A 288,358-nucleotide genomic window follows, 5' to 3' on the forward strand; every position below is an offset into this window, starting at 1 on the left:
ACATACAAATAAATAACTGGCAAAGATTTAACTAAAAAAGAGTTGTATGCAAAATGGATTCAAAGCTAATAACAAGTATGAGATTTATGTAATTGCTAGTTGATCTAAAGTATCAAAATCGTTGTAAGAAAAATGAGGAATGACATCTTTGAAGAGTAGAATTACTTTCCAATTGATAACTTTATAGAATTAGAGAACGATCTAAAAAGAGGCTACCTAACAATATCCAGAATTAGATACTTAAATGGGTTTTTTATCTTTCTTTGCCTGGATGACCAATTTCGGCATAAAGTGCTAGCCTGATAAACGCTAAGTACAATAATTTTGAAAAGTGAAGGTAACAAGTTTTAGAAAACCCGGTACATTACTTTAGAAAGTCAGATACTGTTTACGTTAACATGGTTTACAAGGATAGTTAATTTGAAAACAAAAGAAATCTTGATGGTAACTTTAAGATAAATTGAAGGTAAATTGAAAATAACTTTAGAATAACTTACATAATTTTGTAGTAAAATCTTAATTAGTTGAAATTAAATCCAGAGAAAATGTAACGGTACCTGAATCATTAGAGAAGTTAACAGGTGATAAAAGATCTTCGTCAAGTTGGACACAAATCCGTTTGCAAAATGTTCGCAGTAAGTTTAAAATGTCAAAGCATAAATTACTTTTAAAATAGTATGGCTACTGAGAGCAAGGAGTTATCCAGGCATGAATAACTTCCTGTTAAAATCGTCTGCAACATTTATTTCTTGATGGCAGAAGTAGCTGGTGCTATAGGAGTATGCTTTATAAACTTAAAATAAACACCATTGAAAGGATTATTGATGGATACAAACATTTTATCCTTCAGAGAGTCAAATAAAATACATCCATTTCAAAAAATGCTCTAGCATTACTGAATTGAATGTTTTAAAATTAAAATTACATTAATCAATGGCAATGCGAAATGAACAACATAATTAGCAGCAATTTCCTTACAGCATTAAACTCAACTATTATAGTAAGATAAAATATGCTTTTGAAGACATTTTAACTTTAAAATAGATTATTCAACTGATATAGTATGGAAAAATATTAAAATTATTCGTTCCAATTTCTTTGAGTCAGCTAACGATTGAATGTCTAATAGCTAAAGGGATAATATAAAAAATGAATGTTAAATAAGTAAATAAATAAAATTACATAATGATCATTTATCTTATGTTAGTCTGATGAAAAGTATTGAAATTAAGAATGATTTAGTTTAAAAAATATAACAGTACATAAATCTTGAAATGTGCATAAAAACGTCAAGGAAACAATTACTTCTAATGGTGATAGTGAAGAAAACAAATGCTGAATGCCAGAAGCATAACTCTACAATGCTTCGAATCCAAACGATTCTTTCACTGTAGAAATACCTAGGCAACTAGACCTATTGATTTCGCATCAACTTCCTAATGCAGATAAAATACGAATAAATCTTTATTGCATTTGTATTAGGAGATAGTGTTTATATTGCCTTTACATTTCTTTAGAACCGAACGAAGTATAAACAAATTTAACTAAATAGACATAATAACAACTTATGGGCACTATATAACTTCCCATAAGCACAAAAACATCACGGGAACAAAGTAGACATAATGATAACTTATGGTCATTATATAACGTGCCATAAGCACAAAAAACCCATCACGGGAACAACGTAGACATAATGATAACTTATGGACAATTTATAACTTCCCATAAGCCAAAAAATAAAAAACATCACGGGAACAAAGTAGACATAATGACAACTTATGGTCACTATATAACGTCCCATAAGCACAAATAAAAACCATCACGGGAACATAACAAAGTAGACATAATGATAACTTATGGACACTGTATAACTTCCCATAAGCACAAAAACATCACGGGAACAAAGTAGACATAATGATAACTTATGGACAATTTATAACTTCCCATAAGCCAAAAAAAAAAAAAACATCACGGGAACAAAGTAGACATAATGACAGCTTATGGTCATTATATAACGTCCCATAAGCACAAAAAACCATCACGGGAACAAAGTAGACATAATGACAGCTTATGGTCATTATATAACGTCCCATAAGCACCAAAAAAAAAAACGGGGCCCCGAGTGGCCGAGTGGTCTAAAGCGCTCTCCGTTACGGATCACTGCCATCTCACCTCTGTCTGCGTGGGTTCGAGTCTCGGATTCGGCTAATGTGGGTATGTGAGAAAGCTTGCCAGTAGCTTCTCGTGGGTCGGCGGTTCTTTCCGGGATTTTCCCGGGTTCTTCCTCCACCATTAATACTGGCCGCCGTGTATAGCCTATCGCGTGCTGAAAATGGCGTTAAACCCTACAACAACAACAACCAAAAAAAGAAACATCACGGGAACAACGTAGACATAATGACAACTTATGGACACTATATAACCTAACATAAGCACACAAAAAAATCACCGGATGTTAAGCATTTTATTTCAACGCTTCAGTTTGTTAAATACACCCCAAGAATGTATAAATGTTGAATTGTACGAGTTGTAATCCTAAGGTTAGGATCAATTAGACTTTTATGGTTCGATGTAAAGATTAAAGGAGATACAGTTAATTCATTGTTAACAATCTTGAAGAATGGTGATTTAGAATATCACATTTTCTTACTGAGTGATATTTTTACACTTAATGATTACATCAGTATACGGTTGCCATGGTCTTTGAGAGCAAATAAATAGAGCACTTTATAAGGACCTTAACACTGAGGGAGTTAAGATGAGGATCAGTTAATGTACGAAATACTGATGAACAAGCCTTTCAGTTGATTGCGTTCTCGAAGATATTCAGAATAATCTACCAGGTCATGGTCCGATGTTTCCTTATGTATGTTCTTCCTCGTGATGTGAAATTTCTCTTTACGCTGGGAAAAAAAATCACATTGAAAATGTTAGAAAATTCAAACCACGATTATGACTTGAATAATATTTGCCTCCAGTACGAAACGTTTACTTCTGATATATTGGCTAATTATGTAATCGATAAGTTTAAAAATTTAAATTCTTAGCTATTAAGTAACCGATATATACAGAAATATAATTTCTTACTAATATGATGATAATTATAATAAGAATTATTGAGAATACTGCTAATACAACATTAACAAATGCAATAATCGATTCACAATGAATGAATCTAAAAGGTATTTTGATATTGTATAAAGAAGATAGAGAATAATCATGTAACCTATTTCAATCCAGAAATAGAAATTACACTGTATACTGTAAACGAATTGTCAAAAATGTTTAAGCTCAATCATTAATTAATAAAGCACAGTAAATTGTATGTATTGGAAACAAAAAGACAGCCATATTAGTAATAATAGTGTAAACAATTGTATATACTTCTTACCATTTTTACGGTTGTGTTTAATAAACCCACATGATAGTACTGTAATAAATTAGGAGTCTCGCGCATTTGGTTATAGTGCCCCGTTTTAAGAAATTCATAGATTTTTGTGAATACTTGTCTGAATATTGGAATTCGGAGCAATGGAAATATTCCTTAGCCCGAAATGATTAACCAATTACTAGGAACAAACGTCACGGAGTGAAGTGTTAGTGAGTTTACGGGGTACCATGGCTTACTAGTAGTGAATTCCGGTCAAAACCGAATGAGTGTCCCTGTCGTACCATAGTCCCTATAAAATCTAGTGGTATTCATTGGTGGTATGACTGCAGTGGCAGTATTTGCGGCTGGAAACCGATAAATTACACAAAGGAATAAATAAGAAGGCACTCGGCAGATACCGTTTATGTCGCCATGGTGGTAAATGTGATGCAGTTGTACTGGCGAAATATGCATGGAAACCATGGATTGACTGGCCTAAGGTGGCGTAATTAAAATAGTTCCCTGTGTTAAGGGATAATTGTATAGATTCTACATTGTGTACTGCTGGCGGTACGGAAACCTAACGAAGAGAAACCATGCATATGTGCTGTTGATATATATTTGGCAGGTTGTGAGATCTGTGGTCTTGCATTGATTAAAGTAAAAAATTATGTATAGAATAGACACGTCGGGTTTTCTAATTTACGACCGATTAAAATTTGCATGTTCATAATAAGCAATGCTAGCGAAATCACAGTCCAGTTCTTACTGCTACTAAATGTGTCTAAACAAACCCGTCACATTTTATGATTTTATGCGGTGCTACAAATTACTGAAAGGCATGGTTTCCACACATAATATAAAAGCATAATATAAAAACTGTTTCGAATTTATTGTAATTATCTGTGAAGTGGCAAATTTCTGGTGATCTAACAAGAATACATTAGTTGAGACCAGAGAACAATTAATTAGATTTATGGAGACAAGCGCGTATCATATCGCCATACTACCGTGTACGGTAATGTCCTTTAGAGGGAGAATTTTGTTCCTAATTAAGCATTTGTTTATACAGCGGCCAGGCGGACTATTAGGGACAAAGAAAACTTCATTTTTCATGGTAAAGCTGTCACAATTGAGAGAACGCAGAAACTCTGTTACTCAAACTACCAGGTCAAGCTGACCCTGACTTTGGCGCCTCTGGAAAAAGGCGGCAGAGATATTTGATTCTGATTGGTTACGTTGAATAAGGGGAGTTTCCCACACAAAATTTTCTAGCTTTTAAAATTGTCACATCGGAAATTCTAATCAGTCTCAGCTTTTCTACGTGAGAAACCTGAGTAGGCTCCGGGCATTTGCAAGAAATTCTCGTAAAAAAATGAATTGTTGTCCAAAGGGGACTATTGTCGAAAGGAACCGACGAAATAATTTGCCGATTAGAGGGAGGAACGTTGAAAGCAAAGGTAGTGTGACAATTCCATGTAATTTATTGATGCCATATATAATGCTTTGCTGAAGTTATTTACTTGTAGTTGCATTAATCTTTTTTCTACATTCGTTTAATAATTTGCTTTATGAAGTATAACTGTTGAGTTTATGCATAGGAAGTCGTACATTAATCTTCTTTAGATAAGTTTGACGATTTGCTTGAATTTGTCGTCTTGTTTACATAAGAATTATGTTCCAAGAATTTAATACATTACATTAGTTAATTTGATTACGAGAATCCGTGTGAATTCGCCGAATTTAGAAGATTTCACGTATGATTAAGAATAAGTGTGTATTCACTGAAATGATCTAGTAATTGATTGATGTGATGTATCCTATTTATTCGCTGTGTAAATTGAGGTTGGCTCAGAACCCCAGGCCTCGCGTATGTGTTAATGTGTAAGGCAAGGCGTAACGAATTAGCCATTTGACTAACTAGGGTCATTATAGGACATGTGGAGTCGATTGATAGCCTTAGCATCTGTTTAGCCCTGATAGTAAAATCTGATAACGAGGGAGAATAATGAAGAATTAACTGTTTCATAAATAACGGGAAATTTAGGTTGTCTCTATTTATATTTATTTAAATGGGGGAAAATAGCTCCTGAGACGTATAATCCTGTGACGCAATCCTGCGACGTATTAATTTCTGAAACGTATTCTGAGAGTATCCTGAGACGGATGGTGAAAAGTATCACCCTTAGATCCAAGGGTCTGAACAGCTACAGTGGAAACAGAACAGACTGGGGACGAGCAGGTTATGAAATCGTACAAGACGTTGACTTCGATTGTTCACTCGATCCTATGATGAACTAAATCTATCAGTAAACAGATCGGCTATTTTATTTAAATCTATTCGCGTTTTCTTTGTATTTCGGTTAAAGTTAAATTTCTAAAAGCAGAGTATATTCCTGATGTAATGAATTTTTAGTGTTTTTATGTAATTGATTAAATTGTTTGTTTACATGTACGGGGGCTCGTGTTGGTTTGTTCTATATACCTGCTCAGATCTCTATCTATTTCACCTATAAGTTTCACCACTTATATTTATATTTACTCGAACCGGGCAATAACATCGAGGGCGGTCAACCCCTAGATAACGAAAACCAAAACTTTGGCGGAACACCCACCAGGGACAATTCCCAACCCGCCCCCATTACATTATCCATTTCCACATTCATGTACAAAAAAGCTCACAACAGAAAATGGCTTTTTAGAGAAATAGGTTATTTTGTAATAGATGGTCATAAATTCATAGATGTCTATTATTCCTTATTAGCGAACATCAAGACGATAATTGCTTCTAATCAACTGATTCAAGCAGTGGTAGGCATAATGAAATATCTTTGTGAGCAGTAGTTTAAAATTCTACTGAAGTCATAAATGATCTCAGTGAACATATTATATATAGAACAGTCTTTTATTTAAATGGTAAAAAGTCTGAGGAATTTATTTTAATGAAAACGATTTATTTATTAATAGTTATTATAAATGAAATAGTTGAAAGATTATGTGAAAACAAAATAAAAAGCTTTAAATGCGGTTGACCATCCGTTTTCATCACAAGGTTGAAGTGGCTAGACTCCCAAAAGAATAGTCCTAGGGTGAAGTATTCAGGCCGTCATCTAAATATGTTTAAATCAATTGATGTACAACAACCTTATTGATGTAATTGTATTGATCTCATGGCCATTTATAGTTTGATTAAATAATTTTTGTACAAATAATGAGATTTCTTAACACACTTGCCTATTCTCATTTCTACTGGCTTAGTTCTAAAAGCACATAGATTACTTCTTAGGCAACACAATTCTGAATTAGTCAGCCATGAAAATCTTCTTTAAACAATCCATCAACTTTTTTTATCAGCTTATGGTACTCCATAAATATTAACTATATATTTTGTTTAATATCACCTCAAGCGTTATCCAATTAAGCACATGTACTCAGAGAACCTACATTGGTCATTCATTAAGTTATTTTGTCATCATAATATTTCTTGAGCTTTTTGTAGCAAATGTGATACATTAGTAACTTACTTCTAGTGGAGCGCCGAATGGGTTAGTGGTCTGAAGCACTCACCTTCTATCGATCACAGCCATATAAACTCCGTTCATGTGGGGTCGAGTCTCGGACTCGGCCTATGCTGGTATGTGAGAAAACTTGCCATTAGCTTCCCGTGGGTCGGTGGTTCCTCTACCAATTACACTGGCCGCAACGTATAGCCTATCATGTGCTGACCAAATGGCGTTCAACCAACAATAACAACAATTTATTTCTTGCATTTTAAAGCCACCATAAATAGGTTGACTAATTTATTTTCTTGTTCTTTAAACTAATACCATATCTTTATGAATTATTGCTCATATTCCAAATGAAATATTCCTCTAAAGTTTAAAATATTTCTTTTTTTACATGAGTTCTCTTTCTCTTAAACAAAATAAATCAGCTTAAATGTAATGCGGCTGGAGTATCGATATGATCACAAAGTTGCAGTGGCTAGACTCCCAAAATAATAGCCAAACGGGAAAGACAGCATTACTTATATAAAAAAAATAATTAAAAATTCGTTTTCAAAGCCATTGTTTGACCTTTGTCTCAAAGATGCCATAATTTCAATGTGTAATTGTAGCGACAGTTCTTCTTAGAATATAATTGCTCTGTAAATCTTGTTTATCATTATTCCCGACTGTATAAATAACTTCACGTCGCGATACTGAATACCATATTTTTCTTTGCTTTTTGAGCATATACAGTTTTTGGTTTGCAATGAAGATAGGTCATCCACTGTGGGAATGAGCTGGGGTGGTGGTGTCTGGTACCAAATAGTCGTGGAAACATATTGATACCTCTAAAGTTACTTCTTGAATACTGTCAAAGGAATTATTATCATTTAAAAGTATTTTTTCTCGAATACTTTTAATTGTTCCTTGTTGAACATTTAAAGTTTTTAATGGCATTGTGTAATGCATGGTCCCAGTATGCAAATTGTTGGCCATAAAAATTTACCTTGATGTATTATATATCTTCATTATGTTACTCTTGATTTCCTTTGGCATAAGAAGTGAATTGGGACACCCTAGCCTCATGTTAAATAGAGTATATCCAGTCTAGTCCCTATAAAACTCCCTTTGTCCCAATCAAATTCATTTCACCTACATACCTACCTAGAGTAGCGCGTATTCAGGCAAGACACTTGCAACACTTTTTCCATTTTTTTTTTAATTTGTAATTTTAGCGTTACTTTTAGTCACATCCATTTTGGCATTCGAACTGTGTATAGTCTTTGATATTGTAATTTTAATTCTGAATTTTAAAACAATTAGCGCTTCTTGCAAAACCGTTTCTGACTTTTAGATATGTGTTAATCTGATTCGCATGCCATCTTGATAAATCCTTTATTCCACAAAAAAATATAATAAACGGAACCACTATCATATTTGTCATTGTTATTGCAAATCGGACTATAAATTCTGCATGTCTGTCTCTTATTCTGACGAACATTGTATTTTTGTTTTCTGGTTGACTGATATATTAAATTCATTTTCAAAGCATTTCTGTCGGACATTTATGAAACCAATGTTTGTCAAAGGTATATTTTTGAAGTGTGTCTGGATGATCCCTAAATAAATTTAAAATAAATTATATTTCGCACAAAGGACATAATTTTACCACTATTTTTCACATTAAGACAGGCTTTTTTGTTTATGTATCAAATCTGATAAATCTATATATAACTTTCATGCTATTGGTCTAAATTCATCAACGTGTAAATCAAAGATGATATCTTTTTAAAAAAAACAGTGAGTCACTGGTAGATTTCTTGAGAAAAGCCTTGTTTAGTTCCATTCATATTTTTCTCTCTTTAGTTGAAAAAGCAAATAAATGGAGTCTGAAATTTCATATTTTCCACTTTTGTCATTTTTATATAAGGAAATATTGTACTATTTATAAAACATTACATTATTTCATATCAAATGTGTTTGATAGTGATTTGTCGCTAATTTCATCAATAAAACTAAAGCGATATTTACTTTCCTCTTCTTAAATTTTGAATACACTCACAGGTAAGTTTATTTGGTTGTATTCTCTGCTTTTCTTTGTTTTTTTCCTCATTAATTATACCAGGAATAACTCATTATATTTTCTCAGTCTAAACGTGATTGATACGTGCCATTCAACTTTTCATTTCATCATATCTTAAGCACATATAAATGTGTTCATTTTAATTAATGCAATTTACATACATATAACTACTACAATATTCTGAGTGCTATAAAATATATTATACTTGGAAGGGACCATAAGTTAGGAATTAATCTCATTACCACTACTTTCACGAATGTTTCACTGAGGAAACATTTATCAAAATTTCAATGAAAAGTTTTTTTTTTCTTCAATTATACATTAGTGTGAAATTTAGATTTTTATGAAAATAATTAGCATATAGTATTATATCCTTTCCTCGTGCACCTGTAATTTTTATTTGGTTGAAATTTCATATTTTCATATCTTCTCGAGTAGAATATCATTGAGATTTAATTATATTTGCACAGTTTTATAATGAATGTAGGAAGTATTTCGACGTTTCATTCTTTTCATTTTACCAGCATTTATTTTTTTACCAAAACTATTTTTGTTCGCCTTTTAGAATTTTCTCAACCTTGAAGATTTTATCATTTTACATCTCGTAGAGATCATTCATCCTTGCAATCTAATTAAAATCAGATCTCCACTGTCCTACGTGTAGATCTGGCTACGACCGCTTAAGGGTCATGTTCTGGTGACCTTTGACTTAATCAATGGAAATACAGCTTTCAAAAATCTGAAAGTGAATCAGATCGGTACACATTCATGCTCTTCGTCCACAATGCTCTGTCTCCAAACTCGAAGATATTAGACGTCATCTGATTGGTTGATAAAATTAGCGATTGTGGTAATAACATAGGCTACCAGAACATGACCCCTAAGCGGTCACTGTCAGATCTTCATGTATTACAGCGGAGATCTGATTTTAATCAGATTGTTCATCCTTGTCAATTCATCCTTCAATATTCTCTCCCTTGAAGTCTTCCAATTTGTTTACTACAAGGTGTCCTAAAAATATTTTGGATTAAAAAAATCTCTTCGGTAAAATTAGGAACATAACCTTTCACCAAAAAAAACATGTTGTGAGATTCTGACTTTCTCTAAAAGTTTTTTGTTTGTTCGCTTCGTGTGTTGTAAGATAGTAGAATACATTTGATCCATGCAGCTTAAATCATCGAGGTGACAATTGAACTGTGGTTGAAATCTGTACGAATGAAACATACACAGTCAGCCAGATTGGCGCTGCGAATGTATTGTCTTGTGTGAGACATGCATAAAGAGCGCTGTGAATGTGTTGTCTTGTGTGAGACATGCATAAAGAGCGCTGTGAATGTGTTGTCTTGTGAGACATGCATAAAAAGCGATGTGAAGGTGTTGTCTTGTATAAAGTACATCCAATGATAACTTCGTGACATACTAGTAAACACACAAAAAATGTCTGCAAGGGTCACCATATTACGAATGAAGCATACCCAGTCAGCCAGACTGGCGCTGCGAAGGTGTTGTCTTGTGTGAGACATGCATAAAGAGCGCTGTGAAGGTGTTGTCTTGTGTGAAACATGCATAAAGAGCGCTGTGAAGATCTTGTCTTGTGTGAGACATGCATAAAGAGCGCTGTGAAGGTGTTGTCTTGTGTGAGACATGCATAAAGAGCGCTGTGAAGGTGTTGTCTTGTGTGAGACATGCATAAAGAGCGCTGTGAAGGTGTTGTCTTGTGTGAGACATACATAAAGAGCGATGTGAAATTACCAACGAAACTAACTCTTAAGTAAGAGCAAACTGCATCCACAGAGGAGAGACAATGGGCGTTTGGGTGAACATTCGTAGTTAATTATATTTTCAATAAAATTTAGGGACCTGACTATTTATTTCTATATTTTTGTTTTGTTTTCCTCTACAATAATTGACAGTATCTGAGTCGCATTTTTCTCATGAACAAATTTGACGAAAGTGAGCAAGATTTCTCTCATAACAAGATTTGATGAAGAAAAATATGTAATGGAGGGTGGTCTAACATTTTGAAAACTGGTTTAAAGTGGGTGAAATAAATGGATAAAAAGCAAACATATTGATGAAAAGTAATTGTGAAGTATAATTTTAAGGTTTTTATATAACAGAAACATAAAACACAATTACTAGCATTTCTGAAGAAAAGAGATCCAAATAATTAATCAGATGAGCTGGAACTCTCAGGTGTCATACTACTTCTGTTATCTACACATTCTTCATTGGGAATGTCAACATTGCAGCTTCTAATTGTGTTACTGATCAAATTCCTTACAGCTTCCATCACCACAATGTCTCCAAGATATAAGTCACCTGAGACAACCAATAGCTGTGTACACTCAGAACCTTACTTTACCCAGATGAATTGCTTGAGACACCACTGGACTTTCGTACCAACAGCATACACTGCATTTTGTACAATGATGACTGTGGAGGAGGTTATTATTTGTGGGGATGAATTTCACACCAGACCAAGGCAGTGACGTGGGACACTTCTACCCTTTAAACTCGGGACTACTGCGTGTGGAAATTCAATTTCCTCAACCACTCTTTCAACGCAGTGAACGTAACATTGTCGGTAATATCAAAGAACCGTTGAAATAAACTGTCTCAGAGAAGCGATCAATATCCATCAGAAGGACTTACATGACATAGACACAGACGATAAAAAAGGACACCAGCAGCCACAGTCACCTTACGATTTCTCACTCTCCCCTGTGTCTTTGTAAACCTTGCCACCACGTATTTTAAACACGAAAAAAAAGCATCAAGGATATACAAATACACAAAATGTAGTCATTTCATTCATCAACTTATAATTTCCAACTTGATTGTCGCCAGGGGCCCTTACTATTGTGAACTTATTCGCGTTTCGAACTAAACGGAAGCTCCCAATGTAAAAAAGCAGACTGATCGCTGTCCTCTTCTGGCTTCTAGAACAGGTCATTTCAGTAAAAACTGTGTTGTCTGCGTCCAATATTTGCAATGTCTAGTTTAATATTTCTAAAACAAATTGAACAAATAAATAGGAGGAACTTTTGTACATACATGTTCAAAGAGACGTAACTCCAAAATTTACGAAATTATTGAGATTATCAACGACGGTGAACTACATTACATATGTTGCTTGGAAACATAAACCAGCTGATGCAAATATAGCAGCATTATTACAAACAAAACTGTATAATTCGAATCGCCAACAAGTTGAGGGTGTTTGGGTCCCTTGGCGACAATCAGGTTATAAATTACATATTGAATGAAATTAAGGTCTGTGCATTTTTTTATATCCACGATGCCATCTATTTATGAATTGTCTTTTAACAAAATATTGTTCTAATTTTAATTCCATTTTAAAAATTATATATGTGCCAGCTTTTGTCGAACTAGTCATCGATAATTCCTATATCTGTATAAAGTGATAGTGAAGTCTTTCCTTAAAGGTTTTATCTAGTCAGGATTTACTGAGAATATTTCCATTAACTCAAATAAGTTGAAACCAGGTTTCCCATAAAATGTTCCGAACGCTCTCAAGCCATTTACATATTAACTGACCGTTATTATAATCCAGCAATAGCCTCAGACACATGATAATGACAGCTGCATTTGTTTACCATCAGTTAGATTTACCGGATAGCCATTCATTCTCCTTGTTTTGTAAAGGTAGAGTGGTTCAATCTTTTTCTCTCTCTCAATTTTTTCCCCATATTTTAGAAAATAACATGGTTATGTAATAATTGAACTGAGAGTCAGCAGGCAAATTAAGATTCAGCATTCTTTTGTTAAGAAGGTGCATACCTTTCCTGACTTAACAAATTGGATTTTTAATCCCCATTACGTATCTACCATTCTTCGTTAGGATCAGCCCAACATAATTATAATTTCTGACAATTTCGAATTCAGAATCTGCTAATTTGAACCTCACATTGTATCTAAACTTCTAACTAGTTACTGATTACAATGAAAGTATGTGACTCCAGCAGAGATGGTACGATATAGACCGCACGATTTAAATAACCGTGTAGAATTTCACCATAATAAGTAAGTGGCATTGCAGCTAATGATTTTGGTGTCGATTAGACCTACCAGAAATACTTTTTCAAAACTTTGCCCCGTCCCGACATTGTCTAAACATTTGATTAGTACACAATACAAACATTTGAACAGCATGAAATAATTGAATAGTGCACCGTGCGCACAAATAATTAACTCGTCATACATGGCTGAATGTAGAAAACAACGTCAATTCAAACTCAGTCAGTCAACGCTTTGCTATGGTCCTACATCAGTGCCGGATTAAACCCTGTGGAGGCCCTTAGGCAGTCGAAATCTTGAGGCTCCTTCGCTTTTTATCTCCTAATACGTTTTATCAATATTATTTTGATCCGTTGTCGCGGGGCCCCTAAAAGGTGTGGGGCCGATGCCTACTCTGCCTATTTGGTAATCCGGCACTGTCCTACATTCTCAAATAGCTGCACAAGATTATACTTCAAAGTAATTGTCATGACTGTTTGACATTCATCGTTCCACTATAAAAGAAGAAAGAAGAATGAACCAGGAGTGTCTACAAAAATAAACAACAGCGATTAAAATAGCAGGGGTATTTTTAGCAGCAAAACTGCGGTGAATAATGCCATTAATTTCAGTAGTGACTACAACAACAGCCAACAGAGCAACAAGAATACCCCCGGATCCCAACGGTTGAGGATTTGGAGAATTAGGCTAGTCAGTCTCGCTTTAGCCTCTTCCTGTATATGGGTCATTAGTCGTCCTAACCGATTGGGAAGAAAGAGGCGAGTTGCTTGTGGAACCCGGCCTTAGAGTTGCCAAGTCTAAAGAACACGAGGTCATTAAAAAGCAGCCCTTCTAGGAAAGGACAACATTCTTTGATTGCCAACTTCTTTGTATTTTTTTTCTTTCTGTATGTTTGTATGTTTGAAAAAAGGTATGCGTACAAAAAGAAAGAAAATATAGAGGATATCCGAGCCACTTTTGGTATATGTCATGGTATGTTGGATAGTGTATGGTCTTGAATTATATTGAACCTTAAAGTTGATTGCATTGAGCATTAAAACTTTATCATATTTAAGCCAGAAAAGTCTTTGTGAAGGGTCCTTCGACCTTTCTTCTTTTCTCCTCCATGTCAGTGTTAAAATTTGAAAGGTTAGCATTTATGACCCAGTGAGATTTGACCAGGTCATTGCAACCCTATCCTGAGAAAGTAAACATTTCAGCTACCAGCCATAACCGCTTGATAGGAACCCATGTCAAATTATCATTTTCAAAGGGAAATTGATATGCATCGTAAGCTGTCTAAGATCATCTGACGAAAGAAATGATTTTCTTGGGACAAATTTAGGAACCGCTGCTTACGACTGAGAAGAGTAAATTAAGGCGTACACTTTAGAAGTATAATGTGAATTTAAAGCGACAACCTTGGTCGAAATTATTTAGTCTTAAATATCCTGAGAGAGGAGAAGTCTGACGCCGGGGAAGCCTAAAAAGAATAGTGCTTTCCTCGTTAAACAAGAAAAGGGGACCAATGGCTGTCTTCTTTGCAGGTTTTAGTGCTAGGACGCACAATTGCTGACAGAGACCAGCATTAAGGTACGCAGTTTTATTTTTTCACGCTAATCTTCTATTTTGATTGCTTGTTTTGTGCAATGTGTTTGATATGACTAGGATCCATATTATGTATCGTGTATTCAATTTAATGGATATCTGTTGATGCTAGAGTTGTTAAGCAATTTATCTCTTTAATTTTACAGTTACTACTTCATTGATAGAATTGACGATTGCATGCTATCCAAGTTTTCATATGTGTAGGATTTCATAGGGTTGTATGAAATAATTTTCTTGGTCTGTTATGTCGATATTGATTATCGTGAGTTACAATAATCGCATATTTATATCTGCTTTTGTAACGTTTAAATAATCTTGTAAGTTAGGGATTGCTGTGAGCAAGAATTTTGGGAATTATATGCAATAGTAATCGAGCACGTGGTAGCGTAGATAAAGAGATACGGAAACGTTAGATAAACCGCTAATATGTTAATTATAGCCAGTCGCTGTCAAACGAAGGTGATGTTCTATCGAATTAGTTCAGAATGTATGCAGTGTAGATAGCTATTATGCTTCTGAGTAACATCAGTGAGGGAATTTTATGTACGTGTAGAAAGTGGTACATACAGAGATTGAGGGGTAATTTGGTCCTTTAAGGAACAGCATTCTGAGAATAGACGGGACAGTCCGAAGACGGAAGTCCGAAAAAAGTGACGAGTTCGGAATAAAGGACTAGTAAGTCCAGAAAGGGATGAAGCGTAGAGAATAAGAAGGCTCGAGGAAACAGGAAGACGTTGATACACGGTCAAGGGATGAAGGTGATGCAATCAGTCGTGGACATTGTGCTTTTTTCATCACTCGTTATTATGATGAAATAAATACAAATTAGACGCTGCTATTAAATTGTGTTGCCATGACTTAGATTGAATTGGAGTTGCTGCTATTAATTGTTATTGATTAAATTTTGTTATTTTTTTTTGTCTAAGGGGGCTCGTATTGCATTATTTATTCCCAATAGCCTTGCTCAGTGCTCTTTTGAAATTCTATCTTTCCACTCCCACAGGGTTATAATATCGAGGGAGGTCATCCTGTAGATAACGCTAGCCAAATCCAAATTACAACCCCTCTTACAAAGAGGGCGACGTTATAGATAGTACTTCTAACTATATGAGTAAATAGTTGCGTTGATGACATCAAATACTTTATTTCGTCAGCTTTCTTTACAATGATAGGTGTTGGTTTGTAATTATGTTTTAAGGACCATTACACAAACCCCATTTTCCTTATCCGCATGTTGCTATGTGGGGGTGTTTGGCTATAGAACGTGTGTTGGTCAATAACAACATGTATTTGTCATCATAACTCTACCCCATAAATTACAACACCTATATACATATATTCGTGTGTGTGTGTGAATGGTGAGTACTGGTTAGTGATGGTGTGTGTTGGCAGCAAGACTGTGTTAGTAACCATTACCTCTTCCCTACCTTTCTTCATTCTTTTGATTGTATTTATGGATGTGTGCTATGTTCCATTCCTATTGACTCTATACTAGCCCCATGTTCAATTCCAACTAAGCCCATAGTGTCATCGTAATGTTAAAACTTGCATAAATAATATGCAGACCCTATGTTTAATTCACACAAGGCTCAAAATGACATCCTAATGTTATATATTTCATAGGAACCAAAGTGATATCCTAATGTTATATATTCCATAAGGACCAAAATGACATCCTAATGTTATATGTTCCATAAGGCCCAAAGTGACATCCTAATGTTATATATTCCATAAGGACCAAAGTGACATCCTCATGTTATATATTCCATAAGGCCCAAAGTGACATCCTAATGTTATATATTCCATAAGGATCAAAGTGATATCCTAATGTTATATATTCCATAAGGCCCAAAATGACATCCTAATGTTATATGTTCCATAAGGCCCAAAGTGACATCCTAATGTTATATATTCCATAAGGATCAAAGTGATATCCTAATGTTATATATTCCATAAGGCCCAAAATGACATCCTAATGTTATATATTCCATAAGGACCAAAATTACATCCTAATGTTATATATTCCATAAGGCCCAAAGTGATATCCTAATGTTATATATTCCATAAGGCCCAAAATGACATCCTAATGTTATATATTCCATAAGGCCCAAAGTGACATCCTAATGTTATATATTCCATAAGGCCCAAAGTGACATCCTAATGTTATATATTCCATAGGGACCAAAGTGACATCCTCATGTTATATATTCCATAAGGACCAAAGTGACATCCTAATGTTATATATTCCATAAGGCCCAAAATGACATCCTAATGTTATATATTCCATAAGGCCCAAAGTGACATCCTAATGTTATATATTCCATAAGGCTCAAAGTGATATCCTAATGTTATATATTCCATAAGGCCCAAAATGACACCCTAATGTTATATATTCCATAAGGCCCAAAATGGCATCCTAATGTTATATATTCCATAAGGCCCAAAATGACATCCTAATGTTATATATTCCATAAGGCCCAAAATGACATCCTAATGTTATATATTCCATAAGGACCATAGTGATATCCTAATGTTATATATTCCATAAGGCCCAAAATGACATCCTAATGTTATATATTCCATAAGGCCCAAAATGACATCCTAATGTTATATATTTCATAGTGACCAAAGTGACATCCTAATGTTATATATTCCACACGGTCCAAAGTGGCATCCTAATGTTATATATTCTATAGGGCCTAATGTGACATCCTCATGTTTCCATACGGTCCAAAATGATGTCCTAATATTATATATTCCATAGGGCTCAAAGTGACATTCTAATGTTATATATTCCACAAGGTCCAATGTGACATCCTAATATTATATATTCCACAGGGCCAAAGTGAAATCCTAATGTTATATACTGCGTAGGGCCCAAAGTGACACCCTAATGTTATATATTTCATAGATTTCATAGGGCCCAAAGTGACATCCTAATGTAATTCCATAGGGCCCATATGATATTGAGTGTTAAAGTTACATACTACGGGCCATAAAAAGAAACTATTTGTTCATACGATAACAACATTAAGGCAAAATAACTCATTCAATCCCATTTAACATGTGGAAATTTGTTTCTTTGGAATATGGTTTGACATGGCACCAGTTAATGGTGTTGAAAAGATCATAGTAAGTGAACCATACGAATTTTGACAGTTATCTCCGTTGAAAGGTTCCCACCTCCTTCATAACCATACGGTAAATCCAGTGGGAACGACTAATTGTTGTCAACAGCAAATTTCGATCATTAAACAAAGTGCCACCAGGGTCTTTACAAATTTCAACAGAAAACGAAGAAACAGTTTCACCCACCCACCCCCTTCCTCCCACACCCTGTATTGGTTAATATATGATGTGATGTTGCGGTCACATAATTTCAAAAAGACTGATAACTGTTATATAATGTCGTATGGGACATCCGGGTGATGATAGATATGTTCATTTTGATAAATAAATGTGCTCGAGCAGTTCAAGAAAAGTCGTGATCAGTAAATAAGTTACAGTCAAATACGAAATTCAAACATGTACAAATAAGAACCAAAACCCAAGGGAAAAAAAAAAACAACAGCCAAAGATGTTTCTTTAAAGTTGTGCGTCAAAAAAATGTTATCACGCTAAAGAAATTAATCATAAAATGTGCGTCAGACAACTGAATTTGCTGCGGTGCCTCTACTCTACTATTGCTGCTAATATAACTACTACTACTGCTACTGTTCTAATTCAACCATTACTACAACTACTACTGTTGTTGTGTATATGCATCTTTTTCGCGTAAATCAAATACCAACCAGTTTCACGCAATTGATTTTAATATTTTCCAAAATGACAAGAGTTGTACTACTTTACAATACCAAGTTCCGCAGATCGTAGAACACATTTGAATAGAATATCAGATTAAGAATGACGCGTGGCCACCGCACGACGATCGCGTGTCATATATTAACCCTGCGGACACCGCAACCACCCCACACAACGACTGTGTTCTAGTGTATTGCATACCTAACACGGCACAACAATTCTAAACTGCCTCTTAACACAATAAGGCGATAAATGCGATCCTGTAGCATGTTGAAGTATTTTCGTGGTGATCAATTCCAGCCTGTACGAGAACAATCAATTGTTAACATATGTACGCGAGGTCTTACCATTGCGCTCGTAATTCAAGAACACTTTGATAATTTTTCCAAGCCCCCTGATAAATGGGCTGATTGTTTAACTTTATGTCTTCTCCAACATTTGTAGCGGCGCACGCGATTGATTCCAAGAAGGTTTAATTTGTAATTTCTTTGCGGGACATGCGCAAAACAATACCGATCTCCTACCGCTGGACAGCATATAATTTTCCACACTTTCGACGATGTAAAAAAAAATAAGCGATGTACACTTTCTCTCATGGATTAAACTTTGTCAAGTCCTGCATCCGCAGAAAACGTTCTTGAGCAAAACAGGAAAATGTATGTAATATCTTTTATGATACAACCTCTTACGTTTTCTTACTTGAAGCATGCAGGACAGCGATTACCCAATGGCAATGCCACGACCCCCTGCCACGGGCCCAAAATGCTTCATGTTTAGGACGGAGCAAAATATATGTTCTTTTTTCAATGGGAAAGACTATGTTCTCTTCACATGCCTGGATTTTTCTGCTTTTTGTTCACCGTTGTCTAAGTTATGGTTTCTTTGAATTTCAACTGCTTGAAATGGAAAACGCAAGGGCTGAGGTATCAAATGGTGGTTGCTGCGGCGACACGCGACGGGAACGTGCTGGGGGCACGTGCCGAAATGAATGCGCCACCTATTTCAAAGTGTGCCTCAAAGAATACCAAGCACAGGTGACAGCAGACGGACCGTGTTCATTCGGAAATATTACCACAATTGTTCTGGGAGGAAATACGTTTAATTTTACATCTGAAATAAACAAATCCATGATCTTATTCCCTTTCACATTTTCCTGGACGGTAAGTTGTTTATTATTATTATTATCATTATTATTATTATTATTATTTGTGGCGGTACTGGTACTATTTGTTTTTTATTAAAACGTTGCCATAACTTCTTAAGATTAACTTTACAAGTTTTAATGCATAATATTTTCCTGCATATTGCATCATAACAAATGCTTCATGAATAAAATTTATCTACCCATGTTGAAGCTTTCCGGTAATGACATGGCGGCATTCAGCCTCAGGCATACCTTACTACATGTATAGTAAAGTTGGATCCGGAACACTTACAGCTCAAATAAATAGATAATATAATACTGAAGGAGCCTAGTGGCGTGGGAAAATCCTCCCTGGAGTCAATTCTGTACCTTCATAAATCAACAAAGCAGTACACCGTTCTGCACTTACACGGTATATATATATATATATATATATATATATATATATATATATATATATATATATATATATATTCTCATGCACGTATGTGCATGCATTAAAGAAATACTGAGCATTTTTTAACCAAGCAGTGCCGACACTTTACCGATTTTGCAAATTTCATTAAATTTGGCAAATCTCGCAACCAGACAGAGCTTCATTAAAAGATTGGTAAGTAAGACCAAAACTATATTTTCATAAAATCTTCTAAATACTAAACATATGGTCTTTTTTCATATTGTCTAAATTGGAAAATACGATAAGAATATTGGTTTTATTCCTTGGTTTTAAACAGGCTACTTGTAAATGCGTTATAAAACTTAAAACTCTAGTATAGATTTTGACTTTAATAAAAGTCTATATACGCTATTAGGTTATGCAGGCACCCGTATATTAGGATGTTATATTTAAGTAAGGTCCGTATCGCTTTCATTCAAACCGAATATTTCATTCATGTTTATTCTAGCAATTTCAAGCGGAACTTCCTATAAAAAGACAATACCAGTGGCTAAGCAACCTACACAACTGCGGAAAAGTGGAGGGGGTATCATCAACCAACATTTTTTTCTATTGAGAGTAAACCCCATAATTAAGTTTTGCGGATGGGGTGGGGTCAAAATTTATTGTTACGCCACTGAACAATACATTCATTTTAAATGAGACATTGGGTGTTGTCACAGTTGACTTTGTAATCACAGAAAAAGAGAGAGAGAGAGAGAGAGATGTTAATAATTTGATAACACGTACATATTCTAGTTAAGACTTTTTGTTTTGGTCATTGTTTCGGCCAGAACTCATACTATTGCCCAACTTGATAAGCAGCCGTGGACAGAAGAGTCAAGTTATTGTCTAATTTGACAGGCAACCTTGACTTAAAGACTCATGCTTTTGATTATCTTCATGGGTAACGGTGGTCTAAAGGCTCGTGCTTGTTGACTATTTGACAGGCAACGGTAGCCTAAAGACTAGTACGTTCCTACCGTTTTGAATAGCGGCAGTAGCCTAAAGACACATACAACCGTAGCATAAAGACACATACTTTTTGACCATTTGACAAGCAACCGTAGTCTAATGCTCAAACTATGTGACTATTCTGTTGCCTACAGACTTGTACTTTTTGACTGTTTTGACAGGTAATCGTAACCTAAAGGCTGACACATTTTGACTGTTGTGAACAGCAACCGTAGCCTAAAGACTAGCATGTCTTAACTGTTATGAACAGCAACCTTAGCCTAAAGATTCATACTTACTGACTGTTTTGACTGACAACCTTAGTCTAAAGATTCATACTTACTGACTGTTTTGAATGGCAACCGTGGTTTACAGAGCCATAGCACACAAAATATGCGTCAACTCAACGAGTCTCGACTTCATCATGCACTAAATTACGCTCGCCATCCTGAAGTTATGTGCTGAATTGCTAATGAACAAGCCCTTTTTATCTTTGTATGATATACATTATGTATGTGAGCTGAAATTGTCAAATTTTAATTATTATTATTATTATTTTTTAAAGTGCCTTTGTTTTGCCAGTTCCTGTGCTTTGTCCCGATATGCCAGTTTCGATAGAGTTCAGATTTGCCTGATATTGCAATACTGGCTTAGTAGAGTTTCTTCATAATTTTCAACCTTATTTTAAATGGTTTCTGCATCGGTTTAGAATTATACAGATAGGCTCATATAAAAATCCAGGGCCGAAAAGAAAAGGGGGGGGGGCAACCGGTGACATATTCCTGGGGCCCGGGCCCGTAATGTGTCCCGATATAATTCCCCACACTTAATTTTGATGAGAGTATTGCATTTTGAGTAGTGTTAGTTTTATCGTATTTAAACCATGTATTTATTAATTTTCAGAAAAGAGAGCTTACATGTTATCTCTGTATGAAAAAATAAAGTGTCTACCCCCTCCCCATTAGCTTCAACTTGGTCTTCTTTTGCACTGATTGAATCATTGGTTCTCAGTTCAAGTGTAAACCGAAATTTGTATGACAGTATTAACGTAATCTTTCTGCAGTAGATCTATGTTACTGCGTCTCATATGCCATGGATTCACCAACAGAAATTATGTCTAAACTTAAATTAAAGTTGAGAATCATGTGATCTAATCGGCTGAAATTTTAGCCTAACTTAATGAAATAACTTAAACATGCACTTAATTTAATAAATATATTGGTCTTTTATGTGCATGAACGTCAGCACTTGTTGTAAAATCTAAATTTAATTTTGTGTAAAGGGATAACCCGACCAAATAAGCACGTCTTATTCCAAAGACAAGAGTTAAATTAAGCATGATTATAATAAATCATGCGGCACTAATCTACAATCCGATACACGATTCCGTCGCAGCTTCAGCAACTGTGCAAACAATTCTGTGCTCCGTCTTCATCCCGGATATGCGCTCATTAGTAGCGCTGATTCCTTTTGATGCGATTACAGGTGATCATTAATAAGTTTATCATGTAAAAATTGATTACTGCCTGCCTGTTCCCGGGAATGGGACATTTGCGTGCCGACCAAGTGTTAAACTTCAATCAATAACCGGTCAAAAGTGGTGAATTATTTAAATATTCATTGTCTCGGATCAATCTTTTTAAGACGATTAAACCTTCAGCTCACAGGGGGACTTCTAGTCGTATTGCTGTCGTTTGCCCATCCGATTGGTTGAGAGAGAAAAACTTTGTTCTTGCAGAACAAAGAAACACTCGGTACTGTAAAGAACTGGCGCGAATGTAAATACAAATAAAGATTTCCGTTCTACTCTATTAACAGTTCCCGGCGGTACTTTATTTACAGTCATTATTGCAAACGTGTACGAAGCTTTAAATTGCGTGCTGTTCAAGTTTTATGTACTAGCCGGTATTGTACATTGTGTCACATTCGTGTCTTACTCCAATGTCTTATTTTCAGTCTTATTCCACATCAGGATATTTCAGAAATATTTTGTATTGGATATATGCTGTAATTGTTCAATAAAGGATTCGGTAAGATACTGAGTAATAAATAACTAAAATTGTATTAGAGCTAGTGTGATCAAGTGTTTGTGTCCAATGTATACATTCAACCCGCTTAAGTTACGTGCGATGCACTCCGCGTACCTTGTGTTATGTAGGCTGAGGTCTCAAAAAAAAAAAAAAAAAAAGGCAGAAAGATTTATACTCCTGAATGATTGAACGTATGATATCGGATTCGCTTTGTGTCCTACTACATAACTACGAGTGCCTCTCTTATACATTTGTTTGCCGGTTTCAAACTGTACCTGAATACTATATATTTATTCAGGATAAGGCAAAGTCTTTACAAGCACTAAACCTATGCTTTGCATCATGTCCAGTTCCTGGAGACATACAAAACTTGAGAAGAGATTTGCGAGTAATGATGTGCGTTGCAATCTTATCGCCTAAATACGAAAAAAAAAGTGAATTTCAGATGTTTAATTTATAGATAATTTGCCACTTCCTCGTACGTGACAAATAACTCCTCTATTGAGGCTCAGTTTTATCTTTGATAAATTATACATATTCACTGTTCATGTTCACCAAAACCATCTTCATGTCCACCAAAACCATCTTGGAAATATAGCATGACCTTTGGCTAAAGCTACCTTGGTCAAGAGAGAGATGGAATGTAAATGTAACAGTCGTCCGAATGTAAGGTTAAAGCATTGTAATAAGCAGCTGACAACATAAGTTCTCAAATAAAGGGTAACTTGAAGTTTTGCCTTGGTTTTCGTCCAAACTTTCATTCACATTATTTCTTATAACTTGCTTTATCATTGAAGTCGCATCTGGGACAGCTAATGGATAAATCAGCGACAACGAACGATGTGTGAAATTCATTTCTATATCAGACCTAGTACTGATATTAGCAGCCCTAATTCGTGTACGGGGTACAAAACTAGTCTGTACGTATCAATGGAGCAGCTAGGTATAAGTTATTTTTGTATTGTCAGTAGAACTGAAAATGTTGCATGCATATACGGAAAGAAATTTAATAATCCTCTTTCTCAGTTGCTAAATTTCATTAGAGAAATATGTGTATTATAGCATTTACCTTCTTCATCCGATATTTTCTTTCACATCGTCCGCCATATATTAGTTCATCTAACAACTACTTCTGGTTTCAGTCTCGTGTTTACGTGTACTATATAAGGACATTGCATCCCTATTTGTAAACATAAAGAGATCGTAGTAAATATGATATGCATTGAATAATATTCAAATATGGTATAGCAAGCCTTATTTGGAAAACGAATTACCGCGATAATCTCGTGTTTTCTGTCATGGCGGACAAAGTATGGTTTGGGTAATCATACCGATATAATTTACCTTATGTAGGTTTAATAACTTTATCATCAGGGACGTCATGGGGGGGGGCAGGTTGCATTCCCCCCCTCCCCAATTTGCATGTGCTGTAAAATTTAAAATTGCTGTTGCCTATATAGGAAAATTAACAAGCCCGTCAAGTTTTGTCACGCCCCAATCAAGTTTTGCCCCCCCCCCCGAAAAAAGTTGAAATGACATCCCCGTTTATCATTAGCCAAACTCCTTGAGAAACATAACTCTACTTAGGTAGTAGACTTTAACTCCAGTCATCTTTTTGTTTTTGACAATAGTTTTATTAATTCCATTGCTAGATATAGGATCACCGCTCCGGTGGCCTAGTGGTTAGAGCGTCCGCATCGGATGCGGGGGATCGTGGGTTCGATCCCTGGCCGAGTCAAACCAAAAAATTACAAAAATGGTACTAACAGCTGCCTGCTTGGCACTCACCATTAAGAAGTTAGTGTTAGGACTGGTCGGCCTGGTGTCAGGAAAATGTGACTGGGTGGGACATCATGCTACATGTCTGCGGCATGATGCCCAGTGCTAGACATCACAATAAACTGTCACACTGTATACATCGTAGCGATATGACTGAAAAAAATCTAAACACACACACACACACACAGATATATATATATATATATATATATATATATATATATATATATATATATATATATATATATATATATATATATAGGATCACTTCAAAGTTTCGATCAAGTCGACATTTTTGGCCCGTAGCTACATCAGACCTTGATCAGCTCTCATCAGGAGCCAGATGGAAACTTCTCAATGCAATGAGAATGCATTCAACATGTCAGATCTTGAAGGCATGTGACCTCCCCAGCTGCATGATGATGGAGAGAACAGGCAACTTAACTGCACCTGAATCCACAGTTTTGGTAATTCCTTTGTTTTTGTCTGAAGTATGCATATTTGCACAGTTGTCGCATTCTTGGACGAAAATATAATAATAGAAAACATTACTTTTGTCCGTCATATTACTGCATATGATTCATGGAAACAAAGAAGAGATAAAATAACTTGAACCGTTAATTAGTTACGCACAATCTTCTGCGGTATTCGGCTTCTGTAACAAGCTACACAGTGGATAATATTATCTTGCTGGTTATAAGTAGTGGAGGTATTTTCCCACGGCGGTCTATTTTTAGTGACTACGCATATAGAACCAACAGCACCCCATGGTTGTATGCCCAGCACCATATTCAGTTTAACATGCTAGTAAAATGATGAAATACAGTGCTCTGAATTCGACCGCAAAGCCCTAATAATATGATTACTCTGTATCTGGGAACTCCAGTGTTATACCAGTGTAAATTATGCCACATTTTGACTGGTATTCCAAATGGACACAATTAAACAGAATTAAGGAACCGCATGGCTGATGCTCCAGTTTATTGTTAGTTTTTGGAGGAAAAAGGGGAAAAATTCGCGGCAAGATTGGGACTCGATTCCGGGACCGCCCTAATTCTACACGGGCTACCTCTTAAACTATTTGAGCCATTGCACCCGGGCCTTTCGTGGATATATGAAATAGCATTCATTTAAGGTAGCAGTTTGGCATCTTTTGAAGGGTTAAGGCAAGTCTTTGTGACCTTGACGTGTAAACGATTCTCGAATTCGAAACGAGATTTGGGACCGACTATTTTATTTTCGGGGTGCGGTTGCTGGGATACTTTGAAAAAATAAATTTTCGCGATTTTTAATAGTTTGAGAAATATACTTTTGCTCTGATTTAGAGCACGAAACAAATAAAGAACCCCCAAAATCTCATTGAAACAAACAACCTGTTATATCAATTAAATTAATTAAATGTAATCCATTATCTTGAGGTAAAAGAAAAAATATTGCTCAAAAGACAATTACAGCCTCCCACCCCACCCGATGATTAAATAGTCAGTCCTTTACGCAAACTCGAGCAGCAGGGGGGGCGAATCGGACATTTTGTCCAATCGTTATTTTGCTTAATTATTACTTTCTGCAACTCAACGATCTAGTGTCGTCAGCGCCTGGTAAAAAAAAAAACGACGTCGTCGTTGGGGGATCGTCCAAACGTCATTTGGTTTAATTAACACCTTCTGCGCGTCGATCCCCAGCGTCGTCAGCGTCCGGTAAGCACATCGACGACCGCGTCGATGTCATCGCCCCCCCTGCTGCTATGATCTTACAAACAGAGTGATCACTAACTCCTCCTCTTGCAGATCAATTAGGTTATTTGACTGATCGGTAAGTCTGAAATTAATTCTCGTTAAAAACCGATCATGGCATCGCATATAGACCGGATTAATCGGACTCTCAATGATCAAAAATCCCGGAGGGGCTGTTGGTGAAAACGAATAAAGGATATACCCCTGTTGAGCTTGATTTGATTGCTTGGTATCCACCTGATAACTCCCTTCGATAACATCACACACTAGATTGATCGCTATCACTGATGCGATATTTACGTTGTATGGAGCAATATGCCTACCACCATCTCCGTTATCGTGTCTGAGGATAGTTGATGGGGGGGTGTCCGCGGGTGGATTCTCAGGCCATCCTAGTATGGTTCTTCTTGAACTGTTATAAATATCAACCATATACCCCGGTGTGCTTATTTCAATCGTCGACGATAACGTCGGTTCATGAACCGTAATAGCGATTTTTGATTCCTTTCCTGTGATCGATTTTATCCTGCGTTGAAATTCTTTATTGATTTGCTCTATTTGGTATGACCCAGTTGGTATTGTAACCTCCTCCCAGTCTGGGGTCCCATCGGGTTTATTTTTCCGTGCAAAAACCAGCGAGTTATTAGGTTGTTGTCCGTTAAATGCGTCCGCTCGAATATTAGGCCAACTGTGATATACTCGCAATTTTGCCAGCGCTATTTCCTTTACTGGAACCGGTGATGGGAAGTTCACACTGAATTCGGGTTTCGTTGATGTTATCGATATCATACTTGTTTGTACCGGAGTGGTGTTCTCCGCGATCCGCTGAAGTAATTGAGACCCTTCGGGGTTCAGCGACATTATTATTATTCGTTGTTTTTAGTGTCTAATTTTAACAACCAGGTGGTTTCGGCTTCCAGTTGAAAATCCTCGATTTTTGACATCGCGGAGCTATATAACTGGACCATCGTGGAGAATTCAACATCGGATACGAACAAATTATCAATCGATAACGAGATCAACCCGGATAATTTCGAGTATGCGTCGGATACTATTTGATGTTTTACTGTATACTCGTTGAGTTTTTTCTGAAAACACGATGATATCTTCCTAGTGATTGCGTTGGCAACTCCAGCAACTGTTGTCATTGCGGAGACAGCGATTGGAACAGCGATCGGGGTTATCGTGGTCACCGTGGATAAAATAACACCGGCGCCAGCTACTATACCCGACACCGAGTACACGACCGCGTCGATGGCGGTTATTTTACGACGGTATTTTTTTATTTTTACACGGTATTGTTCGGAAAGCGTTTTCAAGTTCGCGGAAAATTCTTTTGCGGTATCGAATCGATATTGATGTGACGTCGGTGATACCTCTGATTCAACTTCCTTGGTGGTCATTTTTATTTTAAAAGAGCTAGTGTTTTTAATTACTTAGATTCGCTGCAAATTCCACATACCATGTAATGTTTGCCCGGGCTAGATTTCTATCAACGGCATAAATTGTAAACTGTTCAGTTGCGTTCTTGTCTATAATTGTTGATATTGTATTGTTAAACCCGGATGAACTCGACGATAATATATTAAACTGCATCATTGAAACCAGTGTCAATCGATAAATGCCCTTAACAGTTGCGGTGATATTTACTGTATTCTGTGTAGGAGTCCAATCGAATGATCCATGCCGAATTGTGTATACTGTGTTGATGATGTTCTCATGAGGGATTTTTATTTTTTCGAATTGCTCTGCTACTCTCGGTAGTCCGTCTTTAATCGCTTCAACATCAGTTTTAATCGTTCCTATTTCCTGTATATGCGTGTCCACATCTTTTTTGTTCGCTGCAACATTAGTTTTGATTGTTTCTATTTCCCGTGTATTCTCGGTTATACTTTTTTTGTTCGCTGCAACATCAAGTTTGATTGTTTCTATTTCATATGTATGCACGTCTATGCCTTTTTTGTTCGCTGCAACATCAGTTTTAATTAATCCTATTCCCCGCCAATATGCGTCTACATTTTTTTTGTTCGCTTCAATATCAGTTTTGATTGTTCCTATTTCCTGTGTATGCGTGTCCATATTATTTATGATCGTTGTAACATCAGTTTTGATTGTTTCTATTTTCCGTCCATGCGAGTCTACATTATTTATGATCGTTGCAACATTAGCGCCGATTATTTCTATTTCCCGTTCATGCGCGTCTACACTCCTTTTGTTCGTTGCAACATTAGCGCCGATTATTTCTATTTCCCGTTCATGCGCGTCTACACTCCTTTTGTTCGTTGCAACATCAGTTTTGATTGTTTCTATTTCCTGTCCATACGCAGTGATATCATTTATAGTTATTGTGATTTCATCCGGTTTGGCATTTTTTTTACCAAGGAATTTATCAAAGTTGTCATCGATCCTGTTAACATTTTTTCGTAACGAGGTAAATTGGCCCGACAGCGTCGTAAACTCCAAAATAGTATTTTTTATTGTTGCAAGATTCGGTTCGGTTACCGTCGGGGTTCCAAAAAAACTAGCGGTAGTGAGTTGTATATCGGTGACAGATTTTTTCACCTCGGTGGCAGATTTTTTCACATGCGCGTCAAGTTCGATCACGGATTCATTCAACCTTATAGTACCGTCTCGGATTAATTCTATTATTCTCTCTATCTCCACTATATGTTTACCTGGTCTGAGTCGTCCGTCGCTGGTATACAGCGCGATAGCGTTCTCGGCGGCATCACGCTGTCGTATTAAAACGTCATTCAGTGACACATTACCGGATTTCAATTTACCCTGGCGGTCTTGAAATACAACTATTTCGCCCGGGTCAACACTTGTTAGATTCAACATATCAGCGATTTCATCCTCAATTAGTTTTTTTATGTCGGCGGCGGCCGTTTCCGTGGATTCTTTCAGCGCCGAAACCGGTCGTCCCCAAATATCAATCATTATTATCTAATGTAATTGTCTCTAAATTTCCCACTAGTGTATTCGTTTACAACCACATGAGGTGGTTTTCGCGATGATGAAATCGCCGCGAGTACGTTCAATACTTCACGGCCACATATCGGTGGGTCACTTAACTGCTGTGTTGGCAGCGTGGAATAAAAAACCCGGGCTGAACACGCCCGGGCTGAACACGCCCGGGCTGAACACGTCCGGATATACCGCATAAACTCTTTTGGCGGGGCTAACCCGTATGAATCAAAATAGACGATCGCGCGCGGATCAATCGCGTACGCAACCCAATGAGTTCCCGCTCCGGCGGACCCATCGAGGTTAATTATGCCTGTTTCAGTATTCCTTGGGGCCGCCGGTAATTGATCCCTCATAAAAACACCTCTGAAGTTTTTTATCGCTAACGCGTTTGCGGCGTCTATTAAATCAAAATTAGACATGGGAGTCATTGACTCAGGAGTCATTGACTCCTGCGTTAATAAACGGTTCCCGGTAGTCTTAGACCCTTTCCCGAGTACCATGAATACGGGGTTCCCGGTAGTCTTAGACCCTTTCCGGCCACGGGTCGTTTTTTTTTGTAGCCTTTCCCGGTTGCCTTCTTCAATGCCATCCCCGCCGCGGTACCAACGGCTCCTAACGCCGCCGCCTTAGCCACTGCTGGTGCGGCCGCGGCAATCAATGCCGGAATCGCAGCTAACAGCGGAAATATCCCACCGGTCTTTTCCATGTTTTTAATTGCTGCGGCTGAAAAATCTATTTGAACACCCTTTTTATTCTTCATCGCATCATTGAAATGTTTTATTTGACGCGCCGTCAACGATATCTTATGATTACCACCTGCCATCTGTGACGGCTTCAGCGTTATTGTGGTTCCGCATTGTTTAGCCGACTTTGATCGTAATTTCTTGACTTGACCATCAGTTAACTCTACACTGACTACACTATACGACATTTTATTGTAAACGCGTTTGTGCTTTCAATTACATGTTTTCCACTGGTGCATCAATGATTCTCATTCGTCCACCAACACCTTCTAGCAGCATTGATTTATCGCTGAGAATGACAGCAACCGCTCTATAATTAACACCACCCGGGGCTATACGAGCTCGGAAGTGTATATCAACGACGGATTGTCTCGTTAAATCAAGATGTTCCAGCGAAAAATAATAAATCGGATACAGGTTTTTAAAATCAAGTTGTGATATTTGCAAACCAGTGTCGACGTTTTGATCACGACCCATATACGACAGCAATCGATGGTACACACGTGCGATATGGTTGTCGCCGTAATTAAGCTGTATATCCTCGGATGGTTCCTGTTGTCCGTTTATTCTCAGCGAAACATCCCTGACTCCTAATTGATCAAATATCATATGGCTGCGTTCTTGACTGCCCAATCGTTCCCTATTCTGCAGCGCTATGAATATATGACGCGGGGCTGAAACACCCTGTTTTGACGCCAAGTGCCATGTAAACGTATCGGCGACGTTATCCTCTTTAGCATCAGTTGTTACCGCTAGCCAACTCAACAGCGATTTCCCTCCCTGTTCCATAAATGCTAACAATCGTGCTTCCGTGGTAACTGATGGAGTCAGCACCGGCATCCACAATGCCATTTTAGTTAAAATGACTTTACCGGCAGCGACGCCAGCAGCATGCCATATTGCATTGTTATCATCGCCCCTTCGCGTCAGCGCGATTGTATGCTTAGCCCCATAGACAACTTTTCTGACATTTCTGCAGAATCCAAATATGTGATGGAGTGGAATCGCGCATGAAAACTGTCGGCGTGGTCCTTGCAACATTCCTACTCGTGCTGCGAATCCTAGATTGTAATTATCGTTAAGACTTTTTATAATATTGAAATTAGCGCCTGGTCTTGCTCTGCGGTCTGGATTGGCTGCTTCAGCCTGTGGGTCAACTGCGGTATCTCTTTCCGCCAGCACGTTAACGTACTGAAGATGGTCAGCGTTATTGGTGGTGTCCTTCGAAAACATCATAGATGGGCCCGCCGATCTTGTATAATCATCCGAGTATCTCGCCAACCCAATTATCGTTGTTGCAACATCAACCTCGCGTTCTATTGATTCAATTTCTCGCCCGTCAATAAGATATCTGGCGCTCTCAAATAACGCCATGATACCGTTGTTGACGAAGCCAACTCGAACACGATGGTCATCTGCGTATGGTGCATTATCGGCGGCATTTGTCACGAGTTCTCCCTCGATTTCGATAAACGCTTCACACGGCAAAAAATATTTACTGGTATCTTGGACTTGAAGTTCAATTCGCGATCGTAGGTCGGGTTGCGCTGCATAATAAGAATAAAATTGATAATCACGGACAGAATCATCCCTGCGCACTGGGGCGTCCATATCAAACGCGGGATCAGCGGTTCGCGCAAACATTCTATTATTTATCATGTTGATGTTTTCAATTGCGATTTTTTCGTCGTAAATTCTTTGAATTTAAACCACTCCCCGCTATCGCGTTCATGAGCGCGTTGGTTGCCGCATCGGCGGATGGCTCAGCCATTGATGGCTTCGTCGCCAACGACTGAGTCGTCGCCAACGACTCTAGTTTTTCTTCCACGGCGTTATTTATTACTTTACTGACATTTGCAGGCATCACTGTCGTTGATGGCATTACCGGTGGTTTCTGTTTTTTTCTCCTGGATTTCACCAACGACATTAGTTTGTCCCGCGCGGCTGAAAGCGCCTTTCCGGCAACATCTCCAATAGCACTAATACCCTTATCACGAATAACATCAATAGCCTTCATTCCTAATTGTTTGGCTAACGGCGCTACTTTTGGAGCCATTCTTGTAAATAACCCCGCAATGGTGCTACCGAGACCATCTCCATAGTACGCGCGGTAAACAGGCAATCGCGAGTTTACCACGTAGACGAGTACTGGTTTATCATGGTTGTAGTGTATGATCATCCTTATTAAAACACCAGTTTTCCAATTAATCATCCACGAGCTCGTCTATGAGCGTTCGATATGCATTAATGTCCATAATACCGCCTGTAAATAACCGCTTGCAAATATCAGCGGCCTCATTGATTATTTCCGTAGAGTTATTTCCGGCTCGTTTTCCTCCAATTAGTACCTCTAGCCGTGATATATCACTGAGAACACTACCAGGACAGGTAACGCCGTAGGATTCTTTACCAACAGAGTATCCTTTTCCTTTTTTTGGTGTTATACTCTTAACTTCCTTGTGGAATTCATCGTAATCGGGATCACCACGATGTGGTAATGCTTCTTTATGTTTACTCGCTAAATACACCATTCTTGTCCAATCCTTTAACGACTTTATATTTTTCTCGTAACCGCTATTGATATGCTTCTTATCTCGTATGCTCTTAGCAAAATTGTTGGCAGCAAAATTAATTAATTCTTCCCTGTTGCTGAAGCCTCTAATTTCATCTATTGTGCTCTTCTTGAGTACAATACGGGGTATATTCCCCTCTTTTTCTTCCGGTATTTCTTCTTCTGGTGTTTCTTCGGGTATTTCTTCTTCTGGTTCTCTTGCGGTGGCGCCTAGTTCTTCTTCATCGGCCATTGTAACATAAGGTTCTTGTGGTTCGGTTATAGCGAGTGGTGGTGGCCTCCGTGTTGTAGCAGCCGCTATTTTTGCAGGAAGTGTTTCTAAAGACCTTTTTGTTTGTTCGGTTTGAGTTGCTATCTTTTCAAGCGCACCAAGAACGGGTACAGTTGCCGCCGTAACATCTTTGGTCGCTTTAGTTACCGGGGCAAAGAGTTGTTCGCTTCCAACAGTAAAATCGGTTTGTAGTTGCTGCCGCGTTTGAAGTTGTTCTCGGACCCTGTCTCGTAACGGTATAAACTTTTTAAGCGCTGCTAGCCGCTCTCTGGCTAGCCGAGTAGTAAGTGATTCGCCTACCATTATTGCAATTGCGAAGCAATTTCTAATTTCTCGCCGGAGTTTTCGTCTATAATCCTTCTAATGTTTTTGATCTTACTAGAAATCTCCCGGCGTCGTTCATAAACACGTCCAAGTTTTTTTCGTATTATTTCAACGGCAGTGAATAGTCCAATGAATGCATTTGCGTCATTGTGGTACAGGTTCTCATTAATCGTATGTTGTAATCGTTTTATAAAAAAATACTCGCGGGCCAGGGTAAAACGCCCCCGTTTCGACTGTTCGTTAATAATCTCATAATCGGATAATATTTTTTCACTGTCGAGACCATCAGATAATTCAATTCCTTGATTTTTTAATTTTGAAATCTCGGCTAATATATTATTGATGTCTTCGATATTCATTATTCTTATAAAACATCTTGTTTTTAAATAAAAAGAAAAATGAAACCCCGTGTATCAATTCCGAAGGTGTTTAATAATTCGTTAGACGTGACCTCGTCAGCGCCATAGGCGCCGGTGACTTCGTCACGGTGACCTTGTCACTCGCTGATTTCTGTTATATATGAAAATCGAATTCTATGCCCGGTCTTTTTTGAGATCGCTGAATTCTGTATTCCTTCTGCAACAAATCGTATTGAGGCGATATAAATGTCAAAATATTTTCCTGCCTCATTCATCGACTGAAATATTTTTTCCTCGTGAGTTGTTGTATCAAATGACTTTACGGGTTTTGCTTTCTTTGGGTATTTACCGGTTTGGCCTTTTTTGGTATTCTGACTTTGCGAGATAGCTTGCAAGTTTGTAAGAGAATTATCAGTCTTATTATTATTAATATGATCAATCACAAGCCCATTTTCGATTAATCCGTTGAATGCTTCAAATACAATCCTGTGAACATAATACTTCTTTTTTCCGGCACCAAACATCAAATACCCCTGATTACTTACGGTACCAACCGGCTTCTTCAGTCTACGATTTCTAACAATGCCGTCGCGAGATGCCTCGTAATTGACGACCAGGGGATGCGGCTGAAATTCTTGGTCCATTTGTATAATAATACTACTTGTCTAATTTATTATTTGGTTTAATTATGAATCTTTCAACGTAGTCTTGGGGGGTTTTAATGACGAAATCGGCGGTGGGGTCAATGACGGCGTTTTTAATTCGCTTGTCATAATAGCGTTTTAGTTCCCTGTATCGCTTTCCGCCACAATTAATACACAACTGCGATTTTCCTCTTACACCGACGTGACAAACCAAGCACGGGAGGGGGCCAAGAGAACCATTACGAACGCTTTGTAAATGATACCCGCAGAATTCACCTCTACATGATTTATTGCACGGGGTTGTCGACCCAATCATCAACCATTTGCAGTGATTCATTATACTATATTCTTTCATTTAAATACTTGTTTTAATTATATGGATGAGTTTGAGAGATTAGCAGTAATTAAGCCCTGGAAAAATATTAAGTTCAATCTCGATAGAGTCCTCAAGGACACACCAAAAGCGTTAATAAACGATAAAACCCTGTTGAATAAAATACGCGATTGTATCAATGAATTCAAACGTGATGGTGCATCTCATAGTTGGTCAACATTTCGAATTGATGGTGTTGTTGATGCTACCATGAACGACAACCGCGCAGCAATGATAATATCACAACTTGACAGTAAAAGGTATTTCTTCAGAGTAAAATTCATTGTCCGGGTGGAATCAGGCGATTGGATCATACGTGATAAATTTGAACCAGTTCTCAGCGACAAGAAAACAGTCATTGTCAGCCGCGACTCCAAGCCGGGGTTGTTAACCGGAATTGACAGACCATACTATGAACGAGCGTATCCTGAAACAGCAGTTGTTTATGGAATATACCCGTTAAATAAGAAACCTGATATCGGAAAACTGAAACCGATGAAACAGTCAACGGGGATAAATTGTGTAGCAGAACGAATAATAGAGCATTTTACAAATGCATGTCGAGGAAACAAATTGACTGATTTACGACGTAGCAAAATCAACCAGTGGGAACTAACCGTAAAAGAGCGTGGAGCAACCATCAGCGACATAGCGAGATTAGAAACGTCGTTGAGATTTCCAATAACCGTTACAACGATAACCGGTGAAGTATTATACGAATCGAAGTATAAATCGAAGGGAGCCCCAATCAAAATTATTGATCATAACGAACACGCATGGACGCCCGCGATCACAATATTTCCACGGGATAGAACAGTAAAGTATATACCCGAAGAATTCCTGGGAGAACAATTCTCCAAGGACGGTTTTCTCGCGGAGAGGAAACTATTTGATGCTATTGCTTGCTTGTGTAAAAATGACCCTGTATCAGTGTGGTTACTTCGCAGCGCTGAAAACGATGCGGATACCTTTGATCAGTTTGTAAGACCAAACGGTGAATTATATCGCACTGAAGCGTTTCACAACAGGATGAAACAAACCGCCATGGAATTTGAGGAGCATGATGAACAACTGCTAACAAATTGTTTTACGATTCCATCGGTTGTAGCTCATGTTGCAGCAAGGAAAAATGCGTGGAGACCAACGCGCAAGGAATTTCTGCCGGATGTACAATCCAGTTGTTTGGAATACTATCACGGTGGACTATGGAACACTGAATACAACCGCGACGCTATGATTTCCGTTGATATGGTTGCCTGTTATCCAGCGAGTTTTCTCGGGTATGGATCCGCCGCTAAGTACTTTAGACGATTTGGACACCCCAGACATGAAATGACTCGTGTTGCTATTAATGGACCACTGCCTGATTTTGATTTAACCGGATTCGCTCGCATAGTGTCATTTGAATTCGCGGCAGGACTCCATCGCTGTTGTTATATTTGGATCGGTAGACACATGGCTGAAAAGAAGTGGCTGCCAATAGCGCTGCTACGGTATATGATTGATTGTAAAATGCTAATTTCGTTGATTGTCAGTGACGCGATTATATCATACCGGGCGCAGACTGAAGTCTGGTTACCAGAACCGGAGCGTCTAGATAGCATAATTGACGAATCCAGAAAACACATCGATGCCGACGAGGAATATATCATCGAATGGTCCAGGAGGATATTCAACCAACGAAACCGCGAGGCAAAAGATCTCGGTAGAAGAATAATTGGTAAGTTCACACAAGGTGGAAAAAACCACGACTACAAACGATATTGCTCACGGCTGATTATAGATGACGCAGAATATGATTTCGTAATCAAGGACGCAGTGGCCAAAAATAGATACGTGAACTGCAAAACAGCTTTCTTGTCCAATGGAACAAGGTTGGGTACAGTTGTTACCTACAGCGATGGAGACAGCCCGGCATACCCGCATTTGAGGGCGTCTATGCTGGGTTATGCCGCTATTAATTTATTCTCGATGATAAATAGATTTCCTGACACCGCGGTTAGAGTAGCCGTTGATTCATTTTATATAGACGTAGCGTATAAGGGAAACTTAGCCGAGTTTACTAGTCCGGACGAGAGTTGGGGTACATGGAGAATTAAAAATGAAATACGACGCGATTATTCCCCGTCAGCAGATGTCACCGTTGAAAATAATTACTTACGCGGTGATAAATTGTCAGAATGGTCTAATGCACCATCGTGTTCTGATCCAATTTGTAGACACAAGACGGTTTATTTAAGCGGCTGTGGCGGGTCAGGAAAGACGACTCGGGCAATTGAATTATTTCGAACGCGGGCAAGTATAATCGTGCTTACACCGACCCATAGACTAGCGCGAGAGATAAAACAACGAAATGTTGACGCCGTTACTTATCACAGCTTTTTTCGATACAGCGGCGGTGAGTGGACTCCTGATCGAATGGGTGAAAAATTTATTCCCGACATTATCATCTGGGATGAGATATGTACTGTTTCGTTAGATACTTTACAAATGTTTCTTGAGTGGTTGCTGCGCGCGAATACAGCGGTAATCATGTGTGGGGACCATGGCCAACCACCACCATTTGTCGGCGAGGTTCCACATGATTGGTTAAAGGGTTTTGTTGACTATTATGAAGAAACCGATACTGATTACCGAGCACTTGATGAACAACTGCGCGAGGTTAAAAAATTAATCAGATTACAGCCGGATAGAGTTCAATGTGAAATAATCCGCGAGGTGATTCCGGAAACGCTGTTAAATGAATTCTGGGAAACATGGAGACCAAACGATTTGATTGTAGCGAGTAGAAAGATAGTCAGAGACACACTTCAGCGGAAGTTGTTTGCGTTGCATAAGGAAAAGTTTCCAACGCGTCCAGTGCCGTTATGTTATAGACCCGCGGACACACGGCGGCAGAACATTGAAGTTGAAATTCCAGGCCGGACAGAAAAACAAATTCTCGTGCTGAATGATATCGTGCTCGTTGATATCAGCGTCGTCGAGGACGCGCTACGTGCTGATAAATCCCCGTGGACGCTAGGATACGCAACAACAATACATTCCTCGCAGGGACTAACCATCACGGACACAATTGTTTGGATAGTTGATAATCGCATCGAATGGTCGAATCTAGTCTATCTTGCAGTGTCCAGAGTACGAAGGATAAATCAGCTTCGAAGAATTGTTATTGACGGAGCCGGTGACGAAGCCAGTGACGGAGTCATCGATGCAAGCGTCATTGATAGAAAACTCTCGGGTTACCGCCAACAGGATAAAAAAAAACAGCGGCGTTTTGATATTGATGCCGAATTAATAATCTCGCTACGACAACAACAGAATAATCACTGCGCGAGTTGCAATTGTATAATGAGTTGGCGTTATTCGGATAAAGACACTCGCCAATTTACCGTGGATAGGATCGATAACAGTCTCGGTCATGTCAAAAACAATGTGAGGTTGACCTGTCTTGAGTGCAATAGACGCAACGGCGCTAGTTAAGACCACGTGGGGGTAATTGAGTATCGTTAGGTATCACTTGTAGTTGCTCGCGTGTAAATCCGCGCTGAGGAGCAGTTGAATCCAGCCTATAGATCGGTGGTCTACCAGTTGATCGTGTTATCGTTGATATGTTATGTGTGGTAACACTCCAAATAGGATCAGTAGCTCTTTTTTTACCGCCTTCAAGCTCTCCTGGTTCATATAGATATCTAACAGTGACATCGCCAAGAATCGGCTTGGAAACGCTATTTATTTTTGATTTTCCGGGTATATACTCGTATTTAATCGCGTCGCTGGGCTTCATGTTGATTGCTCGGGTAATCTCGTTATTTAACGCTGCAATTACACCTGGCAACCTTTTAACCCATTCACGAGATCGTTTTTCTTGGATGAATTCCTTCGCGTATTGATATCCAAATAACCGTTCAGCGAGAGTCCGATTGAATCGTTCAACAATTGCCTGATCACGATGTAGCGCAGTATGACCTCGTCGTATCGCGACGCTATGATGTTTCAGCGTTGATAAAACAGCACCGCGAAATTCACTACCGGGATCAACTTGTAATAGATTTGGCCAGCGCAGAGGGCCTCTTCGATAAATTCTTTCAAACGCAGCGGCTACTTCAGTTGCTGACTTTGTTTTTAACGGCTCCGCTTGTTTGTATCGACTCGCAACATCAACTACGGTTAGCGCGTATTTGTAACCGTTGTCATGCGGCAGAAATAGTATATCAGCCTGATGAACTTCATTAGGCACGCCGACATCAAAGCGAGAGAAGTTGATTTGTTTAGGCGGTGGTAGATAGATTTGCCATATAGCCTGTTTGGATAACCAATTAGCCGCAGTGGTCTTTGTTACCTTTGCAGCGCTTGCAAGCTTACCAATTGCGGCCTTCCCCTTCCAGTATCCTCTCGGAGAATAATAGATGGATTCCATGTTGTTATTATAAACGCTATCGTTTTCAATTACCAGCGCCAGAAGCTCCGCTTCCAATCATTAATTTACCTTTCATAGCCGATTTTACCAACCATGAGGCCAATTTTTCTTTGACGGATTTATCAGGAATAGCATTTAGCGCGTGAATTAATTTTACATCCGCGATATGACGCTGTTGCAGATCGCTACTTTTGTAAGCAACATCATGAGCATGACACGCCTTATCGATAGCGTTTATTGGATACTCACCGGGTTTGGGCTGATTTTGATCATCGAGTCTAATATCTAATCGTGTTCCGGGGCCACAGTAGTTATATCCTGGGAGGTGTTTTTCTCCTGGATACTTTGCCCACGGGGTTCCGGGGAGTTTTGCCAATTTGGCTGCAATATCACCTCCTCGCTTTTTTTTAAAACATCCCCGGGTTTAATAGAAATAAATCTAAATTTCTTTGTACCGCATTGTGCACACTTACCAGTAAGGGCCGATCTGTTATTTCTTGTTGTAGCGGTTGTCATATCATTTGTGCCAGTACGTACTCTACACTTCACACAATATAGATCCATAATTTATGTATAGAGATATGAATATAATTGATTTTTCGGCGACTAAAACAAGAGAACCAGTTAAGCATGTTGCAGCGTTACCAAACTCGATCCGGATGATTATCATCGGACCATCTGGATCCGGCAAGACGCAATTGTTACTCAATTTAATAATGAGATGGATGAAGTGGGATAAGTTGTATTTGGTTGCTCCTAGCGTAGATGATCAACGATGCTACGAGGTGTTGAAAGATTTCAACGAGAATGCATCAGCGATCGCTAAAAAAAATGTTATTGAGTTTATTACAGATATCAATGATGCACCAGGTATTGATGATATTGATGGCGACGTTAACAATCTAGTCGTGTACGATGATGTTATGTTAGACAATCAAAAAAACCCAGCTAGGATATTTTCCAGAGGCAGGCATAAAAACACTGACGTGATATATGTCACTCAACGGTATACTCAGATTCCAAAAGTAATCAGAGATAACTGTAATATTCTTGCTGTATTCAACGGCGTTGATACACACACGCTACGAAATATTTGGCAGACATGGTGCGGCGGTGACATGGACTTCAATGTTTTTCGAAACTTTTTTAGTCATGCTCAGTCGACCCCACATGGATTCGTAACGATAAATTTACATGATCCTCGGACACGATATCGTATCGGACTTGACCAAATATTCGGTTAGTTGTAAATAATTTTCATTGTAAATAACCACTTAGCAGCAGGGGGGGGGGGGCGATGACATCGACGCGGTCGTCGATGTGCTTACCGGACGCTGACGACGCTGGGGATCGGCGCGCAGAAGGTGTTAATTAAACCAAATGACGATTGGACGATCCCCCAACGACGACGTCGTTTTTTTTTTACCAGGCGCTGACGACACTAGATCGTTGAGTTGCAGAAAGTAATAATTAAGCAAAATAACGATTGGACAAAATGTCCGATTCGCCCCCCTGCTGCTACTCGAGATAGCAGCTTGGAAGATAGGCTTCAAACGCATAACCTCTGTAACTTACTTAATCGAGTTGTCCATTAAACGCAATGAAGCTTTCCACTTTCTAAAATCGAAACTCACACGTCACGTAATCGAACTTCCAGCCGGGACAACAAGGTTATACCTTTGAAAACATTTCGCTTTTTCGAAGTTTTATTTGAAGCCCGAATACGGATCTTAAGAGAAATAATCTGAAAAGTTGTTTGAATCACATGACCACGTATCTGCAGAAAGCAGATTGGAAAGCTTATTTTAATCACAAAATCGCGCATTTGAGACTTTAGGTCGCGAACATAAAGGTTAGAAAAGAGCAAATCGCTCTTTACATTCGCGACCAGGAAAAAATTATATGTAAAAAAAGAAGTTTCTCTGGTTCGCTCATTCTAGATAGCGTATTCAAGGTTCGAAAAGGCGTATTTATGTTCTATCGAATACGTGATCATGTGATTCAAACGACGTGTAATCGAGCATCGATTTCGTACTTTCGAGATTCGATTACGTACATGGAAACTTCGAGAAGGGCGAAATGTTTTGATTTTATAGCACTGTTGGCTTTACAAGTAGTTGGATTACATGAAATGGAAATTTCTATTTCGCGTAATAGAACACTCGATTGCGTGTAATGGTGAGCTAGATTTTGCGCATTAGAGAGATCAGTTGAAAAATATCTCCTGCCCGGCTCTCTCGTAACAAAGCCTCGGAGCTGTCATTGCCCCCATGCTTACCATACACATATGTGAATGAGAGACAGAGCGACTGCTCATTCCAGGCTACAGAACGCGAAATATGTTCATGTTATGCTTTGCCAAGTAGTTAAAATGGAGGTCTCGATTACGCGCAATGGAGCAATGTAGTAGAGAGCTCGATAACACTAATTACGGAGAGAAGTCAATTTAAAAGTATCATGTGAGTATTTCTCTTTAGGTCAATGGAAAAAAGCCTCTAGACTCAGCAACGTTTGTTATGTTATGGCCCCGATAAAATGCCAAAGACATTACTAAAAGTTGCCAGGCTGTAAACGAATAAATTTACCGTAATAAGGAGGGGGAGGGGTTGAGGCTTACCGCGGGATGGGTGGGGGTATGATATATAATATCCCTCATTCACAGCGTTGTACTTCTTACAATGAATTGTTGGTCATGATAGTACCTCATAAGTTATTTCTGTCTAAGGAACCGAGCATTTAATTGGGGGTGTGGTGGTGCGTGTGGACAACTATAGAGCACCGCGTACCGAAATATGACAAAATCAGGCTCATCAATTACTGGAAGATTATACAAACGCACAGGTTCCGGTACTTTGTATTTAGTGTACATCTTGTAGCCATTTGAATTGTTGCTATACACTATTGTCTCAGGCAGCAGGCCACCTTTGGACGACATGTTTTCGCCCAAAATACCAACACACCAATACAATCTCCCATACATTTTTTTTATGTGTGTATTCGAAATTGCCTAAACAACTAGAGCTAATCTCAGAACTGCAAACATCGCACGTCACAAACGGCATGTTAGGCCATTTTTTTCCATTCTGCTAAGACGTAGCGCGTGTTCTCAGACCGATGACCATTTCACGGAAACAATAGCAACGTCCTCTGCTATTTCTGCGGGACACAAATAATGCCTTTGATGTATGTCGGCGCTGAATTTTATAGAATTCTAGAACATTTTTTTGGCCATAGATTTCACTGCAAGAAATAAAACTACAATCTTCTGGAAATCTTTGGGATATTACCTTGGTTGGATTAATTAGAAGACTGACTGGGAGGTTAAGAATGAGATAATACAGATGGTTCATATGATTGACCTTGAAGTTGCGAAAGTAGCGAGGAATGTTTTCCACTTTAGCGCAAAAATATCTAAAAGAAAAGAGAAAGAGAACGCTTACTGTTCTCCTGAAGTCATAATATATATCCCTGACATCAGAGAATGCTTACTGTTCCCCTGAAATCGTCATTTATATCCATGACCTCAGAGAACGCCTACTGTTCCCCTGAACATTCAATGTTCCCCTGAAGTCATCATCTATCTTCCTGGCCGCCTGTCGGTCTGAGCTTGGAGAATGTTACCTATTTTTTTTTATATCAGCCTACATGAATTGCTTACACGGCTCTGGCAAACGGAGAGAGAGAGAGAGAGAGAGAGAGAGAGAGAGATCAGTGTATCAATTTCGGGGAAAATAAAGTTTCTAGAAAAATGCGTCAAACTAAAATGGTAGGGACAGGTATACTTATTACAATTCATTTCTTTATTCATATACAAAGGAGCATTTTACAGGGATAACAAGAATGTCAACATAATGCAGTATCTGCTAAAATAAAGAGAAACAAAGTATCCGTTGTTTACTAGCACGTTCGGGGGAAAAAATCAGCAGATATACTTTTCTCGAGGCACCCACCCACACATACAAAAATAGCGACGCGACTTCCACAATTTATTCAAATAAACCGAAGGCATATGCGACAGTTTCATTTCTTAGTTTTAAAGTGCCAATAATTTCCTTATTAATATTTAAATGAGAAATTAATTGATTATTAGAGTTTAAGAGTGCCTTGAGCGAGACAGAATAAATTATCAAGAAAATGAATGGAGTGAATTGCATATTAGGACGCCTTAGACTGGTATCACAGACCTTTCAGATGAAAAACGGTCTGGATAATGATATTCTAAAATCATTGACATCGTCGTCATAAGTTTGCATTTGATTTTGAAGACAGAGTAATAATTTCTTATAGCTGGATTCAATGGATTTATTAAACAAGTTTAGAGTTAACAGATAAAATTTAACGCCAGTTGACATCTCGAAGTGATTCTGTCTGACTCTCAAATCAATTAACATACATTCAATAATGATTTACACATGTGGTGACCAGCTGTTTTGGTGCTCAAACAATTTGCAGGATAGGTCAACCTCGTCAGTACAGCTGCTGTGGTCTCTCTTGGTGCATACATGTTCCGTCATCCTCGTCAGTACAACTGCTCTGGTTTCTCTTGGTGCATATATGTTCCTTGACCACAAGACCCAATTGAATTACGAGCCTGGAAAAATATTTAACCTCTTTGATTACATTATAGTATTCACTATGGTGTCGAGTTGGTATTTAACTAGATGTGTCCTGCAAGGGGGTATTCAGCCTGAGCACAGCCCATAATCATTCTGTTACTTTGTAGGCTCAAACTCAACTAGTCAAGATGTCAGTAAAATCCTGTATCGTTTATATTTCTATATCAAGTTTAGTATTGTAAGAAAATGGCCAGGAATCGAATTATTTCCAATATTAATTCATTTGAGTTGGGTGGGTATTTATCGTTATCTCTGCGTTATCCATGTATACAATTCTGACAGAATATAATAAAAGAAACCAAACAGAAAAGAATAAAAACACATATGCAACACAAACATTGTTGTTATGTAAATTTAATTTTTATTGTCTGTTTTTTTTTTCTTTCTCTCTTCCCTCAATGATTATATGCTATGTATAATTGTATTTTGGACTTAACCTTGTCCAAAAATCAAGTTCATGTTGTACATGACCAATAACGTTTTATTTTTTTGGTAAACAAATAATACATAGTTGATATTTCCCCAGAGTGTGGGTTAAATATTAGAATCATTATCAATAGAGGTAATCATATTTATTTGGGTCCAGGACATTGGTATTCCCCATGTAATAACCTGTTCCACATGATGTTTACCACATTCTTTATTATAATTTTAGTAACAGATTGTATCTGTTAACAAGTTATAATTTTCTAAGAATGAACATTGGACCTATATCCTGGCTCTTCTTTTGTGTCTTAGGTGTTTTTATATATTCTTGTTTGCTTGAAAAATTAATCATTCTTTCCTTAGTATCTTGTAGCAGAACCAATCTTGTTGCCTTCATTATTTCATTTGGGTGAAATTATTTTTTCAGATTATTTATTAACTGGAAATACAATGCGCTCTTCAATAATATTCTTGGGCAGAAACGTTAACTTGGAATTATAGTTAAGTTAAACAAGGACATCTTGGATTATATTTTAGTATTAACTGGCAGACTTGTCACGTCTCCACGCCACAGGCCACTAAAATCACATCAACACATTCAGCGTTGGGTCTTATTTCGAACAATACTGAAATTTAATTAGGACGTTATTCATTAGGACTGGTAGTAAAACTTTTTGGATTATTTGACACTTAATTTGCAATACTGCAAGGTATTTTTAATTTTTTTTTAATGCTGTATTCCAGGAAAATAAATTATTTACTGAATTTGACAAAACATTTTGGTTTTCGCTCTTTTCTAAGATTCAGTTTAAGACCACAGAGTTGTAATATGTAATAATAATTTCCACAAATACAATATCCAAAGAAATTTCAGCCACAATACATGAAAGTAACATAGAGGTTATGCCAATAATCTATCCATTGTGCATGTTGCAAATGCAAACAAACTTACCTTACACCTGTCACTCTCTCAGAATTTCATATCTGTACAGTGGCCCCACTCTCTAAACAGAAATTATCGGTTTTGAAAAAGACAGTAACTTATAACTTATTAAGTCATAGTTATATTATAGATGAAAACTTACTCCGGAACATATCATTACAAACAAAAACTCCCCAGCACGATATGCTACGCTTTATATCATAGGTGAATACAAGTAAGTGATCAAGAATTACATACGTCATCATAATATTCATTTTTGGGGGAGGGGTGGCCGTTACGTCGAAGATCTTTGTTTTAATCCGTTTGGCTTCTAATATGATATTTTATTTTGAATGTTCATCAGCACACACAGGCACATGAATGACGTGTAATCTTAGTCACACGCTTATCTTTTTAATTGGCGTCTTTATCCTCATCGAATCTGACTCTCAATTCAGTGTAAATACGGCAGTAACACATTTTGGTCAATGATTTAGAATACCATAAAGAAAATACGGTATCCCTGGCATTCTAGCTCCTCCCCGTCAATGCTCGGTACGCTGATCATACCGAATAGATTGTTACAGCACGGGTGGCGTGCCGAAGTATGGAAATCTGACCTGTATCAATATTGCGCGTTGGTTAGCGAGAGTGTGCGTCTTCTACAGGTTCGTTCAAGTAACGACCCGCCAAAATTTTCTATCCGGCCCACCCACCTTGCATATCTTGTGCCGATCGGTAGTGAAAACCGTAGGACAAGTTTATAAACGGCTCCGTGAGTGAGAAAAAATGAAATGTGGCCGCTCACGCGAAAAGGATGGACACCCCTGGTTAAACAGTTTTCATATCAAACTGTGAACACGTAAGCGCTCGATTATGACTTTGGCATTCCCAAGCAAGAAAATATTTCCGAAGTGAGGGGAGAGGTGTTCTTGTATGCGTACTCCTACAATAATGTTAACCCACTACTGGAAATTCTTGACATATTGGCAGTAAATTTATTTAAACTGCATCATCTGAGTGATTTTGGAAAACGGTTAGTTTAAGGTAATATAATGAGACAACATGACAGGGTGGTCGGTAAGAATCCGCAATAATTAAAGTAACCAAATTAATGGCAGCGCTATCAAATAATAATAATAATAATAATAATAATAATGATCTTTTTTAAAAAAATAATCATGAGCAAGCACCGCACAAATTTCAGGTTTTAAATATCGACTCCGTTATAAGTTACGCAACATTTTTTTTCTCACGAGTAGTAAATATGAAATTGTCTGTATAACTATTTTTATTTTTAAAAATTCAATTAGCGCTAACGTTTTATAATATAATAATTTTGGAGTTTCAGACCATAAATCTATTTTATAATCACCCAAAAAACAAACGCCTTTTTTGCAGAAGCAACAGAAAGATATTAGATTACTCTGTAATATGTGCAATAATTGGAATGCACTCTGCATCCAGCGTTATCTTTCCACTCCGGTGCACGGATTACCTGTAATTACCTCTCTGTAATTAATCACCTGGCCTAGTGTGCAACTCACCTGCCGCTATCGCGTACTCTCAGCTACCACATCGATTCTATCGGAATTTAGGAGCTTCTTAATATTAATTCAAAATGTAAGAATATTTGTTGGGAGATAAAAGGGGATTTCGGATTTAAGTAACTTGATGACGAGAAGCATCCTGTTTCCTACTGAGTATGCTCATTTGAATATGATGTTGTTATACTGAATAAGTGAGACTGAATGCAAATACATACCTCTAAAGGTAAACAATTAACTTTATCTCAAAGATACCAGTCCAAGCAAGCGTGTGATCATTTTCTTGAAATCATTTTTGTCACATTTTGTACATAATCTATATATATATATATATATTATTTCGTTAGATTATTACGTCCTAAAGAAGATGGATTGTTTGCTGCTTTTGGGGGTTGGGAGCATTGTAACTATTTAAATTCACACTATGAGCATAGTATGACCTCATCAAGCCGGCACCAAGAGCACGTTACACAAGTTTTCATAACTCGTATTTGGCACCAATGTAAAATAAACACAGTTTACAAAATGTTGACACCGTGCCATTGCAAAAGCTTGCATGTATTTTAGCAGTCTGTGTTTTCAGAAACGAAAAATTTATCACATTAAAAAAATAACTTAAGGTAAGTGTTAATGGTAATATATTCCTTATTTTCGTCAGAAGCAGGGTTTGGTTACGGACGCAACACGAAAGAGCAGAGGATGTAACCCTTTGATCAGGTTGTTGCTTCTCTTTCATGTCGAATTATCGAGAATTTGATGCCGAAAATTAAAACGAAGAAACGCGAAAAATATCGATCGTAGACCTCTGCGTTGTGTGTAATAGGGAAATAGACCAAGTAATTAGAACGGATATTGGTCAAATTAATTCCCATCACTCAAGTATGATGTTCCAAATTTAGCCACAGCAATAGCCTTCGTTTAGTTTCACTTGAGTATTGAAGGGTTTTGATGTGAACAAAATTTGACGAGACTGGTATCTTTGTCTGATTTATGACAAGACGAAGTTCTATGTATTAAAAAGTTGAAAAATCTCTCTTGTGTATTTGCTATTCTAGAGGATTTATCTGTTCTGAGGACATGCATGTTTTTGTCTTTTGAAGAAAAGAGGCAAATAAAATTTGTATCTTACCTGGCAGACACTGTTTTCTAGAGCTTAAACGAATATCAAAGGTTCCCTTTATAATCTTTGCTGACTGTATCGGGATTATTCGTGAATTTTAATAAAGCTATCAAATTCATCCTCTTTTCTTTGTCTATTTTAGTATTTATTGATACTTCAATATCCCCACCCGCATCAGCCGAAACACTGAATTGAGTCGCTACATCAAATTAAATGTCATTTTACGGGTCATGATTACATTTTTTCATGACTCAGATTTGTATTGTCCCTATTTATCTTCAAACACAGTATGATCATACAAGTTCCTTTAGCGTTAAAGACGAACTCTAGGTAAAGAACGTAAAAAAATTCCTATGGTGGAGAGAGAAATTCCAAGAACTCCTTGGGAGGGGTAGGTGGAAGGGAGTTCTTTTATCTAAAGCTAATTTTTCTTTTGCCAATTATAGGTCAAGGTTAAAAAATGTTTTTCCACTTATCAGAGCAAGAATATTTGATCTATTTTGGAGTCGAGTTTTGGTATTTTTTTATTTTAATTTTTTTATGTTTAAAGTTCCAGTCACATTACTACCTCCCTCCCCGAATATTAAATGGTCTAGTTCTAAAGAAGGCTAGGAACTAGAATCTGTTTAATTACATGCGGGATCTACCTCACCCGTTTATTTCAGAGAAGTGATTTATTCCCAAATATTTATATGGTAAGTGATTTGTTCACACTCAATATTCCATGGATATGTTGTCATTTAATCATTGCAGGTATCTTGAATTTGTCATATAGGCCGCACATGTCCAACGGAACTAATTTTTGACTGGCTATCAAATGCCTAACTTGGAATGTCTGTTAAGCCATAACAACTCCGCTTCAAGCCTGAAAAATAATTGCTTTAACTGAAACCCATACACTCATTGTGTGCAGTGGCCATGGTATTTCTAAAAACAGTATAATGTGATCTCTACAAGGCTCAGGTACCAAGGAACTAGTTCTTGCCTCATCCAATTTTGGGAGCAGTCCTTTCGGTTTCATAGTTAAAAAGAAATTACCAATAAACAGTTCAGTCATTTTTAAAATGGCATTGGAAAGAACTGCAAACATTCAAAATGGTATATGACGGAAAAATAGAAATAATCCCTGCACAAATCCAAAATTACATAGGAAAGATAAAAGGAAATAATCCTTGCACAATTTCAAAGCAGTACTGATAACTTATTTATGGCCTTGTATTAATGCATAACGGAGAGAGAGAGAGAGAGAGAGAGAGAGTGTCTTTATTGTAACAAGAAAACTACTCGACCCTTGCAGATTATATGGTTTGTTTTAAATTCATGTCAACTGCCACGTACATTAATTTACGGGAGGTGGGGGAGACTAGTTTTTCTTCCCAGCCGAGATTTTTTGTTTCTGATATATATTTCTTTCTAAGATTTGCTTACGGACCTTGCTGAGTGCCTACTTGCTGTATAAAAGCATGCATGCATGCATCCATCAATGCATACATGCATACATGCATACATACATACATACATACATACATACATACATACATACTGTTATGTATATCTAATATTGTGTGTGTAACGTTTGTCCGTGATTATAAATTTGAGGCAGGACACTGGTTTTTCCCTTGGAAATTCAAACGTCAACCTGATTTTTGTCAGCTTGTTTTCTAAAATGTAAGTAAATATATACGACCTTGTTTACGAACTTGATGGAAATTTCCTTTATAAATGACCCAAGTCCATGGTATTTAGTTGTGTCATAAATCAGTTGACAGTCGGTATAATGAACAATTATTCATTCCTATTTTAATATCAGTCTGTGTGGAATAACGTTTAGTTGTGTTCAGATATAGTTTGGGATTAATTATTTAGTGAAATAATTAATTGGAATTACAAGATGCTCATTGACATTTTGGAAGAAAACACTATTTTGTGATTATTGTGAATTCATTGAAAGATAGTCTAGATTATATCATTGTGATACATCAAGCTTAATGTTATATCAGTTCAAGACTATTGGTACATCAGCATATTCAAGACCTGGATTTCATTCGGAACTCTATACTTTTGGAATTATGATATAATTGTTTTTAGGATTATTTGGGATTTAATTCATAGTACCGTTAGTTCCTCGTAAATTTTAATTTTATAACTTGGGAAATTAAATTATTTGTTGAATTTTACTAAACTTGTTGGTTTTGCTTTATCTGTTACTTACCGTAGTTTAATGCAATAGAGTCGTAACAATACATACATACATACATACATACATACATGCATGCATGCATACATACATACATACAAACATACATACATACATACATACTCTTGGGATAGGTTGTTGTTGTAGGGTTTAACGCCATTTTTCAGCACACGACAGGCTATACATGGCGGCCAGTATTAATGGTGGAAGAAGAACCCGGGAAAACCACGGAAAGAACCACCGACCCTCGAGAAGCTACTGGCAAGCTTTCTCACATACCCACATTGGCCGAATCCGAGACTCGAACCTACGCAGACAGAGGTGAGATGGCAGTGATCCGTAACGGAGAGCGCTTTAGACCACTCGGCCACTCGGGGCCCCTCTTGGGATAGGAACTCAAGTCCAGCTGCCTCGGCATTATATAGCCAATATAACGTCACTAGTAATTAGAGAACGCTGCCGTATATTCCAAATAAAAATTGGAACAAATGTATGGGTTGATCTTCTTTCAGTTCTTGAGATATGAATGTAACAGTGTTATCCGTATTTGCGAATAAGAGTCTAATATTTGGATATTTATAAGAGCTAAAAAGAAACACGGGAAAAAAAGGCGTGAAAAGGGACCTTGAAATCAATATTGTCAATAAGAATTATATGTGAAAAGATACATTCCCATTCCACAACAATTTCCATTTACTGTTATTTACGAACCTGAATCGTGTTACAAGAACGTACAACAATAGTTACCGACTGCTTCAGGCGCAAAATAATTATTATAATTACCCTTATCTTTTAACAGATAAGGTCGATGAAAGTTGTAACATGCAAAACTGTATAATAGAAAAAAAGGTTATTATATGTGTCCTATACTTTTCGCTCTGATTATTTGGTTCCTGGCGTTAACTTGCATGATAGTATGTGCCCTGTACTTAGGGAGCTTACGTTGTAGTGATTTAACAACTCCTGGAAGCGAGTTACCGCACCTGATTCATCGATAGTCCTTAGAATGACGAATGAAAGACTTTACTCTAGCGAGGAATAGAGATGTAGTGGGCACAATTTTTGCGCAGCAATTCTTCAACAACTTTAATTTATAGGTATATGAGGTACATTTTGTGAAAACTGTACTAAATATTCCCATGTTAAGGCGAACCCTAGTCCCATTGCTAGTGACCAATCCGGAAGCTTTCACCTGCCTACTTTATTTTTTAAAAAATCATCAAGGATTTACAGAATGTTCAAAATGTGCTCATTTCATTTATTGATTTTTAATATTTAGCTCTATTGCCATCAAGCGGTCTCTAACATTGTCACCTTCTTCGCGTTTCAGCCTAACGGAACTTCTACACCAACACGACATTAATATTTGCCTGGGCGAGTCTGTGTTTTTCAAACAACAGGCGTGATTAGTTCATTGTGTTTCGTAAGCTCTTGATAACGTTGAGATATAAGGGCATATTTTATCCCCTTTATAAATTTTAAGAGTAAATATTGGAAACAGACATTACAATCACTGGGTACAGACGACACAATGTTTACATTCTGTGTGTGAAGACACTGAATCCAAACATTCACGGAAAAATGGACTCTTCCAACAACCGGAAAATGACAATGAGTTGGCAGTCTCATCATTTACATTGAAAATTTCCGTTTGGTATGAAACTCGAAGACGACGACACTGTTAGGTAACGCTCGTTGACAAGTGAATTATAAATTATAAATCAATGAATGAAATGACTAGGTTTAGTGAATTTGTTATATGACTGATGCATTTTCTTTTTATAATGGCGAGGGGGTTGAGAAGCTGTCAGTTTGGGAGGTTTACAAGCTGTTCGTGTGTTGTGGGGCTGGGAGGTTTACCAGCTGTTAGTGTGTGGTGGGGCTGGGGGATAGGTAGAAACTATGTACATGTATGATGATTCTACTGGGAGAGCAGTCAAGTTTGTTGCCATCGAATAAAACTCTCCCGTCTCTATAAAATTGGAGCTAATAGAATATTTCACACATTAGTGTAGTAGTAGTAGCTGCTGTTAGTGTTGTTGTTGTTGAGCATATAATAGAAGTTCTGTCTGTGTAAATTTAGTATGGTTCATATTTCAATTTGCAATTCGCAACCGGGCAACATCACGGTAATATTTGTTTATGATCTTTGTCAAACTGAGATCCCATTGGCTTTGAAAAAATATTACGCGATGATGACGACCACAGTGCATGATGCCGATGCTGCTGACAACGACATTGATGGTGACGATGACGATAACTATGACGCTGACGATGATGAGTACACCTGTGTCAATGACGACGACGATGAATTCACTACATCATTATATGATGAAGACGGTGACAAAGACGATTATGAGTCATTACCATGAAGAAGGTTGTTATACCAGGAATAAGATAACCCGGTAACATGATTCACTAATGCAGCTAGCGAGCGAGAATGATAGAGTTATTCCTTGTGTGTTAATCTCCCTCATTAATCATTAAGCATTTATACAGATATCTGCTAATTGTTTCCAATAATTCTCTTCTCTCGACGACGAAGATTTCTCTTATCTTTTCGACCAAGTAGAGCTGTAAAGCTTTTTTTGTGATTTATTTCCCAATAACTTTATCAGGATTTTCCAGGTGTTGATGTCTCAGGCGAACCAATCCAAGGACTGGAATAGACCTGATGATTGCAAACCTTAACAATGAACTAACTGGCGCATATACATATAAATACTCTGTCTCTGTCTCTCTCTCTGTCTCTCTCTCTCACACACACACACACACACACACACACACACTGTTATATTTGCATTAATTGTTTAAACAATGAGGATCATGATAAAAACTTGACATTGGCGATGCCTATCCTAATCTGGAGACTTTAATACCCATTGTAATTTTTGTCTATAAACAAGAAAGTGTCTTTACATTATTATATTTTGAGAAAACATAGATTTTTCCTAATATACGTTATAATTGATTTTTGCAAGTTTTGCAAAAATAAGTATGCAATACAACTGACTCGAAGAAGAAAGTGAAAATTACCTAGCTGGGATTTTCTGCTCAATGATTATGATGGCAGTAGAAGACACACACACATACACACACTCTTCTAGATCACGCCGAGTTGTCACCATTAGAAAATCCGGCTCATTACGAGACGCCAAGCGTCGAGTTTTGATTCGGATTTTTCATACTGACATCGAGATACGATCTAGCAATATAGCATTACTGTGACTGCGGTATTTTTGTCACATACCTGTCCATTGTGAGATAATTATAGTATTTATAATTTCACATACATTATGCGGTAAACTCACCAAGATCACATTCGGAAATGGCGTACTGTACAGTCGAACCCATTTACGGAAATTCATCATTGGAACGCAATCGACATTAGGATACAGTGGTAATAATATATATGTACTGGCACAGTTAGTTTGACACAAGAACTATATTTCCAAAGAGCATTATTGTATAAATGAAAAATAACAGGTTTTGCTTCTGAGTATCCTGACTCTAGATAGTATGGCTGTAAAGTACTCGCAGCTTAAAAGCAGTCGATGATCTAGTACTCTCGGCTTATGAATTTGCTATTGTGAGGGGTCGGGCGTGGGGTTGCGGTGGGGATGGGGGGAATAGTGTGAAATGCGTTGTACAGTATTACTGTTATACCTATTCGCTAAACCATTCCCACTACATCTACTGTCAGTACAATATGAAGAAAAAACAAAACAAAATAAAAAAACACAAGGAAACAATCGTCTTCGTATAAATCCGAAATATTTGGGACTTAGGGGCCGACCATTTAATTTGTATGTGTGTATGTGGGAGGGGCTGGAGGAATCCTATCGGTTTTTTAAATGTCTAGCTCTTAAATAGGTTGAACAAATAACCTGGCTCTGAATTATATCAAAAATACCTGTCCTATCTATTGCAGACATTATTTTGATGTCAAAGAAAAGCAAACATCAAGGCTTAAAAGAAAATCTCATCCCTCCCCCGATTTTTGTTATTTTCAATTTGAGCGCTACTGGTCAATAATTAGAAAATTTAATGTGATAACGTGTTGTCAGTTGCCCGTGATGTCCGTCCGTCCGTTAGCAAACGTTTGTTATCCTTACTATTCCTAAGCAGTTTCGAGCGTTCCTATGAAACTATACACACATTCATCTCGTGGTCTAGCTGGTCGTAAAGAAAATTGTATGGCCACAGCGGCCATGTTGACAGTCTTGTTATCCTACTCCTTCTAAATTGGTTGTCAAATGAAAATGGCGCTTTTACTATGATGGTTTATGTGTACTAAATGAAGTTGGTACCGATCTGATTATTTCAATATGTCCGCTATTGCAGCCATTTTGAAAACATTGTTAACGCTACTCCTTCCTAACTTGAAGTCGTATAGACATAGGGGTTTCGCCGGAAGATTTCTTATTGGGGCTGGTTGGTCTGTATGAAAATGGTGCCGAGCTGGTATCCGATATGGTCCATAGTGACCATTATAATATACCGCTTGGGTGGCCTAGTGGTTAGAGCATCCGCCTCAGATGCGGGATATCGTGGGTTCGATCCCCGGCCGAGTTATACCAAAAAATTACAAAAATGGTACTGACAGCTGCATCGCTTGGTGTTCAGCATTAAGAGGTTAGTGTTAGGACTGGTCGGCCTGGTGTCAGAATAATGTGACTGGGTGGGACATGCTACATGTCTGCGGAGTGATGCCCCAATGTTAAACATCACTATCAAACTGTCATACTGTAGACATCGTAGCGATATGACTGAAACATTGTTAAAGACACGTTAAAAATCCAAATCACACAGACACAAACACATAGTGGCCATTATGACAGTCTCATTATCGCTACTATCCCATGACGGAAGGTTATCTCGACAAAGGGTTTTTAACCCAAAGATTTCTTATGATGACTAGTTTGTTCTAAGGGGGTGCTCACCAGTTAGTATGTACATTTGAGAGAGTGACATATGTAAGGTGAAGTTGTTTGCATTTAAAACATGCACAGTGGAGAGAATGTTGACATACCTCTATGCTGCTTTGATGTAATGTGGCTGACATTTCTTTGGATATTGTACTTTTGGAAATTGTAAATGATCCAAGCACACTGCAAACTAAAATGACTGCTCCCTTGTGCTCCAAAAATCAGCCTCAATTTGTCTAAAGTACACTATCCTTAGCAGCTATTAAAATACGGGAAATTAATTTTGCCTGACTAGACAATACCAGCTTCTGAAAGTGCAATGAATGAATTACCGAATATATAAAATGTAAAAATGTTATCAGCTCTTTTTTAACAATTTACTTCTGAAGCTCAGGAAGTGAAAATGACCAAGTGGAGCTAGCACTTTTTTGAGAGGTGCACATTTGGAGTAAGGCCAAACTGTATACTATATAACCCTTATTACACCATTCAGCCATACACCAAAACAAAGGGAATTAAAGATTCTTAGAGCAACACCTAAGATATACAAGGTCTTTTTTAAAAAAAGGCCAGTTTAACCAGTGAGGAAACCCGGGGAAATTCTTTTTCTTTAAAATTATAACCTATGCAAGATACAAAACTGCACAGCGCCAACTAAATGAAAATGGTGGCCATCTGACATCCAATATGGCCACCATGGCAGTCAGCTTGTGAAGCTTGTTTTCTCTATTCCTCCAAAAATTGTACCAATATTAACATAGGGGTTTCACTCAATAATTCTTAAGATATTTAACTGGTTCGAAATGAAAATAGTGCATATTCTATATCAAATATAATTGCCATCACGGCCATCTTGAAAATCTTTTTATCGCTACTCCTCCAGAATGGGTGGCCATATTGGTATGGGGTTTTCATCAAATGTTTTCTAATGATGTAACGTTTGTCCTAACAAAATTGGTGCCGATCTTGCATCGATATGGCAGCTACAGAGCCTAATTTTAGAAGCTTGTTATCACTGCATAATGCGAGTGCCTTGAAGACTCATCAAAGACATAGTCTTATCTTGAATTATTGGAAATCCTTTCGAACAGTAGTACGTGAATCCCACCTAGGGATTTTCGTTCTAAAATGTATTTAACTGACACTTAGACTAATGTGGCGATATCGGCACAATACGCATTGATTTGTATAGGTTAAAATAACATCATTTATTATATATACACAGATTGTACGTCGAATAAATACATTTCTAAAAAAAATCAATGTGGTTTCTTTTTAGAGATCTTACACCCTTATACTGGAAGCATGGGACAAGAGGAAAGGTGTTGGTAAGCTTATTTGTTTGATCTTAATTCCACAAGGAAAATGGATAATGCCAAAATAAGCGAGAGCAGCTGATTGACTAATTGTTACGTCATGCTTATGCTAACTAACTACCCACTACACTGTATAAGTTTTTCAAATGCGTTTTCATAGCATCTTGAAAGGTAATATACTGCTGTGCATGGAATCTCTCTTAGAATTTTTGTTTTGTCTGGAGGGGGGGGGGGGAGGTTGAAAATTAATTCTCATGTTTCTGTTTTACGTAAAACAGTTATTCGTTTATTCCCAATTGTTTGACTGGTTGTAAAAATGTATGCATATTTGCTATGATGCAAAGTAGAGATCGAGATCTTTCTTCTAATTCATTTGATTAGAGGTCATTATTCTTTTTCAGTTATCATCTTTGTTCCGATTTTAGTAGTCATAACAAGTTCGGTTGATGAAAATTTGCAAATCTGTATTCATGTAATCACGCGACTTTCTTTCCAGAAGGCATGAAGCTGGATGCATGTATTTCATCGAATGTCGTAATATATCCTTTGCTCCCTTTCGATGGCTTATAATTAAACGAGCTTGTCCTTTAATGTTGCATTGAACTCTATCCCCGATATAAATTTCTAACTAAACCAACGAAAATAGAGAACGAACCACATTTTCCATCATGAAAGACATAAGAAAGACAAAACAAATCAAAAAAGGAATTGTAATACTCGTTTGATCAGCCATCTCCTGGAATTATTGTCGCGGATGGATAATATGGGTTGAATCTCAGCCAGACGTAAACCCATTTGCATTTCGAATTTTAAAATTGAACTTGGTAAATAGTTCCAATGTCTTCTGACATTGATAGTAGTAGAATGGGTCATCCTTGGGTCCAACGGAATTAACATTATGCAGTAGGTTACTTTGGGGGCCAGTTTGGGGTCAAACGAGAATTTAACATTATGCCTCCAGTTTGAAAAATGTGTATGCGTGTATATATGATTAGACGGAAAGTGTAATGTGAAATAGTGATCTACTATGCAACACTTAGTGTTCTACTGTGCAAAAAGTAGACATCTACTATCCAATACCCCGCACTATACTGTCAAAATGCCGTGCAAAGTGACCAATACATATATGTGTGTACGTATATAGACACAAATCTACTATCATTCCACGACAAAGCAATAGGTAGTAGTACTGATATACACTATTATCATCACATAAAATTAATTTTAAGTTTTAGCTAATTGTAAACAGATTTCCACGAGCATACAGACATAAAACACATATCGTGGCAATGAGTAGTATATCTCTTTTCGAAAAAGATTTATTTTCAGTCGCCACTCTCTATAGACACTGCTGAAACTCATGAGTTGGGCTTCACATTTAGCACAATATTGTTTCCATTTCCACTCGATGCATGTGTTTTTGTGGCAACAATTACAATTATGCTCATTGGCGTCCTTCTTCCAACCCTCCTTCATCGACTTTCTTGTTGATACTTCACCTCCACTTCCCTCAACCTTTCCGGTACCTTCATCCAGTTCTGAATGAGGCTTTTAGAATTTTTCTCCCGCTTCTGGTGTTCCCTTTCTCTTTTCTCTTCCGCATATGCTGCCTTGATCACCACGACCTTATCATCTATCACATTTCGTTTGAGGGACTTGGCTGTTTTTAATGAGGTCATCTCCCTCTTCAGGTGATGCTTTATTTGGTAAATCTGTAATTCTTTTACCTGGTCCAGCAGCTGTTTCAATCTGTAAAAGAGTGACACAGCAGTGCTCGGGTTACCTACTTTGCAGTGTTGACTAGCCATTTCCCTCGTTGTCGAGTCGACGATGAATGGCAAGATTGATTTTACTTGGATTTAGCCATTCGGCCATGTACGACCAGTTAACATATGCACCGCGTACTACTTATTTACTCTTCGACGCTTTCGTGTATGCAAAAGCATGATTCTTAATTTACATGCCAGGAAACAGAAAAGGAGAAGTCTGGCCGGAGTCCTGGAGCGACAGCGCTGAAACGACATAGATGTACTATAGACCAAATTCTGCCCAGTTATCTAATTTGGGCTGTTCCTACAACTTGTAATTAAGATCGTGGTAACCAGTTGTTTTTCCTACGTCATGCTGTTTTTAGAATTCAGTGTACATATTGTACATAAATAATTCCGCAATGTCAATGAAACAATACCAGGTCTGTTTAACATATTATTTGGTGTGGTCTTAGTTCGGGAGGATTCGAGTAACCTTGGGCTAATGGATCATAATTGTGTATTAAACAAGTTCTTATCGAAATTGGTTTTCAAAACCCTAAGGCATTTGAGGCAATTCTTTTTGTAGTGCTTAAAAGTGATGGAGTATAAGCTAGGTGTAATGGGAGCAGCTACGGCCTAAGGCGTTTGGGCGGCTAAAACTTGCTCCTGATTCGCCCTTTGGATCTCTCTACAGTTGCGAGGTATGCCACTGCTAAATTATTCATTGGAAGCCAAACTATGATAGTCTATGACGACATCCTCCATGCTTCTCTCAGCTCGTTTAGGATCAGCGTCGCTAGGGGAATTGAGCACCTACCGTATTTCTCTCCATGGGCTATGATGTTTCCCGTTGACTTCTGGTAGTTGGATCTTGTGAGTCTGTCAAGTCTTCACTCTACCTTATGGTTTTAGAGGCTGCCAAGATGGTTCGGAAGTCTTCTATTTGACGTCTTGTTGTTCCCGGATCACACTCAGTCCCATTTTGACTGTTTGAACTTGCAGATATTTCGCCACTAGTTGCTTCGGTGTCGACCGTGGCAACTGCCTATGTGTAGTTTTCTTTGTCGCCGCTGCTCTTGTCTCTATTTTTATTGTCGGCGTTCTTTGAGTTTTTCTCACCAACTGTGGTGCTGCTGCTGAACGTGGTGGGTGCTGTTTTTTCTTTTGTTCTCTAGGATTCTTCTTCTTCTCCACCTCCTCTGTTTCCTTTTCTGTTTGTTCGTCTACAACCTCCTTCTCATTTGCTGTTGAGAAGATTCACTAGCAGTGATGCAGTGTCTGGATCGATGGCAGTATCTGGTTCCCGTTCATCAGTTTGAGTCTCCTGATTCATGATAGTTGTCCTCCGCTGTAATATGTTGGTATGGGTGTGGGAAATCCTAGACAGATTTCCGAGTTGGTAGCTGTTTGTAGGTCTCGGTCTATGGGCTGAATCGGCTAGGAGGGTCGAAAATGGTTGTTAGGTTGCAAACATGCTTCCTTTCTCCTCTTCGCCCGTAGGCTCTTTTTTTTGCGACCTTACCACCACTCACTTCTTATTTCTTTTCTCGGCATCATCTTCAATCCTAGTGTCCCATACCAGTAGTAAATTTATTCGATTTCCACCTGTCCTTCGACTCCAGCTTGTAGCCAGAGTCATCCCTAGGGCCTTGAGTGCTCTTGGCGCAGTCATTGGAACTACATCATATGTTAGTATTCCAATGGGTACCGTGCTTTCTTTAGCTGTACCAATCTCCATTGATGGTGTGTAATTCTTGATGGATTCACCGTAACCAAAGGTCCCCATTCCACAGTTCCTGGTTGCTGACTTTCTTTAATTAGAGTGTCATTCACCCAATGGGCATGTGCGACCAGTTTTTTGTCACAATCGGTAAGAGAATTAATTGATCGTGAGGGAAGTAAAGAGAACCTTATCCCTCACGCATTTATCACACAGAGTGTGCTTCTTAAATATGTTAAATATGGCACAGTTATCCAAGTGGGAGTTCTCTACTACCAATAATGGGTAAACCATCCGTACAATTAGGTCAATCAATTAAAGTCGAGACATTTAATTACTAATGTATCCAAGTTGGAATTTTGAGTACAAAGTGTACATCCGTCTCCAAAATTTAACCCGATCTTCTGAGTCTAAGTAACTCATAATATTTTACTATCACACAATATATAAAATATAAGGGTATAAGGAATTTTTACTGCGCTATATCAAATTAATAGAGGTTTATCAAAAGGGTTTTCAATATCCAAAATAAAACCCAACACATTCAGGCAAACTTAATGTGAATTGTCTTCTTGCTGACCGAGTTAACTAACAACAGATCTTCGGACGTTCGATATACTTCCGTCGGCGGCACAAATATTCATCTCAGTAGTAACTGGTTTTCCTTTGTTTCTTCGGCGTCTACCTCTTCTTTAAGAATGGCTGCTCCCATCCAACTTCTGGAGTCCCTTGCTACTCTTTGTTTCCAGCTACTTAACAGGCTAATTAAGTATCGACTGATCTCATTCCACAGTTTCTGGTTGCTGCCTCCCTCATTCCAAAGTGGCTTGCCTACCCATTCCAGTCTGGCGGAGTTCCTCGTTGAAAAATCTTCACTGTTGTAATTCACCTGCTGATTTTTCCTTGCTTCGTACGATGGCATGTACCTCTCGTCTTTGTTTCAATTAATTAGTTAGTCAGCTTTTTGCAGGCATGCTTCCATGTATTGTAGCCATGCTCCTTTTCTTCTCTTAGTCACTGACCACACGTGGCATGAATTAATCGAATCAAATGAATTAATCGAATAAATGAATCAAGGAAAGACTTAATTCTTTGGATTGACATCGTTTGCGCACATTGGGACATGTACGAAGATTTAATTCTCAGAGTACAATATTTAGTTAGGTCGTGGAGCATTAGAAACCCCAGTCTACCTGTTAGTAGACTGAATGAGTAGGACTCGAAACCAATACAAAATCATTGCAACTCTGTATCTAGATTACAATATAATACGTCCGGTATGATTGGATACCATACTTATGACACCACCCCGGTTCCTTCCGCACACGTTCATCAGGCACCTGATTACTAGACGAGTGGGAATCGGTCTACACACTCGTCTTTGCATCTCCGAGCTAAGGGACTCGGCAGATAAATCGAAACGTCGACCGGAACGTTGAAACGCCAAGACATACAAACGTCAAATTATTCCCAGTAACTATATCGGGCTATTCCCTATTTCCAATTCTGTGTAAGCCACATTCTTAGTTAGAATCACACTCGTTTTGGGGTAAATATTTTCCTGCATAAAATTTAGAATTTAGTGTGGTAACCGTGTGTGATGGTGGTGTTGAAGGGAGATTCCCTCAAGGGGATAGTAATGATTCCATTAGATACTGGTCGGCAACCAATTACTACACTCACAATGATTTTATGTGCCATAAATACGACTCTAAGCTCACGTTAGTCCTCATGTCCGCTGAAGTAAATCATGTGTCCTTCATCCATTGATCTCTCTCCGAAATTCATCCAGCGCGTATCGCACACTCCAAGGATGTGCCATTGGTATCTTCCCATCGCATGGGTTAGCTCCTGCAATTTCCCTGCTGATGATGTTATCTCTTGCCCTTACTTTGATGGCAGTTGCACCAGTAGCATACGTATCACCACCGTCCTGGTGTTCAGCGGATGGCGAGATCATTGGTTACCCTGTAAGCGACCGATCCGGTATAAGAACTATCTGTTATCATTTGTTAATCTCTGGTGTATCATTGGCAGTTGCACCCTGGTAGAGCCCATCCCTCTACAGTGTGTATACAACAGCCAATATCCATATTACCGTATGGATCGCCTTGGTGTCAAATATGTGGCCGTTAATTTCATCTTGGATCACCTCCGCACTGGCCGTTGACTTCAACTTGGAAGACTTCCGCCCTGTTATGTCATGTTACTACCACCCTATTCCACCATAAATAGGAAAATTCGTGGAGACGGTAGTGTCTTCAATCTGCCCTTGCAAGTTTTATCTTGCATACTACCTGGCCAGTCCAAGCAAAGTCCAAATGCTAAGAGTCAAGCGAGGTACTCTTGGTGCCATTTTGTATTCTTATGGTGGCTCGGTCAGGATTCCAACCGGGGACCTCCTGCATACGAAGCCGACGCTCTAACCAGTATACATGTAATACTGAACCGGACTAATGTTTTATTGTAATCTAATACTTCGGTAAGGAAGCAAATACACACAATATTGTCCACACAGAGTGGAATCTGATCCTTGTGATCTCACATTATTGAAACAAGCGAATACAACAGTGCTGGTAATATGCTGTTTCAGAGGAGTAATCCATAAGAAACAAAATGTTCTACACTGTGGTCGTTGGGAGAGTGAACGGCTATCCAATGGCTTCCTGGGCGACGACTGTCCTCTGTGTTGTTGATATAGACTTTAACGTCTTTGGGTTTTTGAAGAGGAAGTTCGTCCAATTGACTGCATACAAACAGTCAAAAGGTAATGAAGTTTATTTTTTTCACAGGTAATGGCCACTCACGGGTTTACACTTGACTGTTCTCTAGAAAATATGTCAAGCAAGTCGGTGGACATGAAGTTTCCGTACTCTGTTGCAAAAGAGCTTCTATATATAACGTTTCTAGAGAGGTCATTGGAGATAAGGAATGGTAACTCAAGTTTTTATAACACTTTTTTCAAAAGCTGTCTTCTAAGATGACTGTCTATGTGTTTTCCTGATGCTCTTTCAACATTTCTTCTGGATCCATCTTCAAACATTTGTCGTAGTTTTGCTGATAAGGATTATCGATTTGACATCCATACCGATGTTGTATGGCGGGTGCCAAGAAGCGAGCAAAACGGTAGATTAAATGTTGTTTTTGCTCTGGTCATCGTAACATCATACCTACATTTATTTGGTTCACTTGTGGTCTTTGACTGTTAATGTTTTGTTTTGGATAGAAACCATTCTCTTTGCCACTCTCCATATTATTGAGGCATCAGGATGTGCTCTTAGTTTCTTTTCTGCACGTCAGGAGGTTTTCAATGATTAGTGCTAGTGACCATGCTGATAGTTTGTTATTCAATTACAAATCTACTTCGCTGAACAACGAATACGTGAAATTTATTGACGGGATCTACTCTAACATCGGCATCTGGATTTCTGTTGTCCATTTTATTAACTTTGACATTCAGAAACAAGTAACTGTTATTCAGATTGATGTAATTGTGAATTTGTAATTTTATTTCAAATTTGATAGCACCAAAATCGACACGGGATGAAAGACCGAGATTCTTGCATCATGATTATTGTTGTTGGCATGGCAACCGATCGAATTCTGACTTGGAACAATTGCAAGAATCTCGGAGCATTGTTTGTTTTTAAAGTTATGAATGTAAAACATCAAATTCCCTGCTGCTGTTCTACTTTTCTTATTCTTTTCCTGAACATATCTTTTGAGGTCTGAATGGTTTTGGACGTCTCTTTCTGCCTTCTGCGATGAATGTGTTTTGACCCTCGATGATATTTAGGACGAATGATTTAAAAAGAAGCTACTTCACAGTGAACATTGTGATCTAACCATATAACCCGAGGTGATTTGGCCACGAAACAAAATACTGTATTGTTTTGAAACATATCCATAAAGATATCACTGGGTAATGTTAAATAAAATTGGTTATACATAGTTCGATGGTTCTTGTCTCATATTGTCTCATAGTCACTATGGAAATTTATGAAGCTCCGGTCCGTTTTGAAAATTCGGCAGTGTCACAGAAAATAGTCGAAACATCGATTGCACGACGCTAAATGAGAAACCGCTGGTAAAACCCGCTTTCCATTGATGATCGACGCCTGCTACTTTCGTTTGTCTTCTGTAATCTGTTCCTCGAATAGGTTTATGTAACGTTTAACCATTGTCTTACATCTTGCAAACATAAAATTGTCACTACGATGGCACGGGCTAAACACATTTTATTTTGGACGTTGCTAATCTGGATAATACTTGTTTTGGTACTGAGAGGTTGATTCACCAATGGCACTTTGCATCGTCCGCTAACCCTTGTCATGAAGAGTGGTTTTTCCATCGATCATGTCAAACTCTTCATTGGATTGTTCGATGTGTTGAATTTTGTTCAAGATTTTGGAAAAGGTTAGTTCTGGCGATCTGCTAAACGCGATCCACACATGAGACTTCAAGCTGTCATTAGTGATGGATAGTCTCAGCCTCAATCTTGTGCTTGGCATTGTCGTTGCAAGTTCCCAAACATTGACTCATACGGATCTACAATGAAGAAAGTTGGTTTTTCTGCAGTAACTTGAGACTCACTCTTTGAGTAGATCAAATGTGACGGTAATCTTAACGAACTACCTAACTACTTTCTTCGTGGATCTGGACTCTTGGTCTTATAGATGGTATTAGTTCAGGATCATTGATGCTTACTTCAAAGTCGTCTGGGTGAACTTATGCTAATAGTTTTAGATCACGTGAGGCGACATCTAAAGTATTCCATCGCCTCTTAGCTTCTTCTGGTTTCTCCTTAGAAAGGTTTGATATTTTCAATTTTAGTCCAAATTTGCATTGACAAGGCTACATATTCTCTCACTGTATGTAGACGCTGTCTCACCCTGAAAGAATGCGTTCATTCACGTTCAGTCTGTGACGATGGAAGAGTCGCAACAGGCCACACTTCTCGTCAGAAATTCAGAAGCGGAAGAACAAAACAAAAACCCATGCCAGTAAAACATATTAAAATGACAGCAGTTAAAAAGTAAACTTTTGTGAGATGATATGTGATATGATTCAAAATTTCATTATGATTTTTTTAAGAAACACAATATACATACACATATTTAAAAATATGTTTTAAGATATAGCAAAAACGTAAATCCGTCATTTTGTATTTTGTTGTTGTATGCATTAATAGAATCCTTCATATGTATTAGAGTAGGATATGAAAATTCCAAACAAAAGTTAAACCGTTGTTTCAGACACGAATGACGTATTTGTGCATTATGCTTACAGTAGCTAAAGATGTTGGTTGTGTAGTTCAGTCGGTCAGTATCTGGAATTAAAGACAAGCGTTCTGATCGAACGATATACAATACGCCCTGACTGAATTAAAATAACTGCGTTTTGGTTAATGGAACTTACTATTACGATTCCATCAGGTCCTAAAGAGATGCATTGACCTAATATGTCAGCCGTTGTCAAGACAACCCCCAAAAATTTAGGTAAAGCTGGAGCGATCATCTTTTCCAGAATGTTGTTTAATCCAGACTTCGTCGTATATGTAAAGGCATTGTGGGACATTACAAGAGTCAACAACAGAGCTATTTTGAAGAGACGAATCTATGTGGAAAAGCAAGGATGCCTGAAGCCTGTTTTAGTATATGGACCAGAGTAAGAAAATTGCAAAGAAAAACTGTGAAGCGGTGACACCTGTAGTAACCCTTTTTGGTTTATTCACCTCAGTTGCCTTTTCAGGGCCAGTCGATGTCTTCGAAAAGAGAGATTCTACTTAACATCGTTGTCACTATATGTCCTTTATTTCTATACGTTTGTTTACGTCTATGTCAATATCTAACTAACTAAACCTTTGACCACTTTCTGCGTGATAGTATTTCATATATAAACACTACTACCCTTTGCTTTGACGTGGTGTGATAGTATGTGTGTGTATGTAAACATAAGCATCTAATTATTAGTCATTATACATGGCATGTTGATAGTATTGTGCAGGGTAATGGGCAGTTGATCAATAAGCGTTGAATAATAGCTTATTATTTCACTTCACATTTTTCTCTAACCCTATGTGCACCCATGTACAGATTTTCAAAAATGGTGGCGTAATGTTAAATTCATGTTTTACCACCATACCGGCCCCTAATGTAAACCTACGAGTGGCTCATGTTACTACTAAAGAGCCATCGAGAGAATATATGATTGTAACTAGAATGATGTTTATTTCTTTCAAAATAACAAGTTCAGGTACTCACTTTCAGATGACGAGTTAATTGAACATTCCGCTCACTCCGGAATTATCTTGCCAGGCTGCGCGTGGCACACGTTGACGCATAACGGCGCCGTCGCTAGCATGAGCTATCGGATCCGCCTGCAGTGTGACGCACACTACTACGACACGACGTGTTCCAAGTTCTGCCGTCCGCGGAACGACATGTTTGGACATCATAGCTGTAACGACAATGGGGACAAGGTGTGTCTAGAAGGATGGATGGGGACTGATTGCAAAACAGGTAGGGATTTGTCGATTTTGTGAATAACCCATCTTACCCACCGTCGCACCCGAAAAGGACTAGACATTTTGACCCAACCTTGATCTTGTGCAAATGACAGAATTATATGTCTTGTTATTTTACCTCAAAATTTGCCTTTCCTGCCAGAAATTGTGTCATCCTACAACAGAGGTCCTTGACAACTTTTTTTCTTATCAAAGATAAGCAACATTTTGGAAAATCTTTACTTACTGTTGGCCTCGCTAACAAAGAAATTGTGTTTATGAGAAGACTATCACGTTCTAGTTATTTCCAGTTGTGGCATTTGCCTTTTGTGGAGAATCTTGTAGGTTGATATCTCGTTTTAGACGCCTATCGTAATACCGTGGGGTATTTTTTTTAGCACAAAAGCAAAAAAAAAAAAAAAAAAAAAAAAACAGCGTTTATATCACTGTACATTTATGCTGCATAGAACTGCAAGGATTGAAAAATGTTCTTAGAGCAATTGGTTTGCATCACTTCTGTCGTCTGGAGACTAATGACCAACAAAAATCAACCCAATTCCACCCTCAACAGCGTACATGTATAGGAACTTAAATTGGTAGGACGTTGGAGTATTAGAATGGAATTTCTTCAAAGACTTCACCGAGCAAACCAGCTTTTCTCAGCTAAAATATTTACTGGAAGCCTGCATATTGATTGGAAAGATAGATTAGTTTTTATAGGACAATTTTATTTTGAGCACTTTTCATCAGTATAATATAAAGCTTGAGATGAGAATACTACATGTATACGTATTATTTATTCGGTAATAAGTACCTTTGGCATCTGATATTTAAAAAGATTGTTTTATATTACATCAATCAGAGATCTTTACATGTAAACACCGGTGTTCTAATTATTTTCAAAGTCCTCACCTCAACCCTATGCAGCTGAAGCTCTAAAGATCGGTTTTTATTGTAGCTATCTGTAAGACGGGCTGCCACGCAATCCATGGTTCGTGCACTCAACCGGGGGAATGCAGGTAACAAACAACGTCTCTCAACGATCTCACCTTTCATTTAAATACCTTTATTTATTTATTATTTATTTTATTTATTTATTTAGGTACTCTCTGATCTTCCTAACCATTATATTCTTTATCAAGTTGTCACATGCCTCCTACGGTATTTTTTTAATACCGGAGAAAGATGGACAATTAAAATTTAAATATCTTCGAGCCCCAAGTCAGCAATGCCAATGGTATAAGTATATAAATAACTCAAGGTGGAAAGTATTACAATTTAATAAAATAAAACAACTGACTTCAATAATTCCTGTGACAATTTCTCAAATTCAGCTCTTTCAAACTATTACAGTCGATGACCTATTACACTTTGCCAAATTTCATCACATAAATTTGACGGTTTTAAGAGAGAGACAGACAGAGAGAGAGAGAGAGAGAGAGAGAGAGAGAGTCATACAGAGACACAGAGAGAGAGAGAGAGAGAGTCATACAGAGAGAGAGAGAGAGAGAGTGCATTTCCCTTCCGATGCTTGACCAGTTACTCATCTGTCACTCCTCTTGTCGTATCCAGTACCCCTGCTCATGTGCTCTCCTGGCACTTTTGGTGCTCACAATCACGTGCACCTTCCGGCACTACACATCAATCTCTGACGTCACTATGGCGTCTTCCTCGCGTTCTTTGCATCTATTCCCAGGTTCCCGCTTTTTTCGCGTCAAGCCTCCACTTCCACCCGGAAAACTTCCTGTAGAGTCTTGAATTAGAATGGACGTATAGTCTGGTCTCCCTACTCTACTCTAAAGAAAATACGCCACTCTCTCACAGACCATTCATCAAAATGATGGCAAATACATTTACTGGTCAACTCACGCACTCACATCTAAGCATTCCATACACGCTTTCTTCTAAAATAATTGTGCTACAATAGTATTATTAACGAGTTCAAATAGCTGCATACACATCCCTTATTGTTAACTCCTAAATTAATCACCATCAGTAGCAATCATATGCATTTTCCACCCTACGAGCTATAAAAGACACATACAAAATATATAAAAAAAATATATACGTATGCATAAGTCCAACAATGACTATATGCTCATATACTGATAAGCAAGTACAGTTATAACACAAATCTCTATAAATTCAGTTATATATTACGATGCAACATAATAGTAAATGACACAGTACACTTAGATTTCAGTTCAACAATCAACTATACGTAACAATGTATCAATCTTACAAATTCCTATTTATGAAAGTAGTGCGAATATTCGGACGAATACATTTTACCTCAAGAAGCTTTCGTTCGCAGATCCCAACCTCGATTTCCACGAGAATTTCTTCTCCCCTTTTTCAAGTGGCAAGTTTTCCACTAGGAGTACAATCTAAACTTTCTTTGATCCTCCCTTGGTTGTATTCACTCATGTAATAATTTTAAAATGAATTTAGTCCGAAAATAACGAATTGCTTTCGTAGAATATCCGCCCTAAATTTGAATGTCTTAGTTTTGATTGGACACGGTCTGGTCTCTCTGAAACTGCTTAAATCTAGCACTTGCTGGTCACTGTGTTTCGCATTTCCCCCCAGTCTTTCATGTCAGTAGAGAGGCACAGACGATTTGCAACAAACATCCTGGCTATGTACACTAGCTCTTTGACTACGGTTTAACAAAGAGACTCGACGAATTAACTATTGAAGATACATGTATACATGGAGGCATCGAAATATTTTCCCACAATTTACACACGTACTCGTGTCGTATTTTTTCATTTATATAATTTGTACCCGAAACCAGCACATAAAGGTGAATTGTAAATAGTAAATGTGAGAATGATGTGAGAAGTCTGCACACAAAAAAATTTCAGACGTGAATTTATGCCAGTGATAGAAGGTGTGTAATATTAGTACAATCGTGCTACCGATACTATATTCTAATATAGTTTTGTTATGATAATAACAAAAGAAGCATGTTTTATAAGAAACAATCCAAATATCGCTAGCTTAAATCCACAATTGGTATCAAAATAAGTAATACGTAAACAGATCTGGTGACTATATTGTCTAGAAAATATGTTTGAACAGACAGTCTAAACGATGCAGATCCACTGGAACATTTTTGACCTCGGTCCATGTTGACAATTACTCGTATCAAAGGTTAGTGTAGTCAGTCCATATGGCCGTTGTTTTACACGACATTACACATCCGGGCACCGCTCACGAGTACATAATACTTGGCGGTTCGTGTGGAAAATGAAGTAAGTCCAGCGTTATCATATTTCAAAGTTTGTCAAACAAATGTTTGCCATTACAAAATAAAGAAATAAAAATCACAAACTCGGTATGTTTTGCTGATGTCAAAGTAAAACGCTAAATAAAGCGTAAATATGAGACGATGATAGTGTATTTCGCTAACATATACAACTATGATGGAATTCGTAATGTTTGCTGCCATTTGTTTGTCTGATAATACTCGTTTCATGATGTCGTTACCTATTAAGCGTTAACCTTTTGAGAGTGTGATGCAGGCCTTCATACCAGTACACGAATAAATGAATATTTCATAGTGTATCATTTACTATTTTGCAAGGACATTTCTTTATTTTAGTCAGTGTATTATTTAACAATAAATATAATTCTGGTTTTATATTTCTTTGTGAAGATTATTTTAATCTATTCCGACTGTTAAAATATACATTAGGCAAATTTTATTCAGAATTTTCTTGCATTTATATAAAAAAAACCATTATCTCACTGTAACTATTTTACCGACTATGAACAATAGAAAACAATTAACTTCAGCCCCCCACCCCACCCCCACCCACCACACACGCACACATACATACTGTTATAGATACCAGTCTTGATTGTAACTCCTAGTACATGATTTTATCTAAGTTTTGTAATTTATATTTTATTTTATTGTAATTGCACAGATGAATTATCTTTGTTAGATTTTGCCTACGTGACTAGGGTCTGTTTCAGGTATATTAAGAACGTAAAACTCTATAGGATCTATATATAACTAGATGCTTGCGTATGTGTTGACAGTTACTAATAATAATGCCCTAAATAATAAGGCCTAATAACGACTTTGGGATAATTAATTTCTCATTGGCTGATGTGGTTTGGACGCTTCTTGAAGAATTCAGTAACTTCCCATTGATTGGCCTAGGCCACATGAATGGGCAATTTCGATTCAAAATGAGTAGTAAGATATGTCACTTGAGGTTTGTTGTGAAATATAATAATGATAATAATAATAATAATAAAGAGGACTTTTTTGTATAGCGCCTAATCTTTAGAAGCTCTAAGCGCTTTACAGCATTAGACAACACCTATAACATAAAAAACATATAATGATACGATTACAAAAAACAAACACCATGAAATTAGAAAACATAAAAACATGCTGAAAATATTTAAGGTAGGAAACATTATTAGGTCTTTAAGTTTGTTCTTGCAGTCGAAATAGATGAGTTTTAAGAGCACTCTTGAATGGGATCTCTGTGTCTTTGTGTTTAAGTCCAGTTGGCAATTCGTTCCAGGTTAAGGATGATCCGAGCAGATATGTTTTGAACTTTTTGAAGTTTCTGGAGTATATATTGAGATGAACCAGACATAACTGAGTTACAGTAGTCCAGTCTTGAAAGTACTAATGAACACACAATTGTTTTAGTGGCATCAACTGAAAGATATTTGTGAATGGAGTTGATGCATCTCAGCTCAAGATATGCAGCCTTGCATATGTTCATGACATGTTGGTGCAATGTGAGAGTATGGTCTTGAGTAACACCTAGGTTTCGTACTGACTGTGTGAATTTAATGTTGGTGTTGCTGATATTTATTGTTTGAGGTAAAGGATGTGACTAAGAAAGTCTCTGTGTTGTGATCAGAATGCCTTCAGTTTTATCATCATTCATCTGCAGCTTGTTACATGTCATCCATGATTTCACATCAGAAATGCACCTCTCTACACCTTGGATGGTAGCATCAGCTTCAGTTGGATGGCTAGATTTGTATAAGTGAATGTCGTCAGCGTACAACTGGTGAGACACAGGATGATGATCTAAGACACTTGAGAGCGGCTGGGTGCATGGAATGAAGAGAACAGGCCCAAAAACAGACCCCTGGGGAACACTACAACATAGATCAACTGGGCTGGAGTGTGTTCCATTTGCGGACACACTTTATGTCCTGCTGACCAAGTAGGACTTGAACCACAGTAAGGCTATATCATGTATGCCAAATACATGCTGGAGACGGTGAAGTAATATATCATGGTCTATTGTGTCAAATGCTGCAGACAAATCAAGGAGGGTGAGGACTGTAATCTTTCCGCTATCCAAAGCAGACTGAATGTCATTAACTACTTGTAGAAGAGTAGTTTCAGTACTGTGGCAAGGGCGATATGCAGATTGTACATTGCTAAAAAGACTGTTTAAATTCAGATGAGATACATGCTGGGATAGAACAACTTTTTCTAAGATTTTAGATCTGAATGCGAGATTAGAAACTGGGTTCTTTAAATCGTTATGGTCGAGTGTTGGTTTCTTGAGCAGAGGGTTTACAATGGCAGATTAAAAAAATGATGGGAATTCACCGGATGAGAGAGGGGTATTAATAACATCTGGTAGTGAGGGCAATACTGGATCTAAGCACTCAAGCAGCAGTGATGTTGGAATTGGATCAAGTTTACATGACTTTGGTGCACACTTCGTCACGAGTGTACGTACTAAATCCAAAGAGACAGGTTCAAATGCTGCTAATGGTTGCCGCTGAAATTCTGTATCCTAACTGTATGGTAACGACGAGTCAATTGAAATTGTGGTGTCAAGCTTATGTCTAATGGTTGTACTTTGTCACGGAAGAAATTCGCAAACATGTCCGGAAGGTCGACTGGAAAGAAGGTAGTTGGAAGTGGTGTACATTTGTTCCTTGACATTACTTGTTAGCTGTTTGCAGCTGAAACTTTACATGATCTTAGTACTGTAGTGGGCTGATTTCGCTGCATGGACTATGTCTGTGAAGTTCTTCTTAGCGGCTTCATAAATTTGCTTATGAACAGTGAGTCTGGTGGAAAGCCAAAGCCTCTCAGCTTTACGGCGGTCTCTTTTAGCAGTGCGAAGTTGGTCCCTAACACTGCTATACCATGGAGAACACTTTTGAATTGATACTCTGGGCTTGGTGGCTAGGGCTTGTTTGTCGAGCAATGAACGCAGGCAGTTATCGAGTTGTTCTGCTGTAGGAGGTAAGCAACTTGTTAGGTTTGTTTGGATGTCATGTAATAGTTTGGTTCTATTTATCATACGGAGGTTTCTCTTAGTAGCAAATAAAGGTGGAGGGTTAGGGACTAATACGTTAAGATGGCATACAATGCAGAGGTGATCTGATGCAAATTAGTGGGATACCAAGGAGGACCGTAGAATATTATCATCAGGTCTATGAAGAATCCAGTCAAAAATGTGACCATGTTTATGGGTGGGTTGGTTAACTGACTGTTTGAGGTTGAAAACATTAATGGAATCTGGGAGTTTTTATGTGTTTGGGTTTTCGGGACAGTCTAAGTGAAAGATAAAATCTTAAAGAATAATCAGGTTGCCACCTATCGAATTTCCATATTCCAGGAGATTTGGAAACTGCTCCAAAAAGAGAGATTCAGTCAGCTTTTTTTTTTCTACTAGGAGGAGGGCGGTATAGGCAGAAAGTATGGACTAACCTTTATTCCAGTGTGAGTGTGGTTTGGACTAGTTCAAACGATGTGTGGTAGAAATTGAAAGTTGTGTTGTGGTTAAGACGTTTGATCATGGAGTTCTTTGAGATTACCGCAATTCCACCTCCGCGAGAGTGGCGGCGGAATGACTTGATGGAGTAACCGGTGGGTGTTAAATCAGCGCACTTGGGCTCATCGCCTGATGCTTTTAGCCATGTTTCTGTCAGAAAACAGACGTCGATATTCTGATTGTTGATAAAATTAACTATTTCTGTGCGCTTTTCCGGTAGTCCTACTGATTGGGCGTTGAATAATGCAATGCGAAGAGGTGTCTCTTGGATAGTTGACTCAAAGGTTGACGATTTAATAGGGATTTGAACTAGGTTGTCTAAATTAACGGCCGAAATTGTAAATTGTTTTGCCGGAAAGGGCATAAGGGAGATAACTGGAATTCTTCTTCCTGTTCTACGACGGCCAGCTTTGAAACAAGGTTTCTTTTCTCGCTTCTGTTTACATTTAAGTAATGATGAATGTAGTCCCAATTCGTTTAGTCTTAAACACAATGTAGTGTGGAGTGCCAATGAATTATCATTTAAAGCAATTAATGAGGGTCCATCATAGCATAAACGGTTTGACTCTCGAGTAGCACGTGATGGTGGTTTGTTCAACAAAGGACGTTGTAGCAGTGGAGAATTACAGCTGAGAAAAAGTCTAATTGTTCTCGTTTCCAAAGCAAGGAGATGAAGAAACACATACGAACTGAACAGCCAATGCATGATGAACACAATAACGTAGACGAAGACAGACAACAAGCACATATATCATGAAATACGGCTCAAAAACGGAACAGCTGCTTCAAGCCGGTTGAGCGATAGTGGCCATCTTGTTTTATATCAAAGTCGTAATAGAAGGTGTGTATAAGGAGAGAACTTAGCAATCAGATTCATTCCTATTTAGGAGACATGCTGATTTCTTGTGTTACTGTTTAAAGTCTGCAGAAGTGTTTTATGTTATACTTAAATATTATTTGAGATGAAAAAATGTTTGGATCGTTCAGTGGAAAAAGAAATCGCTCATTATTTGGACTATACTATTATTCTAGAACTATTGAGAATTATTCAAAGGAGCTCTAGACAACGCAATCTTAACAATGTCACGATTCTTAACGGACTAGTACATTTCCGGTCTTGAAATTTATACGGAACTTTCGGTCTTTAGGGCTTTTATAGAACTTTGTCAGGATTATTTTGGATTCACTTCCTCTCATATTTTTCATTTATAACTTTGATAATTAAATTATTTGTTAAGTTTTACAAAACTTTGTTAGCTTTGCTCTTTCTTTTAGTTTGTGACCATACATAGAGTCGTAACAATACATACATACATACATACATACATACATACATACATACATACATGCACACACGTACAAAGATACATACATATATACATACATACATGCATGCACGCGCACACACACACATACATACATACATACATACACTCACATATATACACCCACATACATACATCCATTCATACGTACATACATACATGCACACACTTACATACATACATGCATGCATGCATACATACATACGTACATACATACATATACATACATACATACATAGATACATACATACATACATACATACACATAAAATCTCGCAGCCATTTCATGGAGTTTTCATTTGCTTAGTGACAATCTAAAAGGTAATGAAACGCCGTAAAACTATTTCTTACCTCTCTTTTAACATATTCAGGGTATTAAATGCTAACAGCAAAAACTATTACATGGAGTCATTCTGACCATTTTACGCTTCTTGTAATTAAACGTGCCTTGATCCAAGGAAATGCTACTAAGTTCTGTTCAAGATTTCTATATGCTAGTAGTAAATTGTTTAAAAGGAAAATCTTTGAAACGTCGTCTTTTACTTTATGTAATGAATCAGACTCCCCCATATTTAGTTTTTGGGTGTCCGTTCATGAAAACATTACCGATAAATTGTATATCAGTTCCTAGAGATAAGTGTCATACTGAGTTAGATTTAACAAAACGTACCATATTATTTGGAATGAAAAATTCACCAAATTTGAGATCATTGAAGCGTGCTTTTTATAATAAAATTAATCAAATGTTGAGATTTTGAAATGCCATACTATATTTTTTCTCTCAATAATTTCGTTTGTAAAACCCAACCCCTGATTTTAAAAACGAAAAGCATCAAAAGTGAGTCATTGTATTCATTGATTTATAATTTCTAACCTGATTGTCGCCAAGGGTACCTAGCACTATGAGGCGCCGTAGGGGACAAAAGCTGGTCCAATCAGAAGGTTGCCATTGAAATTTTAATGTCATATGTCCAGATTTACAAGTTGACGTGTTGCATCAAAGATTCTTATCCTTAAAGTTCTATTTTCATGGTCGAGATTTTAGATTGCATCTGTTGAATTAAACAGTAGTGGTTGAAAGTTATATTTTCTATGTCAAGGTTTTAGATTGTGTCGTTTGAATTACACGGCGGTGGTTAAAATTTTAATGTCATACGTTAAGAATTCCTAATTCACGTATTGATTCGAAGAGTTTATGTTCAACGTTCCATTTGATATGTTGAGTATTTAGATTTCATCTGTTGAATTTACACAGCGCTGTTTGAAAATTGTATGTCCATTGTCGAGTTTTTTTTATTGTATCTACTGAAATACACGGTGGTTGTTGAAATTTTAATGTCATGTGTCTCGAGTTTCAAGTTAACATGTCGAATCAAATTGATTGTGCTGAAAGTTCCATTTCGTATGTTGAGTTTTGAGATTGTATCTGTTGAATTACGCAGCAGTGATTGGACATTTTATTGTGCTTGTCAAAATGGTTATTTTTATATGTTGAAATGATATGTTAGTGTTAAAAGTAACATAACACAATGTCCACTTTAACAATTCAAAATAATATAGAGTATTAAGATACATCATTCGTGTATTCAGTTATGAGGCTCTATTACATTTCATGCATTTACAGTTTGAAAGTTGCCATTCACAGGTCGAGTATTACTATGAATTTCTTCGCTAGATTTCGCTCTCGTGAACGGGTCGCGTTATTTTTAAACAAGAAGGTTGCTTCTCGTTGCTGTGAAATTCAACAGATGAAATCAAAGTGCTCGCCATATGAAATGGAACTTTCATCACAAACAGTTAGGAATTCTCGACATATGATATTGAAATTTGAACCACCGCTGTGTAATTCAAAATATGCATTGTAAAACGTCGAAATAGGAAATATAACTTTAAACTACCACTGTATAATTCAACATATAAAATCTTATTAATCTCAATCTAAACAATGGAACTTTAAGGACATGCAGTTTGATCCCACGCGTGATATTGGATTTCTCGACATACGACATCGAAATTTCAATTGCAACGTTCTCATTAGACCAGCTTTTGTCCGTACGGCGCCTCATACTAGTACTGTCAGCTAATTGAGCGTTGCAACGCAAACGGAAGCTCCAGACCGATGTAAAAAAGCAGACAGAATGCTTGCTGTCCATTTCTGGTTTTTAGAACAGTCTGTATCAGTAAAAACTGCGTCCCGTATTTGCAATGTCTAGTTATAATATTTATAAAACAAATTGAACAAAGAAATAGGAGGAACTCATGTATACATGTGTTCAAAGATATGTAACGCCAAAATGTATGCAATTACCGAGATTATCGAAGACGGTGAACTTGTACATCACATATGTTGCTTAAGACATAGACTGGCCCAAGCAAATATGACAAACCAAGTTGCTAAAGAAACTCCAGTTTGATTCGAAACGCTTACAAGTGAACGGTGTTTGGGACCCCCAGACAACATCGGGTTAGAACTTATAAATCAGTCAACGAAATTGTTATGTATTTTGCATTTGTATATACTTGATGCTTTCTATTTTTAAAATCGGTAGGGGTGGGGTACAAACAAACGGGATTGTGTGATAATTCTATAGTGGATAGTATTTTAAGTTTACCATGATGAAAGAGCAATGCACTGTCAGTCATCTTTCAATTCTGAGATATTTTCCAATTCGTTTAAAGACATTTATTTGTCTATATACTTTTGGACAATTATTGGCATAAAATTCAAAGGCTTCACAGGAGTTTAACCAAAAGTTGACAAGAGATATTGTTCTCGTTGTTAAAGAAAGCCCCAAGATAACATTTAGTTTTATTACTAAATGCAGTGGCTTGGAACTTATCAAGGTTTACTTAATTAAATTGTCTGAAACACAGCTATTGTCTGCCCCTAGTCCATTATAAATCGTGTCCTACCACCGGTTTTCAAAAGTATTTTCCTGGCACAGTTACAAATATAAATCCATTTATATATATATATATATATATATATATATATATATATATATATATATATATATATATATATATATATATATATATATATATATATATATATATATTCAACCATCATTATTGTTGAATGTGTGACATATACTTTACAAAAGAAATGATATAGTTCGCATTCTACTTACATTAAATTTTATGGTACCGATAATTTTTTCACTGTAGGTTAATTCAATTTATTTCAGTGTTTCTGATTATAGCGGTTGGTATCTTGCATGTTGTATAAAGATAAATGTACCGACTTCTGTTTTCACCTGTGAGAGCATCCACGTCACATCTGGGAACGTTGCGATGTATAATCTAATTATAACGAAGTCACTTTCACATTCAAGATTTCAAAATATTGAAGTCGTGGTACGCATAAACTGTGTTGTTATTTGCATATGTATACGGATAAAAGTAATCTATGAAGAAGATGATGTCGTTAATAAAAATATTAAAATGTATGGGTCCAGGGCAAGCCAAAAGTTGTTTTTATTTTGGTGCTCTAGGCGAACTATGGCTTAGGCGCCACTCCCACCCCCACCCCGTAAAAAGGTAGCTCCGTCTAATTTGGCGCCCTAATCGACCGCCTGGTTCGGCTGTATGGTCGGGTTGGCCCTGAATGGGTCAAATAAGTGACACCTAAGGTGCCCCCATATAGCATATAGCTATTAAAGGTATCATCCAAAGGGAGGAAAATCCATCCAAAGGGAGGTAACCCCATCCAAAATCGCGTGTAAGCAACACAAGCCAATATTTAGGGCAACAAAATGATCCAAGCATATATGCCACACAGGAAACACGCTCAGCCTGCATTATATTAAGATTGTAGAAGTAACTTGCTTACTTGTGTCTACATATGGAGCATTTACAAAGTAAGTTCTTAGACCAGGTCTTTACGAGGGATTTGAAATTGCTTATATTCTGAGGGAGTTCGTAGATTATTGGAGAGAGAATTCCTTAGTTTTCCTGCTGCATATATAAGAGACTGTAGCCCATATCTCGATGTTCTTCCTTTTTTGATCTCCACAGTGTTTACATACCTAAAAGAGTAAGAAGATCCATTAAAGTATGTCGAATAGTTCTTGGCGAAAATTTGAAATACTTCAGGTGTCGTGGTGTTTATCCTTGGATGTGAAGAGTTAAAACATTTGCCAAATCCAAGAGATCAGAATATGGTTTCTTCAGATCATTAAAGATAAATTTTAGATCTCTCTCCTGGAGTTTTGAAAGTTTGTTCATATTAGCGAGACTGCGGAAATGCCAGGTTAGATGACAGTACTTGAAGTTGCATTGGTTAAGAGTGGTACACAGACAGTATTCCTTCAGTGGTACGATATTTTCACATTTGTTTGAGCACATATAATTATTTGCTTGCTTTCAAAAATCAGTGATTGGCTGATTTATGTTTAGCTTAAAGTCCAAAAATGGCTCCGATTAGCTTTACCAAGTCTTCACAAGATATATGAGCCTTGCTGAAACATAAAGGTTCAAGTTATTCGTTGGTTCTTCTTTCCAGGTGTAATATTTTGGACTTTACACGGTTTGCTTTCATTTCATTGTTGATAAGTCACTGAATCAATGTAATGCACTCCGTTTCCAAAGTAGATTCCATAATATTGAAGTCGTGGTGAGCATAGGCAAGTGCGTTGTTATCTGCATATTTGTATAGATCAGAATTGTTTATGAAATAAGATGTCATCAATATAGATATTATAAAGAATGGGTCCAATAATTGATCCATAAGTTACCCTTTTACAGATATTTGTCCGTGAACTAGTTACATTTATGAGACGCAATCTGCCACAAAGTTTACTGTCGAAAATGGAAGTTCGAACGCTGCCAGATTCTGGAGGAGCTTGTTGGTTAAACAGCCAAATGCTTTTGATAAAATAGATTCGGCATATTTGTTGTTGTCTAGGGCTGAGCGAAAGTCTACTTAGTCAAAGTGTTCTAGTCTAACAGACTCGGCGGTTTAGACGATACTTCGTTTTGCTAGAAATACAACTAATGCGTGTGTAAATTCTACTATTCCTTTTTCATTGATTCAGAAGCAATTGTTCAACATTAACAGCTATCTCACGCAGAATCAAACGCATACCAGATGTCATCCTTTTCCACCTTACCACTGAAATTCTGTAAAGACAAAACCAAAAACTTTCTACTGGCTCATCTTAATATAAATAACATTCGTTATAAATTTGGTGAAAATTCTTGATCAATAAAATGGTACATTTATTGGTGCTAATTGAAACGAAGATTGATTCATCATTAGCCGATGCCCAATGTACTGCTTCGACTCCGGGCCACCGTTATGTTCCACAAAGACCGTACCGGACAGGGTGGTCATGTCCTTATTTTCATTCGTTCAGACATTTGATCCAAAAGAAGGAACTCGAACCGGAGCATACTGAATATATATGAACAGAAATAACCATCCAGATACATAAATGGCGGTTAGCTAGCGGTTTAAAAATCTAGACATGCTAGAAAACTAAGCTTACTATGGACTGAAATTACTTTGTTAATTAAAATTACTATATTTTATGATAATTTTATTCTGTTAAGGAGACCTACAATTTGACCTTTTAAACCAAAATAAATGTCGGTCCGTCATCGAGAATTTAGATATGCTAAACATGATTGAGAAAATGCCTGGACCAGTCTGTTTGAAAACTGAGGACAAAACCCTCACGCACAGATGTTATCCTTGCAAACAAGAAGTAGCACCTATATAAATCTGGCAAGGTTGACACTGGTATTAGAGTACCAACGGCACGGTCTTTCAGGAATACACGCTCTAATGTCAGAGGTAATCTGAAATTTCATATGCTGCCTGTTTCTGGAGAAGACGTTTGCGGGGTAAACAGTCGCTTACTTTGGATAAATCCATCCAAACATCTGTTGCGTACTTTTGTGTTTTTTTCCTTTTGCGTCTAGGGCTTAGCGCAATTCTTCAGGTCGTCAAAATATCGTAGTTTAACCGCTGAAACTCTTTTGAAAGCAGAAAGGCAAAGATGCAAACTATTTTTAGAGTAATTGAGCAATGTGGTTACAGATATCTCGTTGAACGAGTTTTTTTTAAAAATTATATTGTTGTAAAAACACTAACTGTTTTGTTCATCAATTGTCTCGCTTTTATTGTATATTGGGATATCGTTGAGTTACTTGAGTCTGGTTTGGGAAAATGTTCTGATTAAGGCTATAGTTATCAGTTTGGTTATGTGACCAGTCAGTGATCGACTTTCATATTTCATGATTTACGTAAACTGAGATCAATTCCGATTACCTTTAACTATTATTAGTGTTTTGCATGGATTTCTCTGTAAAGTCTTTAGTTGCATGTAAAAAAAATTATTTTATGGCCTGTATTCTTCTGCATTCATCGTCGGGTAGATAGTTATTTCCAGTATCTTTTGGAACATTCATGAATAAATCATTGAAGATCTCTGGTGCATGGGCCTGATCGGAATAATTTGATAATTTTGTTTTGGAAAATTATGTGATAAAACACCTTTATTTGCTTGGAAGTGTCTAATGCATGGCCAAAAATCGTTGCTTTTCCGTTTGTGCAGCTTTAGAAAAGTCGACTTTTATGGCTTCACTTCTAACTTTGTCACAAAATTTCTTTCTATTTTGTAATTGTTTCAAGTTTTGTTTTTTCTAGATCTCCAGTGTTTATGCAATAGTTGAGATTTTTGCGTAAAACCTTTCTAATCTTGCCATCGCTTACTCTCATTATTTTATGTTTATTTTTCATTATCAATATTTCTCAGTTTGAGTCCTATTTGCATTCCATATGTTTTGTACTGGGACTCTATATTTATCCTTTTTCCTTTATTTGTTTGTTTGCTTTTCATGCAAGCTAAACAAAGGCAATATTTGCACATGATTGAAATTAATTGCTTTGTTCACACTGTGTTAGCAAAACTACCCATAATCTGTCAGCTTCATTAATGGCCCGTTGTATTAATGTTCAGTCATAACAATGTCTTATTGAGATACTGTACCCGTGGTCAGTGCCCGTATGTGCACCATGACGTCATCGCCATATTTTCTTATAACGGCCTTGGGAAGTTTTGTGTTCAGGGTGTAACTAATATTCGTATCTGAGGCCGAGCAATACGTAACATGTGTGGAACGGTGCGTGTAACAATAACCCAGTCTATCACTCTCTGGACCATGGAACTGTTGACAGACAGTTAGCTGTTTTATATCATGTCTAATGTCCAATCGATGGACTTAAAAAAATAACATTAATCGATGCTACCTGTAATACAGATTCCTGATAAGGAAGGTTATCCCAGATAATATTTTCATAAATATTCTTTCTTCATTAAGGATTGATTTATGGAGTCATTTGATGAAGGTAAATAAACGATCAGCTCTAGATTTGTTATAAAATAAGATGAAAATATCATACGATGCCACCATATCACCATTTATGCGTGTACATTCATGATGCAAATGAGATTATATCCTCAGGTTTAACACGCGTTTTGAGAAAGTAGTTCCTGACTATAGGTTTTTATATTTTGTCGAGCTCCCATATTGGGCAGCATGAATCACTTGCGAAGGAAAATATTTTTGACTTCAGCCAATACTATGTACCTGCATCATATGCTATAGTTCTTGAAGACCGTCTTGCATGCTATGGTTTCTCAAAACCTCAGTGATGTTTTTTGAAGGTATTCAAAGTATCCCAAGATTAAGAAGATTATACAATGTTTAAGAGTCACTAGTAACAAACACTTTTAGTTCTAGATCGAGCCCAAAGTCCACACTGAAAATCGCTCGTGTCAATTTGTGTTGACTTAAGATGGCATTTTCCCACACATGACTTCATCCTCAGAGTATGAAGAGAGTTAAATGATGAACAATTGTGATACTAACCTGGACCCTACCGGTTTATCAAATATCTGGTCAGTAGAGGAATGGGCTTCACAATTTCATATGCTGCTTTATGTATAAGGGTTTATGGTGTAACATAACGACGTGAAATGTTTAAAACTAGTGATCATAAATACAAAAAAGTTTTATCATGTGTGTGTGTGTTTGTGTGTGTGTGTGTGTGTGTGTGTGTGTGTGATTTGGATTTTGAACGTAGCTTTAAAAGAAAATTAAGTCATATCGCTGCGATGTCTGTAGTGTGTTAGTTTGTAGTGATGTCTAGCACTGGGGCATAATGCTGTAGGCATGTAGTATCATGTCCAACCCAAGCACGTTATCCTGACACCATGCTGACCAGTCCTAGCACTAACTAATGCTGAGCGCCTAGCGAGGCAGCTGTTAGTACCATTTTCATAAGTCTTTGCTTGGACTCGGCTGGGGTTCGAATCCGCGACCTCCCGCATCAGAGGCGTACGCTCTAATCACTTAAGCCAACGGATTGGTGCCCTTTATGATGTATGAAAAACACCATATGTCTGTGATTACACCTAAATTTGTCATTGCATGATTTCGCCTTTCATTGACAAAACACGTTGATTTTATTTAGATGAAACTATGTTAACGGCATTAAAATATCTCTCATGTGTATTGATATATACCTAGAATGTGATCTTGTTTTGCGAAAAGAAAAACCAATCGAACAAAAAAATAAAAAGTAAAAAACACTAAAAACACTTTTTAAAAATCCTTTATCATCCAGTCTGGCGTTGTGAGAAATGTGTCGGTTAGTCAGACTCATTTACACGTCTAATGACTGATAATTCAGATCCCAAAGACATCGAATCGCAAAGACTCGTAGATCCTTATACGACCAAATACAAGATATATCATGCATTTAAGTCTGCATTTGAGACCACAACATGACTAGAAAGTTCATTTTTGTTAATTTTTTCGGCGGTTTGTGTGTGTGTGTGTGTGTGTGTGTGTGTGTGTGTGTCTGTCTGTTGGCGAGACATATATTAAGATATTTTTATGACAAGACGGATAACACGGTATTTCTAAGAACTTAAGGTTTATGTTCAGACACATTATTTCTAAGAAATTAAAGCCTATGTTCGATTCTAGTTAAGTATTTTGACAATGATGATACATGTGTCCCTCTCACCGAATGTCAGAACATATTTACCGTTCTGTATCTTTTCCAGCCTCTTTTTTTTAACTTCCATCATAACCGTGCTTTCTTAATATGCAATGCCTGGAGTTTACTTAATTATGCTGTATGTGTCAACGGCTGATTGATATGTAGTAATTCAAACTTCACTGTATATCATGTACACAGTGATCTTCCCTGACTCTGTCTGAATGCGAATCCAGTCTCATTTCTTATTCTTTTAAAGGAACGTCTAAATATAATGTTCCTTTACTTGATATCAGAATCCAAAGGCTTTGACAAATATAACTTTTTACTGCGTATAGATTCAGTGACACACAATATGGAGACAGCTGAGCCGAATCCGTGTTTACATAAGTATAGATAGAATATAAATATTTAGGTTCTTGGCATTTACAATGTGATAAGCATCAATTTTTCTCTTGCCAAGCAAAGAAAAAAAACCAAAAGAACAGCAGTAATAAATTCTGTCAGGAGAAGACCCCCATTCATTAAGTATAGAACGTTTCCGTGTTTATATTATTTTCCAGCTGTGCCTTCGGCTGGCAGGGTCCGCTATGTGACCAATGTATCCTCTACCCCGGATGTAAGCACGGTTCCTGTCACAACACACCCTGGCAGTGTAATTGCGATGTCAACTGGGGCGGAATACTGTGCGACAAAGGTAGTGTATCTAAGCTGTCAGTTGGGGCGGAATAAAGTGTGATAAAGGTAATGTATTTGGGGCGGAATAAAGTGTGATAAAGATAATGTATTTGGGGCGGAATAAAGTGTGATAAAGATAATGTATTGGGGCGGAATAAAGTGTGATAAAGATAATGTATTTGGGGCGGAATAAAGTGTGATAAAGATAATGTATTTGGGGCGGAATAAAGTGTGATAAAGATAATGTATTTGGGGCGGAATAAAGTGTGATAAAGATAATGTATTTGGGGCAGAATAAAGTGTGATAAAGATAATGTATTTGGGGCGGAATAAAGTGTGATAAAGATAATGTATTGGGGCGGAATAAAGTGTGATAAAGATAATGTATTAGGGCGGAATAAAGTGTGATAAAGATAATGTATTGGGGCGGAATAAAGTGTGATAAAGATAATGCATTTGGGGCAGAATAAAGTGTGATAAAGATAATGTATTGGGGCGGAATAAAGTGTGATAAAGATGATGTATTTGGGGCGGAATAAAGTGTGATGAAGATCATGTATCTGTTTTACTCCTCCTTATCCCATTTACCACATCGAAAGGAACAAAGTCATGAAAGTTAGTATTTCCTTTTTTCAAGGGATATGAATAATCCTTGATCAGACACTTTAACATGAAGAAAATTACACTACTTTTTCAAACATTGAAAACTCAATCAAAATAAATTTAGTATTTGGGGTTGAATTACGCATGAAGCAAAATATGTTTTCCATATATCGAATATAAGTTTCCAGACGAATATTTAAGAAATTTTAATACAAGTATTTTAGTACGTAAGAATTTGTAATTCAACATTGTTCCATCTAATACATCCACCAACTTTTCTGGGTTCCAAACATAAATAAAATAGTCTTTAGGTCTTTTAAAGACAGACATATAAACATTTTCTTGTATTTTATTTTCCAAGTTGAGATCATTGTACCAAAACTTTTAACCATTCATGTGTGTAAAACATATAAGAAAGACTAAAAATAACATAACCAAAACTGAGTGCATACACGTAGAAACGTTCTGACACAAGTCATAAATAACTGAACTTTTTTCAAAGATTTGTTTGCTTCACCGCAATGTAACTCATCTAAATAGATGTAATTACGAAAGAAATGGGCAATGAAACTTATTTGAGAAAGCATAATGTGGTCTTTACAAACATAAACGTTCTGTGGCAACGAAACAAGTAAGACACTGTGCATATTAAACATGCCGAGTTAAAAAAAAATTGTCAGCCCAACAATCGACTTACACACTACACAAGCAAAGGCGAGAACGATTCCCATTTTGGGGGATCTATGGTACTCATGGTATATGATCAAGGGCAAGCAGATCTAGTTGATATGCAAAAACTCCTACCAAGATAGATGATACGGATAGTATAAAGATGATACAGCATTGAAATTACAATGTTTTCAATTAATGGATCTCTTTCGAAGGTTGTTCGGCTTTAGAGAGCCAGAAGATATTAGAGGCGGCGAAAAGTTAGACATTGATCGCTTCATACCGTGTGCATTCTTTGATTTTTTCCGACCCTAAAAAGTAAAGGACAAAACCTGAAATATGTGAAGGTAATCGAACACGGAACTATGAATGTCAAGACTCCTTCTGAGTAAGAAATCAGAGAAAATGATAAGAAATTTTAAGATTTCAAAGCTGTTAATTTCATTATAACCGAGTTTTATAGTCAGTTTTTCATAATCACGATCTTTTGGCGTTCCAAAAAGATGTCTTGCAGATTTAGCAAAGCAGTAAACTGATGTGTAGGCGCAATCCCACTTAAATCAACTGATGTAAGTGATTCAAATGCATCCACTGCAAAACAGTTGAAGTACGTTTATTAGACTGAATAATTAAAACGGAAGTACCGATCCAGGACAGTAGGGACGTATTTGTGAAATTCTTCATTTATTCAACCCCATCTGCTTCCACTACCTTTTACGGGTCGTCAAACGAGCACTTAAAGCTTACATATTTATTATTCCTGGCTTTAAATGATGTAACTCAAGTAAAATACCGAATACCATTATATATCATATCATTTTGCTCGAGTTCTGTTTGCAAAGAATCTAGATTGTCAACTTGTTGACGTGTTTTCACCACAGCTGTTACAACTATAATGTAGATAAAACTTATGTTATTTTTTGTTGATCTAGAAGACAAAAATAATTCATGTGTTCTCTTTACTACTATGTCTTTCACGTTACCAAACCCTTTCTCAGTTAATATCTTAACAGTTATCTCCTTTCAAATTCCATTTGCTATGGTAATTTCAACTCTGGTTGGTGCTCATCAAAAGTGTAATATTCTGCTAATCCTATGAATCCATGATTTATTTTCCAATTCTTGTCCAGATTAAAATGTTAGAATGACCATTGGACGATTTCTAAATGGATGAAAACCTTAACGATGTTGATACATTTGCTTCTCAAATTGTTACAGATGAATCTTTACGGTAAGATATAGACAATAGTTCAATATAAAAAATGCTATTAAAAATTAGAGAGTTTAACGGGGGAAAAAACGTGTAAATTTTTTTTTATTGCTCAGGCTATATGACATTTTTTCACCTTGAAAATGACGAGTTTATTAATCTGTATGCTAGTAGTGTATATAAAACTAATGGAGAAATGTACATTTGGTCGAAAAATGGAGCTAAAGAAAATATCATAATGATAAGAGAATACAAAGGAAGCTATCTCTAAAATGGAAAGCACATTAACAAAGTATTATATTATACTGTATTGTATTGTATTGTATTGTATTGTATTGTAATGTAATGTATTTGTCATGTTAGAAACTTGAGTAAGCACTATAGATTTCACACAAGATATAGTACTTGGATATGTTTTGTTATCCCTCCTTTTCTTAGTCCTATGCTATCTTGTAGAAAGAAAGGTATGACCAGCCTATTCATTGGTGTGGTTTTGTTTTGAGAGCTTCGCTGTTCATGACTGTATCGTGTCCATTTTCCACTATTCCACGATTTGTCGTTTTCATCTCTTTCCTGTCACTCTCATCGTCGTATAATATTCTTTGACTATTAATAAGTGTTAAACTCTTCCATTTTAAGTATCCCCAATCATGATGTCGTGAAATGTCAAAATTGTTTCAAATTTTGTTAAACTGTTTAAGGTTTATTAGTAATTAGTATTTGTGTTAAATGATTTATCATCTCTTTGAAGTATGGAATATTCAGATAGTTCTATCATTTAAAAGTAAATGTGAAATATATAAAATTATTTTGGATATGCTTGAATCAGATAGGTACGAATAACTTATACCACACCTACATGTCCCATATCATGCAGCTAACTAAGTTGACTCTGCTAAAAGGACATAGTACACCGAGTACTGTACCTCTTTAGTGAATCACAACTGTTCATTTGAAGAATATAGTCTTTGAATGTATCTAATGTGTATAATTTATATTGCATGTTTCTGAGTAGGATTATAATGCAAACGTACACATCGGCATTAAACTGTGCTATAGAACAGGGATAACGGCTAGTATTTGATAATTGCTAGAATCTAGTATGCTTTTAAATAAATTACTTTTTTTCAGGATACTGTCTAGATACTTGTCTGTACCTCAGTATATAGAGAGGCATGAGACACAAAGGTCTCCGAGAAGTATTATTTATCATCTGACAAATCATATGTAGCCATCATGATTTATGTATAGTGTTGCCCTTTCATTACACATATCGATTTTTCATTATTAGAATATCAAAGGATTAAATTAATAAATTTTCATCTACCTCGGTAATTTAAATTGACGTTGTTCCTTCTCGTAGGTCCTCCAAGTCGTTTAGAAACACACACTTCTCATTTTAAGAAATTTGATCTTTTCTGTATTATCCAGTCAATTTGTTCTCCTCATGATTCAGTTTGACGTAATACGTATGAACTTTGCTTTTATGATTCACTAAGAAAGAACTAGTTTTACATGCTTAGTACACTTTCATTCGAAAGTATCATTATCATCTTCAATTACTCTCTCAGTGTAATAGTAATCTAAACTGTAGCATTTGCCGTTCTCATACTGTATTCACGTTTTTTTCTTCTTCTTCATAGCTCTGATATTTTTATCCTTTTTGACCTCTTTTCTCCATATCTTTGTCTATCAGTTGTTCGCAGCTATCTCATGTCAGTCAAGACATTTATTATCCGCACTATATTTTCTAATAGTTCCGATCGTACAGATAGTGCAATACCGTTAGCATAGTAACAGGTACACCAGTTTAGAAAAATGGCAGTATCGCTAACTACACAATTAATATAGCTAAATTTTATAAATCAGTAGTACAGATTGGTAAATTTGTATTCCTGCTTTATTGACTAAATGTGTCTCTGATCTCATCTGGGCTGATTACTGTGCGACAAAGGTAATGTACCTGTGATCTCAACTTGGCGGAATACTATGCTACAAATGTAGTATAACTGATCTTATTTGGGAGGAATGCTGTGACAAAGTAATTATCTCAGTTTTGAATGTCTTTGAAAGTGATATCATTTATTCTGTGATACAGTGTGTGGTGTAACTGGTGTCATTAAAAATCAGTAGCACCATTACTGGGTGATATTCAAACGTTCTGTAGAATATGACAACGATCCCTAATCAAACACACAATGATCATATGGAACGACGAATCATTCAGGAGCGATATTACACAATATTTTTTTATTTCAGACTACATAGTCCATTCATCTAAATTAAAATATAAATATAAAGTAAAAACATTGTAAACATAAAAGATAATTTATATCTTATGTACAAGTATACAGACACATCTACGACAATGGACTGTGCCCTGAATTGTTAAGAATGAAATTAAGTAAGGCATTTAAAGAGTACTTTGTTCTATCAACTTGGCGAATTTCGCTTACCGTGATCTCAAGAAGGCTTTTTTTTTTAAAAAACAAACCAAACCCCACAACAACAAAAATACAACCAAATAAAAAAAAATGGAATTATATAGAACCCTGTCGAATAACTCCATGTTAAAATATACATTTGATAGAAGGACTTATTTTGTAGTAAGTTTCTCACAGGAGAATTTTTTGTATAATATTACAAGAATTTAGACAGCTGTTTGGGATGCATCCAGAATCAGTATACAAGCATTGGTATATCTAGTATTACAAGTTACTTTGTTTTGGACCTGTCGAAACAGTCTTGTGATAGTAATATAGGAAACCCAACAAACAGCCCCTTTGGCAAAATATCTTACAGCAAGCTGAGCCTAACAAAACCAAAGCATTATTTGTGCGTCTCAATGCACACTAATGGCCCAATAGCAAATAGTCGTGTGGTGGTTCTTGTGTTAGTAACACAATCTTGTGGAAGTAAATGAGGCTTGGTCCAACTGTCTGAAACATCGCTGAACATAATTTGACCAACTTTGACAGAAAGTACTCTGACATGAAGGACTTTTAGTATTATACAAACTATGTCGATGTACCATAAGTTAACTTTGGATGAAGATATGGAATAGATAAGCATCGGAATAATTGCTTCATATGCAATCAACAACATTTGAAAAAATGTCTACAGATAGCTATCTATAAACTGACCCATGTTTCAGGCCCAATATATTTTCTTTTCAATAAATATTCTCATCACAAAACAATGTACATGTATATGTAAGATGTAAAGATATCTGCCATTTTCTCAGTAGATATATCGAAATATTTCAGGTGTGAAGTGGAAACGATGTATTTTACACACAAAAAAACGTGGATTTTCTTTCAATTCGATATTTTTTAAGTGTATGTGCGTGTGTGTGTGTGCGTCTGTGTATGTGTTTGTGAGAGAGAGAGTGAGAGATCTGGATTTTAACGTAGTTCTAAACAATTTTGAGTCATATCACTACAATGTCTGCAGTGTGGCAGTTTATGGTGATGTCTAGCACTGGGACATCATGCCGCAGACTTGTAACACGATGTCCCATATATTTTAGGGCAAAAGCCTTCGATTTGCATTGGTTTTCTCAATTTTGCACCCATGCAGTTAACAAATGCATATACATCGATAAAAGTTCCTAAATTTTCAAATAAGTTTTGTTGTTCTTGTTGCTGCTGTAGGGTTTAACGCCATTTTTCAGCACACGATAGGCTATACATGGCGGCCAGTGTTAATGGTGGAGGAAGAACCCGGGAAAACCCCGGAAAGAACCACCGACCCACGAGAAGCTACTGGCAAGCTTTCTCACTTACCCACATTGGCCGAATCTGAGACTCGAACCCACGCAGACAGAGGTGAATGGCAGTGATCCGTAACGGAGAGCGCCTTAGACCACTCGGCCACTTGGGGCCCCAAATCAGTTTTGAAAATCGACGTTTAAAAATTTAGTTTGTACATATGATGATTCATATTGTATATTTTGTCCAAATAATGACTATTCGTACGAAATCACATTTCATGCGCCGATTGATACTGTTGGGGTGTGGTAACTAGAGCATAACATAGCCGTTGCATCTGACAGACTTCAGAGTGTAGCATCTTTAAACAAAATATTTTAATGATTGTGAGATGTAATGATTTTCTTTCTTCATTTCTCTTATTTCTACACTTAAACGTAAATTGTGTGTATCCTCGGCAAGCTTGCAGTCTAGATAAATAGTAGACGATGCGTCCAATTTCAATTATCACTTAATTCCCGTTTGATATCAACACTAATGAACGACTGATTTATTCATCGTTCTCAAACACGATTGTGATGCGAGTTAAAAGCGCTATTTAAAAAACATATGTTGCTAAACTGCAATATATCTGCCTTAATGTGTGCTATTTAGACACGTATTTCCATATTAAGGCCAATATATTTCTTCTTCTTCTTCTTCTACTCTCTCTCTCTCTCTCTCTCTGAATGAACAGATCTTTGACATTGCAAGACTGCAGACCATGTAGTATACATTTGTGAAAATAGTAAGGAGGCACCATCAACAGATGTCTATGGACGAACTACAAACATCAGAAACACTGCTTCAAAGGATGAGCTCTTTTAGAAAAAAAGAAATAGTAATTCACATGAATTCTTTTACGTGAACTATTGCTATATGATATTCTGTGTTATTCTTACTGCATCCTATGCCTTTTACACTCTGCAAGCCACAGACACATTTTTAGGAAAAACACATGGATAAACCTAGTAATAAAATGTTTAAGGAGCCATTTTAATTCTCAACACACTGATAATCATGTTTGAAAATGATGGAGAAATCAGGCATCGAGGAATATTGATTGCAAACCAAAATTAGGTGACAATTAAGGTTTGAATGCAGAAACAAACAAAATAAAGAACCATACTCCATAAAGGTAAAGGCACAGCGTTACGCTCTGAACTCGTTGGCTGTGACCGCTCTGTATTGTGGTAATGAAAATAAAAATCGGCTTTGTAATCGGTTTTAAAAGAGGATGCACGCATTTTTATTTCATTGGATATAAGGAATTATTTTATTCGTGAAGTGGAAACGCTTTTTTAATTCTTTGTTTATTATTATTTTATCTATTTTTTGTAATTTTTATTCATTGCAGTAAATTATATAGATTATAATTAATTAAATTTGCCTCCTTGACAGGGTCTATTAAGAACGTAAAATTACATAGGATATATAAATATATGTTTGACAAATATTAATAATAATCTTAATAATACGGTTTAATGACGAATCTGAGTTAATTTCTCATTTGATGATGGGGTTATGGTCGGTTCTTGAAGAATTCAGTAGCTTCCCATCGGTTGGAATGATCACATGAATAGGCAAGTTCGAGATAAATTGAGTAGTAAGATCCGTCACGTGGGGTATGTTGTGAAATATAGTCCTGGGATAATAAAAAACCAAATGCCGAAAATTCTGTGCAACTAGTTTAGCATCTAATTTATGATTCTTCAGCACGAAATGTTTTGAAAGAAACGGATGACGTCTTTTATTTTAAAATAACAATTACGTCATTACGTAACGTAATAAATGATATGCATCGTCATAACAATTATATATATATATATATATATATATATATATATATATATATATATATATATATATATATATATATATGACAGGATCTAAAAGATACACGAGTCCCTAATGAAACATGAATCAGTAAAATATGTTACTTATTTTAGTGAAATATAGTCGTGATAAAAGTTAGAATATAAGAATTAAAAAAAGAGCAATTAGATTGATTCCTGTTTTGGAGCCATCCTCATTTCTTGTTTTCCTTTTGTAAGTGTGCAAACGGCGCTTTATGTTGTACTTAAAAATATTAGTTGAGAGGAAAAAACATTGTTTGGGGCTGTTCAGAGGAAGTAGAAAATACTCGTTATTTGAACTGTAATGTTATTCTTGAACTATTGTGAATTATTCAAAGAAGTTCTGGACGACGACATTTTGATAATGTCACGATTCTTGTAGGACCAGTAAGTTTCCGGTTTTGAAATTTATACAGAACTGTTCATTAATTTGATCTTTAATAGAATTTTATCAGGATTATTTTGGATTCAATTCATAATCCTGTAAGTTTTCCTCTCAAATTTTCATTTATATCTTTGATAATTAAATTAAGTTTTACAAAATCTTATTGGTTTTGCTTCGTTCTGTTACTTACTTTGTGACCAAACAGTCATATGTACAGTAAACATTAACTGTTGGTCAGCACAGTACTGGTTATTTGGCAGCGCCAACGGAAAGTTCAGTTATACAGTTGTAAAGATAAAGAATTGCAAAAGGTGTTTTGATGTTGAGTTTAAAAAGTCATGTATGGAAATGGATCAAACATTTCTTCTTTTTCACGCAGATCTGAACTATTGTCGTCATGAGCCGTGCCAAAATGGTGGTTTGTGTCGAAACAAAGCACCAGACAAGTATGAATGCATCTGTACAAAAGGTTTCTCTGGCATAAACTGCGAAATATGTAAGTATTGAGCGTATTATACCACTATATTGTGTCCCCCCCCCCCCCCGTTTCATGCGTATATTCAGATGTGCACGATCATTAATACAGTGGCACATTGTTATGCAAAACAAGTCTAAACAATTAACTAAATATTTATTTTCATTAAATGTTTTGCTGTGATATAGCCAGTAGATTAACACATGCGATCTTGAATAGTCATACTATACTGCTATATGCCATGTGCGTGACAGACGAAGCGCTTATTTTCATTTTGGAAAACAACAACAATCCAAATATGAAAACTTTTGGGTCCCAAACACAAAATATAAATTCTAAGTTTTATCTTACTCCTTGGCAGCTTCTTTTAAAGAACATAATAAATTTATTTGCTTTACCTGTAATATTATAGGTATATTTATCCTGTTTGAATTCCACAAATACCTGGATTTCACACAACTGTACTGCTTGGAAGTCGCTTTGTTTCTAACAATGAGAGTTATTAATTTCTGGGTGATTCATGAAGTTGTTAGCGACGATATGTTCAGACGTTTGCATGTAGTACATGTAAGGTATGTAGGTCTGTAATTTCTAGTCACAGCGACGATATGTTCAGACGTTTGCATGTAGTACATGCAAAGGATGTAGGTCTGAAATTTCTAGTCATAGCGATGATATGTTCAGACATTTGCATGTAGTGCAAGTAAGGGATGTAGGTCTGTAATCTCATGTCATAGCGATATGTTCAGACGTTTGCATGTAGTGCAAGTAAGGGATGTAAGTCTGTAATCTCTAGTCATAGCGATAATATGTTCAGACGTTTGCATGTAGTGAAGGGATGTAGGTCTGTAATCTCTAGTCATAGCGATATGTTCAGACGTTTGCATGTAGCACAAGTAAGGGGCGTATGTCTGTAATTTCTAGTCATAGCGATGATATGTTCAGACGTTTGCATGTAGTACATGTAAGGGATGTAGGTCTGTAATCTCTAGTCATAGCGATTTGTTCAGACATTTGCATGTAGTGCAAGTAAGGGATGTAGGTCTGTAATTTCTAGTCATAGCGATGATATGTTCAGACATTTGCATGTAGTGCATGTAAGGGATGTAGGTCTCTAGTCTCTAGTAATAGCGATATGTTCAGACGTTTGCATGTAGCGCATGTAAGGTATGTAGGTCTGTAATTTCTAGTCATAGCGATGATATGTTCAGACATTTGCATGTAGTACATGTAAGGGATGTAGGTCTGTACTTTCTAGTCATAGCGATGATATGTTCAGACATTTGCATGTAGTGTATGTAAGGTATATATGTCTGTAATTTCTAGTCATAGCGATGATATGTTCAGACATTTGCATGTAGTACATGTAAGGGATGTAGGTCTGTAATTTCTAGTCATAGCGATATGTTCAGACATTTGCATGTAGTACATGTAAGGGATGTAGGTCTCTAGTCTCTAGTAATAGCGATATGTTCAGACGTTTGCATGTAGTGCATGTAAGTGATGTAGGTCTGTACTTTCTAGTCATAGCGATGATATGTTCAGACATTTGCATGTAGTACATGTAAGGGATGTAGGTCTGTACTTTCTAGTCATAGCGATGATATGTTCAGACATTTGCATGTAGTGTATGTAAGGTATATAGGTCTGTAATTTCTAGTCATAGCAATGATATGTTCAGACATTTGCATGTAGTACATGTAAGGGATGTAGGTCTGTAATTTCTAGTCATAGCGATATGTTCAGACATTTGCATGTAGTACATGTAAGGGATGTAGGTCTGTACTTTCTAGTCATAGCGATAATATGTTTAGACATTTGCATGTAGTACATGTAAGGTATGTAGGTCTGTACTTTCTAGTCATAGCGATGATATGTTCAGACGTTTGCATGTAGTACATGTAAGGTATATAGGTCTGTAATTTCTAGTCATAGCGATGATATGTTCAGACATTTGCATGTAGTGTATGTAAGGGATGTAGGCCTGTAATTTCTAGTCATAGCGATGATATGTTCAGACATTTGCATGTAGTACATGTAAGGGATGTAGGTCTGTACTTTCTAGTCATAGCGATGATATGTTCAGACATTTGCATGTAGTACAAGTAAGGGATGTAGGTCTGTAATTTCTAGTCATAGCGATGATATGTTCAGACATTTGCATGTAGTACATGTAAGGGATGTAGGTCTGTAATTTCTAGTCATAGCGATGATATGTTCAGACATTTGCATGTAGTACAAGTAAGGTATATAGGTCTGTAATTTCTAGTCATAGCGATGATATGTTCAGACGTTTGCTTGTAGTGCATGTAAGGTATATAGGTTTGTAATTTCTAGTCATAGCGATGATATGTTCAGACGTTTGCATGTAGTACATGTAAGGGATGTAGGTCTGTACTTTCTAGTCATAGCGATGATATGTTCAGACGTTTGCATGTAGTACATGTAAGGGATGTAGGTCTGTACTTTCTAGTCATAGCGATGATATGTTCAGACATTTGCATGTAGTACATGTAAGGGATGTAGGTCTGTACTTTCTAGTCATAGCGATGATATGTTTAGACGTTTGCATGTAGTACATGTAAGGGATGTAGGTCTGTACTTTCTAGTCATAGCGATGATATGTTCAGACATTTGCATGTAGTACAAGTAAGGTATATAGGTCTGTAATTTCTAGTCATAGCGATGATATGTTCAGACGTTTGCTTGTAGTGCATGTAAGGTATATAGGTCTGTAATTTCTAGTCATAGCGATGATATGTTCAGACGTTTGCATGTAGTACATGTAAGGGATGTAGGTCTGTACTTTCTAGTCATAGCGATGATATGTTCAGACATTTGCATGTAGTACATGTAAGGGATGTAGGTCTGTAATTTCTAGTCATAGCGATGATATGTTCAGACGTTTGCTTGTAGTGCATGTAAAGTATATAGGTCTGTAATTTCTAGTCATAGCGATGATATGTTCAGACGTTTGCATGTAGTACATGTAAGGGATGTAGGTCTGTACTTTCTAGTCATAGCGATGATATGTTCAGACATTTGCATGTAGTGCAAGTAAGGGATGTAGGTCTGTAATTTCTAGTCATAGCGATGATATGTTCAGACATTTGCATGTAGTACATGTAAGGGATGTAGGTCTCTAGTCTCTAGTAATAGCGATATGTTCAGACGTTTGCATGTAGCGCATGTAAGGTATGTAGGTCTGTAATTTCTAGTCATAGCGATGATATGTTCAGACATTTGCATGTAGTACATGTAAGGGATGTAGGTCTCTAGTCTCTAGTAATAGCGATATGTTCAGACGTTTGCATGTAGTGCATGTAAGTGATGTAGGTCTGTACTTTCTAGTCATAGCGATGATATGTTCAGACATTTGCATGTAGTACATGTAAGGGATGTAGGTCTGTACTTTCTAGTCATAGCGATGATATGTTCAGACATTTGCATGTAGTGTATGTAAGGTATATAGGTCTGTAATTTCTAGTCATAGCGATGATATGTTCAGACATTTGCATGTAGTACATGTAAGGGATGTAGGTCTGTAATTTCTAGTCATAGCGATATGTTCAGACATTTGCATGTAGTACATGTAAGGGATGTAGGTCTGTACTTTCTAGTCATAGCGATGATATGTTTAGACATTTGCATGTAGTACATGTAAGGTATGTAGGTCTGTACTTTCTAGTCATAGCGATGATATGTTCAGACGTTTGCATGTAGTACATGTAAGGTATATAGGTCTGTAATTTCTAGTCATAGCGATGATATGTTCAGACATTTGCATGTAGTGTATGTAAGGGATGTAGGCCTGTAATTTCTAGTCATAGCGATGATATGTTCAGACATTTGCATGTAGTACATGTAAAGGATGTAGGTCTGTACTTTCTAGTCATAGCGATGATATGTTCAGACATTTGCATGTAGTACAAGTAAGGGATGTAGGTCTGTAATTTCTAGTCATAGCGATGATATGTTCAGACATTTGCTTGTAGTGCATGTAAGGTATATAGGCCTGTAATTTCTAGTCATAGCGATGATATGTTCAGACGTTTGCTTGTAGTGCATGTAAGGTATATAGGTCTGTAATTTCTAGTCATAGCGATGATATGTTCAGACGTTTGCATGTAGTACATGTAAGGGATGTAGGTCTGTACTTTCTAGTCATAGCGATGATATGTTCAGACATTTGCATGTAGTACATGTAAGGGATGTAGGTCTCTAGTCTCTAGTAATAGCGATATGTTCAGACATTTGCATGTAGTGTATGTAAGGTATGTAGGTCTGTAATTTCCAGGGTCATAGTTTTCGCTTTTCTTGAATACGTGAATTACAGTGGTATATTTCCAGTCTTTCCTTACCAATATTCTATGTTCATTGAAATATGTTTATAAAAATGGGGCTGGTATGCTTTTACACTCCTTTAGTACTCCACCATGTATTTGATCAGGTCTCATAACCTTGTGTGGATTTTAGAAGTTTTGTTTACATCATATTGGCTTACTTTTTCATGAAGTATGAGAAAATGAGGGCTTGGTCACTTGTCAGTAAAAAGTTTTTTGAAGCTTACTTTCTGGTCAATAATAGGTTTCAAAGTTTGGTTCTTTGTCGGTAATAGGGTTTCAAGCTTGGTCCCTTATCAGTAATAGGTATTGAAGCTTGGTTCCATTAACAGGTTTTGAAGTTTGGTCCCTTGCCAGGAATATGTTTTGAAGTTGTTCCCTGGTCAGTTACAAAGGTTCTGAAGTTTGGTCACATGTCAGTAATACGTTTTTGAAGACTGGGCCCTTGTCAGTAATAGGTTTTGAAAAATGGGCCCTTGTCAGTAATAGGTTTTGAAGCTTGGTCCCTTGTCAGTAATAGGTTTTGAAGTTTGGTCACTTGTTAATAATAGGTTTTGAAGTTTGGTCCCATGTCAGTAATAGGTTTTGAAGACTGGGCCCTTGTCAGTAATAGGTTTTGAAGTCTGGTCCCATGTCAGTAATAGGTTTTGAAGACTGGACCCTTGTCAGTAATAGGCTTTGAAGGTTTTATGGGTGAATACTTCTTGCAATTGTAACGTTTTCCTTTGGATCAGATATCATATATTTCATTTATTATTAAAAAGGGATGCCACTGTTTTCTGATCTCAGATTCTTCAGATTTGATACACGAAGAGAGTTATTTTGAATTACTTCTAGAGAGTGGACAGACAGGTTCATTCAATTGTAGTTTAAAATGGATCTTTCCAAATATTATTTCACTCGAGATCTATATTTGGTATAAATACACGATGCTATATATCTTGAATTAATGTATTTGTTTTTGATCTCTGTATTTTCGTCTTTTTAGGTCTAAATAAGATAAGATAAGAAGATAAGAATTCTTTATTTCAGACTACAAAGTCCATTGCTCTAAAATAAAATATAGATATAAATTAAAACATTGTAAACATAAAAGAACATATATATCATACCTACAAGTATACAGAAACTGGAGTTGTTCCTGTAGATTATTAGTGGGTTCTCTCCAATAAATTAGTAACTGTTTCCCTGTTGGTAGATGTGCATTCAGATCAGTGTTAAATGTTTGTTTTAACCTCTTTTGTTAGCCCACATCCCTTGCTCTTCCAACCCCTGCCACAACTCGGGAACCTGCCTGGATATCCACAACAGTTTTATGTGTAATTGTGCAGCAGGTTGGTCTGGAAACACCTGTCAAATGGGTGAGCACTTTTCGTAATGTTTTCATAATGAAACCAATAGGCTTTTTAATTAATATGTCATGGTGTGGCAATCCCTAAGATTTTTAGTGTTGAATTTTTTTTTTTAAAATTACTTGTTTGTAGCTATACGTTTCGAGTGGTTCAGCACGCTTACATTGTCATGCTGATATCCACGGCTTTTCCATGTCACCTAGGTCAGAGTTTGAAAGAGTTTGCTCTTCAAAGAGGTTAATAAAGATTGTAAAGTAATTGTCGGGGGCCCTTATTGTAGGGAGATGACAAATCAGGTAAAGAAACATATCAAGGCATATATTGTTTGATGAAGAACATTTCAAGGAGAATGCTTAATTGTACTGAAGAGATCGGTAATAATCTGTGAGAACTGCATATCCGTCTTTTTGTTTTAGACATCAATGAGTGTGTGTCTGAGCCTTGTCTACATGGTGGCACATGTGTGGACCGAGTAAATGGGTACCAGTGTCTATGTCCCACTGGGCGACAGGGCACACATTGCCAGCTAGACTCAGATGAGTGTGCCGGGCAACCATGCATGAATGCCGTCACATGTCAGGACCTTCTTGGCGACTACCACTGTGAATGTCAGGCGGGATGGACAGGAAAAAACTGTGATACAAGTAAGTCCATAGGAAAGGAGAGATATTTATATTATATCGGCGACTCGAACAAATGGTGTTTCAGAAAGAGAGAGAACAACATAGAAAAAAAATAACAGAAAGAAATCGGAACCTGGGACGATGTATAGAGTAGTAATAATGCGGTGTAATTTATAAAGGTCAGTGAGGATTGTTTCCTTCAGTTGGGAGAGGATATAAATGGTATTTTATAGTCTCTCTGGCTGAATTTTATGTCTTCAAAAATGTAAGCAGCAATTTTGATAATAGGTTGACTTTAAGATTACCTTTATTTTAAGCAAGAATCAAAGCCATCCTTGATTTTTTTTTAAAGCCAATATATCTTTATATGTTGTATACCGTTGAAATGTATTTTCTCTCCATTTAATAATCTTTTAATGGTGTCTTAGCATCTGGAGATTAATTTTTTCCTATATAGCACAAATGAGCATGAATAAAATGATGCATCCTTTTATAGCTTTTTCTGTCACTGTTTATTGGTAAATGTTTCAGCTTTCAAATATCATTGGTTATTTTAACATAAAAAAGGCCAGTTTATTCCATTCATTTTGTTTGCAAGAACCTTCTTATGCCAAAGGATGCTTTGTTGGATCACCTATCTTTGGAAAATGCATGTTATGTCTCGCTAAAACTCCAACACTGCAATAATGGAAACTATGCTTTGACTTGTCGTTTTGCAATTTATGAGTGAAATAAGCATATGTAATGGCAGTTGAAGAATGAATAACCTCAATTAGATGTTAATGTGAAAACACTTTGCAAAATAGACATGTGAATGATTTTTGGTTCAAATTGTATGCCTAAAAAGCCATCATTTTACAGGTGATTAACCTTCTGGTGAAGAATATGAGCTACCAAATTGTCACATGTGAAACTTAACATGACCTCGTTTGGCATTTAAACCTGCGTACTGTTTTTGCACTGGCAGATTAAAGGCAAAATTTTAAAAAGTGATTGAAATGTACGTCTTGGTTCTTCATCTCTGTGCCATGGTGCTAGCCTTTGTGACTATGTGTGTCAATACTAGCCATACATAGTTCTGAGTAGGCACAAACTGCAACTCATCCAATAACCTCAATGGCTCTTTTGTGATGGGACCAAAAGGAGTGAACTGAAAGGATAAATGATAATCTGCAATACATTCAATAACCTCCAATAGCTCATTTGTGATGGGACAGAAAGGAGTGAAAAAAGGCAAAACGATGATCTGAGTGTGGGTATTGAATCTTAATGTGTTGAAGAATAAAAGGTGACGATGTTCCTTGTATTGATGATTTTTGTACACAACTTAAGACAGTTTTTGTAAGCACAGGCAGGGAGTTGGATTTAGGCATAAGCTAAACCAGCTATAGATTAGGACATCACAGTCTGACAAGGCCTCTCAAAATTTCAGATTTTTTTTTTTACAACCTGTTAATACTTACCAAAAAGGGCCTCTACAGCTTCCCATAGCTTAGCACTTCACCATGTCTAAATCTGGCCCTGACTGCAGGTGATATACTCTGACACTTATGAAAGTATTGAAAATAATCTGTTGATACCAATAATGTTTGCTCACAAATTTGTTGTATTTACACATTTTCAACATTATTTGTGAACTTACAGTTTAACATAAGGAAACACTTCATTTTCCAAAAATGAGGTGTTTATATCTGGTTTAAAGATTTTAGTTTGTTTTATAAAATAAAGCGTTATTACATTAAGGGACTAAGTTGGCAATGTCTCGGCAACATAGTTTTGTCTGTTAGTAATGAATCAGTCGCACACTTTGTTGATAATCATCTAAAACTGCAATATTTAGATTTAGTCCATGATTCACCTGTCAAAATCTTCATTGATATTATAAGTCCTTTACAGATATCAATGACTGTACAGACCAGTGTCAAAACAGTGGAGTATGCATGGTAAGCCATGATTTTTACATTGATTCACATTCATGTCATCCCTATCTTGCAAATTAATAAAATTAGTCATATGTGATCACACTTTAAAGGAAAGAATGTTCCTTGAATATGTTTTTTAGATAATTATATAAGATTTATAAATATTCTTTCTTTTGAAAATAAATTGTAGATTCTGATTAACGTCAATCTGGTCTTCATCCATGAGTGAGATAATTTACCACATTAACATCTTCATCCAATGAGATAATTTACCACATTAACATCTTCATCCAGTGAGATAATTTACCACATTAACATCTTCATCCAGTGAGATAATTTACCACATTAACATCTTCATCCAGTGAGATAATTTACCACATTAACATCTTCATCCACTGAAATAATTTACCACATTAACATCTTCATCCAATGAGATAATTTACCACATTAACATCTTCATCCAATGAGACAATTTACCACATTAACAACTTCTTCCCATTAGATAATTTACCACATTAACATCTTCATCCAATGAGATAATTTACCACATTAACATCTTCATCCAATGAGATAATTTACCACATTAACATCTTCATCCAGTGAGATAATTTACCACATTAACATCTTCATCCACTGAAGTAATTTACCACATTAACATCTTCATCCAGTGAGATAATTTACCACATTAACATCTTCATCCAATGAGATAATTTACCACATTAACAACTTCTTCCCATGAGATAATTTACCACATTAACATCTTCATCCAATGAGATAATTTACCACATTGACATCTTCATCCAATGAGACAATTTACCACATTAACAACTTCTTCCCATGAGATAATTTACCACATTAACATCTTCATCCAATGAGATAATTTACCACATTAACATCTTCATCCAATGAGATAATTTACCACATTAACATCTTCATCCAGTGAGATAACTGATGTTGCTGTAGATAATGATATTACTGATGAAATGACCTGACATTAAATTGTAAATTTTCAATTGTCCACAGTAAGTCAGTGAGTTCTTTTGCACACATGCCATATTCACATATTAACCTCTACATTGATCATTACCAAAGAAAAATAAATGGATTGTTTTATTGACTCAGATGTAAATTAGTGCTACAAGAAGTAAATATCACCACAGTTTTAAATGATGTCTTATTTCTTCTATTTACAGGACTTAATAAGTGATTACCGGTGTATATGCGCACCCGGGTACACTGGACGGGACTGCCAGACTCAGGTGGATGAGTGTGCCAGCAACCCGTGCCAGAATGGGGGAATCTGTATAGACCTGATTCCAGGGTACTCTTGTCAATGTCCAGATGGATTAACAGGACAAAACTGTCAGGTGCTGACTCAGTGTCATTAGGTCTGAATGTTCATCTCTGTCAGTCTGTGGATCTGTCTTTTGCTTTCATGTGTGGTAGCTGTCAGAAGGACTTAATCTGGATCCTGTACCTAGACAGTCTGGTCAGTGTCCCACCTAATGCACTGGCCATAAGGTCAGGTTCTTACTGTATGTCTCTAATTCTGGCAGTCTTCGACATGTCAGAAATGATGAGAGTGTTTGGACCATTTCGAGAAGTATTCCCGTTAGTGTCCTGAATTAATAACAGGCCACAATTGTCGAACACTATTTCCACTGTCATATCCATCTCTGTGTACACTGTATGTGATGGGTCTATGTCATAAAAAATGAGATCTGGTTTAGAAATATTCATGACAGTAATATTAGAGGTTACAATTCAGGTACTACCTCACATATGTTTTTGTATCAGTCTGTATTTATGCTAGAGGACCATGTCCAAAAATGAGTGTGGATTTTATATTGGGATACTCATGCTAGTGTCCAGACAGCTGCCAGGCAATGACTCATGTGTTTTCCTGCTTTTATGTCTTCCTGTTGATCTTTCTGTTCATGGGTTCTTTAATAATTTATCTCTGTGTTTTGCATATCTGTCTGTTAATAGAGGACAGTGGTAAAGAATGGATGAGTCTGTGCAGATCATCTCTCCATCTTCAAATGAATTTGCAGGCAGTGGCTATGAAGTAATAACTTACTGTCTGTGTGTATGCATGTTTGTCATTATTATTATTATTATTATTATTACTATCTTTAAAATGCAAGATACATGTAAATTTTGTATACCTGTTTAAAAGATTTGGGACCATACACTTTAATCCACAACTTGAAGCACCTGTCAGCCTATTTTGAAATATGAATGACAGTTGGAGAAAATTCTACTTTATTCATCCTTGATTCAAGTTATTTCTAATATTGCCTCTTCCCCACTTGAATCCCCATTCTCCCTTTTCTAAACTCCATTTATAGTGTAAGATCTCTGTCATTGACTGGTCATCTTTTGGAAATCAATTTGTCACCTTTTGAAAAAACTAACTTCAGAATTAATGAATCATTCTTTAGATCTCAAGCTAAAAATATCCAGGTTTCCACATTTGATCACATGTGAGAAATTCCTTGTATGTAAAGTTGATTGTAACAGGGGTTTTTTTGTCCAAATTTTTTTGTGTATTATTAAAGGCCAGGGAAGATCTTTGCAAATGATAAAGTTTCGAGGTTGAAGTTATTTAGTTATTGGCAAACATGTGTTTAAAATATGTCACAGTTTATCTAGGTTTTCTTATTATTTTAAAATCAAAGCCATATATGCTTCTTTATGCATCATTGACTACAACTGTAGAAAACAAATAAATTCAAAACGAGGATCTCACTCTTTTAAACATAAAATTCATAATTCATAATAATTCATAATTCATAATAAAATGAATGATCAAGTAAAAGTTAAGCTCCAAAGTTGTTGTTGTTGTTGTTGTTGTTGTGGGGTTTAATGCCATTTTTCAGCACATGATAGGTTATACATGGCAGCCATTATTAATGGTGGAGGAAGAACCCAGGAAAACCCTGTAAAGAACCACCAACCCACGAGAAGCTACTGGCAAGCTTTCTCACATACCTACATTGGCTGAATCCGAGACTCGAACTGGAAGCTCCAAAGTAAAATGCAGTGATCACAGAAACAAATTTTTTTATTTTTTTCAAGATTATAGAAGAAAACTTGCTACTAAAATGAAATGAAACAAAATTGCAGACTGTTGGAAAATATATGTAGGCACCTAGCCCAGTGTAAGTTACATTAGGCACCTAGCCCAGTGTAAATTACATTAGGCACCTAGCCCAGTGTAAGTTACATTAGGCACCTAGCCCTGTCTAAATTACATTAGGCACCTAGCCCAGTCAAAATTACATATAAAAAATGTGATAGACTAGGCACTACTCATACAAGTTATGTAGATATACATTGTTTTGTTGGTGTTTGAACATATCTCAGTGCTGTCCATATTTCTACTTTACAGATTGACACAGACCTGTGTACTCCCAACCCCTGTCAACACAGAGCCAGGTGTTTCATTATGGAGGGTGACTACTTCTGCCTTTGTCCCCCTGGGTATGACAGCAAAGACTGCAGCCAGCCTAAAGTCATTGCAGTACAAGGTAGTTAACACCTATGGTGTCCTTCTCATTCAATTGAAAACAAAAGATGTGTATTATATATGTTCCACTAAAATATCAGTTATGACCCTATGATAGCAATTCAGATAAAGAACATTATGTGATGATAAGTATGTTTTACTTAGTTATCAAGCATGCCTTCTAAACACACACTGAAATAATAATAATTTATGATACAGTACCTGATGCTTTTTCTTTTCTGTTAATCTTGACCCAGAAGAATTATGTGGATGTCTGGGTGGAAGAAGGAGAATAATCAGTGTTGATCCAATACAATAATTTCAGTCAAATGTGTTAGAGTAGATGAAGATACCATTAGTGGTCATAATGAATTATGATAAACTTACTATTCACAACCACATCTACTGTTGATCTAACAGAGGACCTATTAATATAATTCTTTTCTTGTTCTAGAGATTGACAGTTGCATCATATCCATTCCAACTAACAATTCTGGCGGCGTGCAGCTGGTATCATCTGGTATCTGTGGGCAGCATGGTCTCTGCATCAGTCAGCCAGGCGGGAACTATGTCTGCTCCTGCAACATGGGCTACAAGGGAGACTACTGTCATGAGAGTAAGACAAAAAACTGAAATATGACAGATGTGAAAATATTTTGGTAGTGAGGTTATTTGTGTGTGGTGTTCAACCTGATGGACAGGAATTACATGTATCAGTATGTCGGGTGGGAATTATTTCTTGTCTTTCGATATAAACTCAAATCGACATCCATACTAAGAAATTATATGTTTTTAGTACAATGAATTGATCATACTTTCAGTTATTTTGTTTTTTTGTACATGGTAATTTTGGTAGAGATGCTTTTGCTATGTTGTCAGTTTTCATTTCGAAATTTATAGGCTAAATTAGAAATGTTGGTTTAGCTTTAAAAAGTGAGAAACTTCTTCCTTGTATACAATATTATATATTATTTCCAGATGTGAATGATTGTCGGAGCAATCCCTGCCAGAATTCTGGGACATGTGTAGACCTAATCAATTCGTACCAATGTATCTGCAGCCAGGGGTGGGAAGGGACGCTGTGCAATATCAGTGAGTATAAACTCTAGTCATGGTTGGCAAGGGGTGCTATCATAAAGCACCTGTTCAATTCATACTGGTTTATTTGTCACCAGGATTAGGAGGGGGACAAACATTTTGCAATTATAGTTTAGAATTTCCTGATTAACTTGTACTGATGTATATACAGTCCCAGGGTGGGAGGTGTGCTGCATCATATCACTGAGTATCATTTATCAGCTTGTACCTGTGTATCATCTTTCAGAGTTGGAATGTAGTGCTGTGCTATATCAAAAAATATCATCTGATTTAGTTTGGGTAGGAGGGGCCACTATGTTATATCAGTGAGTATCTCATACAAGTGTATCAGTTTTGTTACAGAATTTTATTTTTATTAACATATTAAGTACATCCACAAATGTTTTCATGTACTCACTTAATATTTTCTCTTTAATACAATAGTAAAACATATATTTTCCATCACACAAAACCTTCTCTTGTTTTTGGTATTCTCAAATAAAATTCTTATCATCTATTGAGTTATAATCACATTTGGGGCTTCCATATTGATAAAAACAACACAAAATCGTTTTATAAATTAATTATTCATAGATGACTCTTTGTTGACGTTAAAGTCCTGCTTTAAAACTATTATTTTCAGATAAGAATGACTGTGAGCCAAACCCATGTCGCAACTGGGGCCGTTGTATTGACCTTGTGGCAGGGTTCATGTGCCAATGTGCTGATGGTTGGAAGGGGAAGACATGCACACTCAGTAAGGAATTAATACATTGCATTTCCTTTTGTTAACACAACCTCTCATAAAGAACTTCATTGCTTTGATGTTTTTGGAGGAATTTTATTACACCAAAAGACTGATGTGTTGATTAATGCAAAAACAGCAATTACTGTTTCTACATATTGTGGAACTTCTTTGTTCCCAAATAATGCAAGAATGTCATGGGTTTTTCCACTTGTGTTTAATACATTCAACCTTTTTACATGTACTATACAGATAAATGTATCAGGGCAAAAACCAGTTGTTGTAGTTCTTGTTCTTCCTGTTCCCATTCCATAAGCTCAGTTGACCTTTGTAAAAGTAAGCTGAAAATACATTTGTGTCACACCACCTTCAAATGTTTATGCTGCAGACAAGCCATTTGCAGATTTCTTTTTATCTGCTACCACTGCTTTCTATGCACAGCTTTTACATAAAATGAACCAGTTTAAAGTAAAATCGGTGCCTGTGACTGTCAGCCTCTTTCAGCTCATGTCACCTCTCATGGTGTAAAATCTAACTCCTTCTTAGGAACCAGCCAATCTTCTGGTGAATTTCAAGCATGCCACTGTTCTGATCCTCAAGCAGCTTTTCCCTAATACATGTGTGTAAGGATCGACCATAAATATGAGAAAGAAATTTACAGAAGAAAATAGAAACAACCTATCTCTCTAACAAACTTATCATGTTAAAATAGAAATATTGAAAATTTTGTTAAATTTTGAAATACAACAATCTTAAATTTGTTTTTTAAAGTGAATACTTATTAACTGACAAATGCTGCTGCTCTCTCTGTGTCTCCCTCTCTCTCTCTCTCCTTCTCTCCTTCTCTCCATTTAGTTCATCTAGGCTGCTCCTTAGTGTGTCTCTCAACTGCTGAAGATTGTGTCTGATTTCTGGATAAGCTTGTTTCTTCCTCCATCCTTTTTCAGTTGTTTCACTTCCTGTGAGATATCCTCCATATATTTATATTTCTTCTTACTTTACTGTGCAATGATATTCCAACATGCCCTGTTCCAATAAGCCAGAGTCTGGAAGTCTCAGTAGTATTGTATAGATGGCATTTATTTTTTTCCTGGACATTCCTGTAAGCCAGCTGCAGTTACTTTACAGTTTGAATCATTTCATATTCAGGACAGAATCAGCATGATTCACAGTCAATTTGTAATTCTAAACAATGAGGTCTTTGTGTGAATTTCTTGTTAAGAATTTATTCCTTATATTTTGATCAACTAAGGAAAAAGCACATATGGCTTAGTTAGAGATACATGTTTGAACCATTGTTATTTATTTTCCAGTTAACTTATTTTGGCAATATAATCTATGTACATTTTGTACTATTTTTAGGGGAAAGTCAGTGTGACCCATTTACATGTGCACATGGAGGTATATGCATTGATCTGGGTGAGACTTTCACGTGTCATTGTCCAATCAACAGGAGTGGAATCACCTGTCAAATTCGTAAGTAAAAAAATGTTACAGTAATGTCTCCCTCCAACAGTACAATTGCTTTTTCATCTAAGTAATGAAATTAAAAAAGGCCTGTTATTCTTGTCTAATCAAGACACCAATTTCATGCCATTTCAGTTATGTGGGTAATATTTTTGACTTTAGTAAAAAGTGATATTAGAGTGATACTAAATCAAGAAAACATATTTGGTTCCAAACTGGACACAACACAGTTCAGTCCATGTCAGTGGTTGTATTGTTTCATAATAAATTACTAATTGCCTTTATAGCATTGACCAATTCACTAAGAAAAACCTGTGGGGTGCAATGGTTTGTGTGCTTAAAGAACTTTTTTGAAATAAAACTGGCCCAATTCCTTAAGGAAAACCTGTGGGGTACAATGGTTTGTGTGCTTAAAGAACTGTTTTGAATTAAAACATGTAATTGTTAAAATTCCTTGCTGCACACCAATGACTGACTTTTGTTCTCTGCAGCATTAGTAAAGGCATGTGACTCCAACCCCTGTCAGAATAATGGTACCTGTGTCAACAGTGGAGACAGTTTTACCTGCCTGTGTAAGGAGGCCTTTGAAGGACAGCTTTGTCAGCACAATATTAATGATTGCAATCCTTTTCCATGGTAAGAGGAGATTAATATTAAGATTAGGACAACATATCATAAAACCAGTATTTTTCATTTACTTTTCAAGTTAACAATAAAAATTATTTAACACAGAAATTAAGTCATAAAGCAATGTGAATCCAAATACATTTGAGAGGAATGAGAGGTTATTCATATTTTATATATCCATGCTTAGAAAAGGAACTAATATATTGCCAAAATATGTTTGGAATTTGGTCCATTCTTGTATATTGTTGGAGGTGAATAAAGTTTTACAGATTTGTATTACTGAGACAAGGGAATCCAAGAAGAATTTAAGTTTATTGTGTATTGAGGTCATTCATTACTGAGTATTGAGGTATTCATTACTGTGTATTGAGGTCATTCATTACTGAGTATTGATGTTATTCATTACTTAGTATTGATGTATTCATTACTGTGTATTGAAGTATTCATTACTGAGTATTGAGGTTATTCATTACTGAGTATTGATGTATTCATTACTGTGTATTGAGGTCCTTCATTACTGAGTATTGAGGTTATTCATTACTGTGTAATGAGGTCATTCATTACTGAGTATTGAGGTTATTCATTACTGTGTAATGAGGTCATTCATTACTGAGTATTGAGGTATTCATTACTGTGTATTGAGGTCATTCATTACTGAGTATTGATGTTATTCATTACTGAGTATTGATGTATTCATTACTGTGTATTGAGGTCCTTCATTACTGAGTATTGAGGTATTCATTACTGTGTATTGAGGTCCTTCATTACTGAGTATTGATGTTATTCATTACTGAGTATTGATGTATTCATTACTGTGTATTGAAGTATTCATTACTGAGTATTGAGGTTATTCATTACTGAGTATTGATGTATTCATTACTGTGTATTGAGGTCCTTCATTACTGAGTATTGAGGTTATTCATTACTGTGTATTGAGGTATTCATTACTGTGTCATTCATTACTGAGTAGACTGTAGTATGGACCACTTATGGAGTGTATTCTTGAATCAATACAAAATATCAGGAGAGATTAATAACAAGAAAGGGTAAGATTAATTTGCCGGATGTTTTTCTTTTATAGCTTCAATGGTGGTACATGTATAGATGGGGTAAATTGGTACAAGTGCCAATGTGCTAAGGGTTTCACGGGTCTGGACTGTCGTGTCAGTAAGTAGAAATGAATGGTATTGCTATTTATAGTATCGGAGTCATAATGTTATGATAAATCATAGTCAGAGACAAGTTGTCAATTAAATGTTTGAGACAATATCTCCTTCAAATTGAAGTGCCCCACTGTATAAAATTATTTTCTGCTTTCAAAGATTTCTGAAATCATGTGTGCTGCAATGTATTCCTTCAAATGCTTGTCTTTCGTTACTTGATACAGTTAAGTATGATCAAAACATGTTAAAGAATAGCAAAACTTATGACAGATTTTGTTTATGTGTGCCTACCCATGTCTTAGAGATAATACATTAACTTAATGTGTGACAGATTTTGTTTATGACTGGACCTTTCCATGTCTTAGAGATAATACATTAACTTATGATAGATTTTGTTTATGTGGACCTTTTTATGTCTTAAAGATAACACATTAACTTATGACATATTGTGTTTATGTGGCCCTTTCCATGACTAAAAGATTAACCAAATTTGAGAGATTTTGTTTCTATGAACTCGATCATGTCTGAGAGATAATACAATAACCAAACTAGTGACAGGTTATTTGTATGAACTGTAGCATGTCTAAGGGATAATATAATAACTAAATGTTTGATAGAATGTGTTCATATGAACTTTATTATGTATAAGAAGTAATAAAATAACTGAACTTGTGATACATTGCATTTCAGTGAACCATACCATGTCGATGAGATGACAATAATCAAATTATTTTGTATGTGAAACTTAATATCGAACAGATAATCCAATAAATGAACTTGTGACAGATTCTGTTCCCATGAACCTTACCAAGTCTGTGATACGCTGGTAATGCAGTAACTGAACCTGTGGTAGAGTACTGTTTTGTTAAGCTTGCCTTGTCTAGTAAATAAAATATAATAACTGAACATGACAGATTGTTGTTCTGTTAACTTCATCATGTCTAGGATAAAAATACAATAACTGAACTTGCCACAGATTGTGTTTCTTTCAACCTAAACATGTCTAGTAATGCAGTAACTGCAGTGTTGTTTTGATAAACCTTCCATGTTTAGGAGATAATTCAGTAATAGGATTTGTGACAGACTGAGTTTCTTTGAACCTTACCATGTCCAGGAGATAGCACAATAACCTAACTTGTGACAGATTGAGCTTCTATGAACCTTACCATGTCTATGATATAATACAATAACTGCACATGTAACATATTGTCTTTTAACCTTACAATGTCTCAGATAGAATACACCTTGATAACTCGTGCCCTGATAACGTGCGAACCCACTGATAACACGGGGTCAGGCGTGGATCCCATTTTTTAAAACCAGAAAATACCCCCAAAATTGATCCTATTTATTGAACTTGATGAAAATAGCGATCAAAATTGGTAACAGAAACTTTGATGTATCGCTCGTTTTATCGTTGAAAACGGTACATAGGACCTGGAAATTTTAATCAATACTATGAAAGATCAAATTTAAAAATAGGTCATAAATTTTTTTACATTTTCTTTCCAAACGACATTCCTAGTACACTGCAGTTAACGATACGTAAAGAAATTTCAATCAATGAAAATGTCACTTACACTGAGTGGAGGCAGTACTTTCATAAATAAATACAATTTAAATTAAAAAATTATCAATTGAAATTTGTGTTCTAGTTCTATCTTTTAGTTCCTTTTAAGTGTAATCATCATAAATGCAATGTGTCCTCTTGTAAATAAACGTAAAATGCATCAGTCTACAGTAACAGCTATGTCCACGAGTGTTTCTTTGAGAACCTAATTAAGTGCCAACTATGTTTTGATAACTGACTTCTTGAAGTATTTGTTGTATTGTTGCACTGAATTAAAAGGTGTCCTCCTTTGTATTATCACATTAATTATGTCTTTTGAATCAAATAAAGGGAGTGGAATAAAAGAAAAATTAAAAGGCGCAAAAATCCTACAAGCTTAAAATCTAGTGGTCTAGTCATATGTCAGGTGAACTCACTTCATTTGATCAATCGAACACTTATAAATGTTATTGTGTATGTAACATAAACTACCTTTAATTAACTGACTCTTTCATAATTGATCAAAGATAACAAGGCAGCCAAGTGAAATGAATGCTTCGTAAAATAAAGAGTTTGATTTCACAGATACAGACCATTGTGGGCAAGAGAGTTTCAGAGAATTTTTGAACTGGCAATTAGAGATATCCTCATGGATGATAAGAAGTTTCATTATTAATTCCAATTAATTAATTCAGGACTTCAGTACTGTACTAACTGACCAATACAAAAATTGAGTTTCAACGTAGGTGAATGTCTCACAAAAAAAATGTTGCATGTTTTTGAAAAAAAGGCATTTTGTTTGGTGGTGTTTCAACAGTTAGTTTAGTTCCCTGCTCTGTGGACTCCTGATTTGGCAGGATAATATTAACACCACTACTGGAACCAGACTCATCAAGAAACCAAAAAGCAGTGACATGACACAGATTTTTTTAATGTGTACACATGATGGTTGTTGAAACCAGTTGGAACAATCTTTCATATGTTGGACATTTTGAAAAGTTATTTAAACAGAATAACATACAACTTAATAAGAAAAAGCACGTTATTAAAAATTATTATCGACTTGATTATTATAACATGAGGATTCAGTCAATACACAGCCCAGTTCCCTAACGCCACTCCTCCTGCACGGTTTTCTCAATGTCAAAGTGATTTTCTTCCATTTTTGGACGTCCCTCAGTAACTCGCGCCTTGCTTATAGTGCGGTCTATGTTTCTGGACCCCATTGTGTGCAAGTTATCGAGGGAGAGGTGTAACTGGATTTGTGACAGATTGTGATTTTAAGAACCTTACCATGTCTGAGAGATAGCACAATAACCTAACTTGTGACAGATTATTTTCTGTGAACCTTACTGTGTCAAAGAGATAATACAATTAGTATAATAGACCTTGTAACAGATTGTGTTTCTATGAACCATACCATGTCTAAGATACAATACAATAACTTACTTGTAACATATTGTCTGTTAACCTTACCATGTCTAGAATAGAATACAATAAATGTACTTGTAACATATTGTCTTTTAACCTTACAGTGTCTCAAATAGAATACAATAACGGGATTTGTGACCGACTGTTTCTATGAATTTAGCCTTGTCTAACAGACAATAAAATAAATCAACTTCTGAAATTATGTTTCTGTGAATATTTTAATGTTTGAGAGATAACACTGTATGAACTATATTGTAAAGTTGTGTATATGATGTGATGACAGAGTTATTAAATGTTCCACTTTTATTATATATTTATCCTTTTGATTGTAGACATTGATGAGTGTTTGCTCAGTCCATGTACCTATGGCAGCACTTGTATTGATGGTATTGGAGAATACAGATGCATATGTCCTCCAGGGAGATCAGGGGTTAGATGTGAAGAGGTCATAGGTCAAAGGGCATCACCTATGTCTTGTTTGTTTAAACAGAGGTTATACAAGGAAAATATCACTTTTGAGCATGATTGTAACAGATGCATGTGTCAAAATGGGGTCATCAAATGCAGTAAGGTGAGAAGAGAAATTCTACAGCTAGTTCTTATTTTCATAGTTTATACCAGTGGTTTTGGCCATGACCCTAGAAGTATTTGTTTCTGAGATTAATGATCTGATTTCCCATTTTGCTAAAATTGGCCACCCTAAAAAAAATATAATCCTGGCAACCCTCCAGAATGTCTATATGACCCTGATTCAGTTTGCTACCCAGTTGGGGTCTGGGATACCACTGGTTGAGATATTTGATAATAAGCATCTCACATTAGAATTTGAAATATACTGATAATAAACACATAACGCTAGTACTTGAGACTTATTTATAATAAGCACGTAACACAAACATTTGTAAAGCTGTGCTTCGTTTCCCACTGATTCCTATATGATCAACTTTAGCACTGTACTGCCTGGGTACCAGTCTGTAGAGTGGGTAGCTGGTTCTTGTGTTAAACATACATGAGAGATAACAAAAGAATGGATGGAGTGAATACATTGCTTTGTGCATGATACACCAATGACTGATTAGATGGTAACCCTGCTCTCATCAAGTTCCACATAGAAATCTACTAGAGGCAACATTTGTCTACAGTGATTTTTTTACTAGATGGGCTTGCATTTATGCTATTATCATTGCTCTAGAGACATCCTGACCTACATGTTTTGTTGACAGATCTGGTGTGGACCACAGAACTGTGCTGCACATCCTAACGTCAGTGTCCCTGCTGTGACGTGTGGCCCTCATGAGTCATGTGTGGTGGAGACCCAGTGGACTTGTATCACAAAGCCATGCCTCCCCTGGGGTCAGTGTAAGGATTTAGCCCAAATAACAGAACCTCAACCCAAAGGGTTCCACACACAGTGTGTTCCCAACTCAGGCCATCTCAGCCACCACTGCACCAGAATTACACTTGTCTTTGATAAGTCAAAGATGCCAGCAGTAAGTAAAATACATACGTACTAGCAATGATATACTTCCTTGTTATATTCTAACCACCCAAATACATGTATAACAAACTGAAATTACACCTTTTTTACTCATCATTATAATTCAGCAATATAAGAAGTATTAATTATTTATGAATTCAAAGGCCCACAGTTCATTTAGCCACAGTTGTTGATTTCTCCTTCTTGTGTGCATATGAGAACAAATTGTCTACAATTTAAATTACACAAGATATCCTATGAACATTTTAAAGCTGTCTTCATTGTTTTTTATATATGATCACTTATAAACTTAATTAGACATCCTATTTATTATTTAAGATATCTTATAAAGGTTGTAACATAATTTATAAAATGTATAAGACATCAGGTTAAATGTATAAGGTAGTTCATAAAATATAGAAGATATTTTAAATGACTAACAATTTTTTAAGGTATCATCAAACTCTAAGAGATATATAATAACATTTGTAAATGTAATACTTGCTGCTAGATTGTATACTTGGTTTTCTTTGCACATATGCTGTATACATGGTCTTTGATGTGGACTTTGCACGTATACTGTATACATGGTGATTGATGTGGACTTTGCATGTATACTGTATATACATGGTCTTTGATGTGGACTTTGCACGTATACTGCATACATGGTCTTTGATGTGGACTTTACATGTATACTGTTTACATGGTCTTTGATGTGGACTTTGCACATATACTGTATACATGGTCTTTGATGTGGACTTGCACATATACTGTATACATGGTCTTTGATGTGGACTTTGCATGTATACTGTTTACATGGTCTTTGATGTGGACTTTGCACGTATACTGTATACATGGTCTTTGATGTGGATTTGCCCCAGATTTGTCATTGCATTTCCCATGGTTTCTGCTGTTTTGTTTTCATCTTGGAGCTATGACATGTTGTGATTGTGTGTCCAATTAGTTAATGACATATTTTGGTCACATCTTCAATTAGTTAATGACATATATGATGCTAGGGAGCAACAGAAAGCTGACTATACAGGTTTTTAAAAAATTACCTTTCCACACTTTTTCATGCCTTCAAGCTTTGTTTTCTATTTGCTCTGACTTTTCCTTTTCAAATTTCTAGTTCATTTGTTTGAAATTTTCATCTATATTTTTTTGCTCAATCTATCATGGTAAAAATGAATATTTTTTAAACTTCCTTTAATGTCATGTAGTTTGGCAGGCAAGCTGTTTAATTTTTATATTCGCAAATTTAGTTTGTTTTTACTGAAACTTGTATGTTTCTTTTGCTTACATTTGTCTGTCTGATATAATCAAGATTTTCTCAACAAAGGTTTTCAATTTCAGCTGTATTATGTCCTCTTTATGTCTTTCCTCAACTTGACAAATTGATGCTGCTCTATGCCAAGTCTCTGATTAGTTGATTGCTGCTTTGAGCTAAGTTAGTTTTATTTTGTTAGTATGTTTAATTGTAACATTTCTGTTTAATTCCACATTTTCCCCATTGAATGTGAGCAATAGGGGCACTGTTTGGGCATAATAACTGACAGTTTTGATAGTGAAAAAGAAAATCATTGATTGACAGTAATGGTGGTTGAATATCACTGACTCTTACAGCATGTTATTAAGTGTTACCAAAGCATTAAGCTGAGTTATGACAAAGGCAGAATAAGCAAACCAACCAAGTGTACAAACTAGAAACAAATACTACATACCTAAATTGTAGTTTGGGTGTAATTTAAATGTCTGAAACAATGAAACAGTAAATATCATTTACCATGAATCATTATACACAGATTTAACAGTTTTATACAGCATGTTGCTACATAACTTGGTAGTCTATGAAATAGGACCACTGTCTGAATTAATTTTATAGAAGTTTCTTAAAATACTTGTATCTAATACTCTCTTGGATATTAGAGTAGATAATTTAATTGTGCCCAGATCATTGCCAGATAAATTGTCTTTGATTTAAATGCATCTGGCATCTGGCTTCATGCTTTTTGGTGCCATTTTGTTTTAATATGTGCAACATTTTACCTTATTCAGTTTGCATTCCAGCAATTTCAAACTTCAACTTGTTTACAGCTTTAATTAAATAGGATACTGGCAACTTCTGTATAGATGATGCATATAACTTTATGTGCAACATATCCAGTAAAGCTAAATAAGTGCATGCATATTAGCTAATCTCACCATTAACAGAACCAAATGCCATTTTAAACTTTTAGAATAATACATTTTAGTCTGGTCTTCTAATTATTACCTGTTTTGAAATAATACCCAGATTTTAAGTAGTCCAGTACTGTTTTAATTTGTAACATAATGTTCTCAAGGCGAGCTTTAGGTTATAAAATAACATCCTGTGGTCTTACTGATCTAGTCATTTATTGATGATTTTCAAAATGCTCCCAAGTCTGACTGGTCTAGTGATTTTTGGTTAAAAAACACATCAAGTCTTAGTGATCTAGTCATTTATTGATGATTTTCAGAATTCTCCCAAGTTTAACTGGTCTAATGTTTAGAGTAAAATACACTTTCAAAGTTCAAGAGTTAAAATTTCTTGAGTTCTTGAGTACAAATAATTTGTAGTCATATTACAGTCTTCATTATAGTGTTATAAATAAAATGTTTCATCTGTTTGAAATTAAAAAACATTTAGGCCAATTCACCACTTATATTACAATTCTGACAATATACAGTTAATTTATAAGGAACATAAGTTCATTGATATGATTTAAAACCTACTATATCCTATCTTTTAAACATAGCATTCATCTGTACTGCTTTATAACTGATCTTTCAAGAAAGAACAACATCCTTTTTACAATGAAACCAGGTTGATATTTCCTATTATTTAGGTTTTCCTCTACATATGCAGGGATTATTTTTTAATGTATTATATATAATAAAGTCCAAGGGCTTTGTCTTGACAAAAGCATCCTTCTTCACTATATATTACCAATAACATATAGGTCTCCTGATTACAGCTATTCTCAAGCCTATCCTTTTAAGGCTAACAGTTACCAATAACATATAGGTCTCCTGATTACAGCTATTCTCCAGCCTATCCTTTTAAGGCTAACAGTTACCAATAACATATAGGTCTCCTGATTACAGCTATTCTCAAGCCTATCCTGTTAAGGCTAACAGTTACCAATAACATATAGGTCTCCTGATTACAGCTATTCTCCAGCCTATCCTTTTAAGGCTAACAGTTACCAATAACATATAGGTCTCCTGATTACAGCTATTCTCCAGCCTATCCTGTTAAGGCTAACAGTTACCAATAACATATAGGTCTCCTGATTACAGCTATTCTCCAGCCTATCCTTTTAAGGCTAACAGTTACCAATAACATATAGGTCTCCTGATTACAGCTATTCTCAAGCCTATCCTTTTAAGGCTAACAGTTACCAATAACATATAGGTCTCCTGATTACAGCTATTCTCCAGCCTATCCTTTTAAGGCTAACAGTTACCAATAACATATAGGTCTCCTGATTACAGCTATTCTCCAGCCTATCCTGTTAGCTACCAATAACATATACTCGTAGGTCTCCTGATTACAGCTATTCTAAAGCCTATCCTGTTACAGCTAACAGTTACCAATAACATATAGGTCACCTTACATTATGGTTTGCCATGGGGAAATTTTGATTATGATATCAGGCCTGAAAGGATAATAAGAACACTAGATTCATAGAAGTTCAGGTTCATTATTCTATCATGGTATCATAACATTACACACTTAAAAGACATTTATCATGTTACTCTCCTGCTATAATAACCATATTCAGCAATTGTCAGGTATACCTTTCCTTTCAATAGTGTCAAAATAAGACATGTGAATAGTATCATTGCATTTTGGTACCAAGTCTGATTGTTGAGGATTTTTTGCAGGGTGTGTCTGTGGAGACTTTGTGTGACATTATTCGTCAGCTGTCCATCTTACAGGATGTGGTCAGAGAGCAAACTGTGTACATCCTGTGTGGACTTCAGACTGGACAGTCCGAGACCTTACATATTATGATGGTAAGTCATGTCCCATGATGTATGTCTGGAACTTTATGATGGTAATTCTAATAGCATTGATGTCATAATCTGACATGTCCCATACAGAATGTCTAAAACAGTATGATGGTAAGTCTAATTAATTTGATGTCATAATCTGACATGTTCCATAATGAATGTCTGAAACATTATGATGGTAAGTCTAATACCCTCAATGTCATAATCTGACCTGTCCCATTCAGAATGTCTTAAATCATGCAAGTTATGAAGGAATTGCAGATAAATCTGCCTTTCACAATGAGGTTGCATTCTCTATGTCATGATGCTAGGTCATCATCCAGCTATATCATGATGGAAAGTTAGAATTACCCATATCATATTCTTAAGATATCATGATTGAAAATCTGAATTACCCGTATCATATTCTTAAGATATCATGATTGAAAGTCTGAAGATGTTCTTAAGATAACATGTTTGAAAATCTGAATTACCTGTATCATGTTCTTAAGATATCATGATTGAAAATCTGAATTACCCATATCATGTTCTTAAGATATCATGATTGAAAATCTGAATTACCCGTATCATGTTCTTAAGATATCATGATTGAAAATCTGAGTTACCTGTATCATGTTCTTAAGATATCATGATTGAAAGTCTGAATTACCCTTATCATGTTCTTAAGATATCATGATTGAAAATCTGAATTACCCGTATCATGTTCTTAAGATATCATGATTGAAAATCTGAGTTACCCATATCATGTTCTTAAGATATCATGATTGAAAATCTGAATTACCCATATCATGTTCTTAAGATATCATGATTGAAAGTCTGAATTACCCTTATCATGTTCTTAAGATATCATAATTGAAAGTCTGAATTACCCTTATCATGTTCTTAAGATATCATGATTGAAAGTCTGACTGCCCCATGTCATGGTAGTAAGTCATACTGAAATCTCAGGATGATGAGTTTAAATTTTGATGTTAGCTTATTTTAAGATCAAGAACTAAGCATGAAGATTTTAATTTTGTGTTCAATTGGAAAAGATTTGTGCATGCAACAGAGTGTAGATAGGGTCAGATTAAGGGATTTATCAAATTAATCTTATCTTAATCATCAATTTATCAGTATTATAGTCAAGTGTTAAAGTATGACTGGTGGAGATTCCAAAGTATTATAATCATGTGTTAAAGTCTGACTGGTGGAGATTCCAAAGTATTATAAACATGTGTTAAAGTTTGACTGGTGGAGATTCCAAAGTATTATAATCATGTGTTAAAGTTTGACTGGTGGAGATTCCAAAGTATTATAATCATGTGTTAAAGTTTGACTGGTGGAGATTCCAAAGTATTATAATCATGTGTTAAAGTCTGACTGGTGGAGATTCCAAAGTATTATAAACATGTGTTAAAGTTTGACTGGTGGAGATTCCAAAGTATTATAATCATGTGTTAAAGTTTGACTGGTGGAGATTCCAAAGTATTATAATCATGTGTTAAAGTTTGACTGGTGGAGATTCCAAAGTATTATAATCATGTGTTAAAGTTTGACTGGTGGAGATTCCAAAGTATTATAATCATGTGTTAAAGTTTGACTGGTGGAGATTCCAAAGTATTATAATCATGTGTTAAAGTCTGACTGGTGGAGATTCCAAAGTATTATAAACATGTGTTAAAGTTTGACTGGTGGAGATTCCAAAGTATTATAATCATGTGTTAAAGTTTGACTGGTGGAGATTCCAAAGTATTATAATCATGTGTTAAAGTTTGACTGGTGGAGATTCCAAAGTATTATAATCATGTGTTAAAGTTTGACTGGTGGAGATTCCAAAGTATTATAATCATGTGTTAAAGTCTGACTGGTGGAGATTCCAAAGTATTATAATCATGTGTTAAAGTTTGACTGGTGGAGATTCCAAAGTATTATAATCATGTGTTAAAGTCTGACTGGTGGAGATTCCAAAGTATTATAAACATGTGTTAAAGTTTGACTGGTGGAGATTCCAAAGTATTATAATCATGTGTTAAAGTTTGACTGGTGGAGATTCCAAAGTATTATAATCATGTGTTAAAGTTTGACTGGTGGAGATTCCAAAGTATTATAATCATGTGTTAAAGTTTGACTGGTGGAGATTCCAAAGTATTATAATCATGTGTTAAAGTTTGACTGGTGGAGATTCCAAAGTATTATAATCATGTGTTAAAGTTTGACTGGTGGAGATTCCAAAGTATTATAAACATGTGTTAAAGTTTGACTGGTGGAGATTCCAAAGTATTATAATCATGTGTTAAAGTTTGACTGGTGGAGATTCCAAAGTATTATAATCATGTGTTAAAGTTTGACTGGTGGAGATTCCAAAGTATTATAATCATGTGTTAAAGTTTGACTGGTGGAGATTCCAAAGTATTATAATCATGTGTTAAAGTTTGACTGGTGGAGATTCCAAAGTATTATAATCATGTGTTAAAGTCTGACTGGTGGAGATTCCAAAGTATTATAAACATGTGTTAAAGTTTGACTGGTGGAGATTCCAAAGTATTATAATCATGTGTTAAAGTTTGACTGGTGGAGATTCCAAAGTATTATAATCATGTGTTAAAGTTTGACTGGTGGAGATTCCAAAGTATTATAATCATGTGTTAAAGTTTGACTGGTGGAGATTCCAAAGTATTATAATCATGTGTTAAAGTTTGACTGGTGGAGATTCCAAAGTATTATAATCATGTGTTAAAGTTTGACTGGTGGAGATTCCAAAGTATTATAATCATGTGTTAAAGTCTGACTGGTGGAGATTCCAAAGTATTATAAACATGTGTTAAAGTTTGACTGGTGGAGATTCCAAAGTATTATAATCATGTGTTAAAGTTTGACTGGTGGAGATTCCAAAGTATTATAATCATGTGTTAAAGTTTGACTGGTGGAGATTCCAAAGTATTATAATCATGTGTTAAAGTTTGACTGGTGGAGATTCCAAAGTATTATAATCATGTGTTAAAGTTTGACTGGTGGAGATTCCAAAGTATTATAATCATGTGTTAAAGTTTGACTGGTGGAGATTCCAAAGTATTATAATCATGTGTTAAAGTTTGACTGGTGGAGATTCCAAAGTATTATAATCATGTGTTAAAGTTTGACTGGTGGAGATTCCAAAGTATTATAATCATGTGTTAAAGTTTGACTGGTGGAGATTCCAAAGTATTATAATCATGTGTTAAAGTTTGACTGGTGGAGATTCCAAAGTATTATAATCATGTGTTAAAGTCTGACTGGTGGAGATTCCAAAGTATTATAATCATGTGTTAAAGTTTGACTGGTGGAGATTCCAAAGTATTATAATCATGTGTTAAAGTTTGACTGGTGGAGATTCCAAAGTATTATAATCATGTGTTAAAGTTTGACTGGTGGAGATTCCAAAGTATTATAATCATGTGTTAAAGTCTGACTGGTGGAGATTCCAAAGTATTATAATCATGTGTTAAAGTTTGACTGGTGGAGATTCCAAAGTATTATAATCATGTGTTAAAGTCTGACTGGTGGAGATTTCAAAGTATTATAATCATGTGTTAAAGTTTGACTGGTGGAGATTCCAAAGTATTATAATCATGTGTTAAAGTTTGACTGGTGGAGATTCCAAAGTATTATAATCATGTGTTAAAGTTTGACTGGTGGAGATTCCAAAGTATTATAATCATGTGTTAAAGTTTGACTGGTGGAGATTCCAAAGTATTATAATCATGTGTTAAAGTTTGACTGGTGGAGATTCCAAAGTATTATAATCATGTGTTAAAGTTTGACTGGTGGAGATTCCAAAGTATTATAATCATGTGTTAAAGTTTGACTGGTGGAGATTCCAAAGTATTATAATCATGTGTTAAAGTTTGACTGGTGGAGATTCCAAAGTATTATAATCATGTGTTAAAGTTTGACTGGTGGAGATTCCAAAGTATTATAATCATGTGTTAAAGTCTGACTGGTGGAGATTCCAAAGTATTATAATCATGTGTTAAAGTTTGACTGGTGGAGATTCCAAAGTATTATAATCATGTGTTAAAGTCTGACTGGTGGAGATTTCAAAGTATTATAATCATGTGTTAAAGTCTGACTGGTGGAGATTCCAAAGTATTATAATCATGTGTTAAAGTCTGACTGGTGGAGATTTCAAAGTATTATAATCATGTGTTAAAGTTTGACTGGTGGAGATTCCAAAGTATTATAATCATGTGTTAAAGTTTGACTGGTGGAGATTCCAAAGTATTATAATCATGTGTTAAAGTTTGACTGGTGGAGATTCCAAAGTATTATAATCATGTGTTAAAGTTTGACTGGTGGAGATTCCAAAGTATTATAATCATGTGTTAAAGTTTGACTGGTGGAGATTCCAAAGTATTATAATCATGTGTTAAAGTTTGACTGGTGGAGATTCCAAAGTATTATAATCATGTGTTAAAGTCTGACTGGTGGAGATTCCAAAGTATTATAATCATGTGTTAAAGTCTGACTGGTGGAGATTTCAAAGTATTATAATCATGTGTTAAAGTTTGACTGGTGGAGATTCCAAAGTATTATAATCATGTGTTAAAGTTTGACTGGTGGAGATTCCAAAGTATTATAATCATGTGTTAAAGTTTGACTGGTGGAGATTCCAAAGTATTATAATCATGTGTTAAAGTTTGACTGGTGGAGATTCCAAAGTATTATAATCATGTGTTAAAGTTTGACTGGTGGAGATTCCAAAGTATTATAATCATGTGTTAAAGTTTGACTGGTGGAGATTCCAAAGTATTATAATCATGTGTTAAAGTTTGACTGGTGGAGATTCCAAAGTATTATAATCATGTGTTAAAGTTTGACTGGTGGAGATTCCAAAGTATTATAATCATGTGTTAAAGTTTGACTGGTGGAGATTCCAAAGTATTATAATCATGTGTTAAAGTCTGACTGGTGGAGATTCCAAAGTATTATAAACATGTGTTAAAGTTTGACTGGTGGAGATTCCAAAGTATTATAATCATGTGTTAAAGTTTGACTGGTGGAGATTCCAAAGTATTATAATCATGTGTTAAAGTCTGACTGGTGGAGATTCCAAAGTATTATAATCATGTGTTAAAGTTTGACTGGTGGAGATTCCAAAGTATTATAATCATGTGTTAAAGTTTGACTGGTGGAGATTCCAAAGTATTATAATCATGTGTTAAAGTTTGACTGGTGGAGATTCCAAAGTATTATAATCATGTGTTAAAGTTTGACTGGTGGAGATTCCAAAGTATTATAATCATGTGTTAAAGTTTGACTGGTGGAGATTCCAAAGTATTATAATCATGTGTTAAAGTCTGACTGGTGGAGATTCCAAAGTATTATAAACATGTGTTAAAGTTTGACTGGTGGAGATTCCAAAGTATTATAAACATGTGTTAAAGTTTGACTGGTGGAGATTCCAAAGTATTATAATCATGTGTTAAAGTTTGACTGGTGGAGATTCCAAAGTATTATAATCATGTGTTAAAGTCTGACTGGTGGAGATTCCAAAGTATTATAATCATGTGTTAAAGTTTGACTGGTGGAGATTCCAAAGTATTATAATCATGTGTTAAAGTTTGACTGGTGGAGATTCCAAAGTATTATAATCATGTGTTAAAGTTTGACTGGTGGAGATTCCAAAGTATTATAATCATGTGTTAAAGTTTGACTGGTGGAGATTCCAAAGTATTATAATCATGTGTTAAAGTTTGACTGGTGGAGATTCCAAAGTATTATAATCATGTGTTAAAGTTTGACTGGTGGAGATTCCAAAGTATTATAATCATGTGTTAAAGTTTGACTGGTGGAGATTCCAAAGTATTATAATCATGTGTTAAAGTTTGACTGGTGGAGATTCCAAAGTATTATAATCATGTGTTAAAGTTTGACTGGTGGAGATTCCAAAGTATTATAATCATGTGTTAAAGTTTGACTGGTGGAGATTCCAAAGTATTATAAACATGTGTTAAAGTTTGACTGGTGGAGATTCCAAAGTATTATAATCATGTGTTAAAGTCTGACTGGTGGAGATTTCAAAGTATTATAATCATGTGTTAAAGTTTGACTGGTGGAGATTCCAAAGTATTATAATCATGTGTTAAAGTTTGACTGGTGGAGATTCCAAAGTATTATAATCATGTGTTAAAGTTTGACTGGTGGAGATTCCAAAGATACTGCCATGGAGATGCTTCACCTGAAATGAGCTGCAAATGATTCCTGCTCCAAAATTCATATGATATTCTGGTACAATTAATGTAGGGCACTTAATGTAGGGCAATCAGGAACAGTAAACACTTCATGTCTGTGAAAAGGTATCTATGACATTTAGACTAAGTTACTGTTCACATTTAGACCCACATTTATTAACTCTAATTGCAAAAAATGTAACTAAGTTGTAAACTATATCACCACTGATTACTGAATATTTTTGCACAGAAAATGTTGTAATACTCTTACTGAATCTTTAAGGAAATAGTTCTTAGAAAAAGTGTTGATTGCAACAAACTTTATCATTTCCATGCTTTTTTTTTCCTCTAGAAAATGTCCAACATGAAGGGAATGTCATTGCAGAATTTGTAACATTCAAATGGTGCTTCATAATTTGACTAACATCAGTATGCATGCTACAACATAACGTAAGACTGTGTAAAGGACAAAGTTAAAATAAGATTGTATTATTCTTTTGAGTAAGCATATTTTTACATGCAGCCATTTCAAAAATATCTAACACTGATCTCTCTCTCTCTCTCTCTCTCTCTCTCTCTATATATATATATATATATATATATATATATATATATATATATATATATATATATATATATATATATATATATATATATATGATATAGAAACTTCTGATGTATTTAAGAGAACAAGCAAGACAAGATATACCAAAATATCTTCAACATTTTCCGTAAAAACATGAATATGTCTCTACCAACATAAAAGAGCACATCTTGAGATATGTCATCAGTATACAGTAAATAACAGGGCCAAATATTTTGCAGTATGTAACAGGGCCAAATATTTTGCAGTATGTAACAGGGCCAAATATTTTACAGTATGTAACAGGGCCAAATATTTTACAGTATGTAACAGGGCCAAATATTTTACAGTATGTAATAGGGCCAATTATTTTACAGTATGTAACAGGGCCAAATATTTTACAGTATGTAATAGGGCCAAATATTTTACAGTATGTAATAGGGCCAAATATTTTACAGTATGTAATAGGGCCAAATATTTTACAGTATGTAACAGGGCCAAATATTTTACAGTATGTAATAGGGCCAAATATTTTACAGTATGTAATAGGGCCAAATATTTTACAGTATGTAACAGGGCCAGATATTTTACAGTATGTAACAGGGCCAAATATTTCAAACTGAACACAACAACATGTACCATGCCTTTCACTATGTTCAAAGACTTATCTTCACTGATGCATCATAAGACTGGCACCTCAATTTAAATAGCATTGTTGAGTATTTCTGGTAACCAATAAAAATAGGTGTGAAGATAATATATTCCAGGTATCGATGGACATTAAATGATTTGGAGTTCATAAATAAATGATCAGTGAACATGACAAGGATGCAAGTCAGGGAATATAAAAAGAAACAGAAATCATCATTGTGTCATGTACACTGTACATATATAATATCTTTAATACTGTTGTGTGGAGTTGTTTGTCATCATTGGTTATGTTTTCATTGTCTTAAAGGCATAATATTATTAAATCCTTCTAGATTTTAATAAATTTGTGTCATTAAAACTTTGTGTGGTATTATGTAGGTTACAAGGAAATACTTCTTGCCAAATAAGATTCAACAACCACAATAGCATTTTGTTTATGATACCGCAAAGTTCAACACCCAGTTTGACCTTCAGACTGCTGCTTCACTAAGCTTCTTGAGCATTTAACCTCCACCCTTCAACAGCCTAGTTAGTATTTTTTATGATACCATGAGTTCAGCACCCAGTGTGACCTTCATTTCATACTGGAGCATCACTCAAGATTCTTTAGCTTTTACCCTCCACCCTTCAACAATTTTGATAGCATTATTTTTATCATACTACGAGTACAGCACCCAGTTTGAACTTCATGAGATCCTGGCACTTCACTCAAGCTCTTGTTAGCATTTACTCTCCACCCTTCAACAACCTCAATAGTATTTTTTCAATATCATACCACAACTTCAGCACACAGCTTGACCTTCAGTAGATCCTGAAGCTTCACTCAAGAATTTTTTTAGCATTTACTCTTCACACCTTATCTTACCAAGAAAAAATTACAACCAAACAAATCAAGAAAACAGAAAAACACAACAAAAGATAAATCTTTTACTGAAGACTGAAATGTGTGTTGTTCAGACCAACAATTCATGGAGAGTAAATGGCATTTCCTCAATTTCATTCCCCACAGCATTATCCATGTCTAGAATAAGTTTTCATTTCACTGGAGTAAAAATATGTTCGAACTCCACCAATGAACTACCATAACATAAATCAGGAAACATCCTTCTCCCCATTTTAGCTATGAAGACCAGAAAAGAGAGTCACAGTCATTGTGTTTTGCTCAAAATTTTATTTTGTAACTATGAGAGTGTTGGTGTGACTGTTTCCTTGCAGTATATTCTAAGCACATGAACATCTTGAATTATGGCAATGGAGGCAGGCAGTTGCCACAGTCATATCTGAACTCATTTTAAAAGAATATTCTCAGAATATTGCAAACAAGAGGGTGACTATAAAAATCAGTAATTATAAATCAGTGTGCATCTCAAAAGGATACAATTTATAGCAAGTACTCTTTTATTCCAAGAAATCTACCCACAATGTCTCAAGATATAACATGACATAACAATACAAAAGGCAAGTTCAAACATATCTAACAAATCATTCAAAATGCAGTGATTAACTTTTTGACATCATAGCTCTTAAAAATTTGACAAATAACCAAAACTACTTCAAATGACATTTTAGTCCAGGTCTACCATCAGCAACATAATTGGTTGAGTTTTCTCTATCAGAACATAACAGCTCCCAAAATCCAAGATGAGGACCATTTCATTATGTTTTACCAGAATACAAGATTTTGACTACAACCTCTTTAATCATTCAAAAGATATAGAACTACAACACCATTATCAAAAATGAAAAAATAAGGAATCTATTTAACTCCTGTTCTGTGTCTAAATATATTGTCTTAAATATGACTTTCATTCCATAACAAGGCCTTATTTCTCATGAAAACCCCAGTATACTTCATTCCCTATTCAACGTTCCTTGTGTAATGTTGAAGTTCAGTGCAGGAATTGTCCAAAGCATAATTCAGATGAAGTGTCTCCACAACAGTTAAATAGCATGTAAAAGGATGTGTTTGTAAATTCTTATTTAGATTCATGTTTGTAATCAGACAAAGTGATATTTGTATGAATAATGTCTCAACTGATGAGAAATAAGTAAGAGATTGGTATGTTGTTATTTCAGTCAACTGACCCTGATAAGGCCAGCTCAAGCAAGTCCTCCATCCTTAAGACTGCAGTGGACAGTCTTACCCAAACAATCAGTCACAAATTGACCAACAGTTCTGCACTGGCTGCAGTGGTCCAAGTCAGAGTGGACACAGTGGTGGAAAATGACCTTACTTATGAAGGTAGATTACAATTAAAATACATTGATGAATTAAACATAATGAAATGGATACAAGTCACAAGGCACAATGAAAGAGATAACAAACAAACTACTCTTTATACTCATCCAGTTCACTGAAAATTGGATTAAATAGTAAGGCCATGTGTCTGTGATCTGGAAGTAAATACTAAATATCAGTCAAATACAATCTCTGTGATATGGATGTAAACACTAAATATCAGTCAAATACTATCTCTGTGATATGGATGTAAACACTAAATATCAGTCAAATACAATCTCTGTGATATGGATGTAAACACTAAATATCAGTCAAATACAATCTCTGTGATATGGATGTAAACACTAAATATCAGTCAAATACTATCTCTGTGATATGGATGTAAACACTAAATATCAGTCAAATACTATCTCTGTGATATGGATGTAAACACTAAATATCAGTCAAATACTATCTCTGTGATATGGATGTAAACACTAAATATCAGTCAAATACAATCTCTGTGATATGGATGTAAACACTAAATATCAGTCAAATACTATCTCTGTGATATGGATGTAAACACTAAATATCAGTCAAATACAATCTCTGTGATATGGATGTAAACACTAAATATCAGTCAAATACTATCTCTGTGATATGGATGTAAACACTAAATATCAGTCAAATACAATCTCTGTGATATGGATGTAAACACTAAATATCAGTCAAATACTATCTCTGTGATATGGATGTAAACACTAAATATCAGTCAAATACAATCTCTGTGATATGGATGTAAACACTAAATATCAGTCAAATACTATCTCTGTGATATGGATGTAAACACTAAATATCAGTCAAATACTATCTCTGTGATATGGATGTAAACACTAAATATCAGTCAAATACTATCTCTGTGATATGGATGTAAACACTAAATATCAGTCAAATACAATCTCTGTGATATGGATGTAAACACTAAATATCAGTCAAATACTATCTCTGTGATATGGATGTAAACACTAAATATCAGTCAAATACAATCTCTGTGATATGGATGTAAACACTAAATATCAGTCAAATACTATCTCTGTGATATGGATGTAAACACTAAATATCAGTCAAATACAATCTCTGTGATATGGATGTAAACACTAAATATCAGTCAAATACTATCTCTGTGATATGGATGTAAACACTAAATATCAGTCAAATACAATCTCTGTGATATGGATGTAAACACTAAATATCAGTCAAATACTATCTCTGTGATATGGATGTAAACACTAAATATCAGTCAAATACTATCTCTGTGATATGGATGTAAACACTAAATATCAGTCAAATACTATCTCTGTGATATGGATGTAAACACTAAATATCAGTCAAATACTATCTCAGTTTTTTATTTCATCATTCTTTCTCTCTTTCTGATGGTTGGTTCTGATCCAAATGTTGCAGATTGGTCTTTGCCATTAATTTAAAAAAACAAATTGTTATGTCACTTCAGTTTGCTGCATGACACATTTGTTTCCCTTACAACCTTTTTAGGCCAATATCAGTCTGAAGCGGATGGTGGAAGAGGGTAGGAAAAACATGTAAAAACAGCATGGACAGACACAGCTATATAAAAGTACCAATATTAGAATTGTTTCCATCAAAATCATGGTTATGACAATCTTCACATCACTGTCATTGGCGTTGAGCTGTACTAGTAAATTATATATTTTTCAGGAAAGATATTAAAATTTGTTTTACCATCTAGTCATTCAGTAACTGCCAGAAGTTCCTAACAACTCTCTAAGCCTACTAATTAATATCTTTTCAGTGCCAGGCTATGTAATTCCTCTAGTCTGTTCCATTCTAGCAATCCTGGGAATTGTGGCCATCATATTGTTGATAATCTGGCATTGCCAGCAAAAAAGTAACTTTGTGTTGGGGTTGATGCAGCAAAAGAAGATTCTGCAATACAGCCCACAGAGAGCAAACAACGAGAACAAGGAGAATTCATGGCGATTCCACAATCGATTGTTTGAGACCGCTTGTGGTGCACATGATAGCAGAGTAACGGAGATGCAAGAGATGAGTTGTTTAGATAAAAGCCATGTTCCATTTCTTTGTCAGGCAGACTTTCCTTGTGATTCAGGGGACCGGCAGGATCATATTCCAGACAGACCTCGCAAGAAGGATATCAATGTGGAGCTACATAGGTCAAGGTCAAGGAATGCTGGAAAGCCCATTGTCAATGCTGACTCATTTGAAGTCTTAGATGAAATTGTTTAAGATCAAAGTTTCATAATTCTTTTAAAATCAGGCAATGAGGAATATATTTGGTAGTCAACCAAAGATAAATTAATTTATTTCAAAGGCAAAATGAATATATATAAAGAAGGTGAAGATTCATGTCATGATGAAAACAAGGACATTGGCAGGAAATTTAATGAGCACTGCACAGTATGGATCAATATAACTCAGATAATTCCTAATTCATATTAAGGGCCAACAAGTCACTTATTTTGGGTGAGCTTTAGGTCCGTGGTGCTGTTACTTTTGATGAAGTGTTGAGTTTGAAGCTTCACTTGAAAAATACGAGACTGTGTAGAAGACTGGAAGAGACAGATGTGACAAGCCTGCATGTACAACTGAGATTCTGGTCTGCTTTGTGTATTTGGTGTGGTTATGAAAATGCATATTTGACCACACGGCTTGAAACAGACATATCAGCAATTTAACCAATATCTGGGTGAACCCAATCAGCAATTATTAATTAATTAAATAATTAATTAATTAATTAATAATAATAATAATAATAATAATAATAATAATAATAATAAAGACTTTATTTAGAGAAGGTAACTCAATTAGTTACAGAACTAATCTACCTTGATGACTTCTATCTGTTATGTACAATATATACAGTATATACAACATGATGTGAAGAGTCTGGCTTGACACTAAATAATTAAGTGATTTTAAAAATCAAAGTATCAAGCCTGGAACATATGCACAGGCATATGTGAATACACACAAACATATATAAAATATAAAATATCATCCTGTATTGAAAAAATTAAACTGTGAAAATGATGCAAAATCACAGAAAAGCAGGTGGTATATATTGTACTAGAACTGTTCAATTGTCTAAAGATTTCATCCATTTGAGACATTAATTATGAAAAGAAGAAATACTTGGAGCCTGCCTTACGTCCCTGGGAATGTTGTTCCATATCAGTGGACCTGTATATTGAAAACATATTTTAAACAATTCCTTCTTTGGCCTTGGTGTAATGTGTTTTTGTTTACTTCTAATGCATCTTAAATTTGGAGTACCATCAGCATCTCTTTGGTGAAAGATATTGCTTAAATAGACAGGAATGGCTTTTCTGGATACTTTTACATCAATTTGGCCTTTCTAAGAAATATTCTTTATGTATTATGGTTAGAACTTGAAATGTAAACTTGCACTTCTTATAAGAATATATGCAACAAATGTATGCCATGTGTTCCCTGTAACATGACATTCAGTTTGCTAAAGCTAAGAAACATTTTTTTGTCCTGAAAGGTTAACATAATTTATTTTTTAACTTGTAAAACTGACAGTGAAAACAATGTCAGTTAAGAGGAAGACAGTTCTGTAGCTACTATTCTTGTACAAGATGGATGATCACAGTCATTGTAGCAGAATAAAAATGAAATTCTTATGTGGAGAAGAAAATTCCATATGTGACTTTCTTGTCAAATTGGGAATATGATAATAAATCATAACTTAAGTACAGTTAGTCATTATAGGCAAGTAAATCATAACTTAAGTACACTTCGTCATTATAGGCAAGTAAATTGTAACTTAAGTACAGTTAGTCATTATAGGCAAGTATATTATAACTTAAGTACAGTTGGTCATTATAGGCAAGTAAATCATAACTTAAGTACACTTCATCATTATAGGCAAATAAATTGTAACTTAAGTACACTTAGTCATTATAGGCAAGTAAACCATAACTTAAGTACAGTTCATCATTATAGGCAAGTAAATCATAACTTAAGTACAGTTGGTCATTATAGGCAAGTAAATTATAACTTAAGTACACTTCGTCATTATAGGCAAGTAAATTGTAACTTAAGCACAGTTAGTCATTATAGGCAAGTAAACCATAACTTAAGTACAGTTGGTCATTATAGGCAAGTAAATTGTAACTTAAGTACAGTTCATCATTATAGGCAAGTAAATCATAACTTAAGTACAGTTAGTCATTATAGGCAAGTAAATTGTAACTTAAGTACAGTTAGTCATTATAGGCAAGTAAACCATAACTTAAGTACAGTTTGTCATTATAGGCAAGTAAATCATAACTTAAGTACAGTTAGTCATTATAGGCAAGTAAATTATAACTTAAGTACAGTTAGTCATTATAGGCAAGTAAATTATAACTTAAGTACAGTTAGTCATTATAGGCCGCTGAAGGTACATTTTATGTTTTCATCTTAAAACAGAATCACATGAATTTAGATTCTTGTTTTGAGAAATTGATCTACAATATTTTAAAACTTTCTGAAATCGTCAAGTATTAGTTATATACTGTCCTAATCATTCAAAAGTTATCCTTTGAAACAATTTTTTCAAAATGAAAATATAAAATTCATGTTTCATCTTTTGTGTTGCATTTGTTAAATGACAAAAGTTAAAAGTTTTTTGATGTGGCTGAAAATAAGTACTTCAAAATAATTACCACAGTAAATATAAATCATTTTCATTACTGATACTTGTTTATCTCACATTACATATTTTATATTGTTAATATTCAGTTTTGGACCAAATATTTTTGTTAATCATCATCATCATTGAACAATAACAAAGTCATTATATTCATAACTCAATGAGATAAATTCAGTAACATGTTTGGCTTCCACCACATGAATATAGGATCTTACTTGACTGCCATTTTCATGTGAAACTGAATAAATGAATGAAATAAATTACTTATGTATGCATGCTCAAGCAGCCAAAAAATTGAAATTATTCAATGGGTTTCATAAATTAGATCTGAAATGAATGTAGATGTAAGAATGATTTATCACATGAAAATTTCATTGGTTTACCACACAGTAAATTTTGTGAAAAGACTTTGAAGTGTATTGGTTCATATATTATTCCTTTACATTATTGTTATGAAGTCCTTCTGATATTATGATATTCAACAGGTGTAATATGGTCTTTACACTTAGGTGTAATACGGTCTTTACACTTAGGTGTAATACAGTCTTTACACTTAGGTGTAATATGGTCTTTACACTTGTTATACTGAACTTCATTTGTATTTGTAAAACAGTATCAATATACATATCCAAAACGAACAAGTGTAAAACACAGTATATATGCATACCCAAAAGGCCAATTGTAACACACTGTAGGTATGCATACCTAAATGGCCAAGTGTAAAACACTGTAGATATGCATACCCAAAAGACCAATTGTAACACACTGTAGAGATGCATACCTAAAGGGCCAAGTGTAAGACACTGTAGAGATGCATACCTAAAGGGCCAAGTGTAACACACTGTAGGTATGCATACCTAAATGGCCAAGTGTAAAACACTGTAGATATGCATACCCAAAAGACCAACTGTAACACACTGTAGAGATGCATACCTAAAAGGCCAAGTGTAACACACTGTAGAGATGCATACCTAAAGGGCCAAGTGTAACACACTGTAGATATGCATACCTAAATGGCCAAGTGTAAAACACTGTAGAGATTTATACCCAAAAGAACAAGTGTAACACACTGTAGAGATGTATACCCAAAAGACCAAGTGTAACACACTGTAGATATGCATGCCTAAAGGGCCAAGTGTAAAACACTAGATATGCATACCTAAAGGGCAAAGTGTAAAACACTGTAGAGATGCATACCTAATGGGCCAAGTGTAACACTCTGTATATATGCATACCTAAATGGCCAAGTGTAACACACTGTAGATATGCATACCTAAATGGCCAAGTGTAAAACACTGTATATATGCATACCTAAAGTACAGAGTGTAACACACTGTAGATATGCATACCTAAATGGCCAAGTGTAACACACTGTATATATGCATACCTAAAGGGCCAAGTGTAACACACTGTAGAGATGCATACCTAAAGGGCCAAGTGTAACACACTGTAGAGATGCATACCTAAAGGGCCAAGTGTAATACACTGTAGAGATGCATACTCAAAACACCAAGTGTAACACACTGTAGAGATGCATACTCAAAACACCAAGTGTAACACACTGTAGAGATGCATACCTAAAGGGCCAAGTGTAACACACTGTAGAGATGCATCCTTAAAAAAACAAGTGTAACACTACATATGCATATCAGAGAGACCAAGTGTAGAACATTAAACAATTTAGAAGACTGGGAAATAATACGTTAATTGCATGAAAATCAAATTAGCACATTGATGAGTGCATACAAACATGTACAATGGACTTGCCAATGGAAGTTGCTCACTGATGCCAATAAAGATTTTCATGAATGAAATACAGTTTTAACAGTTAAAACATGGGAATAAATTTGAAAGATTGGTGTAATGGATTGAAAATCTAATCATGCCATCAAATATTACTGCCAGTTTCATTTATCTACTTCAAGAGATCTGTACTTTATCGTGCTAACAAGGTTTTTGGTAGTCCCAAACATTTACAAATGTGTAAAAAAAAGTTGAAACATAGATGTAATGGTCAGAAAATCTAATCAAGCCATCTGCCTTTGCATGCATCATGGGAGCTCAGTCTAATTTGTTACACTGAGTTGATTATTTTGCACTTTTGCTGTAAATTTTTTGGGATGATGTACAGACAGATGGACAGGATGTAGATACTGCTGCTGCAAGTTGTGAGGCATCATAAGCCATTGTATTAATGGTTCATTATTGTGACTGATGGTGTTCCTTATTTCTCCTGAATGGCTGCACATAATTGTTACAGTGGTTCTCATTTATCTTGAATGGTTGCACATAACTTTTACAGTGGACCTCATTTCAGACTAAATGGCTGCATATCATTATGCTGATAATGCTTCTGTTTTGATCTTCAAAAGCTGCTAATAATTCGGAATGTTAGTGGTACTCATTTCTGCCATAAGGATTTCAAATAATTGTAACAGACAGTGCTCTTCATTTCCACTTGAAAGATTTAGGATGTACGTAATAGTTTATTTTAAAGGAACATACACTTCTCCCTCAATAATTCGTGCACAAAGGGGTCCACAAACATAGACCACACTATAAGCGAGGCACAAGTTACCGAGGGACCTCCAATTTATTTTTTTTAAATCGCTTTGACATCAAGAAAACCGGGGTGGGGGAGGAGCAGTGTTAGGGAACTGGGCTGTTTATTGACTGAATCCTCATTTTACACACACGTCGATAATAATTTTTCTTAGCGTGCTTTTTCTAATGAAGTTGTTCATTATTCTGTTTAAATAACATTATAGTCCTATCCCTATACTCTAGACACATGGCTGGATGTGAATTCTATTCATATGCAAGACTTTAGACACATGGCTGGATGTAAATTCTAGTCATAATGCTAGACTCTAGACACAAGGCTGGATGTGAATTCTAGTCATAATGCTAGACTCTAGACACATGGCTGGATGTGAATTCTAGTCATAATGCTAGACTCTAGACACATTGCTGGATGTGAATTCTAGTCATAATGCTAGACTCTAGACACATTGCTGGATGTGAATTCTAGTCATAATGCTAGACTCTAGACACTTGGCTGGATGTGAATTCTAGTCATAATGCTAGACTCTAGACACATGGCTGGATGTGAATTCTAGTCATAATGCTAGACTCTAGACACATTGCTGGATGTGAATTCTAGTCATAATGCTAGACTCTAGACACATTGCTGGATGTGAATTCTAGTCATAATGCTAGACTCTAGACACATTGCTGGATGTGAATTCTAGTCATAATGCTAGACTCTAGACACTTGGCTGGATGTGAATTCTAGTCATAATGCTAGACTCTAGACACATGGCTGGATGTGAATTCTAGTCATAATGCTAGACTCTAGACACATTGCTGGATGTGAATTCTAGTCATAATGCTAGACTCTAGACACATTGCTGGATGTGAATTCTAGTCATAATGCTAGACTCTAGACACATTGCTGGATGTGAATTCTAGTCATAATGCTAGACTCTAGACACAAGGCTGGATGTGAATTCTAGTCATATGCTAGACTCTAGACACATGGCTGGATGTGAATTCTAGTCATAATGCTAGACTCTAGACACGTTGCTGGATGTGAATTCTAGTCATAATGCTAGACTCTAGACACATTGCTGGATGTGAATTCTAGTCATAATGCTAGACTCTAGACACCTGGTTGGATGTGAATTATTGTCATATGCTAAACACATAGCTGGATATAAATTATTGTCATATGCTAGACTCTAGAAACCTGGCTGGACTTGAATTCTATTCATATGCAAGACTTTAGACACATGGCTGGATGTTAATTCTAGTCATATGCTAGACTCTAGACACATGGCTGGATGTTAATTCTAGTCATGTGCTAAAACTCTAGACACATGGCTGGATGTGGATTCTAGTCATATGCTAGACTCTAGACACATTGCTGGATGTGAATTCTAGTCATATGCTAGACTCTAGACACATGGCTGGATGTGAATTCTAGTCATATGATAGACTCAATAAACCTGGCTGGACTTGAATTCTATTCATATGCTAGACTCTAGACACATGGCTGGATGTTAATTCAAGTCATGTGCTAAACTCTAGACACATAGCTGGATGTGAATTCTAGTCATATGATAGACTCTAGACACATGGCTGGATGTGAATTCTAGTCACATGCTCAACTCTACACACATTGCTGGATGTGAATTCTAGTCATATGCTAGACTCTAGACACATACAAATACTATAAAATATTATATTTAAAAAGATAGTTACTTAGGAAGGTATAGGATCTTTTTATCCATTTTTTTGTCGATAAATAAGAAGATAAAAAAAATCTTCTCAAGTTATAGGCTGTATATATGAAAAAGTTGGGCAGGATGAATAATAAATATTTTATGACAGAAGGATGAACACAAATTTAATGCATGTTCCCCAGTGTAAAAAAAAGTCTTAAGTTTATTTATGTTTGTTGGGGTTTTTTTTGGTGGGATATGAATATTTTTGGGTGAATTTGTCATGCTAATCCTGATTTAGTAATATTTCAGACAGGTAAAAGCCAATCTGATAAATGTTAAGTGCAAGCTTGTTTCATATGAATAGTCAGCCTGTTAAATTGCTAATTGTGTCATAAATCCATGTGGGGTGGGGGGTTCATTTATATTAACACATAAGTGTGACTTATGCACCATACGTCTAGTGTATATTTCATGACTTAAAAATTGAATTTCCCACACAGCTGCATTCGTTGTTTATTATTCTAGCCTTGATGTGTTTTTATCTTACAGGTGTTGCACGCAGTAAAAATGTAACTGAATGACACCGCTCTGGTGGTCTAGTGGTTAGAGCATCTACCTCGGATGCAGGAGGTCGTGGGTTAGATCCCTGGCCAAGGCATACCAAAGACTTACAAAAATGGTACTAACAGCTGCCTCACTTGGCGCTCAACATTAAGAGGATAGTGTTAGGACTAGTCGGCCTGGTGTCAGGATAATGTGACTGGGTAGGACATCATGGTACATGTCTGTGGCATGATGCCTCAGTGCTAGACATCACTATAAACTGTCACACTGCAGACATCGTAGCAATATGACTGAAACATTGTTAAAGCTACATTAAAAATCCAAATCACACACACACACTGTAACTGAATGACCAGATTGTGAAAGTTGTCTACAGAATTTAATATCTTGAATACTGTATGATAAATAAACTTAAAAAAAATGTTCTGCTGTTTATATTTTTTAATTAATTTATTATCTGCTTTAAACATTATCATTTGATGCTAATTCTAACATCAGTTTCATCAAAAAGCATTTCCTGTTTGCAAACTGCTCCATTTATTACAAGAGAATTTAAGTTCAATGTTTTAGGCCTTCAAGGTGCAAATGTGTGTTAATATGCAGGCCTTAATAATAAATCTAAAACTCAGTTTGACGGGCACCTCAAACATTTTTGAAACATGTTTATTTTCAAGAAAAAAGAGCTAAAGCTTAAGTCAAATTTCTGACAGGAAATCGTATCAATTTATAATCAAGATACATAGAGGCAAGGGTTACATACTTAATGAATTATTTTTTTACAATAAAAGCAAAAATTTTCATGAACATTTCTTCTCTCCTGAAGAACGTGTCATTTTGAAATTCCTGTTTGAAAACAATATTGAAAGTTTTTGATGAACTGCTTACTATTTTGATTTGTAAGATTTGACAACTGAATGTCAAAAGGCCAAAATCTTGATTGCAGCTACAATCACCTTACAGGGTATTTCAAATTTTGTTTCTTTGTAATTTATTCAACTTTCATTTCCTATTTTTTATGGTAATATATAAATTCATTCATGCTGAAAATCTCAATAAGAAAAACTTTTGCAGTTATTACAGAGAATGTACCAGTTACTACAGAGAATGTACCAGTTAAAGCTTTGGAAAGGAGGTTGAAAATGTGACAAAGACTTTTGGCTTGTCCAAAAATTAACTGCATTTTAATTTTCCATTTACAATTTCATCTAGTGGTGTAAATGCATGTACAACTTGATGTTTAAGCTTAATTTGTTAAGTGTGAGATTATACATGTTCCCTTCGTCTTGGCTCACTGTCACTCACTGGAAGCAGAATCTATTTTGTGATGATGGTGTAAACATAGTTTTAAAATATTCATCATTAAAATGTTTGCCTGCATTCAAGCCTTTCTTTATTTGTGTGAGGACAAATTGAAAATATTCAATTAGCTGTCCTGCCATTAACATTTGTATGCTTTAATTCTCCAAGCCAAGAATTATATATGATTTCCCATCAGCCACTGTTTTACACTTGATTGCTTTAATTCTGCAAGCCAAGAATTATATATGATTTCCCATCAGCCACTGTTTTACAAACTGATGAAACTATACATTACAAAAGATTTGTCGCAAAGATATTCAACAGACTAAACTGGAGCATTCCTTAACAAAATCAGAAACTTTTTCCATACAATAATGATCTGTCATAAACCCAAACCTGTTTACCCCATGCCGGCTTCATCAGTAGTCCAAAAGCAGTCTGTGTGTAGTTTTGTTTCAACTGCTCTTAGTAGTATAGCTATAAAGGTAACAGTTCAACAATATAAAAAAAACTTCATCCAGAAATACATGTACATTTGAATGTTCTTTAATGACAATGACAAAACACATAATTATTTGCTATTTTGACCAAGAAAAGAAATGTTTCCTAAAACCTATAGCCAGTATCACTCTACCTTTTCTTACTATAATCTTAAATAGTTTACCTTCCCTGCTGCGAATCTGTTGTCCAGAAACATTTTCTTTAAATCCAGGTTTAATGAATCAGCTGTTGTCAATGAGAAGTTTAACTTAGCCAAAAAGTGACTTATAATCACTTCAGCATGGATAATGTGCATTTCCTCACTGTCAGACACTGTGATATAAAGAATGAGGACAGAGACTTGTCTCTTTTATTTCAATCCATTACTTGTGGGATTTTCTCTCAACCTGTCATTTTACATCACTTTTATGACCATGTGCAACCAAAAAATCCAATTCACACACACCACAGTAAATATAATGAACTCCTTGTTAGACTGTCTTATAAATGGCTAAATATCATTAAAAATCTTTACAAACTTCTAACTAGCACTCAACTTTTTGACTTCTTCCAATTTTCTTTTCAATTGACACTGGTCTACCATTTTTGAAAACAACTGCCAATTGTTCTCTTCAATGCTTGCAAATGGTTTACCAGCTTGCACAGGAACCATTGAAAAAGCAGGTCTTGACAAAGATCAAGTAATTTTTTTAACTACAGAAATTTTAGAACTATAACAAAATGTTAAGACATAATTTTACCCAATCAGTCATTTTCTGTAGTCTTTCCTAAACAATCCATAGTATTTTTTGGGCTTCATCTGTACAAATACAGAGAACCTGTAGGTATAACCTGTAGGTATAAACTGTAGGTATAAACTGTAGGTATAACTTGTAGGTATAACCTGTAGGTATAAACTGTTCTGTAAACCTTTTACTTCTTGTGTACCAAATGTTTCACTAAAAACAACCACATCCCTGGTGTTTCAGTCATGACCATAATGGCTGAACATGGAATATAAAAGCTAACAGTATATTAATATACACTGAGTGGTACTGATGGGGGTGATAATTTAATAAATACAAGTAGTTAGATGAAAATTTGTAAAAGATTATAGATGCACATGATTTGTTCAAAAACAGGTTTAATGCATTGTCAATTGCTGTCCAAGCATTTAGGCATTAAGAGCATTTGAGTTACCCAATGTTTGGCAGTATTATACAGTCAACAAGTATACAGTAAAGTGCAAGAGCTTTGGAGAATAAGGAGAAATTTTTTAAAATGCTGGGAGACTATAACATTTTGCAATAACAGTTGGAACAGTAACAGGTTTTAATGCAGAAATCGATCATAATGATCAAGAAATTAAAAATTTCTTAAGAAAAACAATTACTGACCCAAACAATAAGATAACATTTGACACTAATACACTGCCTTACCTGCAGAAACAAATGATTAAACATAAATAACCCAAATATCAGAGGATGATAAAACCACAATGATTGTGAATTGAAGCATGATTAGATCTATATGGAAAAAAAACTATTTAATTTATTTAATGAAATCTGACTGATATCATCAGAACAATAATAATGTTACATTCTTTCAAACATATTACATGCTGAGGTAATTCAAACAGATTAAAAATTATTTTATTGAAAAGTAGACAACTATGGACAGAGAAACCATTGCAACCTGGATGATCTAGATTCTCCAAAGATGAGCATGAAGGATGTTTTGATAGTGTGAAAAATGAGAAAACGTAATCAGGAAAGGTTTTAAACTTAAAAATGAAAAAGTCTTTGTGACTATCAAAAGTCTGCCAAACATGGTTTATCTCCTGGGTTTTCAACTGATACAACAGTTTACAGCAGCACAAAGTATTTCTTTGATAACAACAAAGCTACAAAGTATTTCTTTGATAACAACAAAGCTACAAAGTATTTCTTTAACAAAAACAAAGTCACGAAGTATTTCTTTGATAACTACAAAGCTGCAAAATATTTCTTTGATAACAACAAATCCATAGTATTTCTTTGATAACAACAAAGCAACAAAAGTATTTCTTTGATAACAACAAAGGTATTTCTTTGATAACAAAAAAAGCCACATTATTTCTTTGATAATAACAAAGCCACAGTATTTCTTTGATAACAACAAAGGAACAAAGTATTTCTTTGATAACAACAAAGGCACAAAATATTTCTTTGATAACAACAAAGCCATAGTATTTCTTTGATAACAACAAAGCAACAAAGTATTTATTTGATAACGACAATGCCACTGTATTTCCTTGATAACAAAAAAGCCACAACAAATTTCTTTGATAACAACAAAAAAACCAAAGTATTTCTTTAATAATAACAAAGTCACAAAGTATTTCTTTGATAACAACAAAGTATTTTTTTGATAACAACAAAGTATTTCTTTGATAACAACAAAGAAATAAAGTATTGTTTTGATAACAACAAAGCCATAAAGTATTTCTTTGCCAGCAACATAGGAACAAAGTATTTCTTTGAAAGCCAAAAATGTATTTCTTTGATGACAACAAAGTTTTTCTTTGATAACAACAAAGCGACAAAGTATTTCTTTGATAACAACAAAGGAATAAAGTATTTCTTTGATAATAACAAAGCCACAAAGTATTCCTTTGATAACAACAAAGCCACAAAGTATTTCTTTGATAACAACAAAGGAACAAAGTATTTCTTTGATAACAACAAAGCCACAAAGTATTTCTTTGATAATAATAAAGGAACAAAGGTTCAACAATCCTTTAAACTGGTTTAGATCATACCTAAACCAAAAGTCTCAACAAGTAAGCATTGGCAATATTAGCTTTCAAATTTGCACTATTCATTCAGGGGTCCCTCAAGGCTCAGTTTTAGACCCTCTCCTCTTCCTTATCTATATCAATGATCTACCATCAAATAACGAATCCACAAATACAGATTTGTTTGCAGATGATGCAACCTTGTATACATCTAGTTCTGAAACTGAAGATGTCTGAATGAGATTAAACTCAGACCTTATTAGAGTCCAAAACTGGGCACAAACAAAATAGGATGGTAATTAATGAAGGTAAAGCAAAACACATGATTTTGGGGACAACACAAAAGCTACACAAGTCAGGGAACCCAGAACTATCTCTTACAATATATAATCATCTGTTAGAAAATGTCAAACGTGAAAAGCATGTAGGTGTGTCTGTAGATAATAATTTATTTATGGAATGATTATACTGATAAGCTTTGTAAAACACTGTCATCCAAAACTGCCCTACTCAGCAGAATCAAGAAATATTTACCTATGGAAACTTGCAATCTATACTACAAGTCATATATTCTTCCAACAATGGATTATTGAGCAAATGTATGGGGAAACTGTGCTGAATCTGAGCTTGACTGGATTAATAAACTTCAGAAGCAAGCAGCATTCATAATTTTAGATGCATCTATTGATCATCCTTCAAAAGCATTGTTTACAGAACTCAAAATGTTCACAATATATAACAGGACAGAGTTTTACAAGGCAGTTCTTTTATATAAATGTCTACATGGAACATCACCAGAGTATCTTCAGGACTTATTCAGGCCTTTTTCAACACAATACCAGTTGAGATCAATATCACATGGAAACCTTCTAGCACCAAAACCAAGAACAGAGCAATTTAAAAAGAGCTTCCAATACTCTTGTACAGTTCTATGGAAGAAGCTTCCACTACATGTAAAACTCTGCTGAAAATATTACAGCATTTAAGAAGAGATATCATGAGCATGTATGTGTTTCTAACAGATACTGGAATTAAGTATTTTAATACTAAACATGTTAAAATAAACAGTAATTATTGCTATCTTCAAATAATGTGCATTGTTATACTCTCCTTAAGAAGGCCTCAAGGGGAGAATAGTCCTTGACTAATGAGTCACCCTCTATAAATAAAGCATTATTATTATTATTATTTCTTTGATAACAACAAAGCCACTAAGTATTTCTTTGAAACTAAGTATTCTTTGATAACAAAAGGAACAAATTATTTTTTATAACAACAGAGCCAAATAGTATTTCTTTGACAACAACAAAGTAACAAAGTATTTCTTTGAAAATAAAAGCCACAAAATATTTCTTTGATAACAGCAAAACCACAAAGTATTTCTTTGATAACAGCATAGGAACAAGTTCGTGTTACATTTGTTGAAAAAAGTTTATACTGAAAACCATTTCACATGGGTTGATAGGAGATTAAAGTACACAAAAAATTCAGATAACATACTGCATGGTTTAAGTCTTAAATTAGCAACACGCAACAAGGAATTGATTTTAAAATTAATTGAAAAAAATGCAAATTTATAAAATGCAATTTTTTTTGGTATCTGATACTTAGGTCAGCATTCAAAACAATCAGTTAACTATGCTTTGAGCCCTACTAACTGTACTTGAAAAATCTCAATATGACAATGTTTGCGTGTGTGTGTGTGTGTGTGTGTGTGTGTGTGTGTGTGTGTTTGTTTGATTTGGATTTCTAACATAGCTTTACCAATTTTTCAGTCATATCACATCAATGTCTGCAATGTGGCAGTTTCTAGTGATGTCTAGCACTGGGGCATCATGCTGCAGACATGTAGCATGATGTCCCACCCAGTCACATTATCCTGATACCAGGCCAACCAGTCCTAACACTAACCTCTTAATGCTGAGTGCCAAGCAAGGCACCTGTTAGTATTTTATAAGTCTTTGGTATGACTCATCTGGGGTTTGAACCTGTGATCTCCCACATCCTAGAGGGATGCTCTAACTACTAGGCCATCAGACTGGTCTGGCAATTTGTGGAATGGCTAATTGTGGTAAAAGATTATTTGCACTAAATCAGATAGAGACAGAATGCAAAGACCTTTTTGATTACATCATTATCACCTATCCAACTATTCTGTGCAACAAGACAGAAAGTGGTTCCTCAAAGATAGAAAGTGGTTACTAAAAGACAGAAAACTCAAAACAATGAAAGTAATTACTCAAAGATGAAAAGGTAATCATGATAGATCCTGAAAATAAGTTAGATAAATGCTTACAATACTGGTTATGTCTATCAAGGTACAAATACTTGGTTTCTCAATGACTGAGAAAACCAAACAAAGTTAGCAGCTAACCTAACTAGACTAGGTTTTAGTGGTAAACATTTTAAAACATCAATATGGGTGATAATATGACAAAATAAACTGAAGGAACTGTGCACAAATCCTTTACATTCTCCTGGGTACAAGTTCAAAGATTTTTTAGAAATAAAGAAATATGTTCATCAGGTTCATAAGGTAATGCATTTATGTCATGAACCCCAAAACATAGATATATACTGTCTTTGACAAGTATACAATGCCTTTAATAAGTTCATTGGTCCATAACGTAATCTATTTATATCATTAACCTGAAAACAGGAATAAATTGCCTTTGACATATTCATGGGTCCATGAGGTAATGTATTTATGTCAGCAGTCCCAAAACATAGGTATATACTGCCTTCAACATTGATACACTGCCTTCAGCAGTGCTTCAAGTTGCGAGTAAATTACTCAAAATTTTGACCAGAAGTTCTAATTGGCAAGTAAATTTTGCAGAACAGTCACTGGCTGGTGACAACAACAAGGCTCAAGCTCACTGATATCAATCTCAGGGACTTGTATCATTGCTAACAATTTACCTATCAGTCATACAGTATGACCATCTTCACTGATCAAGGTTACAAACAGCTATAATTTGGTGCTTTGTCCTAGTGACATCTATTGGATTTCATGTGTTGTCTCCCTTAGTATGTAATGCCAACTAACCAATAGCATGGTGCATTGTACATTGGCCAAAAATGGTGTTGGCAATTGATCTAAAAAGGATACTATGCAAGTTTAACATCGAAAGTATGACTATGTACAGGTGTATTTGAGTGAAAAGTATTTGTGCAAACACGGACCAGCACTGGAAAATTGCTTATTTATCAGTCCATTAAAGTTGTGTGGTCCCCTTGTCTCGATCACATAGGAACAATGTTCAAATTTGAACAACTTAATTTTGATTAGATGCGGTGGCTTGTTGCTGCACCCAATGAAATTCACAGTCCTGAAGCACAGAAATATCTGCTCGATATGCCAAGGGATAGCTATTGGAACCTTAGATGGAAAGATGACTGTGTGACATGGGAACCATTATGCATTTGGCATAATATTATGCTTTCTGTTCACCTAATTACATCTTGCTTGCCTGAATATGGATTTTGCAAAAAGTCGTGTTTGTCATTTTTATTAATATCCCTTTAATTTGTCTCCTCACAAAAATTTGAGAATATTCTAAAAAGAAAGAGTGCTGCACAAGGGTAGCATAAGAGTTAATTTGTCCAAGACCTATAAGTACTTTCCTAGTTTTCAGTTTATAGCAACTGTATATGACTCATGTCCAAGAAAACATATGCATTTCTTTTAATTTGAAACTCTGTCTCGCAGATTCATCAGATTGATAGTTAGTTAGCGGAACAGTGTGTACTTTTAAAGAAAATGGCACTGGACATTTAAGCAAAACAGGCTTTTAGTTTGATTTGTGGATGAAAATTGTTACAGCAGATGGATCTTTTTAAACTTCAAAACATGTCTGAACAAAATAAGAACAAATCAACACTGCTTTACAAATATGAAAAGAAGAATATGGGATTGAGAACACTGTCATGCTCCTTACAGAATTTGTGGACTTTTGTGATTTTTTGGCTAAAGTTAGGCATCTAGACAAATTAAAGTGCTGAATATAACTAATTTGTCAGTGTGTTTCGTGTTTTATTCTGTTTCTAATCCACATGGAATTTTGTTACCTGCCACAGGTCAAGATTAGTAGCAAAAATAAATGTACATTTTCCATAAAGTGTGCTGTGATTATGCCATGTAAAGTACACATAGCATGTTACGATTATGCTTTTTTGCTACTTGTATTATTCAAAAAATCATTTATACCTCTTGGGGTTGGCATGTATGTACTATGAAAACTTCAAGGGAAGACACTTATGTTACCTAGTAAAGAATCAATACTGATATTTCAAGCCACATTTTGCATAGGAAAATTTGGCGACCAAATGTTTGCAAATGGCAACTTTATTTTTAAGTTGATAGCTATTCTGTGATCAATATATTAGACTTACCTGGAGCCCTGTTCAACATATTTGTGTGTCCATAAGGTAAGCTATTTAAGTCATCGACCATAAAACATAGGTATATATTGCCTTCAGTATGTTCATGGGTCCATAAGGTAATTTATTTATGCCAACAACCTACAACATAGTTGTATACTGCCTTCAATATACACATGGGTCCATAAGCAAATGCATTTACATTTCAACCCCAAAACACTTTTTATACATGAACAATGCTGTTTTATTTGTTGTTTTTATTTTATTATACATTTGATGATTTATGACTTGAAAGCAAATTGATTTGATATCTTTTATTATAATTAAATAACCAATCTTTGTGCATCTTAAATTTTAAATTGGTAGGATTCAAAAATTATTTTGATCCTCTACATGCTTTCTTTTCATCTTGATCAGTCCTTAACACACTGAACTCTAACTGGAACACCATTCAGATCATCCAAAAAAGTAAAGGAACTTTCTGGTTCATCTGTGGAATGTTAAAAATGTTGTCTTTGTTCAAGTCAGTTTATCTTTATATAACTGTAAGAACTGTCAGATTTGACACCAATGCAGAGAGAATCAGTACATATCATCAGCAGTCTCATTCTTTCACCATATTTAATTTTTAATTTTGTGTATCAGAACTCAGGCATCAACCATTTAAATTATTCTAATATGGTGAATCCACTATGGATCAGTTGGCTAATTTAATTGCCTTCTACTAATCTTCATACAACCATGGATCAGTTTGATTATCATAATTGCCTTTTACTTACAAGCTATATACAACCATGGATCAGTTTGATTATTATACTTACCTTTTACTGAGCTATACACAACCATGTATCAGTTTGGCTAATTTAATTGCCTTCTACTGAGCGATATACAACCATGGATCAGTTATTTTAATTGCCTTTTACTTAGCTATACACAACCATGGATCAGTTTGGCTAATTTAATTGCCTTTTACTAAGCTATATACAACCATGGAGCAGTTTGATTACTATAATTGCCTTTTATGTACAATCATGGACCAGTTTGATTATTATAATTGCCTTTTACTGAGCTATACACAACCATGTATCAGTCTGGTTAATTTAATTGCCTTCTACTGAGCTATATACAACCATGGATCAGTTGATTATTTTAATTGCCTTTTACTTAGCTATTCACAACCATGTATCAGTTTGGTTAATTTAATTGCCTTCTACTGAGCTATATACAACCATGGATCAGTTATTTTAATTGCCTTTTACTTACAAGCTATATACAACCATGGACCAGTTTGGTTAATTTAATTGCCTTCTACTGAGCTATATACAACCATGATCAGTTATTTTAATTGCCTTTTACTTAGCTATACAGAACAATGGATTAGTTTGTCTAATTAATTGCCTTCTACTGAGCTATATACAACCATGGATCAGTTTGATTAATTGTTTTACTGAGCTATTAACAAGGTTCAAGCCATAGTTGCTGTCCAAAATCTTTCAGTTTCTGTGATGTATCACAAAGAACATAACTGTTCTGAAACAATTAGTTTTTGTACCATGTAATCATCAATATAGTTCTATTGCATAGAACATGTTATTTTTTCTTGGGACAAGTTTTTCTGGTGCTTGTGGCTATGTCTGATATTGGAGGTCAATTTAATTGTACATTCTTTGAAGTTATTTATGCCAAGCATATACCAGCAAATATAGTTTAATATATATATATATATATGACTGAGTGGTCTCAAGTACTCAACGTTATGGATTACTGCCATCTCACTTTTGTCTGTGTGGGTTTGAGTCTCTGGCTCTGTCACGTGGGTACATGAGAAAGCTTGCCAGTAGCTTTTTGCGGGTCCGTGGGTCTTTCCAGGGTTTTCCCTGGTTCTTCCTCCACCATTTATACTGGCCGCCATGTATAGCCTATCTTGTGCTGAAAAATGGCATTAAGCCTTATAACAACATTTGTTTTCTTTTTAAATTCATCACTTAATACTGATTCTATTACTGTGGTTGTTAACAAGCATTTTACGAAAAAGCATTCTGTGCTTTTAGAATGCTCAATCTCTTGTTACCATGTTAAAGTTAAATTATTTAGGCCTTCAAAGTGTGAGTGGGTGTTGATATGTAATCTCAATTAATAAATCTCAAAAGATAACAAAATCTGATAAGCATTTTGAATTTATTTATTGAACATGGAATTATAGCTTCAGTATACTCAATAACATTAAAGTTACAGTATAATCAATGTGTAGGAGTAAAACATAGTTACATTATAAGCAATGTAAACGAGTAAAACAAAGCAAAATCAAATTTGAAGTTTCTACACATATATCTTTTGTACTGTGAATTCACTATTATTTTAGGGTACCAATTTACATGGATTTCGTGGTTGCTACAGACCATAAATTTAAAGAACTAATCAAATTTCCTGTAGTGGAACCAGTAGGATCCCTTTCCTGATCCATACATTTTTAATCCTTTACCTCATGTAAGCACCTCTGAATGCCTCTACCCGATTCACATGGAAGCGCCTTAGGACGCCTCTACTACCTTCTCATGGAAGCATGTTTTGAAGCCTGCTGTAAACATCAGCCATTTGGAGCTGGTTTTCATAGCACCACCTTCGGGGAAAAAACCCATTTAGATACTTCATTCATTGCTGTGAATGACCATTACATCAGATCACGTGGTGGCTGCTACTGCTCTAGTCGTAATCTGCTATTTAAAGTAACAGGGTTGTATTCTCCACTTTCCAAAATGGAGGCCATGGATTTTGATCAGTACTCCTTGAGTTTGCATGATTAGAATCACTATTATGAAAGCTTCACTAACTTAGGTAAAGGCTCTGATATTGATGTGGGCAAAAGTGAGTGTTATTAATTTATCACATTCAGATGATTTAGTGATATAGACATAGACAAAGAACTGATAAATTCTGAGTATGAGAAATGGCAGCTGTGATTGGTCACACTGAATCACTGGCTTGATGGTGAAAGAATTCTCATAAGATTTTAAAGGACATAAAAAATTCTTCTGTGAAAAAAAATTATGCAGCTATAATGAACAGACTTTACTCTTAAATCTTTCTATACATAATAAATGTACCAAAAATGTAAAAATGGTTAAAAAATAAAGCTGAAGGTAACATATACTACACTGTTAGAACAGTTAACATGCAGTCCTATGTGTATGTAATCAAATAGGTAACAGGTGTTCTATTTATAACACACTGCACTGTGCAATTTTTGGTACATGTGTATCAACTGCCTACAAAACCATACACTGTATGAGCTAAAGGGTTAAGTACTGATAAAAATGTGTTTTTTTACAAACTGTATCATTCTGTTATTATATTTTACACAAGGTCATAGCATCTGATTTTCCATGTAGAATCAGACTGTAACAAGCAATACTGATTCAATGATTATATCAAAGATCTTTCTGTTTGTAACAAGCAAAACTGATTCAATGATTATATCAAAGATCATTCTGTTTGTAACAAGCAAAACTGATTCAATGATTATATCATAGATCATTCTATTTGTAACAAGCAAAACTGATTCAATGATTATATCAGAGATCATTCTGTTTGTAACAAGCAAAACTGATTCAATGATTATATCAAAGATCATTCTGTTTGTAACAAGCAAAACTGATTCAATGATTATATCAAAGATCATTCTGTTTGTAACAAGCACTAATCAATCATTTATTATATCACTCAAAGATCATTCTGTTTGTACTAGGCACTACTGATTCATTCATTAGATCACTCAAAGATCATTCTGTTTGCAACAAACACTACTGATTCATTCATTATATCAAAGATCATTCTGTGTGTAACAAACACTACTGATTCATTCATTATATCAAAGATCATTCTGTGTGTAACAATCATGACTGATTCATTCATTAGATCAAAGATCATTCTATCTGTAACAAACGCTACTGATTCATTCATTATATCAAAGATCATTCTGTTTGTAACAAGTAATACAGGTTCATTCATTATATCACTCACAGATCATTCTGTGTGTAACAATCACTACTGATCAAAGATCATTCTATCTGTAACAAACACTACTGATTCATTCATTATATCAAAGATCATTCTGTTTGTAACAAGTAATACAGGTTCATTCATTATATCACTCATAGATCATTCTGTGTAATAATCACTACTGATTCATTCATTAGATCACTCAAAGATCATTCTGTTTGTAACAAGTAATACAGGTTCATTCATTATATCACTCATAGATCATTCTGTGTAACAAACACTACTGATTCATTCATTAGATCACTCAAAGATCATTCTGTTTGTAACAAGTACTACTGGTTCATTTATTATATCACTCATAGATCATTCGTGGCCGAGTGGTCTAAAGCGCTCTCTGTTACGGATCACTGCCATCTCACCTCTGTCTGCGTGGGTTCAAGTTTGCATAGCTCCAATATAAAGCCTTATCAAAACATTCAAGTGTTAGAGTCATCAAAATTGGATTCAATATACATGGAGATCACTTTCAGAAAATCTTGGTGAATATTTTACCTGGTTGTCAAGTGACAAATAAGCATTTGGTTCCCTTGGTAAGATATAGAATGGCCTGTAATACTACTATCCTTGTGTTAATGTATTGTCCCATTGTTAAAAAGAACACAAGTGGTCAAACAATGCCATAACTTACAGTCAATCTAACAGTTGATCTGCAGCTGCAGACAAAATCATACTGATTATGTGATGTTAACTCATGTAATGTCCTGAAAGTTCAGCCACTGGGACAGTTGTTGAATAGTCATCTGGGACAAGGTGTGTCCAAACAGAACTGATATAAGGGATACACCAAAACTCCACACAGGGCACAGAACTGAAAGTACACAATAGAGAGGATAAGAATGAATGGCTTGCATCAAGTCTGTCCAATAAATGCAATTACACAGAGATAAATACTGAACTGATGTATAAAGCAGTGCAATCCAATCCAAATACAGGTGTAACGACAGCTGGTATTTGTTGTCTTGCATGCAACAAATACAGTCTATCAATGTTTATCATTCAGCCTGTTACACTGACAGTCTATCAATGTTTATCATTCAGCCTGTTACACTGACAGGCTGTCAATGCTTATCACGTATCAATCAGCCTATTAAACTGAGATTTGCCAATACTCATGAGTCAACTTTGTAACTTGCTCATCTTTCAATACTCATCAGTCAACCCATTAAATTGATAGGGTCAATCAATGCTCATCAGTCAACCCATTAAATTGATAGGGTCAATCAATGCTCATCAGTCAACCTGTTAAATTGATAGGGTCAATCAATGCTCATCAGTCAACCTGTTACACTGAAGTTTGTCTTAGGCTGTTGTTACATTACTAGGTGTGCCAAGTGTTTAAATGAATTTTGTCGAACAAATTTGATAATAATCTCTAATCATACTAATAGATACTACACAGGCAAAATTGAAGACCTGTTCCAACCAACCTACAAATTCATTTCCTGACCTTATCGCAGACAACTGCTTATTTGCCTTCATTACCAGATTTTGCTGCAGTCAAATAGTAATTTAGTAAGAACTAAACATCAGTGCAACCTGTTGACAAAAAAAACCCATGGATCATATAATTCTGTCCTTAACACAGAGGTTACCTTTATACTAAGGTTCAGTATGCAGGAATGTATTGGGTTTAATGGTATATCAGCACAATCCTGGCTATATAGTACCGATTAACAGTTATAAGAATGTAAAGGTAAAAGCAAATTTTGTAGTAAATTGTTTCTCCAAAAATACTTACTCCATCACGTTGACACTATGAATTACTTTCTGCAAACTCTGGAATCCAGCTCTCTTATAGGCATGAAAACATCTTATTCATGTGATATAGACAAAGGGAAGCAACTCTTATAGATCAGTAACCCATATCCCCTCTAGTTGGTAATCTGTAACTCAAATGTCATTTTTTTTACTTGAACAATCCATAACATGGGATGCTTTCATTTGCAGGGATAGGTGGGACAGCTTACTCATAATTCATTTTTTTAAAAAGTATTTGGGGAAAAATATACTCTACTACTTTCTCTTTACATCACCCAGTTGCATTAATGCTAGGGGAATAGGTAAGAGGAAGAAAAAATATCAAGCATCTATCCTCTGCATGAGTAAAAGGACAATAATAAATGCTCCACTAAAGATGAAGCAATGTTTGTTAGCACAACAGAATGAATGCGGTCATGTGTGCAAAGAAGGACCACGTGGGTACCTGCAAACTTCTATTGCTTAAAGAAGTTTTTCCAATGAATCTAGTTCAAGTTTATTGTTTCTTACCCAATTAGGACATTGTACTATACTGTTGGCATGGTATGGTGGCTGTTTGGACAGCAACAAGAGGTCCGACTAGATTCAGCTCAATTCTTTGAGAAGCCACATCATATGAGCATAGGATGGAGAAAGTCGACAGGACATGCCACTCCACCAACTCCTCAATATCTCAAAAGTAGACATTGCAATCAAATGCCAAGCTCTGAGATTGCCTGCATTTCATGGACTGAAATCTTCATGATTTGTTTCTGGTCCTGTGAAAGGTCATAGTATGCATACTGAATAAGTCTCTTCAGCCAAACTGCAAGGGCTTAAGTGGTAGGAAGTGTCTTTAGCATCTGGACTGTAAGTTCTTCAAGCATTTCAGGTACATTCTGGAAGAATGGATCAGGTTTTGTCAGTTCACTTCACTTGATGTGAAGTGCTGGGTTACAGAGCCTGGATCTGAATTCAGTTTTACTTTTGTTAACAGTACTGAACAATCACAATCAGCATTAGAATGGTAAAGTACCAATATTCCTTTCATAACCTGACAAAGAAAAGGAAATTTAAATCTTCCAGTTATTGGGTCTTTTAGCTGGGAAATAGGATGAAAACAAAAAACCATGTCCGCATGAAGTACATTGTAAGGTAGGGCACCAACTTGATACTTCACGAGTTCTCCTAATTCATCAGCAGCCTTTCCTGCAACATGGTGCATCATATGACAGAGACAACCTGATATGAACAATGATTTAAGTGAAGCATCTTCTGCTAAACACCTAACAATATTAGATGATTGTTCTTGCACATGCGTATTTTCTGCAATTTTAGAATCAGGAAACATCTGTATGAACAAAGGGCCAAAGTAGTCTTTTACTGCTAGGGGTAGTCTGTGTTCTATTAAGAACTCGGTACATAATGCCTCTGCATTTATAAAATTCATGTCCATAATTTAGTTCTGCTGCAAAAAAAGAAGCTAGCTTAGTACTGGAGTTAGTAAAACAAGCTAATTAAAAGTTTCTTTGTTTTACTGCCATGACCAATATTCAAATCCTTTCCACAGCCTGCAAGGGGCAAAAAGCTGCCTAAAATGGAATGCTGTATTGTGTAATTCATGTATTCATCTCTGAATTGATTTTTCATCTTTTCCTAATCTATCTGTGAAATTATTTGAAAAATGTTTCGACTAGAATAAATTTGACTTGAGTTTTAGTGCCAAATACATACAGACTGGTTCTGTATCAGATATGAATTTGAACAAAGAATCTGCGAGTAAAGATTACAAGTTAGAAAACCAGTCTGTTCTCTCCTAACTAAACCATATAGCTGCTATAAATAGAAACTGAGGTCAAAAGTTTGAAAGTAGAACCAGCATGTTTCTTGGAAATAGGGCATGTCTGTTGCAAATAAATGAGATATTTTATCCATAATTTGGCCTATCAGAAAGGGACAATAAGAATCATTGTGCATTCTGTGCCCTTCAATTTTGGAAGCAATTACAGAATTTGAACAGGTGGAAGAAAAGTGTAGGCCCAAATACTGTATGAAGCAGTTGGCCTTTCCTTGAAACATGTCCAATTTTAATCCTGATTTGATAATGGGCACACAAATAGAGGCATTCTCATATCAGAACACAAAAATTGAATGACTTCATTCTCCCTTGCCAGGTGAGTTATATCATCACTGTCGAGTTTTCTTGCATATTCAAGACAGTATCGGAACAAATGCAATTGAATCAAGTGCACCATGAATAGAGAATGGCCTTCATTTCCAAGAGGTTGATGTGAACAGCCTACTCCAGAGTTAACCACTTGCCAATGAGTGTCAAGAAATCTGGGAGCATGTGTACTCCCCAGCTTGACAAACTGGTATCTAAGCAAACTGTGAACTCTGGTTCTGGGGCCTCTAATGGGCTTCCTGCTACTTGCCACTTGCCATTCCTTGTTTTGCTATTGCAACATGAAGTGTGATGTCTGTTCAATCACAATGAAGTGATTCAATGGAGCAGATATTGGGTGCCCTTGAGAAAATGGTGCCATCTGCATGGTCCGCATTTTTAACAGTCTCGAAACTCTCTCTCGTAATAACATTTATAGAAGAGGTCTGCTGATATGCTGGACCAGCTGTGTATGTGCACATAGAAGGGAGACAAATGATAATGATATCGGTTAGGAACTCCACACCTAGATGAATGAATAGCTGTGAAGAAACAAAGCCTCAGTAACAAAGGTTTACTACCCACCCTAGGCTGTGAAGGGGGTAGAGTTGATCCATGTCTTAAACCAAAGCCATATTTACTAAACATTTCTGTAGAGTATCGTTTAATGTGAATAACGTGGATGATGATGTTAGCCTAAAGTGGATTACAGTGGTCCCCCTTTTATATGGCCACCCCTTCTGCACCGGGAAAGTGGCCTTACAAGATGGGTGGCCTTTCAAAAGCTTTCGAGAGGGGGACTACATTTTGTGCGAGAAGTATATGTAATGTAAATAGTAAGAAAGCTACATACTTAAAAGCATTTAATATCTTCATTTAATAAATTCATTTAAAAGTACATGGAACATTAATTTTTAAAAGGTTCTTTTATAATAATAGATTTATTTCAACTGAATATACATTAACGGTTCTTATTCTTGACGTAAACGTGATAAGCAGTGAGTATTGTTGTCATGCAGATTGCAAAACCTTTCAAAAACGCAATTTAAATCTTGGTACATATATAATTCTCTGTCCAGTTGGTCCATTTTCCCATGCTGCTTCTTTATAACTTCTTTATTGGTTACAATGTTGTTTATTCGAATCTTTTCAACATAAAATTGTTTTATTCAAGTCTTTTCTACAAAAAATTGTTCGGCAAGTCCCCCCTCCCCAAATCACCTGATGTTGTCGAGTAGAATAACCAACTTTCTTCTAAAATAATATGTCTCCATTTATGTGAGGACATGTTAATGTTTGGTAATGATTTATTCAGATGTTGCTAACTGTATGTGATTTAATTATGCAGTCGAAACTTTTGTCAAGTGGACAAAATGCCTTCTTCATAAAGGAAGCGACAAATGTGTTGTCACATGATTTGCCTGTAGTGGTTAGAATATTCACCATTGTGTAGTGTGCTACCCCATTGATCACCCCGAAGATGTGGCTAACAGAATCCCTGGCATGGTTATTTCCTGCCTTTTCCACCAAGGGTTAAAAGGCCAGAAATGTAAGATCAAGACGAGACAAAATCAAAACAATGATTGTAAACAATTTTCAAAGTGGTATAAAATACTTGCCTGTCCACCTTTTTAAAAAAGTAGGGTGGACACATTAATAGTCATAAGAATATATCCATGGTGCCATATAAATTTGGTGAAAAGCAACTGTAGGTCACGGGCCCAGAAAAAAGACTGCTACTGCCTGGATTGCATATCTTGTCAGAAAGGCATCTAAAAAGGTTCAGTGATCTTGGCAGACTGCAAGAGGAACCTAAATGACTGATGTTCATCCACATCTTCAACATCAATGGAAGCTCTTACTTTGTAAGCTTTGTTCAATACTGTAGGAGGACAATCAACAGGAGATAGATCATTATAGCAGAGAAACTAAAATTTGTCCACTCCATACTGAGGTCAGAATTCTCAAGTAGGTCTTAGTCTGAGTGATTGTCTATTTATAGAGAATCCTCTTATTGTGCCAAAGTCCTGGGGTAGTACATACCACAGGGTAATGATGATGCTGTAACTTCAGCATTTGTTATAAAATACCTGCCTATGGGAATGTCTGACTGAGGCAGTCTAGGGGAGTTTTGAACTGGACTTTAAGTGCTAGAACTGATGGCTGGACTGGTATAGCCTGTTTGCTGGTACAGTCATTTTGGTCAGTTGAATTGCTCAGGCCAGATTGTACCCAGACAGAATGGATAAAGCTAGTTCAATTAGCTGGATGGCCAGCCAGTATACTGGTTGGTTTGACCAAAAAATTAATTATATGAAATCATCTCCGACTATTTCTGCTGGCAACGATTCAAGTACCTGTATAAAGACAGGTGGACAGTATGGTATGCAGCCGCAACATTATGTATTGTAATAGGAGACTTTGGCCAGTTCGGTTGACAAAATAACCCCAAAATAATGCCCTTTATTTTCATCTACAACAAACAAGGGTGGATAGCTGAACTTACACCCAGAGGGTGACCAAAATAAATAGAGGCCAAAGCATTGTCGCCACTGTTAGATATTCTAGTAAACAGTGCCTTATTAATGGTACTGATCATGCATGCTTCCAAATCTCTGTAATTGCTGCAGAGCAAACTCTCTACAGGTCTCAATGACTCATGAAATCAGGGGAGGAAGCTTAGGTTTCTAAGCAGGTATCTCCACATCCCTAAATCTATTCAATGAATAAGCTATAGATGTCAGGACTGGATAATTTAGATTTGGTTATTTTTACTACACCCTTAAGCTGCTTAGCTAGGACTATGGACCATGTCTATTCAGACCAACTGGAGAAAGCATTAAAAGTCTTTGAAGATGAACATTTATAACACAACAGTCATGCTTTGAGATTATCCTTCTGTGCTTTGAAGTGAAGGAATTTCTTGCACATCAGATACATTCTTGAAATGATTAAGAAGATAAAGTACAAAAATAAATTATATATATATATATATATATATATATAAATATATACACACACACATACACACACAGAGGAATATACAAGACTATATTAACAGAATGAGAAAATGCCAAGTTCCTACAAAGTAGATAAAATATAGTTATGAATCAAATATTGATGAATAATAATTATTACTATCAATAATGCTCAAATAGGTGACCTCATGTTCTGAAACACCCTAAAAACTGTCAATATATAATGCCATGTGGTTACCATCGTACCATTGATGGAGTCGTTACAAAGTGCAAAATATTGTAACAGATTGGGGGGGGATGGGCTAACTTGTGTAAACGTAATAATAAATTGCAAGAATGCTCAAAGTCAGGACCTTTTTATTTTTGACTATGAAATTGTGGTAAGATGCTTAGTACAAGAAATATGACTAAAACATGAATGTATGTGTTTGATTACGAGTAACGTATGCAATACACAAATGTTATAATATGCTGGCCTTCATAACCTTAACATATTCACTCAGCGAGAAATGGACGACCCACGGAGTATTTTGAAAGTTAACCCTAAATTCTTAGTGTGGCGGGAGATAGCTGCTTATTTATGTGGCACCATATTACTTTTATATTAAGCTTGACTCAATAGCAGTGAATTGAATTTGTTTGAATTGAATTGATTCCTATTGTTGTACTATATATAATTCCAGTCTAGTTTTGAGAATAAAGAAATTAAAATTTGTAGACTTGTCTTATTTTTATAAGTATCTGTGAGCTTTTTAACGCCATCCAATAAAGTTGTAATTATAACTACCCCAATGGTGGAGAGATGTTGATTAAAGCGCTGATGTTGACAGCTATCTGCTGAATTTCGAATTTCACTCCTATTTATACTCTTTGGAAAGTAGTCATGTGATGTAAACACAACCAATCATTGCTTGTCCGGGACACCGAACAGGTCTGGTGGTGCCGAACAGATACTCTACAACCAGCGACACAAACTGAGGGTTAATATACAATTTAACTATCATCACTTGTCCGTTCACACTCTGTCATTAGCAAATATTTAAACATTACGTATTTTGTCATGTCCGTCAAACGTCAACGTACTTGAAATCGTAACCAAGGCAGTTAAGCTTGGGTGAAGAGTACACAACTACCAATGAACGCTGATAACATTGAAAATATATTGACCAGCATAAAAACGAAGAATACACCATTAAATATTCAAAACATACTTATTCTAGTATAAAAGAAGGCCATCATTTACAATCAACAAGTGAAATTTAATTTTAAAAAATGTGCACTTGACAAATTTACTGTGTGGAACCGGTCATGTGATCTAGTGTCGGCCATCTTGCCTGCAGACGTATTTTCGTGATGTCAGCTGTTGGAATAGAGCTCAGTGCTATTCAAATGATGAGTTGTCATGGGAATTTAAGGGTGATAAACATATTTCTTGGTGTGACAAATTCATATGAAATAAGATTCCAGAAGATTTTGTGAGTATTTAACGATGTGCGAGGTTGAATTTCATGACGCATGTTACCACATGACCGGCAATCACAGATGACATAAACCTGAAAGGTTTAATACAGATATCAAGGTAAGTCATGATCTATACATTTCTGATACATTACAGTGTTTAAATTCATTCTTTCAGCAGTTTATATGTTCATTGACATGAACAACATGTTAAATTTATGACATAGAAAAACCACCCTTCCCATCCATCCTATTACAGCTTTAGAGCCCCAGGTCTATTACAATATCATTAACTGCAAACAAAAAGCATAAATATAAATTTTACTACCTTTAACAATTACCATCCAAATAGGTGGATGGGTGAAAATGGAAATTTAAATCCAATGAATTTATAGGAGGCCTATTGACAGTGCAGGCAGAAGTTTAAAAATAACAACATTGCCAACTAGCATGATAAAGGGAGTTGATCTATAGGAGTTGCTTCCCCTTGTCCATAATGTGTAGACATAAACACCATGTGTCTATAGGAGGGAGGGATTCTTGAGATTACTGAAGGTAATTCCTAAAATTCACATGAACAGGAAAAGTATTTGACAGAAACTGCAAAACAATAGAGATAGATAAATCCTTCCAAATGAATGTAGACACGAAGTCCAACTAATAAATGAAATAAAAAAATAATTTTTATTCTAGCTTAAAACATCCAAAACATCCTTTTTCCCTTTAAATTCCTTAAACAGCAAGTGTCCTTTATATGGCAGTGTTAGCTAGGCTGGGCTTTACTGTACACACAATGGCTGAGAAGTTACATGGCTGTGTTAGCTAGGCCTGGTTTTACTGTATACAAATGGCTGAGATGTTATATGGTGGTGTTAGCTAGGCCAGGCTTTGCTGTATACACAATGGCTGAGAAGTTACATGGCTGTGTTAGCTAGGCCTGGTTTTACTGTATACAAATGGCTGAGATGTTATATGGTGGTGTTAGCTAGGCCAGGCTTTGCTGTATACACAATGGCTGAGAAGTTACATGGCTGTGTTAGCTAGGCCTGGTTTTACTGATTACAAATGGCTGAGATGTTATATGGTGGTGTAAGCTAGGCCAGGCTTTACTGTAGACACAATAGCTGAAATGTTATAAAGCAGTGTTAGCTAGACTAGGATTTACTGTATACACAATGGCTGAAATGTTATAAAGCAGTGTTAGCTAGACCAGGCTTTGCTGTATGCACAATGGCTGAGAAGTTACATGGCTGTGTTAGCTAGGCCTGGTTTTACTGATTACAAATGGCTGAGATGTTATATGGTGGTGTAAGCTAGGCCAGGCTTTACTGTAGACACAATAGCTGAAATGTTATAAAGCAGTGTTAGCTAGACTAGGATTTACTGTATACACAATGGCTGAAATGTTATAAAGCAGTGTTAGCTAGACCAGGCTTTGCTGTATGCACAATGGCTGAGCAGTTAAATGGCTGTGTTAGCTAGGCCTGGTTTTACTGATTACAAATGGCTGAGATGTTATATGGTGGTGTAAGCTAGGCCAGGATTTACTGTAGACACAATGGCTGAGATGTTATATGGTGGTGTAAGCTAGGCCAGGATTTACTGTAGACACAATGGCTGAGAAGTTATGTGGCGGTTTTTAGCTAGGCCAGGATTTACTGTATACACAATGGGTGAAATGTTATAAAGTGGTGTTAGCTAGGCCAGGATTTACTGTATATAAAATGGCTAAGATGCTTCCTCATTCCTGAACAGCTATGCATTACTAGCAAACCTTGATTTTTATGTTCTCATTAAAGAATTTTGAATCTCAGACACTGTACCATATACTCTTGACTAACAGTATGATACCTGTTTTTTCACAATGTAGCAAAAAGAATGCTGTGACCAGAACATTATATGCCCAACCCCCAACCCTGTTTTTCATTGTTCTCCATGTACATATTAAATTTTTGTGTTGAAACCAATTTTCTTCTTTCAATTTCAGTGACTCTGCTCTTTGACCTTTTGATTCCAAATACAGTATTCTTCTTACTGAAAACTTATATTATTGTGTGGAAACCATTTTTCTTCTTTCAGTTACCTATACCATGACCTTTGATATTTCTATCCAAACATCAACCAGGTTCTTCCTTAACCCAAATGCAAAGTTATTCTCAATGTTTGGCAACTCTAGTTGCTGGAGAACTTGATTAATTTATTAAAAACCATTTTTCTTCTCTCCATCATTGACCTTGACCTTTAACCTTTTTACCCCAAAATGTACAGGTTCTTCCTTATTCCTATTATAAGCCATACATAAAGTTTGGTAAATTGTGAACTTCATGAGTAATTGTGCATTAATGAAATTGGTAAAAAGGCAGTTGGGCAGAAAACACCATACATTACCATGCAGTCGTGCAGAAGAAAGCAAAACACACCAAATTCAGCTTAATGGCAAACATAAAACTCATAAATAAAAAAACAAAAATTACAATTTAATATAAGGTAGTAAACAGTAAATTTCAAACAGATTAAACACACATGCCTGATCTTATCTCCATTAAGATTAACTCCACTTGTTGCAGTAAATAAAAGACATTATATTGATCAACATACAAAAATGAAACATTTGAACAGATCAACAGACATTTAACCTGTACAACTCTGGCATTCTTCTGTCTTGGATATATGCACATAACACTGACCCTGTATAACAAAAATGTTCTTGTGTCTTCAATATACAGAGGTCTCGCTAGAAGTTTAAAACTAGGAGTCCAGGACTCTCATTTTGGTAAAAATAGGAGTCCCACCATCAAAAGTTGCAGTCCCTTCTTTCTTTCCTACAGAATCAACACAGACGTGAGTACATCTATTTTTAGATGGAGAGGTTTTCGTAATGTAATCACTCACTATAATATAGCTTCATTACAACAATCCATTAACAGGATCTCAAATTTATGGTTTATTTATTTGTATATGTACTTGTAGTAATTTTAGGCAAATAAATAGTATCTGATTTGCTGTTTTTTCTCGTATTTTTGTAAATATGTGTCAAGTCAGAAAACAGCTTAGACCTTAAAGTGTATCTCGCGAATTCCACAACATAACATTGTCCCATATGCTTCTGACCTACATCATTTGCATTTTAAAGTTAAATCTTTAATAAAATAATACCTACACTTTGGTTTCAATGATTTGTATATTTTTTCTGAATATATTTGCCTGATGATTTAAGAAAACAGACAATCTAATAAACTGGTACATCCCAGACTTAGCGAAGTCCGCCATTATTTCCTGTTAGGTCTACTGGTTCACTTACAGTTTGAAACGAATTTTATGACGAAATAGTGTATAAGAGGCAGTTAATATATATCCAGATCACCGATTCTGATCTTAAAACACAAGTCTGTATGTTTTATCATCAAAGGATAGCATGCAGGAGATTGATAGTTGCTACCTTACTTGGAAAAGGGTTAATGTTCAATCAGCTATCAAAACATAATGCTTGTGAATGGGCAAGAGTTTGTTTGTCAACGTAATTGATATCAAAACCAGGCCTAGCTACTGATGTCTTGATGAATACATTTCGCTACAACACTAGAACTGACTGGGCTAAGGCGAGGGGCATTTGAAAAAAATATGGTATGGTCAGTCAATGTACCTCTTAAATAATCACAGGGCAAAGTCGTTTTCACTTTCCTAACAGAAGGCGAAGTATACATTTTTAGGCAACTTGTCACTCACTTATGAATGGCATTTTGTCTAAGTCTCAAAATGTCTTGATTCTGAGGTCACGTGTACTGCTTATTCTGCTACATTCGGAAATGAACACAATAACGAAAGCTAAAGTTGTTTATTTGATGTACTTTTATAAAGGACCACATGTACATCTCTGGGTCTTTCTGCCTCTGAATTCAATCACTGTAAATATCAGTACATTTTCCCACCCGGCCGCCAGTCAAAGCCTTTGAATTTGCCACCCATCTATTGCACCATGGTCTTTTTTATGTACTTTTATAAAATGGCAACATGTATGTACATCAAGGAGTCTTTCAGTCACTGAATTCTGTCATTGTAAATATCAGCACAGCTAACTGATCAACACATTTTCCCAAAAAGCAGGTGGGTGGCTGTAGCAGGACTGGCAAGTCTTTGAATTTTGCCACACACTTATTACATGCATTGCGGACTCCTGCCTCTGTTATTTTCTGCATCCCAGATCAAAAATTGGCATCCAAATACGCGTAATTAAGCGTTTCCGAGATCTCTGATATATATGCATGTAATATCTGGCACAGTCATGCACATATAACAACCTTGTGTCTTAGGTATATGCACACAACATTGACCCTGTAGATCAAAAATGTTCTTGCATCTTCAATATATATGCATGTAACATCTGGCACAAACATGCACATATAACAACATTATATATACAACTAGAAAGTGGATATGGTCTCACCTCTTGTTGTCTGTACATTGGCTGCAAATGTAAAAATTTGGCAGAGAATACGGCAGACATTGCTGTGCTCCTGAAGGCCCCAAAGCATCATGGGAAGCATAAAAACTTGGCCAAAGCTAGACAGCACAAGTCCACGCAGGAGGACACTGGCACTGAACAAGACAAGGAAAACAAATATCTCAGAATATATTCATGGAAAATAATCTGTCATGTACCTTAAATTTACAATTTAACATGAGTAACTAAGATGTTTATTTTAGTAACATATACACATCAATCACTTGGATAACTTCTTGCATATTCCTTAAATTCTTGATTGTGTAGTAAGTTTTAATGACTGACACAAACAGGAATCATCTAGAGATGACATGTCTGCAGTCCACTGCTTATGAAAAGATTGAAAGCACCCTCCAGTACAGCACTCTAAATCTGTATACTAGTTATGCCACACTTTGTGTCCATGGTAATGTAAAAAAAATATTGAATGTGGAAAATTCTATGTACCAAAAGGACACACCAGAATGAAAGTGGGTAATAGATGGATGGAAGGGTAATCAAAAGATATAAACATTAAAAACATTGACGGAAAAAGAGGAAAAGACACACCTGAACAACTATTGCAATAAAGAGCAAGAAGTTTCATAGAGATATCCTGGACAGTTTTTGAGTTATACTCCAGAAATAAAACTGTGCATAATGGATGAAAGGATGGATACAAACATTGATAAAACAAACAAAAAATAATGAAAATGATGAACTGTAAGAGCAAAAAGGCAAATCTGAATCATTAGTTCTGTATGAATACCAAGATTCCCAGAGATACTGTGAACTGTGAGACTTATGCTCAGATCAGATAAGCACTATTTCTATTTAGTACCAACAAGACATAAAATGTCTTTTGGTGAAAGAAAATTATATATTATCAGCCATCTTGGAGAAGTAGTGACATAAAAAAAATCTTCAAGATGGCCATCATGGCAGACTTATTAGAGGTCAGATCAGCACCATTTTCATTTATGACTAGCTAGACATCATAAGAAGTATTTCATTGAAAACGCCATGCTAATATGACCATTCAATTTAGAAAAATAGTGAATATAAGATTTTCAATAATAGCACTATGGCAGGCATACCAAATTTCTGAATGGCTCCATTAAAACCACCTCAACATCATAAGAAGTTGCCAGTAATAGCCACATGTTAATACGACCATCAATTCAGTAGGAAAAACAAAGAGAATATTTTCAAGATGGCCACTGTTCTGACCATATAGGACATCAGATCAGCACCATTTTAATTTTTGGACAACTATACATCATAAGAAGTCTTCAGATGAAAACCCAATTGACAACATTACTTTTCATTCAGATGGATTAACAATAACAATATTTTTCAAAATGGCCACTGTGACAGCCATATCAGATCCATTTTCATTTTGGAGAAAGTAGATATTGTAAGTCTTCTGGTGAAAACCCCATTCCAATTTAACATTTTGTTCAGCAGATGTAGTGATAACAAAACGATGACCAGTGTAGTGCCCATATTAGACATCACATCTGTACCATTTTCATTTAAGACCAACTTCATAAAAGGTCTTTTAGTGAAAACCCCATGCTGATACGACCATCCATTCAGGAGGAGAAGCAACAGCAAAATTTTCAAGATGGCCATGCTGGTGACAATATTTGGCCTGATATCATTAACATTTTCAATGTAGTAACTCAATATCATAAAGGCTTGTGACAAAAATCCCATGTCAATATGTCTTTCCATTTAGGAGGAGTAGCAATAACAAGATTTTTAAGATGGTCACAATGGTGACCATATCCAACATCTGACTGGCCCCGTATTTGTTTAGGACCAACCAGTCATCACAGTGAAAACCCCATGCTGATATGACCATCCATCAAGGAATGATGATGAGATTTTTAAAATGGACAATGTGGTGGGCAAATCTGATCAAGGATTGGTACCATTTTCATCTAGCCCAACCAGACATCATCATAAATCTTCTCGTAAAACCTTCATGTCAATATAACTTTCCAATGAGGAGGAATAGCAACATTTTCAAGATGGCCACTGTGGTGGCCATACTGGATACCAGAGTGGCACCATTTTCATTTCGAACCAACAAGACCATGGGATGAATGTGCATGTAACGTTTCGTGTCAATCCTCGAAGTAGTTTAGGAGGAGTAGCAATAACAAACTTTTGCTAACGGGTGGAAGGACAGAAAACAGACAACAAATCGTCTGATAAACTCTTCTAGTCTGTGACCAGTAGAGCTAAAAATAAAAAAGTAAACTTATCTTAACTATTATAACCCTACAAGTTTTTGTATACAGTTATGTTGCTGAATGGGGAAAGTGAAGATTAATATTGAGAAATGGAAAGCTGTACAGAGGTTGAATCAATGCTAAAGGCAGGTAAAATGGACGTAAAATATATAAAACAAAGACTTATAAAACAGTAAAATATGAAATATTGTGTTGAATGTTCTTCATATGCAATTAAAAAAATATAAACAAGGGTAACTTAAATAAATAAATGTGAAAACCTTGGTAGATCTGTATCTTTCCTTATAAAGCATTTCCACAACAACAACCAGACTGTCATCCCAAAGAGGAAGCTGCCCAGCTCTGAAATGAACATGCAATTTTATTCATAATATTTCTGGAACTGGCAATAACTGGTAAAGCAGCATAATCCATTAGCCTAAATATTTACATGAAAGTCAGAATTGAATTTCAACATTCATTTTAGACCACTCTTTTAGCTATTGTGAATGACACGAGATTAACAGAATCTATCAATATGCACTAAAAGTGGGATGGGAAACTCCATCTCAGGGTCAGAATCTGTGATGATACTTCCCCAAAGCTCATGCCCACACATTCTGATCCTAAGGGTCGGGTTTCTTTATTCCACACCAATGTATATGCAAGATCTGTTTTCCCTCTCCTTTTTTCACTAGGACACAGCCATGGCATATTATCAGTACAAAATATAGCTTTAGAAATACATATCATGTTTTTAGGTCATTAGAACAACCATAACATAATCAAGTTTACACTAAATAAATTGTGAAAACAAAGATTACCATTCATAGGTCATCCAAATTTGCCTTTGAATAATAAAAATGATAGAAAAATTGTAGATGTTTATGACATCATAAGCATAATGACATCATCTTCAGAGTCAAGAGTGTACTTGTATAAGATAGGCATATCCCAATATGACTTTCTCACACTGGTAAACTTTATCATGCACATATGAGTCATACATGTATAGGAATTCTATCATCAGTTAATACAATAAATAACAAATTAAATAAATAGACAAGAATTCAAAGCAATCTATTCAAAATAAAAGTCAAAAGTTTCATTACAACTGAAATAGTGTCAGAGATGCTGGGGACAAAATGTACAAGGATTTACTGTAACAGCTGTGTCACGATATGAATTTTACTTTGGTTTTTCTACTTCATGATGTATTGAAGAAATGCATTAAGTATTATCAGATAAATCAGGGTCTGAAGAAAATACAAGTCAGGCATGCTTTTAAGACATAATTGTAACACTGTTGAAGAATGCAACATGCTTTGTGCTACATAAGACCAAATCCAGACCTCTAAATAACAAACTGGAGGGAATAGAGGCAGAAATGTAATAAAGATATGTAATATATTGCTACTATTGAAAAAAAGCACAAAGAATTTAAGTTGGGTTCTTTTCTTGTGCATTATTATCCATCTGCTTGACATCAGTCATTGGAATGGTTCCCCTACACACAAAAGAAACCACCAATCTCTGAGACCATACAAATCATTTTGATATGATGGAAAGTAGTGTATGAAAAACAATTTGTAGATTTAACATCAATACGAAAAATTATCTTCCAGTCCAATAATGCTTTGCTCAGACTTAAATAGTGGACAAATCTAAAACACAAACCACTCAGCTGTATTTAAGATTCGCATCAGGAAATATTTTTGGTTTTAGAGGTAAAAAAAACTATAAAGGCATGTACAGTTACAGTGGAACCCCGCTATAACGCGCCTATAAAGGCACGCTATCAGCCAAGTTCTTGTGTCTGGGGAAATCCGCTCCGCTGACAAAGAGGCTGCCAATTCCTACCCGATTGGGCTTAAAAAGTTGCTGGAGGACGGTTGCTACACAGCCAACCAAGTTTACAACTGCGATGAGACTGGTTTATGTTATAAAATGTTACCCGATCGCACCCTTGCAACCAAGACTGACAGTCACAAACGAGAAGGTTTCAAGAAGAGGAAGGACAGAGTGACTCTCTTATTTTGTGTTAACAAGTCTGGCAGCCACAAAGTCAGACCTCTGATGATTGGAAAATCGAAAGCTCCCAGATGTTTTCATCATGTAAATATGAAGGCACTTCCATTTCAGTACACTAACAGCAAGAATGCTTGGATGAATAGCTCCATATTTGACGACTGGTTTCACAAAACATTCGTTCCAGATGTTCGGGCTCATTTACGAAAACTCAAGCTGGAGGAAAAAGCTCTCCTCCTGCTGGATAATTGCCCTGCCCACCCCCCAGCGGAAAATCTTGTCAGCAGTGATGGCAAGATCAAAGTTTCGTAACTCCCGAAAAACACTACGTCAGAAATCAAGCCACTTGACCAAGGCATAATTTCCGTATTTAAACAAAATTATCGCCGTGAAATGATAAAGGGAATGGTAGCAGATAATAACGCATCCGTCGACACATCATTGGCATTACTCAACTTAAAAGAAGTATGTCACCTTGGACAAGCCTGGGATGCTATCACTGCACGCTGCATTGAACGATGCTGGATAAAGGGTCTTGGGCCAGCTTTTACGCCCTCGACACAAAATGATAGTGACGATGAGCTTGAATTTACAGGATTCACTGAAGACGACGTACGTTTAGCAGAAGAAGCACTCAAAAAATACGAGCACAGTCATCATGATATCCTTAACTGGTATTCAGTAGATGACATCTGCCCTATATACGAACACATATCAGATGACGAAATTGTTACAAATGTCAGCAGGAAGAATGAAGCTGCACAATCAGAACCTGAAACCAGTGACGATAATGATAACGATGACGATGGCACCCCAACTCCCCCACCAAAAGTGTCTGAAGCAGTAGTACATTTAGAAGCAAGTTTAAGGTGGCTGGAAACACAAGATGTTGACAGCGTCAAAGTCCTTCAATTAAGAAACATTCTTGACTTTGCTAGAACCCAACAGTTCGCGGCAAAGAAGCAAACGTCATTGGATATATTTTTCAAGAAATGATGAAATTTAAATTTGGAACCACACTGACTTTGCACTTTGTGCAACAATTAATTTAGCAGTTTTCACATGTTTCTTTTGATGTTCACAAAATCTGAAATAAAAGTTATTTGCACGCTGAAATCATGCGTTGATTGTTAATTATTCTTGCAGTTGTCGCATATGATAAAATTTTAGTGGTATGAAATTTGTACAGACACTGTATGTAGACCCGGGAATAGCTGCATGCAATGACCGTACGATATCAGACGGCAAGTAAATGGTTTCAATATTTTGTTCATCCTATATTTTACACGACGAATTCAGACTATTACAAAATTATTGAATATTTTAAATCTGTACGATTTTCAATGAAATTACATCCATTATGGATGAACTGCATGCCACGACGGCACGGTAGCATACGGTGTTGATACACTTTTCATGATATAGCGATAATCTGGTATTATCGGTCAATCTGTATTATCGTTCAAACAAATAAAAATTAGTAAATGTTTTTAATGCACAGTAATAACCTATAAATATATTAGCCATCGATTATTTTGAATATATCTTAATTAATGCATTCCAGTTAATATTCATCTGATGATAAGCCGACTTTTGATCATTGTACATGTATACACGTATATGTTCTCGGAAAAAAAGTTAAATATTGTAAAACCCCGCATTAACGCGACCCCGCTTTTAACGCGATCCGATTTTATGGACCCCGATCATCGCGTTATAGCGGGGTTCCACTGTAGTAGTAAACCATATAGAGTTTGAATAAATGGTCAACAATATGAATTATATTGCCTGCTAACTGCATGATACATATCATAGCATGTACTGTATCACAACCTAGGTATTGTTTATGATATATATCCTATCAAGATAAAGCAGGCAATGCATAGCTCAAATGAATTATGGATGATGAACTAGGTCAAAGGTATTATTTTTATAATTAAAAAAGACCCAAACCTTATGATTGACCATAAAAGAAGTAATTAGATTCCACATTACAATCACAAGAAGGGTGGTGCTGACTTTCCTCCCTGTCAAGACTGTTCATGATTTTTAAAAATCTAAATCTTCACATCCATACTGGTAATGTCAAAATGAATAACCACTGTAAGGTGAAAATTTCTCACAGAAGCTATGAAGGACACATTTAGCTGACTTTTCTGAATCAAGAAATTTGTAGTCAGCTTCCAATCTGTTATGAATTGTACCCCACCTTCAATGTTTGAAGGCATTTTCCTAGCACAATTACTATCTAAGAACTATTCAATCCATTCATAATTCGAAATTTCAAACCATAAATTGATCTGTCCATGTAAACTTATCTTGCTTCAAAATATATAGTCATCAACGGCAAGTACAATGTTAAATCCATACTGTTTTTGAGACAGAGCAGCCCAGTGGAGCAACATAATATACATAATCAGTCGCAAGCATGTGACACATGCTCTCATACTAGTAAAAAAAAAGTTAGTGCACATACATAAGTACACCATAAAAGTTGCCTACCACAATAATGGCCATGGTCAAAATAAAGGGAGACAAACCCAATGACAAAAGTATCTGAATCATATAATGCCATATATGGTAAGATTTTGTATCTTTCATTTATTATATGCCAAATATTTCCACAATAATGGAGTCGGAACAGAAATATCTTTAGAAATTTGTTTATGTTTAGAGGGTATTTTGCTTGTCAGCAATTTAATTAACATTTAAAAAGAAAATGTTCTCATTATCATCATCATCATTAATGTTATTATTGTCAGTATTTTTTTATACAATAAAAATAATTTTGAAAACTAAATTAAAAAATAAATATATCAATTATTATTTATTATTATTACAATAATAAGTTCATTTCAAAATCCAATTTAAATTTCCTTAGTTTAAATTTATAATAGAAAACATCAACTAATAACTGTAAAACATTTTTTCTAATTTTATTTGTATCTGTCATGTATTTTTTTAATTTTTTTTTTGTCATAAGAAAATGTAATTATTACTCTCATTCTTGATGCTTATGGAAAAGTTTATTCTGTCTTCAATAATAAATAAAAAAATATAAATAACAACAACAATACCGAAATTATATTTTACAACTACAATCAAGGAACTACCATTTTAAAAACTACTTAAATATGAATTTTTTTAAAAATTATTGACAATTTTGTTCAGACTCCATTATTGTGGAATGTTTGGCATATAAGATAAAATGGATAAAAACTTCTGTACTCAACTTAAAAGAGCTTTAAAGATTCTGACACTTTAGTCACTGGGGTTTAATACCCCATTATTTTAGTTCTGGCAAATATAGATGCAAGTATTCTGCACAGTATTTATAAGTATGTTGGACTTGTTTCTTTTTACCTGTGCAAGGATCTGCATCACACCTCTGCAACACAGCATGTACATTAGGCTGCTTTGTCCCTTAAAAATAGCAAAGATTCAACTCTGCACTTGTCTTTGACTATGTTGTTTGAAATCACAAAAGTTTGCACTAATGAAGGAAGATATGGTTTGAAATTGATATGTTATGAAGGGATTAAATAATTCTCAGTTAGACTGTAATTGTGCCAGTTTATTCATTTTGGACAAAAAAGGTCTGGTAAGATTTTTAATGGATCAAAAGCTGACTATTGAAGAATTTATTGGTATTAGATGTAGTAATGTCAGATACATGTACAAGATGAATTTGTTGGTATTAGATGCAGTAATGTCAGATACATGTACAAGATGAATTTGTTGGTATTAGATGTAGTAATGTCAGATACATGTACAAGATGGATTTGTTGGTATTAGATGCAGTAATGTCAGATACATGTACAAGATGGATTTGTTGGTATTAGATGTAGTAATGTCAGGTACATGTACAAGATGAATTTGTTGGTATTAGATGCAGTGATGTCAGATATATGTACAAGATGAGTTTATTGGTATTAGATGTAGTAATGTCAGATACATGTACAAGATGGATTTATTGGTATTAGATGTAGTAATGTCAGATACATGTACAAGATGGATTTATTGGTATTAGATGCAGTAATGTCAGATATATGTACAAGATGAATTTGTTGGTATTAGATGCAGTAATGTCAGATATATGTACAAGATGAATTTATTGGTATTAGATGTAGTAATGTCAGATACATGTACAAGATGGATTTGTTGGTATTAGATGCAGTAATGTCAGATACATGTACAAGATGAATTTGTTGGTATTAGGTGTAGTAATGTCAGATACATGTACAAGATGAATTTGTTGGTATTAGGTGTAGTAATGTCAGATACATATACAAGAAAATACCATGTGGAAAAAATACTTAAAATTAAATAATTGTTTTTTTTTAAAGCTGCTGTTTTAGAAAGAAAACAGCATCTTAAAAAGCATCACCAAGAATTTCTGACAATTCAACATTTTAAACAAGTTTATATGAATTTCAACTAATATATTAAGCACATAAAAATACCTGAATGTATAGGAAATTGACATCCTGTCAATGACATTACAATATTATGGCGACAGATAGAACATTTTCACAAACTCAATTAAGGAAAATCTTCCTGCTTTTCTATCTGTGTTTTCTTGTGTCTGATACCTATGAGTGACAGGATGAAGTATTTGTAGAGGTCCCATTCCATGGCTGAGTAAATGACATGGTCAGGCTCCTGCCAGTCGACCTTTCTTGTGGGAAGTCCTGAGGATGGTACATGTGATTTCTGCAGCAGCTTTGTGAATGTCTCACATATCAGTAACACCAAAGTAAACTTCCAACAAGACTGTAATATAATGGACGAAGATAAGTATATGCACACTTCTTGCTGTTCAAACAAGCACTGAGAGAGAGAGAGAGAGAGAGAGAGAGAGAGAGAGAGAGTGTGTGTGTGTGTTTGTGTGATTTGGATTTTTAATGTAACTTTAACAATTTTTTTTATCATATCGCTATGATGTCTGCAGTGTGGCTGTTTATAGTGATTTCTAGCAATGACGCATAAAGCTGTTGACATGTAGCATGATGTCCCACCTAGTCACATTATCCTGACATCTGGCCAACCAGTCCTAACACTAACCTCTTAATGCTGAGCGCCTAGAGAGGCAGCTGTTTTTAACATTTTTATAAGTCTTTGGTATGACTTGATCGGGTTTGAACCTGTGACCTCCTGCATCTAAGACAGATGCTCTAACCACTAGGCCACTGGAATGAGAGAGAGAGAGAGAATGATGAAAATCCAAGTCAAGTGTTCACCTCATTACAACATTTATAACAGAAATATTTTGTATTTTGGAACTATTAAACAATTTACTCAAAAACACTTGTAATATTTCAAGTAAGTGCAATGAATACACATGTTGCTGTTCTTTTCTAATTTTTTTTTAAAATAAACTACTAAAACAGCTTAATACACCAGTGCTGGGTGATAAAACATTACCATATTACCCATCTAAAGCTAATACTATCCTTTCTTTATAAGTACAAACTATCTGATTTTAATTGTTTCTCCAGTAATAAATGAAAATGATCACAAATATGTAATTCATTGGAACCACTGTATTATGACCCATCTTATCATGGCACCCTAAGCAAATCACACCCATACTGGTAAAACATTGAGTATAACTGTAGTTTGGTCTACCTGAATCCCACTGTTGAGCAGGATATGCCTCACAGCCTGCTTCTTCAACAGTAAAGCATCTAGGAAAATAATCACTGGGTCAAACTCCACATACTTGTCTACAACCTGCCCACAGTAATCCTGAAAGAGACAGACTTGAAAATAAAATGATCACTATGACAATTTCCCAGAGACTCAATCTCAGCCACTTATATTTTTCTCAAATGATCCAACAGGGAAAGCAGAGGGTCAAAGAGGGATTAACCATGGCATGTCACAGTTGATGGATAAAAAGTCAATCAAAGCAATCACTTGGACATCAAATATTTATTGATATATTAATATGAGGAAAAAACAATTACTCAGTGATTTTTTGTCTAATATATTTAATTACCATTCAGCTTCTTTTGGTCCTTGTTTTGACTGTTTTCACAGTCTAGCTTTGTAAGACAAAATTTCTTTCTAGTTGCTTAATGATTGCAAAAGGCATTAAAATTAGATGAATGGGGAAAAAGTGCTAGGGTCAGCGATAAAAAAAATGGGATGGACAACCAAACATAAACACTCTTTTGGATCTTATAGGTACCAGAAATGAACAGTGAGCACTCTTGTCTGCTAGTGTACTTTGACAACTTTCATTTTGATTTGAAAGGGTCCGAGTAAACACTGCTAAGCCTGACAAAGCCACATAAAACCTAAAAGAGGCAAGCAAAGTCATAATAGAAAAGTGTAATTTATACTGCAAATGATACTGATGAATAAATTAACCAAACTGAAAGTTTAGTTTTCAACATAATTATGCTGAATTAATGACCGAAAATTGGGAGACAAAGTTCAAATTCGAACAATGACAAAGTCATAACAAAGCCTGACAAAATCTAATGTTATTTTTTTCATCAGCTGTTAATTTGATCATCAATGGAAAATGCAAATTTTCAATATGTATCCTAATGAGTTATCAAATAGAGGTTTTCCATCCCAATGTAGCATGAAAGGGCCCAACAGGATATATATATATATATATATATATATATATATATATATATATATATATATATATATATATATATATACCACCATGTTGGCCAATTCTGCGTGTCGGGTAATTCTGCGCAATGATACATAATTTCTGTAAACATTGGATCACTTGTTATTTTTGGGTCAAAAATCCATTTTGTATCAAGAAAGAATGGTCGTACTTTAATTAAGAAAAGTGATATTCATGAATTGTACAAAAATATCCCACATTTCGACTCAAATACATATGAAAATGTGATTTCTAAATGGCAACATGAAGACCCACTCAATGACCTTCTTGAACCTGTAACCCAGAAAATCCCATTTATTATGTATCTTTTACAATCAAACAAAAAAATACATTATTTAAAACACGGAAATGTTTACCTTACAAAAATTCTGCATCTTAATCCAAATTTCCAATTTTGCAATAAGTTGTCCCACATGTACAAAATCATCTGCTACCCAATGTGTCAACTTGCTGCTAGAATGGGATTCTTAAGAAATTTCCTGGCATATACTATAGTCTGTTTTTTTAATTCATTAGTAATTTTTTCCCATAAACAAGACATTGTAAACACATTACTTCCTATTCGTTGTTGCTTCTCTTCAAGTTCCACGTAATAGCTTATTTTTTCTAAAATGTTGAACTTTACTAATTTTTTTACAAGACTGGTTTAGTTTGCTTAATATCTCTTGCCATTTATTGGCACCGTTACACTGAATTTTGTAAAACTAGTTACAAACCAGACCTAATTACTCGACTGAACTGCTCACAGAAACAGTCAAAAGTAATATATTTCATTCCTAAATTCTATAACCCAATGGATAAACATTACATCTTTTGAAAGCTGTACACAGAATAGGCTGACATATCATGAGTCATGAAAACACGGGGGTGGTATCCCATGCATCCAAAACTTAATATTATTTTGAACAGAATATTCTGGTGACAACTGCCTCTTTTCAAATGGTAAGCATTGCAGTATTTTATTTTCGTCAATCGGTCGAATTCGGTATGCGTTTTGCTTCAATATTGATGACGGAAACCATATGTGCACTGAAATGCCCAGCAGCATTGTATGTGTGTGTGTGTCTATATATATATATATATATATATATATATATATATATATACACACACACACACACACACGAAAACACACTGGTATTTCATGTTTTTATCTTCTTAACCGTTTGGATAAAACTTAAGTGCACTGTGGCAAAGACTACTCCAACAATGCAGTACAAGTTTCTTCTAGACCTATTAAGCTAGACATTTGACAATGTCGGATTAAGTAAAGAGAAGTCTATGTTGCTCAGTCTCCAATGCCATCTTCTATAATTTTAAACTAGTATACCACATTTCTTTACTGGTTATATATCATATATATCCCTTACACAATGCTCAATTCGTATCACGCTTTTGTTGTACTCTTGGTAAAGTCTCTTAGCGTTACATCCACAGTTAACGCAAAAAAATGTTGTACTGTTTAGAATCCGCATTTTTTTTCTTCCCACCATCTTGTCCCTGCTCATCTTGGTTAATTTGGCGCTTAGAGCAACTACAACACACACCCATGCATTTATGAAACGTAAACTTCCTGTATCGTGTTTCCGGTTTCCTTTTGCGGTGTGGAAAAGATTCGTCGTTAGGCTGCAATGCAGCAAGTAAGTGATAAAAAGACAGACGAGAAAGAGAAGAGGAAACAACTGAAAGATTACCTTGATGAGGAGGAGTATGTCTTGAGAAAAAGACTTCCACGCAAGCTTCCAAAGCGAAACTGTGATGTCTACGTCACAAGAAAGACTGACTTTCAAATGCAGCTCGCGCGGTGTCAGAAATTGTTGGATAATGGGAACGACGTATACGTGCACGGACTTGGCGCTGCCATCAACCGAGCCATAAATCTAGCCCTTCAGCTTAAAGCACGAGGACTGGGGACAATAGAGGTCAGCACCCATACCTCCACAGTGGAACTGGTAGACGATCTAGAGCCACAGAAGGACGAGTTGGATTATGAGACTTTTACTAGGAACAATTCGGCTGTGCACATCCGGGTTTTCAGGCAGCAGAGTTTACGTGTGGACGACAGTGAGGACCAATCCAAGGAACAGAAGCCAGCGAAGACTTGAAAATAAATCAACTTTGTCACAACACATTATTTTCTTACTTTCAAATTTTCATCAAGGCTGGAGTGTTTAGTTCCAAAAAGACCCCCAACCCATTAAGTATTGTAAATTGTAGCTGAAGAATTTAATTGTTTCAGTATAGAAGATAAAACTCTAGCATGTAAGTTATATATTTGCATGAAGTATGATTTGTGTTAAGTTGATTAAATAAAATGTCATTTTAAGGAACCTTTTAATTTTAATCGGTGGTAATTCTCAATTCCCATCCATAAAACTCGCAAGGAACCTCATGACAATGCAGTCTATATGTCGCATTATATTGCACTGTGTTTTCAGCATTCTTGATTGCAAGTTTCTTAAAAATTGCCATATATTTTCAGATTCATGGTTTTGCGGTTTTTAACAGTTGCTGTCTAAGAATTCTTCCATGAAAAAAGTCACTGAACTGATAGGAGACTCAATAAGATACAGTAATTTGAAAAATTGTGTGTATAGTTGTGTCACCAGTATAAAACTTCATCCATTTGTTAATGCTCATTTATTGTGGAATATTTAGTGCTATAGTAAAATAATCTGGAACATATAATAATATCACACCTCTATCAGTTCTCAGTGGCTTTACCTTCCCATTCTTTAATTTTGTGTGCAGACAGAAGGAATATATGAGGATATTATTTGTTTAAAATTTTTATAATTTATTAAGTTCATTCCATTTCAGATCAGTAACATTGCAGAGACACTGGAAGAACAAACAAAAATGACCATATTCCATTCACTTTTTTCCATTTCAATTAAATAATTCAAGATACTACATTTACTTTCATCTTAAAATTTATCAAACATCTCTACTGCAGGTTTGTGATCAGAACATTAAGTTGTTGACCTTCACCATTCTCATCAATTTTGTTACAGTTTCTTGTTTTAAATGTCCATGACTGTTTGCCTTGATATAATTATGAAACATGTACTGCATTGTGCTTGGTCCAAAATATGTAAAGGTGCCATCAGAAACATACATGCGGTATATTACTCAAAAGCAAAATAATATACTGCATGTACATGATATTACAAAAGCTGCTTTTATGGCAATGTTTGATGATCGCTTTAATAGTTTGTTTTCTTCTGACAAACATGACAAGTCCCAAAATCTTGGCACTATTTTTCTGTATATGATTTACAAATAAATGCAAGTGTTTCAAGCAACAGATTTAAAATACAATTGATTAAATGTGTGCTGAATGATGCTTATCAAAGTAAAGTGTCGAAAGCATGTGCACATGTAATTATTTTTTGATCAAAATAATCATTAGGCACAGACAGTCGATTAAAAGTTATCTTAATCTTCTTGTGTAAGAAATGGCATATGCAGCTTCATCTAATTCCTTTACACTCACTTTACTTGTTTTCATTCATACTCACTTTGTAGAAACAGATGAAAGAATATACATGTTCACCTCCCCCACCAAAAACTTGCTTATCAAGGACTTGGCTGTTGGAAATTTCATGCAGCAAAAATGTGAAGTACACTGATTTGTATACAGAATTTGCTGTCCCAGAGAACCATGCAGATTGTTTTATTTTACTGAAAATAAGTAAAGTTAAATCATGGTGGGCAAAATTGGTTCCTATTTTTAGTTATTGACCCAAAAGGGCAGGGATTGAAACAGGTTTTTTGTTTATGGTTCTGAACATGTGCAATAGTAACATCAGTCATCACAAATAACTAGAGTTAAATAGTTAATCCATTTTGCAGTGCAACAATTAACTTTGGATTGGCATCTGAGGAAAAGAAGAAAAAGAATTTATATGATTTGGTAGAGTATCTGTATCCGACTAGATCACCCACTACATCTGAAACTTTAAATGATTGTAGCTCTAATGAGAAAGACATCTGGTAGCAAGCCAATTAACATAATTTTGGGGTATATTTATATAGAAATCGACATACCACAAGGCAGAAAAAAAGCAGCATGTGTATAGGAGGAAATTTGTAATGGCTGCTGCTGAACACAGGTAACTTAAAATTATTGATGAAATTTACAAAACGTTTGATATTATTGGGTACATATGTTAATCTGACAAAATTTATGTTGCTGTTTTCAGGGATGGTTCATTTGAGGTTATTGACACAGAGTCTTCTATGAAAGATATTTTATTGGGTGCTACAAATGAAATTTGCAATCAGAGCCCTGAAATAGGCAAACTGAATTACTTGACAAGGGCTGATTTACAACTTTGTGTTACTAAGTGGACACTTGTTCATCTAAGCTTAACTTTGTCAAAATTTCAGAAGCTTCCATAATGTTTATGTATAATGGATTTGATACTCCAATGGTGGTATGTGAGTTTATACAATACTTGGTGATGGATTATTTGAGCTTATTTGGGTTGATATGAATTTAAAACATTCTAGATGAGTTTATGCATTTATTTGTTAACCCGCTGGTTTATTGACAAAACCATTGTGTAGTATTTAAGATCAAGATCAATGACAATCTATAAAGTGTTTATGCCAAATGAAACCCACCCACCCTCCTCCAGATTTTATATATCTATCTATGTGTGTGTGTGTGTCATGGCATTAGGACGCAATAAATGCAAAGGTGTATGCCTTGGAAAATATGGACTCTTCAGCAGAACATGCCACTATGAATACTGTAATAAATATAGTAGTGTAATGTAATGGCCCAGGTGCCCGACCGTGCCTTAAACATGACATGGGAGTCAAATTAAGTCATCATCTCTGCCACCATTATAGATATGATCAAGAGTATTACAAGGTGTGTAAAACACAAACACCTGTCATTGAACATAATGATAACAATATTTTCAAGATGGTGGCCATTTTGGTTCTATTTGGGGTCAAAGAGACAAAAGAACTGAAATTCCATGTATTTTTTGTAAGATTTTCATAATGGCTGCCATAATGGCCATCTTAGTTGTCCATGGGGCATGATTTTTCAGTTCGGATCAAATAGACCTCAGGATGAAATGGAGTGCCAAGTTGCATGTTTTCCACCAAGTAGCTAAATAAGAATAGCATTAACACAACAGGTAATGGACACCAGGCAACAGATGCAGGATCACTGCAAAAGCTCTTGGGATTTTTGACTGGCAGAGTTGAAAATCAACCAAAATTTAAGTATAAATGTCTAGACAAACACAAAAGATGTCATGATAAATCCTGCCTTTGGTGACAATAAACAGGTACATCACAAACAAGCAACACAAGGTTATAGTTTAGTTTTTAATTAAAAACACTGCTGGCATGCATCTAGCTTACTTGACAAGTATGTACCACTAAGCCGTTGCCATTTACAACCAGAGGGAAGTATTTGTGAACTGTGCCATATTATAAATACAGTATACAGTAATAAACATTTAACAAGCATGACATTTGTCACAAATTTAAAAATAAAAGAAAAACTTAAAGTTCGCTTACAAAAAAATCCACTTTAATAGTAGCAAACAAATACAATAGGCATGTTATGCTGGTTGAAAAACATTGCATTTTGTGTCTATGACAAATTAAAAAAAACTAGAGAGATACAATGATTTTATTAAAAAAATTAAAATTATTAATTTAACAGAAATTTGAAAAATGTCAGGCCAAAAATATTCTAAACTAGCATACTGCAATTTCATTGTGTTTTGTGGGGTACCATACTGTGACTTAACTGTATTTCCTAGGGTAACATATTGTGAATTCAGTGTTTCATGCAGTACCATTTTGTATAATCAGTGTTTCTTGTGGTACCATACTGTGAATTTAGTGTTTCATGGGGTACCATATTGTAAATTGGTGTTTCATGAAGTACCAGTTTTTGTAGATTTTATGGCTGCAGCAATCCATAAATGTAAAAATCCCAAGAATAACCACGATTTTGTGGATGCAATCAGATCCTTTCCCAATCTCAAAATATATTTACTGAGAAAAGTATAATTTATCTCAAAACCATGAAAACTGACAAACAAAATCAAATGAACTTGCACAATAGTAGATTGCAATTATTAAATAACATGCCCTTTTTTTTCCACCGAAAGAGAGAACTATGATTTATTAGCAACAGCTGCTAAATACCAGCACAAGAAATCATGACCATAGCCTAATGGGACCCACAAGTCAGATGAAGACATGGTTTAACCAGCATCTTTGGGACAGCATATAACATGTAAATCAAATGAATTGACTTTACATACAACATAATGAATGAGCTCAATATGTATGTTTACAACCAAAGTAAAAAATAATATACATATAATTTTTTTAAATTTCCTAGAAATTATGGAAAACATTACAGGTACTTCAGTTTAAATAAATAGTAAATATACAATCTGCATACTGAAGAAACACAAGCAACAAGGGTTAAGTTTATTTTTTAAAAATAAAGTGAAGGATTAAATGTATTTTTTTAAAAAGTGAAATAAATTATGAATAATTGCATTGCAACAGTCAGCCTAATAATGTATATCCAAAGCCATGTTCTCAATGACTGGCACAAAAGAAAATACAGACTTAGCAGAGTTCTAGCCCAAGAAAAAATCTTGAACTTTTACAATATCAAGAAAGAAAAATGAATACACAAATGATCTGGGATATCTACTCAGTTTACATGAATTGATACTGACTGATTCTTCATTACTTGCCAAGAGTAGAAAGTAATTTAAGAATAGACCCTTTCAAAGATCACTCATTTTTGCACAGAATAAGAAATTTGTTGATCAGAGAAATTAAGCATAAAAATCCTACATGTGATTTATCCCATAAATTTATTTCATTTTATGACCTGCTTTTGTTAGTTACTGTATATCAACAGGAAATGTACTGACTTCCTACTAGCATTGTTTTATAATAATAAATTCCTCACTTACAGTGTGACTTCTTCCTGGTTTCAGTTTCTTTATTATATGACACTAGACTATGCTGCATTCAAAATTAGCAACAATTGCAATTTTAAAACTTTATATAGTCAATCATAAAATTGTCAAGCCTAGGACATGATTTTACATTACCTTAATTAAGGAGAAAATTTTAATTAAGCATTATTTTCTGAAAATTAAAGATTTAAAACTTAAAATGATAATATTATTGTAAAAAAGCAGAATAAAATTGTCAATTGTTATTAAAGAAGAGCCTGGATGTATGGCTGGGCAGCAGTTGAGATGTTACACAACATCCATGTAATTACAAGTTTAGTATCATTTAAACAGTCTCTTATTGTCTGCCATTTGAGGGTTATTGATCCATGATACTAAGAGAAGGTGCTTTGGTCAAACGTCATGAAAACAAAACACAAAGAACATTTTTCCTCACCTAAATATTGATCTATACTTTCTGTGATGATTCAAGCCAAAATTATATTGTAAGCATAAAAGAATATCATTCAACATCACAATGTATACCGATTTGGATGCAACAAGTGAGACTAAATCAGTTAATGAAACTGCTTAAGTAAAAAACGATATCCAGTCTTCATTATTACCTCGTCTCATCCCATCTATCAATAAGATCACTTTTCCTCATTCTGGAATTACAAGGAAAACTCCATTTTCTGCCAGACCCTGGTTTGGTGGAGTTCTCATTGATCCATACAAGGAAAACTCCATTTTCTACCAGACCCTGGTTTGGTACAGTTCTCATTGATCCATACAAGGAAAACTCCATTTTCTACCAGACCCTGGTTTGGTGGAGTTCTCACTGATCCATACAAGGAAAACTCCATTTTCTACCAGACCCTGGTTTGGTGGAGTTCTCACTGATCCATACAAGGAAAACTCCATTTTCTACCAGACCCTGGTTTGGTGGAGTTCATCCATCCATACAAGGCATCTGGTTAAATGAGATCAAACTAACTTTAAAAAACAGGATTGTACACAATACAAGGCTTCACCTGAAAGGTCTGATAGCAATGCAAATGTATTGCAAAATTATTGCACAACTTCATATGAATAATCTCACAGGTAAATAATTCTGAAAGCATGGATTTCAAATGAATCATTAACAGGAGTTCATTTGGAAATAGAACAACCTTTGCGAACTATCTAACACTGAATCAGCACAGAAAGATGTTACATTAAGTAGGTTACATCTAATTATGGCATTTACAAGCAAAAACATCAATTGTACTTGCACATAAAGTGAACACAGACATGCATGTATTGTAAGGTTTGTAGCTGACTAACTACAAGTAATATATAGATGGTCCCAAACCAACCAAGTAGTCCCAAACATACCAATTTGTCTCAGACCTGCCAATCAAGCATTTAAATGGTTTTAATATGACTGACTGACTGTTGTTAACAGTACATCAGTGGATGCAATGTTAAATTGTCCCAAGACAACTGGAATTCAGTACAGTATCTTGCTAAGAGACACACAAGAGCTGCAGACTTGGCCTATTCAGAGAATGATTTACACATGATGGCTGTGACGCAGCCAAGACAGGGAAGGACTGACACATGGCAGCTGCTGACTAAGCCTAGTCAGGGAAAGATTGACTCATGATAGCTGCTAGATCAGCCAGATCAGGGAAGGATTGGAACACATGACAGCTGCTGACTCATTCTTGTCCGGGAAAGATTGAAACATGACAGCTGCTGGCTCATCCTAGTCATTGTAGGATTAGAACACAACAGCTGCTGACTCACTTAGTCAGGGAAGGATTGACATATGACAGCTGCTGACTCATCCTTGTCAGGGAATGACTGGAACACAGCAGCTGCTGACTCATCCTTGACAGGCAGAGATGGACACATGACAGCTGCTGGCTCATCTTAGTCAGGGAAGGATTGACACATGACAACTGCTGACTCGTCCTTGTCAGGGAAGAATCTGAACACATGACAGCTGCTGACTTTGCAAAGTCAGGGAATGACCGACACATTATAGCTGCTGAATCAGCCTAGTCTGGGAAGGATTGGGACATACAACAGCTGCTGACTCAGCCTAGTCAGGGAATAACACACCCTTAAAGGTCACAACTCCATCACACTAGCTACTGAGATTGAAAATCTCTGAAATATGTGTCCCACATGAGTTCTGTTTTCAAAAGCGAGTAAAGCAACATATTCATTGCTTCTCTTTTGGAATTTTGGGAGTTTCCGAATCCTTCACAGAAGTGCAAGAGACTGGAGACTGGTTGAAAATAAGGGACACTTTTTCAGCAAATGCTAGAGATATAACGGGTATGAAATGGCTGTCACGAGAAGTAGTACAGTGAAACATGTTTTTAAAAAGTATATTTAATGTATCAGCATATACAGATTAAACAGTACATGCTGTCTGATGACTGGGGGCCCCGAGTGGTCTAAAGCGCTCTCCGTTACGGATCACTGCCATCTCACCTCTGCCTGCGTGGGTTCGAGTCTCGGATTCAGCCAATGTCGGTATGTGAGAAAGCTTGCCAGTAGCTTCTCATGGGTCGGTGGTTCTTTCCGGGTTTTCCCGGGTTCTTCCTCCACCATTAATACTGGCCGCCATGTATAGCCTATCGTGTGCTGAAAAATGGCGTTAAACACTACAACAACAACAACTGTCTGATGACTTACACAATATATAACACATTTCCACTTATAATGATTCCGTTACATTTTCATAGTTTTTACACTTTGTTATTATTCTGCAAAAAGCTAGACTTTGTTCTGTAGATGGCATAAAGAAAATTACAGTCAACAAAACAAAAAGAATGTATAGAGATTGATGAGACATCTGCGTTCTTTTCTTTCTTGTAACTTTTTTAATGGACATGTTCTGAAATCATCACAAATATCCTTAAAACCTCGAACATACCAAATTTGGTAATAAATATTTTCTTAAATGTTTTAGTTAACATGTTCAAAAGTACAGAACAAAAATCTTTGTAACAATGGCATTGGACCTTGAATCTGTTATCATGGAAAGAAAATCAATGAACTTGTCTCAGAAACATTCAAAATACATACAAACATGCTAATTCATACAAATAAAATTTGTTGAAGAAGAACAAGTTCTTGAACTGGCATCATTCAAGCTTTTTTTCAGACAAATCCACAAACCTGACCTGATAAAAACATGTTTCATGACTTTCCTCTAAGTAATTTAGGTTGGGTAGCAGTAAGAAAGAACTGCTACTGGACAATGGGCAGAAGGTGCAGGCCTATCACAAACTTTCCTTATCTACAACAAGTACGGCTAAATAATTTCCCCCCCTTCTCTACTTTGTCTTCAAGTAAGCTTGTTGGTCTAATCGCACTAGAACTGATTTTAACAAACACCCTTATACACTGTTGGAAACTGAACTGTCTTATTTTTGTTTACATTTGTATGACTGCTTATTTCAGTAATTACAAAAAATAATGCAAATTCAGTTCTAACTGTTTATGAATATAACTTAAAGATGCACAGCATTAACAAAAATTAAACAACTCCCAACAACAAGCCCCACACATTAAAAGAAAATGACGAAATCACACGGGTTGTAACAGAAACTTCATATTATTTGAGCGATATATTTCAGTATGAAAGAAGGCAGCGTGCTGTTTGATGTTTGCCAAGATTTATTATACCTGTGTGGTACAGCAGGAAACTTAATAGCATAAATCAACTACATCTGAATAAAACAGGTAAAGAAGAACATACATTGGTCTGATCATCATTAATTCCCAAATGAACTTGGACCTTATCACAGCTCATCAATGTACACAAAGCAGAGATGACCTTAACGATATGAGTGGTCATAAAGTTCTCACTAAGCAATGGTGTATGTGTTGCACAATGAAGTTACATAAAATTAATACCTATAAATCTATCTTAATTGTGCTGGTGTATTAAGATCAAAATAAAAGAATGAAAAGACTTAAAGATAACTAATTATATTATGTAAAGATACACTTGGTATGACTGAGGAGGAACCATATGCATTCTTTGGACTTAAGAATGAATTACCGGTACTTCACAAAGTACATGCTTTTCATATATATGATTGGATAAAAGCCAATACATTCTTATTTGAGCTTAAAAATTAACTACATTACAAGATACTAGATACACATGGATGATAAATGTACAATATCCAATGCATTCTCATAGTGAACATAAGAATTAACTACAAGATACTAGATACACATATATGATAATTATAACATAACCAATGCATTCTCATGGCAAACTTAAGAATTAACTACAAGATACTAGATACACATGCCCCCGACCCATTCATCGACCTATGACGGGGTTAATAAAAAAAAAAAAAAAAAAAAAGAATTAACTATCAAGCAAAATACTAGAGACCCTTGGAATAAGTTATGCCAAGTAAAACAATGTATTATCAAAAGCATTTACCATGCATATTCAACTGTGCAATAATTTAACACATTACATGTATATATTTGCAATATATAGTTAATAGTAATAAGTGTAACACATTACATATATATATATATATATATACATATCTGCAATATGTATTCAACAGTGGTATGATGATTAAAGAAAATAGACAATTGTTGGAAAAGTCAAAAGTCAGAAGACCAAGCATTAATTAAAAAGTTTTAAAAATATTTCTTGTTTATATTATTTTTCTTGGACACCTTAAATTTAAATGATTTTACTGCAGCTCAAACTCAGAATGTTCAATAGATCAATAATAGATCAATAATAGATCATTTCAGACATGTACCATTTTTGGTCATTGATAACCAGTACCAGACATCTAACATTTTTCAAAGATAACCTGGTGACAGTGATATTTCAGTAATTAAAGGAGAGAGAGAAATTTGTCCAAGTTTACACTTTTCTACGACAATCAAACAAAATATCTCCAAATGATTCAAATCAGTTGTTAATTGTTTCTTATGAAATGATCATCAATCTGTACATTTAAACTACTGACCAACAATAATAGTTAGATCTGTGAATAAACTCAAGTGATGCTGTTTGGTAATAAATGTTCATCCTTAAATGTAACATACACGTAATATTTTGAAACCATTCAAATAAGGATGAAGAACTTCTGATCAAGAAGGAAAAACAGAAAAAGAGTATGCTTAGCATGTGCCACAAAATGAGTACACGCTAGGTTTGTGCCACCAAAGTATTTGGTTTGTGCTGCTTTGTTTGATCAAGAAGGAAAATCACAAAAAAGGTGTGTGCTTGGTTTGTGCCATAAAAGGGTACATGATTGGGATGTGCCATAAAAATGCTGTTTTAAATTATAAACCATGTTTAGAATTACAAGTCTATTTTCAGAAGAAACGTTTTAAAGGTTAAAATAATCCTGAATTTTATAATAGTTGCTCCTCTGAAATCAAACAAGATTTTGAAAATGTTTTAATCAGTTTGTCAAAATACTTTTTCTATTGTATGGTATTTACAGGTGTGAACTTCCAAAGCTTTCCAATTTTATATATATATATATATATATATATATATATATTAATTAGTTGAAGTATGTAGTTTTTTATATGTAGTGTATTATTAAAAATATTTCATGAATTTCAGTTCAAATGATGTTTAACAGTGTCAACTGATTACTGTACACATTATGGTTCTAGTAAGTGAAAAATAAAATGTCACATGCTGGGCAAATAGTGTTTATCAACACCAACTAATAATGGCAAATAAAACTAGTTACTGAACAACAAAAGCATGGCATGCACAGCAAATACTGTTTCTCCAAACACAACTAATTATTAACATGATACAATTAAGACAAAAAAGGTATAGTCAATAAATCTATACACATACACCATGTTCTGAAACCACATATAGAATTCTTAACACAATCAATTAAGCACAGAATCTAGTCTGACATTTTATCCAACTGGCCTGCAAACACTTGACAGGTCACCTACAAACTTCAAAGGATTTCACAAGATGAAAAGTATTTCGTACGGCTGGCTAATTCGGTGAAAAAAACTGAATTTTTAGTTATTTCATAAAATACTTCAAATGGTGCTTTTCAATCCCCATAAATCTGAAATTCAATGTTCCAACAGATTTAGGACTACTGTGTCATAAATACTGACTTAGTGAGGATAAACATACATTTTCATTTGCCATATGATGCAATTGAAGACCATCTCTTCCTTTTAGCTGGTTTAGTACTGAAACAATCTCTGACATTTCTGCGCAATAATATGATTTTTAAAGTAGTCATTGTGGCAGCCAGCATCAGCACCATTTGTATTTAGGACCAACAAGACGTTAAAAAATTCTTTGGGTGAAAGCTCATGTAAATACAAGATGGCTCCCTTGATGGCCATATTTGACATCTGTTTATGAGTTTCATTCAGGACCAACTAAGCATCTCGTCTTTCTTTTGGTGAAAGGCCAATGTCAGTATGACCATCCATCTAGAATGAGTAGCAGTAACAAGGATTTAAAAACAGCAGCCACACTGGATGTCTGATTGACACCATTTTCATTCAGATCTACCGGTAACTAGATAATCACAAGTCTTTTTGTGAAAATCCCATTACAACAGGACTATCAACCTTGGAATAACTATAACAAAGGTTTCAAGATGGTTACTACGGGAACAGATTGGGGGTCAAATCTGCACCATTTTCACTTAGAAGCAAGAAGATTTCAAAATAAGTCTCCTGGAGGAAACCCTATGTCAATATAACTTTCCATTCAGAAGGAGAAGCTATAAGATTTTCAAGATGGCTACTGGGATGGTCATATTGGATATCAGATCAGCATCATTTTCAGGACCATCTAGACATTATCATTTGCTGTTTTCAATTGAAAACCCTATGTTGACATGACTTCCCAGTCAGGAGGAGGATCAATAACAAGATTTTCAAGATGGCTGCTACTACGGTCATACTGGATGTCATATTGGTACCATTTTCATTAACAACCAATTAGACATCATAATATGCCTTTAAAAGAAAATGCCATGTTCATATAACCATCTATCCAAGAGTGGCAATAACAAGGTTTTCAAGCTCGCCTCATTGGATGTCTGTGGAGAAATATTTTCATTTCAACCCAACTAAGACATCGTAAAAAAAAATCTTCTGGGGAAAATCCATGTCAGTATGACTTTCTGGTCAGAAGTAGTAGTGATATTAAGATTTTCAAGATGGCCACTGTGGTTGACATAATAATGTATGATCAGTACCATTTTCATTACAGATCAGCTAGACCATGGCAGGAATGTGTGTGTAAAGTTTCATGGCAATCCCACAAATAGTTTAGAAATATTGATAACAAACTTGTGCTAACGGATGCATGGACACTGGACAACAGTCCACCTTTTGCCTATGCCCAAAAGTGTTTAAATCAGGAGTCCCTTAAAAGGAATGATGCTCTACTGTCCAAAAAGATATTCCAGGAAAACATGACAAGACCACTCTTCTTTTTAACTGCTGCAATGGAAACCACCTCTGATATTCTTTAGCAATTAGATTTTTACATTAGATGCTGTGGTAGCCATAACAGACACCAGACTGGCTCTGCTTTCACCAGACACAATTAAAAGACTTTTGTTGAACTCCCATGTCAATATGACCATCCATTCAGGGGAATTTAAGACAAGATTTTCAATACGTTCAACATAGCAGCCATACTTGATTCTGCATTGCACCATTTTCACTTAGGACTAACTAGGTTATCATCAAAACTCTTTTGGTGAAAACCCCTATGTCAATATATCCATTATTTCTAAAGAAGTAGTAGTGACAAGATCATCAAGATGGCCACACTGGATATCATTTAGATTAGCATCATTTTCATTCAAGACCAACTAGACACCATAAGAAGTCTTCTGGTCAAAAACCCATGTTGAAAAATCTTTCCATTCTGGACCAGAATTTTTTCAAGATGGCTACCATATCTGAGGTCAGATCAACACCAATTTCCTTTAAACCAACAAGGAAAATCTCATCTTGAAATGACTTTCCATTTAGGAACAGCAATAACAAGATTTTCAAGATGGATGCCATGGTGGCCATATTTGAGTTCAGATTGACACTAATTACATTCAGAACAAACTAGCTATCATAATTATTCTTCTGCTGAAAACCTGATGTCAGTACAACTTTCCAATTAGAAGGAGTAGCAATGGAAAAGATTTTTAAGATGACTGCCATGGTGGCCATACTGAATGTCACATTACTACCATTTTCATTAGTTCCAACAAGACATGCTATGAAGTCTTCTGGTAAAAACACAATGATATTCTGCTTAAGAAAAGCAGCAGTAGCAATATTTAAAGATGACTGCTGCATTAGCCATGTTAGATGCCAGATCAGCAATGTTTCCATTTAGGACAAATTAGGTATCATAAGAAGTCACCAGCAAGATAAAAATATAAAATTCAGTCATGTTAATGAAATTAAACAAGAATCCCTTGAAGAGACTGATGCTCTACTGGGAAAAATTAATTTCAAGGAATTCAAAATAAGACCATTTCTTCCTATTAACTGTTGATATCTTGGATATTCTTCACCATCATGCTTGACACTTTTGGAAAACTCACCTCAGGTTAGTATATAAAGTTGATTGTCACAGGTGATTAAAATGTGAGATCAGAAATAAACAACTGCACTTGCACAGAGTATATAATAGACTGACAACAGCTAGGGTGATGTTGTGAAGAGAATTCTTTGAGGGAGAACCCATTAGACTAATCTGAATAGGTCAAATACACAAGAATACAACCCAATTCATCTCAAACTCATAAAAAATGCATGCTGAAGAAACAAAAGTTATTGCTCTTCACTGTCTTTTTAAGCCATCTTTATTAAAGAATTTTGACCAGTTCGTGATGAAGAGCAACATTTCTCTTAAGTCAGAATCTACTCCATATAATATTTTGGTTGGTGGGAAGTGTGATAAATTTTTTATGGCAAAATGTTCCATCACAGCTAGGATTCAGGGAAGGCCCAGCCACAGACAATGTGAGGAAAGTGCAGAAAAGCATAATTTTAGAACTCCTGGTTGATGCAGTTTGGCTTTGTGCAGTGCAGCAGCAGTGGATAGTACTTTATTCTCTGCACACACTGTTAAATCCTAACATTTACCATTATGGAGCTTACAACATCAGTTTGCACAGCAACACCACCCAGCATTGGGATAATGCACAAATACAGAGTTCAATCCCAAAAGTACCTAACATGCTTCAACATTCTACACAGTGTGGCCACTGCATGCTGGACACCGAATCATAGCAATGCAGATGCAGAAAGATCATTTTCTGTGTTAAGAAAAATTCAATATTATTTTGGGGGAAAGTTTGAACAGCACCATCCAGTCTCTGATGACTGCAAAGATGAATTCTTAATGACACTTGCATTACCTTCAAACATCTCAGTGAACTACTGGCAGCAGCAGTGATTGCATCCAGTGAAGACTATATTCCACTGTCCAATAGATTCTGAGACTGAAACTGGGGTGATTGGTTTTTTTATTTATTGTCTATGTGTTTCTGATTATGCAAGTGTGTGTGTGTTTGTGTGGTGATGAAATCTGACAATGCTAATTAAATCTTAACAACTATTTTTGGTTGGAAAGTTTATTTAATGCTTCAGAATAAACTGATACACAATTTTGTTTATTCAAATTTCAATTTCAAGTATTTTTTGTAGGCCTGTTTGAGTAGGTAACATTTTCTTAATTGTATGACAACTCAGTTTTAGGAATGCATTAACTGTCCCCCACACTGGGACCTCAAAACACTTTTTAAGTCTGAAAAGCCCCCAACACTGTCTTGGTGGAGGTTGACATGGTGTTATTAGCCACCGTTCTTAATGTTTTAAATCAACAATAACTATAAATTTGGAGATATACATCATCTACCATACCCATAAATTTGGAGGTAGATGTAATGCAATTCATCAGACAATAATGCTGGAATTTGTGTATCAGACAAGCTTCAGTGACCTAAGTATACCTATTTCTATATGTAAAGGAACAATCAATATCCTAATACAACAATATTATCAGTATGTAAATGATAGTGCAAGATTAAAGGCATTCACAAGTTGCAGGTTTACCACTACGAATATAAGCAATAACAAGGAAACAAGACATTAACATTGTACTTCACAATGCCTGATTATTCATTAACTAAAAAGTGTCTTGCTGTTTTTGACAAGTCTCCCTACTGCCTTTGAGAAGTCTCAATACTGCCTTTTGCCTTTGACAAGTCTGTGATAAGTCCCACTACTGCCTTTGGCCAGTCTCACTACTGCCTTTGACCAGTTGCACTACTGCCTTCGACAAGTCTCACTCTGCCTTTGACAAGTCTTGCTACTGCCTTTGACAAGTCTCATACTGCCTTTGACCAGTCACACTATTGTCTTTGACAACCATCTTGCTACTTGCCTTTGAAACACTTTTGACTGGCATTAGACTTTAAACCTTTGTCAAGTATTTATCTTTAAGTAATCAAGTCATTCTCCCCTTTCTTTTTTGCCACAAAATCTGTACTTCATTACCAATGCAATTAACTAGTACATACAAGACAGTGAAAGAAGTCATTACATGAGATTGGTTTTTGACTGGCAGCCTTCCATACTTGGCAAGCAAGCACTTATTTGGTCCTATTTTTTAATGATGAGAATAGAAACAGATGTCTGTACATATTAGTGGTCATATATTCCATCACGTCATAACTGTCCAATCAAGTATAGTATAACAGGAATATATTACAAGTAACTTTCTTACATGTATGTGTGCCATTAAGTGTGAAATAATTAATAATTATAGTCTTAAATTCAAACTGTGCAGCTCAGTCTGATAATCCACTTTTCTTGGAGGGCGGAATAAGATGCTCTGGAAGCTCATTGGGCAAGTCATGTCCATCCAGTTTGATTTTAACCAGGTGATTTGCCAGTGCCCATTCATCCATGTCCAGCATTCCATCATGGTCCAGGTCTGCCAACTTCCAGATTTTGCCTAGAACAGAGTTTGGTAATTTTGACTTGACCATCTCTGACTTTGCAGCAGCACCACTAATTTTACCATTTATAGGGTTTAGTTTCTCAAACATTTCATCATATTTGTATTTCTCCTGTGTCACAATCCACTCATGTTCCCCTTTCCCTGCATCCACTCCTTCTCCCCGTCCTACACCGAATGGACTTTCATTATATGCCTCAAAAGCCCCGCCTTCCACATTGACATGGGAATGGTTTCTCTCTGCTTCGGCTTCTTCATGAGGAATCATGGACATCAGCCGAGCAATGTCCTGGGCCAACATTAAGTCTACTGTTTCAATCAGTTTGGGTCGCATACTATGGAATTTGGTAAAATCGTGATGCTGAAGCTGCTCCTGCATGCGCTTGAGGTTTGGAAAATCTCCTGGCGAGATCTGGTGCTCTTGTTCTAAGATTTTGTAGATCTCGTCCAGTCCTTTAATCAGTTCCTTCTTTTTGGATTCCTTGCCAAACATGGATGGCATGTCCTTCTTCAGGTGGCTTATGATGTATGCATGGACCTGCAGAAAGAAAGAAAAATAGTCACTGTCAGACAGAACGACCTGCCATGAGTTGAAAGACAGTAATTTTGCAATGACTTCCAACGAACTGGTTGAAATTGGTGGTATTTGATATGTGAACTGTGTTTCCACTTTCAGCAAAATAACCTGGACTACACAGAGTATTGGTATCTTTTGTTTGAAAGTAAAAGTGTCAATAGAAAGACTCTACCTTTCACTGGGTGTGATACAGTTAGGCAGTTTTGGAGAGAAAAAGTCATTGTTTGCTTTTTTTAAAATAAATTAGTAACAACTGCCATACTTGACAGGTGATGAATATCATGTAAGTTTTCCACCAGCTGTGGAAGCCACATTTTTGTATTGAGAGTCACCATTAACACAATCCTTGTACTGCATACAATATATCCAAAGGAATATTTCTACTATGCTTGATCAAAATTTGCACAGCTATTCTGGACAAGAAGTTAAAAATAGATTATCAATAAGGCTGCTACAGAAGCCATACTATTACTGTGAGTGCAGACCAATACAAAATTCATAATTTCTGGGAAAGAATGTCCTATACAGTGTTCTAAAACAAAAAAATTCTCAAAATTGGCTCAGCCATTTGGAGAAGCTGAAAATAAACTCAACTAAGCTAGGGCAGCCACCCCAAAACACAAATCTGATAAATATGCAATAAGAATGGTTCATATCAAGTTCAATCAGAATTGGCTCTGCTATTCATAGAAAAAAGTCAAATTTAGTTCTTCTCATGGTTGCTATGGCAAATTACTAGGCAAGCTACCACACACACAAATCTGATGGAGCATGTCCTAAGAAAATTTCCGAAGTTTAATCATAAACTGGCTTAGCTTTTATGGCAAAGAACTGAAAACAGTTTATCCATATGGTTGTTTCAGAAGCCCAACTGCGAGAATAACAGTTATCCCAACGACAATTCAAGTAAAATACATTTAAAGAAACATTCCTACCAAGTTTGACCAAAACAAGATCAGCAGTTCTGAAGCAAAGGTCAACAGTTAAATTTTCCACCTGATTCCTAAGGAAGCCACATTGGTGCATGGGAAGCCACATTGGTGCTTGGGAAGCCACTACAGAAACACCTCTGATAGTCAGCATGTCCTAACAATTATTAAAGTCTTATACAAAAATTATCACAGGAGTACTGAATACATTGAGAACAGATTTTCCAAATGGTTGCAATGAAAAATACAATGCTGATGTTTGGAAAGCTACCCTCTGCATACATTTGATAAAGATGTTCTAAAACAATATTTCCTATCAAGTCTGATCAAATATGACTCTAATAATCTTCGTAAGTCAATAAGAATATTGTCAACAACAAATTTTTAATACAGCTATCTCCAAGCTTAAAACTCCTCTATGTAGATAACTGAACATTTTGCAATGAATCCAAATTGTTTAATTTTCAATATGAGTGACCCCGACCTTTGGAACTTTGACCTTGAAATAAGAGGCTTCTTACTAACCTTAAGTATAAGCCATCCCAAAAGTCTGGGTTAGGTCTGTGATCCTGACCTTTGAACTCCAAAATAAACAGCCTTCTTCCTTACAGCAAGAGCAAGAACAAATAATCCATATTTGTGCAGAACTAATTGTATCATGTGGAAACCATTTTTTCTCTTTCATTCAGTGACCTTCACCTTTGTACCTCACAATCAAAAGGATTCTTCTTCACACCAAGTGCAAGCCAACCACAAAGTTTGTTAACCACAGATGATAGAGAGCTAGGTTACTGTCAAGAAATCATTGTTCTTTTTTCGGAATGACCTTGAAATTTGAGCCCAAAAGTGATACGTTTATTCCTTATCCTAAGTGCAAGCTATCTACAAAGTTTGTCAACCACAAATAAATGAAAAATCCAGTTATTTCGCTGAAAACAATGATCTACTTTCAGTGACCATGACCTTTTACAGTTTTAGGCCAAAATTGATAGGTTTAGTTGGTACACCAAGATCAAGCCGTCCACAGTCTGGTAACTATAACTTTAGTTATTTTGCAGAAACTATTCTTCTAATTTCAGTAACTGTGATCTTGATCATTTTTGACTCTGAAATCTACAAGATTGTTATTGTGTAATTATTGTTTAAAAAGTTTTTTTTCTTTAGTTCCAGTGACCTTGATTATTGAGTGTGTAGCCTGAAATCTATAGGGTCCTTCCTTACCTTAAGCGCAAGCCATCCACAGGGAATAGTTTTGGTGTTTATGGCATGTTATTAAGTGTTAAGGCAACAAAGCAGAGTGCCGGCCTGAAATACATGAACATAATAATATTTAAGTGGACTCTAACCATACTTCTCGTCAAAAAGACAACATCCTCGACATCAGTCTTAACAATAAACTATAAAAACAGTGATGAATTTTATGATATTTGTTCTTGATACTACATATATTCCTTAATTAGTATAGATATTCTTTAATTAGTCTACATTAGGTTGGATGCCATGGTTCTAGATACAACACACTCCATAATTAGTACAATCTACATGAAGATGTTTACTATGGATAATTAATAAGCCATAACAAACACAAAGGTAAATTCTGTGCTTTTTGTCAGGTTTCTGCCTCCTCATCAGCCATCGTCAGCTGGCTCAAACACATAGTTTTAAAGAATTTAAGATAATAACTATCTACATTTACAACACTAGCATTTCTGGTTTTACTGTCACACTGACAGTCTTTTACTTTTCTGTCATTTGATGTTTTACAGTGCAGCAACACACAAGTACCTGTAGGTTGCTTAGCGGAAAGGAAATTAGAGTCAAGTGCCCTGCCCAAGGACACACCAAAAAATGTGAACCACTGTCTTGATGGCAGGATTTTAACCTACAACCTTTCGGTCATGAATCCAATAAGCTAACCACTGAACCACTGCCGATCCTCCGTGTATTTTAATTTTGAGCCAGCTGGTTCGAAATAAAATAAGACTGGATTTATTACAAACCAAGAATTACTTGAATGTATAATGACAAGTAAAAAGAAAATACTGTTTGAAGATGCATGCAAAAAGCCATGGAAAAGAACAGGGACAAATTGAAAGAAACACATAAAAACATTCAGAGTTTATGTCCCAACTGGTTTCCATCCTGCCAGAATATTCTTTGTTACCACCAATTAACAGAGTACATATGGGCAGACAGAGGAAGCACAACAAATTTTTCTGGAAGATGATGGTCAACAAAATCTTTGAAAAAATACAGCACCTATCTCCAATGCCTAGAGACTGACATGAGTGCTATATGTACATCCAACAAATGATGCCCTTGGTGACAATTTAAAAACAGCATTTGACTTCACTTTTATATTTCTTAAATCAATGTGCATTAAAAATCATTTTAAGTAACCCACTGTGTCAGGTACAAAAATTGGACTTTAAAAATAGAATGCTTATGTGCTGATTCTTTTTAAAGAAAAATTATTTAAAGAAACATTAAGAAAGTGACTAAAATACAGTCCATATTGAAGCTGACCTTAAGGGAACAAGAGAAAGTGACAGTTTAATGCAATCTACAATGAAGTGGACCAAGTACTGAAAGGTACCTTATGAAAGTGTCTGTTAAATACAGACCACATTGAAGCTGACCTAATACTGAAGGGTCCTTGAGGAAGTGGCTGTTAAATATAGTCCACATTGAAGCTGACCTAATACTGAAGGGTCCTTGAGGAAGTGGCTGTTAAATACAGTCCACACTGAAGCTGAACTAATACTGAAGGATCCTTGAGGAAGTGGCTGTTAAATACAGTCCACACTGAAGCTGACCTAATACTGAAGGGTCCTTGAGGAAGTGGCTGTTAAACACAGTCCACATTGAAGCTGACCTAATAGTGAAGGGTCCTTGAGGAAGTGGCTGTTAAATACAGTCCACATTGAAGCTGACCTATTACTGAAGGGTCCTTGAGGAAGTGGCTGTTAAATACAGTCCACATTGAAGCTGACCTAATACTGAAGGGTCCTTGAGGAAGTGGCTGTTAAATACAGTCCACATTGAGGAATCACAACATCCTGCTATATTTGTAAGATAAACATATTGCCTTGCATGTATATGAGAAAAGAAATGTACAGAAAACTCTTATATTTCATATGCCAGAAATTTTTTCCCAAAAATGAAACCACAATCTATTCATACTACTTCTTTAATTTCTGCAAATGGGCTGACTGTAGAATTTCTACAAATGGGCTGACTGTAGAACTGATCAAGAAAAAAACAGTTTGATGCATTTGGCAATACTTGTTCTGTAAATAGCATAGGTGGTCTGAATAGCAGCTATCAACATTGAGGTATGATCACAAGATTTACCTCGAAGTTGAGAATGACAGTAGAGCTGACCTAGTATTGTAGCTCAGTAATGTAGGTCGATAGCCACAGTCCCAATATATTAACCTATCAACAAAGTTAGGTTAACATATGGTAACTTTGGCTAGCAAAGATATGAATCAAAATACTGAGGTGTTATAGGCTGCAATAATCAATTCACACTTCTATGATGTATGCTTCCATTGCAGCTAAAAATTTTGACATACAGTCAGATTACAAGAAGGTATATACAAGTTTATCTGGGTTAAACAGACATTAACAGGATATATGACACCACATAACCACTTTGTTTTTACTTACTGTAGTCTTTTACTAGAAAGTACCTTCATATAAAGAATTTTTGTTTTCAGAAGTATCAGGAAACCTGTACATACATATACATGTATGTATATTTCCTGTAAATATGGACTACAAGGGATCACTATCTGCACGTTGAACACCGAGTACCTTGTAAAAAGCATACTGAATTGAAACTGAATAAATATAGATCAACATTCATTTATTTCAAACAATCTAATACAGTATGAAATAGCTAATTACACATGTACATGCATTTCACCATATCAATAAAAGAAACAAAATAAGCATTAGTACTACCTGAAGACTCACCATGTCAAAACCCCAACCTCCAACTTCTAGCCCATGATGTTGAGATCATAACCAAAACTCTGTGTGTGTGGGGGGGGATGTGATCGAACCTGATACAAATGCATGATTGGTAACACAATAAAATTACTGGAGTCAAGTACCTTGCCCATGGATAAAAAAGTAGTCAACTCGAGCTTCATAAATGTTACTGCAATTGCACTTTTTAATACTCTTAAATGACCATAGCTTGGCAATACTCTTAGTTGACCACAGCTTGGCAATACTCTTAAATGACCATAGATTGGCAATACCCTTAACTGGCCATACCTTGGCAATACTCTTAGTTGACCATAAATTGGCAATACTCTTAACTGACCATAACTTGTCAATAATCTTAGTTGACCATAGGCTGGCAATACTCTTAACTGACCATATCTTGGCAATACTCTTAATTGACCATAGCTTGGCAATACTCGTAATTGACCATAGCTTGGCAATACTCTAAATTTGAGATTCATGGTTTTAAATAAAAACTGCCAAAACCTCAAAAAAAAAGTCATGAAAATTTTAGTATTCTGGTGCCTTTATATGGAATATTCAAAGGAAAATTAAATGTGCTAAACTGTAGAATCCTTTCATGAAATGATGACTGCCTGGATGAAAATTTGTGTGCGTCCTCATGTATATATATATGTGTGTGTCACTGCAGACATGCTTTAGAGACAAACTACATACTTAAGTATCATCTGACAAAATGTGGACAAAAAGGGAATAAAAGAAACTAGTTAATCAGCAATTAGATATTTAAAAAAATATCAATATAATAAAATCTTGTTTTTGTATAATAAAAAAAACCTGATTTAACCCAGCACAATAGTACTTGAAATACTAAGTATACAATGAAAACAGCATTGGCCAATTATCACCTTTTGAACTTTCCTGCTTCAGACCAAGTATCCTAGACACGGATTTGTTTACCTGACGGACTCATCTGGTTAATCACCTTTGTTCATCAAATACATCTGTTTCTGACCCCTAAACAAATTTTAGTGAGATGGGCCTGCTGGCAAATTCTACATGTACCTAGAATAGTACCTACATTGATCATTGTTTTGTCTAAATGTACAACATATACATATATACATGTAAATTGTGTCCTGAGACTAAAACCAAGTGATCTTGACAGATACAAGGCCAAAAGACTCTTCAAATTGTACAAAGGGCACACACATATTTTTTAAAATAACATTTCTACTAACAGCATCAGCCAAACAGGATGCAATACTAATTAATACTTCTGCAGAAAGTCTAGTTCTCAAGGTTGGTTGCTTTTTAATGGCACTGTCATCACATTATTAGTGATATAATGTAGAGGACAATGAGTGCTATTTGCTTTTTCCATGGACATAACAAGGCTGCTGGCCTGGATTGGCCTGGCTGAGTATCAAGCCCACAACCATATGAATAAATGACATGCTCTACCAATTTAGCTACCATGCTTTCCTTTTTGTTTGAGTGAGGAAATAAAACACTCAGTTACTGATGAAAAAAAAATCAACTCTCTGCTGAAACAAATTAACTGTAAAATAGCAGTTACACTGAAAAATCTGGATACACAGATTTTGCCTGAATAATCAAATCTTTGGATAACAACTTAATAGAGAACAACTGTATCCAGCAGACACTAATTAGTCCATTGAAGTGACATCTGGATTATCAATGCTTTACTAAATTGGAATAACTGAGTATTATAAATCTATGGTCTTAAATGAATAGAGAAGAGTGAAAACCAACAAGTATAGTAAAATTCAACAAATAATTTATTGCCCTTGAATACAAGTGAAAATTCAGAAACAAACTTACAGTATTGTGAATTAAATCCCAAATAGTTCAAAAAGTTCTATCACTAGTTCTAATGAATAAAGTTATAATTAAATTCCAGTGGTGTTCTAAATATGATCTAACACTGAATGTGCAGACATGCTTTTAATAGCCTATGATGTGGAGATGTGTCAACAGTCGTTGATAAAGCACAATAATAATATCCAAGATGTCCTTGTCTGAGTTCACTATAATTGCACGTTAATGTTGCTGTCCAAGAATATTACCGATATAGATACGTGCACTTTCTATTTCGAGTGAATAATTTCAACCAAATCATATACAGATCCCTAACATTAACAGAATCTGCCTATAAAAGATGTTAAAGCAAGAATGAATTTTTCAAGTAAACAACATTATACATAGAAGGAAAAAAACTAAGACAAAAACGAAGAGCAAGGCAGTTGGTCCAAAGTTCATTTCCAGAAAATTCTAAGTTGTAAACAGATAAAATCTTTTGCTAAAATTATAATAATGAATATGATACATAATGTACAAATGGCTCATCCATGGGGAATACCGATGTCCTTCACACAGACTAAGATAATCATCCTAATAATTAACCCACATTCATAGGGAAATATTAACTATGTATTATCTGTTTACCAAAATCTAAACAGCATCAATATAAAGTCCAACATACATATATAACTCCATTGCAGATAGAAGAAAATCCAACACACGTGTCTGCCCACCAGTGTAGTTAAAAAGAAACTAATACACAAAAGTAAAACAATAAACTCAAGATATTAATTTTTAAAAAAATTAAAAGACAGAGCTTTGTAATGGTTGCCATATTTGAAGGAAGTTTTGCATCATTTGTAAAATTTGAAAGGCCATCATCCCAGGATGCTTTTATGTCACATACAGTAAATTATTATTTTTATTTAGTCATGGTGGCCACATATGATGCTGGATCACCAGCAGTTGTATAACTTTGAAAGCCCTCAATCCTGGAATGATTGAAGTCAAATTGGGTCAAATTCTGTTTAGTAGATTTTGAGAAGTCATTTACCTGGCAAAGGCTAGTCTATTTTCAGTAACTGTGTCGATATTTAATAGCAGATCTGCATCATTTGAACAAATATTAAAAGTCATCATGCAGGATGCTCTCTGTCAAGTTTGGTCCAATTCTATTCAGCCAATTTTAAGTCGTTTAAAGTTTAGTCTACTCTTAGTAATGGCATCATTAATTTATATAAATCTGATAGGTCTTAATGCCAAGATTTTTTTTCTCAACATATGAACAAATTCTGTTGTTCAGTTTTTGAGACCAAGTCATTTAAAGGTTTTACTATTTTTAGCAATAGTGGCCATATTTGCCAGCAGATCTTCTTCAAAGGTCTTTAAGGCAGATGTTCTGTGCCAAGTTTGGGTGAAAATGATCTTGTAGATTTTAAGAAACTGGAGGGAAACAACATATTGATGCAGTGTTTCCTTTTACCTTCATCTGTACATCAGAGACCCCCAAATTTTAAACGAGACTCACATTTCTGGCACCAAAAGTATTTTTTTTACTCAATCTGACCTCCATTTTTGAAACCAAGGAATTTTTTCCTCTCAATCTTGCATCCCTAGGGTAAACACTGGGTGTTCAATTTTTATAAATGCTGATTATATCTGAAGGCATATAATCCTACATGTATTTTGAAAACGCTTTAAAGATCTTTATTCTAGAACATTTTCTGTAAGATATGATCAAATACTGTGACACAGTATGTGTCATTTCAAGTTTTTTTCCCCTATTTTTCCTTTTAGTGGTCATATTTGATGGCAGGCCTGCGCCATTTCCATAAATATGAAAGCGCTTCATGTCAGAATGCTCTCAAATTTTGGTCAATTTTTGTTCTGTTTTTGTGTGTTTTAAAATAACTTTAACACATTATTAACAATGCAGGGCTGAGGAGAAACTTTCCCAAGCACTCGTCCCAGGGACAAGTGAGTTACAAGAGTTACTCATCCCTGTCCTCATTATACTCAACACACTACACTTTTCCACCACACACTTTGTGTTTACTAAAGAACCACATGTAAGCTTGATACTTAATGGGTCAAAACCTTGAAAATACCATGGTCTAATGCACGGCTCCATAGATACACATATAATAAGACAAAATCTTAATAACTGGAAAAATTGCAGTTGCTCACACACCCCTTGATTTCTTAGCAGTATTCACATCTACAGTGAAATCCTTCAGTAAACAAGGTGTTTTAATTTTCCTTTTCAATGATCTACACTGTATAACGCATCTTTATGAGTAGTTTTCAGTCAAAGAACATCAAAAAGTTATGATTTTCGTCAGGTCAGACACTGCTATGCATGCCCCTAGTCACCAGTATTTTCAACACTGTGCAGCTTTATTGATACATTGTCAATGCAAAGATGCCAGCTATATTGATAACACTGTCATGCCAAAGTAAAGATGCCAGTAGATATGTATACAAGTATGTAATTACTTTTCACAAGAAAAATGTCTGTAACTTGCATCTGAAAAAAGAATTTCAGTCTTTTCAACCAACTTTCATACTAAATGATCCCCTCTGGTAAAATCTCCCTTCTACACAGCTAAAAATGGACACCATAAAAAGGAAGATTGCTGATTGGTCAGAAGAACATTTCTAGGTCATTACTCCAACCTCATTTCAACTAATCATGAGCTACTATCTTGAAATTACTCCATTCATCTGTGTGAAAGTTGGTGGGAATTGGCTCAAGACTTTAAATACTTTTGAAAATGTTCACCTAACAGTTTAATTCAACAGAATTAAACAATTCAGCAAGTCTTTGACAAATTTTGGAAATGTATGTGTTTTAAATTGGATTTTATTTTTTTACGAGCAAATCTGCAGACATTTTAATTAGCACCTTTAGTGAGTAGAGGACTACCAACTTTGTATGGGAATGTACAGTGTATAAAGTTATTTTAATTATCTTTATTTACCAAATTAGATAGCACAATATTCCAAAAAGAAATTTAAGATGCAGAACTTTTTTTTTAGTGCACAAAAATTTATCTGAACATCAGAAAACAGTCTTTGAAACTGAGCAAAAAGTAATTTTAGTTCACTGTTTCCTACACACTACACGATACACCGTGCCATGACTAACTATATTACAGCTTTTAAAAATTCTCGGAAAGAAATATAGGTACTTGGAAAACTGAACAGACAATAGATCAGGTACTTATTCACAGATGCATAATGTAGGTCTACACAAATTTACCTTGTTGCCATTTGGCACTTTTATTGTTACCATTTCTGTCAACAGATATATGTAGAACTAAACTGAATAAATAAAGACAAAAAATAAAACTGTCCATGACTGGCATAACAGTGAACAATCAAATATCCTGGTAAACCAGGAGTCTCAATCTGAGGCATGACTTCAACAGATGTCACAGGTTGTATACAATAATTTATTTATGCTCACCTTCTGTGCTTACTCTAGTATCCTGATCCTTATAAACATAAGGATGACCTTTCAGCATGGATGCTTTGCATGAGGTAGCATAGGGTAGGTTCAATATAAACAGTCCTTTACACCATACAAGATAACAGCCATGGTGGCCATATTGCATGTCAGATCAGCATCTATTTAATTTAGGACTAACCAGACATTATATGAAGTATTTTAGTGAAAAACCTATATTTATATGACCCTCAACTCAAGGGTAGCAATAACAAGACTTCCAAGATGGCTGCCATGGTGGCCATACTGGATTTCCAACAGGCAACATTTTCATTTGGGATGAACTAGACCATGGGACGAATATAAGTGTATAGTTTCATGGCAACAAAAACAAAACTTGTGCTAATGGACAGATGGCTAATGTCTAACAGTCAACAGGCCATCCCATAGGCTCTTTTTGTCTATGGTCAGTAAAGCAATATATATAAAGGAATACTTTAAATCTTTGTTTATCGCACTAATAGACCACTAATAATTTCAACTCCCAAATTTAAAAAAAAAATGAAACAAAAAAAATCTTGCACAATGAAAAATATTTCTTTTAAATTGTTTGCTTTTTTTGTTTATATCTTTCCAAGTTAATTTAGTGAAACAAAGTGCCTGCTTTAGTAATTTTTCTCAAATCAGGCCATGTCATCTTAAGAAGCTGTATAATACAGGATCAGAAGGTGGTGACTGAAGTGATGTTTCTTGTAATCTGATGCAAAACCTAATTGGATTGCCAGTGGGTGGTTGGGACTTGCTCCAAATTTTACAATGGCAGTTAGACAAAAATAACAATAAAAATATTGAGTTTGGTTGCTGTAATTTAGTACTGCAAACAAAACTCAAACTTATTTCAATAAATGAACCCCAAACTTAAGTTGAAACATGAATTCCATACACGTGTTACCTCTATACTTGTGTTAATGAACAAATCCATACTAATATGTTCTGCGCAAATCCCATACATGTTACAAAATAAATCCCATGCTTAATGTTTTAGTTTATGAATTTCCATTAAAACTTTCCAGATACCTAGAAATGTGCAAAGGTTATACCAACACCAAAATACAATCTTTTCTTTCTATAAATTTAACAAAGAACAAACCACAAAGATTTAATCCAGTTCAGGTCCCTCCCAAAACACAGAAAAAGGGGTGATTACATACACAATCAACAATTGTAACTACATGTGTACATCATCATAGGGACAAAAAGAATGAACAAAATCAAAATCAATTCACCTCTTGGGCAGATGTCACTGATGATTAGGAACTCAGAAAATTTATGAAAATAAGGCAAGAAAACTGGATCCACAGGTTGAAATGCCTTAAGGGAAAGAAGTACAGATCTAGAAACATAAAACTGGAAAACTGTTTACAGAAGAATTATTAAAATAAAACAATCAGATCCCAAATCAAACTTTTTTCAAAACTTCTCTTTTGTTACTTTTAGGAAAATAAATATACACCAGAAAGAGGAAACAGTGATAATAAAATATAACATTGTATTTCAGTGAAGGAGCATCCCTAAAGCTCTGACCAATTCTATATGATGGGATGGGGCAGTGGAGCTTTTCACAAATAGAGATTTCACTTGAAAGATACAAATTCAATAATAATAGTAAAGACCGTTATACTATTGTCTTACTCATCAATAACTCTTTACAAATGGGGGTGGGGTATGTTAAATGCACTGCCAAGAAATCACGATCTGCATGATAAATTAATAAAGGCCATATATGCATTACTGCTTGATGGTATTAAAAGTCAAAACTACAGGACTGATTTATAAAAAGTTTCGAAATATTTTTCAGATATATTAATTTAAATAATAACTTTATATTTTCTTTATTGTAACAAGTGAAAAGTTTTTAAAATGCTATGGCTCATATTTATTTTGTTCTGATTTTGCTTTAATTAAATCTGAGCAAGATGTGTACATCCATATAACAATTTAAAAAAATTAAAAACAGCACTATAGAAAAATAAATCGACGTAACATAAAACATTCAGCTGGTGCAACTCTGAAGTACCATTGAAGAGTAGAAATGTTTTAAACCTTTAATATTTCATGTTATGGAGATAAAAATTACACATTCTTTACAATTAATCTCTGGGCCATGTTGTAATGGTTAGTGCACTCGACCACAGAGCCACATTAGGATTGTAAAAGAACTTTACATGGACCACATTTCTGAAGAATTCTACTTTCGCTTTCATGCTCAAAGCCACAAATTAACATACACCTTTCAACCAGCTAATTCATCCCAAAATCCTTATAACTGTTTTTCCGTATTTCTTCTTGCAACTGAGGATTCATCATTAAACTAAATTTTGACTCCACAATTAAAACTTAAAGTTTGTAACATACATTTATGTATGTGTGTATGTCGGCTACTGGACTGGTAGCATTTGTGTGGCCTCTAAATTTTTAACAGCATATAAATGACTACGATTTAGGGGTGAAAGATTCATTGACATATTGATGCATTGACACTTTTGCTGTAACAATACACGTATTGATACAAGAGATGGAGAATCAATACAAAATGATATTTATTTTAAGTTATTTTAGTTTTCATCAAGCATGAATAATTATTACTGGTTTGCTCTGTTATTCATTAAATATAGAATTCATCTGAAACAGCATTTTCAGTCCAAGGTACTTTTTTAAATTAGTAAAAATGAAAAAGGCGATTGAGAATTCTTGCTCACCATATGCAAATTAACACAAAGTGACATGTTTCATAATGTGCCCCCTCCCATTCCATGCTAATTATCTTAACCCAGCAGCATATTCAGCATATACTATACATTCCAAACATGTTCCATATGCATAATGAAGTACTTTACTTATCATTTGATAACCACCTTTACACTAGGTTTCTATAGGTTGCATTGTATCTGATGTAATTTGGTCAATTCAAAAGCTACACTACCGGTCTGTCACACAGTGAAATATGTTATACTGAACTCTCATTAGTGGTTAATGGCTTGTTCTGGTTGAACTTAAACAATAACAACCAATCAGAAATTAATTATCAGAAATTAATGTAGCTTATAGGAAGTACTGGCAAAGCAATAGAGAAACTTAGTGCAAAGCTCATTCATTTATATGCAAAGTACTTAAATGGAGAAGCTGTCAAAGTGTGTGGTTGCATGAATTATGCAGAAATCTGTATGAATTCGCACACTTGGAGAACAATGATGTATGAGAACTCCACATACTAGATGAAGGTACTGCATATGAAAATGTGGTTGGTGAAGTATACAATTTTTATTTAATCATTCTTGTTGTGACTTGTTTTTCAGGGAGGCAACTGATGACACATCTGGGTTCCTCAAGCATGGCATATATGTTGTTCAACTAAATTTGATTGGTACATTGTGCCCAGAAATAAGCATTATGCTGTAGTTTTGAATCTATCATGAAGGAAGTTCTACAAATGTGTGTTTAATATACTGGCTACCTAGAGGAAGAAAAAAATGTCTGATTCCCCATGTGGTTCGTTATATTTTCATCTGGCAAATACTGGCTCAGGTGATGGTGATAATGACAATAATTTTTAAAGTTATGAAGTATATCAAATTATTGCAACTGTTAAGTTGTTCATAGATACCAGTGAGTGTTTTTCAGCTCGAATAATTGTGTTAAATAAAAGTCAGATGTACATGTTAGATGGACAAAAAGACATCACAAAGGTCAATCTCCCTTTCAGCGGTATTTTAATATTAAATACTGAAAGGGTAGAATACTGAGCCTAATTAAAATCCATAATTTTCATTTTTTTATCAATCAATTTAGCCCTACGGATCATATGCTACAAAACATACATCCATATAAGGGTTAAGATAAACTGAATAAATAAGGATGAAAAAATGAAATTAAAAAGTAAAGATATTATTTAAATACTTCTGTCTGCACAAACAGAAAATGGCATTGATGGACTAAAAACCCTAATACAGCTTTGAGGAACAGATAAGAAATCTGGCACGGTAGTCAGCCAACTACTGATTCATGAAAGTAAAGTTTATGTTGGTGAAAAATCCTATTGTGGACCAGAAGTATCCAAAAGATAATATGAGAGCTCTGGAAAATTGTTCATAACAGCCACCAAGATCAGTCTCCCAACATCTTCAAGCTGACAAAGAAAGCTATACATATGCCCCTTCAGGAGGAAGCACAGAAATATATTCATACACATATAAGGAACAGAGTGTGCTCAGAAATAATTAACAGATTATTACTGATACAACTAGAAACAACACTATTTAAAGATTTTTTTTCAATAGAGCTCTAAGAAAGTGGAGCAGGAAGACAGAGACACATACTGAAGTGTTAGGTAAATAATGAACTATAACCGTTTCTCTCCCCCCCCCCCCCTTTCTACTCTCCTCTTCTTTCGGTGACAAAGGATGAAGCCCCTCTTAAGATAAAATCCTGGCAGCATCTCTTCTTAAATTGTACATAAGGAACAAATTTGGAATTTCTATTTTTACGGAGAGATATTTAACCGGTGAATGAAGGAGCTGATGGAATAAATAAAATTAGCACAGAATCAGCAAGGGGGTAGATTTCAAACTGCTCAAGTTTATCAAATTGTGCAAAATTAAAAAGTAAATTAATGAATTGGACTGGGTGTTGTCAACAGTTTTTCTTCTTCACTAACAAGTACAGTACTAATGGCTGCAGCTGTTTATTTGCATCTGCATAAGTACAACGTGAAGATTTTGTTGGTATTCTTCCTGATTCCCATGACCTGGATTTATTCTAGATGAGATTTACTTGGCACAAGGAAACTGCTTTATTTTTTACTTGTTTTGAAGATAACATCATAATGTCTTCCAAGTTTAAGTGACACATGAAATCGGTAATAAGATGTTTTCAGAGCAATCATGCCATGCAAAACAAAGGGTCTGGTGCTAAGTTAAATGGAGCCTAAAACACTGAATAAAACTCACTGACAACCAAGAGGTAGTACATTTGAAAGTATTCTGTTATCTTATCAATGAGAACAGCATATAAATATATAATAACTATATGTCTATCAGTAATATGCATACTGGAAGTACAACCAGTTATCTTGTATCTACTTTATTAACTTGCTTACAAGTCGAGTCCAACTGCAGACAACAAAAATCCTCATCTGCTGAAGTACAATGCTCCTGCAGATCAGGGTCTATGTTGTTCATTCTACTGATCACCCCAAACAAACTAAACAGACCCAGATCTTCTGACACATTATGCACGAGCAGATCTGGGTCTGTGCAGTGTGTAGTTAAGACTCATCTTACGAGTGAGTATACAAGTTAATTTACTCAGCTATCTGACTGACCTGACCCTGGTGATGTAAGTAACAGATATAAATTTTGGTCTGATTACTTGTTAGTGTACACACATTGCCTGTAGTTTTTATGAAGGTTAATTTACATGTTCTAATCATACATTTTTCAAAATAAATCATACAACTGTCAAGGTAACATCACAAGCTATACCAATAACATTGTCATAAAATAATTACTAATACTCTGGAAAATCCCAAAGTTCTAGTAAGCACTGCAACTTATTTGTGTAAAAAGAGTCTGGAGATGATGTAATTGTTGAGGCATATTGCAACTCGCATCATGTTACTTCATGGTTACGATATCCATTATAACCAAATTTGTTTTTGAATTGTTTTAAATGGTCTGAGGTCATTCATGGAATGCCAAACTCAATTCTGAAGGTATTTCAACATGTACAATACTGGCAATCTGCAAGTTGGATTGTATGTGTTGCATAATTTTTATTAATTTTAAATCAAAACTAAGCTATTAGATAATCTGTAGGTTAAACATTTTAATATCAAAATTTAAATAAAACACCTTATTCAATTTTGAAGATTTTAGCCTAAATGACAGTTAACATAACATGAATGGACAACTTACATACCTCATCGGAGAATGCACATATATATCTTTAATTTTTCAGAAAAATGTCATTCATTCAGACTGCTTCTGATTTGTATCTGAATTCAATATATTCTTCAATAAAGTTTTCTTCCACTCTGATAAGCATGTTAAAAAATGTTTGCTGGCACTCTGCCAATATTAACTGTCAGTTATTAGAATAACTCTTTTCTCTGAACTGGTTAGTCAGTGATGTCAGTCCAATAAAATCCTTTCCAAATTCAGTTTCATTGCAGTGATGGGGTCATTTTTAGTTTAAACACATAGGCAGAAGATTGTCAGCTTAACTGTTTGACTTGCCTTAATGTGGTTCATCTTAAAATGAATGCATGTAATTTCTGTCCACTGTTATTATGTCCAACATCGTGATCTGTATATGTAATTACATTTATTTCTGAGGCACAATATATCCATGGAAATAACAGTTATCTTGTTTCAAATTACTCTGAAACATGATTGACCCCTCCCCCGTTAATGTACATGTATTAGAAATAACACAGAATAATTATATAAATTTTGATCTGAACAGTAGATTGTGTGCATGCATTGCTTCTCGATTTTAAATGATCTGATCATACATTTTCAAAAGAGATCTTACAACTGTCAAGCTACCACCATCAGTAACTCCAGTCATATGATCAAACAAACAAGAGGACCAAGTGGACCTAATAGTACTCACCTGTCTTAATTGTACATAACAGTTGACCACCCACTGCACTAACCAGTCAATGTACACATAGTATTTTAAGAACACAACCTATTTAAACTATCTCCAAAACTTTATATCATTTGAAGTTACATATTTTACTGTATTCTGATAATACTTCTATCACCCGTTTTGACGAATGGATTAAAAAATTCCTTAGTTTACATTCAAGTGTGAATGTTTCAACAGTACTCAAACAATCCAACAGCAAGATAACCAGGGCCCATCTAATTTTAGATCAGGTCTGTCCTGTATTCAAAGTGAGGTGCTCATCTGGCTTTTCGAAAAAATTCTAATTTGCCTGACAAAACGATGATCACACTGATGAAATGTGTAAATATATTTTCAAGATGTTGACATACCTGTTAACATAGCACAATCTAAAACGTATCACCACTGCCATACATGAAAATGAGATCTGATTGTAATCAAACTGAAACATGGAGTTTCATGCTAAAAATATGATTTGGTACTTCTAAACCCTCTGACACGGTCGTGTTTAGAGAAAACACAATTTATAGTAATCTTCTAAAATAGATGAAGAAGAAGAAAAAAACATTTTTAGTATATGCCTGTTACATGTAGCATGTATAAACATTAAACAGTCATGATCGGAGCTGATGTAAAACTATCCCTTGGGCAGTTTAAATAGTGGCAATTAAAGGCAAAGAGGTCGGGTATAAACCACCTATTCACCTATTTAATTGGCTGACATTACCTAGTGAGATCATGTGTATTTGAAGGCTGCTGTGGGTAAGCCCATTGTGATAATTTGCAATCAAGAAGTGGAACAACCTATTAAAGGTAAATCAAAGAGATACTAGATGAGTGTACAAGAACAAATGTTATTACATATCATTGCCTTGAATGAGAATGTTTAAACCATATGTATTATATTTTTGACAAGTTTGTGAACAGCGGCAATGTTTCTTTGAAATCGGATTTTAATGTGTATATATAGAATGCAAACCATGATTATATCAGTTGTCAGATTAGTGTTCAAGTGTAATCCATTTGTAAGCCAATTTAGGAAGCATTAACTTTCAGCAAAGCCCAATAAAAATAAATTTCAGAACTCTTGGTTGACGGAGTTTAACTTTATGAAGCCTACCAGCAAAAAAAATACCAACAAAAACACGGATGATAAACAAAAAATTATAAAGGGGGTGGGGGCTTATTAATTCTTTCATCATACTGCAAACAAAAGATCAAAATATGTCAACTCAGTTCTGACCAGGATTTACTCAGAGAACCCAGCAGAGAAACTGGAAAACCAGGACCATCCAGTCTCTAGTGAGTACATTGATGAACACTAATTACACTTGTATTACCTTCAAAACCCTTTTGAACCCTATTGATTTTCTATTTGAATTGTAGCAAATGCAATATCGTGTGACAATATTTAAAAATGGGGAAATTCTGGGCATGTGGAAATTGGAACCCAGGCTTGTGGAATTTCAGTCAGGGCTTGTGAGTTTATTTATCACCAGCCCTAGGCATATGTCTAAAAAAAATCTTTGAGCACTGTTCACTGTTTTATTTTACACCAGTATATAAAAATATATCATTTGGTGTTTAAAAAAAAGAGCAGATTTTTAGACCCTTGTATGCTTTCAGTTCTTCTGTATACACAAAATTCAAAACCTGTTCAGTCACGTACTTGCCTCATGTTAATATCATGGCATGACTTTCTCAGTAATATTGATGCCATTCCAATCTTACTCTACCTGGTATAATATACCTTGTGGTAGCATTGAGTGTATAAAGTGTCGTTTAATTATGAGGAATTAAAAGCCTTAGAACACATTAAGTTATCAACTTAAATTTAAAACTATTGGATTAAGTGAATCAAAATTTTATCCAAAATGTTTCTTTTCATTCAGTTTTACTTTAATTAGGGGAAAAATTCCTTATATAAGCACTACAGTTGAAAGAATTTGAAAACTTTGTACCCTTGGACCTCTGTGAGCATGATCTGTTTCATCCTTGTTCAAACTAAAATTTATCAGTGACACCTCAGGAATAAATGTGATAGGTTCGTGGTCCTGTATTTTACCATACCAATGGCTGCTATGTTGAGAAATGTCAATGTAAAGTTTTAAAATAAATTGCCTTTCATCATAGGTTGGAAGTAGGGGAAGGCAGGGGTGGCTGCCTGTCTGCGACATTGGTACTAATGAATACTGGCCTGTGGAAGAAATGATAGATAATTATTTAAAAGAACTGGAAACTTTTTTTTTTAAATGTATCAAGGATTTATGATACATCTCCAGAATACACGTGGGCTTTCATTCTGTCAAGTGTCAAGTAAATAACTAATAAACAACTTTAGCATGTAGCACAGTTGTTGTTTATATGGTATATGTACATGTACTTAAATTGGTCTGGATTTTGGTCTGCATGAGAAAGCTATGTATAGTACAGACTACCAAGGGATGTGGTTATTCACTGGGAAATAAAAAAATTAAAATGTTCACAAATGTCTTTGCAATACATCCCAACTTCAATTGACTTGTCAGCCTGATATCTAGTTTCAAAGGATTGTTAATTTAATTTGCATTTTATAATAACACTGGTAGCCATCAAAGGTGTAAAGTTACTTTTTCTACCCTGCAAAATGGAAGTTTCACAGCACAAAAATGTGTTCCAATCATTTTGGAAAATGCACATCTGATATTATTCCATTGCTTTTATCCAAGTTTGGTGCTGACTTCCTGGTGCATTGTTTTTCTGATGATTGCAGCCTCCTTACTTTGACGAAGAGTGCATGTATGACTGAAGTCACTGCAATAGGCCAACTTTAGAGGACCAAGCAAATGCCTGTTTGTTATTGCCACGGCAATGAAACTGAGCGGTTGCATCAGAAGGAAACAAAAAAACTTGACATCTGAATCTAGCAAACCTGGACAATTTTATTTGTGATCATGGAAATACATTAAAAGTTTTGGGTTCATTTAAATTTTCAAGACTTTCAAATACCTCAGAGTAATCTGCTTGATTTTCCCAAACTTTCAAGGCCTGGAAAATGCTAGCCCATTTTTCCCAAACTTTCAAAGACCATGTGAACCCTGTCAGGTCAACAATACTGTCCAATCATTCTTTAAGTACATAAAAATTATTTAAATTGAAGAGAATTGCCTGATTACTACTTATGTCTTCAGGACCCCAGGTGGCTGAATGGCCTATAGCACTCACATTTACCAATCATGAACATCTCAACTCCGTCCACGTGGGTTTGAGTCTCTGGCTTGGCCTATGTGGGAATGTGAGAAAGAATGCTAGTATCTTGCCATGAGTTGGTGTTCTTTTCAGGGGTTTTCCAGGTTCATCCTCCACCTATTATACTGGCCACCACATATATCCTATTATGTGGTGAAAAATGGCATTAAGTCAACAATAATAACTTCTTATGTCTTCAATGCCAACATTGTTATATTTTTTCCTCATTTGTTGATTTGCATGTGCACAGTAATATGCCTCTGCTTTAAACATTTATTGGTCACTGTATGACATTATTACAATATTTTATTCAGTGTTTTATCTACAAATGGTTTCACGTAAGTCATTCGACTCATCAAGGCAAAAAACAGTGAGTCAAAATCCAAACCTATGAGTCTTATTCAAGCCTATGATCAGTTTTCAGTCATCTGTAAAAAAAATTATATTTTTTAAATACACAACAAAAATATTAGTTATATAATGTGACTAAAGCCAACAAGGCAATTCTCTTGCCAGAAACATCTGAACATTCTTTATTGGTTAAAAATCTTGTTGATGGTTTCATGTCATCAGAAATAATCTAAGCATATACAACAAGGCATTTATTGTTGACTATGTCACATTGTCAGTGTTTTCATCTGCCATTGCTGTCACAAATTACAATTTTTTTAGACCGAACCTTTGTTTTTCGTTAATCATTAAAACATAACATTGGGGTGCGTCAATTTATGTACCGGCGATGATATTTGTGCATCAAATTGGAAAAGTCTGCGTATTTTACGCATGACACATGGGTAGATAAAACACTGTTTAAGTATAAATTTTTGGGAATGCCTAATTAGCATATTTTAATGTTTGCAATATTATTAAGCCTTCATTAATTACATCTGACACATTATAAAAGTAAATATTAATATTAATGTGATGAGTGCTTGGAACAAGTTTACGCTTGTTGCTCAGCTCTCTGTCTCTTTTTGTATATCTTGAAAGACTTTTGTAAATATTGTTTAAATCAAATAAATCATTCTGTGAATTTGCAATAAATTGTTTACGGGCTACTAATTGTGATCAATGTATATATCCTGGCATGGCCATTATAAGGGTGGGCAGTACAGGTGACCAAATACTGTTTGCTGAATGTATTTACCATTTATCCCACTAATATACAGCCAAGTGTTAGTCTGGGAGTAAGTGATGAACTATTATGATTAAAGCTATTAAAATGTCAAATGCATTGAGAGAAGTAACCATGATACAACTATTACCTTTGCAAGCCTTGCTCTCTTGATAAGATCGTTCAACTTCCGTAACACTGCATTCCTTGGCAAGCCCTGTAAATCATTGAATAGATCTTTCTCTTCCAGTTCAAACAGTTTACGATTCATATCAAAGTGAAGAGGATGGTCCCAGAATGATCCTATGAAAACTCTAGCAACTTCTGGGGTATTGATGACCTTGCCAAGCGACCACATCAAGGCTCCATATACCCGCATTAACTGTTGGTGGTCCACCATGTCTGCTTTATTTAGGACTATTCTGATCTTGTCATCATATCCCTTAATTGCATCTATTGCTCGACGAAACTCATCTGATATATCAAGTTTGTGTGCATCAAACAGAAGAATGATCCTATCAACTCTTTCTGCAAACCACTCCAATACACCACAAAAGTCATACCCACGGTCCACTCTTTGCTTCTCTCCAGATAAAATACCTGGTGTATCTATAACTGACAGACTCTCAAGGACTTTGTTCCTAACTGTGGAGCATTGGAAGCGGTTCAGGAAGGCGTTACCGAATTTGGACAGAGGCCGAAATTGTTTTTTGGGGTCTACGACCAGGGCATTGCCAGGTATCACTCCATCCTGTTCTCCATCCATAATCACAATAAACCGGTCTGTCGTTGGCTCAGGCCCGATCCGCATGCCTGGGAAGTCTTGTTCCATGAGATACCTAATAAATGTTGTTTTTCCCGTGGAGTATTGACCTATAAGAAGAATCATTGGTTTGGAATCGAAATCAGGGTCATCCAACTGGGGAGAGTGAAAATCGTGAAACTTGTATGCCTCTTCGAGGGGTAATAATTTGGTTTTATACAGTTTCTTGAGTCCTTCTGCAACATTTGCATAAACTTCTGGTTCTTTTTTTCGCTTGTCGTCGTTTGTAATCCACCGCAACATTTTGCCGGTTTAACTTCGTGACTAATTTCCAGTTGCTTTTGACGTTGAATAGGCAAAGCTGGGAGTGTACACATACACGGAAGTGACCTAAGTCAGATCGTCTGCACACGCGCCATGATCTTTGACCGGCTAACATTAAACTGAAAGCTGACGTCACGAATGTTTTGGTTTTTGTTACAGCTGTAGTGAACCCAAATTTGTGTTACTTTTTATCAAGCAAAGGGGTATTTTGGCGATAAGTTGTTGAAGACAAACGCTTTAATCTGCATCAGTCATCAGATCAGACTTATAGAAAGGTTAAATTGTGGAGATATAAGTAGAAATACAAGGGTACATGTTTTGTTACAAGTATTTATACTTTCCACCAACCCCCAATTGTACAATAGCATTTACATTAATCGTGCTGTAGGGCATTTGTCATTTTTATTTTTTGTCGCTATTCAGATTTAACCATGCAGGCACAATTAATTCACTGGGTAATAATGAAAGCTAATTATTGCCAACTGAATTGTGGTGTTCTTAATTGCCAATTTTGCACCATCACATACTCCGAACATTGTACTGAATTGTTTTCCTGTTCAGGATCTTTTATAGCTCGTTCCACATAGATTCGCGAATTATTCGTATCCGTAACTCAGTACATTTTCAAGCCATCATCATTAGGTGTAGCTACATCTACCTCGTTATTTTACACGAAGTATTTGAAACGAATTACATACTTTTAGCTGCATTTACTGACATTGACATGAAAATATACTGAATTACAGATAGGAAAAATTCGCGATGCAATGTGGAACTAACTACTGTGTTGTGATTGATTTAGATTATTAACATAGCTTTAACAATTTTGGTTATATCACTATAATGTCTGCAGGGTGGCAATTTATAGTGATGTCTAGTGCTGGGGCATTCTGCCTCAGAGATGTAACATTTTGTCCCACCCATTCATCCTGACACCAGGCCGACCAGTCCTAACACTAACCTTTTAATGCTGAGCACCTGCCTGCTAGTACCATTTTTATAAGTCTTTGGTATGACAAATGAACTTCAGTATAGATTCCTCTGAACTGGATACTGTCATGTACTCAGGGCATTTTTTTTTAGCAACTGACTATCTAATTTGGGGAGGGAGCTGGAAGTTTTTAGTTTTATAAAAATGTTCACATCCCAAATAACTTGTTAAAAAATGATCTTACTCTGATTTTTTATGTTATTGTGGGTTGAACACCATTTTTCAGCACTTTATTAGTTATATATAGCAGTCAATAGAATTGTTGGTGAAATAGTCCCGACCCACATTAAGCCACTGGCAAGTTTTAACACATTCCCACATTGTTAGAGCCCAAGAGTCTGAACCCATGCTAACAGAGGTGAGATGGCAGTGATTGGTGTAGGCAAGTGCTTTAGACCACTTGGCCACTCACAGCCCTACTCTGATTTGTAGTAAAGCATAACTATTTAAATCTATTAGTTGATAAAAATAAATGTTGCTCTGCTAAAAGAAAGACTTACTCCAGATTAGTAAGTTTTGGTTCTTTTCCTTAGGTAATTCATTTGACACTTGTGCAAACTCTGTTTGATCATATTTTCATTTTACAATATGCATATTAGTGATTGTAATTTTACAGTACTGTTAAGTCTGCATTCACTTTGTAATGAAGTAATCTAAATTCAGACTCATTCAGAATTGTGGTCTATCTTAGGAAGCATAGTATTTATTGTTATGCTTCGATGGTCCTAAACATAGTAATAGAAAAGAACGAAAACCTACAAGTTTTGTAAAATTCAAGAAATAAATTTATTTGCCTTGAATACAAAGTAAAAATTTGAAAAGAACATACAGTATTGTAAATTAAATCCCAGTAGTCATAAATTTTCTATCAGAATCACAGATCATGAGTAACTTTGACAAAAACCGTATATACTTTTTTATAAGTCAAGTCTAACTGCCAACTGCATGGGCCCAGATGTTCTGGTGCATTATGCTCTGGCAGATCTGGGTCTGTTTTATTCTGTTAGGAGTAATCCAGAGGACAAACAACATAGACCCAGATTTACTGGTGCATTATGCGATGGTAGATCAGAGTCTATGTTGTTTACAGTTAGATGTATCTGGATCTTTAAGAATAAAACTTGCAAATGTCTGTATCAGTCTGACATGCATCTATTGCATCCTAAATGAAACCAGTTTGTAAAAAAGGTGACCTAAAACCATAGGTAAATACTAGTATGTGAGTAGTGATAACAAACTCTGAACAATGCAAGTTGTAGATGTACATGGAGAACTGTGATCAAATCAGCATCCAGGTCTTAACAAAACTAATCCTATTTCTGGAAAAAATGAAGAAGGGACTGTTTACTTAATTTATTGACTTTTTACATACGCACACATACACACATGCATGCACACACACACACATTCGATATCTGCCCAGGCTAGTAAGAATCAGCTGCCTTAGTGTATCCCAGGAAAAAGGTTCAGATTTTCTCAACATAATATATAGCCAGATAAAGTGTGAAAAGTGCAATTAAAAACCAACCAACCAACATCCCTATTGATCCATATGTGCTATCATCACAAGAGACCTAGATCTTCTGTTATACACAGTGGCTCCTCACTGTATACCAAGATCTTCATCATATACTGTGATCAGAAAATATATACCCAGATCTATCATCATATGCCATTATCCATTATTATATATCCAGAAGCACCATTACATTCTATCACTCTGGTGGACTAGTGGTTAGAGCATCTGCCTCAGATGTGGGAGGTTTTGGGTTCAATCCCCAGCTGAGTCATACCAAAGACTTACACAAATGGTACTAACAGCTGCCTCGCTTGGCACTCTGCATTAAGAGGTTAGTGTTAGGATGGGTCAGCCCGGTGTCAGGAAGATATTACTGGGTGGGACATCATGCGACATGTCTGCAGCATGATGCCCCAGTGCTAGACATCACTATAAACTGCCACACTGTGGACATCGTAGCAATATGACTGAAAAATTGTTAAAGCTGTGTTAAAACTCCAAATCACACACACACACACATACTATTACATACAATTGTCGATCACTCTAGACCCAGGACTGCTATCATATACAGATCTGCCATCATAAACATCTGATTCAGTTTCTCACCTTAGTTCAGCTCTACCATCATTTACAGGGTCCTTTGCTATAAACCCTTATTTATCTGCTGTCCTGTTAGTAATACAGTGATTTCAGCTCTAGATCTGCCATGATTTTCAGTTATTTAACATTACAGACTCAGAATTATGATCAGTTGCCCCTAATTATAGACCCAGAACTTCCATTATATACAGTGGTCCCTTATTATACTGCAGATCCAGATCTGCCATCCCGGTCCCTCACTATTAATCCAGATCTGCAATCATATGGTAGTAGTGATCCCTCACCATAGGTTTGGATCTGCCAGCATATACAGATTTCTCTCATTTTACAACAAGAATTACCATCATATGCAGTTTTCCTCATTATAAACCCAGAACTACCATCATATAAAGAGGTTTCTCACTATAGACCCAGATCTATACACCGGTCCGTCACTGTAGACCCAGCTTTGCCACAATATACATTCATTTTGGTAATTTAATATAGATCCAGATCTGCCATCATATACAGATGTCCCTCAGTAGACCCAGGTCTGTCACAATATACAGTGATCCCTCCCTATATTTGCCACAATGTATCGGTAAAACCCATAACAATGCAATGCTTGGGAGCCAAAGAATAACATTTTGATATAAGTGGGATCATGTTAAACATTTTTCGAAAAACTTCCCCATAGAAAATGTGCATTGAAATTTCAATGTCATCAGTTTTAAGTAACCACTTGATCATATATAATTTGTTTTGTTCACTGGGTTTCATCAGACATTGAGTATACTTTCGTTTTGAATTGTATACATGCCAGTATGGCAGAAACAGTGATGTTAAGGCAACATTAAACACAGTGATGGGATTAAAAATCTGCTTGGGATACAAATAATGTGCTTTTCCAAGAGAATGTATTTAGGATGTTAAAAAGAGAGGTCACCTTAAATTAAAATATGTGAGCCATGCTGTCATCGTATTATAAGTGGAATTGCATTATAACAGGGTTTACCTGGATAATGGTCCCAAACTACAGATCCAGATTTGCATCATATTACAGTAGTCCCAAACTGTTGACCCAGATATGCTTTTGTATACAGTGGTCCTTCACTGTATAGCCAGATCTGCTATCATATCCTTCATTATAGATCCATATTTGCTATTATATACAGTGGTCCTTCACTGTATAGCCAGATCTGCTATCATATCCTTCATTATAGATCCATATTTGCTATTATATACAGTGGTATTTCAAACATAAACCAAGATCTGGCGTTATATACAGTGTTTCCTCAACAGAGATCCTTATTTGTTGTCATATGCATTATACCTTCACTATAGAACCAGATATACTATCAGATTTAGTGGTCCTTCAATATGGACCTAGATATGCCAATATATACATGGATATGTCAATATACAGCCAGACTTGACATCATATACAATGTATATACATGGATATGTCAATATACAGCCAGACTTGACATCATATACAATGTATATACAGGGACAGGTCAATATACAGCCAGACTTGACATCATATACAATGTATATACATGGATATGTCAATATACAGCCAGACTTGACATCATATACAATGTATATACAGGGATAGGTCAATATATGGCTAGATCTGCTATCATATACAATATTCTGACAACGATTCACTTGATACCAGTGTGCTAGTTATTTAATTTTGATAAACTAGAGTGTTATCTATGGAACTTCTTGTATGGTTTGATATGATGTCATCAGAAAAGTTTGAGATGTAAATGCCACAGAGGCGCAGCTTTTGTTTTAGAATTTATCCCTGTGTAAAATTTTACTATTCAAACTCCATGTAAATTAAGACTCTTTTGGAGGATATTGACTGATTTTTGTTGCTGAGATTGAAAATGATGATATACATGTACTCAGGTTCACACTAATTTTAACATTTTTTCTTATACTGTATTGGCCCAAAACATGTGTATTATACAAATGCTTCTTTCCTTTTCAGATTATTGGTTTAAAATATATCTCATCAGAGTCTTTAAATCAAAATATGATTTTATAATTTGTATACAATTTATTTAAAGGAAATGGGTCGCATATTCTTGGAGCACCTTGGTGGCACTCGCATATTCTCCTGTGCAAGCTGTGAAACACCTTTGACAAACAGAGCAGAGCTGATCTCAACTCGTTTCACAGGTAAAAGCAAGAAAAATTACTGCTGTGTAAACCCAAAGGACTGAGGTTTTGTTGTTTCTGATGTGATTGTTGTAGTTATTGTTTTAATCATATTGCAATTGTCAGTTTGTGTACACTGGTTCCCCTCCTGTGAGGTCAGTACCTTCTGACCAACAAGCCACTTTGTCTGGCATAAAATCATGTATTCTCATGATTTTCTTCCCTTATGAGAGGTCATTCTTTTTACAGAACCATCATTGCATCAAAGAATGGGTGGCCTATGAGGAAGGAACCATTCTGTTATCAAATTAAAGGTAACATATTTATAGAATGGAAGCACAAATCAAAGCACAAATCAAATTTATGCATATTTTGACATTATTACAGTCCATAACCCACATTCAACATCTATGTCTTGTGGAATAAGTTAATATAAAGTGGGGTTTTTTTATTGAACTGCAGTAATCCTGAAAAGACTGCATGTGAAAACATACCACAACAAAGACATAGCTGCCAAGTGTTCAGTTTTTCCCGCAACATATCCCATATTTTGGTCCTGAATACAGATGTACATTTTTCTTGTTTAAAATCCATTTTATTTTACCGATAATTAAAAAATTACATTAAAATAATTTTCCATGCGATTTTTTGCAAAGAACAAGCACCAGTTTCCATTCTGAGAGTAAATGTATTGCATGCATTAATGTATATAGAGTTCTAAAATATGATTGGTTCATTCAAAATCTAGGCTAGCATGCCAGTCTTTAACCACCATATTGGATTACACAAAGCAGTTGCCACTATCACAGGATCTTCATAGTATTGAACTTTAGTCATGTCAAAAAGAAAAGCAGAAGATTCAGAATTTTCTCCAGCAAAGAAGCTGAAACAGAAATGGAAGGACAATTATGCCGTCATGTTTAGATTTGCGAAACCATCTAGTAAAGGATAAAACTTTGTGTTTTGCAAACTCTGTAATTGTGATTTCACTATTGGGCATTGAGGAGCCCATGACATAAAACTGCATGAAAAAGCTAATAGTCGTCAGCTTAATGCTTCATCATCAAAAACACAACCCAAACATACAGTGTTTGTAAATACCAGTGAGAACATTGATGTAGTTTGATTGGAAGTTTGTTTACTGAATTTCCTTGAGAAATGAATCTTTCTCTTGCAGTTGATAGTGTTGCTGGTGATTTATTTTGCAGACTTTTTCCAGACAGTAAAACCGCAAAGGATTACTTGTGTTCTAGAATGAAAACTGTTCGCTAAAAAAAATCACACAGAATTCAGATCATGAATGAAAGATGGTACATTGGAATCAATCGTGATTGAAAAAACAAAAGTCTTTGTCAGAGTGTGAGTGTGCTGCATTCTTGCACCTGAATGGGTACCCTAATGCAACATGGTGCCTATTCAGAAGGTGCAAGAGCACAACACATGCATCTTTCACTTTAAAAAATAAATTATTGTCCTACTTTACTGATGGTTGTTCATGTTGTAAATAGTTACATATGCATTAAAGTTTTAAAAATTAGTATTTGTTTCTGAAAATCAGTATTTATGTCATAAACTTTCAGTATTTTTGTATGTGCTGTTTTGTGCTCACTGATGATTTCTAATGAGTCAAGCCCTGTTGGAGGAATAATGATTTATTTTAAATTTGTTACAAAGCACAAACAAATTTTTTTCTTACAGAGAGATGTTTACAAATTATGAATTGTGTTTTTGATTAATACTATGAAAAAGAAATTAGCTGTACATGTATATCACAGACTGAACACTGACCACTCCGGTGGCCTAGTGGCTAGAGCGTCTGCCTCGGAAGTGGGAGGTTGTGGGTTTGAACCCCGGCCAAGTCATACCAAAAACTTACAGAAATGGTACTAACAGCTGCCTCGCTTAGTGCTGAACATTAAGAGGTTATTATTAGGACTGGCCAGCCTGGTATCAGGATAATGTGACTGGGTGGGACGTCATGCTACTTGTCTGTGGCTTGATGCCCCAGTGCTAGACATCACTATAAACTGCCACACTGCAGACATCATAGCGATATGACTGAAAAATTGTTTAAAGCTACGTTAAAAATCCTAATCACACACACACACACAGAGACTGAAGTGTATTACTATGCTGATAAAGAACAATTCAAACTGAATGTGTGCCCATTATGTCCTGAATGAATGAATAATGACTGAGTAATATAGACATGTTGGTGGATGTAAAGACTAACTATGGGTAATTTGAGTTCATTTATTGAAAACTACCTGTTTTGTTTGACATGGCTATGGACTTAGATTTTATGCAAAAAACATCCATATGTGCAAAAATTGTTTTCTAGCTGCCTTCAAAAATGAATCCCACTTGAACACCATTGTGTAATATAGGTTTTGTAAAGATGGGACGTTAATGCAAAGTTGACTGTAATTGTCTAGAAATAACTTTGTCACTTTAATCTCTGATTGCAAATAAAAGTAGGTATTACTGAAAAGCATGCCGAAATATATTTGGACCAATATTTCTCCTTTGGGATCCAAGGTACGGATCCATTCCTTAATTTCGTGATTGTAAACATAATTAAAGCTGAAGGAATGAAAGAAACTTACTAGATATGTAGTATAATGTAAGTTATACATGTATTTATTACTACTCCAAAACTACACTGGGGATAGTCTTGAAACTTTACATACACATTGACCCCAAGGTCTAGCTGATAATAAATGAAAACGGTGCAGTGCTCAAAAACTCAGTTAGCCAGGTGTCTGGGACCCCTCTAATTTCAGACTGGGACTCTCTTGTATTCTAAGTGAAGTGCCCATCAACCTTGTAGAAAAAAAATATATAATTTGCCTGTGATAACTTTGATCATGCTGATGAAATGTGGAAATTTATTTTCAAGATGTTGACCTGCCATAACTCACCATGTCATGCTAAAAACATGATTTTTGACTCCCAAAACCATTTTGTTTAGAAAACACGATTTTCAGTAATCTTCAAAAATCAAAACAAAAAGAACACTACTTCAGTATATGTCCGTTCCATGTAGCATGTACAAATGTTAAACATTCATGATTGGAGCTAATGTAAAACTCTTTTGAGCAGTTCAAATAGCGGCAATTAAAAGGCAAAGAGGTCAGGTATAAACCATCATTTCATTTATTACAAAATAGGCTGACAATAGCTAGTGTGATATGTTTGAAACTGCAGTGGTTGCGTAAGTAAAGATCACAAAGTGGAACAACCCGGTCTAGGTCAATCAAAGACATGCTAGATTGCGTATCATTGCTTTGAATGAGAATGTTTAACCCATCCATATTAAAGATTATTGACAAGTTTGTGAACAGCTGCAATGTTTCTTGAAAGTTAGATTTTACTCCATGTATAAAATGGATAGCATGATTATTACACTTGTCAGAATAACAGTTCAAGTTTGATTCATTTTTTAATGCAACTTGAATGCAATTAGTCATTAGCAAAACAAGCAAACTCCAGTAAAACAAATTTTGGAAATCCTGGTTGATGGAGTTTTACTTGGTGAAGCATACCAGCAAAAGTTATGGGGGTGCATTTAATTTTTTGAATATACCACAAAAAATATATCAACATATGTCATTCCTGTGTGTACTGTGTCTGTCAGAATAGGAGCTCCACCTGTATGTAACATATTGAACACACTGAATTGAACATTCAGATTAGTTCTCTTTTTTATTACATGTATTTGGTATCTTGATCTTGTTAAAATACTAACTATTAATTGACTGAAGCTTTTTAGAATGATTTTGGCCATGAAATGGATTGATTGAAAGACAATCATGAGCACATGTTGTGTTTGCATGGTTGATTTGTGTTGATAAATCATTACCTCCCTTAATGGACCGAGGCGTTTATTACTGCTGTATTACCTGTAAAGCCCCCATTAAATTTGAAAATATTATGCCCCCCCCCACAAATGAAATGGTAAGACCCAAATGTGATGTATATTCATTTTTTCCGCAAAGACAAGCATATCTCATGATCAGACTGAATTATATACAGTTTGACAATGCTAACATTTTCCTCGTCCAGATCAAGTTGGTTATGACCAGCATTCGCTCATAGAATCCAGCAGAGAAGTTTGAACAGCAGTGCCATCTTGTGAGAGTAGTTATGAAGACTAATGACACTTTAATTACCTTCAGACCCCCCTACTGAACTCTATTGGATTCATGTTTGAAGTGTAGCAATTACAATGTTATGTGACAAATATTGAAAAAGGGGATATTTTGTCATATAGAAATTGGAGTCCGGACATGTGGAATTTGAGTCAAGGCTTGTGATTGTTTTTTAGTCACCAGCTCTGAGCCTATGTCTAAAAAATAATCTTTGAGCACTGTGGTGCTGCTTAGATAACCATTACAACTGCCACTGCAGCGTTCTTTAGTGTTGAATATTTTGTTATTGCCACTTGTTATGAATAGATAGTCATATCAGCAAGGGGTTTTCACTCAATACATCTTATGATGTGTACATGTAGTTGATCCTATATGAAAATGGTATTGATCTGACATCATGTGACCAACATGACAGCCATTTTGAAAATCTTATCACATCTCCTGAATAGAAAGTCATACTGATATGGGGTTTTCGTCAGAAGACATTTTTCATAGATAAAAATGGTTGCCACATAAAACGTGTCAAAAATCTTAACTAATTCAGAATGGATGGTCATATCAATATGGAGTTCACTAAAATACTTTTTATGATATTTAGCTAGTTCTGAATGAAAATGGGGCCATTCTCACATCTAGTATGGCCACCATGGCAGCCATTTTGATAATCTTGTTATCCAGTTGATTCTCCTGTACAGAAATCATACCTACATGGTCGTAAATAAAAATGGTGCCAGCAAACACACATTCATACACTACCACACTAAAAGCATTTATTTATGAGAAGATTTCATGAAATAAACTGCCAGTTTATGCATTTTGATTAGAATGATACATGTTTCACCGTATGTTTATAATGAGAAGTGCTTCAGGACAACAGCGATCATTCTTCAGCGCAGCTGATGGTTAGTTTTGGCAATTTAATCTATTTGTAGGATTTTTAAGCCTAAATAAATTTGTTTGATTTATTTTAGAATTTGATCAGTTGTAGACATTTCACACCATAATTATTAACTTAGTGGTTATTTGTGTTTGTATACATGTTTACTTTAACTATTCCTTGCATATAGCAATACCAGTACTCTAAGGTGTTGTACTTTTTATTAGTATGTTGTTTTCTGCACTTTAATACAAATTAACTTTTTCAGTTGTGCAATGTGGTAATTTTTTGTAATGATTGTATTTCATTTCCATTTATGGCAAGACGTAAATTTGAACATCCTAGTTTAATTAGTTAAAATTTTAGAGTTAATGAGCATCAAATTGTCACCATCATAAGCCTTAAAGTTAAGATATTTGATTTCTCAAATTAGACAAAATTTTAATTTCATCCAATCAGATTTTTATGACTCAGTCCCATGTCCAGATTTTTGTTTTGTTGATGCAGGTGTTATAAGTCAGTTTTGGGGTAATTAGCATGAGATCACAAAAAAGAAATCCAGGTGAATGTTTCCCCATATGCATTATGTGTTTTCTCACTAGACTGTACATAACTGGTATTCAGAAAATGTTCCAAGGTTACACTTTAAGGCAGTGGTTGATTATTTGGGAATATGGTGGTGTTAAGTGATAGTTTCAGACAAGACTCAGAATTAAAGAATTTCTTTACTTGATAGGCGCAACAGGTCGAGCATTTCTGTTCAACAAAGTGGTAAACTTGACATTCAGTGAAGTTCAGGACCGAGTGATGTTGACTGGGCGGCACATGGTACGGGACGTGTCCTGTAAAAACTGTGATGCCAAGCTGGGATGGATCTATGAGTTTGCCACAGAGGAGAATCAGCGTTACAAAGAAGGGAGGGTCATCCTGGAACGAGCCCTGGTTACTGAGACAGAGGGTTTTGAGGAGCCGCTTGGTAATGACAGCTAGTACGTTTACTTAAATTGTGACATATCAAGAACAAAATACTGTGCTCAGGCAGACCTTGCACTGGAACTGTTGGATGTATTTGAAGAGTGCATCACATCATGTAAACTTGATCTCTGAACTTTGTGTGGCAGTACTTTCCCAGACTCATTCACGGATAAAATTTAGTATCTACACACATTGCAGTCTGGAGCTAGGTAAAGACTTTCATTTGTTTATATATCAGGAAGCTCATTAAATCTCATACAGCTCAGGCATGGAGTTCATTACATTGCTGCTTAGCTATTTAATTAATCAGTAACAAAGTCATCTAAGTTTTGTGTAGTACTTGTTCTTTACTAATAAAATTAAAGGAAGTTGAGACAATTAAAACATGTAACATTACAACTACTGTAGATAATCTCTTTCCATATAATGAAATGTCCATTTGAGTTTGATATTCAACAAAACACCCACACATGTTGGACTGAAAAAGTGCTCACACTGTTATGGGTAATAACTCATACATTGCTAAGATCATGTTAGCATGCTTTATGGAAGGGAAACAGATGCTAAACCAGTTAAGAACATCATGATTGTTGGTGGGGGGAGTTACCATCATGCATGCCTGATGTACCACTTCGTGGAAAAAATATTTATCTCAAAAACTGGTGTTATATGTGCTTTGTTCACTAGCTGTATTAGTAGGGAGAATACACCTCCAAGTTGCAGAAATCTTAGCTTGAGAAAAGGAAGCTAACTCCTCAAATATTTAGATATACATAATGGGTACACTGGTAAAGACAGTATCAGTCTGCTTTTTATGATGATCTCACCAAGTCTAGATCATGCAAAGAGAGCTAACTCTTCTAGCATGTACATACACATGATGGAGTATTATTTAGAACAATATTAATGTGTTTATTATAATGAACTTTAATCTCACTAACTAATCACCCAAATCAACATTTTACTGCACAGTGTAGGTGCTTGTAGGTGAGAACCTCATTCATGTTTATTTGCATGTAAAACGTTGACTTTTTTTAAGGTTAGAAAGGGTGGCAGAATTTTTATAAAAAACATGAGTGATAAACGCTTCTCCATTTGACTGCACCTTTAAATTTCAAGAATGTTGTTTTATTAGTTTTGAGTTTTTCAAGAAATATTAAGTCTGAGTTAAACACAGTCAAAACAAATAAATGAAAAAAATATCCTATACACTGTCAATGGATGAAAACATCCATTACACTATCAGTAGATGAAAACATCCATTACACTATCAGTAGATGAAAACATCCATTACACTATCAGTAGATGAAAGCAACCTTTACACTATCAGTAGTGAAAACATCCATTACACTATCAGTAGATGAAAACATCCATTACACTATCAGTAAATGAAAGCAACCTTTACACTATCAGTAGATGAAAACATCCATTACACTATCAGTAGATGAAAACATCCATTACACTATCAGTAGATGAAAGCAACCTTTACACTATCAGTAGATGAAAACATCCATTACACTATCAGTAGATGAAAACATCCATTACACTATCAGTAGATGAAAGCAACCTTTACACTATCAGTAAATGAAAACATCCATTACACTGTCAGTAGATGAAAACATGATTTACGCTGTAAATAAGTGAAAATATACCATACCATACTGTCAGTAGATGAAAATACACTATACATGTACACTGTCAAGAGGTGAATATGTACAATACACTGTTAGTAAATGAAGATATAGTGTACACTGTAAATAAATAAAAATATGCAATATTGTAAGTAGATACAAATATGCAACACTGTTATAGATGAAAGATACACTATACACTGTCAGTAGATACAAATATACAACACTCTGTCAAAAGATGAAAGATACACTCTACATTGTCAATAGATACAATTATACACTACTCTGTCAATATATTAAGACACTATATGCTGTCAGTAAATGAAATTATACCATACAGTCAGTAGATGAAAATATACAAACATACTTTTTTCTTCACCACTTTAGGTGCAAGTTCAAAAACTTAAATGCACATTTTCTAGTAGCATTCATAAATGCAAAATATTATCACAGACTTTAGTATAATGAATTTTGTATGGTGAAATTCATTACTTGGTATCTAATTATTTTTCAAATACTAACACTGATAAAATGTATTATTAGTATCAATGTTGTACTACAATCTGAATCACATGGAGCTGTACACATTAATGGTGTACATATGTAGTTTAAATTTAAAAGTCAAGGATCAGTTCATCAGAACCAACCAAACACCAGTTGTAATGAGTTTGAGATATTTTCTGTTTTTCCTTGAAATAGTCATTTTTGCTCTGAATTTTGAGGATTACTACTTGCATCAGGTTACTTTACAAATGCTCATGATGACTGGTACATGTGATTTAAGACCAATACCTTTCAATAAGAGTATATATCTGAACTGGTCTCTCATTGATCTAACTAACATGTTCAGTTGCTGTGCAAATAAAAAACATAAAAAATTAAAATCTTAAAAATAAAATATTACAAATAAAAAAACTTTAATAATTTATAAAAAATGAAAATTATGATTTATGAAAAATCATTCTCAAACACTTGTTTCATTTACTTTTCAGTCCAGTTTTTTTTTCCTTATTAGTTTTCACACCACCAACTCATACAAACACATTTTTCTGTTTATTCTGGGTTATATATGTTCAGCCAAAGACAAAATATATTTAAAAACAAGCATATATTTTGTGTTGTTTTATGGAGCAGTTCTCAAGGCTTATCCATTTTTCACAATGTAACAAGGCATGCAGTTTTCTTCAAGCGTCTTACATCCACTTGTTTTTTTAAAAAGATTGTAGACATTTTATTTCATTTTACAACTGGTTTATAGAAAGTGCAGAATAGTGTGCAGCATAACTGATCAGATTAAACTCATGCTCAATGCATGTGATAAGCTCAAGTTATCATTATCATTTAAGGCCTTTTTTGTCTCCAGTCCTGCCCTTGGAAGCTTTAAATGTCTCCAGTCCTGCCCTTGGAATCTTTAAATGTCTCCAGTCCTGCCCTTGGAATCTTTAAATGTCTCCAGTCCTGCCTTGGAAGCTTTAAATGTCTCCAGTCCTGCCATTGGAAGCTTTAAATGTCTCCAGCTTCAGTTTAGGTTTGTTTTAAACCTCGTATTGCGGTTGAGTATGAATTAATCTGAGACAACTCAGAAAAATCACAACTAATCCAGATATTCACAATTTGATCCAATTGGTCAACAGGACTGTATTTAAAAATTAGTATACATTCCAAAATCATACATCTTATTTTTATAGATAAAATTTTACTCTATATATTTCACCACAGTTTGGTGCGGAAATTTCCCAAGAAGTCATCACATTTTCCCCAGAAAAATATTGGCATGTATTTTTACCACATATAACAGAAAAGACTGCATTACAGAATTTTCCATAATGGATTTGACTTCATTTCAAATTTAGTCATTACCGATAATTGACTAGCATTCTCTTATACAATTCCCCTTTCTCCAAACATTTTCTTTTCAAATTAATGAAAGCTGGATTTATTGCAGAATTATGCATTTATACATGTTTCATTGCTAACCAATTTAATTCATTAATATTGTTAATAAAACATCAAAAATATGTTTCACTAGTGGGCAATAGTGTTTACAAACTAAAAATCTTTATATAACAAAAAGCTCTAAATTTTTTGTTGCCAGAAATGCTGTTTTTGAAATTAATCACGATGCGAAAAAATATTTATGGCCATTGGCAATATTGGAAATCACTGCTGGTAAATACAGTGGTAGTGTACACATTATAACCCAATAATACAGAGATATTTGTGTATTTTTGTCACTTGCATGTATGTAGTTGGTGTTATTTGTGAAAATAGACTGATTGATTTGTGAAAAGATAAAGAATCTTCATACAGCTGAGAACTATGAAAGGTGATATCATTTTTTCTTTCCTAAGCAAATATTTGTTTGTTTTTGTATGTAATTTTATTTATATGAGTCATTTTCATTGTATATTTTCAGAGTAAAAAGCAAAAAACTTTAAGCCAGCATGTGATGTTTTCATATCAACAATTCTTAATGCTGTATAGCATACCTGACCTTTGCATTTCTGTAAACTAATTATAGCCACCAAAAATATAATGAATGCGTTAAAATTTGCCTTGTAATGATTAACTGTAATACGTTTATAGTCTGATGTGCCTCTAGGGGTTTGCTATTTGATAAAACACCAGCTAAATGTCAAATGCTGATATCTTTGTATTTATATAATATTCACTTGCACATTAAAACATATTTCAACTCTGTGTTTTAAAGGGACTTTAGACATAATATCTTCCTATAATTTATATTATAAATACTCTTGGGTAGCCTGTGCATTTCATATATTTGGCTTTGGTTATACCATACTGTTTAATTAATCAATACCTGGTTTAATTGATAAAACTATTGTGATCATCACATGGGCCTAAAGACAAAATGTTTGCTGTTTTATCTCAGATATATGTATCGTATGTAAATAAATTTTCATATTTGTTGGACATCTTGTTGCTAGGGATTTAGCATGTTTTCCAGTAAATTGTATTTCATTTTACATTAATTTTGTAAAAGAGAGACTACTGTCCTCCTGTTGTTTTGTGGCTGAAATACTGAGTAGCCTACCCTTACAGTGTAAAGTTCAGGTATTATTTATATGCCTAGATTGTTAACAAAGACTGTTTATTTTATTGTTTCTGCTTTGGATTGGCTCCAGGTGAAACATGCTGTATGCTTGGCACCAAAATCATGAAAATTATCAGATATTGACTCTAGAACTGCAAAAGGATGCATGCCTTCACTACTTGGAAGCCCCCTAGGAGCAATTTTAGAAATTCATCTTGTTCAGAAATAAAGGGGATGCACTGAATGGGAACTAACAGAACAGAAAGTCTAGTGTTGTAGTTTAATGTATCTGAAACAAACAATATCCACCATCACTGACAATTTTAGGCACAATAATTGTAAATTAAATTAAATGAGGTGGATAACTGTCCGAGGACAGTCGGTGAAAGCAGTTTGTTTGAAGGAAATGTCCATAGTAATTTGAATGTAATTGAATTTAAGTATACCTGCAAGTTCAGTGACATTCAGATTACTAACACACTTACTGATGGAACATACTTTTAATATACTCTGCATTGAGTTTAAATGAATCCAAGTTGCTGTACAGCCTTTCTTTAAATATTGTTATGATACTTTTCCATCTGAATTATTCATTTTTTTTGGTCACTGAAATAAAAAAATTAAGAAAACTTTTGAATTATTGTTGATTTACAAGTTCAAAATAAATGAGGTCATTCATTGTCTGTTAGCTGTAGCACAATTTTTCATTGCTGGTCCTCCCAAGCTACATGAAAGATAACCACCAAACTTTATGGATACATTCATCCCAGGTTTAATTGGTCCTAAATAAATTTGGTGCCCTTTGGATGTCCAGTCTTACTGTATTGGTACACGTTTTTGAAAAATCCACTAAAGGTCATATTGACATAGGTTTTTCACTAAAAGGCTTCATAGAATGTTTACTTGGTTCAAAATAAAAATACATGTAGTGCCAGTCTGATGTCCAATTTGGCTGCCATGATTGTCATTTTTAAAATCTTGTGTTATTGCTACTAATGAACAGATGGTCATATTGACATGGGGTTTTCATTACACAAAAATGTTGTTATTGCTACCCTTGAACAGATGGTCATATTGACATGGGGTTTTCATTATACAAAAATTTTATTATTGCTACTAATGAACAGATGGTAATATAAACATGGTGTTTTCATTTTATAACAATTTTGTTATAGCTGCTAATTAATGAACAGATGGTAATATAAAGATAGGGTTTTCACTAAAAGATTTCTGATGATTGTCTGTCGATGCTAAATGAAAAAATGGACATGACCTCAGACATCCAGTCTTGGAAATCTTGTTATTAATGTTGCTTGTTGGACATGTCCTTAGACATCCAATCTTAGAAATCTTGTTATTAATGTTGCTTGTTGGACATACCTTAGACATCCAATCTTGGAAATATTCTTATTAATGTTGCCTGTTGGACATGCCCTTAAACATCCAATCTTAGAAATCTTGGTATTAATGTTGCTTGTTGGACATGCCCTCAGCCATCCAATATTGGAAATCTTGTTATTAATGTTGCCTGTTGGACATGCCCTTAGACATCGAATCTTGGAAATCTTGGTATCAATGTTGCTTGTTGGACATGCCCTTAGACATCCAATCTTGGAAATCATTTTATTAATGGTGCCTGTTACAGATTTCCTCAGACATCCAATCTTGGAAATCTTGTTATTAATGTTGCCTGTTGGACATGCCCTTAGACAATCAATCTTGGAAATCTTGTTATTATAATGTTCTTCCTTAATTTCTAGAAGTATCAAAATAGTTTTCATTAAAAAAAACTTCATATATTATCTAGTTGATCCTAAAATAAATAGTACCAATCTGACACATGCATGTATGACTGTGATTGTAGCCATCTTGAAGATCTTGTCATCACTTAATCAGAATGGATGGATATATATCTAAGTGAGGTTTTCACTTAAAGACTTACAATGTCTCAGTGATACTAAATTGATATGGTGCCAGTCAAATTGCCAACATGAATGACAATTCTTTTTATCACTACAATTCTCCTATAGATACATGAGGTTTTCACCAACAGACATCTTATCATGTCTGTTTTGTGGTAAATGAAAGCTATATTGGTATAACATTCAATATTACTGGTCTTGTAATGGTTTCTTCTCCTTAAATGAATGGCTGTATCAGTATGTGATTTTCAGTAAAATACTTTGTCTTATATATAGTTGGTCCTCAAGGAGAAAGGTGCTGATGTGATGTCCAGATATGCCTTCAGTGGTGGAGATTATGAAAATCCTGTTTTACACTGTAGCTATCTCCCCTGCATGTATAGTCGTTGTGATGTGGAAGTTTATACCAAGAGATTTTGTTTGATATTTAGTTGGTCCTTAATACAATGGTGCTGTTCTTAAAAATCTTATTATCGTTTGTCATCTTTAAGGGATGGTTATATTTGCAGATTCAGAAAATTGTTTATGCCTGCAACCCAACAGTTATGTCTTTTGACAAGATTTTTAAAAAAAATCATAATACTGCAATACATTGGAATCAGCGAGTAAGAGCCTGACATTATGTGGCCAAGTCCAAGGTCACCACTTGTTATTTGAAAACCACTGCCATAAATGATACCTATAAAGATAACATTTTAAAGCATTCCTTCAAGATTTAAGCAATCTTAGAATATAGGTATATTTTGCTATTGTCTGAGACAAGTTCAATGACCATCTGTCCATGATATCATTTTAAATGTCAAAGGCAATGCTAAAGAATTGTACTGCACTTACAGGTATTTTGTGAACATGTTACCTCCAATACAAGAAGATATTTTTCTTACCAAATTTGGTATATTGGAGTTCGTGAGGAATATATAAGAAGGTTTAAAATCTGAGCAGTTAAACTAAATAAAGGGTCTTGTTTTGGATTTCTGGAAATTATTTCAAGCCATGAGATCATCAGACCTTCAGGAGATAACTTCTATAGCTTGACCTTTTGTTATTTTCAAAATGGAAATACACAGCATTTTTTCCTCTCTAACAAAAAACCCCAAACAAACAACGTGATGGAGTCTTCTGGGAAGAGGGTTCAGTTAGAAAGTTGGAAACAAATTCTGCATTTCTTAACTTGTAGCAGAATTGTCTGTATTGTGTTACAACTCTATGGTCAGAAACTTGTAACAGAAATAAACGAAACTAACAAGTTTGGTAAACTTAACAAACAATTTAATTATCAAAGTTATAAACATTAAATGTGAGAGGTAATTGCAGTACTTTGAAGTGACTCCAAACTAATCCTTAGAAAGGTCTATAAAAGTCCTAAATGAATTAAAAATTCCTTATATATTTCAAAACTGGAAATGTACTGGTCCTCTAAGAACCATGACATTGTTAAGATGGCATTATCCTGAATTCCTTCAAATAAGTTATAACAGTTCTGGAATAATAGTATAGTTCAATAATAAGCACTTTCTGTTTCCACTGAACAGTCCAAACAAAGTTTTTTCCTCACGAATAATATCTACATACAATATCAAACACGTCTGCAGACTTACAACAGGAACACAAGAAATGTGAATGATTCCAAAATCGGACTGAAACTGATTACTCAGTTCTCTTTTTATACACACAGTCCATTACGACTATATTTCGCAGTAGACCCCACGTGTCAATTTTCTACTCCTGTCTGGTGTGAATGTTGTGGAAAAACTCGGCAATTGTTTGTTGAGAACAGTGGTATTGATCCTTTGAATGAAGCTTCTAGCATCGTCAGGCTTGCGGTATAATTTCATAAGTCTACCATCGTCAGGCTTGCGGTATAATTTCATACGTCTACCATCGTCAGGCTTGTGGAAGAATTGCATATTCAGGAAGCGGCTATTGGTTTTTACAATGGTCGATGGTTATGATTTCAGTGACCCACTAATCGTATCCGAACTTCGTAGATGTCTAAGGCACATACGCTAAACTCGCTATCCTAATCGAGAACTGAGAACTATGTGTGGCGTTTTTACCATGGATGACCTTTACGAAAGAACCGACGACTTCAGAACTTAGAAACCCAAGGATTTTTCATGGTAGAAACGCTGGAGTACGAAAACGAACGACTTTCGAAACCTGACCCGCAATTTCAACTTGTCGTATAAGACTACAACGTTAAGGAAATCGAACCTTTAGAGGGTTGTACCAGTGTCACAGGCCTGTTGTGCGATCTAATAGATAACAAATAAATTATATTGTCTGTTCAGACTGACTCCATAAACAACAGATCGACTTTGAACATGAAGAACTCCTAAAATAAAATTTCTTCCACTCAGGGACTTGTACTATCTCGTGATTGTTGCCTCGTCATTGTAACTGCAAACTGATGTTACGTCAGGTGTTGAAATCTGCAATCATCATGAATCTTTCTCGTCAAAAGTCATGTTCCACCGTTCATGTCAAGTAGTGAACATTGATGTGTTAACACAAACATTAATCTCAATAAAGGACATATACTTTGTCATCAAAAGTCATAATCCACACAAGATTATACAAGTGTGTTCAATACACCGTTGTATAAATTACGTCTTTCTTCCCACGAAAAATGGATGCCACATATCGATTACAACATCATACCTTACGACTGCTACTGAGTATATAAGATGCAGATTCAAAGGGATGAGAGCGTTGGCAACAGAGACTACGGCAGAGAGGAATAACTCATCTCTAATTATGTTTTCTAAAAACAGATATTGTGATTTTGCCAGTAGACTGAACACATTCATGTGGAAGTGGCAAATATATCTTGAGGGACCTACACCCAAAGCTTTAGCTAGAGCATGAGTTATGTAACTGGTCTCCACACGGTCACTACAATCACTTGGTCAGCTCAGAAATGGGTCTAGGGACTATCGTCATCATTATGGACACTAGCAGAATTAATATACCCTGTGAATTTTTAAAGACCTGTAACACTTTTGTCTCGGATTTTATTTACTAGCTGACCATCGTTTACAAAGTTATCGGCATCAAATGAAAATACATGGTCTCAGTGAAGAGTATAACTTTGCTCACGAGACAATCAATTTATTCAAAGGGTTTGAAATTGGTGCCAAATGCATTTCAGGAAGATATTGGCTGCACCTTGTCAGCACATTGTCATTACCAAGTATTTTGTGTAGCCTGCGCATCATCCCCGCAGAGGAATGATCTACGTCTTGGAATGATCATCGCAATGGAATGATCTACGTTCTGAAATGATCATCGCAATGGAATAATCTACGTCTTGGAATGATCATCGCAATGGAATGATCTACGTTCTGAAATGATCATCGCAATGGAATAATCTACGTCTTGGAATGATCTTCGCATTCGAATGATCTGCGTTCTGAAATGATCATCGCAGTGGAATAATCTACGTCTTGGAATGATCTTCGCATTCGAATGATCGATGCAGATGGAAAAGTCTTGGATTTAATGCCTGGTTACGTGGCATATCCGTCAATGCAGATATCTTTTGTAACGTATGGGAATACCAACCAGAACAACCCACACAGATTGTGACCACAAAAATGCAACAACAGTAATAAAAGTAAAAAGCAACACTAAACAAACAGCAAAATAATGGCATTTTTCTGCTCCCACCACGAGTATTGTGTTAATTTTGTTGTATATTCTCCAAAGTTAAGCCATCTTCATTTCCCTTATAAATATATTTTATTTTTATTCATCTACCAACATCACACTCATACCTCTCTACATACATACACCTACCAACATGACTTTTAATGAGATTCGTAAAAGACATTTTGTTAGAAAAAAATATTTTCTATTCAGTCAAAGCGACCTTAATAAAGTAATTGAACTTGTAAAGCATGTCTCCATCTTTGACCTAATTTTCTTAGTCGAATAGTATACCTTCCCTCAAAAACATGGCTATCAGCATTTTTAATTTGGACGACTGTGCTGTAGTAGTGTTTGTATACTACAACAAAAACTTTTAATCTGAAACTCATTTTCTTCACAGCAATTCTACATAGTCTTTCTATTCCTAGATAATAACATAACAAATCCTCTATTTTCAAACTAAGAAGAACTCAAGAAATATGGCTTTTCAAAGCAAACAACGCCTTGCAAGTTATTCATTGCGCTCAGAATATTGTCACAATGCGATTGCTGATTCACAGTCGTGAAATATTCTCTGAAGATATGAGTAACGGGAAAATGTGGCTAAGTAAGAACAATATTTATTAAATGAATATAGTCATAATGTTTATGCTTGTAACGAATGCTGGTAGAATTAAAAATGAAAATATAAGGAATTGTCGCTTTTCTATTATCTGTCGATCATAATGTGCGAGTCCGCAAGATTTTAAGAAGTAATTCTTTGAGAAATATTAAATTAAAATTGTAGGAAAAACTTTTTAAAAAAGCTGATTTTTTCACAAGTTTCAAAACTCAAATTCTATGTCGGGAAATTTCGAAATATTTATTCGTGAATTAGGCATCCAACATTTTACATCTTCTGTTTATCACCCTGAAAGTCAGGAGATTTAGAAAGATGTCATCAGACTTTGAATACAATGATTAGATCATATTGTTTTCATACCGGAAACGATCTGGACATGGGTGTTCGTTTATGGTTGTTTGCTGTTAGAGAATCAGTTGAAGAATCAATAAGGTTTTTTGGAATATTTTCCGTGGATCAATGAAGATATTAAAAGAGAAACTTCTTTTAAATGAAGATTCCAAGATTTGTCTTTTGACTATGTATCTGATTTCAAAGATAAGCTGTCAAAGACTTATGAAGTAGTGAGAAATAATCTTTACTCAATCAGAAATGAAATTACGGTATGACAGTGCTACAGAGGAAATAAGTATCCCCTTCAGGCTAAGTATTTTGGTCCTTATTCGATTGAAAAAAAAAAACTAAGTGATTATCATTAACACTTCTGGAAGGCGAAAACAGAAACAACTTTGTCATATAAATATGTTAAAAGAGCATTTAAGTAGAGTTATCCCTGTTAATTATTTCATCAATTTAATTGTTCTTGTCCCATGTAGTGTGGATGTAAACGAAGGAATGCAATCTGACAGTAGTGTCCCACGTAGTGTGGATTTAAATGATGGAATGCAATCTGACAGTAGTGTCCCACGTAGTGAGGATGTAAACGATGGAATGCAATCTGACAGTAGTGTCTCACGTAGTGAGGATGTAAACTATGGAATGCAATCTGATAGTAGTGTCCCACGTAGTGAGGATGTAAACGATGGAATGCAATATGACAGTAGAGTTCCACGTAGCCACTTAGTAAACGATGGAATGCAATCTGACAGAAATGACTTTGGTTTAACCAATCTTCAGATTTTAGAAATATTGGATAATTATGAGCAGAAAGGTTCACATCTATAGCCACATAAAAAGAGTGAATTAAACATATACTATTTGAATCTGCGCACTTGTTTTCAGATGTTCCAACATGAACAAATACAATCTACCATGACTTTAAAATTGTAGATTCTATAGTAGTGAAAACAGCATCATTTCGATATGAAAATCCTAAAAGATTTATCACACATCCAAAAATATAAAGTTCCAACGGTATTCCAGTGGAATTCCAATATTGAAAGTGTTAATGCGCATGTAGTCTCGAATATGCTAAAGTGACAGAGTCCTGTTAGGTGGCAATGTGGTAACAGTCTTCTGATATATTATAATAATATAATCCAAATATGTTCTTGTTTGAAATCACTATAATTCCAAATTAATGCTCCAATCCAAAGATTATTATTGATGAGCACTTTGTATTTCCAGTGAATAATAATTTGAATAAATAATTCCACACAAATGAAATACCGAACACAACAATAAGATTGATTCAGCCTCAGATTTAATTGCTAGAATGAGTAATTTCCCAAGAAACACGATAATAAACCCCTGTACTTGACCTAGGTCGCAATTAGAATTTTTTGGAAATACTGTCACTTAATGGAAATTTTCTGTTCTAGAACATTTTAAGACGTGAACAAGACAAAGTCTATTACTGTAAAAAAATTATACTAAAGAACATGGAAACAAACACGTACAATAGGTTCTGCGTGGAGAAATTCCACAATCCTATACCAAGACTCAAATAAACATATTTATCTCCACTGATAATAATTCTAATATTTAACCAACACTCATAGATAAATATGAACCATATATTATTTGTTTACAAAACTAAAGTTACTGGTCAGGTAAACAATGAACTTGATTTTGGACAAGGTCGAGTCCAAAATACAATTATACATAACATATAATCATGGAGAAAAACAGACAAATACAATCTATATTTATAAATGTTACCAAAACGGAAAGGGGGGGGGGGAGTTGCAGAGTTGAAAGCGCTCACCGTTACGGATCACTGCCATCTCACCTCTGTCTGCGTGGGTTTGAGTCTCGGGTTCGGCTTATGTGGGTATGTGAGAAAGCTTGGCAGTAGCTTTTCATGGGTCGGTGGTTCTTTCCGGGGTTTCCTGGGTTCTTCCTCCACCATTAATACTGGCCGCCATGTATAGCCTATCTTGTGCTGAAAATGGCGTTAAACCCTACAACAACAACAACTAAAACGGATTTATTCCAATGCCAAGAATCCATGATTCCATTGGCAGAACTAGATATGCAAAATGTTTCACCATGTTAAATCTTTTAAAATGACACTGGCTAATTCCACTCACGGACAAGGACACGGGCTAATTTGCTCGCCCTGTTGGGCCAGGATGACGTTATATCGCTTGTTATGTAGATTACAAACGATGTTAGACCTGTTAAGAATAGCGGGGAACAATGAAAGCAATTTAAAATACAGCACCAAGTTTCCCATATATATTATCGTAACACCAAATAGGAAACTGACCCAAGCTGAATCATTATTTGCAGGGGTGTATCCAGTGAGTTGGGGGTGGAGTGCCAGCCCCTACCATATCGATCGCGATATAACCGGAAAATTTCTGAGAGCAAATTTTCTAAATTTGTTATATGGTGAAACTTATACCCTGAAAACGCTTAATATGAAGGACCCTTCGCCAATTTGTTGAGCTCCCCCACCACCACCACCACGAACGATATTTCTGCATCCGCTATTGATTTGCACCCATTAGAGAATTCAAAGACTTAAAGAAAAATAACCAATTATATATTCCAATTAACTATTAAGTTTGTTTCTCTGCTATGCGGGTAATGATCCAAAAGTCCAGTCATATTGTATTACTAAGTGTGCAAACGTGCTATACAAAATGTTTTCACATCCTATAGACAGGGAAATAACTCGTTTAGGCCTAAGTCATGACAAAATTAAGAGTTAAGTGTGTATGCGAATCATTACACGATTCACATCTTTCTTTAATGTATATGTTTCAGGGTGATATTTTTTTAAATATATGTGTACATTTATCTTCAGCATTCCTGTCAAATATATATTTTGCGTTTAACATTTATGTTTTCTCCAGACTCCTCAAAGGCAAAGGCGGGAAGGCTTGTTGCCTACATACTAAATGTAACCTGATGCAGGGTCCAATCCAGAAACATTATTTAGAAGAAAGTGGGGTGGGGGAGTGCCATGGTGTCTATGGGACGGATCCTCTGGAGAAGGCCTAGGGAACAAATACCACTGAAGCTCCTGCATTGTAAGCGTTTCCAGGGCAAAAGTTTCACTATAAAAATATATATACCCTTTTCGACTGCAAGGGCATGCACCATGTTTGTACCATAATGTGTAACCCTGACGCAGTTGTAAAAAATTCGGCAGGAATAAGGTTGGGGTACGCAGACAATAATCACGTATGAATTTTTACGCAGACAGTGATCACATATGAAGCTGTAAGCAGACGATGATCATGCATGAAGTTGCAAGCAGACAATGATTACGTATGAAGCTTTGAGCAGACAATGATCACGTATGAAGTTGTAAGCAGACAATGATCACGCATCAAGTTATATGCAGACAATAACATGAACAGTTTTACCCTCTAACCTTATTGGTGCATTAGAGATCCCCAAATTTTGAATATAACCCCCAATTTTGACACCAATCTTTGGTTGTTTTACTTTTTACCCAATCTGACCCCTAATTTGGACACCAAGAGGACTTTTAGTCTCGATCTTGCACTCTAAGGGATACACTGAGGAATGAAGTTGTACGCAGACAATGATGACGCATCAGCAATTGTTGGAAGCCAGTTGGAAATTTCTTGGGAACAAGAGAAGTAACTCGTCCATGCTTCTGTCTTGAGTTATTCCTTTTCCAATTATTAAATTGGCTATTCAGAAGAGTGGTTTAAAGCAGGGGCGTAGCTCAAGTGTTTGGCTCCCGGTGCAGATTCTTCGTTTCGCATCCCCACACATAATTTTTAAATGTAAACACACAGAAAGATGTATTATGTTTGCAAGTAGATTTTTTAAACAGTACAGTTTTGTAAGAAAATTGGAAATAACTTTTACTTTTGCGAATTTTTCATTTGGTTTGAAAATTTGTACTGGTATTTCAACTTTCCCGATGGCACACCACCCCTCTCTTCACCACCACGAGCACCATTTTCTCCGCCACCCCACGATCACCAACATTATCATCACGACCATCGTCTTCGTCATCATCATCATTTGTCCGAAATGAACTGATCATACTGCAAATAAAATATATTTTTAGCCTTTTTTTTCTCAGTAACGGAATTATATTATCGTTCCTGTCTGTATTATGGAATTAAATGTTTGGAAATAATGAAGATCCATCTGGCCAACGTGTTTGAAGTTTTGCTCTCGCAGGGAAGGACATATAATCATGTACGGAATGGACATATAATCATGTACGGAACGGACATATAATCATGTACGGAATGGACATCTAATCATGTACGGAAAGGACATCTAATCATGTACGGAATGGACATATAATCATGTACGGAATGGACATATAATCATGTACGGAATGGACATATAATCATGTACGGAATGGACATATAATCATGTACGGAATGGACATCTAATCATGTACGGAAAGGACATCTAATCATGTACGGAAAGGACATCTAATCATGTACAGAAAGCAACAACATATGCATAGTTGGAGCACAGAAAAAGAAAACAAAGAGCATACAACAAAAACTAAATAAAATACATAAATGAGATATTAAATACATCTTTCGAGAAAATGACTTTAATGAAAACTTCAAAAGACAACAGGGATAAATATATGTTAGTTTGTACATTATAAGTTGCCTACTGTTGTTTTCCCAATCGGCCGCCCAATACGCCTTTTTTCTTCTTCAAGGCACATGTTCTCAACACTGAGTGTAGTATATATGTTTAGGATAAACCTTTTAGTATAGGCTGACCAATTATGTCTTTGCGAACTAAGGGGGAGGGGGCACATTCTGCTAATTACTGAAACTATTTCAAGTGAACATTTTGCTTACAAACTTTCACATACGTTGATGCAAGAGTACCAACGAACCCTACGTTATGCACCTGTTTTTGGATTGCAGCCACCGAGGCTACAAATTCCAAAAGAGTAAATAATATAAAGTACATATTACAACCAGATTTAATCATATATTGAGGCTCCAGTGTATATATATATATATATATATATATATATATATATATATATATATATATATATATATATATATATCGCATTGAACATATTTATATTTATGTAAAACATCAGTCTTTGGAACGAAAAAGAGATTTCTTTGTCACACATACTCTTTGTGACTATCAAAACGTCTACTCTATTAACCTAAGATAGTCATACGAACATTTCTATAATTGTTATAAGTATTAGTCAACTACGTCGCAAAATAATACATTGTAATAGCATGTGTTGATGTGTGTCCTTGTACGTTTAGCTTCTAATGCACAAATACCAGTTCAGATTACACATATATCTCAAAAACCATTCACACCTGTTATAAAGGAATAGAACAGCAGAACCCACAGGGATCAAAAGAAAAAAAATGAATAGAATAAATTAAAATTTAAATTGAGGCAAGTTCAGTTATGAACTATTAAATAAAATTAATGGCAGACACGTATTGCCAGAGAAAGAAAAGCGTCCGAGGGAAATTGTTATCTAAAAAATATACAAGATCGATCTAAGCTAAGCTAATTTGATCAAAGAATTGTTGACTTGACTGTATTTTTATCGATTTTCCCCACCAGGCCCCATTCGCTTTAAGATATTAGTGTGGAAACAACAGCTAATATGTACACAATGAGGGCATTGACCTGGCGTTTTCTTGTAGGAAAATTAGTAAACAATCACTTGATGGCAAGTGGAGATAATGTTGGTGGGCAAGCCTTGAAAGGAGGTGGGGATTTGTGAGTAATCAGTAGACGGTGTTGGTGATGGCGGGGTATTGATTGGAAGGATTGGAAGGTTTATCTGGTGAGAAATTAGTAAACAATCAGTAGGTGGTTGTGGTGGTGGTTGTGGTGGTTGTGGTGGTGTGGAATGGGTCTTGAATGAGCAGATTATTCTGGAATGCATCAGTAGATAATCAACACATAATGGTTGCGGTGGTAGGGTGAAGTGGGTCTTAATTCAACACTTAACCAAATAATCACCAAATAATCAGTAGATGTTTGTGGTGGATCTTGGCCAGGGAGTTGATCCAGGGTTGTCTCCACGGAACCATCAGAGAGACAGAGAGAGAGAGAGAGAGAGAGATGATTCCTGTTTCACTTACCTGTAAAAGAATGTTTTTATTATTATGCAAGGGAACAAACTGTATCTTTGAAAATGATGTCAGTCCAAGTATACAACTTTCAATGGATATAAAACACCATTAAAACGTAGAAACAAGAAAACGTAGGACTGTCATTACTCCAAGAAATATTGTTAGAAATGGCTTTCATTCTTGATTGCGGACTGGCATTATTGTCCTTACAAACGTTATAGACATTCAGAACAAGATAATTTCAGTTACACTTTATTACATTCTTTATTTTATGAATTTTTTTTATAACGTTTTTCGTTTTTCTTACCTTTCTTTATCAATACTTTTGTATTTCATGCCATAGTATACATTTTTTTTCTTTAAAATTTGATGGACACTAGTATACGTTTTCTTAAATATTTTAAAATTCTATCAAAAGCTTACTGAAAATACAAACTTAAATCTCAGAATGCTCTCTTTCAAAATTTTAACAAATTTGCTTAGCAGGTCTTTTTTTTTTTAATAGAAGAGAATGAAAGAAGCAGATGTTGATGAACAACAGACCGCGGATGACAATAAACACGTTATTATCTTATCCTAGTTAGGTTTACGGCCAGGTAAGCTAATAAAAGCTCGGCTTAGATTTCCAGTTAAATAAATAAATAACTATTCGTATGCTGGAGAAAGGAAAAAGATTCTCATATCCTCACAGTCATTGATGAGTGGTCGGATTCCAGCTCCCGAACACTTACTGATATGTAACACTCTCAGCCCGTCACAGACTAATTAGCGAAGCTCAGGTGTTCCTTCATCTCTTTTATTACCATCATCGTTGAAGTCGTCATTGTCACCACGAACACCATAACAATTAGCAGCATCCTCACCATCATAAGTGCATGAGTTTGCATGATTTCTATCAGCAAAAGTCTTGTATCGTAACAAAATTATGTATTAAGAGAAATCATCATATTTAGACGTGAAGGGGTGAAATATGATTGCATGGAAATAATGAAAGCCTTGCCAAAGAGATTGAAATATTTGTTTTCGCAGGGATGGATATCTATTCATGGATGAGAAACAAGAGAATGTACACTGGTTAATTATCGAAAAAAAAAAAAAACAGCAACTAATGAAAAGAGTATACAAAAACGCACAAATAAATTCCAAAGTTTTACGTATATTTGATTTAATTTATATTTGATTTAATTTAATTGTCTGTTTGTAAGTTTTAATTTTTTAAAATTCCATTACACGTCAAAGTAATGTAATCTTGTTTACTTGCTTTGGCATTTTTTCAGAAAATTCAGTTTGACCGACTCTTTTCATAAACACCTAATAATAGATACACTGTTTCTATTTTATACATAGTTCCCGACCTTGATTCACAAATCAATGAGACAAGTAAACTTTCTATTTTTATTTTAATATCGGAGTAAAATGATTGGTTTGTATCAAGGTCATGCGGGAATATTATTTTCTGTGGTTGACAAAGAACTGTAACCACATCAGCGTTATACTGACTACAGTATACGTCATCGCCTTCCATTTTGGATTTTTGGACTCGAACTTGAATTCATTAGAACATTTCATTACTCGGACTTCTACAATTTAATTCGTGGATTATTCTTGGATTACTTTTGGATTTGATTCTTAAAACCGTAAGATCTTATTTTATCATTTTTACATTGTTTTTTCCAGGGAAATAAATTATTTGTTTTTTCAAAGCTTGTTGTTTTCGCTCTTTCTTTTGTTACTGTTTATTAGAGCCTAAACACGTAACATAAGACAAAGACATCAAAATAAACTAAACGCACAAAGAAGTACCAAAGACATAAATGTAAACCTGAACACGAACGAGCAATTAAAAAGCTACCAGGATTAAATTAATATTTATTTGTGTACTATAATTTGTCTACAGTCGATCCCCAATCGAGTTCTTATTGTATCTTTAGTTTCACAATACAGCCTCCCATTTTATCTTAATTTTCATCTTACATGAGTCTCAGTATGCAGTGATTGTAATTATGACTCGGATACAAATTCTAACTGCAGGACAATAACCGAAAGATTGACAAATGGTGTCTTTGCACAATGGTAGGGGTAGGGGCACTGGCAAATGATGGCTTTTCAAACTGGTGGGATTGGGGATGTACTCTAATAAACATTCAATTTATTTTGTGTGCACTTCTTTGACCTCCACGTAACGCGATGAAGAAGTACGGTGAACCGAGCTGCAGATGTTGTCTACCTATTTGCTACGTCGCGCACCTGCTTCCAAGTGCAAGCAACCCATGTACACAAATTCCAGATAAGCAAATAAAAATGTACGTAATTTAACATAAACTTTTTGTGGAAATCTAGGTCCGATTACATACATACATACATACATACATATATATATATATATATATATATATATATATATATATATATATATATATATATATATATATATATATATATATATATATATATATATATATCTGAGTGTGTGTGCGTGACTACATACACATCTGTACCATCGCAAAGGGAATTGAAGTACATATACTCTGTGTGACTATGCACAGAATTAGCCCCTTCACTGTGGAACACGGAGGTCATTCAAGTCACACACGTTATGTCGTCATTATAATTACAAGTTAACTACCTCGCCAAATAATACACTGTAATGTATATATATATATATATATATATATATATATATATATATATATATATATATATATATATATATATATATATATATATTCTCATTTTTTTATCATATATCTGAGAACCATTCACACTTTTTGGTATAAATGATAAAGTAGAAACAACAGAGATCAGAAAAATGGAAAAATCAAAATTTAAATTATCTCAGTGGATTCTGGTAGGTGTAGATATATGAGTACGCTCATGTCACATCCGAGGCAAGTTAACGTAGAAACTATCGAATAAATTATGAACACAAACATATTACAAGGGCATCGAAATTGTTTACGCTAAAGTGTTACTGGCAAGTCTACATCTCAGAGCTTGGATCAAGTTCAACTACCTTTACGAAAGAATTGTTTTGCTGATTGTGTCTTTATTAATTCTCCCTCTCCTCCCCCACAGTCGTTAAGCATGTTAGTACGGAATCAGCAGTGGGCATTGACCTGTGGAAAATTAGTTAATAATCAGTTGATGTCGGGGTATGGGGTGGGTGTTTTGGTTAAATGCCTTTGATAGTGGGGAAAAGTAGATTGTAATGGCGGAGATTTCACCAGGTACTTTACCTGGGTAGGAATCGGCAGACAGTTAATACATTTAGGGAGGAGTGGGTCTTAATTGGAAGGTTTACCATGGAAGGAAGCAGTAAGCAATCAGTAGATGTGGGTGGGGTGGGTTTGTTTTTTTGTGGCTTTTTTCTGTTGTTTTTTTTTTTTTGTTTTTTTTTTGTTTTTGTTTTTTTTTTTTGATTTTTTTTTCTTTCTTTCTTTTTCGTAGCCGGCGATTTGCCATGGAGGAAACAACATACAATTTGTACATTGCGATGGTGTTAGAGTGGGGAGCGTCTTGATTCGGCGATTGACCTTGTAAAGAATCAGCAGACAACCAGTATATGGAGGGGGTCGAGATTGTAGTAGGGTACATTGGGTATTGATCCGATGGTTAATCCTGGAAGGAATTAGGAAATAATCCATAAATGATTGCGGAGGGTTTCTTCAGTTAAGTGCTTCAGGCAGTTATTGACTTATTTGCATCGTTTTATTTACCGATTATTTCACTTTAGAAAGAAGGATTGGCGCCAGATTAGTTAAATACGCAGTTTGAGAAAGCATTATAACATAGTTGGGCTCCGTTGTCCTTTCGAAATCTTGGTACACATAGCATCCGCACATGGTAAAATATAATATATTTCTCTCCTCACGTTTATTTTTCCTTGGAATTTGTAATGCATGGGCATGACAGGTTCTTCCTGTGTGTTATATGTATACGTCGGTTTATAAGAAAGTTTATATTCTTATGTATGAGAAGACATTTAACCTTCAAAAATGAAATATAATCAGTCCTCAGAATACAGTTTGCAATGGATATATGATACCTTTGAAAAGTAGTGTATAAAAAAGAAGGGACGGATTTTTATTTATGCAACACATATTCTGACTCACTATTCCTTCAATAATAATTGTGTTATGTGTGACCAGTTTTAAACATATCTACAACATAATTTCTTCCGTATAACCAAGTGCCTCTCTCCACCTCTTTCTTCTTCTCTTCCTTTTGATTCTTCTTCTTCCCAGTGACACAGTATTTGACACGGAAATGTGATGCTTGGCGTTTTCCGTGTGGGTAGTTTGGCGACTGCGTTTACCTCGAGTTTACTCAGTGTGATTTTTTTTATTTTAAATTACAGTTTAAATTTTTCAACTTTACGTCCCACAACAAGTCCACATGTCACTTCGGGTGGCAATGGGCGGCTGTATGCCATGTCCACGGCCGATCAAATCTGGATCAAGCGTATAATTAAGTCATTAAATTGAGTCAAACCAATTTGTAATTATAGTAACACACTTTATAAAAATTGGAAATCCGTTTATAAAGCATGCCAAGTAAACTGAATCATTATCACAACATTTTAGCTAGCCCTCAATTTCTAAGTAGAAAGGAGTGTTTATGAAAACATTCCCATGGATGAAGTTATATACAAAGAGCGACATAGCGACTGCACGAGGGACTGAGGCATTAGGAGCAATGTTCTTTGGTGGCGGTCTTACTTTGCTGTTATGTTCATGAACGGCGTTTTGGGGTGGCAAGCAATGTTCCCGCTAAGCTGCGCGCGCGCGCTTGTTTGATTTCTTAGCGCAGCTAAATGTATTCTGCGCGCAGAGATAATTCTTTCGATTTCTCGTGAGCACACTTTCTTATAATTGATTACAGCTGTTCGTTGTTCAAAATATTTTCAGTCTTGACATGGTTGAGATTAAAATCCCAGATGTTTGATTTAATGGCATTAAATCTATAATGATCGTGACCCACCCCCACTTTGACGTACCCTGCGTGAGGATACAATTTCCGTTAAAAAAAATTGGCTCAGTAGGTTTTACAGTCTGCTCAGTGGCCTTTACTCGGCGCTCACTAGTGTGCATGCCTTAGAGGGAACGTTGGTGGCAAGTAGGGCCACCGCCCCAAGCCCCGCTCTTGAGGGGGCCCCGTGCTTCGGGCCTAAGGTCTTTTGTGTTATTATTTCGATTAAAAAAACATCGTCCACAAACAGGACTTCTTTATGAATAATGAAAAAACTAAATTCGTGCGCCAAATCGCGAAAGTTGATCTAGTTTAGACATTATCAGTGTTTGCAGTAGCATACCAATCGAGATACCAATACTCTGGCCCCGCGCGGTCATGATCGGCCCTAGGCCCCGCGTACTCCTAACGCCGCCTCTGGTTATGAAAGAGATTTTGTGTATCATAACTTTCTTCTAATTTCTTGCTATGAGAAGTAATTTGCCCATGGTGTGTGTAAGAGAGAGAGAGAGAGAGAGAGAGAAACGAGTTCATGCTCTCTTAACAAAGGGGTGTCACTCCTAACGGTGTAGATACGGCTTCATCACTGGGAGGCTGAATGACAGGTAATGGGAGCGACTGTAAGGAAAGACAGAGCTGTTCTGACTCTCGATGAATGAATTTTATTTAAATTTTTATATATATATATATATATATATATATATATATATATATATATATATATATATATATATATATATATGTATATATATATATATATAATACTATATTCTTGAGATACATCTATAAAGCCTTTATATTTAAAATACACAAAATTATTATAAGATTACACTTTTCTTTTGAGATTACCAACTTCATACATTAGCATAAAAATGTTGCAAAATAATGAACTTTAACGTTAAAATCTCGAATATTACAAAGTGTCTATTCTTTAAAGAAGTTTACGTTCACAGACGATTATTGCCTGTAAGGAAAGACAGAGCTGTTCTGACTCGGTGACCGAATTAATTCTGCGTAAGCCTGCTCTCAATTTATACGCAGTTCTTGTGTCGCTCATTTCGAATCAGAACAAGACTCTCGTCCTTTCCCACGAGAAGCGCGTGAATCATCTAGCTTATTTTATTCATTAGACATTTAGTAATTTTCCTGTTTAGCGTCTTTCCACCTTTGGATACAAGAGAAATCTATTTTATGAGTTTTTGCACATGCTCGTAAAGCGCGGTCTTTATTAAAATAGTATACAGTTGTAGTATAGAAATAGATAAAATTAATCCCAGTATATTGTAGTGGAAAATTACTTTCAATATATATCAATGAAAAATTACTCTTAATACAATTTCGAAAAATTTCAATCTGAATACTTTTACTGAAAAATTCTGTCCTTATAATACCCTCCGGGTTGTGCCCCGTCCCCGAGGCTTGATAGAGGAAAAAATTACATTCATAAAAGAAGGTAAAAGGTGAAAGATAAAAAAATTCCATTACAAAAACATTGTTAAAACTATCGATAAAATTAAAAAATACAAAGAAAAAACATTGCCAGACATTCAGTAAAGTTCAATAATACAATGAGAAGAACATCGCAAGACATCCAGTAAAATTGAAACAATACAATGATCAAAGGGTTTTAAGATATTCAATAAAATTCTACGTAATCTACTGGTACTAGTCTTGTTAAATACTTATAAGATTATTATTAACATGCAGTTCTTGTTTTCTTCATTCTTTATATATTAGTTTACTCTCCTTATTTTTGTTATTTCTTTAAATTTATTTTGTATAACATCAGCAGAACATATTTATGGGTGACTACGGTTACTATTTTGCTTCAGCCAAACGTGGCGAAATGAATTTTCATTCTTATAGATAGTACTAGTGAGCCGATATTGAGTTTATATTCCTATTGCATGCATACTATCAACAAAGAAATAGCAGCAACATTGAAGTAAATATGTTTGCGAAGAGAACGGCGTCACAATTTGATATTAACCAAGAGTAAGGAAAGTGACAATTTTAGTGTTGTGTTAGTCCTACCCTAATAACCATGACGTCTGTTCATTTGCAATCAAACCCAGACCTGCGCGTGTATGAAATAGAAATCGTATTTAACTAACCTAAGAGCAATAAGTGAAAATATCATCATCATCGCAAAACTGGTTTGGTGTGGTCTAGTGCAACCGTGAAATGGGCGTGTATTACTGACGTTACTTGTGACGTATGAAAGAGAATGTATCGCCATTATCCTTTCAAACACATTTGACTCAGAAGTTGGCCGTATACTGACCCATAGCTGCTCATGTCTTATAAGGACCATGCAACACTCAGAAAACTCGGTATCGAGCAATTGCTTCGATACTTTAACTATACATATATAATGAACAACACGACAATATCGATTGATGTTGCCAAACGAGGGAAGGAAGCACATCTTCTGACTGGTTTCAAGGCATTAGAGCCTTTTCCATGGCCTTATCGCCGAGACACAATACCATAAGGTACACATTCATATGACTCATATGAAACGTGAGAGAGAAACCTCAATAACATTATCGAACTCCGTTGAGCTGACATAATAAAACAGCATCTGCGTCAATATGTTTGAGACGACAAGGCGGAAATTACAATTCTCTCTTAGACAGGTCAATACGGTAAGACTTTGTTAGCTGTAAAAGCTTAGTCTATGGAATGAAAGTTAAAGTCAGTATGTTCATTCACACTCTCGGTACATAATAGAACCTTAGCAACTGCGTTGAATGTTACTGTTGTAGGTATATAAAAAGTTCTTGTTACTAAATAAGAAATTAGACACAGCATAAATTAGATAAGTTATTTGGAAATATTTTGAAATTGACGCACTAACCTTGCAATTTTGTATTTCAAGAAACAAAACATGGTATAGCAAAAACATACCTGTGTGAGAATTACCACAGTCCAGAAATAGTCTTCCTATGAAATGAATTGCATATTAAATGAATAGTAAACAATACACGTTTCGTCTGTAATATAGAGAGAGTTACAATTTTAAAAGTTAAAGTCACTATCACTGGAAAGAAAACTGTCAATGAGGCTGTCGTTGACTTGGGCATGGTGGAGATGTCGTTGTTGGACCCATGAAATTCTCTGTTTGTTGCATGGATAAATGTATTTCAGCTTGGGTTGCAGGTAGCTCGAATTCGGAGCTGGACTAGGTACTGCATGCATTCGTCATGTCGGTGATTCCAGGTGTTACTGCAAGAAGAATTCTCACCAGAGATGTATACATTGCTGCTGGGTTACCTCTCAGCTGTAATTGTATTCGTTTCCGTTGTGATAGTTCCTGATGCTGATGTTTCAGAACAGAACTTTCTTGTGGGCGAAAAGAACGAAAATCACAGAAGAGTTGTCCAGTGTTTGCGGAGTGACACCTTTGTTCATGATATCCATCCACCACTTGTTATGAAAAGATGGTACTTGTTATGAAAAGATTTTGTTCATAACCTAAGAAAGGGTGTCACTCCTAACGGTGTAGATACGGCTATATCTTGGGTAGGCTGAACGAGCGGTAACGGGAGCGGCTGTAAGGAAAGCCAGAGCTGTTCTGACTCTCGAAGAACGAATTTTATTTAAATTATATATATATATATATATATATATATATATATATATATATATATATATATATATATATATATATATATATATATATATATATAATACTACAGTCTAGATATACATCTATAAAGTCTTTATGTATAAAATAAACGAAATACATATAAGATTACACTTTTCCTTCGAGCTTACCAACTTCATACATGTGTATAATTTCTGCCTTTTAGAATATAATACAGATAATTAAATCTCGATTAACTTCATGATACCAAAAGAGCATAAAATTCAATAATTGCGATTAATGCAACAATCGTTTTGAAGAAATGTATTTTACTTTAATTTAAAATAGAATACTAATTTGGAATAGGTTACTAAACATTATTCTCTATTACTTAAAGAATTTTTTATTTCCAAATTAAATCTAAACATGAAGTTGGTAGCGAATTCGTCTTTTCCAATAATACATACTATGAATACAAATGAATATAAATTCTTTGAAACAATTAAACATTCCATTAGAAAGTAAAATAGAAAGAACTCACAAAAATGTTGCAAAATATGAACTTTAACGTTAAAATATTAAAAAGTGCCTATTCTTTAAAGAAGTTTACGTACACAGATGATTATTACCTGTAAGGAAAGACAGAGCTGTTCTGACTCGATGACCGAATTAATTCTGCGTAAGCCTGCTCTCAATTTATACGCAGTGTTTGCGTCGCTCATTTCGAATCAGAACAAGATTCTCGTCCTTTCCCATGGGAAACGCGCAATCCTCGAGCTTATTTATTCATTAGGGATTTAGTAATTTCCCTGTTGAGCAACTTCCCACCAAATCTAAATTGCTGACCTTGTATACAAGAAAATGTATTTTATGGGGTTTTGCACTTGCTCGTAAAGCGCGATCTTTATTAAAATAGTATAAACTTGCAGTACAGAAACAGAACAAAATTAATCTCAGTATATATACTTTTAATACAATTTAGAGAAAATTTCAATCTTAATACTTTTACTCAAAAATTCTTGCCTAATATTGCCACGGAGAACTTTTTTATGTATTTGCTAGGAGAACTTTTTCTATGTAAGTGATCACCCACACCTCCCACTCCAACCCCATTTACAGTGAAGTGAAGGTGAAATGCGATGAAAATTTAAGCTGCAAAAAGCTCCGATGATGTACCCCTTTTGCCTGGCGCCCAGTGGCAACTGCACCTTCCCCCCCTCGCGCCGCCATTGGAATGATAATATTCGAACGATTCTTTCTGAGCATTTTTTTTTTAGAGAGTGAAGCAATTCGTCCGGGCTGGTGTCATTAGTAAATATCGGTTCAAAAATGAAACAAATTTCATGCGCATTAATTCTGGCTAAGTTTAATATTGTAATCCTAACAGTGACGTTAAAAATGGTTCCTATGTTACATTCTTTAGAATGACTTTAAAATAGTTCATATGTCAAATTCTTTTGAATGACGTTAAAAATAGTTTTAAGGTCACATTCTTTTAAGTGACGTTAAAAATGGTTCCTATGTTTATTGAGAAAGAAGTAAAACATTTGTACTTGTATCGTCGAAAACACGCTTAGGTGGAGTATAAAGTTTAGTGTCATTAGTTGTACCTCCTTACCAATTAAATATCATGTTCTACATCTCAGACATATTCTCCATGAAAGCACAGGCCAAAAATATTATCTTTGTGTAAGACAATTTTTAAATTAATCTATGTTTTAAATCAGATATTGTACGAAAGGTAAATATACATAGGTGCATATAAATAGGTAAATTCATGAAGGTAAATAAAAATAGGTAAATCCATGAAGGTAAATATAAATTGGTAAATACATGAAGGTAAATGTGGCGTGACGAGTTGTTATGCCGTCACTGTGGTAGGAGTGGGGTGGGGTGCTTCCAATATTTTATTTAAATTATTATAGAAGTCCCACCTAGGCTCGATTTTGGTTGGAAGTTAAATTACACTGGACAACAAATTTTTACAAAAGTCATGTTACTGAAATAAAATTAGTCAATTCTTATCAATTTTTATGTGCTGAACACGAATATGACAGTCAAATTGCAAAATTGGCTCTAGTTTTTTTGTAATCTGCAAGAAATTAATGTTTACATAACGAAATGCATTCCAATAGTAAAAGGTCAACTGTAATAGCCTACCTATAAAAAATCAAGTCATTGACTACATCTTAGATTTCTTCGCCTGTCTCTTGTACAGCTGTTCGGGAGCATCTCTGAGGAGTGTCCAGCAGTAGTCAGCCAGCATTGTAGTGGACCATTTTCCCTGGTATCTTTGTTCCATTGTTGCGATATCTTGATGAAAACGTTCGCCGTGTTCATCACTAACAATACCACAGTTGCTAGGAAAGAAATCCAAATGGGAATGAAGGAAGTGAATCTTTAGAGACATATTGCAGCCAAGTTTCTTATACTTCATCAACATGTCTTCTACTAGTTCCTTATAGTTTTCTGCCCTAACATTTCCGAGGAAGTTTGTAGAAACTAGGCGAAAAGCATTCCATGCTTGTTTCGCGTCACCTTCCAGCAAGTTGTTGAACCGGTCATCTTTGAAAAGCTCTCGAATCTGAGGACCCACAAAAACTCCCTCTTTAATCTTTGCTTCGCTGAGTCGAGGGAATTTTTCATGCAGGTATCGGAATGCTGGCAAAGTCGGGTCAATGGCTTTCACGAAGTTCTTCATCAAACCTAGTTTGATGTGAAGGGGTGGTAGCAAGATTTTCTGAGCCTCAACCAGAGCTGGGTGTTGGATATTCTTCTCTCCAATGGCTACATTCTGCCTGTGAGTCCATTCCTTCCTCATGTAGTGCATTTCCCTTGCTCGGCTATCCCACTCGCATAAGAAACACATGTATTTTGTATATCCTTGCTGCAGTCCCATTAAAAGGGCAACTACCTTCAAATCACCACAGAGGTGCCAGCTGTACTTGTTATACTCAATGGAATTCAGTAGCTGCCTTAAGTTATCGTATGTCTCTTTCATGTGGACAGCATACGCTACTGGAATAGATGGAAGAATGTTTCCATTGTGCAAAAGCACAGCCTTGAGACTCAGTTTCGAAGAGTCCACAAATAGTCTCCATTCTTGTGGGTCATGAGTGATTTTTAAAGCATTCATGAGGCCCTCAATATCGGAACAGAATATCAGATTACTTTCCTTTCTGAAGAAAGGCTCCAATTGCTGGTGGCGCTTTCGATATGCAATAATTGTGACATCTTCTTCTAGAAGATTCCATTGTTGGAGTCTTGATCCTAGCAATTCTGCCTTGTTCTTTGATAAGTCCAAATCACGAATCAAGTCATTTAGTTCTTCCTGTGTTATTCTGTGTGGGGTTGATGATGCACCACAGTGAAAATCTGGATCACTGCATGCTGATGGACCAGGAGAAGAACAGGTCGACTCACCTTTGTCTTCGTCAGATGAATCAAGAGAATATTCTGCTGGAGGTTCTGGAATAGGAAGTCCCTCACCATGTGGAACTGGTCTCAATGCAGACGGAATGTTTGGGTAGACTATTCTCGACTTCTTTCGCTTCGTTATTCCGCCGGAAAGAGGAGGAACCAAGCAGAAGTAACAGTCATTTAGGTGGTTGCTTGGCTCTCTCCACACCATTGGGACTGCAAACGGCATTGATGACCTTTTGCAATTCAACCACTGTGAAAGCTGTGTTGTACATGTAGCACAGCATATATGCGGAGCCCAAGGCTTGTCTTGGTCACCAACCTTGCATCCGAAGTAAAGATGATATGCCTTCTTCACTTGAGAATTGATACTTTTCTTCTGGTTGGCAAGTGTCACTTCCCCACAAATATAGCAAAAATTGTCCGCGGTATTAACACACTTTCGAGGCATTACTGTTCTTTATTGTACGTAAATGGATAAAATAATAAGTTTTATGTAACAGTAGCTTGAACTGTCTCGCACAACGTCTAAAATATTTTAAATGCTGAACCTATCTGATTGGGCTTTATATAGTACACTGCTTACGTCAGCTTCAGCAGCCGCCTGGCATTAGTATAATAGGCCTACACATGTATAGTACACTGCTGACGTCAACTTACTTCAGCAGCCGCATGGCATTAGTATTGCATTGCATCAGAAAATGATGCAATCAACTGTGGATGATGTGAGCATGATGGTATTATGCAATGTTACATCATTATTCCGGATGTTGCTGCAGTCCTACTGGAGAAATTTACACAGTGAAACATAGAAAATGAGGTATATGAATATCTTCAAAACGAGAGCCAATACAAATTTTTCACGGTTATATTCGTGTTCGGCACACCAAAATACTACAGATTAGGGCCTTTTCAAGTCAGTAATGATTTCACTGTTGACCAGTGTTAGTGAAGGATCTATGGAAAGCTCCGAGCCACCAGTCAGCAATGCCGATGGTTAAATGATTGAAAACACAAGCAGTGAAATTCAACATATAACAATTTAATTACAAGTCAATAGTCAAATGATCAACATTTCCCAAGTACTCTCCTTCCGCTCGACCCTGTGATAGCCTATTGCATCATTTGATTTGTAGTGTGAGATAGCTTTTCACCTATCCTTGTATTCTATTCAGCTGTGTATTCTTCTCTCCTATTCCTCCAATTCCTTCTCCTCTTCCTCCCGACTTTCTCCAAATTCCTTCTCCTCCTCTACTTCTCTATACTCATCCTCCTTCTCCACTTTATCCTCCTCGACTCCTTTTCCTCCTCCTCCTCGACACTCTTCAATGACTAGACTTGTCGAATCCGCCTGCTCTGCTACTCTCACTTCCGTCTCCCCTCTTAGAGACTCGGGACTCACTGAACCGGAAGTACTGTCCCCCAAAAAGCTTCTTGTGAAAACACAAGTACGGTACACTATTTTCCTTAGCCCTTCCATAACACACTACACCCAGCCTATCATCAGATAACGGCTATTAAATTTCTTCGGTCACGCATTCATTCACATCGAAATACTCATATGTTCTTGTATGGTAAAACAACGTCGTAATAAAAGCACGGTATCAATTACTTCTCATACATACATCAATAAAATTGCGTCACATCAGTACGTATTCCTAATCCCATTTTACTAAACACTATCACAGCAATCAGACGCATTTTTTTACATTACAACTCACACAAAGTACAAAAATATTCCAATATCCATGCATGATATTAACTAATCTTACAAACTTCAACCATTTTCCAAATTCACAATTCAAGCATGTGTAATATCTAATATATCATATGGATAAATGCACTAGCTTACTATGAAGTAACCTAATAGCGAATTAAAAAATTAATTTTGACCACACGCCAACAATCTACATAATTCTCTACATAATACACAAGCTCATTTCTCAAATACGCGTGTAAATTAAACACTACAAAGGTAATTCTACATACTAAACGATCCTATTAATTAAGTATACATACTAAACATAATTACAATTACAATGCCGTAATATTCAGCAAAAATCGAGCAAATAACTTACTGACCTTTACGATGCTTTGTCTTTCCTTAGAATCTCCTCTCTAAGTTTTACCACCAAATTATGGGTGTCTTCCTCAGAGTAACCCTGTATTGCACAGCAATCTTCATAGGCGAGACTAAATTTTCGCTTGCTAGATAGAGTTATAATTCGGATTGAAATTGTTATCACACCCTCCGTCTCAATTCCGATTGGATGTCGCTTTGACCCGATCCAATCAAACTTAGCGAACAATATCCTTCTCGCTGTCTGTCCGCGTGGGGACGGGTTCCTCTGATCTTAGGACAAAGCTGTAACACATAGGTGGGAAGTCGCTCGATGTAACGTCTGTGACGATCCAAGATGCCGGATCTTCTGTCTGGTCACGGTAACCTTGCGTAAGAGATTAAGTCTATTCTGCGGCTATGTTCAGACATCAAACCATGGCTTGTAATAATACCTTTGTTTATACACGACTTACTAACAAGGGCTGAGCAAACGTGACAGTAAATATAAATAGGTAAATCCATGAAGGTAAATATAAATATGTAAATATACATAGGTAAATAAAAATAGATAAATCCATGAATGTAAACATAAATATGTAAATAAGAGGTTTAAAACAAAGGCAAACTGACAACACTGTAGAGACTTGAAATATTTTTCACTCTGAAGGTTCGCTGTTTAATTCTGTCCAAACTATTCAAATTCAAATGAAAAAGAGATTTAAAGTTGGGGTTTTTTCTTCAGTACTGTTGACGCTGGATTGACGTCATTTGTAAAATATAGAAAGGTCTTCATGCTTACGATCTAAATGTCAAAGTTACTTAACTACTCGATTGAAGTTTTTTTTTTTTTTTTAAAGAAAGAAAGATAGAGCTTTAGTGCATTATTGTATACATGTATGACGGCAGTTCGGTGTCATTTGTATAAAAGTCAAAGATCTTTGTACTCGTCGTAACCGATGGTAAAATTCTGTTGATTGGACTTTAGACACATACCAGTATTTGGTAACAGCCATATCAAACGCGAAATTCAAAATGGCCACATGACAGATGGTTGTTTTATTCCAGGTGGAATTTACAAGTCACCAAACATGATTTGCTCAGGAAATATAATCTACATGTTACCAAAAGAACCCTTCAGCCGACGGTAGCTGCAGAGCCACGAGAAATACCGATAAGTGTATAACATGTACACCGATGTCTGCAGCCAGTTTTGAATGCAGATAATTGCATCTTTTAATGTATAGGTGATATCAGCCCCACACCCGAAAATCAGTATCATTACGGGTAAAGAACTGATTTATCGGCTTAGTTAAGAGAGAGAGAGAGAGAGAGAGAGAGAGAAGGTGCTCTCTGCTGCTGAAATCTTGATTTGAAATTTTAAAACATCTTGACAAAGAAAGAAAGACTCAAGCAGTCACGTCAAGATTCAATGGATGGTTAGAAATGCTCCTTGTTTGATTTGGACAAAACTTAACCCCTTGTTTAATTCCCACGAGAGATTCCCCAATGTAAATCATTGAAAATACCAAATACAGCCAAAAGCCATCGAAGCTTCCGAGTTTCAAGTTGCAATGATATGGTCTGCTGAATTATATTTTTTAGGTGTAAATTTAAGCGGATGGAGTTACAATTTGTATATTAAAATTACAGAGGAATCCAGTTTGTTTAGTAAACAAGCGGATAAAACTGACAAGCACTTGCAACATAAAGGTTATCGTATTACCGATAGCAGTAGAATGTTTGTGACCCAAATTAGAAGTATTACATCCGTTATGTACTGTTTTAGCAAGATCAGTGGGGAATTAGAAGTATTACATCCGTTATGTACTGCTTTAGCAAGGTCAGTGGGGACGGTGAGGGAAATGTTTGTTTACATTTTAAATTCTCGCAACTGTTAAAGTAGAAAATAAAGAGATGAAATAAAATCAATACTGCTGTATTGTTTAGAATTTTATTCTTAAAATATATCGATATGAATATTGAAAATCCAGTCGCATGTTAGAAAGAAACAGAATCTTTTATTTAATTGATTCTATTCTGAAATTATATCATCAAGTTACATTCATCAATAATTTCTAGTTAAAAAATAAAAATAGAGGGTTTGAATGTATTATAAATGAATGAGCTTTCTACATACACTTGAATGTACTGTAAATGAATGAGCTTTTTGTATACACTTGAATGTACTGTAAATGAATGAGCTTTCTGTATGCACTTGAATGTACTGTAAATGAATGGGCTTTTTGTATACACTTGAATGTACTGTAAATGAATGAGCTTTTTGTAACCAGATGAATGTACTGTAAATGAATGAGCTTTTTGTATACACTTGAATGTACTGTAAATGAATGGGCTTTCTGTATACACTTGAATGTACTGTAAATGAATGAGCTTTCTGTATACACTTGAATGTACTGTAAATGAATGAGCTTTTTGTAACCAGATGAATGTACTGTAAATGAATGAGCTTTTTGTATACACTTGAATGTACTGTAAATGAATGAGCTTTTTGTATACACTTGAATGTACTGTAAATGAATGAGCTTTCTGTATACACTTGAATGTACTGTAAATGAATGAGCTTTTTGTAACCAGATGAATGTACTGTAAATGAATGAGCTTTTTGTATACACTTGAATGTACTGTAAATGAATGGGCTTTCTGTATGCACTTGAATGTACTGTAAATGAATGATCTTTCTGTATACACTTGAATGTACTGTAAATGAATAAGCTTTTTGTATGCACTTGAATGTACTGTAAATGAATGAGCTTTCTGTATGCACTTGAATGTATTGTAAATGAATAAGCTTTTTGTATACACTTGAATGTACTGTAAATGAATTAGCTTTCTGTATGCACTTGAATGTACTGTAAATGAATGAGCTTTCTGTATGCACTTGAATGTACTGTAAATGAATGAGCTTTTTGTATACACTTGAATGTATTGTAAATGAATGAGCTTTTTGTACACACTTGAATGTATTGTAAATGAATGAGCTTTCTGTATGCACTTGAATGTATTGTAAATGAAAAAGCTTTTTGTATGCACTTGAATGTACTGTAAATGAATGAGCTTTTTGTATACACTTGAATGTACTGTAAATGAATAAACTTTTTGTATACACTTGAATGTACTGTAAATGAATGAGCTTTCTGTATGCACTTGAATGTACTGTAAATGAATGAGTTTTCTGTATGCACTTGAATGTATTGTAAATGAATGGGCTTTTTGTATACACTTGAATGTACTGTAAATGAATAAGCTTTTTGTATGCACTTGAATGTACTGTAAATGAATGAGCTTTCTGTATGCACTTGAATGTACTGTAAATGAATGAGCTTTTTGTATACACTTGAATGTACTGTAAATGAATGAGCTTTTTGTATACACTTGAATGTATTGTAAATGAATGAGCTTTCTGTATGCACTTGAATGTATTGTAAATGAATAAGCTTTTTGTATACACTTGAATGTACTGTAAATGAATTAGCTTTCTGTATGCACTTGAATGTACTGTAAATGAATGAGCTTTTTGTATACACTTGAATGTACTGTAAATGAATAAGCTTTTTGTATGCACTTGAATGTACTGTAAATGAATTAGCTTTCTGTATGCACTTGAATGTACTGTAAATGAATGAGCTTTCTGTATGCACTTGAATGTATTGTAAATGAATGGGCTTTTTGTATACACTTGAATGTACTGTAAATGAATGGGCTTTTTGAATGTACTGTAAATGAATTAGCTTTCTGTATACACTTGAATGTACTGTAAATGAATGAGCTTTCTGTATGCACTTGAATGTACTGTAAATGAATGAGCTTTTTGTATACACTTGAATGTACTGTAAATGAATGAGCTTTTTGTATACACTTGAATGTACTGTAAATGAATGAGCTTTCTGTATGCACTTGAATGTACTGTAAATGAATGAGCTTTTTGTATACACTTGAATGTACTGTAAATGAATGGGCTTTTTGAATGTACTGTAAATGAATTAGCTTTCTGTATACACTTGAATGTACTGTAAATGAATGAGCTTTCTGTATACACTTGAATGTACTGTAAATGAATGAGCTTTCTGTATGCACTTGAATGTACTGTAAATGAATGAGCTTTTTGTATACACTTGAATGTACTGTAAATGAATGAGCTTTCTGTATGCACTTGAATGTACTGTAAATGAATGAGCTTTCTGTATGCACTTGAATGTACTGTAAATGAATGAGCTTTTTGTATACACTTGAATGTACTGTAAATGAATGAGCTTTTTGTATACACTTGAATGTACTGTAAATGAATGGGCTTTTTGAATGTACTGTAAATGAATTAGCTTTCTGTATACACTTGAATGTACTGTAAATGAATGAGCTTTCTGTATACACTTGAATGTACTGTAAATGAATGAGCTTTTTGTATACACTTGAATGTACTGTAAATGAATGAGCTTTTTGTATACACTTGAATGTACTGTAAATGAATGAGCTTTTTGTATGCACTTGAATGTACTGTAAATGAATGAGCTTTTTGTATTCACTTGAATGTACTGTAAATGAATGAGTTTTTTGTATACACTTGAATGTACTGTAAATGAATGGGCTTTTTGAATGTACTGTAAATGAATGAGCTTTCTGTATACACTTGAATGTACTGTAAATGAATGAGCTTTCTGTATACACTTGAATGTATTGTAAATGAATAAGCTTTTTGTATACACTTGAATGTACTGTAAATGAATTAGCTTTCTGTATGCACTTGAATGTACTGTAAATGAATGAGCTTTTTGTATACACTTGAATGTACTGTAAATGAATGAGCTTTCTGTATACACTTGAATGTACTGTAAATGAATGAGCGTTCTGTATACACTTGAATGTACTGTAAATGAATGAGCTTTCTGTATGCACTCGAATGTACTGTAAATGAATGAGCTTTTTGTATACACTTGAATGTACTGTAAATGAATGGGCTTTCTGTATGCACTTGAATGTACTGTAAATGAATGAGCTTTCTGTATACACTTGAATGTACTGTAAATGAATGAGCTTTCTGTATGCACTTGAATGTACTGTAAATGAATGAGCTTTTTGTATACACTTGAATGTACTGTAAATGAACGAGCTTTCTGTATAAACTTGAATATACTGTAAATGAACGAGCTTTCTATATAAACTTGAATGTACTGTAAATGAACGAGCTTTCTATATACACTTGAATGTACTGTAAATGAATGAGCTTTCTATATACACTTGAATGTATTTAGTTACAGTTAGTCTGTAAAGTTTGCCCTGAAATTTGCTTGGAAGTAGAGCGTATATTCAGTAAATAGAGTGTAAGAAAAGGGACTGCAGATTAAACCCATTCATATCTCCCATGCAACATTTTTAAGAATTAAAAGATAAAGAGTAAATATATGTCTGTTTGACAGACAGACTGATGTTGTAACTGCACGGTGTATATATGTTTAGCCGCGGTTAAATACATGCTGAGGGTTGTACACAATCTTTCCTCCAGACACCAATGCCGAATTTATTTGTTGAAAGTATACCTTTCCTTTTTTAAAAGGGTGTTTGAATAAAAACTGGATATGTAATAAATACTAAACCACGTACATATCTTGTACCAAGTCGGGGGAAATAAATCCTTTGATTCGGCATAGGAACATTCAGAGATTCATACACCATATCACTCGTTCTAATTTCTGGGGATATTATCTTTAGCAGAATTCCATTTTCTGGGACTTCTTTTTTGTCCTGTCTATTTTTCTGGATAGAAATTAAATGTCTGGATGTCATACAGGCCAACGTGTTTGAATTTTTGTTTTCACAATGATGGACATTTATTCATGTATGGAAAACAGCAAAATATGCATGGGTGTCTCAAGGACAAAGATAAATAGAACTTACAATGAAGTCGAAACAGTCCACATAATGAAAAAGTCCGGATTCGAGAAAAGGACACTAATGAAATATTATTAAAGTAACAGGGAAGAATAAAGGTACATAATAATTTGCTTACATTCCAATTAGCAGCTAAGTACGCCATTTTTATGTGTTGTGCCGTGTGTGTGTGTTTTTAACATTTTTAACGTAGCTTTAACATTTTGACTCGTATCGCTACGATGTCTACAGTGTGGTAGTTTATAGTGATATCTGGCAGTGAGGCATCATGCCGCAGACATGTTGCATCATGTTCGACCCAGTGACATATCGTCACACCGGGTGACCAGTCCTAACACTAACTTCTTAATGCTGAGCGCCAGACGAGGCAGTTGAAATACGATTTTTTGATTTTTATACGCCTTTGGTATAACTCGGTCGGGGATCGAACCCGTGATCTCCTGCATCCGTAGTGGACGCTTTAACCATTTAGGCCTTTTTCTTCTTCTTTTTTTAATACATGTTTTCAGTCTAAGTGTGGTATTTATGTCTGGAATAAACGTTTAGTGTTGAATGATAGCTCTGAGGTTTACCAATGACGTTCTTGCAAACTGTGGTGGAGGGGGGTCGGTATTCTGATACACATTTAAACTATTTCAATTAAACTTTCGCATAACCTGACACATGAGTATACGAAAACCCTGCTGATGACACGGTCTAGCTGTATGATACCTTGCTCACTTGTTACTGATTCAAGGATGGACCAGCAAGATACAAATTCCAGATGAAAAGACATTATCAATGTATATATTAAAACAACTTTTAAGGAATTTAGACCCTATAGTAAATAGTACAGTATATATAACAAAGAAATTCCCGTCATGCATACTTTATGTGGTATGTGACAGCATACACATCTACACCATCATTCCATGAAATACCAACAGAATTCAAGTATATACATTTTTTATCTTCACCATAATGTGTCAACCACGTCACTGAAATACACATATCCTAATATATGGCAACTAATGCAAAATATACACAAAGACTGAACATTTACACGAGCAACCATCCACACCTTGGTATAATGGACAGAAACAGTAGCATACACAGGGTCAGGAAATATTTCAAATTTTAAAATCTTTTATTTAACACATATCTCTATAACTTACCACTTTTAGACACAAACTTTACAGGTGAGATTGTATGAACCTGTGTGGATGTAAATATGGATTGAAGAACGAATACACGTTATAACCATTATTCTCTCAAAGGGATTCAATCAAGTGAAAACATGTGTCAGCACATGAGGCAACATAATTATCCAAACAGTTGCAGGAAATCCTATTGCACATACACTTTCCAAGAGCAAGAAAATTTATACATTAGATAGGGCATGCGAATTTCACAAAATTCGACAAAAATCATTCAAAAATTCTTTCCAGCGGGCTAGTCAGCAGACAAACATTTTATATGTTCAAAGGAGAATTTTAAAAAAAAGTTGACATGCAGGTAAGGGCAGCTGTGTTCCAGATGTTATATGATACATAAATTCGTTTTCCTCAGCTTACAACTTCTCGACTTTCCTGCCAATAATTCGCTTTACAAAATTCAATTCAACTAAAAATAAACTTTTGAAGGATGTGAATCTGACACCTTTCAATCTGATCGCGATATAAGATTTCACAAACGAGGGTAACTGAAACAGCGTATATCACTCACAAGAGATGGAGGTCACCTTCACGTATCCTTGTGCTAGTCTAAACTAGCTTAGTGTAGCTTAAAATAGAAGGCTGTTCAAGTCATTTACATCTTTTGCATTGAAATAAACTGAACACTGGAATTTTGCAAGCACGTCAGACGGAAGAAAGCGCTGTGCTACTGAACTAATTAATATCACTGTGGAAATCTGTGAAATATGACCTTCACTGTCTGATTTTATACATAGGATTTAATTCTACATGGAGATAGGATTTAATTCTACATGGAGAAATTTTATTTTCTACTTCCAAATCTATGAAATATTTTGCATAGATTTGTCTGAATAATCTCAAATTAGGAAAACAAGAAAAGAAAACGTATTCGTCAGCGCACAAATTTAATATACAGTAATTTATTGTTTGTATGCAAAACGGTCAGCTTAACGAAAGTACCACAATTAAGTTCCAAAATATTTCCTAGCCATGTACACGTAACACAGTGAGTCATTTTATCTTCAAAATAAATAATCAAAGAAATGTATGTGTTGCTTGAATCTACACAGTCTCAAAACAACAATATCTCAAAACAACAGTCTCAAAACAACACTAACTTTAGGCTATTTTGCCGTGTCACAAAATAGCTTGCGTTAGTTCAAGTCGTGCTTAATGGAGGTTAATATTTAAATGATGTATTTGCTTCTGTAAATAATTAATTTTCTCGGCTACATTTTGAATTGTGGCGCAAAACCCGTCGCAAATTGGCCTTATTTACGAGATTCTACTTCCACCTTAAACGACTTATTCTGAATACCACAGAAATATCAAGATAAATGCATGATCAAGATTAAAGGCAGTTTTTTAATCGGAATGGGTGGTGGTAATGTTCTCAAACAAGGAGCAATGGTCTCTTTAGGAAACGATATTGTGACATCATCGGGGTACATCCGGGTACAAGTCAACAATCAATATGGCAGAGAGGAAAACTGACGACATTTCAAAAGTCTTGAGGGACGAGTCGACAGAGTAATCAGTACAACACAATTATCTGTACAACACAATTACTATGTGGTTTTGCCACTATCATCATTATCATCGCCATAAGAATCATCATCTTGATAACCTGGCAGAAAAAAATCAATAATCCGAGGGACTGACCATATATTTTTTGGGATGGCTCTGTTTTGAAGAATATGCAAAACTTGTTCCACTTGCAGAGAGGAAAACTAAAATCAAATGCATGTGTGAAGAAACAGACATTTCTCGTGATTTTCTGCACTTTTCTGTCAAACCTGATATAACAAGAGAAAAATCCAGGTTTGTTTTAAATATTCTTACCAAACGCACAATAATTAGAAGCACCCCCACCTACCCAACATCAAGATATATATATATGCTCCGGTGGTCTAGTGGTAAGAGCTTAGTGTTAGGACTGGTCAGCCTGGTGTCAGGATAATGTGACTGAGTGGGACATCATGCTACATGTCTGTGGCATGATGCCCCAGTGCTAGGTATCACTATAAACTGTCACACTGCAGAGACATCGTAGCGATATCACTCAAAAATTGTTAAAGCTGCGTTAAAAATCCAAATCACACACACACACACATAAAACAAGCCAGGTTTTTGTGAGTGCGTGTGTGCGTGCGCACATACATACATACATACATATGGAATCTTCTGGCAAGCTTTCTAACATACATACACTGCCCTAGCCCGAGACTCAAGCCCACGCGGACAGAAGTGAGACATAAGTGAACTGTAAAGGTAAGCACCTTAGACACTCAACCCCAACTGCTACAAAACCTAATTCAGATATATAGTAACACTCATGTCAACAGACATGACTCCATTTACAGCGAATACGGCATAAAAGTATGGATCAGTCTAATCTGTTACTTGACAACTGATATAATTGAACTCCTACATTCACAATCGGCGAAAAAGTCTGAGTTTCCAAATACAAGTATTTGCTTAGGGATACCTTCCCAACCTTACCAACGAAATGTTGACAACCAGGCCATTCATTTTAGATCTTCCAATAGTTTTCAAACTTGAAGATTTGAAGTGAGAGGATGCAGCATTGCTTTATACACAATCGGAGACTCTGGTTTTGTCTGTGTACGTTTATTAGTTCTTATGATGAGGGAAACAAAATCATATATTTATCTCAGACGAACGAAACTGGCACTATAATATACTACCAAGCTATTTCCTAATTCATCTAATCCAACCCATAATTTAATCTTAAGATCAGGATACCAAACCTTGAACGCCCAGAAACCAAACTTGATTCCACGTTTGTTACATACGAATTTGTTATCACTTAGAGGAAGCAAAACTCAATAACGGAAATGCTGCAAAATTCCAAGTCCCAAACTGCCCACCTTTGTTATCAACCCCATCAAAACTATCTTTGATCCTTGCGAATTTAAAATGTCCCAAACATATCTACAAAAAAGTACCCAACATTTCTTTTTTCTATAGCAGATTCATTGAGATAAGAGAAAGCTGGAGACATGGTTGGAGATGTCACTGCACTAGCCATCTCGAGCCGGTTAAAAGATAAAACTTCAAGAAATTATAGCTAAAGTCATAGTTTGGAACCATCGCGCCTCTAAAAAGTAATCTTTTCTTATTTCTTTTCGCACTGAAAATCTTGCTGAACAATACATTTAACAACACTTAGTATGCCAGATATGACAAAACCACGAACTGTTCATAAAATCTGAGAGAAAAAACTGTTATGTCCTAAAGATGACCTAGTCACATTGGTATAAAGGCTAATGGAAGTACAGAGTAAGCAGCCAAAGCTGCCCAACAGCCACCCGTTTCCGAGTAGAAGATTCCATACACCGACTTCCAGTATCATATAAATCCTGATCTTCATCGCACATGTCGAAATATATGGAATGAAAAAGTCAACAAACAAACGTCTGAACATCAAAAACATAATTTAGAGTGGCATCCCTCATGTAGAACAATATGAAGAGATGAGGTGGTATGGTACTGATAGCGTATCGAATACACATACCTGACTCATGATCTTCAGAAGAGTCATCCTGGCAACGTATTTTGATGTGAACTTGATAACTAAATTGTATGATGATGATCACTCATCAAAGATAATCTTGGACATTTTGAAGGAATGCAGTTTGAATAACAATGTTTGACCAGATTCTTACAAAATTATAGGGTATAACAATCAGAATGTGGCTTTACTTTTGAAGAGTTTAAACGAAACTGTCTTACTTTCTGATTTATTGACATTTTTATACAACCGTATATAAAATTTGATTTTGATAGACAAAAATAAAAAAAAAACTATGGCTATATAATAACAATGTTTTCCATCACGTCCGCTTGAATGAAGTTTTCAATCCTTTTTGTGCACCAAGGTGCAACAAGAAAACTGAACAATAGGAACACAATATGCTAAAACATAACAATTTTTTTTAGATTAGTATAACTTTCAGTTTGCCGAAATTATACCAACACATCTCTTTCTTTGATTGAAATAACTCAAATGACTTGGAATTATTTTTGAAAAAAAGGAAAAAATTCTTCCCTTCAATCCATTATAGCTTAGCAGCAGAGGGGGCGAATCGGACATTTTGTCCAATCGTTATTTTGCTTAATTATTACTTTCTGCACTCAACGATCTAGTGTCGTCAGCGCCTGGTAAAAAAAAAACGACGACGTCGTTGGGGGATCGTCCAAACGTCATTTGGTTTAATTAACACCTTCTGCGCGTCGATCCCCAGCGTCGTCAGCGTCCGGTAAGCACGTCGACGACCGCGTCGATGTCATTGCCCCCTCTGCTGCTAAATGGTTATTTACAATGAAAGTCTTTATGATCTTACAAACAGAGTGATCACTAACTCCTCCTCTTGCAGATCAATTAGGTTATTTGACTGATCGGTAATTTTAAAATTAATTCTCGTTAAAAACCGATCATGGCATCGCATATAGACCGGATTAATCGGACTCTCAACGATTAAAAATCCCGGAGGGGCTGTTGGTGAAAACGAATAAAGGATATATCCCTGTTGAGCCTGATTTGATTGCTTGGTATCTACCTGGTAACTTCCTTCGATAGCATCACACACTAGATTAATCGCTATCACCGATGCAATATTTACGTTGTATGGAGCAATATGCCTACCACCATCTCCGTTATCGTGTCTGAGGATAGTTGATGGGGGGGTGTCCGCGGGTGGATTCTCAGGCCATCCTAGTATGGTTCTTATTGAACTGTTATAAATATCAACCATATACCCCGGTGTGCTTATTTCAATCGTCGACGATAACGTCGGTTCATGAACCGTAATAGCGATTTTTGATTCCTTTCCTGTGATCGATTTTATCCTGCGTTGAAATTCTTTATTGATTTGCTCTATTTGGTATGACCCAGTTGGTATTGTAACCTCCTCCCAGTCTGGGGTCCCATCGGGTTTATTTGTCCGTGCAAAAACCAGCGAGTTATTAGGTTGTTGTCCGTTAAATGCGTCCGCTCGGATATTAGGCCAACTGTGATATACTCGCAATTTTGCCAGTGCTATTTCCTTTACTGGAACCGGTGATGGAAAGTTTACACTGAATTCGGGTTTCGTTGATGTTATCGATATCATATTTGTTTGTACCGGAGTGGTGTTCTCCGCGATCCGCTGAAGTAATTGAAACCCTTCGGGGTTCAGCGACATTATTATTATTCGTTGTCTTTAGTGTCTAATTTCAACAACCAGGTGGTTCCGGCTTCCAGTTGAAAATCCTCGATTTTTGACATCGCGGAGCTATACAACTGGACCATCGTGGAGAATTCAACATCGGATACGAACAAATTATCAATCGATAACGAGATCAACCCGGATAATTTCGAGTATGCGTCGGATACTATTTGATGTTTTACTGTATACTCGTTGAGTTTTTTCTGAAAACACGATGATATCTTCCTAGTGATTGCGTTGGCAACTCCAGCAACTGTTGTCATTGCGGAGACAGCGATTGGAACAGCGATCGGGGTTATCGTGGTCACCGTGGATAAAATAACACCGGCGCCGGCTATTATACCCGACACCGAGTACACGACCGCGTCGATGGCGGTTATTTTACGACGGTATTTTTTTATTTTTACACGGTATTGTTCGGAAAGCGTTTTCAAGTTCGCGGAAAATTCTTTTGCGGTATCGAATCGATATTGATGTGACGTCGGTGATACCTCTGATTCAACTTCCTTGGTGGTCATTTTTATTTTAAAAGAGCTAGTGTTTTTAATTACTTAGATTCGCTGCAAATTCCACATACCATGTAATGTTTGCCCGGGCTAGATTTCTATCAACGGCATAAATTGTAAACTGTTCAGTTGCGTTCCTGTCTATAATTGTTGATATTGTATTGTTAAACCCGGATGAACTCGACGATAATATATTAAACTGCATCATTGAAACCAGTGTCAATCGATAAATACCCTTAACAGTTGCGGTAATATTTACTGTATTCTGTGTAGGAGTCCAATCGAATGATCCATGCCGAATTGTGTATACTGTGTTGATGATGTTCTCATGAGGGATTTTTATTTTTTCGAATTGCTCTGCTACTCTCGGTAGTCCGTCTTTAATCGCTTCAACATCAGTTTTAATCGTTCCTATTTCCTGTATATGCGTGTCCACATCTTTTTTGTTCGCTGCAACCCTAGTAATGAGTGTATTTATTTCCTGTATATGCGTGTCTATACTTTTTTTGTTCGCTATAACATTAATTTTGAGTACTTCTATTTCCCCTTCATGCACGTCTATACTTTTTTTGCTCGCTATAGCATTAGTGTTAATTGTTTCTATTCTCTGTCTATGCGCGTCTACATTATTTATGATCGTTACAACATTAGTTTTGATTGTTTCTATTTCCCGTGTATTCTCGGTCATACTTTTTTTGTTCGCCGCAAGATCAAGTTTGATTGTTTCTATTTCATATGTATGCACGTCTATACCTTTTTTGTTCGCTGCAACATCAGTTTTGATTAATCCTATTCCCCGCCAATACGCGTCTACATTTTTTTTGTTCGCTTCGACATCAGTTTTGATTGTTCCTATTTCCTGTGTATGCGCGTCCACACCCTTTTTGTTCGCTTCAATATCAGTTTTGATTGTTCCTATTTCCTGTGTATGCGTGTCCATATTATTTATGATCGTTGTAACATCAGTTTTGATTGTTTCTATTTTCCGTCCATGCGAGTCTACATTATTTATGATCGTTGCAACATTAGCGCCGATTATTTCTATTTCCCGTTCATGCGCGTCTACACTCCTTTTGTTTGTTGCGACATCAGTTTTGATTGTTTTTATTTCCTGTCCATACGCAGTGATATCATTTATAGTTATTGTAATCTCATCCGGCTTGGTATTTTTTTTACCAAAGAATTTATCAAAGTTGTCATCGATCCTGTTAACATTTTTTCGCAACGGGGGTAAATTGGCCGACATCTCCATAAGATCCGAAATAGCATTTTTTATTTTTATAAGATTTGGTTCGTCTGCCGTCGGGGGTCCCCGAAAAAATCTTTCGACAATGTCTCGCATTTCGCCGATGTGCGTTATTATCGACCTGAACTGTTCTCCCTGCAAGTTAAATTCACCACGTAAACCCTTTAACGAATCCGACATGGTTACATAATTGTTGCCAAGTGTACTTATTTTTCCATTTATCGTCAAGATGGATTCACCCGGTTTGAGTCGTCCGTCGCTGGTATACAGCGCGATAGTGTCCTCGGCGGTATCACGCTGTCGTATTAAAACGTCATTCAGTGACACATTACCGGATTTCAATTTACCCTGGCGGTCTTGAAATACAACTATTTCGCCCGGGTCAACACTTGTTAGATTCAACATATCAGCGATTTCATCCTCAATTAGTTTTTTTATGTCGGCGGCGGTCGTTTCCGTGGATTCTTTCAGCGCCGAAACCGGTCGCCCCCAGATATCAATCATTATTATTGTAAATGTTATTCTCTAAAATCCGTTGAGCTTCTACGACCCCACTAGTGTATTCGTTTACAACCACATGAGGTGGTTTCCGCGATGATGAAATCGCCGCAAGTACGTTCAATACCTCGCGGCCACATATCGGTGGGTCACTTAATCGCTGTGTTGGCAGCGTGGAATAAAAAACCCGGGCTGAACACGCCCGGATATACCGCATGAACTCTTTCGGCGGGGCTAACCCGTATGAATCAAAATAGACGATCGCACGCGGATCAATCGCGTACGCAACCCAATGAGTTCCCGCTCCGGAGGACCCATCGAGGTTAATTATACCGGTTTCAATATTCCTTGGTGCCGCCGGTAATTGATCCCTCATAAAAACACCTCTGAAGTTTTTTATCGCTAACGCGTTTGCGGCGTCTATTAAATCAAAATTAGACATTGGAGTCATTGACTCAGGAGTCATTGACTCCCGAGTCAATAAACGGTTCCCGGTAGTCTTAGACCCTTTCCCGAGTACCATGAATACGGGGTTCCCGGTAGTCTTAGACCCTTTCCGGCCACGGGTCGTTTTTTTTTGTAGCCTTTCCCGGTTGCCTTCTTTAATGCCATTCCCGCCGCGGTACCAACGGCTCCTAACGCCGCCGCCTTAGCCACTGCTGGGGCCGCCGCGGCAATCAATGCCGGAATCGCAGCTAACAGCGGAAATATCCCACCGGTCTTTTCCATGTTTTTAATTGCTGCGGCTGAAAAATCTATTTGAACACCTTTTTTATTCTTAATCGCGTCATTGAAATGTTTTATTTGACGCGCCGTCAACGATATCTTATGATTACCACCCGCCATCTGCGACGGCTTCAGCGTTATTGTGGTCCCGCATTGTTTAGCCGACTTTGATCGTAATTTCTTGACTTGACCATCAGTCAACTCTACACTGACGACACTATACGACATTTTATTGTAAACGCGTTTATGCTTTCAATTACATGTTTTCCACTGGCGCATCAACGATTCTCATTCGTCCACCAACGCCTTCCAACAGCATTGATTTATCGCTGAGAATGACAGCAACCGCTCTATAATTAACACCAGCCGGGGCTATACGAGCTCGGAAGTGTATATCAACGACGGATTGTCTCGTTAAATCAAGATGTTCCAGCGAAAAATAATAAATCGGATACAGGTTTTTAAAATCAAGTTGTGATATTTGCAAACCGGTGTCGACGTTTTGATCACGACCCATATATGACAGCAATCGATGATACACACGTGCGACATGGTTGTCACCGTAATTAAGCTGTATATCCTCGGATGGTTCCTGTTGTCCGTTTATTCTCAGCGAAACCTCCATGACTCCTAATCGATCAAATATCATATGGCTGCGTTCTTGATTACCCAATCGTTCCCTATTCTGTAGCGCTATGAATATATGACGCGGGGCTGAAACACCCTGTTTTGATGCTAGGTGCCATGTAAACGTATCGGCGACGTTATCCTCTTTAGCATCAGTTGTTACCGCTAGCCAACTCAACAGCGATTTCCCTCCCTGTTCCATAAATGCTAACAATCGTGCTTCCGTGGTAACTGATGGAGTCAGCACCGGCGTCCACAATGCCATTTTAGTTAAAATGACTTTACCGGCAGCGACGCCAGCAGCATGCCATATTGCATTGTTATCATCGCCCCTTCGCGTCAGCGCGATTGTATGCTTAGCCCCATAGACAACTTTTCTAACATTTCTGCAGAATCCAAATATGTGATGGAGTGGAATCGCGCATGAAAACTTTCGGCGTGGTCCTTGCAACATTCCTATTCGTGTTGCAAACCCTAGATTAAAATTATCGTTAGTACTTTTTATGATATTGAACTCAGCACCCGGTCTTGTTCTGCGGTCTGGGTTGGCTGCTTCAGTTTGATTAGGAACTGAAGTATCTCTTTCCACCAGCACGTTAATGTACTGAATATGATCAGCGTTATCGGTGGAGTCCTTCGCAAACATCATAGATGGGCCCGCCGATCTTGTATAATCATCCGAGTATCTCGCCAACCCAATTATCGTCGTTGCAACATCAACCTCGCGTTCTATTGATTCAATTTCTCGCCCGTCAATAAGATATCTGGCGCTCTCAAATAACGCCATGATACCGTTGTTGACGAAGCCAACTCGAACACGATGGTCATCTGCGTATGGTGCATTATCGGCGGCATTTGTCACGAGTTCTCCCTCAATTTCGATAAACGCTTCACACGGCAGAAAGTATTTACTGGTATCTTGGACTTGAAGTTCAATTCGCGATCGTAGGTCGGGTTGCGCTGCATAATAAGAATAATATTGATAATCACGGACAGAATCATCCCTGCGCACTGGGGCGTCCATATCAAACGCGGGGTCAGCGGTTCGCGCAAACATTCTATTATTTATCATGTTGATGTTTTCAATTGCGATTTTTTCGTCGTAGACCACTTCCCGCTATCGCGTTCATGAGCGCGTTGGTTGCCGCATCGGCGGATGGCGAAGTCGCCAACGACGGAGTCGCCGCCAACGACTGAGTCGTCGCCAACGACTCTAATTTTTCTTCCACGGCGTTATTTATTACTTTACTGACATTTGCAGGCATCACTGTCGTTGATGGCATCTGTTTTTTTCTTGAAAATCTCTTGGATTTCACCAACGACATTAGTTTGTTCCGCGCGGCTGAAAGCGCCTTTCCGGCAACATCTCCAATAGCGCTGATTCCCTTATCACGAATAACATCAATAGCCTTCATTCCTAATTGTTTGGCTAACGGCGCTACTTTTGGAGCCATTCTTGTAAATAACCCCGCAATGGTGCTACCGAGACCATCTCCATAGTACGCGCGGTAAACAGGCAATCGCGAGTTTACCACGTAGACGAGTACTGGTTTATCATGGTTGTAGTGTATGATCATCCTTATTAAAAACACCAGTTTTCCAATTAGTGATTGACCCCCTCCCCACCGCCGTGTGGAAAACCGGAATAAATTTTATCAAAATTTCCTTGGGTTTTTGCCCTCGATAAAAATCCGGTTTTTTTCTGGTTTTTTCTTGATTTCTAGTCATTTTTGGTCGTTTTTTGTTGCCTATAGTCGTTTTTTTCTCGATTTTTCAGAAAAACATCGATTTTCTCTAAATGATTTCCTTGGGTTTTTGCCCTCAAAAAATGGCCAAAAACAGTCAAAAACAGTCAAAAAATGGCCAAAAACAGTCAAAAAACGGTCAAAAAATTAACAAAAACGATAATTTTATAATTTTATAATTTTTTTAATCATCCACGAGCTCGTCTATGAGCGTTCGATATGCATTAATGTCCATAATACCGCCTGCAAATAAACGCTTGCAAATATCAGCGGCCTCATTGATTATTTCCGTAGAGTTATTTCCGGCTCGTTTTCCTCCGATTAGTACTTCCAGCCGTGATATATCACTGAAAACACTATTAGGACAGGTAACGCCGTAGGATTCTTTACCAACAGAGTATCCTTTTCCTTTTTTTGGTGTTATACTCTTAACTTCCTTGTGGAATGCGTCGTAATCGGATTTACTACGATGTGGTAATGCATCTTTATGTTTACTTGCTAAATACACTATTCTTGCCCAGTCCTTTAACGACTTTATATTTTTCTCATAACCGTTATTGATATGCTTCTTATCTCGTATGCTCTTAGCAAAATTGTTGGCAGTAAAATTAATTAATTCTTCCCTGTTGCTGAAGCCTCTAATTTGATCTATTGTGCTCTTCTTGAGTACAATACGGGGTATATTCCCCTCTTTTTCTTCCGGTATTTCTTCTTCTGGTATTTCTTCTTCTGGTATTTCTTCTTCTGGTTCTTTCGCAGTAGCGCCTAGTTCTTCCTCGTCGGCCATTGTAACATAAGGTTCTTGTGGTTCGGTTATAGCGAGTGGTGGTGGCCTCCGTGTTGTAGCAGCCGCTATTTTTGCAGGGAGTGTTTCTAAAGACCTTTTTGTTTGTTTTGTCTCTGCCGCTATCTTTTCAAGCGCACCAAGAACGGGTACAGTTACCGCCGTAACATCCTTAGTCGCTTTAGTTACCGGGGCAAATAACTGTTCACTTCCAACAGCAAAATCAGTTTGCATTTGTTGTCGCGTTTGAAGTTTCTCTCTCACTCTGTCTCGTAACGGTATAAACTTTATAAGCGCTGCTAGCCGCTCTCTGGCTAGCCGAGTAGTAAGTGATTCACCTACCATTATTGTAAATTGATCTGCAATTTCAAATAAAATTTTCCGCCGGGTCTTTCCATGGTGGCAGAAATATATCGTGTCATTGTGTACATCACATATATATAATGTTACATTTGTATGCCGACTTCGTCACGCGACGTGGGCACAGGTAACTTCAAGCTGAGGCTCCCCACAGGGGTTTCGTCTATGATCCTCCTAATGTTTTTAATCTTACTAGAGATCTCGCGGCGTTTTTCATAAAGCTGCCCGAGTTTTTTTCGTATTGTTTCAACGGCAGTGAATAACCCAATGAATACGCTTACGTCATTGCCATACAGGTTCTCATTAATTGTATGTTGTAATCGTTTTATAAAAGAATACTCGCGGGCTAGCGTAAAACGCCCTCGCTTCGATTGTTCGTTTATAGCCTCATAATCGGATAATATTTCCTCGCTGTTGAGCCTATCAGATAATACAATTCCTTGATTTTTTAATTTTGAAATCTCAGTTAATATATTATTGATGTCTTGGAAATCCATATTCTTATAAACATCTTATTTCTAATATCAAAAATTTTATTAAAATCTAGGTTTAAAGTTTAATAAAATTATTGGGGGTCATTTTTGACCCCGTTTTTTGTATGGACAGTACAATGCCGTAAATCTCCACTCGAGTGTTGTGGCAGATTGCAGGCATACATGGACAGTACAATGCCGTAAATCTCCACTCGAGTGTTGTGGCAGATTGCAGGCATATACATATACTTAATTATGGACAGTACAATGCCGTAAATCTCCACTCGAGTGTTGTGGCAGATTGCAGGCATATACATATACTTAATTATGGACAGTACAAACAATGACGGGGGGGCGGTTTGCACTCAACCGAACCAAAACGCAACCCATGAAAATCAATCATGGTTGCGTAGTTGGAAAAAACCAACCGCGCACACTATGAATGATAGTGTGGGCTGCGTTTTGGTTCGTTTTGAACTTCAACGAAGGGGGTTTTATCCCCTCCCCCCCAATTATATAGAAAAAAAAAACATCTGACCGTTTCCCGCCAGGCAATTGCCCGCTGCGAGGCGCGAACCCGTAAATTGTTGACTCGAGTTTCATAGTCAAACATGTTTGCATTGGACTACGGACCGCACCTAACAAATAACGAGTTTTTAAAAAATATAAGCACGTAATGCGTTCCAGGTGAACGCGCATAGGTAACTTATTTACATTGAAACAGACGACTATTTGCAAATCACGTGACAGCATAACTCTATCATGGTGACTTCGTCATACCCTCACGAGTTATCCCCCTTCAAATATGAAAATTGAATTCTATGTCCGTTTTTACTTGAGAAAGCTGTTTGATATACTCGTTCTGCAACAAATCGTACTGAGGCGCTACAAATGTCAAAATATTTTCCTGCCTCATTCATTGACTGAAATATTTTTTCCTCGTGCGTTGACGTATCAAATGATTTGACGCCCCTTGCTGCTTTTGAGTACTTACCAGTCTGGCCTTTTTTAATATTTTCACTCTGAGAGATAGCTTGCAGATTACACAGTCTGTTATTTTGATAATTAGAATCAATGTGATCAATAACGAGACTATCTTTGATCAATCCGTGGAAACATTCATAGATGATTCTGTGACAGAGATATTTTTTCCCTCCAGCAGTAAACATTAAATACCCGTGATTGTTTTTCCATCCAACCGGCTTCTTCAGTCTGCGGTTTCTAACAATACCGTCGCGAGATGCCTCGTAATTGACGAGCAGGGGATGCGGCTGAAATTCTTGGTCCATTTATATAATAATACTACTTGTCTAATTTATTATTTGGTTTAATTATAAACCTTTCAATGTAGTCTTGGGGGGTTTTGATGACGAAGTCGGCGGTGGGGTCAATGACGGCGTTTTTTATTCGTTTATCGTAATAGCGTTTTAGTTCCCTGTATCGCTTTCCGCCACAATTAATACACAACTGCGATTTTCCTCTTACACCAACGTGACAAACCAAGCACGGAAGGGGGCCAAGAGAACCATTACGAACGCTTTGTAAATGATACCCGCAGAATTCACCTCTACATGATTTATTGCACGGGGTTATCGACCCAATCATCAACCATTTGCATTTATTCATTATACTATATTCTTTTATTTAAATACTTGTTTTAATTATATGGATGAGTTTGAGAGATTAGCAGTAATTAAGCCCTGGAAAAATATTAGGTTTAATCTCGATAGAGTCCTCAAGGACACACCAAAAGCGTTAATAAACGATAAAACCCTGTTGAGTAAAATACGCGATTGTATCGGTGAATTCAAGCGTGATGGTGCATCTCATAGTTGGTCAACATTTCGAATTGATGGCGTTGTTGATGCTACCATGAACGACAACCGCGCAGCAATGATAATATCACAACTTGACGGTAAAAAGTATTTCTTCAGAGTAAAATTCATTGTCCGGGTGGAATCAGGTGATTGGATCATACGTGATAAATTTGAACCAGTTCTCAGCGACAAGAAAACAGTCACTGTTAGCCGCGACTCCAAGCCGGGGTTGTTAACCGGAATTGACAAACCATACTATGAACGAGCGTATCCTGAAACAGCAGTTGTTTATGGAATATACCCGTTAAATAAGAAACCTGATATCGGAAAACTAGCGCCGATGAAACAGTCAACTGGGATAAATTGTGTAGCAGAACGAATAATAGAGCATTTTACAAATGCATGTCGAGGAAACAAATTGACTGATTTACGACGTAGCAAAATCAACCAGTGGGAACTAACCGTAAAAGAGCGTGGAGCAACCATCAGCGACATAGCGAGATTAGAAACGTCGTTGAGATTTCCAATAACCGTTACAACGATAACCGGTGAAGTATTATACGAATCGAAGTATAAATCGAAGGGAGCCCCAATCAAAATTATTGATCATAACGAACACGCATGGACGCCCGCGATCACAATATTTCCACGGGATAGAACAGTAAAGTATATACCCGAAGAATTCCTGGGAGAACAATTCTCCAGGGATGGTTTTCTCGCGGAGAGGAAACTATTTGATGCTATTGCCTACTTGTGTAAAAACGACCCTGTATCAGTGTGGTTACTTCGCAGCGCTGAAAACGATGCGGATACCTTTGATCAGTTTGTAAGACCAAACGGCGAATTATATCGCACTGAAGCATTTCACAACAGGATGAAAAAAACCGCCATAGAATTTGAGGAGCATGATGAACAACTGCTAACAAATTGTTTTACGATTCCATCGGTTGTAGCTCATGTTGCAGCAAGGAAAAATGCTTGGAGACCAACGCGCAAGGAATTTCTGACGGATGTACAATCCAGTTGTTTGGAGTATTATCACGGTGGATTATGGAACACTGAATACAACCGCGACGCTATGATCTCGGTTGATATGGTTGCCTGTTATCCAGCGAGTTTTCTCGGGTATGGATCCGCCGCTGAGTATTTCAAACGATTTGGACACCCCAGACATGAAATGACTCGTGTTGCTATTAATGGACCACTGCCTGATTTTGATTTAACCGGATTCGCTCGCATAGTATCATTTGAATTCGCGGCAGGACTCCATCGCTGTTGCTATATTTGGATCGGTAGACACATGGCTGAAAAGAAGTGGCTGCCAATAGCGCTGCTACGGTATATGATTGATTGTAGCATGCTAGTTTCGTTGATTGTCAGTGACGCGATTATATCATACCGGGCACAGACTGAAGTCTGGTTACCAGAACCGGAGCGTCTAGATAGCATAATTGACGAGTCCAGAAAAAACATTGATGCCGACGAGGAATATATCATCGAATGGTCCAGGAGGATATTTAACCAACGAAACCGCGAGGCAAAAGATCTCGGTAGAAGAATAATCGGTAAGTTCACACAAGGTGGAAAAAACCACGACTACAAACGATATTGCTCACGGCTGATTATAGATGACGCAGAATATGATTTCGTAATCAAGGACGCAGTGGCAAAAAATAGATACGTGAACTGCAAAACAGCTTTCTTGTCCAATGGAACGAGGTTGGGTACAGTTGTTACCTACAGCGATGGAGACAGCCCGGCGTATCCACATTTGAGGGCGTCTATGCTGGGTTATGCCGCTATCAATTTATTCTCGATGATAAATAGATTCCCCGATACCGCGGTTAGAGTAGCCGTTGATTCGTTTTATGTTGACGTAGCGTATAAGGGAAACGTAGCCGAGTTTACTAGTCCGGACGAGAGTTGGGGTACATGGAGAATTAAAAATGAAATACGACGCGATTATTCCTCGTCAGCAGATGTCACCGTTGAAAACAACTACTTACGCGGTGATAAATTGTCAGAATGGTCTAATGCACCATCGTGTTCTGATCCAATTTGTAGACACAAGACGGTTTATTTAAGCGGCTGTGGCGGGTCAGGAAAGACGACTCGGGCAATTGAATTATTTCGAACGCGGGCAAGTATAATCGTGCTTACACCGACCCATAGACTAGCGCGAGAGATAAAACAACGAAATGTTGACGCCGTTACTTATCACAGCTTTTTTCGATACAGCGGCGGTGAGTGGACTCCTGATCGAATGGGTGAAAAATTTATTCCCGACATTATCATCTGGGATGAGATATGTACTGTTTCGTTAGATACTTTACAAATGTTTCTTGAGTGGTTGTTGCGCGCGAATACAGCGGTAATCATGTGTGGAGACCATGGCCAACCACCACCATTTGTCGGCGAGGGTCCACATGATTGGTTGAGCGGGTTCGTGGACTATTATGAAGAAACCGATACTGATTACCGAGCACTTGATGAACAACTGCGCGAGGTTAAAAAATTAATCAGATTACAGCCGGATAGAATTCAATGTGAAATAATCCGCGAGGTGATTCCGGAAACGCCGTTAAATGAATTCTGGGAAACATGGAGACCAAACGATTTGATTGTAGCGAGTAGAAAGATAGTCAGAGACACACTTCAGCGGAAGTTGTTTACGTTGCATAAGGAAAAGTTTCCAACGCGTCCAGTGCCGTTATGTTATAGACCCGCGGACACACGGCGGCAGAACATTGAAGTTGAAATTCCAGGCCGGACAGAAAAACAAATTCTCGTGCTGAATGATATCGTGCTCGTTGATATCGGTGTCGTCGAGGACGCGCTACGTGCTGATAAATCCCCGTGGACGCTAGGATACGCAACAACAATACATTCCTCGCAGGGACTAACCATCACGGACACAATTGTTTGGATAGTTGATAATCGCATCGAATGGTCGAATCTAGTCTATCTTGCAGTGTCCAGAGTACGAAGGATAAATCAGCTTCGAAGAATTGTTATTGACGAAGCCATCGACGAAGCCGGCGACAAAGTCACCATCGATGCAAGCGTCATTGATAGAAAACTCTCGGGTTACCGCCAACAGGATAAAAAAAAACAGCGGCGTTTTGATATTGATGCCGAATTAATAATCTCGCTACGACAACAACAGAATAATCACTGCGCGAGTTGCAATTGTATAATGAGTTGGCGTTATTCGGATAAAGACACTCGCCAATTTACCGTGGATAGGATCGATAACAGTCTCGGTCATGTCAAAAACAATGTGAGGTTGACCTGTCTTGAGTGCAATAGACGCAACGGCGCTAGTTAAGACCACGTGGGGGCAATTGAGTATCGTTAGGTATCACTTGTAGTTGCTCGCGTGTAAATCCGCGCTGAGGAGCAGTTGAATCCAGTCTATAGATCGGTGGTCTACCAGTTGATCGTGTTATCGTTGATATGTTATGTGTGGTAACACTCCAAATAGGATCAGTAGCTCTTTTTTTACCGCCTTCAAGCTCTCCTGGTTCATATAGATATCTAACAGTGACATCGCCAAGAATCGGCTTGGAAACGCTATTTATTTTTGATCTTTTGGGTATATACTCGTATTTAATCGCGTCGCTGGGCTTCATGTTGATTGCTCGGGTAATCTCGTTATTTAACGCTGCAATTACGCCTGGCAACCTTTTAACCCATTCACGAGATCGTTTTTCTTGGATGAATTCCTTCGCGTATTGATATCCAAATAACCGTTCAGCGAGAGTCCGATTGAATCGTTCAACAATTGCCTGATCACGATGTAGCGCAGTATGACCTCGTCGTATCGCGACGCTATGATGTTTCAGCGTTGATAAAACAGCGCCGCGAAATTCACTACCGGGATCAACTTGTAATAGATTTGGCCAGCGCAGAGGGCCTCTTCGATAAATTCTTTCAAACGCAGCGGCTACTTCAGTTGCCGACTTTGTTTTTAACGGCTCCGCTTGTTTGTATCGACTCGCAACATCAACTACGGTTAGCGCGTATTTGTAACCGTTGTCATGCGGCAAAAATAGTATATCAGCCTGATGAACTTCATTAGGTACGCTGACATCAAAGCGCGAGAAGTTGATTTGTTTAGGCGGTGGTAGATAGATTTGCCATATAGCCTGTTTGGATAACCAATTAGCCGCAGTGGTCTTTGTTACCTTTGCAGCGCTTGCAAGCTTACCAATTGCGGCCTTCCCCTTCCAGTATCCTCTCGGAGAATAATAGATGGATTCCATGTTGTTATTATAAACGCTATTGTTTTCAATTACCAGCGCCAGAAGCTCCGCTTCCAATCATTAATTTACCTTTCATAGCCGATTTTACCAACCATGAGGCCAATTTTTCTTTGACGGATTTATCAGGAATAGCATTTAATGCGTGAATTAATTTTACATCCGCGATATGACGCTGTTGCAGATCGCTACTTTTGTAAGCAACATCATGAGCATGACACGCCTTATCGATAGCGTTTATTGGATACTCACCGGGTTTGGGCTGATTTTGATCATCGAGTCTAATATCTAATCGTGTTCCGGGGCCACAGTAGTTATATCCTGGGAGGTGTTTTTCTCCTGGATACTTTGCCCACGGTGTTCCGGGGAGTTTTGCCAATTTGGCTGCGATGTCACCTCCTCGCTTTTTTTTAAAACATCTCCGGGTCTAATAGAAATAAATCTAAATTTCTTTGTACCGCATTGTACACACTTGCCAGTAAGGGCCGATCTGTTATTTCTTGTTGTAGCGGTTGTCATATCATTTGTGCCAGTACGTACTCTACACTTCACACAATATAGATCCATAATTTATGTATAGAGATATGAATATAATTGATTTTTCGGCGACTAAAACAAGAGAACCAGTTAAGCATGCTGCAGCGTTACCAAACTCGATCCGGATGATTATCATCGGACCATCTGGATCCGGCAAGACGCAATTGTTACTCAATTTAATAATGAGATGGATGAAGTGGGATAAGTTGTATTTGGTTGCTCCTAGCGTAGATGATCAACGATGCTACGAGGTGTTGAAAGATTTCAACGAGAATGCATCAGCGATCGCTAAAAAAAATGTTATTGAGTTTATTACGGATATCAATGATGCACCGGGTATTGATGATATTGATGGCGACGTTAACAATCTAGTCGTGTACGATGATGTTATGTTAGACAATCAAAAAAACCCAGCTAGGATATTTTCCAGAGGCAGGCATAAAAACACTGACGTGATATATGTCACTCAACGATACACTCAGATTCCAAAAGTAATTAGAGACAACTGTAATATTCTTGCTGTGTTCAACGGTGTTGATACACACACGCTACGAAATATTTGGCAGACATGGTGCGGCGGTGACATGGACTTTAATGTTTTTCGAAACTTTTTTAGTCATGCTCAGTCGACCCCACATGGATTTGTAACGATAAATTTACATGATCCTCGGACACGATATCGTATCGGACTTGACCAAATATTCGGTTAGTTGTAAATAATTTTCATTGTAAATAACTACTTAGCAGCAGAGGGGGTGATGACATCGACGCGGTCGTCGATGTGCTTACCGGACGCTGACGACGCTGGGATCGGCGCGCAGAAGGTATTAATTAAACCAAATGACGTCCGGACGATCCCCTCGACGACGACGTCGTTTTTTTTTACCAGGCGCTGACGACACTAGATCGTTGAGTGCAGAAAGTAATAATTAAGCAAAATAACGATTGGACAAAATGTCCGATTCGCCCCCTCTGCTGCTAGCTTAATATAACTTTCAATTTGCCGAAACAAAAATTACCAAAATTTTGATAAAACAACTAAACATGTGGCTTTACTGTTAAATAATTTAAAGGAATAATTCTCCTATCTGACTTACTTACATTTTTATAAAGAACTGATTTTGATACTACAAAAACTATAAAAATTATAGCTACATAACACCAATGGTTTCCATCACGTCCGCGTGATGGACGATTTCAATCCGGTTTATGCACTAAGGTTCTCTCTCTCTCTCTCTCTCTCTCTCTCTCTCTCTCTCTAGTATGCGCAATTTTGGAAATGCCTAATTGCGAAATAGAGGATCACGTGATCATTTTTAGATATAAAAATCACGTAGCTACTGTTTGTTCTTGATAAGAACCAATCATTTTACTCCGAGAATAAAATATTTTTACTTGACCCTCAAACAAGGTCAGGAACTAAGTCAAAACTAGAAACGATGCCTCTATTATTAGGTATTTATGGAAAGATTCAGGTCAAACTGAATTTTCTGGGAAATATCAAATTCCTTGTAAACAAAATTACATTACATTGACATGTAACGAAAACAAAAAGATTCCAAAACCCACAAAAGTCAAATCAAATCAAACACAAATTAAATCAAACATAAATTGAATCAAATATACGTAACAGTATGATTAAGAAGGGGTCAGAAAGCAGACGATATTATTAATTTGCTTTAGCAGGGAGGGTGAACCCTACAACTTTTGGTTTGTTGGCATACCAAAGACTTATAATAATGGTACTAACAGCTGCCTCGCTTGGCGCTCAGCATTAAGAGGTTAGTGTTAGGACTGGTCGGCCTGATGTCAGGATAATGTGACTGGGCGGGACATCATGCTACATGTCTGCGGCATGATGCCCCAGTGCTAGACATCACTATAAATTGACACACTGCAGACACCGTAGCGATATGACTGACAAATTGTTAAAGCTACGTTAAAAATCCAAAGCACACACACACACACACACACATAGAGTGAGCAAGTCTTTTTTTTTAAACGTACTCGAGCATTGAAGATTTTAAATGAGTTACACCGATAGTGTCTCACCACAGTTTACTCATTTAAGATCTTCAATGCTCGCGTATGTTTCGATAAATTTATTATCGATGATAAACAGATTTCCTGATACCGCAGTTGGAGTCGCCACAGATTCATTTTATATGAATAAAAAAACACGATAGCTAGAACAATAACACATAGGCCCTGGAGCATGATGGAGCGAATGGAAAATAAAAGGAGAAAAGATACTTAGTTATTCTGAACCTGCCGACGTTGAAATCAAGATAATTTATTACTATAGAAAAACAGACGTCAGAATTGTCATCAGTACCATATGTATATGATCCTGTTACCAGACATAACACAGTCTATCTCAGTGAGCCTGGAAATTCTGTCAAAACAATACGTGCGATTGAATTATTCCTGAACATCTGTTCAGGGAATTTTGACACGGTTGTTTTGACACCCACACACAGACTCGCCAGAGAAATGAACAAACAATGATTTAATCTCATACTTATCACTTATTATCTGGGATGAAATATGTGCGGTGTCGCTCTAGACATTACACCTATTTCTTGATATGCAACTGACTAAAAATACTGCTGTTGTCATGTGTGGTGATCATGGTCAACCACCACCTTTTGTTGAATCATCCCCCACATGAATGTTTGAAAAAGTTCGTAGATTACGATGAGATGACTGATGATCATAGAGCGCTTGATCCAGAATTAAGAGAGCTTAAGAAATTAATCAGACTACAACCAGATAAAGTTCAGTGTGAAATAATGCGTGAGGTAATTTCAGGGACTCCTAGGAATGATTTTAGGAATATGTGGAGACACAGGGGCTCGTATCGTCGCTTACGATTGACCTGTCATACATGTACTATGTAATAACCACAAGGGAGGACAATTGTCTCCTTGCTCGCGCGACCTATTGAAGAATAAACGCTGATATTTCAAGCTACGCTTTGTGTAGCTCAATAAATTTGGTACCGATATTTAGCTCAGGCATTTGACTGTGTATTCCTAACAAAAGTTAGACATATTATCATACCTTTAAGGTATTACCTTTAAGAAGTGACAAATCATTTTCCCATGCTACCGCTCGACATGGCCCTGATCGCGCCCACTTAATATGCAAGAACAGCGCGCTGACTGGAATACTACATTCTCATTGGTCAGCTGAATATAAGTTATAAATAAATAAATACAGGACATCATTTTCTTTTAACCAATGAAAGGACAGTATTCCCTTCAACGGGGTCTTACATGCATATTAAGCGGACGTGACCGCGGCCATGTCGATCAGTAGCGTGAGAAAAATGATTTTGACATTTTGTGGCCATGGTCTGAACCATCTATACACAGGAATGTATGGCACGCACCGTCTGTACACAAGGATGTTTGGCCACGATAAGAACCGTTTGTACACAGGGACGTAAGGTACGACAGAAACGGTCTGTCTATGAACCGTCAGTCCACAGAGATGTGTGGCCAAGATATGATCCGTCTGCACAGGGACGTATGGTCATGATATGTGACTGATTTCATCCATCTTTTCAACTAGCTGTACATAGGGACGCATGGCCACGACATGAGACTGATTTCGTTGAATTAGTTGAATTTACGCTTAAAGTGTATACCTTAATATAACGTACGACATTCTAGATTGCTCCCCAGTCTTTGAGTGGCAAATACCAGCGGTTTTGGGGAAAGATAAAGAAAACAAAGGGTCATATTGAAAAGCTAAATTGCAACCATAAAAAATTATGTTTTGAAACAGAACTATCAAAAAATATTTGGTTTAACGCTACCTTTGGTTAGCCATCATACCCACAACTATCATGAAAAAAATATGGTATAACGCCACATTTGGTTAGCCTGCATTTTTACAACTATGACGAAAAGTCACAGGAAAGCAACACGAGCTCAGCCCCATTTCCATCACAGAAGCATGGTGCTTTACATTCGAGTTCCCTTTAGTGTTGTACATACATCATGATAAATCGTATTTACGTGTTATATTCCGCTTAATAAATCTTATTTATGTGTTATATTCCGCTTAATAAATCTTATTTATGTGTTATATTCCGCTTAATAAATCGTATTTACGTGTTATATTCCGCTTAATAAATCTTATTTATGTGTTATATTCCGCTTAATAAATCGTATTTACGTGTTATATTCCGCTTAATAAATCTTATTTATGTGTTATATTCCGCTTAATAAATCGTATTTATGTGTTATATTCCGCTTCTTATTCAACCTCGTTGATACCCTACTTGGAATGTCCTTGATCTTGCAAATAGTTATCACTGATGGACACTCCTGTTTGGCTGCCAAGCGAATGCATTTCCCATGTATACATTTATCATTTCTAGTGACAAATGACAAAGTGTTGACAAAGTAACAAGTAGACTGCAGTGTGGAAAGTTAGTACAGATTATATCCTCACGTAAAAATTACAACCTTTTCCATACTCTCTTGTTAATTTGTATTAAGGACGTGTGCATGGTATTATTTCACTTCCATATCATCTTATTACATTGACGGCATACATTTAGTGGACATTATAACAAACTCGATTTTGCTACCGTAATCTGCCAGTCGGAAGATTGTTTTCTTGAATGCAATACACATTACATAGGGATCACATATCATACTGTGTTGTTACTCTTTTTGTCATCGAAGGCGTTAACAGTAAGATTTTGTAAATTTAGTTCACTTTCTCCGACACTTGATGTACAGTCATGAGCCAAGAGGGAGGTGGGCGTCATCTTACATGCCACACACACTACTCACCTC

At 35.8% G+C, this 288,358-nt stretch overlaps 5 protein-coding genes across 7 annotated transcripts; 3 read left to right on the forward strand and 2 right to left on the reverse strand.

Moving 5' to 3' along the window:
* The first annotated feature begins 19,152 nt into the window (after positions 1-19,152).
* Positions 19,153-130,643, forward strand: LOC149804792 (protein jagged-1b-like). Its single transcript, XM_089934410.1, has 23 exons — positions 19,153-19,533; positions 56,158-56,200; positions 58,532-58,548; positions 65,943-66,186; positions 67,129-67,189; positions 83,854-83,987; positions 92,820-92,936; positions 98,506-98,619; positions 99,027-99,254; positions 101,130-101,176; positions 102,349-102,522; positions 104,550-104,688; positions 105,121-105,282; positions 105,645-105,758; positions 106,387-106,500; positions 107,851-107,964; positions 108,447-108,591; positions 109,664-109,749; positions 113,058-113,296; positions 113,949-114,215; positions 118,115-118,246; positions 127,745-127,910; positions 129,718-130,643. The coding sequence occupies exons 1-23, from the start codon at positions 19,180-19,182 to the stop codon at positions 130,170-130,172; spliced, it is 3,666 nt and encodes a 1,221-aa protein (XP_089790536.1). The 5' UTR covers positions 19,153-19,179; the 3' UTR covers positions 130,173-130,643.
* A 17,854-nt stretch (positions 130,644-148,497) lies between these two features.
* Positions 148,498-175,656, reverse strand: LOC149804793 (protein ARV1-like). Its single transcript, XM_089944624.1, has 6 exons — positions 175,501-175,656; positions 173,104-173,223; positions 172,068-172,248; positions 165,729-165,810; positions 163,172-163,323; positions 148,498-151,198 (listed from the first exon to the last, which is right to left on the reverse strand). The coding sequence occupies exons 1-6, from the start codon at positions 175,636-175,638 to the stop codon at positions 151,080-151,082; spliced, it is 792 nt and encodes a 263-aa protein (XP_089800750.1). The 5' UTR covers positions 175,639-175,656; the 3' UTR covers positions 148,498-151,079.
* Positions 175,657-175,698: 42 nt separating this feature from the next.
* On the forward strand, positions 175,699-177,504 carry LOC149804794 (ribonuclease P protein subunit p20-like). Its single transcript, XM_089944625.1, has one exon. It carries the CDS (start codon positions 175,762-175,764, stop codon positions 176,233-176,235), a length of 474 nt encoding a protein of 157 aa, XP_089800751.1. The 5' UTR covers positions 175,699-175,761; the 3' UTR covers positions 176,236-177,504.
* Positions 177,505-179,465: 1,961 nt separating this feature from the next.
* On the reverse strand, positions 179,466-215,047 carry LOC149804795 (EH domain-containing protein 3-like). Its single transcript, XM_089944623.1, has 2 exons — positions 214,061-215,047; positions 179,466-192,659 (listed from the first exon to the last, which is right to left on the reverse strand). Exons 1-2 carry the CDS (start codon positions 214,973-214,975, stop codon positions 191,952-191,954), a joined length of 1,623 nt encoding a protein of 540 aa, XP_089800749.1. The 5' UTR covers positions 214,976-215,047; the 3' UTR covers positions 179,466-191,951.
* An 82-nt stretch (positions 215,048-215,129) lies between these two features.
* Positions 215,130-231,578, forward strand: LOC149804796 (protein yippee-like 5). 3 transcript variants are annotated; one of them, XM_089944629.1, is made up of 3 exons: positions 215,130-215,305; positions 220,170-220,281; positions 226,025-231,578. In XM_089944629.1, the coding sequence occupies exons 2-3, from the start codon at positions 220,173-220,175 to the stop codon at positions 226,276-226,278; spliced, it is 363 nt and encodes a 120-aa protein (XP_089800755.1). In that variant the 5' UTR covers positions 215,130-215,305; positions 220,170-220,172; the 3' UTR covers positions 226,279-231,578. The 3 variants fall into 3 exon arrangements, with proteins under 3 accessions (XP_089800755.1, XP_089800770.1, XP_089800761.1); XM_089944644.1 differs by having other exon boundaries at positions 215,131-215,199; XM_089944635.1 differs by having other exon boundaries at positions 215,133-215,271.
* The last annotated feature ends 56,780 nt before the right edge of the window (positions 231,579-288,358 follow it).

Source organism: Sinohyriopsis cumingii, chromosome 2, assembly GCF_028554795.1.
Source record: "Sinohyriopsis cumingii isolate HCF-2022 chromosome 2, ASM2855479v2, whole genome shotgun sequence".
NCBI classification, from domain to species: domain Eukaryota; kingdom Metazoa; phylum Mollusca; class Bivalvia; order Unionida; family Unionidae; genus Sinohyriopsis; species Sinohyriopsis cumingii.

What these genes read in the sequence shown, in the direction of transcription:
- LOC149804796 (XM_089944629.1), top strand. Translation starts at nt 220,173, where the DNA reads ATGGGTCGCATATTCTTGGAGCACCTTGGTGGCACTCGCATATTCTCC. An exon ending in GATCTCAACTCGTTTCACAG is followed by an intron (nt 220,282 to 226,024) that starts GTAAAAGCAAGA and finishes TTTACTTGATAG; the next exon opens with GCGCAACAGGTCGAGCATTT.
- LOC149804793 (XM_089944624.1), bottom strand. Translation starts at nt 175,638, where the DNA reads ATGAGCAGGGACAAGATGGTGGGAAGAAAAAAAATGCGGATTCTAAAC. An exon ending in TGATACGAATTGAGCATTGT is followed by an intron (nt 173,224 to 175,500) that starts GTAAGGGATATA and finishes TGTCTCTTTCAG; the next exon opens with GATTACTGTGGGCAGGTTGT. An exon ending in TGCTCAACAGTGGGATTCAG is followed by an intron (nt 172,249 to 173,103) that starts GTAGACCAAACT and finishes ATTATATTACAG; the next exon opens with TCTTGTTGGAAGTTTACTTT.
- LOC149804794 (XM_089944625.1), top strand. Translation starts at nt 175,762, where the DNA reads ATGCAGCAAGTAAGTGATAAAAAGACAGACGAGAAAGAGAAGAGGAAA.
- LOC149804795 (XM_089944623.1), bottom strand. Translation starts at nt 214,975, where the DNA reads ATGTTGCGGTGGATTACAAACGACGACAAGCGAAAAAAAGAACCAGAA. An exon ending in AGAGAGCAAGGCTTGCAAAG is followed by an intron (nt 192,660 to 214,060) that starts GTAATAGTTGTA and finishes TTCTTTCTGCAG; the next exon opens with GTCCATGCATACATCATAAG.
- LOC149804792 (XM_089934410.1), top strand. Translation starts at nt 19,180, where the DNA reads ATGGGAAAGACTATGTTCTCTTCACATGCCTGGATTTTTCTGCTTTTT. An exon ending in ACTCAACCGGGGGAATGCAG is followed by an intron (nt 67,190 to 83,853) that starts GTAACAAACAAC and finishes ATTATTTTCCAG; the next exon opens with CTGTGCCTTCGGCTGGCAGG. An exon ending in GGGTCTGGACTGTCGTGTCA is followed by an intron (nt 109,750 to 113,057) that starts GTAAGTAGAAAT and finishes TTTTGATTGTAG; the next exon opens with ACATTGATGAGTGTTTGCTC.